We start from the raw sequence: 286,281 nt of genomic DNA on the forward strand, positions 1-286,281 counted from the left end.
TAAGTAATCGCGACGATGAGGAGGATGCGTGATGATATAGATGAAGAGACACTCGTAAAGAATATCCTTGCCCAAACCTGGACTAGAACCCAGGAACTTTGGTGGCAAGGTCAAATGTCGATGACTTCAGAATCTTGGACATCTAGTCGGCTACACACACACACACAGAGAGAGAGAAATGCAATACAATTTATTAATCTTGAAGGACAGGCTGATACGTTCTGTTGTGTTCGTTTATTTAAATTCAATCATCTGCTTCAACACCTCCTACCCCCCCCCCCTACCCCCCAGTCGTTTGGGCATGTGTTTCGAGAAAAAGAAGCTTGACAACTCTTTTGAACGACTCTTCTCAGTGAGCGACCGCTCATGAGTCGACTTGCACAAATGAACGGCTTGAACCCATCACTACCCGTGACCCCTTGATATGAAGGCAGACATTTTATTGCTAGACTATCGGTGCTGGGAGCCCAATTTTAATCTTTCCAATTCTTAGCACTTAAGAAGTAGGTAGTTTGTTAACTCTTTGATTCTTTAACATCGTATTTCTCTCTCTCAAATATTTGTAACGATAAGGATAGATATAATTTTGAATCCAATGAGAGAACATCATGTCATTGTTGGTACTCAATTGAGGAACAAACAAACAGAAAAGAACATAACACTTCATTAGATTTTGAACATCGTCCTACTTAGACCAATTCATTTATCACGCCTGTTAGACCTATTCCGAAGTATAGTGATACGATTTATAGAGGCTAATAATTGTACACATTTAGCTGTATGTGCCAACAATCAAAGAACAATCTCACAGTCACTTAATACGTCCACCTACCAGACAGGCAGCAGATTTCATAGAAAGATTGGCGATTCATGCTGGCCAATTACTTAGTATCAAATAATCAGTGACCACTGTTATTCAGGTATATGTATATGCAGCTCCCCCCTCCCCCTCTTCATTTTAGAACACATCGTAATAAAAGTGCCTTGCGATCTAACCGAGCTAGAAAATTCAGTTGATCATTGTACTTAACTCAATGGAAGTTTTAGAATGGGGAAATGTAAATTTCTACTTTTTATGTTTTCTGTCGAAATGTGTTTACCATACTATAAAAATCTAAGGGGGCTACAAGGGGGGCTGATCGAGCTTTGGGGGAGAGATTTCAACCCCCCCCCCCCCCCCCCGTAGCGCTGTCCCTGCTCCAGATGGAAACTTTTCAGGCATGCACTTTTCAAACATGCTATGTACAAAACAAATCATAGCAAGAGAACTAACTAATTATTGGAGATATAAAATTGGTTTTGTCTTTTTTTGGAAAAGATTCTTATGGACATGAAACGTATACATTTTACCTCCCAATAATGAATGTTAAAGGAAGAAGAAGAAAACTGAAATTTTGCACAGAACTTTGTATTCGGCATGCCCCTGTGGCCTCCACAATAGACCAAAGTGAACGAAAAATATAGTATCTAGCAGTGGTATATTCCTACAACCACGCAAAATCCTGTTGAAAATAGGCAGATACTTCTTGAGGAAAAATATAACAATGTATAAGAAAAGCAGTGTTGCCATCTTACAGAAAAATTCTGAAATATCACTTCTAGCATCATTCTCATGGATGTTGGGGAAGCATGACAAAACCATTCTTCAAATCTTCAAAGACATGTTACCCATCCCCCATTTGTGGGGGGATGTTCACATCATGCCAGCCCAATGCAAACCATTGAGCCGCATTCTTTCAAAGCACAACATTAAGACGATCCACAAAACTGCCACCGAAAGTCAGAAGCTGACTTCGAAATACCAAAGACAACCTAGGACAGAAGACACCCGGGGTTTACCGCATCATCTGTTTCTGCGGTAAATCCTAGATTGGACAAACGAGGAGGACAATCAAACAACATTGCAAAGAACACGCCAGCTACATCAAGAATTTTCATCCAGAAAATTCAGGGTTAGCAGAACATTCCATGCAAGAGGGCCATAGAATTGACTTCACAACCACCAAGATCACAAGTCATCCAATTACTGGGACTGTATCATCAAAGAAGCAATAACCCTACACAGAGAAATGGAAAACCTCAACAGGACTAGAACTAGACCCAACCTGGTTAGCAATTGGGAGCGTGGACGTCTGAGATACGCCACCTGATTGGCCTGTCAGCTTCACCAGACCCCTCCCACACCAAATACACATAATCTTACCCTGACATATCTCTGCACTTCAATCCCTGAAGATGAGAGTGACATTAGCTCTTGAAAGCTCGGAACCCTATCTGGAAATTACCTGGTTGATTGCTCGAGAAAACCTCTTCATCAATATAAAAAATCAATATGTCCTATTAATTTCATAATTATTCTTGCACAACTAAATTCTTTCACAGAACTAAACAATTAAACATTTCATGAAATATACACAAAAAACGATGACTTTCTCCAAAAATGTAGGTTTAGCATGCAAATTAAGATATAAGAATTCAAAATGTAACTTGCATAAAAAAAAAATCAACAAAACTTTGAAATTGCATGCAGATGGCAGGAACAGAAATATATTTATCATAAAAAGAAAAAAAAAATAATCTGCTGATTGGCATTAGTCTCTATTACATTGACTATATTTTATTTCCCCAAGAAAACTATCACATTTGGCTATTCTTTTGAATCACGGATGTATGCATAGCCTTACACAATAATAACAATATTATCTGAATCTTACAAAGGCTTTATATTTGAGCTTTGCTACTAGGAACTTAGCAGAATGATTCAGTGGTTACTTTTCTGCAGACAAGCGTACAATGGTCAATTCACATACATCAATAGAAGTGCAATGTGCACTAAACTTTCCAAAAATATAACTATATCGACCATAATAATAGAGAAGTTAACACAACTCTTGATATGTTACAAATAGCTAATACACATTATACTTCAGGCTATCAATAGTGTTCTACAATTGCTACTCATTACTCAATGCAAGGATACAGTTTATATGATTGGCACCAGTTGTCTACTACCAGCATCCCACCTAAGCCTTTGTATGTACTTCTTCGGTCTGTTCTCTGTTTCTGGAATCCAGTATTTGTGAAAGTAGACTATTTTCTCTCGAGAGGAGAAGAAAAAATGTGAAATGGAGAAACGAGAGTTTAACAATTTCAGCACAGTTGCTGCACTTGTGTCAAGTTAAAATCATACTTCCCAGATGGTAGAATCATATTTTCAAATTTCAAAGTTATATTTCTGTAATTATGCATTGAGCACTGTTTATTTACTGAGAGGAAAAAAAAACTGCCAGAATGTCTTTTGTCACTCAAGACATTATATACCCTAGTACTTAAACACCACACCATGGTAATTACATATAGTATACGTAATTTCAGAACTGAAAAATTCCAAAATTTTTTGGTGAATAATAACATATATAATCAATCACTTCTTACATAAAAATAGACAAAATTGGTGTTTCTACACAGTGTATTTCTTTTTCACCTATCAATTTTGGTAACCGACTACTATTATTCACTAAGAGCCCTTTAATTTAGACAGACCAGAAATGGTGACCTTTCAATAAAGGGCAACTTTTAGCCAATAATATCCAAGCTGGATGATCCTACAATGGCAGCAAATTTAGCTTATTACGTCAAATATTCCAACAACACTTTACCCTTCCAATGCATGTGTATCCAATAACAAACTAAAAAGATTATTATACTAAATTTGTCATGCCTTGCTGACTTACAATATTGTAACATCCTACCAAAGTACCAGGGCTATTTTTACGTATGTTACAAAGCCAAAAATTTACACCTCAGTGTACGTACATGTTATTAATTGTCCATACACAGTCGATATATGAGCATTAGTATAATTATATAAATGCATGTTTTCAAAATAAAGAACTTCAAGCTATTTTGCTTTTCTTGATTTGTGTTTATTTTATTTCACTGGTCTGCCACTTTGGCTAATCATGAAGATGTGCATGAGTGATGAAGAGAGACTCAACTCACAAATAACACATGCAGTGGTACAGGAATGTACCCCTAGTACCTCTCAAATATTTATCAAACTCAACATGCTGCTCTTCAAAAAATATAATTTCCATTAGCTGCATAAAAAGCTTATTTTCCTTACAAACATAACCTTCCTTAGGCAGTAGCGTACGCAGGATTTCATCAAGGGGGGTGTTATTTCGAAAACTTGCTACAAATTCACATTACCATTGTTTTATTATACTTTAATTAATTAATTAATAATAAATTAATTAATAATTCTTATATAATTAATTAGTTTAATTACTACTAATAATTACTACTAATGTAGCTGCTATTTATGAAAGAAATAGAACAAAATTACATTTCTTTTGTTTCTTTGTTACAAAATAATTGTCTAATCAACGGTTATTTGTATATGATAAGTGAGACATTTTAAGTGTGAAGAAAATCCATAAAACAAGCAAATATATTAAATTTATTGAAATAATCGAAATATGAAACTCATTCAAGGAGTCGCGCTGGTCTAGTCTGACAACTTCGTGGGATATCCAGTTTCGATTCCCGGAATTGGTTGCAATTTATCCAGCCTTGTCTCCGCAACCAGCCTCATAGCAATGGGTACCTGAGAGCAACCCTGGGGGATGAAGGCTGCCGGAGCATGGTGCTGATCACATCACCTGCAAAATAGTTCGAGATCGAGAATCTTTGGGGCTCACCACACCACTACGTGTGCCTTCATGGCAGGATGCTATATGCAGGGAGGAATTTACATTACCTTTACCTATGGAACTCGCCCAGGATGATGATGAAGCAAATTCCACTGAGTCTATGTTTTCGTTGAAAATTAAGTTTATAGACATTCCAACACATTTATCACTTCTAGGTGATTCACAAAGCATTTCTTCAACATTATTTAATGATGTGGATGTAGACTCAGCATCACTTGAGAGTGCACAAGGGGATGTGAAATCAGTACCGGGAAGAACGTTTGCAATAAGGTCGGCACACTGCGACGAAGCAAGGAATTTTCACAATTCTCGCGAGAGCCACTGCGCGACTTATTGCAAAAAAAAATTGCAAAATTGAACTTTGCGGCCGATTAGATTGTGTTTGGAATGTGTTTTTCTTCATGCTGCATGGGAATAATAATTCAAATTATTATTATTATTATTATTATTATTATTATTACTGTCGCAGATCTTTGACTGATAAATTAGCCATTTTTAATTTTTTTCTACAGCATTTTGCATAATATTTCAAAAGTTCAAGGGGGGGGTTTAAACCCGGTAACCCCCCCCTTGCGTACGCCACTGTCCTTAGATAACGCATAACTTACACCACATGCCATCATTTAACTAAGTAATGAAGTCCAGTTTTGGCATGTACAGTGTGTTTTAAAAATCCTGCAGGATTCTAAAAAGCTTTAACTTTAAAGTAATATGTTTATTACAACGAAATATTGTTTTTTTACACAGGAAAATTTAAAATTTTGTTCTGCCCACACTGCTGAATGACATGTCTGCAAGTGATCATGCGATCACATGATTCCAAGATGGTGTCAATGCAGGAAAAGCTCACCCACACCTTGGCCCGCAAGGTCACCAGACCTTACGCCTTTCAATTCCTGTCTGTGGGGACATGTCAAGACCAAGGCGTATGCACAGAAACAGACAGATCTTGACGAACTGAAGTTCAAGATGCATCATGTAATTCACAACATTCCCGACGAGCACCATCAGAGTGCAATTCTTGGATTAAAACCAAGATTGCAAGAATGTTTGGACGTGAATGGTGCACAGCTGGAGATGAACCAAACCACATCAAACATTAATTTTAAAGTTTCCTCTGTGTAACAAACAATATTTCATTGTAATAAACCTATTACTTTAAAAGTTATAGGTGTTTAGAATCCTGCATGACTTTTAAAACACACTGTACTTTTTCCTCTGGCTTTCACCACATCATGTGGCTTCATTAGGAGATAAGACAAGAACAGTCAAAGTAAACATGGGGAGGTAAGTTGGGTCATCATTCGTCTCCAAGAAAGCTTAAGATTTACTTCAATGCATAAGGAAGTTTATGGAACTCAGGAGATCATATAAAATCACTACCACCACCACAGTCATATTCACTTTCCCTGGTTTCACTAATATTTTCCAAAGTGGGTAAAATGTTTTCATTGTCACTTTTTCAATAAAATCATCTTCAGCAACATCAGGTTCAGCAGCAATTTCACTACCTGGAAGGTTTCTATATGAATTTCCACAACAATTAGATCAAGGTAACAGTGGAAATGTAACCAAAGAATAATAATTAACAGAGATTTCAGGAAGACAATCCCTAAAATTTCATATAATATATATATCAAGACTACATACAGTCAAAATTACAATGTGAATATCACATATATACAGATGCTTCAAAATCAACGTCTGGAAAAACATTTTACTGTGATAATTCTGGAGAATTCAAAATTTTTCCTTTGCCATCGTATCTGTCCATTTACACTGCAGAAGCTTTTGCAATACGACAGGCATTGCTTTATGTACAAGAGAAGAAGTATTTAACGAGAAATTAACGAGATTGGGATATGATATCAACTTTATTTGGACACCTGGACATTATTTAATAGAAGGTAACAATATAGCAGATACTTTGGCAAAATATGCATCAAATCAAACAATCCAACGGCCGCTTTCAATAAAGTTTCCGTCCGTAATATTGGAATTCCACACTAAAAAAATACTATTTACTGACTGGCAAAGCTTGTGGACAATACTGGCACTCAATGCAGTAAGGCCTACTATTCTATACAAGAAAGAATTCCAAAGGAATGTTGGTTTAAACAGATTCAACTCTCCCGGAGTTCCCTCACAACTATAATGCGCTGCAGGTTAAATCACACTATCGCCGCAGCTCACCTTTACAAGAAGAATTTAGTGCAGTTTGTTTGTGCAATGAATATACTGCAACTCCGAACCACATTATATTTCAATGCAAACTTTATGAAACTTACAGAGAACCATTTTTACAGGAATTGTACAGGAGTGGACATCAAGTGCCACTGACACTGCCTTGTTTACTGACTTCACCTTCATCCTCGGTAATCTATATTCTTACAAAATATCTTAAGTCGAATATAATTCTGTAGAAGTGTAATAAAATTTGGTAACTATTTATTATGAAAGGAATAATTGTGAGTAAATATTATGTGCATACATGTATATAATACCAATTGATAAATTGTTAACTGGTGCATGGATTTTGTCCACAACCAATAAATATTTTATATATATATATATATATATATATATATATATATAAAAAACCTGTGGATCACTACTGCTGAAGCGTCAGTGACGATGGACATGCTTGCCCAAGTTTGGTATGAATTTGAGTACCGCTGCGATGTTCATGCTGGTGATGGAGGACATATTGAACACCTTTAGATATTCGTAAGTAAGTGTCAAAACTTTCAGAGTTGTACTACTACTACTTTCTTCAAATAAACCTGTTTGAAATACATATATTCTTTTTTAGTCAACCTGTATTTATGAAATTCCTGGTATATTTAAAACTAATGATAAAATGGCAGAATTTTGCACTAAATAGCAGGCTACTTATAAACATATCAGATAGGAAAGACATTAATACCATATTTCTTTGAAACCATCAAAGGCCAATTCAAGATAAGGTAATCATTGCTTCAGCCTTTGGAAGAAAAAAATCATCAGCACATAAACTTTATGTTTAAATGGTGCTTGATTGTCAATCTAAAATTGTCCATTTCAGTCACGGTCATTTACATTAATTATTATAAGAGCATATCAGGAACATGGTAACATCAAACTGAAGGATTTTTTTAGAGAGAGTGGGCAGGGGAAATATTCCTTGACCCCTCTCCATGGAAAAATGCCTTGCGTTGCTTGCCTCTGCATGGAAAAAATCCTCCAGTCGTCCTTATAGGTCATTGGGCTTCTTAGAACAGCTGTTCTTTTCAAATTTTGAAACGTTGTGCTAAAATCAAGCAAAAATGAAGCAAGTCTCATTAAGTATTCTTCAGTTTCATTAACATAGGCATGGGCATTGGGAGGGGAGGGGGTCGAACAGGTCGGTGGAACCCCCCCTAGAAATTGACATCGTTCATTTAAAGATTCAAGAAAGACGAAAGTTTGTTACTCTTATTGTTCAGAACAGAAACAAAGTTAATTTAGTTAGTATTCGAACAGAATAATCAAGGTGAAAATGCATTGGATCAAACCATTGAGTGAAAAATACGGAGCAAATGTTATATTCTACCATTTCATCCAAATGAGGTCACACAACAAACTTCATGAAAAATTCTCCCTAACATTTCTTGAACAAGGCGTGAGAAAGTTAATGTGAAAATGCATTTCAGATACTATCTGCGTCAAATGCAAAATAAATAATGGATAATGGTTGTCCTGGTTTTCACTCGTTTAGTGGATCGAGTCTCATTTATATAGGGTGCGTTCTGAAAGACTTAACGAAACGAACGCATTCAATGAAAATAACTGGGCTCGTGAATCTGGTGAAACCAGTTATTTTACAGACTTATGGGACACACTAGGCGAAAGCGCAGCTTATTGTTTAGAGAAAGTTTCCACATGGCATCCAGCGGAAGGAATGTCCATACGGCAAAAATAAACTGCCGTGGACACTCCTACTCATTTTCATCACATTCTAAGAACGGTTAAGGCATGCTTATCTTGTGCATGTTGCTTCATATTGCTATCTTTTAAAATTATAATATATTTTCCGAACTAGTGCAGTTTGAATCCATCAGCACGTGTGATGCCTGAAAGCAGCAGACAATTCTCACCAAACAAACCAACCTCCTGGCCCGTGGATTTGGTGAATCTCGTTCTTGCATGAAATGCGACTTTTGGGACAGCATAATGAAACTCACGAAATGCACGGAAGCACTTATGGGACAGCCAGTTACCATAACTCGTTAAACTTGTGCGACTTTCGGAACGAGCCCATAATGGGCCTGGGTGCTTAGTCTTGAACTGTCCACACGTTAAGGTCTAACGATTTCGTGAAGTTTTTGTCAAGAATGGCTAACGAATGCCATTTAGCATAGTCTCCACTCTTTGATAACGAGTGTGGTCATGGATGCACTAACGGAAAACGACTGGAATCCACTCAGAAGGCAGGCACCAACTGAGTTCATTCACGGCTGCAGCTTTTCAAGATGGACAATATCAGCTGTTGCGGAGGAAGGTTTTGAAGAAAAAAGAATTGCAAGCCCACTTCGTTTCAGTCGTATTTCAAGTAAGTACGTCATGTTAGAATGTTATTAATATTATTGTGTATGAACATTAAGGGCAATTGTAATAAATCTGAGGGAGAGTGAAATACGTATGTATTCTGAATTGTTGCTACGATGTACCTAAAGAATTGAATACTTCGTGCCATTTTCCTTTTTATTGTTGATTACATTGTTCAACATACTTTGTAAAAATTAGAGCTGCTATTTTTGCAACATTCCTTAACCCATCCGCTTACCATTTAAATGCCAATTTTTTTTTGCCATGAAATACCATTTAAATTTGGCTATCTCCCGTGAAGGTTGCACAGCAAGACAAGCTGTCAAATATTGTTTGAACTATCCAAGCAATTTATGTGAAAATTTGGCTAGAATTTACAATATAGAGAAAGTCTCCAATTTCGTTAATTTTCGGTATACTAACTAATTTTGGCCTCCTAATCATGAATCTGTTGTAAAAAACCGGGGGTCACGTCTGGAAATTGAACAAAAACACAAACCATTGACGTTAGCCCCAAAAACCATCCACGGGTAGCCCCACAAACCATTGACGTTAGCCCCAAAAACCATCCACGGGTAGCCCCACAAACCATTGACGTTAGCCCCACGAACCATTCACACGAGGTTAGGTTAGGCCTGTTAGGTTAGGTTCCATTAGCACTCATTTCACCACTAAATTCATCGAAAAAAATAGGGATCGTACTAGAATTGAACATCATAAATCATTTTCTTGTAAAACAACGGCGTAGTTGGACACAATGACAGGAGATTACATTTTTTTTCGTAAAACTACGGATATACACCTATATATAAAAAAAATTCAATCGGCTTTTTTTCAAATTTTCAGACGTGACCCCCGGTTTTTTTCAACAGATTCGTGATTAGGAGGTCAAAATTAGTTAGTTTACCGAAAATTAACAAAATTGGAGACTTTCTCTATATTGTAAATTCGCTCCGAAAATTTTATATATTGAAGTGGAAGTATAGTAATAAGTATGCACATATGCAGTTTACTTGAAAGATAATTAGAAACTCACCTAATAAATTTGATCACACACATCGTTGCATTCCATTTCCATTCCTCAACCTTTTATATTTTTCCTGCCACAGCCACCTCTTCCTCACTTTCTCTACATTCTTCAATTTCACTAACATAAAATGAACCCCCGTGTTCATCTCCCCTTCCAAAATCCACATTTTCCTTTTCATCGCTATCGAAAAGCAAATTTTCAATCGCAGAATCATCTACAACATTCGTATGCTTCTTCTTCTTCTTCTTCTTCTTCATGCCCCTTACCGCTTGTATGGTAGCAGTCTTGGGCAACGGTCTGAAAACATTGAGGGCTGGAAATTCGCGCACTAGTATAAACAGCACAATATTTTGTTCCACTTCACTTCACTGTCACTATAACACTGCAATGATGAGGGATGATATCAAAAGCGAAGTTCACACTGTCGAGCAAATCCATAGAGAATCCACATAATAGAGGGGGAAGGTGATGAAAGTAAAGAGGGCAAGGAGAGAGGAAATGGAACCTTTTTTCGAAGGAGTCTGTGAAAGAGTGCCTGACGTTGTGTATTCCATAGCGGGCATTGAAAAAATAAATGGGTGGGGGTTTGTTTATGTTCTCCACAGGTACAATTGGGAGAGGGAGTTTGGTGAATTCTTGCCAGATGATCGTTTGTGGTCACGTGTCCCGTTCTAAGGCGTAGGATACAAGTGATCACTTCACGAGGCATTTTTAGGTGATGAAACCAGGGTCGAATAAGGAGTTTATCGTTGAACCATTTATAAGTAGTGGTTTTTGCCACTGCGGCATGAGCCCAATTTTCCCACTGGGAATGAATTTTTTTTTGACCCGAGGTAAAAGATCAGTATAGGCAAGTCGGATAGGAGAGGGGGAAGGAACGTCCACAGCTGTTTTGGCATAAATATCCACTAGGTCTTGATAAGGATTAAGATTGCTATGCGCTTTGACATAAGTGAACTGTACTCGTTGGTCGTTGTGGTGGAGGTGAAAGTACTCCTGTAAAATTAAGGTGGGAAAGAGTTGCAAACGATAAGCTGCCTTACCACAACGAGCGATCGTAAATAATACACTGAGGGCATCTGTGAGAATTAAAGTTTGCGTGTAGTGTGCTTCACGAGCGTGGAGCAAAGCCTGATAAATGGCATATGCAACATGTTTGCAAGACGTAACAAATGAAGGTTTGTTTACATGAGAAATTACTGAATAAAACATGCTTGAAATGGTATGAAAAACTTAGCAGCACAAACATACACATCATAGATTTGAAAGATCATACAACCTCTGCCATCTATTGAATGAAAAAGGAACTACATGATGAAAATCGGGAACCCGTCGATTCGACGACTAGGTATGGGATGGTACAGAATGTCCAGTCAGGCCGTCGATTCGACGACTAGGTAAGCGGATGGTTAAGCTTGGCAATCGCGAAATAAAATACTACGGCAAAATACATTTTGATACACATGGGAAATGTATGCCAACATTCCACCCACGTCAATTAATTTTCTGCAACATTTTGTCCTGTTTTAACACATATGCAGGTGTAGTACAAAGCAGGCATTATTTTTTTAAAACTTGACTTTGTTTCATGACTTCGGGTATTTTTGGCCTTTGCAGACAGTTGTGATAATTATGATAACTCAGATAAGAAAAATGATAGAAAGCTGTGGTAAACAACATTGTTTTCAGTACATTTCTAGCATTATTTTACGTTCTGTGCATTTTTGCACCATCTCTAATGAAAATGGCTGAAATTTATGGCCAAAATTAATATTCAATTTTGAACAGAAATCAAAGTTGAGGATTTTTTTAGTAGGGAAGTAATATAATATAAGAGCTAAATTTTTTTTAGATAAATTATATGCATCCAAAGTTTTGGCATTTTTTTAAAAAAAATTCAGCCCCTATATCTCTGGTTGGTTGTTGTTGTTGAGTTGGTGTTTCAATTCCACTTTATGCACATTATGGCTAATCGGGACTGGACCTACAGTTTAAAGTGGGATCCGAACCACTTGTGCCTCCACCGGGTATCGAACCTGGGACCCCTTGATTTCAAGGCAACGACGCTACCACTGCGCCATGGGGGAGGCCCCCCTAGAAAAAATGATATTTGCAGCATAAAGTGTACTCTGAGAAGTACCTGAAAAAAATTTCGATTGTTATTCCATGGATAATGGGGAAATTAAGCAAAGAAGGTAAATTTACGTTATTGGTTACAAATAAATATTTGCCTTTAACGAAAATTATTGTATTTATTAATTACATCATGCAAATGGTATAATAAGTTCATTAGTAGCTATTATGAATGAAAAGATATGTAAGCCAGAGGTTTGTCTGAACAGGTTGACTTGCATGCATAATACCATAGTGCTTCATTCCCTCCCTCCTGTGCTAGCATCCTTTCTCCCTTATCAATCTATTTTTTTTACATTAGAAAAGTCATATATTAAGGAAATATGATTTGTTTTGCAATGATTTTCTTATAAAATGATGATGATGAGAAAGGATACTAATTATATCCTGAATGAAAAATTTGAGCAAGCACTCAAAGAAATTAAGAATGGGAAAGCAACGGGCACGGATGAAATTCCTGTTGAACTTATCAAATGCCTGGGATGATGGAAATAGAGAAATACTGCACTTATGCAATGAAATCTACGAGAAAGGGGATTGGCCACCAGATTTCACGGAGACTGTTTTGGTACCTCTGCAGAAGAAAAGCAATGCCAGAAAATGTTCTGAGTACAGGACAATCAGCTTGATATTTCACTCTGCAAAAATTCTTCTAAGAATTCTGAACTAGACGAATCGGTGCTGTACCATGTAACCAACTAGACGCTTCGGTGCAAAGAGAGCCAAAAAGTGCAGCGAACTAGACGGAGCTCCCGACAAAGAGACATGTACATGAAAGAAACAGTAAGCGAATTGTCCATCATCATTTTCATTCGGTCTGAATTACACAATTTTATGACAATGAATTGAAATAAAGACGTCAATAAGCAGAGAACATTGCCTGCTTAAAACCAACATAGTTTCATTTTTTAAAACAACACAGAATGTAGAATAAAAAAATACTGAAAATAGTGTGGACAATTTGCTTACCATTATCTTTGCCGACAAGATCGTAATGGTGGTAAGGTACAAATTATCGCCTTTTCTGTTTAACGATGCGGCGCTATGTCACGGACCGGGATTTAGCGCAAGTACCTTAGAATCGTTACGGGCATAGAAATCGTTCTATTCCGATTTTGTATAGTGCTACCAGTGAGTGACATTACGTGTAATCTAGAGTCGTTTTCACGTTCAGAAGACACAACGGCGCTTATGGAGAAACCGTACAGTGTTGCCAATACAGCGCTAGCTCATGTCGCCGGGAAATGATGACCTTCCTTCACAATGAAGGTGTTACATATTTTGTATATATAATGATAATTATATGTAATTATTAATATTAATATTATACTGTGAACGTTACAGTTACCCTTTTTACTATGATCCATTGCGATCACTACACACGCGAGTGTAATGCACGAATATGACACTTCAGAAATCACTTTAAAAAGTAAAAATCACTCAGCGCTCACACAACTGAAAACAGTTTTTCGAGAGAGGGAAAAAGTCTAAACAGACCAAAGCAGATCTCTCACTCAAGTAAGGGGACCCTGGCACATGGGTTAGATTCAAGTTGCAACCCAAACAAACAAATGAGTTATGGCCCACGTGAACTGATAAGACGTGAATGACTCAAGCAAGGCATGTCATATTTCTATCTTGAAGCCCCATATTTTGTCACGTGTTGGAAAGCCTTTCAAAGGTTAATATGGTGTCTATGAATTTATGTGTACCTTGGAAACTGAAAGGTGATCTTCATTTCAGTATTAATGTCGACAGTAATGTGAACAAAAACAACGTGTATTTGCGACAGCACTAATGTTGCTCACAACAGCAGCATTGGAAATAATTGTCAATTATTAAATTTAAGTAATTTCAATTCTATTATAACAAACTGCATGAAGTTAATATTTTTACTGAATGGAAATAAAATAACAACTGGAAAACTTGGTTGTGATTAGCCGGAATGCTGCGGTGGGTCAGCTCAAGATGGCCAGACAACGTCTCCTTACTTCGCGCGCGGTTCGGGTTAAAAAGAAACTCCAAATGCATGGAAGTAATATTTTTTGGGAACCTTTGAGTGGTTATAAAAAATAATTTCATTATTTTCTCCACAACTTTGTCGCTGGAAGTTTTTACTTGGAATTACAGAACAAAAAATGGCCAGCGACGACATTTTCTACTGCACGAATATAAAAAATCTCCACATACTTTATTTGAATATTTTTTAATGCAAATATGCTTTAAAGTATTGATAAATTCTGAGTACCACCGTCACCTATGACAATTAAAAAACAGTGTCAATTTTTTTCATAATGAAAGCTTCAATTTTACGGCATGTTTCAACGTTAGGAATGAAAACAATGTAAAAATTGTGTTTTCACAGAAAATTTGCGTTTTTAATTTATCTAAAATTATGTAAGCAAGTTAACAGTTTTTTGTGTTCACCATTGTATTCTCTACAAAATTTCCTGCAAAACTGCAGGTACCGATTTTACTTAAGCTAAATTTGTAAATCCTGAAATTTGACAACAGCGCGCTCGTATTTCCCATAAGAAAAGCATTGCCCATAAGAGCCCATTGTGTCTTCTGAACGTGAAAACGACTCTAGTAGTAACCGAGTGATATGTTATCTGATGGATAACAGAACTTGATCACGTAATGGCCCAAGTACAGATTGTTTAATCCCGAACTAATCATTGTCCACACACATTTTTTTTATATGGTTATATTTCTATTTATGGCTGAAGTTCCGATCGTGTCATTCTGAACTAGTGCAGAGGTTCTGAACTTTCGAGACGACCTTAGCGTGGCAAATTTTTTTTTTTAAAAGCTCATGCCTCAATCTTAACAGTTCTACTCAAATATAGGGTGACCAGATATTTGTTGACCAAACACAGTATAGTCTATAGGTTGAAGGTGCGCATTCACAAAACATAAAAAGAAAATGAAAATAAGGGTGGCTATTTGTTATTGCTTGTATTATAGCCCTAAAATAGATCTACACTCTACAGATTCAAATTACTTATGGGTCTAATGTAATTAGCTAATTACAAATACTTACTCACCAATGGCACCATCGTTCATACTTCTGGGATGATTTAAATCGTCCTTTATTGCCAGCAGTAGTTACCGGGTTTAAACCCCCCCCCCCTTGAGCTTTTGAAATATTATAAAAAATAGTTTGGAAAAAAAAATGAAAATGGCCAATTGATCATAAAGATCTGCAACAATACCACTACTACTATTAATAATAATTTGAATTATTATTCCCATTCAGCACAGAGAAAAGCACAGCATTCCAAACACACGCGTCTTTAAGAGTGAGTGCCTTGGCTTGAAAATAAACACGAATTGTTGAAAATAAAATATGAGGCCAATTATGATTTAAAAGAGGAGGTACTACTTTACTATACCGGAGACACCTATCAATGATTTATTTTGCAATTTTTTACATTGCTAACATACTCTTCTGCTTAGGTGAAATAATGAATTTCTAACGAAAATAATGTATATTTCTTACATTAACGAGTACTTACTGTTGTTCCTTATTTCCCACAAACCATCCACGGGTAGCCCCAAAAACCATTGACGTTAGCCCAAAAATTCACGATAGCCCCACGAACCATCACGGGGACGAGGTATATCTACTAGGTTAGGTTCCATTAGCACTCCTTTCGTTCAATTTAGCATATACGGACAACATCGTGGCCGCAATAGTGCATCGGAAATAGATTTTCGTAGAAAACCGCATTAAAATAGATCAAAACTACATTCCCGAACATCAACAACGCTACAGAAAATGATTTGCGTAAGTACTTTCTCCTGTAAATTTGAAGAAATCCGTCTCCGGTATAGTAAAGTGTTACCAAAGAGGAAAAAAGTTGTTTTGTACCTCAGCTGCAACAATGTTCAATGAACGTGTATTTTTTTCTGTGAGCAATGGGAATTAACTAAAGAAAATTCTTGGTTCGTTGTAAGCGGCTAATGCAGACAAAGGCTAGGCCGACAGCAACACAGTCACCAGTCCACCCATGGAATTTCTGAATTCGAACGACAATGAGCTGAACTATTTTAAAATGTTTTGTTGGTAAGAACAGCAAGAAAATCCAGATGTGACTTATCATGCATGTGCATGGTAGATTTTGAGGGTGGTATTGGCGCATTTCTCATAAATCATTGCAGTGTCGTTTGGGATCCGTCGATATGTCAAATCAATCTAAGCGCAAATTTTTTTTGCAAGAATTCCCGCTGTGACTCTCTCGAGAATTGTGAAAATTCCTTGCTTCGTCGACGTTATTGTGATACGAACGTATTATACTGATTTCGGATGGTGCATCTACATCCACATTACTATATAAATGATGTTGAAAAAGTGCTTTGTAAATCACTTAGAAGTAATAAATGTGTTGGAATGTCTGTAACTTACTTTTGAACGCAAGAATAGACTCAGTGGAATTTAGCAACATGTATTCTACATCGCACCTCATCATCATCCTGGGTCAGTTCCATAGGCAAAGGTAATGTAAATTTCCTCCTGCAAATAGAATCGTGCCGTGAAGGGACATGTATGGGTGGGGTCCCACACATTCTCGATCTCGGCCATTTTGGTGGTAATGTGATCAGCACCACACTCCGGCACTCCGGCAGCCTTTAACCTCAATGGTTGCTCACAGGTATTCATTGATATGAGACTGGGTGAGCCCTGGAGCTCCCAGAAAAAAATCCAACCAATTCCGGGAATCTAAGCCGGATCTCCCGCGTGGGTGTCAGACACTCTATCGACTAGACCACCTTGCTTCCTTGGATGAGTTCCATACTTTGATTATTTAATTTTTTTAAAAATATATTATCTTGTTTTTATGGTTTTTCTTCACACTTAAAATGTCTCACCTCATTGACTAGACAATTATTTCGTAACAAAGAAACAAAAAAATGCTTCCAGGATTTGATAAAAATCAAATGACTAGAAAGTAATTTCATTCTATTACTTTTATAAATATATTTATGTAGATCTCTACTACTTAATAGTCGTAGTGGTATTATTAGTAGTAAATAAATAAATAAATAAATTATAAATATTATTAATTAATTATGAGTATTATTAATCAATTAAAGTATAATAAAACAATGATATTGTGAATTTGGAGAAAGTTTTAGAAATACCCCCCCCCCCCTGATAAAATCCTGCGTACGCTACTGATTGCCAGTCCAAACTCTTCACAGATCATGTCCACATTGAATTTCATTTTCATTACTTGTTCGAGTGTTGACACCAGGAGTGTACTTTTTTCCTCTCACCAATAAGTTTTAGTAACACTGAAGAGTCTTTCACAACCAACATTAGTACCAGGCAGAGTAAACAAGAATTTTAATTTTATAAGAGGCACAATCACTTTTAAATTTGACCCAGCCTGTACTAAATCTTTGCACACTGACCTCCACTTACACATCATTGATTCTTTTCTTTCCCCCCAATCTTCAAGATGTTTTTCATCGGCTTTTGAAATTGCACAGTAAGTTTCAAAAGTATCATTGTTAGGGCTGAGCCGATACCGATGCCGATGTATCAGAAAGTTTCGGTTGGAAATCAGCTACCGATGCCAGCCGATACTTTCCGGCATTTTGGTCTTTCACGGGGTCCGCAAAAATCCCGCGCGACTTATTAACAGTCTAATTATCCTGGAAATTATGCAAAATTAAAACTTCCTTTTTATTTTACACTAATTTTGCACGAAAACTATATTTTGTGACTACATAATATCTATTTTAATATTCTAATGCAATTCTTGAATATTCTAAAGCAATTTTCTTGGTATGTTGATGCATATAATTGGAGGAGAATATTTACACACCAATATTGATCAATATTTTGAACAAATTTTAATTATTGCAATTTTCAAGTATCAGTATCGGTGGGAATCGGTAAAGGTATCAGTTCAAAGTGGTATCGGCTCAGGTCTAATCATTATCATTAAATTCCAATGAATTTGAAATTGTTTTGCTTGTTGATGAAATATGAAAATTACTCTTGAAATTGTTCATAGGAAATTCTTGACTCAAGGAGTAAATACTTCAGTTTGTTGACATCTTGATGTTTTCCGTTCTGTGGATTTTAAGGCATTTTTACGCGTAAAATAATGAATGAAATTAAATAGCAAGGAAAAGAGTATATTTGGGAATTTTTGCAAATTGAAAAGAGTATCGAGTGTATGAACTTCTAAAAGAATATGTCTGGTCACCCTATCAAATACCTTTTTTGTTAGGTTGGTAACATTTCATTATATCGGAGACACATTTCTTCATTTTTACACAAGAAACTACTTACGGAAATGAGTTTCTCTAAGGTTTCTAACGTGTGTCGAGGTATTGTCTTTCATCGTGGAATCTATTTGACCGGGAAATCATGTATTTTGCAAGAGAAATGTCTCACCGACGCACAATTGCCATTGCTTTCCTACGTGAACTGGGTGCTCCATACTTTTGATGACTGAACCGCCTGTAAGTGTTTCCAACCCCCCCTTTTTTTAACTATGCTTGCCTAACCTGGAACGACTTGAGATGACCGGACCCCTCTCCGATTTTCTTTATTTTGGCATACTCACTAATTGAGGCCTCCTAATCACGAATCTGAAGTTAAAATTTGTCGGAAACGTCTAGAAATTGCAAAACAAGCGAAAATAAGGCGTTAGTTTTCGGAATGGAAACTGTCGATTTTCGTGAAATTTTTTGTGTCTCACAACCAAATATACAGGGTGTTGCAAAACTCTTTCAACAATGCTTGGGTGCTGGTAGATATCATAAAAACAAGTAACTTTTCCCTATAAAGTTTACCTCGAAAGCGCTTAGTTTCTGCACTATAAGCGCTTAAAATCTATGCTGTATGTATGCAACCCAACACAGAAAATGCTTGCTCTGACATAACTACCAGGGGTGCATGGCAGGGTTGCCACTAGCTTTCCTTGTTAAGAGAGACGACTTGAAAACAACAACTTGGGAGTCTTGCCTGAGCAAAATCCAAAACATTAATGATACTTGCGATGTTGTAAGAACCATTGACAGTATTTATAAACTGACCAAGACAAATAATGGGCAGACTGAAATTTAAGATTGCCCGACCCTGTGGCCGAGTGGTTAGCACATCGCGCTGCGACGCGAAGGGTCCCGGGTTCGAATCCCGGTCGGGCTTGGTTGTTTGTGAATGTCCATTCATCAATTTCATCACTCATCCCCATCTTCGCAAATTAGCCAAGTAAAATAAACTAAATCAATCAATCAATCAATGAAATTCAAGATTGCTCATTCTAAAATATCTCCATAATTGATTGATTGATTTGATTTATTTTAATTCATTTTTCTGCCACCTTTGGCTAATCGCGAAGATGAGGATGATATGATGAAATAACAAATGACACTAATGTCTAGACTAGGATTTAAACCCGAGATACCTGGCGCAGTAGCGAGCTGTGCTAACCACATCACCCTGGAGTATTTCGTGTATCATGCGATATCAACAATTGCAATGGACATGTGAGATATGGGAAATCCATGAACGAACAAATGTAAACATGATATGTTTGCTGCCTCGTTTCGAACACGCAGAGCCGCCCCCTGTGCTGGAGTGGTTAGCACATCGTGCTACGACGCCAAGGATTCCGGGTTCGAATCCTGGCCTGGGCATGGATGTTTGTGAGTGTCCATTCATCAAATTCATCATATCATCACTCATCCCCAACTTTGCAAATTTACCAAAAGAGGCACAAGAAGCGAAGTAAAATAAAGCAAATCAATCAATCATTAAATTAAAAGAGGATTGCAATTATTTCCTTATGAGACGAACACGATTAGCAATAACACAGATAGGAATGATTTTCTAATAAATAAATTGTAATAACATTACAGTCTGCGTGTTCGAGATAAGGCAGCAAATACATCTTGTTTACATTTGTTCGTTCGTGGATTTCCCATGTCTCACGTGTCCCTTGCAATTGTTGATATCGCATGATACACGAAACACTCCGTGGTAATGTGGTTAGCACAGCTCGCTACGGTGCCAGGTATCTCGGGTTTAAATTCTGGTCTAAACATTGGTGTTATTTGTTATTTCATCATATCATCCTCATCTTCGCGATTAGCCAAAGATGGCAGAAATACGAATTAAAATAAACCAAATCAATCAATCAATTATGGAGATATTTTAGAATGAACAATCTTGAATTTCAGTCTGCCCATTATTTGTCTTGGTCAGTTTATAAATACTGTCAATGCGTCTTACAACATCACAAGTATCATTAATGTTTTGGATTTTGCTCAGGCAAGACTCCCAAGTTGTTGTTTTCAAGTCGTCTCTCTTAACGAGGAAAGCTAGTGGCAACCCTGCCACGTGCCCCTGGTAGTTATGTCAGAGCAAGCATTTGCTGTGTTGGGTTGCATACGTACAGGATAGATTATAAGCGCTTATAGCGCAGAAACTAAGCGCTTTCAAGGTAAATTTTATAGGGAAAAGTTACTTGTTTTTATGATATCTACCAGCACCCAAGCGTTGTTGAAAGAGTTTTGCGACACCCTGTATATATTCCTGATACTACCACATCATCACATTTTTTACTATGTTTGCCGAACCTAACCACGTGCCAATGGTTCGTGGGGCTAGCGTCAATGTTTCGCAATGAAGCCAGTCTCCAATGTTACCAGTACCTCACAGATCTTTAGTAAGAAGCACAAGAAAATAATATCGATGTTCTTTTTTTTATATAAATGCTATAGATGAAGATTTAAACATTTTGCAGATTTAAATATGAGTATTGATGTTACATCTCATAAATTTGTAACCCAATCAAGAAATATATCACTAGATATAAGATACAATTTCATGTCTCATGTTATAACATTCCAAGAACAGCTGATTTTATATTATATTCTGTGGAATTGTGAAGATACCTGAATATATGTATCTTACTCCATTTACATGAAATGTACATTTTCTAATAAAAACCTTTTGTACATTTCAATATATCTACATTTTTTACCAAATCAATATAAATTATCGGTAAATTTCTCGTATCGGACAAACGGCTGAAATTTGCTAGTTCATTTAATTTGAATATCCGTACTTACGTATTCTGCATTGAGAAACATTGCTGAAGGTGGCATTTCGCTTATTTCACGGAAATAAGCTCTATTTGCGACATATCGAGTAAGTTTTCTTCATTTCTTTTTGCCTTCAGTAACACGCAAAATGGCGGTAACAGTTTCACTACTGTACTCGGCATGCAGTATTTCCAACCCACTGCACCCAAAAATACCTATGTAACCCCACAAACCATTGATGCATAGCCCCACGAACCATTCATACATAGCCCCACGAACCATTTCCGGTAAGGTTAGGTTAGGTAGGGTCACTATAGGTTACAATAGTGAAAAATTGGTTTCGAAAAAAATATGCGTAGCCCCACACACCATTCTCGCATAGCCCCACGAACCATTGACACATAGCCCCACAAACCATTTGTGGAAACGTACCTTCTTCAGTTACAAAAACATGTGTTTGGAAACACTGACCGGGATTACGTCATCAGACACAGGTTACATCCACATGGAAGTAAATGGATGCAAGAGCTTTCGTGCATCGGTCACACATTTATATCGAAAAATAGATGATTTACCGGGAAAATTCAATGAACGATGCAAGAAAACACTTCCCCGAACTTCCACAAGTCTAAAGAAACTGCATTCGGTAAGTAATTTCTCCTGTAAATTTGAAGAAATCCGTTTGTCCGATACGAGAAATTTACCAAATTATCTTAAAACAGATTAAAATTTGATTTTTTTGGTAAAGAAAACATGGTATGCAATATTTCATCATTTTGAACAGGGATGTGATGGCAACCATATTTGCCAGTGTGGAATATAATTCATGCAATAAGATTTTTAAGAAAATTGTAATTTGGACATTTTTGACCTACAATAAAATTAGAAAACCTTTGAAATATAAGATCCTTGCGAGATATCCATGTTTTAATACCTACAAAAGTTTCATGTGACAGAAGCTGTGTTGATTGCCATAACATAATAGGTGTACTTCTGCATAAGTTATGTATTGTGAATAGTGTGCTTTTAATTAATGATATCATAACGCAGTGCACTTTAGAAAGAAACTGCACACAAATTCATGGGTATTAAGGAAAGTGTATGATCAGCCTTCTTTCAGTGATAAAAATTGTGATATTTTATACATACACTTTCTTTGTATGATCATAATAATCATATCTTGAATCACTTTGGCAAAGACTACATGCACAATGCTTACCCTGCATTTTTTTCAATGCAGTATTTCCGGAAATTAGCCAGAAATATGGCGGCTGGTGTGATTTAACTCGATGAACTGTGGAGGGAGTTGTTTACTGAATATCATACTTTGTCCTGAACCATCTAATACTTTGATATTAAGATTTATTTCATATTTTCCGTTCTGTTAAGAGGCACAAAACGTCAAAGTCCATTTGATCCTCAGATAGGAAAATCAGTACTGGACGTGCAGTTTTAAAATGAATTCCAGACCACTATGCAACATGTCTCCTCCCAGTCCCCTTTGATTACAAGACAGTGGCATTACCACTATGCACACACACATATACATATGCGAGGCAAAATTAATTTAGTTACTTAAAGCAATGGCCAATATCTGTCTCTTTGTTGCTACATAGTGTAAAATTTTGTAGCTAGTTGCAAAATATGACATCATGAACCTTTAAACTCGCAACTGAAATAGATTAGTTACAATTGGCATAAGAGCCTAAATTTCCACACACCCCTCCCCAATCCGCTTTTTACGAGAAAAACCACCCATTAAGCAAATCTGGCTGTTTTTCATCTCTACTCTTCCATACATACAAGACCTCACACCCTCTGAAATGTACAGGACAAAATGTTGGAAAATTGGCAGGTACTTTTTATTAACAAATGTAGGCATGAAGATTATATGTTTATATGCATAAAAATTATAACAAAATGACACTAAATTATAAGATATTTATAGATACATTGGATCAGTAAAATTACGCTGATATGCTTATATCGGCCAATACCGATAGAGTAGCGATTAATCTGTTCCATCCTTACCATAAATAAAATTGCTTCCCTTATTCCCCCAGACACCTCATTGCGAGGAATAAATAAAGGGGCCCAGCCCTCCTTTCGTCGAGGCCAGGGAATGAAGAGCTGAGTCATCACCAAGTGAACGTTACTTAGCAATGGGAGGTATAGTGGAGTCATGATTTGAACAAGATTATCCTAAAATGGCATAGTCTCAGCTGTCGTGTGTCATCCTGCCATTCCTCTCCCCAAGCTCTCTTTGTAAAGTGAGTGCCAAAACATGCAATACCGGTATGGTTTCAGTAACTCGCATATTTTTTGAAAAGCATAACGAAACAATTATTTTTTTAAATATGGCTTGTCCATGAAAACATGCATTATATATAAACTAGGAATGGGACCGATTAATCGGTACTCTATCGATATAGGCATATCGGTTTATCGGTAAGATTACCAATTATATTACTGGTCTGATATGTCTATAAATATCTTATAATTTAGTGCAAAATTCTGCATTCTGTTGTAATTTTTATGGATAATCTCCATGCCATACTTTCTATAAAAGTAAATGTCTAAATATTCAACTTCTTTTGCAGGCCGGCCTCCATCGTTGAGTGGTTAGCACATTGTGCTACGAAGCAATGAGCCCCGGGTTCGATTCCTGTCATGGGCATGGATGTTTGTGAGTGTCCATTCATCATCATATCATAACTCATTCCCATCTTCGCAAATTAGCCAAAAAGTGGCACAAGAAGCGAAGTAAAATAAAGCAAATCAAATCAACTTCTTTTGCACTGCAGTCACCTCGAAACACACATTTATTAAGGAGATTAATGAACATTTCAGGTTCTTCAAGGGCCATTTGTAATTTTATATCTAATCAGTAGAATATCGGTATCGGTAAATTTTATGTCGGTACTTTATTGGTATCGACCAAATACTCGTGATGTTGGAGAGCAAAATAAGTTTCTGTTTCTTGCACCGTGACAGGCTACATTGAAGCTGACGGTTTATAAACCCTGACTCAGTGGCTGAGCATGTTAAGAGGTTGACTTTCGATCTTGTTACAAAGATTCTTTGATTTGAGTCCCTTCCTGGACATAGGTATTCTTTATTAGTGCCCTTTCACTCTAATATTTTCACCTGTAACATTTCTGTTAATACGTTGATTCTAATATCTTGCATTTTTCTTTACAGTTGTTTTCACGGACTGTCGATTGATGTGGCAAGAGAAACCTGATGTTGTCAAGAGATCCTTTGTTTATTGACAAGAGTGATACATGGCAATGGAGAGGAACCAAGTATATGATCTGTATAAGAAATTACAGAGAAAGAGAAAGAACGAGTTCTTAATTTCAGGTTGGAGAGAAATTATACAAAAATGCCAGACTGCAAAAGAAGGGAAGAGTGAAGATGTGGAAGTTAAAATGGATGAGCAAAATAATGGATCAAGTCAGTGCAAATGGACTAATAAAAACAAACATGCAGATGCTACTGAAGGAAGTATGAACAACAGATTGTCTTCTCAGAGAGATTTAGGTCTGCACTTTGAGGGTGACATATCATCACAGAGTGACAGGGGTAATCCGGAACAGGACACAAACATGTCAAACATGTGTAAGAGGAAAAAGAAAAAGAAGAAACCTAAATTGGATAATGAAAGAGGAATGGAAAAAGAGGATGACAATAAAGGGGGCAACATGTTTAATATAAATGATAATTTTCAGTCAGTTGGTAAAAAGAGAAAATACTGCGAGAGTGTAAAGGAAGTTTGTGACATCAAAAAGAAAAAGAAGAAGAAGAAACTGAAAACTAGCATGAATGATGATGATAATACTGCTGCAGCTACTTTTGCGAATAATGTCTGTTCTGTGGATGGTAGTTTGTTAACAGAATTGCCAGATTCTGGAAGGAATGGTGTCGGTTCTGAAGCAGAGGACAACTGGGAGGTGAATACGGCAGTGTTGAGTTCCAAAACATCTGATTCCAGTGTTGTTTCCATGGATTACAGCTGTGGAGGAAGGTATGTTCTTTCTCCCGATAGATTCGAGCGCAACAGAGAATCATCTCTCTCTGATTCACTACTAAAGTCACCATCAGTCTCAAGCAATTATAGTGGCAGCTTTGTTCATACAATATCAAGGAAGAATTCAGAGTTGCATTCAACTCCTAAAAGTCAAGGAAGTGACAGTTCTCTTTCAGGAGTCATCATAAGTAATGAGAAGAATAGAGGCAAGAAGATAAAGAAACATAGAAAGGGCAATTCAACAACTGATTCCAGTGTCGTTTCCAGAGATTACAGTTCTGGAGGAAGGTATGTTCTTTCTCCCGATAGATTCGAGAATAACAGAAAAGACTCACTTTCACCAATGGCTAGTTGTGATGGATTTAAGTCACCATCAAGCAATTCTAGTGGCAGTGTCATCATTCCTACATTATCAAGGAAGAATTCAGAGTTGCATTCAACTCCTAAAAGTCAAGAAAGTGACAGTTCTCTTTCAGGAGTCATCATAAGTAGTGACAGTTCTCTTTCAGGAGTCATCATAAGTAGTGACAGTTCTCTTTCAGGAGTCATCATAAGTAGTGACAGTTCTCTTTCAGGAGTCATCATAAGTAATAAGAAGAATAGAGGCAAGAAGATAAAGAAACATAAAAAGGGAAATCCAACAACTGATTCCAGTGTCGTTTCCAGAGATTACAGTTCTGGAGGAAGGTATGTTCTTTCTCCCGATAGAGTCAAGCATAACAGAAAAGACTCACTTTCACCAATGGCTAGTTGTGATGGATTTAAGTTGCCATCAAGCAATTCTAGTGGCAGTGTCATCATTCCTACATTATCAAGGAAGAATTCAGAGTCACAATCAAGTCTTAAAAAAACAGGAGTCATCATAAGTAATGAGAAGAATAGAAACAAAAAGAGAAAGAAACGTAAGAAGGGAAATAGAACAATGACAAATGAGTCATCATCCTCATCTACAGAGTGGTCATCAATTAGTCTCTCTGATATTTCAGGTTATTTTAAGATTCCCAAAGGGAACAAGGTATGTAATGAATTGGAAAGATCAAATGGTGACAAAGATCCTTTACTGCAAATAAGTGTTGCCTCTTGCAATAAAGGAGTAAATAGTGACATGCAAAAGAACTCTCAAAGTCAAGATTTGGATGGCTTATACAGCACAACTCTAAGTGAATCTTCATGTGAGTCACTAGTGTGTAATGTGGATGAAACCAGCGCTTCCTCACCGACACAACTTACAAACAATTCAATGGGAAGTGAAAGTGACTGCATTGTTGAGAATTCAGACTCCCGTACTAGTTCAGGGAATATAGATGGTAGTGGTACAGGGTCAGATGAAAGTATTATGTCCCCACAAATACCTAATAAGTTATCCCGTCCTCGGAAGAAACAGTTCTTCCCAGCTACAAGTGACATACATGGTAGCCATTCTTCATGTGTCAGTATTCCACCCTCACCAAAATCTAATGAACTGAGTAGCAAGCCATCAAAATGTGCCAAAATGAGGTCTGTAGAGAGAGTTTCTGTTTCTCAGTGTCACACTACTAAGGAATTTCCTGTGAAGTTATCTACCCAGTATATAAGTACACTGTTGGAGGACTCAAAAGCACAAGATCTTGAAGGTTTGTGCAGCACAAGTGATTCATGCAAGTCAACGTATGGTAGTTCAAGTGATGCTCGTCTTTCCTCAGGCATGGAAGAAACTTCCAATTCTGGACTAAGCAGTGATGGTTGCTTTCTTATAGCATCAGATGGGTCTGATAAAAGTACTGTATCACATCAAAACCATAATAATTTGTACAAATCGATGATGCCTTCTCACAATGTGCATGATAAATTGCAGAAATTCAGGAGAAAATCATCACAGTGTCTTGATAAGAAGAATCATATTCCAAGAGATGGAATGGTGGATGAAAAATTTCCAGAAGAGTTTGGTGATGCTGAAAAGAGTTTTGAAGAAAAGCCTGTGACTTTATCTCAGTGTTGTGCTGCTGAAAATACACAAAACATGGCTGTGAACATAGCTACTCAAGAGGGAAGTGGTACAGAGCAAAAGGATTCAGAAAGTCAAGATTTGATAGGTTTCTACAGTAGAACTCTACTTGAATCTTCGTGCAAATCGAACACTCCAGTGTCCAAAACCAACAGCTGTGCTCAGGTGGAGCCAGATATTACTGCTGGTCCAGAAATCCCCCATGCTAGATCAGAGAAAGATACTCTGTCACGACAGAAGCATAGAAGATTGAGTTTATCTTTGACGAAGATGAAGCAGCGTTCATCAGACAGTTTTACAAGTTTGGAAGACAACTCTCTTGCTTCTCCTTCCAAAGTGGACAAGTTCGGTAAGGAAGCATCGAAATGTTCTGATGTGGATAGTTATACTCGAAAAGATTACTTGTGCTGTGCTAATGTGCTGACAGATATTATTGATGCAGACATGAGATCGGAAGCAACTGTCTGCTCTCACCAGTGTCACACTCATGATAAAACAAACCCAAGTCATTCTCCAGACAAAAATACCACAATGCTGATATCGCAACGTAAAAATTTTGTCAGACCTTCATGTGAATCCAGACTGGGCGATTTGAATGAAACCCAAAGCTCATCAGTCACAAGAGATACAAACAGTTCAATCTCAATCAGTAATAATGATATTTTAAAGGCTGAGGACAAGCCTGATACTCTATTAAGAAATTCTCCTGTGACACAAGAGCGTAGAATGACCCGTTCTTGGAAGAGTCAAGTGTTTGCCCCTCGAAACGATAAGTCTGATGGCTGTATGAAAATGACAGGAAAGTTGAGTAATCCAACCGAAGAAACCCTGGATAGACTTAATAGTAATAGAACACAAAACGTGGTGTCTGAAGAAAGACAAGAAAATCATAATACTGTTAAGCAATCACAAGACGAGCACATTGAAGATGGTGAAGAAAGTACTGATACTACTAGTCATCTTGTTCCTCCAGAGCCAGAGGAAAGTACAAAGACTGTTAAAGATATTTCACCAAAGAAACGTGGACTTAACCATAATGAAGATAGCTCAAGACTAATTGGTACTTCAGAAGATAATGGTGAGAGTAGAATTATCACTAGTGATAATGTAATGCAAGTATGTGATAACAGTACCAGTTATCCTTCTAGCAGTGCATGCACAAATGAAGCTGTTTCTTCACTGGAACATGAAAACCCAAGAAGATGTAGTGCAAGGCTACGCAAGAAAGCACTTGGCAGAAATGAAAAATTGTTTGTGCACAATGTGGATGGTGGCAATACATCATGCACTTCTTTCCATAGGGGAAATTTTGTATCAAACCAAGACAGTGATGAGAACAAGCATTGTTTGATGTCAGACCCAAGACAAAGCGTAAGGAACAAAGTTTGTTTTAAGCATAGTGATGATACTTCAACACTAACTTGTACTTCAGAAGAGAAGTGTGGAAATGAAACTTCAACCAATAATAATATTGTTGGTGTAATACAAGAATGTGATAACGCTAATAATTGTGCCAGCAGTAGTGCAAGTGTAAATAAAGCTTCACCTTCGTTGGAACCTGAAAGCCAAAGAAAACATAGTGCAAGGCTATACCAGAAATCCCTTGGCAGTAGTAATGAAAATTTAGTGGTGCAGAATGGGTATGGTAACACTACACCATTTACTTCTTTGCATAGGGGAAATGTGTCAAACCAAGATCCTGATGGGAACAAGCCTTGTGCAATGTCAGATGTAAGACGAAGCTTAAGAAACAGGAAATGTATTAATTATAGTGAAGGTAGGTCAACACTAGCTGGTACTTCAGAAGAGCAATCTGCAAATAAAAGTTCCAATAATTATGATATTCATGGTGAAATGCAAACACGTGATAACACTCATAAGTGTCGAGGTAGTAGTGCATGTGAAAATCAAACTTCCGTGCAACTTGAAAACAGAAGAAGTGCAAGGTTATGCAAATCACGTGGCAGTAATGAAAATTTGTTACTGCACAATGTGGATAGTAGAAGTGTGTCAAACCACGACACTGATGAAAATAAGCTTTCTTCATTATCCACTGCAAGACGGAAACTAGTGGAAAGAGTTCAGATGATCCTTGGCAACACTGCAGGAGCCACAAACTCAGAGGAAACAACAAAGGTGATAGATCCAAGCTGTCAGAATGAGTGCATATCATCTGATGAGAATCCTGTACATTTTGATGAAGATCTCATTTGTGAAATTAGAGAACTTCTAGATGTTCATGCCTGCAAACTTCAGGTGAGTGGACATGGTTTGATAAGTCAAGTAGTAGGTTGAAGTGCTGTTGTAATCCAAAGTAATGTGCACAAGAATGTTGATATTCTTCTTTAAAAGTTTGCACACCTTTTAAGGCTGAGCAAATACCACTTTGAACCGATGCCTATACTCTTACTGATTCCCACCGATACTAATAGTTGAAAATTGCAATGATTAAAATTTGTTCTAAAGATTGACCAATATTTGTGCATAAATATTCTTCTCCCATTATATGCATATACAGGGTGTCATTTTAATGGCGCCCACGGACCACAGATTCGTATAGAGGACATCAAAACAAACAACTTTTCTCAGTAACATTTTTCTCGTTGGTGCGTCGATTCGACGCTACAGCCGTTCAAGAAAGACCTTTTGCCACCTGGATGCTGGCAACCCAACATAACATTTTATCGTATCTGTGATGTCATTTCCTGCAGCGAAACAGCGCACGGCAGGATTGCAAGGAACACACAAATTTTGTGAAAAATGACAAACTACCACCCTGAGTATTAGCTGTAAAACGAAGCAAGAAACACATCCAGAAGACCGAACATCATAGCCTACCAGCCAGAAGATCAGCAGTCATCTCAGGGGAAGGGGGAAGTGAACCAACAATATGAGAAATGGTAAAAAACGTATTCAAAATGAAGTGTCAATATCGGATTTTGTCTCAGCCTACATGTCAAATATCAACAACAATAAATTTTATTGGACTTATAGTTTACATGTGGCTGTTTACGCCCAGCTACATGTCAAATATTTGCAAATCTCATTGCAAGGTTGATATCTACAGGTTTGTGTCCAGATGCCTTGTGGTACTTTTGTGCTGATAACGGAAGTATCCGAGGTTCATGTTGTTACATTATGGCTAAAACACGTACAACCACAGTAACAAGGTAATGATGAATCAGTAACGAATATACTGCCCTGTTAAAGATTACAAACTATTACATGTGTATCCGGTGCGTAGATAAACACAGTCGTCAGAGAGCTTGTTTTACTACTACTTATATCCCTGTATTTTCAACCATTTTTGCCAATTGCCTCATAATGCACTGAATATACATTATATTATGTGTTGTTTACCTTTGGAATTTTGAGTTCTTTCATTTCTATTTTGTCATCTGTGCAGTGTGTCACAGACAACTAGTATCAGAAGAATGAAGTGGATAGACTAAATTGTAGATGCCAACTTGGTAACTAGATTTGCAAATATTTAACATGTAAGCTGAGACAAAATTCGATATGACCACTTCCACTTGAATTCTATTTTCTACCATTTTTCGTATCGTTTGTTTACTTCCTGTAAGGTTACACAAAGTGTTTTCTCATATTGTTTTACGGTACATAATGTGGCTGATTGTAGCTATGTCATTTCTCACAGAATGTGTGTGTTCCTGGCAGCCTTGTAATGCATCGCTTCACGATGGGATATGACGTCACAAATGCTATCAAATGTTGTGTTGCGTTGCCAGCATTTAGGCAGCAAAGCAGTCTTTTTTGAATGACTGTAGAGTCCGAAACAACGCTCCAACGAGAAAAATGTTACTGAGAAAATTTGTTTGTTTTGATGTCCTCTATACCTTTCTGAGGTCCGTGAGTGCCATTAAAATGACACCCTGTATAGGCTTTATAATATTCGAGAATTATACCATAATATTAATATAGATATTGTGTAATCACAAAATACAGTTTATCATGCAAAATTGTTGCAAAATAAAAATAAGGTTTGAGTTTTGCATAATTTCTAGGATAATTAGACTTCGTGAAAGTGTTGCGTAGCATTTTTGTGGACTCTGTGAGAAAAGTATTGGCTGGTATCGGTAGATGAATTCCAACCAATACTTTCCAATACTGATACATCGGTATTGGCTCAGCCCTTACAACCACTGTTGTATATTACCTAATAATTCTATAAATTTTATTTTGATAGTGATTTTTATTGCTTTAACAGGGTGGCTACTCACCTGGAATTCCTTGAATTCTGGGAATTATGCATGAATTATGTGCTCCGGGAATTATGCATGAATTCTACGTGAATTTTTCTCCGTTGATGTGAAAAATTGTAACTTTTATTAATTCCAAATGAATTCATATATTTACAAATGCTCCGAGGCAAGTTTTTTACAGTTCAGCTTTTATTTTTATCAAGGAAGGAAAATGAAGTTGCATGGAAAATAAAACAGAATTCTCATAGAATTAGATTAGATTAGTATATCCCGTAGCATTTGTGACTTGTATTTGTAGATGTATTTACTGTAGAGTCTGAGTACATGAAATGACAAATGTAAACTCCGCATCTTAAATTAACTATTTTAAATATATATACCATTTAATTGAATTGGATTAGAATTTTTGGATACATTGGACTCACCCCCAACCCCTTTATATTGTTAATTATTTGTGTCTGGGTGGTGAGAGGTGGTAATATGCAAGGTTGAAACAGAGAAATCATCTGCTTGGACTCTTGAATTTTGGAAAGTTCGCCTTGAAAACTGGGAAAGATACGTGCATTTATCATGGTCCTAGAGTAGCCACCCTGTTTGTTTCATTTCAGTTTAGTTTTTAGAAGTGTCTGAAGCATATGCTACAGGGATGCACACAATCAAGTAGCCCAATCAGTAGCATAGAGTAAATGTTAGTAATACAGATAAAAGCAAGGGTGAAGTGCTCTAATAATCCTCCTTCATAGATGTTAAAAGTGGCTTGCAACATCAGTACACAGCAGTGTACATGGAATCAGGTTTGATACACATGGCACAAAGTACTGACATCAATGGGACCAATTGCATGCTGATGTCCTTCAGTTCCTGTATTGTCTGTGGATTTGTTTTGTACACCGTACTTTTCAAGTTTCCTGGAAGATAATAATCACATGTTGGAAGGTCAGGAGAATGTGGCAGCCACAAATTTTTACTAACCCATGCAGTAATCGAATTATCACACTCCCCTAATTGTTACATAGTCATCGCACGATATGGCTTCAAATCTGTACTCCTTAACACACGTTGGCATGTTCTTCTACCTTTCGTGTGTACCAAAACATGTATTATCATTATTACAATATTTTAATCTGTAGTGACCCAGGCTACTTGTTTGTGCACCACCCTGTACAAAGATGTGCACAGCAAGACCCAATATCAAAATAATAATTATAATATGATTTAATAATTTGGATCAAAAGTGTTGTGTACGTCAGTTCAAGAGCTCTATTTTATCTTTTGTGTAGGTCTTTGGGACTTGGTATACATGAATTATTTGAATTTGGAAACAAATTATGATTGTGTGGTTCGTCTGTAAGCACACAAATCTAATTCTATTCATATCTCCAACTTCATTCTGAAGAGGTATACTGATTATTCACAAACCTTTGGTGCAAAATGTTTATTCTTACTACTCCTATTTGCATTTGTGAGTTCGTTAGGCAGGTCACATTTGGTGCTGCCGGACCCTGTGGCCGAGTGGTTAGCACATCGTGCTGCAATGCCAAGGGTCCCGGGTTCGAATTCCGCTCGGGCTTGGTTGTTTGTGAATGTCCATCAATTTCATAATTTCATCACTCATCCCCATCTTCGCAAATTAGCCAAGAGGCACAAAACGCGAAGTAAAATAAACTCAATCAATCACATTTGGTGCTGTTACATGCTTACATAACTAGAATTCCTTGAATTTCTGGAATTATGCATGAAATTTTCTCCATAGAGATGAAAATTGCAACTTTTATTTATCCAAATCCCATTGAATTTATACATATTTATAAATGCCCTGAGGCAAGTTTTTCACAGTTTGGCTTTAATTTTTATCGAGGAAGAAAAGAAAGCTGTTTGGAAAATAAAACAGAATTCCATCCGTTTACTTTGTTGGTGTCCTTTGCATAACAATCTACCTGACGGAAGATTATTGCAAGATAAGAAATCTTGAAGTTGATGAGGTAAATTTGAGTTTGAAATTCTCATACAATTAACAATATTTTCATAGATTATTATGTCCCATGACTTGTGCTTGTAGATGTATTTCAAATCTGAGCATTTGAAATAGGAGACCGCTCCCGTCGTTGTCCTCGCGATGCCTGGCAATCTCCCTCTCTCTGTTTTTCGTCCCCAGTCTTTCAACCCTGCTTCCAGGGGTCAAATCACCTCGCATCTGGTAAGGCGGTTCCTTCTCCCCCCGTTAGGTGGCAGCAAAAGTCAGCGGCTTTCGGTGGCTGTCGCTACACCAGCCCCCCACGGAGAAAAAGGGTTACACCTTGTGTGGGAGGCGAAATGTTACGCGTCGACCAGAACGGGTGACGTAGTCACCTCTTGGTGACGGACTCTCTTGACGTTGCGCCGATGGTGGTTGGTTGGTGGGGGGTGCGTTGGTGTCTCTGAGGAATCCTTGGTGGGTGGGACGTCCTCCGTCCAGGTGTAGGCTGGTTTGACCCGGTCAATGCTGACGCGGGTCTCACGACCGTTGAGACGCAGGGTGAAGGTCTTGCCGTCTTTGCTTATAACTTGGTGTGGTCCGGAATACGGTGGTTGGAGGCTGCCTCGTACGGAGTCGTCACGGAGAAAGACGTGGGTGCAGGTTGACAGGTCCTTGAATACGAAGGTGCTGGGTTGATTGTGACGGGAACCGGATTGTGGTCGCAGGCGAGCCATGTGTTGCCGAAGTCTGGAAATCAGGTCGGAAGGGTCTTCCATCCGGGTGGCTGTTGGTGGCACGATGAGCTCTCCTGGGAGTCGGAGAGGTTCGCCGTACACCAGTTCGGCAGGCGATGCTGCGAGGTCATCTTTGATGGCTGCGCGAATCCCAAGGAGCACGAGGGGCAGGGCTTCTATCCAGGTGGAGCCAGGGTGGCACATGAGTGCTGCCTTGAGGTGGCGGCGAAAGCGCTCGACCATGCCGTTGGCGCACGGGTGGTAGCTGGTGGTGCGATGGTGCTCGGAGCCGATGGTCCGTCCTAGTTCGCGGAAGAGTTCTGATTCAAATTGCCGCCCTTGATCTGTTGTGATGCGGGCGGGGGAACCGAATCGCGAGATCCAACACGATGTGAAGGCCGTCGCGACGTCCGCCGCGGTGATGCGTTCCAAGGGGAAGGCTTCGGGCCAACGGGTGAAACGGTCCACGGCTGTCAGGCAGTACTTATAGGGTCCCGCTGATGGGAGAGGCCCGATCAGATCGATGTGCACGTGCTGAAACCTTGCAGACGGAGGAACAAAATTGCCCAATGGAGCGTGCACGTGTCGGGAAACTTTGGTGCGCTGGCAGTCTTGGCACGATCGGCCCAAGCGCGACAGTCTTGCTGGACTCTGGGCCAGACAAAACGCGACGCGATTAGGTGCGCGGATGCTCGGGTACCGGGATGACTGAGGCCGTGCAAGGCATCAAATATGCGTCGGCGGTGCGCGGCGGGTACATACGGCCGGGGTTTCGTGGTGGAGGTGTCGCAGTAGAGCTTGACTTCGGTGCCAGGTATGTCCATGAGCTGGAGGTGGAGGTCGCAATCGCCGTTCAAGAGCTCACGGAGCTCATCGTCCTCTTCTTGGGCGGAGGCGAGGGAGCGCAGATCGGGGGAGGGGGTGTTCCCGCGAACTGCATCCACCCGCGATAGCGCGTCCGCCACCACGTTAGAGGTGCCTTCAATGTAGCGGATGTCCGTGGTGAACTGAGCGATGAAGGAAAGTTGGTTGAGTTGCACTGGAGGTAGTTTGTCACGCCGCTGCTGGAAGGCGTAGGTGATGGGCTTGTGATCCACGTATATGGTGCAGTGTTGCGCTTCCAGGATGTGACGAAAGTGCTGAACGGCTGCGTAGACTGCGAGAAGTTCGCGGTAGTACGGTGGCCACTCGGTCTGCTTGGTGGTGAGTTTCCGGGAGAAAAAGGCGAGGGGTTGCCATGAGCCGTTGGCGAACTGTTGCAGGCATGCACCGACGGAGGTGGCGGAGGCATCGGTGAAAAGTCCCAGCGGGGCTTCGGGATGCGGATGGGCCAGGAGCGTGGCGTTGGCAAGGCTGGTCTTGCAGGCCTCGAAAGCTTGTTCTAGGTCCGGCGTCCATGGGAATGGCTGGGATCCTCGGAGGGTGGTGACGGCAGCATGCAGAGGAGCTTGGTGTTTGGCAGAGGATGGCAGGAAACGACGGTAGAAGTTGATCATGCCGAGGAAGCGACGCAAGCCGCGAGCCGTGGCTGGTCGTTTGAAGTCCTGTAGGTCTGCGATGCGGTCGGGAAGCGGTCGTGTGCCGGCAGCGGAGACTTCGTACCCAAGGAACGTGACGGAGGGGGTCCCAATCACACACTTCTGGGTGTTAATCAGGATGCCGTGGTCCGAGAGACGTCCGAAGAGGGCGCGTAGGTGTTCGCGGTGTTCCTCGTGGTTGCGTGATGAGACGAGTATATCGTCGATGAATGGAAAGCAGAAATCCAGTCCTGAGAGCACTTCGTCGATGAAACGCTGGAACGTCTGCCCGGCGTTGCGTAGTCCGAAGGTCATGTATGGGAACTCGAACAACCCGAATGGCGTGGTGATCGCTGTCTTCGGGATGTCGTCTGGGTTGACAGGAATTTGTGTGTACGCCTTGACCAAGTCGATGACCGAGAAGACGGTGCATCCGTGGAGGTGGTTGCTGAAATCGTGGATGTGCCTCACTGGATAGCTGTCCGGAATCGTCCGGGCATTGAGGCCACGGTAGTCCCCGCACGGTCTCCAGCCCTCCGTTTTCTTGGGTACCGTGTGCAGCGGCGAAGACCAGGGGCTGTCGGAGCGACGTGCGGTGCCTTCGCGCAACATGGAGTCGAATTCGGCCTTGGCTATTTGTAGGCGATCTGGAGCGAGGCGGCGAGGTCGGCTGGACACGGGGGGGCCCGGCGTCGTCCGGATGTAGTGAACCGTGGAGTGACGAACTTCTCGCGGCGTGCCGGCGGGACGCGTGAGCGTCGGGAAATCGGCTAGGACGTAGGTGTATGAAGAATCGTTCGACAAGGCCTTGATGCTGGGTTGCATAGTGTTCGTTGGCTGGCAGGGAGCCGAGAGCCCCGTTCGTCCATCGAGCAGGCGCTTGTTGCGACAATCCGGCAGCAGCTCAAAGTGGTCCAGGAAGTCCGATCCGATGATGGGCACGGAAACGTCCGCGACGACGAAACGCCATGAAAACTCGCGACGCAGGCCGAGTTTGAGGCAGAGGGGCAGAATTCCGTACGTCTTGATCGTCGAGTCGTTTGCGGCACTGAGCACGTAGTCGGTCGAATGGAGTCGGTCCGGGAGCAAACGTCTCGGGAAACAACAAATATCCGACCCTGTGTCGACGAGGAAGCGGTGGCGGCTATAGCGGTCGGTCACGTACAGGCGGCTTCCACCAGGACGGCAGCCGTTTGCCGCGACTAGCGGCTGCCGTTGGTGTTTGTTGTCGCGGGCGCGTACGTGCATGGGTCGTTGCACCTCTGAGCCTGGTCGCCGAAGCGGTGGTGATACCAGCATATTCCCTCATCTCTTCCTCTTGACGGCGATCTGCGGCCGTAGCGGCGCGGGCTGGTACGGTCACGCGATTGCGAGCGGCCGCGGAAGGCGCGAAAGTCGCTTTGCAGGGACGCGACTTGACGAGTTAGCTCCTCGACGCGTTGGAGAAACCGAACCGTGTCGGAGGCAGGCGCGAGTGGCGTCGCGGTCGCGCAGATAGCCGGCGGGTTGGGCGAGACGAACTGTGCGGCGATGTTGCTTGTCGCGGGGGTGAGCATGGGGGGGCTCACCTCCACGATGCGGTCCGCGAGCGTGGCAAGTTGGTCCAGCGGAAGTTCCGAAGACTGCACCTGCAGAATCGCTTGAACTTGAGCGGGCAGGCGTTGGAGCCACAACGTGCGCAGCAAGTCGTCACGCATGGGAGTGGTGCCTGCGAGTGACTGGAGGTGACGTAGGAACTGGGACGGTTTGCGACTGCCCATTTCTTCTTCCATCAGGATCTGCCGCAATCGTTGATTTTCAGACAGGGAAAATCTTTGCGTGAGTTCTGTCCGCAGCCGGGTGTAAGGGTCGGTTGCCGGTGGTGTACGTATAATGTCTCTCACTTCGAACGCGTACCGACCTTCTAACTGTCCCACGACGTATGCGAACTTCGTCTCCTCCCGGGTGATGTGGGCGATGGTGAACTGGGCCTCCACTTGGGAGAACCACAATTCCATGTCCTCGGGCCAGAATGGGGGGAGCTTCACACTCACTCGATGTACGGAGTCCTGTTGCGATTGTACTGTGTGCGGTGCTGGAGTCCTCGGTTGAAGTGCTTGCTGTCTGAGTTGCTCGTTTTCCCGCCTGAGTTGGTCGAGCTGCGCTTGAAGTTCCTCTGTCATCGCGGTGTAGTTGGTGCGTGCAGAACAAAGGGGGATTGGGCGCGTCGTCTAGCATGAACTTGTTCGATCCGGCTGGTATGGTACACAAAGGGGGTAATCACAATTCACGGCCCCCAAAAAAACGATCACATCGGGGTCACCAGTTTGGGGAATAATCACCAAATCAAAGGATGTTGGCTTACCTTCTTGTGTATTCTAGACGAACACTACAGCTACACTACAAACACTGAGTAATACCGAAGGGAACACTGAGTAATAACGAAGGAGACCGCTCCCGTCGTTGTCCTCGCGATGCCTGGCAATCTCCCTCTCTCTGTTTTTCGTCCCCAGTCTTTCAACCCTGCTTCCAGGGGTCAAATCACCTCGCATCTGGTAAGGCGGTTCCTTCTCCCCCCGTTAGGTGGCAGCAAAAGTCAGCGGCTTTCGGTGGCTGTCGCTACATACCCTTTATATTGTTAATATATGTGTGTGTAGTAGGTGAGAAGTGGTAATACGTAAGATTGAAATAGAGAAAACACCTACTTGTATCCTTGAATTTTTGTAAAGTTTGCCTTGAAAACCGGGAATTATAAAGGGTCTTTCATTAAGAGTGATACTTTTTAAAATTTGAAAAAAATATAAACCAATCAACATATCAAAGTAAATTGTGCTTTATTTTGAAGCTTAGACATTGCAATTATGTTCTGAACAAAATATCGTTCAAATGTTTACCACGGCTTTGAACACACTGACGCACACGATGGCTCCAATTGTTAATCACTCTGTCCAACATTAGTGGCGTTATGTTTGCAATAGCCTGACGAATGTTCGCCTCCAAATGTTCCAAAGTTCGTGGCTTGTCAGCATAGACCTGGGCTTTGATGTAGCCCCAAAGAAAAAAATCCATGGGTGTTAAATCACACGACCGTGGCGGCCAATTCACACAACCACTTCTTGAGATGGTCCGGTCGCCAAACTTCTCCCTCAGCAAATCGAGCGTAGCATCAGCTGTGGCACGTAGCGCCATGCTGCTGGAACCACATGTTTTCAATATCTATGGTCTCAAGTTCTGGTCACAGAAATTCGCATAACATGGATCTGTAGCGGTTGCCATTGACAGTAACGGTTCTTCTCTCATCATCTCGAAAGAAATAAGGCCCAATGACGCCGCCACGCCATAAACCGCACCACACAGTGAGTTTTTCTGAATGCAATGGCATCTCATGGACCACTTGTGGGTTCTTCTCACTCCAATAACGACAATTATGCGTATTGACGAAGCCACTAGGACAAAAATGCACCTCGTCTGAGAAGATGATTTTTCCACTGAAATCAGGATCAGCTTCCAACTGCTGTACGGCCCAATCAGCGAACTCACTACGCAATCTGTGATCGTTTGGCTTCAACTCTTGAGTCAATACAACTTTGTACGGATGCAGGCCCAAATCCTTTCGCAAGATTCGCCAAGTTGATGTCTCAGACAGCCGCAACCGTTGAGATCGTATTGGCACTGACACATTCGGCTCTTCCCCAATTCTGGCCGCTACTGCTGCGATATTGTCCTCACTTCGTGCTTGACGTTGTTTTCTTCGTGGCTTCTGGTCGTGTAGAGTGAAATCCCGCTCAAACTTGGCAACAGTGCGGCGTATAGCCTGAATAGAGAAACGGTGATGGCGACCCAATTCTCTGGTGAACAAACGATGAGCACCCACAACTGAGCTGCCACTTTGGTAAAAAAATTTAATGATTTCTAAACGTTCAGGAAGAGTGAGTCACTGCATGATGAAACTGCAAATTGTGCTGGATATTTTCACACCTGGATGCACACAAAAAATATATTAGAAACTGGAAATTACAATTTTAAAAAGTATCACTCTTAATGAAAAACCCTATACTTGAATTGTATCATGGTCCTAGAGTGGCCACCCTGGATGTCTACAGTGTTTCCAAGTCCACAGATCCCATTGTGGTAGCACTGGCAGAGACAATTCTACACAGGTACAACAGAGGCAGTGAAAATTAGGCGATGCCAGGCTGGCTTGGTAGCTCAGTTGGTTGAGCAATGGCAGAGTATGCCAGAGACCTGGGTTCCAGTCCTGGTCAAGGTTTTTTTTTAAAAAAAAATTTAGAAACTTTATTGTAAACTGGAAAAAATATATTGCTACTGTATTCTGTTATTTTCAGTAACTTAATTCATTTTCTGTAATATTTTCAGACGGTAGATCATCTTTCTATTGATATTACTTGGAACTGTCCACTTGCGCATACAATTTCCACATGCTTAACACGTCCATTAAAACTGAATCACAAAATGAAGCTTAAGAGAAACCATGTCAAATGTTCCACAGAGGCCTTTTCAGGAAAAGAAGATGAAGTGATTGTGATGAACTGGGGAAAGTTTTGTAAAGTAAGTACCTGAATTTGCATAGACAGATTTGTGCACCCAATTATAAAGATAGAAAAGGTCATTTTTTAAGATCATAGCTTTGAAATGAAACCTCAAGGAAGCAAAAAGTTACTAAGAGATGTATGTTTATGACTAACACAGTGTGGCAATTGCAGTGTTACTGGGTGCCATATATACAGGGTGAATATTAAGTATTTCAAAAAATACCAAAATATAGTTTACTTACGGTTTGTGAGTAAGTATAGCAGCCATGTCAAACTCAATTCGTTAGTAGGGCCGCATGACGTTAATGTCAAAACTCGCCGGGCCGCACATCTCGAATCCCAACCCCTTGAAGTCCAAAACTAAGGAGTCGCCCTTGACGGGGGGGATTCCAGTGATTACTATTGCAGGATTGGTATATTTTGTAAAAATATATACACAGTCTCCCTGTCCTAAGTGCCATAAATAAACAACCACAGGGGATGCAAAAACCAGAAGGCTTAATTCCTCTTCACGTACCACTCTGCTTAGAAGTGAATAATTGCACGATTACTTGTATGTGTGTGTGTGTAATTGTAGTAAATATATTTTAATTACAATCCTTAATGGTTTTTTTTAAATAAATTAATTTAAAATATTTTTTCGTAGTCTGTGATACTATTTTATATGTATAAATTGATTAAAATTGTTCAAACATTTTGGCAAGAAGCCTTCTATGGATAATTCTAGGTTCGGTTCCCATAGATTTGACACATTTTTTTAGAAACTAGCTTCTCAATGTCTGCATTATGTTTTTGTGAGCAACAAACTCTTAATTAAGACAACAAATATTTGTCAGTCGTTCTTTATCGTTGGGCTATTTTATTAATCTTCATAATGGAGATCAGCTGTTCACCAAGGCAAGTGCTGCCAAAATTACTAAAACTCCAGCAGCAAAATCTCTAATCGGAGGTTACTGCTCTGGGAGATTTGAGAAAGATCTAGAAACAACCACCCCGAGATATTTCTCTATCAATACGAGTCACATTGTAATTCAATAAATTTCATTTGGAGGTAAGATTTGCATTCGCAGCATCAAAAGAGAAAAGAGCAGAGCAGTGGAAAAGAAAATTGCCATTCGCACTCTTTGAAGTCTTGAAACCTCTTTTCAAATTCATCAAGTACGTAGTATTTTTACTTTGGACAAGTATTGACTTGAATGAGGTTCACGGATGGACCGCTGATATTCCTGACAAGTTGGGAAATGACTACAATTATAAATTATATATTGCTAACTGAGATGAAGGAAGACCGTAACTTTGCAAATTGGCCTCCAGTTCCTTAAAAATATCTTCTGTTGTGTTGCGGAGAGAAATTATATCAAGCAGATATTCTGTCACATTTAGATGAGAATCACATCCATGAATAAATACAGTTAACTGAGCTACCCAACAGACGACCATATACTTTTATCTATTGCGAGCAAAAATGCAACAAATCCAACAATTTTCGCTTTCAATTGTTCGTTGCTATCGCCTTATAAGTCATCAATCCTCTCCTCAACTTTATTTCTGATTCTTTTATTTTTAATTTTGTTTTGATTTTTGTTATCTATTTTCGCTTTTCTGCCAATTTTAGCTAATAGCGACGATGAGGATGGGCAATTATTAGATGAAATTGATGAAGGGACACACAAAGGACACCCAGGCCAGGCTGGGATTTGAACCCGACCCCTGGTGTCGTAGAATGCTGTGTTAACCACTCCGCAATGGAGGTTGGCAACTGTATTTAGTGAGAAAGAAATATTTCTGAATGAATTCACTTATCAGGCCACAAAATTTACACGTTCTTCACTATTTACTTCACAAGGAAAGTAGGCAGTCTCCCATTTTATTTGAAAAAGTCTACATTTCAGTTCGATAGCTATTTTTTTTTAACTATCACAAGGCTTAGGATTCGACATGGTTGTCTGAAACTATTTTAAAAAATTGACGTTCCATCAAGGCAAACCCTTCACGATGGAGGAACTGACTCATTGGTAACTGAAAGTATGCACGCTTCCCTCTCCCAACCAGCAAGATATTCTTGCACTTCAGGTCTAAACTGTCAAAACAACTTGCGTAATACATACAGCACCTTCACCTTAATGGAATGCATGAATATATCTGCCCAGGAAAAATAGGTGAACCTTGGGAAGTTCGGTTGAGTCGGGGCTTGATTTTCGACATAAGAAAATGCGGGATAACTACAAATGTATAAATAATATTAAATGCATCATGCATTGTACACAGGGCCAAGGTGGGATGGTGAGGGCCGCGAGTTTGACATGGCTGTGTATAGTATGCCAAACTACGTTTCAGGAGTCAACTGCTCCCTTCCTCAGGTTATCTCCTTGGCAGGCACGGCTCGTGCATAATTTTCCTGGGGGTTCACCGAAGTCATATGACACATATTCATTTTCCGCAAATAGACTTTCTTCAGGAAACAAACGGGGGGGGGGGGGGGGCTTAAAAGATTGGTACATAATTTTTTCATAGAATGAGGTTTCATAGTAGAGGTGTGCGTATAAATTTAGGACTAAAACTAAGTACAATAAATTGTGCATCTATGAAAGAAATTTCGGGATTTATGGGCATCATGGACGTCCTCAGGATTTGTTCCAGGGATGGGAAGCAAGATCATTTTTTTTTCTAGGGGGGACAAACGAGGCACATTTTTCCTTGTAATAGTACTGTTCTCTCAAAAAAACACTCCTTCAGTCCCTGCAACGTCTTTATAATAATCAACATAAATTACTGTGACTGAAATGAAATTATATGTGTGTAATAAATAGTTTTAGGTTGACATTAATTTTCCAGGCGGGTGTGGCCCCTTTTCCCCTTCCGGACGTCCATGCCTGCAATTATAAAACGACTAATCACAATGGTCCTACAATTATTAAAGGGAAATGGCAACCAATGACATATGCGTACTAGAAACCTGAGAACCTTTCATTGGAATTTACAGCTTTTTTTTTTTTATCTTCAAATTTGGAGTTGGTCGACCAGCACACGCTTTATCTCTAATTTTCTTTCAACAGACGAGAGGGTATGTTTCCGTTAATGGAATGCATTTTAGCGGTCATTTCTTACCTGCGCAGACAGCAACACCTACACTGCATCAAATGACGTAACATCCTTTGGAGCATCAATATTTTGCAACAACTATCCAAGAACTTCGAAAACTTACAAACTTGAAACATTGACACCGACAGGGTTTGTCACGTCTTCCTTTCTTGTCGAAGATCGCGCCATTCTTTTACTTTCACATATCCGAAGTGTTTCCATCTTTAAGGAAAAAGTCTGAATGCATGCTCGAGTTATTTTAGTAATGTATTTCTTTTATTTTAATTCATCGTCTAATTCCAGCTTTCATTCATTTCTACTCATCTTTCTCTGCCACAATTTTGCAATTATGCCAAGAAGTTCGGTACAAAAATGATTCAACAGAGAAGATTGAATATGTAAAGAATGCGCTTCAAACTTGAACCTCACAGGGCAACACTGGAAGGGAGGAACCAGCTGGGTCTCACTCGCAGCGAGGACCGTGCCTTCTGGCTTCTGCTGCGGCTTCTGAGAGAGCACGAACTGTCTGAGAGAGCACGAACAGCGCATGACCGTTGGTTGGAGATCGAGGTTCCTCAGTACCCTTTGCCATGTATTTTGTCCATATAGCTACCCCGAGCTTCTGCCTGCCGCCCGAACCTTCCGTATGACAAGAGCTCTCCTGTGGAGGTTCAGCTGAGGGTCTGCACGAGGGCGGCCGACTCGCGGTTTCTCTTTCTCAGCAAAAGAATTTGCCGTGTTACGGACACAAATACATGACTTCTTGTGGATAAATTTTAGCGAAAAATTGTCAAAAGGTAAATACATTGTTTATTGTCCATTCTCGAGGTAAATGCCGTATATTACTGGGGGTTCACTGATCCTGTGCGCTATAAGGCCAACCGCGCCTGCTCCTTGGCTAGTGAAATTCCTTCATAGCCATGTCAAATAGAAGTAAAACAGGGAATAAGGTGATAGGTGTTACTATGGTGACAAAGGTTTCTTAACAACTTGTCCATTCCTGATAAAACTCCCATACCCACATTCCTTTTTTTGTAAGGCTACCAAAAGTGTAAAAAGTCAAAGATAAAAACTTTAAAACTTGAAACATTAAAAAACCCACTCGTCCGCGAGGAATCAAGTTTGTCTTCTTGCAGAATGCAGGAAGTTTCTCGGTTCCAAACTCTGCCCACCAGTTTCCCCTCCCCTCACTCCCCTCCCATTACTTCATTTCATACTCGAAATCATGAGTCTCCTGAACCGTGCGGATTATGCCCAGTGTGACATGAAAACCTATTTTTTTTATAATCACTTACTTCCCACCTTTTGAACATCCTAATCCACGTTTCATCCACATTTCCATAATCTCTATTTAATTTGTTGTTCCTATCTTTGCATATATTCGCAGCCTCGTTTATGTTTATTTGTTTGTTTTCATTCCTAACTACCTCCCTTTTGTCTTAATTTTATGTTGCTCTTCAATATTGTGTTCTGACAACCCCATTCTTGGAACTCCCTCCCTAATGTCCTTATCATGTTCCCCCCATCTTACCTCCATACTTCTGCCTGTTTGTCCAATATATTCCTTATTGCATTCACAACTAATTCTATACACCCCTTTTTCTACCCCTCTGTTTTCCCCTTCCTTTCTGTTCTTTTTGTACTCTGTAAAATGTTTTTCAATTGTCCTCGAGGCCCTCATCCCACATTTAATACCATAATCCTTTGCCACTTTTTCAATTCTTTCGTAAACCCCTTTGAAATATGGGATCCCCATATATACAGGGTGTTACTAAAGTTTGTTTCCAACGCTTAGGAGGTGATTCTACAAGTGAAAATAAACACAAAAGTTCATGTGACGAAATGCCGAAAACGGCGCCCATTCGAAGTTATTGAAGTGGGAAAAAATGTGAAAATTATGTTTACAAGGAAATAGTGGCACAATGGCCAACCATAAGACAGCGGCGAAGGGCGTAAGATGGTGGTGGTGCTGCGCTAGGTTGCATATGTGTCGACACGTTCACTGTGTGCAGAGTGGAGGTGCCGAGGGAACCACATCACAGACGATGTTCAAACTGTCTGCCATTAACTTCCACGCAGAGATGACAACTCCGAATCAACGATTGTCTAGTGCGTGCAAACAACCCCGTGGTGTCTGCTATCGTCGATGCGGCAACATTAATGAGTGCAACAAGATCCTCGGCTGACACGACAGGTGTTTCGTATACGAGGCGTTTCATCTCTCCCAAATGCTATTGGAATACTCCCTTTCTTACTCTCTACACCACTACAGGGTGGGCTTAAAGTCGCAGTACACAGGAGCAATAAATATGTTGTGATAAGAAACAATGCATTCATATAATATGCTTGCTTCACATGGTTATCATTGGTTTACAATACGTTTCTCCCACTCTTGATGAACATGCATTAGAAAAGAACACATTAAAAATAAATTAATATGGATACTTAAAAACAATTTCTTTTTCCTAGGTATTACAACTTTTGGTCCACCCTGTATATAACCAGGGAGTGGATTTTTAGATAAATACATATTTTTTCTGTTGCTTCGGAAGTTGGCAAAACTCAGTAGGAGTACCAACCATATGATTGCAATGTAATCTGTGAAGTCTTATTTCATATAAAAATGCAAAATTTTATCTTTAGCACATTTTATTGTGAGATGGATGTTTACAAAACGATTTGGGGTTTCTGTCTGCAAATGTAAGCTTTTGTGTGACGTGATAGAGAAATGGAAAACTTCACACAACTGCTTTAGGAAACAGTGAGGAATGTTAGTGAAGGAAATTGAACACACTATCAGGGACACACATGCAAGTGCTTAGAGGCAAATTCCTAAATCTGTTCGAGAAACACAGGGCCCATCTTCTTCCCCATCCTTTTAACCTTATGAGAGATGATTGTTAATCTGCCACTGAAGGAAGTCCAATAATAATAAATAGATAAATATTTTAATATAATAATTATGTAGTGTTATTATTTAATTACTTGAATCATTTAGTCCTAAAAAAAACATGACTTTCCTCAGTAATTGGTGTTTCTCTCCCAGCCCTACTGAATTGTTACTTTTCGTCTATTTAGTTTGTTCATTTGGTGTATTAAGTCCACAGTAAGGCCAAACGGGACTGGACATACAGTTTAAAGTGTGATCCGAACCACTATGTGCCTCCACTGGGTATCGAACCCAAGACCCCTTGATTTCAAGGTGATGACTCTACCACTGTGCCATCGGGGAGACCCCTTTTCGTCTATTGTTATTGAATTTATCAAACTGGGGTTTTATACGAGGGGCATCCAGTAAGTAAATTCCAATTAGCCATTAAATAAAACAAGAACACCGTAGCAATTTACATTATTGCATTAGTTACAGTGACCTGTAACTTTCTTTTCAATATATTCACCACCATTGTTCAGGCATTTGTACCATGGTATTAATTGTGTATGCCCATGTCATATATGTCCAGAGGTGCAACCAAGAATTTTTGTCCGGGGGGGGGGGGGGGCAAGTACCAGGATAAACATACGAATGATGATAATAATAATTTTAATAATAATAATGATAATGTTGTTATAACCTAACCTAACAATAATAATGTTATTATAATAGCATTATTATTATTATTGGTTTGCTTTATTTATTTCGCTTATTGTGCCACTTTTGGCTAATTTGCGAAGATGGGGATGAGTGATGATATGATGAAATTGATGAATGGACACTCGCAAACATCCATGCCTAAGCCGGCATTTGAACCAGGGACCAACAGTAGTAGTAGTATCAAAGAAGTTATTACCCTCATAAATTATGCAAAAGATGGTTGCAGTTGGTGCTAAAGCATTTGTGTTCAAACAAAGATTCAAATTATTTTTCCAACACATTCAATTTCACATTAATAATGGAAAACAAGCACACAAACTATTTTTGAAATACAGAAAATGTTTGATAAATGCATATATAATTATTTTTTTACATTAATATGTATAACTTTCATGGACGATATGTGTTTCATATTATGCAACATGGAGAGACATGGACACTAAATTGTGTACGTATTCAAAGTTTCTTAAATACATGGATATACAACATATATTATTTAAATACATTACACAACCAATTCATCCATCTCACAATAAAGCAACAGCAAAAATTACATAAATTGTATCTCAAATGTGCATGCTATCTTTCCTCAAAACAATTGTTCATGCATTTAAAGCAAAATCAATTAAGATGTCTTATTTCTCTATCTGGTAATCCACAATTCATTACAGAGAATAAAGATAGATTGCAAAAAGTTTTGGATCCAATTTTGTTGCAGGCTGAAATCGATATTGATTTAATAGGGTGCAAATAATTTCACAGGACCCCAATTCATTCTCTCTTTTACAACTTTTGTGCCTCCCCTATGGTGTAGTGATAACATCCTCGCTTTGTGATCAAGAGGTCCTGGGTTCGATACCCGGTGGAGGCACATGACACAATGGTTCAGATCCCACTTTAAACTGTAGGTCCAGTCCCGATTAGCCTTTCTGTGAGTAAAGTGAACTTAAAACCACAAATCAATCAATCAATTTTACAACTTATTTTCATTTAGATTGTTCGATGCCCAGGGCCGACTCCCACCGCCCCCTAGCTATGGTTCTGAACCTGATAAGACTAATAAAAGCAGGTATTGCGAGTGAATCGAGCAAGAAAATTTTACGAAAAGTATTTTTATTTGCATAAAATTTGATGTTGTGGGCGATAATTGCCCCCTGCAGGCACACTTGCCCATCAATGTTTGCCCCCCCCCCCCCTACCCCCGGTTGTGCCACTGTATGTCAGCTGCCAAAGGCTGGAACCATCTGTACCACAATGTCATTATCAAAATGTTTATGCTGCCAGAAACTAACTGCTTCAACTGAAGGAAGAGATGAAAGTCGCTGCATGCCAGGTCGGGGATGTATGGGGGTTGGTTGGATCTCTCACTTCAAGTGATGCAAAACAGCCTGCATGCACTCTGCTGTATGGGATTGTGCACATTGGATCAGCCATTCATGAATTGAATTCATCATCTGGCCATACTGTTGCTCATGATTTCACACAACTATAACATAATGTTCAGGGCAAGGGACAAAAATGGTTGAAAATGTAGGGATATAAGTAGTAGTAGTTCGAATTCAAAGTGAATTAGAATAATGTTGCTGGTGTTTGTGAAATAAGCCCTCTGACAACTGTAACATTCCTGTGTTTATCCACTCACCAGATACACATGTAATGGTTGACAGTATATTTGCTGTGCTGCATGTGTATGCATTGTAGACATTAAGTAACCATGTGAAGCTAGGATACTTTGGTTATAATGAGAAGACCGGTACCACAACATATGTGTCATGCTCTGAATATTACGTTACAGTTGTGTGCCTCTTATTTTTGGAAATTTAAGTTCGTCATTTTTTTATTTCATCAACTATTTAGTGTGTCACAGACAACCAGTATCAGAAAGACAAGTGGAAGGACTAACTTTTAGATGCCAACCTGGCAATGATATTTGCAAATAAATGACTTGCAGGCTAAGAGATAAAATCCAATACAACCACTTCCTTTTGAATATGTTGTTTTCCCACTTTTATTGTATCACTGGTTTCCTTCCCATTGGGTTACTGAATGAGTTACTCCCTTTGTTTTACAGCACAAGCACATAATGTATCTGGTTGTATATATATATGTCATTTTTCACAGAGTATATGATCTCCTTGCACCGCTTCATGACAGGAAATGACGTCACAAATGCGATCAAATGTGTTGTTTTGCCAGCATCATAGGCATGTGCATGGGGGGGGGGGCAAATACCCCTCCTAATAATGGACATCCACAGATTTTTTCCACTGAGGGACAAGCAAGGTATTTTTCCCATGGGGCATATTACCCTGATAATAGTGTTGCTCCCTCAAAAAAGAACACCTCTTGAATTTGAAATTATCGCATCCCCATTATAATAATTAATGTAAATTATATAACAAATCAAATTACAAGGTTTGTTCAATAAGTATTGGGACTGAAGTCATAAAAATAAATTTATTGAAGATATATGTACAGTGTGTTAATATTCTTCAAAATATGACCCTCCTGCATCAATACACTGCTGGCCCACTCTTCGTACGCCCCCTGGAAGTTTGCAACTGCAAGGCTGTTCAGGCACCCTGTCAAAGCCACTTCGACAGCCTCAATCGTCCCGAAACGATGTCCTTTCAGGCTCCTTTTGATCCAAGGGAACAAAAAGAAGTGGGGGGGAGCCATATGGGGACTGTAGGGTAGGGTGGATCGAAAAACCGTTTTTTTCGAAATCGGTCTGCGGCTAGTGCTTAAAGTTTGTGGTTGGTGGTCCTTATAACTGGTAAGTACTCCATTTTCTGTAATGTTAGCCACAGATTTTTTGACGCGTCCTTGATAGTTCTATTGCATTTGATGTAAAACCACATGAGAGCTGACTCTTGCAGGGCGCATCATTTGATTGTATGTAGCAACGTCAAATCAATCACCTGCTCTTAAGACACTGACAGAATTTGTCGTTAAAGTTTACGCCCCCATGTGGTAATACATCAAATGCAATAGAACTATCAAGGACGCGTCAAAAAATCTGTGGCTAACATTACAGAAAATGGAGTACTTACCAAACGATTTAATGACTTTTCTCTATGAACGTCTTCAAAATCATGGTTTCTGGGGGCATCCAGAAAACATACTTGTTGGTATGTTGGCAGACAGTCGCCCAAATGTGCATCAAAACGTGGCGAAGAAGATCCTGGAAGTAAGAAAAAGCCAAAGGCAAGCAAACCACGCCATTAGAGAATTTGCACCCCCAGTGATTAACTCTAATGCCAAAGATTACACAGATTTTAGTGTACTGGGGAAAAGAAGAAATAACATCGCCTCCAGTAGCACACTTACTTACCATTGAAGACTTAGAGGAGACTTAGAGCAGGAAGAGACGATTCCCTAAGAAAACTGCTGACTTTTTTGACCTGCCATGCCATAGCCGGACAGTGGAACAGTGCATCAAAGATGTAACTGCTGCATTAATTGCTGTATGTGGTTATGACTCCCGAGATGGCTATATTAGAGCTCGATTGGAGGACAGGAAAATATTACCAAAGTTTGATACCAAAGCGGACTTTAAATCCTAAATAGGCCAGTCTACCTGGGTGGGTGGGCGGGCGGCACTCGATTGCAGCCACCTCCTCGTCGTGAGTGCTGGATAGTCGATTAGTCGATGAACTAAGAGCTGCAGTTTACTTCCTTTCCTAAAACCTTATCGTTTTTGGTAAATTTAAGTCGGTGGGGTCGAGTAATTATAGCGGGTTATTGCCTACCCAACATCCGTAACATTTCTGTATATTGGGCGTTTTTTGACGAATTTTGGCGAACTAAGAAACCATTTTCCCTTATTCAAACACACTAAACCGTTAATATTAAGCAACATACAAGCAATATATGTAATGTTTTGCCATTAAATCACTCCAGAAACATCGAGAACCTATCAGGAAAAATTGCAAATTTTTGACATTTTTTCATAAAAATTTAAAATTTTGACTAAAAAGCGCAGCCTGTAGATATTATCCGATCAAGTTGGAATTTTTTATGGGTTATAAGGAGCACCAACCACAAACTTTAAGCACTAGCCGCAGACCGATTTCGAAAAAAACGGTTTTTCGATCCACCCTACTGTAGGGTGCTTGCGGCAGCGTTGCCACATTGTGTTTGGCGAGTGCCTCCTTCACAATTAGCAACGCGTGACTGGGCGCATTGTCACTTGTCAAAAGACACTTGCACAGCCAAAAATGATTGTTTAAAAAACTCATGTATTATCAACAACGAAAGAGACGCCCGCCAGCATGTTCTGAAATCGCAAGTGGTTCGCCACTTGGCCACTAGATGCCTCTGTTGCAAAATTGCCCCAGGTTGACGGGGAGGGCTAGTTCGCGTGGGTTTGAATCCTCTGCACAGCTGGGTTCCGTCCCCTCGTCGGCAAAGGTCTCTTAGCTGTCACTGCTTGAATTATTGCCTCTTTCCCAGGCAAGAAACCAAGAAAGCAGGAAGACCATCAGTTTGTGTATGTTTAGCATGGGCGTCCGGAAGGGGGGGGGCAGGGGGGGGGCTGTTCTCACCCCCTGGAAAATGAGTCGACCAAAAATTTTATATTTCACACATATAGTTTCATTTTAGCCACAATAATATGTGTTAATTATTGCATGAATACCATAAATTCAAAATTAAGCAATGTTTTTTTTAGGGAACAGCACTATTTTTGGAGAAAATGTGCCTTGTTTGGAAAAAATACCTACCTTGCCCCTCCCTGGAAAAAATCCTGCGGACGTCCATGATGTTTAGGTGTAGAGAAGCAGAGCCTATTTACCTTGAGTTGGAATCAGTGACACTTTATATCGAACCCTACTGCCAAGGATGTATTTTGAAAGACTTATTAAGTTCAAAATAATGAAAATAACTAAATAATATAATAACTACAATTAAATACTGAAAATATACTTATTTAATAGATGGTTACTTATTTCCGCAGAACTTATTGGAAGACAAGGCAAGGATTATATTGGGATCATACGACTTGAATGATAGTACCAAAGAAGATATATTACTATGTATAATAATAGGCATAAAATATTACCAGAATTTTTACTTTTCGTCAATTGAATCTAACATCCTTTTTTGATATTCAGTAAATATTAAATTCTTTGTTTACTTCACATTAAGAGGGAGGTGGAGTTTGGCGAAGGTCGCCGTGGAAAGTGCTTAAATTTAACATGGGCTTTTTTGCATTTTGTTGAATATAACGTTTTAGGACAAAAATTTGCCGGAAAACATGCAGTAGATGTGAACTTACTTTATGAAACTTTGAGTACATGACACATTTATGCAATTTCAGTCCGATAAATGTGCACAAATTCCATTATTGTTTTTCAATTTCCCATAAGGAAATACGTAAATAAGCACAGAATGGTTATAGGATTTGTGGGTAGCACCAACGAAAATGGCCATTATGATGCATACTAACGTAATGCTCAATCCTTTTATGACTAAGCTAGGGAGGGCTTTTCTTTTAAAAATCACTTGCACAGCCCAAAATGATTGTTTAAAAATGTCATGTATTCATGGTGGTTGCGGTAAACACGGTTTAAGATTACTTACGTGAAATTTAAAAGATTTCGTAATTCCGCGTTGCACAATTTAATGGTTCAATCCTATTAATTTCGAAGATCCACTGTCTTCATTCACAAAAGGGTACGGCGTTTGAAGCGGGGATGGTACCGCGTCAGTACATTGTTTGTTCCCGGGCGGCGGTGGTTGCGATTTTTCCCGTTCGGCAGCACTGGCGCGCGCATCTTGGTTTGCGTCGTCTGCTTCCTGTTGTCCGGTGGCGTTGTCGGTTGGGGGTTGGGGGGCTGGGCCGTGTTGCTCGGTAATGTGCCGTTCCTGTTCCCCGCGTGGCTGGAGGGGGGTCGAGTATGTGCATAGCATCTTTTCTTTTTCAGGTCGGGGATCTTTCTGAGGACAGGGTGCCAAGTTGGGTGTGCTTGTCCATTGTCCAGGTTTAGTGCTGGTTTCTGCTGGATGATAGCATGGGTTTCTTTGATGGTGTTTTCTATGACAGAGCCGGTTGGGTGAAGTATGGATATGGAGGAGATGGTGTGGTTAGTGGAGTGGAGGTGTTGGGAGAGGCCTGATTTAGGTGTGTCGTTTTTGGAATCTTTTACATGTTCGTTAATCCGTTCTTGGACGGTGCGGATGGTTCTGCCAATGTAGGTGTTGTGGCATTGGCATGTGGTCTTGTAGACACCGGGGGATGCAAGTTTGGGTAGGTAGTATCTCTTGAAGTTGGGTAGTGCTCTTCCGATTTGGGATATGGGTTTGTGTGCTACTCGGATGTTGAAGGGTTTGAGGGCCTTGACAAATTTTCCAGATGTGGTGGGGTGGTATGGAAAGGCGATCCATTTGGGTTTAGGGTTTTGGTTCGGGTTATCTCTGTTTCTTGGATGTCTGAACTGGGTTTCTGTTTTTGCGCACCACATGGATAGTTGGCGCTCGGTGTAACCGTTGTTTAGGCCTATTTCCGTTACGCGCGCTATTTCATCTTGCAGGTCATCTTCTGTGCAGCTGTGTGTGAAGGCTCTTCTGTAAAAGTTCATCCATACTCCAGCTTTCTGTTTTGGTGGGTGGTTGGATTTTGCATGGATATACTGGGTGCCCGAACCTGGTTTCCTGTATACGGATGTGACGAACTTGTCTTGGAGTCGTCGGATGCTGAGGTCGAGAGCTCGACCTCAGCATCCGACGACTCCAAGACAAGTTCGTCACATCCGTATACAGGAAACCAGGTTCGGGCACCCAGTATATCCATGCAAAATCCAACCACCCACCAAAACAGAAAGCTGGAGTATGGATGAACTTTTACAGAAGAGCCTTCACACACAGCTGCACAGAAGATGACCTGCAAGATGAAATAGCGCGCGTAACGGAAATAGGCCTAAACAACGGTTACACCGAGCGCCAACTATCCATGTGGTGCGCAAAAACAGAAACCCAGTTCAGACATCCAAGAAACAGAGATAACCCGAACCAAAACCCTAAACCCAAATGGATCGCCTTTCCATACCACCCCACCACATCTGGAAAATTTGTCAAGGCCCTCAAACCCTTCAACATCCGAGTAGCACACAAACCCATATCCCAAATCGGAAGAGCACTACCCAACTTCAAGAGATACTACCTACCCAAACTTGCATCCCCCGGTGTCTACAAGACCACATGCCAATGCCACAACACCTACATTGGCAGAACCATCCGCACCGTCCAAGAACGGATTAACGAACATGTAAAAGATTCCAAAAACGACACACCTAAATCAGGCCTCTCCCAACACCTCCACTCCACTAACCACACCATCTCCTCCATATCCATACTTCACCCAACCGGCTCTGTCATAGAAAACACCATCAAAGAAACCCATGCTATCATCCAGCAGAAACCAGCACTAAACCTGGACAATGGACAAGCACACCCAACTTGGCACCCTGTCCTCAGAAAGATCCCCGACCTGAAAAAGAAAAGATGCTATGCACATACTCGACCCCCCTCCAGCCACGCGGGGAACAGGAACGGCACATTACCGAGCAACACGGCCCAGCCCCCCAACCCCCAACCGACAACGCCACCGGACAACAGGAAGCAGACGACGCAAACCAAGATGCGCGCGCCAGTGCTGCCGAACGGGAAAAATCGCAACCACCGCCGCCCGGGAACAAACAATGTACTGACGCGGTACCATCCCCGCTTCAAACGCCGTACCCTTTTGTGAATGAAGACAGTGGATCTTCGAAATTAATAGGATTGAACCATTAAATTGTGCAACGCGGAATTACGAAATCTTTTAAATTTCACGTAAGTAATGTCATGTATTATCGACGGCGAAAGATACGGCCGCTTCAGCCGAATTTCATTCATCATAGTTCGACACTTGGCCACTAGATGCCTCTGTTGCAAAATTGCCCCAGGCTGACGGTGAGGGCTAGTACGCGCGGGTGTTTGAATCCTCTGCACAGCTGGGTTCCGTCCCCTCGTCAGAAGGTCCCGTAGCTGTCACAGCTTGATTTATTGCCTCTTCCCAGGCAAGAAACCAAGAAAGCAGGAAGGCCATGAGTTTGTGTATGTTTGATTGTAGAGAAGCAGAGCATATTTACCATGAATTGGAACCAGTGACACAGTAACTTTATCTCGATCTTACCGCGAAGGACGTATTTAGGGGGGTCCAGGTGTCCCAACGTCCCCCCGAAAGACTTACCAAGTACAAAAAAATTAAATAATGAGATCATAAAACTTCAATTAAGTAATGAAAATAAGGTGGTTGTTTAATCGCAAATTGTTTATTTCCGCAAAAATATTGGAAAGTAATACGACTTTGAATGACAGTACCAAAGAAGATTTATGCAAGAATTATTACTACTTATAATAACATGCAAAATATTACCAGGAATTTTACTTTTGTCAACTGATTCTAACATCATTTTTTCATACTCAATAAATATTATATTCTTTATCTATTTGACATTAATTTCCTTGCCAGGGCAGTTTCTATTTTTTTTAAATTTTGCCGACCTTAACTACACGTAAGCTAGATAATGAATACGTGATGTTATACTGTATCACTGTTGTTATACCGCCTTCTTACCTATTCATCTTATAAAAATATATTAATTAATTTAATATAATTATACTTATTTTAATTTAACATTATTAATATTATTATTTTGAGACATTACGTTAGGACGCCGCTCCGAAATATATATCTAGATACGTGCCTCGTGTTCGATTTGAATAAAATGTAGAAAAGGCGGGGAGGGTGGTGACGCTTCTTCTTTTTACATTTCGATAGTTTTACCTCACATGTAGTACTTTGTGAGTCAACGGTGGGACGCGCGCAGGTTCGAGTCTCGTGGATGAGCGTGACAACTTTTCTCCTGATATTTCGGCCAGTCAAACTCGCGGGCCGCATGTGAGCCCCAGCATTCGTTAATGCGGCCCGCCTTGGCCCCACTTAACACTTCATGCTTGAAATTATCTATACATTTGTAGTTATCCCGTTTTCTCTTTTCTCGTGATACAAGACCAGACTCATCCAAACTTCAACACATTGACCAATTTTCCCTACACAGGTATACATTCCCTTATAGAGTAGGTGTTGTGTCAACTAAGCAAGCTGATTGACAGGTTACTTCTGAAGTACGAAAATATCTTGCCAGCTGGGGGAGGGCAGCGTGCATACTTTCTGTCGCCTATGAGTCTGTTTCTTGATTTTTAAGGATTTACCTGGAAGAAAAGCCAGTTTCTGTAAAAGTTTCAGAGAACCATATCGCTGCCCAAACTTCGTGGGAGTAAGAAAAGGACTATAGAAGAGGAATGCAGATTTTTCAAGTGAAATGCTTACTTTTGTTGTGAAGTGAATACTGAAAAGCGTAGAAATTTTGTACCCTGATAAAGTAAATTCATTCAGAAATATTTCTTTATCACGAAATAAATTTGCCATAATCTGTGGTGGAGTGGTTAGCACAACCCGTCGCGACACCAGAGGTTGCGGGTTCGAATCCTGGCCTGAGCATGGGTTTTCTTTGTATGTGTCCCTTCATCAATTTCATCATATCATTACTCATCCTCATCGTCGCCATTAGCCAAACGTTGCAGAAAAGGAACGCTAATAAAAAAATCAGAGGAGAGGATTTATTACTTAGTCAACGAACAATTGAAAGCGAAAATTGTTCGTGTTGTTGCCTTTTCGCTCACAATATGCGAAATTACGGACGTCTGTGAGCTAGCTCGGTTTGCTCCCTTCACTCGTGGATGTGATTCTTATCTCGATATGATAGTAAAACTACTTGAATGATTCCTCCCCGTGACACAAGAGCTGATATTTTGAAGGAAGTGGAGGCCATTTTGCAAAGTTACAGTCTTCCGTTATATTAAAACTTTTTAATAAAGTTATAATTTGTCCAAAGTAAAAATACTACGTGATGAAGTTGGAAACAGGTTTCAAGACTTCATAGGGTGCGAAGGGCAATAATCTTGTTCTGCTCTGCTCCCTTTTCTTTAAGATGGTGCGTGTGAAAGTCCTGACTTCGAATGGAACTTATTTAATTGCAGTGCAACTCGTATTGAAAAATAAATATCGCGAGGTGGGCTATCCTTGATTTTTCTTATATCTCCAATAGCAGTACCCTCGAATAAGCTATTTTGCTGTAGAAATTTTATTAATTTTGGTTGCACTTGCCTTGGTGAAAAGTTGTTTTCCATAATGAAGATTAATGAAACAGCTGAATGATCAAGAATGACTGACAAAACATTTGTTGTCTGCATTAAGAGTTTCATGCTAACAAAAAACTTATTGCAGACTTATGAGAAGCTTGTTAAAAAAAAAAACAGTGAAATCTGTGCGAAACGAAACTATAATTGCACACAAACAGTTACAATTGTAACCAATTTATACTCGAAAGTAACATGTAAAATACTATAACCATGAAAAAATATGGGGGGAGGTCTATATAATTTACATATCGATAACATACTGGTAATGTGCGAATTACTCACAATTAAATACACACTTTAGGCTAAAAGATTAAAAAATCGACAACTTACGTGTGTGAGTATAAGATTTTTCGTACTTTACGTTTCGGAGGTTACACTACCTCCTTCTTCAGGTTGAAAAGATGTTATTCAGACACCTGACATGGTGCCTCGTCGTGAAAGTGAAGGTTAAGGATTTAGGTTAAAAAGTTGCTTGAAGGACACTTTCTAAAAAAGAATATAAATTACACATCTAAAACCGCGCAATACTATAAAAACAAAAGAACATCCAAGGCTGAAGTTGGCGAACTGCTGACCAATGCTCAGGGTAGGCGAATGCACGGTGTCAGCCCGTACCTGGGGAAAGAGAACTTCCCCTCCTCAATTCTTCCAAAATGGGGCTCGGGAGTCACCAATCCAAGGAGAAGTCGACCTCCACCTCGGCGGCTTTCCTGACCTCAGGAGTAACATGGAAGCCCATCTCGTTCCTAAACACTGCGGCTTTATCCCATTTTTTAAATAAATTAACCCAGCCGTCTTCTAAATTCCCATCGTCCCTATTAAGTTTATTCCAATTTTTCGCGCATATATAGGCAGCTTCATATACGTTTCTGTCCAATTTATTGTTAACCTCCCTAATAACTTCCCTTTTAGCAATCTTATGTCGGTTAACCAATATGTGTTCAGATAATCCAGTTTTGGGTATGCCCTCCTTTACGTCTTTATCATGTTCTCCCCACCTAACTTGCATACTTCTCCCGGTTTGTCCCACATATTCCTTTCCGCATTCACACACAATCCTGTATACTCCCTTCCCCTCTTCAGGGTTATTGCGCTTATCCCCCCTCCCTTTCTTATAGGATGTAAAGTGCTTTTCAATACTCCGGGGCGCCCTTACCCCACATTTTATTCTGTAACCCCTCACGGACTTTTCAATTTTCTCTGAGACCCCCTTAAAATATGGGATCCCGACAAAATGTGTGTTTTTTTCACCGTTTCCTATCTCAGTTTTTTTATCCTCTTTGTCATTTTGCGATGTTTCTTGCCTAACAATCCTTTTGGCTTTCCTAGCTACTTTTTCCAGGTCGCGGATAGTGTACCCATTCTTTACCCCCACCTTCCTTATCCATTCCCCTTCTTTCTCTTTCTCTTTCTCGTCATTGCACAGTCTTTCGGCGCGAATGAAAAAGTTAAGAAAAACATTTAATTTAGTCCTATTCGAATGTTGGGATCTCTTATGGAGGTACATCTCTCCAGCTAACGGTTTATGGAAGACCCCGGTTACGATCCGTTGTCCGGTTTTAGTAAGGCACAAGTCAAGAAAGTGGATCTTTCCGTTGGCCATATCTTCCCTAGTAAACCCAATCCTGGGGTCCTGCTTCCCCAATTGGTCGAAAATGCTGTCAAGTTTGATTTCATTCCCTATGATGAGGATGTCATCTACATATCTCCCATAATATTTTACCACCCCCCTCCCCCCTGCATGCTCCATAGCGGTTTTTTCGACGTAGTGCATGAAGATGTTGGCCACAAGACCAGAAATGGGATTGCCCATGGCCAACCCTTCTTTCTGTACGAAAAATCTTATACTCACACACGTAAGTTGTCGATTTTTTAATCTTTTAGCCTAAAGTGTGTATTTACATATCGATGCTGCAATAATAATCACTGGAATCCCCCCCTCCCCGACCCCATTGGGTCGAACCACTTAGTTCTGGATTTTAAGGTGTTGGGGTTCTAGATATGTGGCCCGGATAGTTTTGACATTATCGTTATGCGGCCCTACTCACGAATTGAGTTTGACATTGCTGGTCTATAGTACCTGTTGAGGAGATATATGCGTGTGTGTGTGTGTGTCATAGAACATCACTACTTCCAAACAAACTTGATGTGGCTCTTACAGAAACATCTGTTTTGGAGTGGAACGATGACGAAAAGTTTACACTGGCCTCCCCGATGGTTCAGTGAAGCTGAAGACCGTTCCGAAATCCTACAAATATGTAATTAAAATAGGGTATAGCGGTGATTAATTTTACTTACATTAAACATCCTGTACAATAACTTGTAATATACTGAGAAATGCATTTTCAGGGGTTCTATTCCCCACTTTTTCGCCCTTAGATGGCAGCTGCTGATAAGGGATGAGCCTTCCCCCCGAAATAAAATTCTGGCTACGGCCCTGCTGTTCTGCATCGTGACTGTATGGTCCGATGCATCATGGTTTGAGCTCCGTCTACGGGACGCGCGCAGGTTCGAGTCTCTTAGGGGAAACGTATCAACTTTTCTCCTGAGATTTCGGCCTGTGTATAGGGCCGGTTGCCACCCACCATCGTGAGGAGATTGGGAAGCTATGAATGAGTCACGGAAACCTACAACAAAGATTAGGGGTTCGTCCTGCTGACCGCACATAACTGGTTGGACTGGAAGTGAGGCCTACAGTCGGTAGGTGGGCTCTGGCCCTCAGGGGCTGTAGCACCACGGGTTTACTTACGTATATTGGCGTAACCAAGTGTGGGTCCACAGAGGCTCGGCCTCTCCTCGAAATTCTGTCACTGTATTTTGGCCAATTCACTGGGATTTTTTTAAGAGTACTTTGTAACACGTATAGTGCTGATCTTGAAGATCATACTATAATTAGTTGGACTAAATTTCACTTGGCAAGCAATCAATTAACATTGGGAAAAATCACAATAGGAGAGAGCAACTAATGTGATGCAGGAACTGGTCATATGTTTCCACAGGGGATTCCCATCATCACTGAGAGTTTGTCCCCACCCTTGGCCGATTAGCCGGCCCCGTGGCGGAGTATTTATGTCATTTCGCTACGACGCCAGTGGTCCCGGGTTCGAATCCGGTCTGGGCATACGTGTCCTTCGTGAGCGTCTCTTCATCGATTACATCATATCATCATTAGCCAAGAGTGGCAGAAAGGCGAAGTAAAATAAACAAAATCAATCAATCTTGGCCGATTAAAGCTGCTGTGAACTCCAACGATGAGAACTGTGCAAAGGGACTTAATTCAGATCATAACAAAGAAAACTACTTCATCAAAGTGTATGTTCAATATTATACTATTGCTTCCTGACATCTTTGTTACTACTGTACATTTTGTTACATTGTTTTGTCCGTCTTTCTCCTTTTCAGTTTTTCCATATGTTATTACGCATGTCCACGTTTCCCCTTTTTAAATTCCAGGTAGTTTCGCTCCTGCCCATCTCTAATAGGGACTCGATTCGTTAATAGTTGAAATAATAATTGTTACTAATTCTTGCCTTATTATTATTATTATATTGATTTTGTATAAAAAAACACCCCCTTCAAAGGAAAATACTTTCTTTCAACTGATATTCTCTACCGCCTTCTTTACTCTCAATTGATAAAATTCCAACCTCAACAAGAAAATTCAACATAATTATAGTAGCCACTGTAATCAACCAAATTTATTCAATCAAAACTTTAGTCATGAATGTTCTGTCTCTGGAGCCTGCCACTCGTCTCGCTCCATGCAAGAGTCAGCCAGCAAGCAGAGAAATGCGAATTGCTTTGCCAGTGGAGAAATTTTAGCCTCCGAAACCAGAATTAAAAGAAACAGGTGGGTGTCCTTTTCCTGGAAACCTCGCTGCGGGAGTCACGCGGAGGGGAGAGGGTGGTGAAGGAAGGAAGGTTCTCTGGCATCAGGCTTAGGACAGCCGAAAAGAATTCCTAGTCCTCTGATATGTCGCTAGGTGTCTCTGTATCGCATCGGGCCAGGAAACTACTTTCATGCCAACCTCCAGCCCACTCTTAATTTCCTTGCCAGGACAGTTCCTTTATTTATTTTTATTACAAATTTTGCCGACCTTAACTACACGTAAGCTAGATAATGAATACATGATGTTATATCACTATCGTTATACCACCTTTTTACCTATTCATATAATAAAAATATATTAATTAATTCGAATATGTCGATTAATACTAATTTAATGTAACCATACTTATTTTAACTTAACATTATTATTATTTTGAGACATTAGGTGAGGACCTCCCTCCGAAATATATACTAGATACGTGCCTGCCTACCGCGTCCGATTTGAATAGAATGTAGAAAAGGTGGGGGGGGGGGAAGTAGCACTTCCTCTTTTTACATTTTGACAGTTTTTACCTGATATGTATTATTTTGTGAGTCAACGCTGTAGTCAGGAAATACATGTATATCCAAACACATGCATACATAAATGATGATTCGCAAAGAAACTTCGTCAAACTCCCATGCTTGTTCCGCTCACAAATCACATCCTCTCCAAGTTATAATAGAGGAGAAGGTCTGAATATGGGTTTTGGAGTAATCAGCACTCCCAGGTGCTGCAGCCTGACAGGCTATGGGAAGTGGTTATCTGTCAAGGTCAAAGGTTGCAGCGCCAACGCAAGAGAAAATGGTGGTTAGTTTCGGCCTTGGACGCTGTTATAGAATTGCGACCTCCGAAAACTTTTTGCAGGTATGTTTTAATTCAGCAATTTCTGAATTCTCATCCGCTTTGTATAGGTTATGATATTAGCGGTACATAAAACAAATGTGGGTTTTTATAATACCATGATTTGTTTGTGAAATTTTGAAATACACCATTTTTTGGAAATTGCTTTTTTTTTTAAAAAAAATGGAGACCTTCTATACATTAGCATCCTATTATATTTAAGTATATATTTCATAGATATGCATTTTCAAGGCAGGTGCTTGATATATTTATTTTCTTCCTCCGAAAATGACAACATAAAAAGATATTTAGATCTTTTCCTCTAATATTGTCGTTGCTTACATATACATGTGTGTATGTATATATATGTGTGTGTGTGTGTGTGTGTGTGTCATAGAACATCACTACTTCCAAGCATACACGCTCTTACAGTGTGGAGTGGAACGATCACAAAAAGGTTTACATTGGCCTCCCCGATGGTGCATTGGTAGCATCGTCGCCTTGTAATCAAGGGGTCCCGGGTTCGATAACCGGTGGAGGCACATAGTGGTTCGGATTCAACTTTAAACTGTAGGTCCAGTCCCGATTAGCCTTACTGTGCATGAAGTGAACTTAAAACTCTAAATCAACCAACCAACGAAAAGATTTACAGTTTCTTTGCTAATCTTCAATTAATGTAAAATTTAGTATAACAGCATAATTTTGGCTGACTTGCTAACTTGAGATTTAAAGACAAATTATTACTTCGAATTCTTCATCAACAATAACAAAAGTGAAATAAAATATTGAATAAAATTCTTGCCTTCGCTGAGAACCAAATTAGAGATGTACAGGTTAGGAAAGGGGAGGGAGAATTTCCTGGCTTCTTTCCCTTCAATGTGAACGGTGCCTCTTATGTTCTACATTCCATTCAAAATTTCTTCTTAGTTTCAGATATATTTTGCATCCCCTATAGCATAATGGTAAAGGTGACCCTTGTAATTTAAAATGTCCCGAGTTTGGTATCCGGTGGACGCCTAATAGTTAGTTCAACCCCACTATAAATGTAGATCCAGTCCCGATTAGTCTATAAGTATATAAAGTAACAGAAACTCAAACGATTAGCATAGGGTTGGTGGTGGCTGGTGCAGTGAGAGAGCCCCCTCTGCTAAAATTCTGGCTACGGGCCTGCTGTTCTGCATCGTGACTGCATGGTCCGATGCATCATCCTTTGGGCTCCGTCTACGGGACGCACGCAGATTCGAGTCTCCTGGGGGAAATGTAACAACAACTTTTTCTCCTGACATTTCGTCCTGTTTATGGGACCGGTTGCCACGCACCATCGTGAGGAGATTGGGAAGCTATGAATGAGTCACGGAAACCTACAACAAAGATTAGGGTTTCGTCGTGCTGACCGCACGTAACTGGTTGGACTGGAAGTGAGGCTGGCAGTCGGTAGGTGGGCCCTGGCCCTCAGGGGCTGTAGCACCACGGGTTTACTTAACGTATATTGGCGTAGCCATGTGTGGGTCCACAGAAACTCAGCCTCTCCTCGAAATTCTGTCACTTTATTTTGACCAATTCACTGGGAATTTTTTAAGAGTACTTTGTAACACGTATAGTGCTGATCTTGAAGATCATACTATAATTAGTTGGACTGAAATTTCACTTGGGAAGCAATCAATTAACATTGGGAAAAATCACAATAGGAGAGAGCAACTAATGTGGTGCAGGAACTTGTTAAATGCAACTGGTCATATGTTTCTACAGGGGATTCACATCACCACTGAGAGTTTGTCCCCACCCTTGGCCGATTAGCCGACCCCCGTGGCGGAGTGGTTATCTCATTTTGCTACGACGCCAGTGGTCCCGGGTTCGAATCCGGTATGGGCAATCCTTTGTGAGCGTCTCTTCATCAATTTCATCATATCATCATTAGCCAGGAGTGGCAGAAAGGTGAAGTATTATAAACAAAATCAATCAATCTTGGCCGATTAAAGCTGCTGTGAACTCCAACGATGAGAACTGTGCAAAGGGACTTAAGTCAGATCATAACAAAGAAAACTACTTCATCAAAGTGTAAGTTCAATATTAAACTATTGTTTCCTGACATCTTTGTTACTACTGTACATTTTGTTACATTATTTTGTCCGTCTTTCTCCTTTTCAGTTTTTCCATATGTTATTACGCATGTCCACATTTCCTCTTTTTATATTCCAGGTAGTTTCGCTCCTGCCCATCTCTAATTATTATAGGGACTCTATTCGTTAATAGTTGAAATAATAATTGTTACTATTTTTGCCTTATTATTATATATCGATTTTGTATAAAAAAACACCCCCTTCAAAAAAATTACTTTCTTTCAACTGATATTCTCTACCTCCTTCTTAACTTAGCCACTGTAATCAACCAAATTTATTCAATCAAAACTTCAGTGATGAAGGTTCTGTCTCGGGAGCCTGACACTCTTCTCGCTCCATGCAAGAGTCAACCAGCAAGCAGTGAAATGCGAATTGCTTTGCCAGTGGAGAAATTTTAGCCTCCGAAACCAGAATGAAAAGAAACAGGTGGGTGCCCTTTTCCTGGAAACCTCACTGCGGGAGTCAGAGAAGGGGAGGGAGTGATGAAGGGAGGAAGGTTCTCTGGCCTCTGGTTTAGGACAGCCGGAAATAATTCCTAGTCCCCTGATATGTCGCTAGGAGTCTCTGTATTGCATTGGGCCAGGAAACTACTTTCATGCCAACCTCCAGGCCACTTTTAAGCCTTTCAGCACATATGGATATAATTGGAAAGTTCACAGCCAACATATGATTTTTGACACTTTTGTGAAAATTAATTTCTCTGTTACTATTTGCTATATAGACATGAAAGTTTGCACACTGATTCAAAATACTAAGGGATAGAAGTTATCGTACATAAATGTTACATTACAGTAAGGTAACATTTTTATTTATTATTTATCAATTACTATTTATTATTAAGTACGATTATATTAACAACAGACACGTAAAGCAGTTTCAACATCATGAGAAATAGTAAATTTACCATTCATCTGGGGAGAGAGATTACATGAAGCATACAAGAAATAAAGTTGACATTGGCATACAAACATATCTTCAGACCCTCAATTATGTGTTTGAATACAAGATAATCAACCAATGATACATATTCATTCAAATAAGGTATTTTTTTATATTTTTATGTGGTATAATTTTATAATTTCGTCAGTGTTGCAAACCAAAAACAATTTCAATATGAGTAAGAAATGTAAAAATCAGCTCAACGTAAAAACAAATATGTGGTATGAAAGAATGACAAAGATCTGTGAAATTTCAGGAGGATAGATGTAAATAGTGTAAATTGTCCAAAATATTATGTTTGTAAATAGTGGTACCAAAGTGTATGAAGTTTGTGATGTCTAATGTAAGTGTCTATAGTCGTTTTCACGTTCAGAAGACACAATGGGCTCTTATGGACAATGCTTTTCTTATGGGAAAATACGAGCGAGCTGTTGTGAAATTTCTGGATTTACAAATTTAGCTTAAGTAAAATCGGTACCTGCAGTTTTGCAGGAAATTTTGTAGAGAATACGGTGGTGAACACAAATAACTGGTAACTTGCTTACATATTTTTAGATAAATTAAAGACGCAAATTTTCTCTGAAAACAAAATGTTTACATTGTTTTTATTCCTAACGTTGAAACATGCCGTAAAATTGAAGCATTCATTATGAAAAAATTGACACTGTTTTTTAATTGTCATAGGTCATGGTGGTGCTCAGAATTTATCAATACTTTAAAGCGTATTTGCATTAAAAAATATTCAAATAAAGTATGTGGAGATTTTTTATATTCGTGCAGTAGAAAATGTCGTCGCTGGCCATTTTTTCTTCTGTAATTCCAAGTAAAAACTTCCAGCGACAAAGTTGTGGAGAAACTAATGAAATTATTTTTTATAACCACTCAAAGGTTCCCAGAAATATTACAACCATGCATTTCGAGTTTCTTTTTAACCCAAACCGCGCGCGAAGTAAGGAGACGTTGTCTGGCCATCTTGAGCTGACTCACCGCAGCATTCCGGCTAATCACCACCAAGTTTTCCAGTTGTTATTTTATTTCCATTCAGTAAAAATATTAACTTCATGCAGTTTGTTATAATAGAATTGAAATTACTTAAATTTAATAATTGACAATTATTTCCAATGCTGCTGTTGTGAGCAACATTAGTGCTGTCGCAAATACACGTTGTTTTTGTTTACATTACTGTCGACATTAATACTGAAATGAAGATCACCTTTCAGTTTCCAACGTACACATAAATTCATAGACACCATATTAACCTTTGAAAGGCTTTCCACGTGACAAAATATGGGGCTTCAAGATAGAAATATGACATGCCTTGCTTAGGTCATTGACGTCTTACCAGTTCAAGTGGGCCATAACTCATTTGTTTGTTTGGGTTGCAACTTGAATCTAACCCATGTGCCAGGTTCCCCTTACTTGAGTGAGAGATCTGCTTTGGTCTGTTTAGACTTTTTTCCTCTCTCGAAGAAGTGTTTTCAGTTGTGTGAGCGCTCAGTGATTTTTACTTTTTAAAGTGATTTCTGAAGTGTCATATTCGTGCATTACACTCGCGCGTGTAGTGATCGCAATGGATCATAGGGTAACTGTAACGTTCACAGTATAATATTAATATTAATAATTACTTATAATTATCATTATATATACAAAATATGTAACACCTTCATTGTGAAGGAAGGTCATCATTTCCCGGCGACATTAGCTAGCGCTGTATTGGCAACACTGTGCAGTTTCTCCATAAGCACCGTTGTGTCTTCTGAACGTGAAAACGACTTTAGATGTTTGATGTATATTGTGAAGGGTGGTGAATATGTGAATGGGTTCAGTCCTTGTTGGGCACCATACAGTTTTAGCTGCTTTTTTAATGAAAATCATGCTAGATGTCTCTTTTGCAGAATACGTTTGGATATTCACGTTTGTCCTCGGTGAATTGGAGGAAAAACACATTTCCTTTGTATATATCAAATCACATTTTTTACACATATATCCACCAAGAAGAATCTGGGACAGCATTGTCGGCCATTGTGCTAACTCAACAAAAAGCATAGAACAGGCATCACCCGTAAACATGTAAGAAAAACAAAGAAACTCCACTTGTGCTGCACCTACCAGTCAAGTTATGTACTAAAATATCCAGCCTTTGCAGAGAGACAATCGCCTAACCACATAGAAACAAGCAAGAGTTTTCATAAGCACTCAAAAACGAAGAACGTATATATACGTTATCTGCGATTTGAGTGCAAAAGGGGAAAACATATATATACGTTCTCCGTGCCAAAAGGGTTAAATCAATGGCCAGCATAGAGACAGCAAAATAGACTTTTTGAACATCTGTAGCGCCAAAATGATGTATCAATGACAAAAATGTTACTGAGTAAAGTTGTTTGTTTTAATGTCCTCTATACTTTTCTGTAGTCCATGGAAGCCATTAAAATGACACCCTGTATAATATTCCCCTTGTATCTTTACAGGAGTACAATATTTCAAATCCTGCTCCATTTGTGAATTTGCACAGAAGCTGTCTTGATGCTGATCAAAGAACAAAGTTTGTACAGTACATTGGAAGAACCCTAGATAACCGAATCCTGTTCTTGATATACACGAGGTTTCAATATTTGATGCATAAACATTCAGACATGCTGTAAGTATTCTGATTCAACAGCCTGCATTTATAGCTCGTATCTTTCACAATATTTTCACAAAGATCAAGTAGAAGATGCTCCCCAGGATGTGTCCCATAGTAACGGTATTGTAGTTTCAGGGCGTCTACCAGTTCGGAAATCCTGGAGAAGTCATGATGTCAGTACTCTCCTCTGCATCAGTATCTACTACATTGTAATTGTCATCTGAATCATATTCACTCACTAACTCGTTCTCATCTCATCGGCAACTTCCTGAGACACATTGCCATGCAGCAGCCATGGTATGGTTTCACCACTATCTTTGCTACTTACTTTACATGAAACAGGTTGTAGTTAACATAACTTCCAACATGTCTAGCTCTGTCATCAGTTGACAGAACAAAACGTTACCAGTATAGCGTGACTCCATTCACATACTTCCTAACTCAATAATGATCAAAATATCACTTACCATGTTTCACCCCTGATTGCTTCAATTACAAGAAATCTTGTTAGAGAAGGGACATGGAGAAAGAGAGGAGGAGGAGTGTTATATATTGATTGATTTGTTGTTTTAAGTCCACTTTATGCACAGTAAGGCTAATCGGCACTGGACCTAGAGTTTAAAGTGGGATCCGAACCACTGTGTGCCTCCATCGGGCATCGAACCCGGGACCCCTTGATTACAAGGCGACGACTCTGCCACTGAGAGAGATAGAAAGAGAGAGAGGTGTGTGATTTTCTAATGCTTGGTATGTTTATTCGTAATATTACTGATCTTTTTCTTATTTCAATATAATTTTATATGTAGCCTGCTATTAAGTGTAAGAATCTGCCATTTTCTCATTATTTTTAGAAATATAAATATGTGATTCCTTTGCTCTGGTTTGGCAAAGTAAGTTTCTAAATATGCCGTGTCTGTTGCAAAGATAAAACTCATTCCATAGATCATTTAAAGTTTTTTAATTATCCATTCATCTTCCTAATGGAATATTTGTTACTTTGTGCTAGATCTGTGGAATATTAGCTGATATTCACACTTTTTCGGTATTGGGGAAAATGTCATATCTGTCCATCCCTAACATAATTAATAAGTGATAACGATATTTCGCTATGTAAATTTATAATCTTTATTTAACAAGTAATTTTTTCTCTTGTAGGTTTTCAAAAGAGGAAGATGAGCTCTTGAAATACTTTGTTACTAAGCATAAAGTGAATTTTAAAACTCTCTCCAAAATCTTTCCTGTGGATACAAATCTACTTCATCTGCATTACCAGGAACTTAAAGAAAAAGCTGCTACGATTCAACCAACACCTTCCATTTTATCCCCTCGTCTTATCGACAAGTTTTCTAGTACTTGTTTGTGTAAGTATTCCCCTTTCTTTAACAAAAATATGTTTTATGTGCACGATTATATATTTTATCCCTTAACTTACTCTTTCACGTATTCATATGTCAATGATTAGGATCAATTTGAGTACATTTTTTAAAAATATAGCAAGCTGGCTTTTGTAGGGAGGAGGGATGTCCATATTGGCTTTTTGCCATTAAAGCCAACCTACTCCAGTTGCAGCTTCAGTTTTGGGCTTTGAAGTTCATCATGTTATGTTTTGCTAGTAGATATGTAATCTTACATAGCGTGGCACCAAGAGAGAGATTTTAACTACTACTTCGGTTTTCAAACTACTTCTGTCTTATGTGTGTGCATGTCAAATTTAATGTTTAGCAGACAGGAGGCTCTCTCATGTGTTAGCCTCTCCAGAATAAACATGTGTTTTCAAACTTGTCATGTCATGACGTACAAAACAAAAATTGTAGTGAGAGAACTAATTGTTGCAGAGAGATTAAATAAGTTTTTTTTAGCAGGGAGGAGGGGATGACATATGGAGGTGACATTGCACTTCCCAATAATGTTAATCCTTACTGGATGAGTGGCAGGCATAGCCCATCTTACAACTACTGTCCAATAAGACAGGGGTAGTAGGAGGATAGCTGGCACAATTAAAGTTTTTAAAGGTGGTGTTATGGCTGTTGGTGAGGTCAGAATGTTGTGTTGAGGAACGGTGGTTATTGAATCTAAAAGGGAAAGGGTGATTATTGGGCAACTATGAACACTCAGCAAGGAAGGCGCATGCCCAGTTTAGTGATCATTTGGTAATTTCTCGCTTATTTTATTTTTATTTGTTTATTTATTGTTTTGGATGGTGAAGTTAAGGCATAAACCTTTTCTTCTACTAACCATCTCTACTTTACATATTGATTACAATAGCTAATTGTTTGCAAAATATGTAAAAACTAAATACATTAAAATTCAAAAAAAGTGAAAAAAAAACATGAAAAATATAACATACACTGTAAGAAAAGTATATACATAAAACGCACGCACATAACAAAAAGTACTCAATATACAGAAAGAGCAAATGAGTTTTTGTAACAAAAAGTTTGTTTGTTTGTTTGTTTGTTTGTGTGTGTGTGGGGGGGGGGTTTACACACACACACGCATGGGAATAGAATGAAGAAAAGAGCCCTGGGCCAAACAGCAAGTTATATGTCTTTTCAGTACCTACATAGTTGGGACACTCAAGAAAGAAGACCCATGCCCAGTCTAGTAAACATTTGTTAATTTCTTGCTTTTATCTTTAGTCAATTATGTTCGAAGGAATACTGTGAACAAAGGGTTTAGACAAAACTAAAAGAATTGTAAATCCCAACACTTCAGTCAGAAAGAAGTGATTGATAACAGGCGTCAACAAGAAAATACTTTACCAGTGTTTACTGCACAGTTAGTGAAGGTGAAGTTTTGGAAGGTCACAAAAAGGGGGAGGGGCTAATTATTGGGTGGCAAGGGACACTCACTAAGGAAGATCCATGCCCAATCTAGCGATCGTTTGGTAATTTCTCACTTATGTCTTTCTTGTCTGTAAAGGGGTCTCATTGTCCGTTTATAGAAATTTAGCCAGTATTGAAATAATGAACAAATTAGCACAGATATACAGATATAATTTAAAGACACATATATGGGTAAGAGGAAGATTCCCAGTTCTGTTTCCTGTCAGGGAGAAAAATATATGTAAATGTATATCATAAATTTGTGACAAAATATGGTAGGAAAATAAATGCACTTCAGATTTTTCACAATACCTTTTGCATTTTGTTAAAAACAAAATATGCATGTCCTTGCATATTTACATCATTACAAATTTCATACAATTTTGTTCTCTAATTTATACAAAACAGTCAAGAACTATCTTCTTTTTTCTTTATTTTTTTACAGCTCCAGTAATAATTGAGGGTAATCTTGAATGGACTCTTGACATGAAAAGCAAGTTAGTGTCAGCAATATTAAGCGCAATGGATAGCACAGATATAGAGGAGCTAAGAGAACCAAATAAAACAGTGAACTGGAAGAAAGTGGAGATATTAAGTGGCATCCCAGCAAACAGGGCTGGGGATCATTGGCACTATCATCTCTATACTCAAGTGTTTTTAAACAGACCTTTGACTGATATTATGATTGTTGTTGATGTTGTAAAGAAGTAAGTGAAATCCAGTATATTGTTATTTCTGATAAACCAGCAGTAATGGAAACATTGATCATCAAACACACACACACATTTTAGTAAATACTCACAAGCAAAAAATAAGCAAATTATGAAAATTGGAAACTAAAATAATCATGTTGAATTTTTTTTCTGATCGAAAATTTGTTAATATCGCTATAAATCGAAAAATTCCTCCCAACTAAGATATCTTGAGAAGGTGGGAAAAGTAATTTTGGCAACATATTAAAAAATGTTCGGATATCCTAATCATACTTGTACATTTGTAAAACTCTAATTTGTGTGTGTTTGTAGGTTACATGCATAGTGGTAAGAGATCATATAAATTTCCAACTTATAATGGGAATATAATGCCTTTTCCCCTTTCTAATTAATTGATTGTGTTGCTTGTTTGCAGGCATGTTTGATCGATATATTCCATAATAATGAACGAAAGCACATTTCAAACATATTTGTTGGCATTTTTCTACCAATTAATGAATCAGTCATTGCATGAAACAACGTTATCGAACACATTGATGGACATTTTTTGTACTGTAACATTTGGTGCCAATTGTATGCTGCATTGTGGGAAAAAAAGTTCTTTCCATGTTAATTGTTGAGGAATGTCACTAAAAATTTTAATGGAAGTGTACCTTAAATATTCATTGATAAAAACATTTCATTCTAGATACTTGTACTTGTGAACAAGAACAAGTATATTCTGTGTTTTGGTAAAGCTTTTTTAAAGACTAATTAACATAATTAGTGAATTTTGATAATACTAGTCCTCAATAAGTTTAATTTATAATGCAAATTATGTGTCAGTAACTTTAGAAATGAAGATTTTGAATTAAATTTTATAAAGTTAACTGGTAAGTTAAAGGGTTAAATCTGCCTGTAGAGTTATGATATTTATGGAAAAACTTGAAAATAGGAACACATAACCTAGAATGCCTAAGAAATTTTAAATTTTGATTTTGCCAAGTTAAAGTTTGTAATAACCACATGTGCTGCTATTTTTCTCTTCTGTAACCATAATCTTGATACTTGAACTTTTGAACAGCATGGATTGTACATGGAAACATTCCAATACAATTAATTCAGCATCCTTAAACTGAAGTTCCATAAAAGTTCATGCAGTATACTTTGATTAGTTGGAATATTTTTTTCAAGTCTTTTTTTTTTTGGTCTTGAGATTCCAAGATTTGGGGACAACTTGATAGTTCATATGTTGCTCCAAATTTCTGGTGTGCTTTAGTTGGATATTAAAGATTATCTTACCTTGCTTGTACAAAGTGATCATTCACTTTTGGTTCCTGATTTTCACTTATAAAAAGCACTTTTGATTATAATGAGAGCCTGCATTTGAATGTAATTACAGTCAACTCTCGATTCTACGACCCCGGGTATAACGACCCCCTCGAAGTAACGACCCTTTTCCCGGGAACCGTGAAAAATTTCGAAAAAAGTTGAAAAATTTCGAAAAAAAAGTTGAAAAATTCAAGGAAATCGGCCGAAAAATGCGTTTTTTTCCCCAATCATTCCCTTCACCAGCGCTCTACCGCTCACAATTGGGTCTGAACTAAAAATAGACACCACCACACCATGCTTGAGTGATATCCAATAGCACTTGACCTCTGCCCCCCCCTCCCTCAAGTGCACCAATATTACCCCGCAACCGACAGCCGCTACCCAACGCGCCAGGCTTGTTTTGACACGCTTTCTCTTGGATACGCGAGAAGAGAAGATCAAATGTGCTTGGATGTTATTTTAAATCGACCTTGACTTGTTTCCTTGTCCTAAGAGCTGCTGAAAACTCGCAGGTGAGGGGGGAAGGGGCAGCCCGAAATGACTGCTGGACTTGCAGTCTTTGGCAATGTGTATGGTAGGTCAAGCTCTTTCATCGATAAATACACCACCTTGAGAGATAAGATCGCAGGAATGTTCCAAAATACAGATGCCTGGCACCTGGAAGTCTGGCCCATCTGTCCAGCTCTGACCTAGATTTCAGTAGGTTCCCGTGAGTGAGCAACTCTCGACCTTGTAGCCGACAACTTCCAGTAACCGCTTTCATTCAAAACGTGTTCTTTGTTCCCTGCAACACTTCATAAAAAAGCGAAACTGTTAGAGATAATCAAAGCCACATAGGCGAACTGAAGATCGTCAACCCGCTTAATGCGTTGTCATCCAGGTTTCCACAAAAGTTTACTTCGATCTTACGTGCATCATAACTCCCGTTTCCCACTTCATACGTTTTCCTAATTGTGTCGTAATATCTGCCAAAAAAGTGTTGGCTGACTGACTTCTCCCCTTTTTCCTGTCAACAAAGGGGGGAGGGTCGATTTTCTTGCTCGTGTGCGCACACGGGCTGATTACAGGCGAGGGTGGAAGTGGACCCACCCCTCTTCCTTTAACATCTAAAATGGGGCAACCAGTTCTGGATATATTCTTGAAAACGAACAAAAACAGAATAAAAAAATTAACCCTCCCCCCTTTTCCCAGCTTATTTTCCGCCACTAGTGTGCACGGCACTTCCCCCCCTTTTCCCAGCTTATTCTCCGCCACTGGTGTGCACGGCAATGTTGATAATTGCAGAATTCAGGTCTTTTTTTATGCTGTTGTCTGCATAGGAAATATTACCCGTATTATTGTCTGTTGCATGGTAAAACGTAAAGCAAGGGACATTTATTTCCTTCTTCACACACTCCTATTAAAAGTTCCGTCTTCGACAGTTGCGTTATCTTTAAAATACTGGGACTTTTCTCTTCCGCCACCTGTTGCTCGAACTTCCAGCCCGTCTCCTTTGTTTTTACGATGCAGCTGGCGCCAGTGTTTTGTCTAGCGTCTTCAAAGCTCTTGCTTGCCGATAACAGCAATGACTCATCCAGCGCGAAGGAAAAAGTTATTGTTTTGAATCTCGCAAAGCTGTTTTCATTTGACGATAACGAAATTCGATCTCCAGAAAGGAAAACAAGAGTTAAAACAACTTCATGTTCTGCGCCTTCTGATAAGCAAAACTGTAAATTTAATTCACATCCGCTTTTCTTCAGAACCATTCATGTCAAGAAAAAAAAAGTGCTCAATGTAGGAATGGTCGCTGAGATCGATTAATAAGACATTATTCAAGGGGAAAACTTTTGGAGGAGTGGGTGTTTGACATCGGGAATACTCCTAAATCCAACATTAAATCATCGATTAACGTGAGAGTAAATAACGATCTACCATTTTGATATGTAAAAGTGCGCAGTTTCATAAAGCTTGTTCATTTTATGCTGATGGGCTAATCGGGACTAAATATACAGTTTAAAGTGAAATTCAATTCCAAACCTAAATGACTTTCGACTGGGACGCTGTTTAATGACGTGTCCTAGAATACGCATTGGGTGAAGACAGATTGCAAGTTGCACGTTTCCTTTTTCACACTGTATTACAATGCAAGTCAAGGAAGGAGTTTGGACTGCTCCCTTGAATGGGGAAGGGGGGAGGGTGAATGAAGTTGGTTGAAGCAAAAAAAACGTGTTTTTTTTGTGATGTATTTTACACAGCCGAAACAGAACGAAAATTACAGCCCCGTTTTTTTTTTTTTTTTTTTTTTTTTTTTTTGTCTGTCTGGTGCCTATAAAGGTTGTGTTGTTTCTCCCGAGAGATCTAATCTTACCAGTTAATCTTGTAACAGACAATGCTCCACTAGACACGTATAAAATCCAACATTCATTCTGCCCCATTATCTCCCGACTTTTGCTGGCGCCAGTATAACTGGTGTCAAGATTCTTCGAGTTTCGCTTGCAATAAGCGAGAGATTGTTTTCCTTTCCATAGGTCTCGGTGCAAACGGCTTTCTCATGAACTATAATTGTAAGAATTTCCTGGAAAAGCAACGACTGTGCACAATTGAAAGAAAGTAACATTATTTTTTTGTGAAAACGTTTTCATGTTCTATTTTCCTTCTCGCAACACGCGTCCTGTGCATAACAGGTTGTATAACTACCAGGATAAATGGTGTTACCATCTCCTATGCATCTTTGTGTCCGTTTGATCTCCGTTTAAGCAGAAAATTGGGGCAAATTCCAATAACGACCCCTTCGAAATAACGACCCTTTTCCCGGGAACTGTGAAAGGTCGTTGAATCGAGAGTTGACTGTACATACTGTATTCTATTTCTTTCTAGATACATACCTTGAACATAAAAGTGTCAACAAATTATATAACTGACATGATTTGGCATACCTAAGTTTTATGTTACATATTTTTACACATTTGGCAGGATATTACATATTTAACATATTTGCTAATTTACTTTACATAAAACAACATATTTCTGTAATTTTATGCTATCTATATTTCCTATATTTTTTAAGAAAAATTGTAGCTCATATCATCTCATATTTTCTAATCAATGAGATGCATAGTGCTTATGGTCACCTAAAATTGACTGCCAAGTTGAAAGCCAGGCTGAAGACCGAAAATAAAATTTTATATACATTCGGGAACTGGAATTTATCGAAAGATGCTGGAGTTTCTCCCCCCCTCCCTTCCTGGTTTGGTTACATATTTTCATTTTGGTTTTAGGTTTAGGCAAAGCACCTAGAAACTTGGCATCAGTGGATGAGAAAGCTACTTTCCTGTACGTAGCGAGTTACACAATATGTTCCCTTGTACAAAAAGTACAAAAGTAGCTATGTATTTTCATTTGATTGTTCTTTCTGTAAATGCTTTCTTTACAATTTGTTTTGAAAGTTACAAAAGCTCTCTTACATATTTTACAATAATTTGCGATGTGAAAAGTAATAGTTGACAAAATTGGTTTCTTAAATAGTTGCTGTCTTTTTTTTTTTTTTTTTGGAGTTTATAAATTTGATACAAATTATAATTTGAACAACTTATGTTGAATATGTTCAAATAAAATCAATATCTAGCAGAACTCTTGAAATTGCTTGGATACTCTATTATTATTAATATTACATATTCTTTGATACTACATATTTAGCTACATATCCTTTTGATAATACCTATTTTATCAGTTGTTACATATTTATGTACATATTTTGTACTTTGATATTACATAAAAATCCAGGGTCTAGTCATAATGTAATGAAATTTGCTACAGACATACCTTGATGTATGAGAAGTATGGTGACATCACAGCGAGTGTTGGAAGTGGTCGTCATTAGCATCAATGCATCATCTTCAAAAAGGGACACAATTTCTTGCATGCTGGCATTGGAAGTGTGGGCAGTGGCGCCATTCTGCTGAAAATAACCATTATGGAGTTCCATGTCATCCAACTGATTTACAAACTTATGGAAGATTTCCATGTAGACTTCTGCATCCACTGTTGCGTCGAGAAAGATGATAATGTGGCACCATGATAAAAGTCCACCCCACTAGATTTTTTCATCATGAAGAGGTGGTTCGTGCAGTGTGAGGATTATCATTAGCCCAAAGCTGGGTATGCTGGGAATTCACAACCCCATTTAGATGGAACTACGCTTTGTACGCTTTCCAGTACGTGCGAACAATAAACACACACTGTTCCACTGAATTACCGACTCGTACTGTACTGTAATCACGAACCACTGATTGTAAGCACAAACTTCAACCGAACAAACACGAACCACTATCAGGTGCGTCACAACAGCATGGCCAAGAACTCAGACTGAGAGCACACGTCCATATGATTGGTATTTAATGGCGGAATCGCCCATACTCACGCGCATGCCCATGCAAGGACTAGAGATGTCGCCATGCTTCTCATAAACCAAGGTATGTCCATAGAAAAATTTCATTACGTTATAACTGAAAAATCCAAGAGCAATTGAAAGAAAGTGTACTTTGTATTTCTGTTCCTTTTGTTGTAACAGTAAGTAGTTAGCTCAAAATTGAAGTGTTGCAAAAGAAGTTCTGAGATAATGACCCACTGGTTATTACCAAAGCTATCATGATTCAAAAGAAAATCATGTTCTGACTTTTCAGGCACTCCATATTTTTAATATTAGAAAAGTTTAAAATATGCAGGTCATTACTGTTCAACATCAACAAACTCGCAGAGGTCGGAGGACATCAAGTTTGCCCATGAAGGCTTCATATGAATGCTATGGGCCCACAACAAACTTTTTTTTTTTATCCAGTATGTATTTAGCCATTCAAGAAGCCTTGGCATTTATTTTTTCTGGTTGAAGGTGATACTTTTATTAATAGTAGGCTATGGGCAGTACTTCCATGCAGTACGTAACTGCAACTACAATGTTGCAGGCCAAAGTGGCTCTGGTACATGGACTCACAGGCAGTATAGTTCTCTGTGAGGTTCTTGTTGTGTTGTCCATATATGTTTGTGATTGTCCATTCATCGTATCATTAGCCCAAATTGGCAGAAATACAACGTTAAACAAAGTAAATCCAAATCTACGGACAGATTGCGTGATCAGTCAACTCAAGGGCCAACCTCAGGAGTTTGAAGAAGTCTAGATAAAAAAGTATGAAGCCACTCTTTAATACAAATGCATAAAATTGGGCATACATAGTTAATATATAATGGGTGATATATCCAAATGTGATCTAAGGGGAAGGAGTTGTATCCAGACATTAAACCTGCCTCTCTAATGGCATGATACTGCTTCCATAGCATATTATCACTCAGTATGTTACTCTTATGTGTTCAAAAGTATCCGGACACACCGTGTCCGGGGCGACACAGTACTGCCATCTACCACGTAGAACACATGGCCAGCAATCTCAGTAGTGTGCAGACAGCGTAAGACAGCAGTATGGGATGGTCTAAGAAACTCGCTGACTTTCAACGCGGTCAGGCGGTTGGATGCCACTTGTGTAAGAAGTCTGTGCGCGAGATTTCCACCCTCCTAAACATTCCTAGATCCACTGTTTCCGATGTTACAGTGAAGTGGTAATGTGAAAGGACGTGTACAACCCAAAAGTGTGCAGGCTGACCTCCAGAGACTGTCGAGTGTTGAAGATGGTCATACAGCATAATCGTTAATCATCCAGTTCCACCGTCACACAAGAATTCTGAACTGCACCAGGATCTACTCCAAGCACCATAACTGTTAGGTGCGAGGTGCAGCAACAGCTGCCCATAAGCCAAACTTCACACAAGCAAATGATAAATGCCGCCTCGCGTGGTGCAAGGAATGTCGAAACTGGACCATAGAACAGTGGAAAACCGTTGTGTGTGATGAATCACGGTACACAATGTGGCGATCCGATGGTATGGTGTGGATGTGGCGAATGCCTGGTGAACGACATCTACCAGCCGGTATAAGGCCGACAGTGAAATCCGGGGGTGGTGGGGTTACAGTGTGGTTATGTTTCTCCTGGAGGGGGGTTGGCGCTTCTTGCTTTACGTGGCAATGTCACGGCACAAGCTTACGTTGACATTTTAACCGCTTTCATGCTGCCTACCATTGAAGACCAGATCAGGGATGACTATTGTGTCTTTCAACACAACCGAGCACCCATCCATAATGCAGGGCTTGTCGGGCAGTGGTTTGACGACAACAGTGTCTCACTAATGGACTGGCCTGCGCAGAGTCCTGATTTGAATTCCGTAGAACATCTCTGGAATGTTTTGGAATGTCAACTTCATGCTAGACCACACCGACCCACATTGATACCTTTTCTCATTTCGGTGCTCGGTGAGGAATGGCCTGCCATTCCCCAGAAAGTCTTCTGCCACCTGATTAAAAGATGTCTGTGAGAGTGAAGACTGTCATCAAGGTTAAGGGTGGGCCAACACCATATTGACTGACAGTGTTCCCGATGTAGGGAACTTCATTTTCAGGTTGGTGTCCAGACACTTCTGATCATAATGAGTATCCAAGTGAAAAAGTAGTTGGCAGTGGAAACTGTGAGTATGTCCTGCATACAGCTTGACCACGATGAGAACCTCAGCCAACTCACAAACTAAAGTGCCAGCCCCCGTGGTGGAGTGGTTAACACACCAGGGGCCCCGGGTTCGAATCCAGGCCTAGGCATGGATGTTTGTGAGTGTCCATTCATCAATTTCATCATATCATCACTCATCCCCATCTTTGCAAATCAGCCAAAAGTGGCACAAAAAGCAAAGTAAAATAAAGCAAATCAATCAATCACAATCTAAAGTGGACAGTCATTTGTTTTCTCTTATTGTTTCCCCCTTTGCTTATTCCTGAGTGTTCCGATGTTGCCTGTGCTTCATTGACAAAATTCCAACAGCTTTAAATGTTACATCTGCTTGCACTGTGTATGATTTTTCATTTTCCCCCTTCATGATTATACAAACACTGATCACTGACTAAAGATAATGACAAAGTGCCAAATAACACTTCACATTTTGGCAAATGCAAGGGCAGAATTGCATTGTAAGCAGATGATTAGATCACTCACACTTCCTCCACTTGCTTACAGTTGAAAATTCAATTATAGCATCAGAAGGTTTTTTTTTTCACCTTCGTCAAGCTGTACACACATGATAGAAAATACTATTCTTCATATGCTTGTAGCATTTCAGCGAGGCCTTCAGCAAAACATAACAGAAAAGTTCTTCACTATGATGACTTGTATTGGCTGTGGAAAATTGTTGGTGTTATACAGTAAAACCCTGTATGTCTAAAAGTGATAAACAAAGTTCTAATTTATTTCCAGGCTTTACAAGATGAATATAACGAAAGCAAAAGCTATCAATTGGGAAACAATTACAAAAGATTTCCACGGAGCTAGTAGAAGATACATTGCAGGAGAATTTAGAAAGTTCATGAAGAAATTGAAGATGGACCGCTCTTGGAGAAGTATGAAAATAAATAATTTAAAATAATTTATTTTGAGATAGAAAATAGTCAGTAAAAGTCACTTACTTTCCAGGTTTTTCGTGTTTTTTCTCATGACCATGTTTGTGCTATGTTTTTTCTCCTGTTTTTGCCATTTTGGTAACATGTATTTCTCAGTGAGAACCCAGGATATGAAGAAAGCTCTTGAGGAAGAGAACATGATGGGGTCAAGGCAGTACAGTCCATGCTAGAAGGAATGAAGAAATTGGAAGAAGAGAATGTGGAAGCAGTATAAAGAACTTTGAGAAGCAAAAGAGTTCATTGATAACATATATTTTCTCACAAAATAAGTAAAGACAAGTTTTTACTTCCAGTAATTATACTTTGTTCTCATAATATCAAGACATGATCTTATCTTTATGCCCGGTTCCCTGAAAACACACAAATATAAGTCAAAAGTAATCTCCTTCAGAGTTTCATGGCTTGGCAAAAAAATAGAAAAAAAATATGAGCTTATTAAACTCCCTTGTTGTACATATTTAAAAGATGGATGCATCTGTAAAAAGAAAGAGTTTTGAGACTTGCCAGTCCCAAGATTTTGCACCCGATGTGTCGCAGAGATTCAGCATATAGGCAGCATAAGTCTCAAGCAAACCTACAATCAGTGCATGATTGTTTCAAAGAATACTGCATTCTTCGGAAGTGGTGCATGCAGGGAATAAGAAAGAAAAAGTTTTCCTTTGCGGGACAACTATTAAACTTGAGTCGCTGCAATCGCTATGAAACAAGCTTAAAATATTTGGTAATGGGAGAAAATATAATACTAATGTAATAACTGGTATTTCCACCGAAGAACTACATGGCCATTTCCAAAACATATCAGATATAAACCTTAAAATTAAGAAACGTACAATTGAATCCATAAATCTAAGAACAATACTATTTTCAATTTCTCTTTTATAACAAATGCAAAGGCTCAAACCACGATCAACAAAAAAACAGCCAATGCAACTAGAACACATGAAATATCTAGTACAGAAGGTCGATCCGCGTATATGTGTCCGATTTTGGACATATCTGGATATGCTGCTGAAAGAACGCAGAGTTGATTTTACAGGTTTTTGGGACCTGACGAGTAGTTAACTTGCCTTGATAGGTGTATCCCGCAACAACCAGACACCCCTTTGAGCAAGTTGCTTTGCAATGATGGACGAAATCTGGATGGCATTTTGCATCACGTGGAGTGTACATTGAGACTCGAATTTTGCACAATCTGATAGATAAATCCATGCCTCATCTAGTGTGGCCACAAACTTCCACTTGTCCCCAGATAAATGGCGTTCGTAAAGGTGCCTGCTGTTGGGTCGTTCTCTCACACCGATGGGCCTCAGTGAGGTAATGTCCACAGCTTTTAGACCTTCCGGAGGTTTAGTTTCTCACGCAGGGTGCGGTTCACAGTTGACTGGACCACGTTGAGTCATGTGGCCATCACACGTTGCGTCAGGGTTTTTTCCTGTAACAGTGCATGCTCGCTTTCTCGCCCCCCTGGTGGGTGACTGAATAGCTGGAACCTTGTGGTTTTTATGCCACTTGATTATGTTCTTGATAGTCGTCAAACCCAAGGTGCATCCATGTTCTTTGCACTGTTTCTGAATTTTCGACACTGAATATTTGGCATGGAAAAGTGCAACTACGTAGCCCTCCCAAAAACGGTCCACCTTAGTAGCCATGATGCACACAACACACACTTGATAGTGCCACGATACTACAGTCCTCCCACACTTTTAACTGCTTGGATCGGTCGATTCTATGTGCAGGAGTGACGGTTCAAAATCAGAGACATATACGAGGATCGACCTTCTAACATGTTGAAATGTAGTAAGTCTTGAAGTCTTCCTGGTAATGAATGATGAATAAATTCTCTCGGGCTATCGACCAGGTCAATTCTCAAAAAGTTTCCAGCTATCGTCACTCTCTAATGTCACATCTAACTTGAAGATGAGAGTGACGTTAGCTCTTGATAGCTCTGAAACTTTTCCAGAATTGACCTGGTTGATAGCCCGAGAGAATTTTTTCATGTTGAAATGTATTGTATGCACATCTCGTCTGCAATTGCTGATAATTTTAACATGTCCCTGTATACTGACGTATTCCAAGTATTTGGAAATTCGCTCACATATACCTGGTGATTTAAAAGTCCCGGGACACCCTTTTTTCTCTGAAACGAATGTGGTATTTGCATATCCAACTTCACCTGGGCACAATGGGGTAAGGGGCCCATGTGCGAGGGTGCTTTTGGGACATGGCCGCCATTTTGGATCGAGGTCAAATTTTTGAAATGGGAAGGGGGCCATGTGAGGTATCAAAACACATTAGAATTTTCCAGTACCGACCGGTATGTGCTCGATGTGGTTCCCATCAAAAAAATATATGTAAGAAGTGCTATTCACCATGTTTCAATTCTGAAATTATGCCTATATTTAATCACCATGTTGTGGTGTTGAAGAAGTGGGTTATAGAAAGCCAGTTTGTTTTTTTAATTTTATTTTCTTAAGTGACAAATTTGTGTTCGATATATAATTATGGAAAGATTACCTTGAAATTTGGGAATGTGATTTTACCATCTGGAAAGTTTTGAAATTTTCTTTATACCAGTGCAGCCACTTAAGCTGTTAAACTTACATTTTAGTTATCTCAATTTCACATTTTTTCTTCTTTCCAGCAAAAATAGTCTACCTGTATGAAAATTGGATTCCAAAGGCAGATAAAATGCCGAAGAAGTACATACAAAGGCTTAGGTGGGATGCTGGTAGTAAACAACTGGTGCCAATCACAGAAACTAAATCCGCATTGAATAATGAGTAACACTTGTAGTACACTATTGATAGCCTGAAGTATAATGTGTATTAGCTATTTGTAACATATCAAGAGTTGTGTGTTAACTTTTATATTATTATGGTCGATATACAGTTATATTCTTGGAAAGTTTAGTGCATATTTTACTACTATTGGTGTATATGAATTGACCATGTACATACTTACCAACATCTTGCTTACACAAATTTTTGTAGAGACTGCATGAACGCTTGTCTCCAGAAAAGTAACCACTGAATTCTAGTGCTAAGTTCCTCATAGCATAGCTCAAATATCAAACCTCATAAGAATCAGATAATATTGTTATTAATGTGTGTAAAGACTATGCCTGCATGGGTGATTGAAAAGAATAGCCAAATGTTATAGAAAAATAATTAAGATCAATATAATTGATACTAGTGCTAATCAGAAGATTTTTTTTTCTTTTTATGAAAGATATATTTCTGTTGCTGCCATCAGCTTATAATTTTTAAGTTTTGTTGATTTTGTTAAAGTATTATACATTACATTCTGAATTCTTATTCCTTAATGTGTATGCTAAAACTACTTTTTAGAAAACATAACCACTTTACGTGTTGCAACAAAGACAAAGTCCAAGTGAGCTTTAGAGTATTTTTGTAATGTCATAAAAATGAGTTTAAATGTTCAATGTAAAAAAAGTATATTTTGGTACACTTTGTCTGCATTTTTTGTATTGCATTTTTGTATCTACTTTTTAGATTTTCTTTCTGTATCCTGTAGCTTTGTACATTTACACTTTGAACTACAAAGCTACACTCAGATGTAATACAGAATGATAAAAATATATTATGTACTCAAAGTGTTTTCATTTTAAGAACCTTCACTTCATTCTGCGATAATTACAACTAAAATACTGGTGTCTTAAATGAGTGTGATCTTGACTCTCATGGTAAAGACCACTTTTAAATGCACAATAGTAATCATGGATCAGAGGTGGATTCAGGAATATCACCTGATAGGAGAGATTTTCAGTGTTGTACAGTTTCCGGCAAATATAATATTGGGTAAATTGTACATCAATATTTTCATTCATTTTTATTCTAATTATGAAAGAATAAACTGCAATTGTACTGCTGTGTATTGGCATTATTGTTTCTGTTTTTGAACTTGCGTTGGAGAAAACATGGTAAAAACATGTTGATGGGAAATTTGAATATTGGGCCAATCCATGACAAAGTGATCCTACTACCACTTCAAAAAGTAAAATTAGTTCAAATACTATTCTTTTATACCAACAATTCTTTAATCCTTTCTATAACCTGCTTGCCTTGTGTGTTAACACTCAATGAAAAGAAGATATTTCATTATTCCAGCTTGTAAAAAGTATACCTTCAATATATGACCAACCAAAAACTTAATGAGTGCATTAGGACAGTAGGTAACTCAAAGAACGGCCGGCCATAGCTAAATCAAGAGAAATATTAGCGTTCTTGTATTGAAACAGTGTAATAATAATTTTCTATAAAAGTTTGAATTCATATTCTTTAAACCAAGTCGTAATAACACTGAAAAATTACGAGCATAGATTAAGTACAACAAAAATTAATAAAGATATTCCCAACTTAAATATCAATAATCTTATTTCTTGACTTTCCAATCTCAATTCTTCAGTAAGATCAATATTCAATGTGAGAAATACTTTATTCCTCTTAATATCTTAGAGGAAGTTGATCCTCAAATATTTAAATGTCTTCATCCACTTGAAACAGGTTTAACTGTAAAAAATATATTAGATGAATTACTAAAGCAGTAAGTCACAATATTTGTGAGCATTAAAAAAAAACAATCAGTCCACTAGGATTCTTGTGGATTATACTTAAACCTGTGTGAAATCCAATATGGCACTTGTAGACATTCCTTGGATCATCCTTAATGCAATCCATGTAAATGTAGGAATTGATAATTATAAGATTTCATCCAGCTTTCTCCTGTGTCAACCCCTTCCACGTGACTTTTAGTATAAAATTGAGAACTTTTCTGCTACACTTTAGTATTAGGCTAAATAAGTAGCCTAGGGAATACACAGGTTATATGCTTTTTCTACCTTCATCACCAACCAGTTCAATGTTGCCAGTTCATCACTTAATAGCACATAATAGTGATGTTCAAATGTTTTAAAATGTTAAAAACAAAAATCAGCATTAATAAAAATGATTTAAATATAGTTATTGAAGCTAAGTCACCTATTTTGGTGCATAAATAACTAGAGCTAGGAATATTAGGTGCTGCACCTTAAATTTTTTTGTGTGAAAATGGGTAGAAAAGTGACTCATCTCAAAAATAAGCACGTATTGAACTTTACTCATTGTGTTTCGGTTGCACCTTTTTCACAATCTCAGAACCTTTTCCACCTTTTTCACAATCTCGGAACCTTTTGCACCTATTCGTCCTTTTTGCATCTTTATCATTTTTTTAGTACAACTCGCATGCTGTTTAACCCACCCACATTTGAGGCATGGCTTCTTGGCACGCGATTCTTGTGTATCGCACAACAATGAATCGGCTTTCTTCAGTTCTTGGATGTTAATGTAGTAATTGTGCGGACTTTAAACAGTGCCAACAATGACGAGTTACAATTGCTAGAAGTTGTGCTCTTTTTGTCCTATGCTGTATTGTTTACGACTTGTTGTAGGAAAGCTGTTTTGTTTTCGTTTCCTTCTCCCGTCTCAGCGAGCAAGGTAACTGCTGCAGTCTGTGATCGACTGATTGATGCATCGGATTTGCTTGTTCACCATGCCAAAACATAAGTAAATGTTGGGAAACTGCAGGACATTGTTAAACAGTTTAGCGGTGACGGCATTCAGAGTGATGGATCTGCTCTGAGGTGTGATGTGTGTGATATTTCTATTGCTCTTGATGACAAAGAACCAATGCACTTGGGTTGTGCAGTATATACAAAGTGGGAAGCACGTCAGGAATAAAGAACTACGAGATGGTAAAGGTGGGAAGCGATAGCAATTCATTGGTGAGGCGCTTGCATCTTCGAGTTCCAGAAATACAAATGAATTTTTCAGTTGGACAGCAAGGACATTTTTAGCGTGTGGAATATCTCTTTCAAAACTTAACAATCCTGTCATGAAATCATATTTGCAAAAATATACTGGGAAGTCAGTTCCAGATGAGAGCACCTTAAGGAAATCTTACCTTCAACCTCTTTATGAAGCTAAAATCTCGCAGATCAGGCAAGTAGTAGCTGTCCATCCAGTCTATTTCATACTAGATGAAACCACAGATAAGCAAAACAGGTACGTTTTGAACATTTTAATAGCACCTCTCAATGGACATCAAGTGAAACCCATGCTTTTAAAAACTTATTTTCTCGGCAAAACAGATAATGCAAGTGTAATGCAAAGTTTCAATGATGCATGTTTTGTATTGTGGCCGGAGGGTGTAAAATATGATCGTGTGTGGTTAGTTCTTACAGACCAAGCATCTTACATGTTAGCTGCATTTTCTAATCTGAAGAATATGTATCCTAACTTAAAACATGTGACCTGCTTTGTTCATGCTTTGCATCGAGTTTGTGAAGCTCTTAAAGATGAATATACATATGTGAACGAATTTGTTTCTAACATTACGAAAATACTGAAAAAGGCTCCTTCTAGAATACAGAAGTACGTAGAAATTACGAAACTTCCACTACCACCCTCTCCCATCCTCACTAGGTCGGGTACATGGTTAAAAGCTGTAGTGTTTACTATCAATCATTTCTATACAATATCGAAATTTTTAGATGCTTTGCCTAGTGATTCCTCAGCTGTAGAAAAAGCGAAAAAACTTGCACTTAAACAGGAATTGCAAGATGAACTCTATATTGTACATGGCTTCTCTTTCCTTACTACTGCAATCACAAAACTGGAGGAGCAGTGTCCTGAAAAGGAAGCACAGTGGGCTGTTTTGATGGATGTGCAACGAGAGCTGCAAGGGGTCGGGAAAGAGAAGTTAGAACAAAGTTTAGCCAAAAACTCTGATGTTCAAGAAGTCGCAACCAACAAGGATGTGGATTACCGGTTGAAAACAAAATATGCACCACTTGTGTATGTTGACGTTGAACGTTCTTTTTCAACTTACAAGTATCTGCTTAGTGACCGCAGATGTAGCCTCACTCAGAAGAACATAGAAATTTTGAATGTAATCTATTTTAACAGTTTTCGAGATGACTGATTCTAAGCAATTAAGAAGAAGCATGTTTTCCTTTATGTTGCTTTCTAATGTATCAGAGAATTTTCTTTGCTTAGTTATATTAAACGATTTAAAACCGAGAATACTCTATGTGTTTATCCAGACAAGTTGAATCATATATGTATGGACTGCTCACACTAAATTTTACATCTGAAAATTAGCACCTATTTTAGCACCTTTTTTGCACCTTTATTGGCAAATTTTTGCACCTAAAATTCCTAGATCTATAAATAACAAATATCTCTCCAAGTGATATAATATTTTAAAAAAATATCTATAACAAATATCTCTACAAGTGATATAATATTAAAAAAAATTCTCATGTTCCAAAATTCCAGAAACGACAGGCTGCATAATGGTTATGAGTGCACCTGAATACATATATCTTGTTGCAATTAGTGGAAATATACAATTTCAATAAAATATTTTGTACATCTCAATATTTTCACCTTATTTTCCTTCAACAATGCAAATGGATGAAAGCTTTATTTTAAAACGAGTGCGAGAAAACCCCCGACTAAGTGTTCCTCAGTTACGACCGTTAGTAGAAAATGGTGCTGGCAAGATGATGCCCGATCAAAATGTCCGACGTGCCTTGTGGAAGCATGGATATCATGGCAGAATACCACGAAAGAGGCCGTATGTAAATAAGGTGAATCGCAAGAATAGACTTTCATTCGCGAAAGAGTACATCCACAAGGACCAGGAATTTTGGGATAGTGTCATACAGTCAGACGAGTCCAAGATTAATACGGGTCAGATTGGATAAATATTGTGTGGAGAAAAGCAAATAAAGATAATGATCACATTAATACAGTTCCAATAGTTAAACACGGTGGTGGGTCATTAATGATTTGGGGCTGTATGTCGTCCAAAGGTGTTGGTACCATCCAGTTTATTGATGGTATCATGGATGCATGTCTATTTGGACATATTGAAGAACAATGTAAAGCAGAGTGCCCAAAAAATGGACATGCCACCTATCTACAGATTCCAACGAGACAATGACAGTAAGCATAAGGCACGAGTTAACATGAATTGGCTAATATGGAATGTGCCCAAACTACTACAACAACCAGCTCAAAGTCCAGACTTAAATCCCATTGAGCATTTATGGGTAATTTTGAAGAGGCGAGTCCATCAAGCAGGCGTTAAATCCAAACAAGAGTTGAAAACTGTTTTGCAAGCCGAGTGGAATAAAATAAGCTCTGAAACATGTCGGAAACTGGTTAATTCTATGAAGAACAGGTGTCAAGCAGTAATTAAAGCCAAATGATACGCATCAAAGTATTAGAACTGTCAGTCAATTTACTCTGAACATACTTTTCTTTCATATTATTAAGTGTACGAATAGAAAAGTTGTACAAAAAATGGCATGTTTCTCTTTGTTTAATTTAATTTATTATTGTCATTGGTTATACAGAATTTGGGTAAGATTTTATGTTCCTAATGATATTAGTTATTGGAATTGTAAAGAAACAATTTCAAAAGAGTGTATTTCCTTTCAGATATTAAAGCATTTTCTTTGAAAATCCGTGTGCACGAATAAGAATGTTACATACTGTAGTTGATATCTCAGGTTTAAAAAAAGAAGTTATTCATAATTTCATCTCACAGAATGGAAATAAATGTTTTGGCAGTCATATTTGCCATAGAGCGAAATAATTATACAAATGATATCAGATATAAAATTACACTAGTTCTGAGATGTTAAATGATTGAAATTTTGAAACCTTCGGCCCAAAATAAATATTTTCCATTTTAAATATTCATATTTCCAATACTCGAAAATATCCAAATATGACATCAAACAGCCAGTCTCCATGGTGGAGTGGTTAACACACCATGCTACGATGTCAGAGGTCCTGGGTTTGAATCCCAGCCTGGGCATGGGTGTTCTTTGTGTCTCTTCATCCATTTCATCATATCATCACTCATTCTCATTGAGATTAGCCAAAAGTAACAGAAATGTGAAGTAAAATAAAACAAATCAATTAATTAAAAAAATGACATCAAACTACAGAGTGGTTCAAATGTCTTATCACCCCTACATAACTATGTAATAACACAATAATCCAATAATACAGCATAAGGTATTCTAATAAACACAAACATTTGATGGATTTTTAAGTTTTGTTGATTTTGTTAAAGAATTATGCATTACATTCTGAATTCTTATTCCTTAATGTGTATGCTAAATCTACTTTTTAGAAAACATAACCACTTTACGTGCTGCAACAAAGACAAAGTCCAAGTGAGCTTTAGAGTATTTTTGTAATGTCATAAAACTGAGTTTAAATGTTCAATGTAAAAAAAGTATATTTTGGTATACTTTGTCTCCATTTTTTGTATTGCATTTTTGTATCTACTTTTTAGATTTTCTTTCTGTATCCTGTAGCTTTGTACATTTACACTTTGAACTACAAAGCTACACTCAGATGTAATACAGAATGATAAAAAAATATTATGTACTCAAAGTGTTTTCATTTGAAGAACCTTCACTTCATACTGCGATAATTACAACTAAAATACTGGTGTCTTAAATGAGTGTGATCTTGACTCTCATGGTAAAGACCACTTTTAAATGCACAATAGTCATCATGGATCAGAGGTGGATTCAGGAATATCACCTGATAGGAGAGATTTTCCGTATTGTACAGTTTCCGGCAAAGATAATATTGGGTAAATTGTACATCAATATTTTCATTAATTTTTATTCTAATTATGAAAGAATAAAATGCAATTGTACTGCTGCGTTTTGGCATTATTGTTTCCGTTTTTGAACTCACGTTGGAAAAAACATGGTAAAAACATGTTGATGGGAAATTTGAATATCGGGCCAATCCATGACAAAGTGATCCTACTACCACTTCAAAAAGTAAAATTAGTAAAGAAGGTAAAGGTAAATTGCTCCCTGTGCATAGCACCATGCCATGAAGGCGTATAGGGGGTGTGGGGGTAACGCCCCACACTTTCTTGATCCGTTCGTGAGTTTGGGTGATGTGATCATCCCCTGACCACCTTTACCCCCCCCCCAGTGTTTCCCCCAGGTACCCATGTTATTCGACACTGGGTGGGCACCAGGGCCGCTTCCATCGTTAGAAAAGTTTCCGGATTTGAACCGGCCGGGGATCGAACCCGGGACCTTTAGCATGGTAGTCAGATGCATTACCGACTGAGCCACCGCGGCCACCTGAATTAGTTCAAATACTATTCATTTATACCAACAATTCGTTAATCCTTTCTATAACTTGCTTGCCTTGTGTGTTAACACTCAATGAAATGAAGATATTTCATTATTCCAGCTTGTAAAATGTATACCTTCAATATATGACCAACCAAAAACTTAATGAGTGCATTAGGACAGTAGGTAACTCAAAGAACGGCCAGCCATAGATAAATCAAGAGAAATATTAGCGTTCTTGTATTGAAACAGTGTAATAATAATTTTCTATAAAAGTTTGAATTCATATTCTTTAAACCAAGTCGTAAAAACACTGAAAAATTACGAGCAAAGATTAAGTATAACAAAAATTAATAAAGATATTCCCAACTTAAATATCTTGAAAAAAAAATCAAATAATCTTATTTCTTGACTTTCCAATCTCAATTCTTCAGTAAGATCAATGTTCAATGTGAGAAATACTTTATTCCTCTTAATATCTTAGAGGAAGTTGATCCTCAAATATTTAAATGTCTTCATCCACTTGAAACAAGTTTAACTGTAAAAAATATATTAGATGAATTACTAAAGCAGTAAGTCACAATATTTGTGAGCATTAAAAAAAAACAATCAGTCCACTAGGATTCTTGTGGATTATACTTAAACCTGTGTGAAATCCAATATGGCACTTGTAGACATTCCTTGGATCATCCTTAATGCAATCCATGTAAATGTAGGAATTTATAATTATAAGATTGCATCCAGTTTTCTCCTGTGTCAACCCCTTCCACGTGACTTTTAGTATAAAATTGAGAACTTTTCTGCTACAAAGCTTTAGTATTAGGCTAAATAAGTAGCCTAGGGAATATACAGGTTACATGCTTTTTCTACCTTTATCACCAACCAGTTCAATGTTGCCAGTTCATCACTTAATAGCACATAATAGTGATGTTTTAAAATGTTAAAAACAAAAATCAGCATTAATAAAAATGATTTAAATATAGTTATTGAAGCTAAGTCACCTATTTTGTTGCATAAATAACAAATATCTCTACAAGTGATATAATATTAAAAACAAATTATCTATAACAAATATCTCTACAAGTGATATAATATTAAAAAAAATTCTCATGTTCCAAAATCCCAGAAACAACAGGCTGCATATTGGTTATGAGTGCACCTGAATACATATATCTTGTTGCAATTAGTGGAAATATATATAATTTCAATAAAATATTTTGTACATCTCAATATTTTCACCTTATTTTCCTTAAACAATGCAAATGGATGAACGCTTTATTTTAAAAAGAGTGCGAGAAAACCCCCGACTAAGTGTTCCTCAGTTACGACCGTTAGTAGAAAATGTTGCTGGCATGATGATGTCCGATCAAAATGTCAGACGTGCCTTGTGAAAGCATGGATATCATGGCAGAAAATCAAATAAAGATAATGATCACATTAATACAGTTCCAATAGTTAAACATGGTGGTGGGTAATTATTGATTTGGGGCTGTATGTCGTCCAAAGGTGTTGGTACCATCCAGTTTATTGATGGTATCATGGATGCATGTCTATTTGGACATATTGAAGAACAATGTAAAGCAGAGTGCCCAAAAAATGGACATGCCACCTATCTACAGATTCCAACGAGACAATGACAGTAAGCATAAGGCACGAGTTAACATGAATTGGCTAATATGGAATGTGCCCAAACTACTACAACAACCAGCTCAAAGTCCAGACTTAAATCCCATTGAGCATTTATGGGTAATTTTGAAGAGGCGAGTCCATCAAGCAGGCGTTAAATCCAAACAAGAGTTGAAAACTGTTTTGCAAGCCGAGTGGAATAAAATAAGCTCTGAAACATGTCGGAAACTGGTTAATTCTATGAAGAACAGGTGTCAAGCAGTAATTAAAGCCAAATGATACGCATCAAAGTATTAGAACTGTCAGTCAATTTACTCTGAACATACTTTTCTTTCATATTATTAAGTGTACGAATAGAAAAGTTGTACAAAAAATGGCATGTTTCTCTTTGTTTAATTTAATTTATTATTGTCATTGGTTATACAGAATTTGGGTAAGATTTTATGTTCCTAATGATATTAGTTATTGAATTGTAAAGAAACAATTTCAAAAGAGTGTATTTCCTTTCAGATATTAAAGCATTTTCTTTGAAAATCCGTGTGCACGAATAAGAATGTTACATACTGTAGTTGATATCTCAGGTTTAAAAAAAGAAGTTATTTATAATTTCATCTCACAGAATGGAAATAAATGTTTTGGCAGTTATATTTGCCATAGAGCGAAATAATTATACAAATGATATCAGTAGAGGCACAAATTTTTGGTAAATAAAAAAGCAAAATTTCAGTATAAAAACTGAGTCAATTTCGGGTTCAAAAGCGGTAAATAAAATAAAATATCGGTGTTATAGCGGTGAAAAATTGGATCCAAAGTGGTATATAAAAAGACATTTTGGTTTTAAAATTGTGAATATAATCCTACATTTGATTTAAAACTACACTTATTCCACAGAATTAACATTTCACTTCTAATAGCCTATTTATGTAGTTATCCGAGTATTAAGTTTATTTCTGTGTAAAGGAGTCAATTTTTGTTTCTCCAATATTAACAACAGAATTAATCAATTTTCTGGGAATTGCATAACTCTCAGGATAATTCAGACCTCAGAAGGTGCCGCGTCGGTGAATACACCCTAAATTTCGTGTTTAAGAGTTAATTTCGCTTTTTGCAGTTCATTTCGCATTATTTCGTGACAAAACATGGTCTCAAAATGCATCTCACACCTTTCAAAAACATGAAAAATTAACACTACAACGTGTTTTTTCAAATTTTGTTTTTTCGTCAAAAACAAAATATGCATGCCACTAGATATCAGATATAAAATTACACTAGTTCTGAGATGTTAAATGATTGAAATTTTGAAATCTTCTGCCCAAAATAAATTCTAAAAATTTCAGAAATGTAAATTCCATTTTAAATATTCATATTTCCAATACTCGAAAATATCCAAATATGACATCAAACAGCCAGCCTCCGTGGTGGAGTGGTTAACACACCATGCTACGATGTCAGAGGTCCTGGGTTTGAATCCCAGCCTGGGCATGGGTGTTCTTTGTGTCTCTTCATCCATTTCATCGTATCATCACTCATTCTCATTGAGATTAGCCAAAAGTAACAGAAATGTGAAATAAAATAAAGCAAATCAACTAATTAAAAAAATGACATCAAACTACAGAGTGGTTCAAATGTCTTATCACCCCTACATAAATATGTAATAACACAATAATCCAATAATACAGCATAAGGTATTCTAATAAACACAAACATTTGATGGATTCACTGTCACCAGGATGGATGTTTACACATCCACAATGTCAGTATGAGCACCATCATTTTCGTGAAATGTAAATACACAACTTCACTGAAACTTAAGGGAGTGACAAGACATTTGGACCACTCTGTATGTTGACTGTCATATTCCATCCAATGGATGATGTTCAACTTGACGTCATCATGAACTGTGCTTTGGGGAAAAATCCGGCAAGCAGATTCACGTGTTAGAAAGCTAATGCGTCATCTGGCAATTTTTTTGTCTCACCCCCTTCCTAACTCTTCTGCTTCCCACCCTCTTTACCTTCATTTGGGTCAGAGAGACTGATGGGGAAGAATCGGTTTTCTTTTTACAAGCGATTCTTCAGTGGGTTTTTAACGGTTTCTAATCATGCGTCATCTGACAGATGAAACGTTAGTCTCTACGTAAATCAAAGCTTCCACGACAACTTCACAAGATTTTGCCAACATCCTGAATGTGGAAATGCAAGAACTAATTCCGTTGCACAACAATAAAGAAGGAAGATTTGTGCATTCTGCTCTTCAAGCTAGAGGATTTGATTTTTTGATTTGATTTAGTTTATTTTACTTCGCGTTTTGTGCCTCTTGGCTAATTTTCGAAGATGGGGATGAGTGATGAAATGATGAAATTGATGAATGGACATTCACAAACAACCAAGCCCGACCGGGATTCGAACCCGGGACCCTTGGCATCGCAGCGCGATGTGCTAACCACTCGGCCACAGGGTCGGGGCTTCAAGCTAGAGGAGGATGACCAGATTCTTCTGTTGCTGTTGCCCCAAAGCCATGTGTGGTAAACACCAGTCAAAATTTTGTTTTGAGCGCACACAAGAATTCTAAAAATGTTATTTTGCATTCATATCTTCTGTAAGTAAATTCTAACTTTTGTAGTAAATAAAATATGTCTTGCAAAAATTATGTTGTGGGTTAATTCTGAAGAAATCAGTAGTCCAGCAGACGAATGGTTAGCTTAAACATTTGGCACAGGACACATTAGCTTTCTAGGGTTAAGGAAAGTGTATAAACATTTTTACAGCAAGAAAATCTTATATATATTTTTAGTGGTTTATTGAAAACTGTGGTTTGTTCATTGAACCATCAGACATTCCAGGTACAGAATTTGTTTATGCAAATGTGGAAGACTGTTCAGTCATTCAGCTTCCGAGGTGGCTGGCTGGAATGTTGAGTATTGCCAAAGTCTAGAAACAAGGAAAATTAACCGAGAGGCAAGTAGTTTTTGTGTGTAAGTCCTATTTCTTTTTTCAATTTTTGGAATGCAAGAAATAATTGTTTAAGTTCGAAGAAACAAGTTCCAAAATTTCAACAGTGCTGCGTTTGCAAGCTACACATGAGACACTCTTGCATATGCTACTGTACCTCATCATATCAATGAATTGTGTGATTTGGTCATGTTATATGTTTACAATAGTAGAAAATTTAAAATAATAATGCTTTTGGATGCATTGAGAAATAAAGTTATTTTATTTTTGGTGTAGAAACCAGTTATTGTGCCTGTGCAGGATCTGAACTGTTTGCCAGAAATATGGCAAAATGAATTGTTGGGGAAGTTGTTCACTGAATATCACCCATAGAATATCCATCCTATGTATACTAAGTGTCAAACAATGCAGAAAGATAACCGTTAACTGGATTATATTGTGTCAGTTGATTGCCTGGGTAACAGAATTTTTGAGATACTGAGAAACTAAATTACATGCATAGGAATCTCCAGAAATGTCTGTATGAAGGGCGGCCAATGACAAAACTTCAATAGTAAAAATAACAAAAATTATTACTATCATTGTTATTATTATTACAAAGTAATAACTATTACAAATAGTAATAAACCAATTTTATTCCAAATTTATTATTATTATATATATAAAAGATATTATATCCTCATGAAGACTTTCCTACTCAATCTGCGAGATGAGTGTATATCCAGCACAATTGTTTTACAGTATCTTTTTACATTTCACAAAGTTAGGACCGATTTTTCAATGTGCGATTAAAGTCCAGGCTGGCAAATACATAGAGGTTATTGTAATTACTGCTTTTGTGTTGACAAATGCCCCAATATTTTTTTTAATATTATCTCAATTGTGTAAATTATCTATCAATATCTAAAAAGTAGGCCCAGCAAAGGCATCCCCTTCGATTAACACTTCTCAGGTCCTCTGGGAAGGGCTTTGCCTCCCAATACCTTTGATCTACTAGTTTCACATTAATGACAGTAATTATCACAGTATGAATTTGAATTTAAAATTTTGGATGCATCAGCACTTAGGCTATTTTGCACCCGTCACTTTATTCGGGGTCCAGCCCCTTACCTGAACTAAAATGTAACATATAACATAACTGTAACGTTGGGAGACTAAAATATTCTGACTTAGGTTAACAGAACTAAAATAAACATAACTGTAATGTAGTGTCGTAACTTATATATTTAAATATTCTGACTCTGGTTAAAAGCTGAGGCCGTAAAGAGGCTCTCAGCACACATAAGGACAAGACACAGGACAACATATAGAATCATACTGGCCAGGGCCAGTGGCCATGCCAGAGCCTCATTGGTCTGCAAATGCAGTCCAGGGTGTACTACGTGGAAGTGAGGATGACAATTGGGTGTACTATGTGGAAGGTCACCCCTTACCACAGTATGAAATGAAGGGATGGACCAATATGAAATTTTGGCCAATACTGATAAAATGCCAAAATAAAATTTACCAACACTGATATTCTACCGATCCGATATAAAATTTCAAATGGTTTATTGACCCATAATAAATGTGTTACCAGATGAAAAAAGCTTGATATTTATAGACATTTACCAAGATATTTACAGACATATCAGATCAGCCCATACCGACAGAGTACTGATTTATCTGTCCAATCCCAAAAATAAAGCTTCTAAAAAATACATTCTTTTGTAAGGTAAAAGTATGGTAAAAATAATCTCCCCACCATGGGCGCCAAGCCAATTACTTACATATGAAATATTGATCATTGTGAATTATAGCACAAATCTGCAAAATGCAGCTTTTTAGTTCAAAGTGTAAATATAAAAAGCAGTAGGCTACCATAAGAAAAATCTGAAAAAATGTATATTCAGCTGAAAGGGACCAAAATGAAATACAAACATTTTCGCAAAGAGTAAAAAATATATATAATATTTTTTTGCACGTAAAGTACACAGAACATTTCACAAATCTTAATATGACGTTACAAAAAGACATTGATGTACAAAACATGCAGCACATGTACATTGATTCACTTTGCTTTTATTTACACCCTCACTAACCTTATTGTAAAAAGTAAAACAAGAAAGACAGAAATTTTCATTATATTCATGTGGACAAGTAGTATTACCGTACTTCTTCGAATCCAAGGTGTTGTGTTGTGTTTTGTGTGTGTGTGCGTGTGGTTTTTTTTTTTCAAAATCTAGATGCACCTACTGCAGTATTAGTGTAACATAGTGAGGTATTTGCCAATTTCAAGAACAAATTTTTTTCTCAATTTGCATTTTACAGAAATACCAGTATTGATAAAAATCTCCCTTCATGGAATTTCATTTCCTTTAATCTCTTGTATTAAAAAAAATCAACATTTCACAAGTAGTGAGTCTACTTTTTAGTGACGTAGGAAGGGGAAACAAAGAAAGAAGGCTTATTTTTGTGTTCCTTGCAGAAACGAGCTGGTCAGTGAGTCAGCTTTGTAAAGTGTACATTAAAAGGACAATTTGTAGAAATCTAAAGCATTTAAATATGAAGTTATTTTAAGTGCTGAAGCATAGGCACGTGCAGACCCTCTGATTAGGGGGTGGCAAAAGTTTTGATGAAAGTACAGTCGGGAAAGGAAAACCTCATTTCATTTCAATGTGTTATATATGTAGACCAACCATTTTGTTTTGATTGCCACGCAATGGCATCTGGTGAGCCAGGTGCATGACTCTCAGTACCTTCCTACCTTCTCTCCTACTTAGCGTTAAAGTGTACTTACACACACATCTAAGTGTTAAGAACTCTGTTTTATTAGGGTCTGAGCTACATCTGTAGCCCGTGCACCTATTCACGTCATGGAGGGAGAAGCATTCAAACCCATCCAGTGATAAAAAATGTATTCTGCAATGCCTGGACAAATGATAGTAATGATGATGACGGCGTTGTGGAGGTTCACCACTCCGACACAAAATACATTTTGGAGAATAATGGAAAGGATAAGGATCAGAGCGATCAGCTGAAATCTTGTGATGAAGATGGGGCCAATTTGGGTAGATCATTTATTGCCAAAGAAAATATTAAATGGAAAAATTGCATCCCTGTAAACTCCAACGTCCACACACAATCATACAATAAAATTTTCCGCTTCCCTGGGCAAAAAGGGGATGCAAGAAAATCCCTCTGAACTGGTGTGTTTTGAACTTTTTTCTTGACAGTACCATTTTGAAACCTATTACCGCTTTTACTAATATTTATACAGATGGAGCAGAATAAAAATTCTCGTCATAGGATCTCCGGCACGATTTTGTCACCTATGTAATCATGTCAGAGATCAGGAAGTGCTGTGGAGATTGTAACAAAAAGTATGTCCTGATCACTCAGCTACTGTGTGCTTACTTTGCATTCATACAACAAAATAAAACTTGACTTCGGACTGATCTGCTGTTCTTTATTGACTTCGGACTGATCTGCTGTTCCTTACATGTAATTTTTGATTTAAATTCATTTCTAAAATGTTCTTTTGCATGTTTTGGTATTTTCTCAAAGACACTGAACTTGAATTGGATACTTTGGACTACAAAAAGTCAATTTTATACAATATTTTCCCCTTTAATCCCAATATCCAACTTACATAATATATCACATTACCATGTTTACATAATATTTGTGCTTTTATTATAGATTTTTGTGAACAATTGTCTTTACTAAATTGATACTAATAAAATTATGCAATAAATATGAGAAAACCGTTTAAGTATCTCTTATCATAATTTTTTACCAGGTTTCAAAATTTAATAATATTTTTTTGAAAAATTCACGCATAAAGTTTTTTTGGAACCAAACTGTCATTTTCTTAGAAAACTATATGAAGTCACGATACAACCTGTTTGAAAGGACCAAAAACTGTCTTGAAACTGTTTTGACTTTAATTTTGAAATTAATTGTGGATTTTTAACAAAAGAAAGTCATGGGCTACATATGTAGCCGTAACCCATGCAACTAATAGTGTAGCAAATGCAGGTACGCCTGTTCTATGGTTAATAACAAGAAATTTGCCAGAGAACGAAGCAGGATATTTCAATTAAATAGAAAATCATGTACTCCCTCCCCCGCTGTAGTTGCTTTGAACTTTCAAAATACTCCATTTTCTTTAAGAGTATAATATCGTTTAATAATGGCGATAATATTCCTGAACACTAAATTTCTAGGTGAAACAATAATACTTTAGGGGCATTGACATCTGGGGAGGGGGATGACCAACCACACACACACACACACACCCTTAGAAAATGAATATCAATCTAAGAATATATACTTGACATGTAGAATTTGATTTCAGTCACAGTAACATATACTATTTATTATAATGGAGATGCAGAAACTTGACAATTTCAAATTCAGGTGGTGTTTTCTCAGGAGGCAACACTGTTATCTGGAAATGTGCCTAAAAAAGTACCTTGCTTCATCCTGTGAAAAAATCTGAGGGGGGGGGGCACTGCCTTCTCTTGCCCCTCCCTCGCTTGTGTACATGCCTATGTGCTGAAGAATATGAAAACCACGAAGCTCTCATTGAGAGCAGTTATTTACTGTGATATTTTTGTAATAAAGTACCAGTATTACCGGTATGTATATTTGTGTGCCTTAAATTGTAAGTTTTTTAACAACTTAAGCAATACGGTGCACCATACATTTGATGGCATCTTGGATTCAAAGAAATACGGCAATACAGTAAAAAATGTATAAAATTCAATTCAGTCTTATTCATGCCACACATATACCATTATTATTCCTACAGTATTACATTTCATTTCAAAATAAAAAATATTGCCACCCTTTGTGGAATATACAGTAGAGCGTCGATTATCCGAAGTAATTGGGGGACATGGGTGTTCGGAAAACTGGTTTGTTCGGATAATCGAACTGTACATGTTTATTTGCCAAAAAGAAGTACTGTACAGTAAATTTATTCATAAAAACAGGCATCTCTTTAAGTATGTATTACAAAGTAACGTACAAAGGCAACTTTAGTAGGAATATATAGTATGTGGTACAGTTTATTAAACAAAAATATGTACATATTACATACGCATTTTGCATGAACAATACATACACCGACAGAAGTGTGCTGATTGTTGAAACACAGCGACTGGCGGCTTGGCCGGTCAGCAGCGCCTTATGAAGGCCCCATTAGAAGCAATGTTCCGTCAGCGGTGGCTCAGTGCGGCGACTACTGTGGGAAACTTGGTTTGGGAGTGAGGGGGATGCTGGACGGTAGGGTGGGAGAGTAACAGGTGCGAGCGAGTACACAGTTCGGTTGACCGACGTTCGGATAATCGACGCTCTACTGTACATAAAAATACATGAAATAACTTTCTCCAAGAAAGTGGAGTTTAGCATACACATTAATAAACAACAATTGAAAATGTAATTCATATAACCAACTAAGCTTAGAAATTTTAAGCTGATGGCACAAACAGAAATATGTCCTTCCTTTCATAAAAAGAAAAAAAACTTTATCTGCTGATTAGAACTAGACTCGATTATACTCACTATTCATATTTCTCGCAAGAATATCACAGTTGGCTATTATTTTTAATTACCCATGTATTCACAGCCTTTATATATATTAATAACATATTATCTGAATTTCACAAGGCTAATATTAGAGCTTTGAGGCCAAATAAGAGCAACAGGCAAAAAATGGCTAAGACTATAAACCATAAGGTTCCTGTTGTAAAAAGGAGACACCAAATAAATAACAAACAGAAGGAAATGCTAGGAGGAGTTTCGCACAAACAGAAGATTCGAACTCTTAATGCAACATAGAATGATGAAGTAAAGATGCACGAGATATGAGATATAAACTACCAAGTTTTTCCTTTAGCAATTTTATTCCGTTCGGTTTTAAATTTTTGAGTTTTAATTTCATACAATTAAAATTCTATGTAAATACTTCACCTTACAAAAATTATATCTCAAAATTTTATTAATTCTCTATTGTTTTTTTTTTTTTTTATATATTTGAGCATGTCTGTATTTATGAAGGGCGATGGTTACATGAATTTACCAAAATTAGTTATCTTAGAATTTTGATTAATTGAATGTGTTCACCCAATATGTATAAACATGAAATAATATATTGGTATAGAATCTAAAATAAAATATAGTATTTCACTCTTCATGCATGCATACATTTTTTTGTGTCAGAGCTATACAATTTTCCATGTAAATGCATTCTTATAAAACAAAAAGATAGCCTCCATACCAAGTTTCACCACAATCCATTGCTTCAAATGGGCTCCACATGGATTTGCAGTAGGGGAACATGAATTATGACCATCTGGCACATAGCAGATACTAATGCTTTGAAAGTCGTGAAACATTCACTAAACTTTAGCGAGAAAGAAACAAGTTGCTCAAACATTATCACTTGCAATAAAAGAACAAACTATACAAAAAAGATATATTGCAAAATAACTGCATACTATCAGATAACATAATACAATCAGAAAAATTAACACGTAACTCAAATTGTATCGCAGAATAATGTTATTTATGTTCCTAATGTTGTTTTAACTTGTACATCTGTCTTATATATTTTTATCATGCTGTTTAAAAATAATTTGTATCTAAGAATGGAAGAAGAAAACTGTTGTAATCATAGCAACAGAATAAGTATGAAAAATATGATGGAAGCTGTATGATTCCGTGTGCCTGTATTTTATTTTATTTAAATATAATGTTTGAGTTTTTGGCAAGGATAATCACCCTGTGAATACAAGCACTCTTAATATGTTACAAACTGTATGTTCACTATTACACAATTATACTTCAGCTTATCAGTAGTGTTAATCATTACTCTGCAACGATACAATTTATGTGATTGGGATCAATTTTCTACTACTAGCATCCCACCTAAGCCTTTGAATGTACTTCAACGGCCTCTTCTTTACCTTTGGAATGTAATTTTTATACAAGTAGGCCATTCTCTCTGGAAAGGAGAAGAAAAAAATGTAAAATTGTAATAACTGAATCATGAGCTTAACAATTCAGCACTAACGTAAACAAAAATTCTTAAATTTCAAAGTTATCCTTATTTAAAAATGTACTGACCATAGATCAGTTAACACAATTTAAGGGACTTACAATTTGTTTTAAAAATTGTCAGAATATTGTCCATCACTCCAGAAGTTATATCGACCAGTTATTTAAAATCACAACATGTTGATGAAATATGGTATAATTTCAGAATCGAACACTTTAAAAATCTCAGAGTGAAATAATAACATAAATAATCACTACTTACATAAAAAAATATAGACAAAATCAGTGTTATTGCAAAACTGCTCCTAACACTTGCCTCCCTTGAAACTGAAATTGTGTGAAGAACATTTGGAATGCAAAGTTAAGTACAGTCAACTCCCGATTCTACGACCCCGGGTATAACGACCCTCTCGAAGTAACGACCCTTTTCCCGGGAACCGTGAAAAATTTAGAAAAATTTGGAAAAAAAAGTTGAAAAATTGAAGGAAATCGGCCGAAAAATGCACTGTTTTTCCTCCACTCATTCCCTTTAGGAGTGCTCTACCGCTCACAATTGGGTCTGAACTAAAAATAGACACCACCACACCATGCTTGAGTGATATCCAATAGCACTTGACCTCTGCCCTGCCCTCCCTCAAGCGCACCAATGTTACCCCGCACCCGACGGTCGCTTCCCAACGCGCCAGGCTTGTTTTGCCACGCTTGCTCTTGGATACGCGAGAAAAGAAGATCGAATGTGCTTGGATGTTATTTTAAATTGACTTGACTTGTTTCCTTGGCTGAAAACTCGCGGGGGAGTGGGGAGCAGCCCAAAATGACTGCTGGACTTGCAGTCTTTGCCAATGTGTATGGCAGGTCAAGCTCTTTCATCGATAAATACACCACCTTGAGAGATAAGATCGCAGGAATGTTCCAAAATACAGATGTCTGGCGCCTGGAAGTCTGGCCCATCTGTCCAGCTCTGACCTAGAGTTCAGCAGGTTCCCGTGAGTGAGCAACTCTCGGCCTTGTAGACTACAACTTCCGGTAACCGCTTTCGTTCAAAAAATGTTCTTTGTTCCCTGCAGCACTTCATAAAAAAGCGAAACTTTTAGAGATAATCAAAACCACATAGGCGAACTAAAGATCGTCTACCTGCTTAATGCGTTGTCATCCAGGTTTCCACAAAAGTTTACTTCGATCTTACGTGCATCATAACTCCCGTTTCCCACTTCATACGTTTTCCTAATTGTGTCGATGTCGTAATATCTGCCAAAAAAGTGTTCCGTTGGCTGACCCTCTTTTCCTGTCAGCAAAAGTAGGGGGGGTGGGGGGGTGGGATGCAGATTGTTTCAGCCACGATTTTCTTGCTGATGCGGGCTGATTACAGGCGAGGGTGGAAAAGGACCCACCCCTCTTCCTTTCCTTTGACGTCTAAAATGGGGCAAACAGTTCTGGATATTTCTTGAAACGAACAAAAACCATAGAACAAGTAAAAAAAAAGTGACCCAACGTCCTTTCCCCAGCTCATTCTCCGCCACTGGTGTGCACGGCAATGTTGATAATTGCAGAATTCAGTTTTTTTGTTTTTTTTTTAATGATGTTGACTGCATAGGAAATATTGCCCGTATTATTGTGTTGCATGGTAAAACGTAAAGCAAGGTTCATTTCTTTCTTCTTTACACTGCTGTTAAAAGTTCCGTCTTCGACAGTTGCGTTATCTTTAAAATGATGGGATTTTGCTCTTCGGCCACCTGTTGCTCGAACTTCCAGCTGGTCTCCTTGTTTTTACGACGCAGCTGGCGCCAGTGTTTTGTCTAGCATCTGCAAAGCTCTTGCTTGCCGATAACAGCGATGACTCATCCAGCGTGAAGGAAAAGTTATTGTTTTGAATCTCGCAAAGCTGTTTTGATTTGACGATAATGAAATTCGATCTCCAGAAAGGAAAACAAGAGTTAAAATAACTTCATGTTCTGCGCCTTCTGATAAGCAAATCTGTAAATTTAATTTGCACCCACTTTTCTTCAGAACCATTCATGTGGAGGAAAAAAAAAAAAGAGTTCAATGTAGGAATGGTCGCCGAGACGATTAAAAAGACATTATTCAAGGGGAAAACGTTTGGAGGGGTGGGTGTTTGACATCGAGAATACTCCTAAATCCAACATTAAATCGTCGATTACCGATTAACGTGAGAGTAAATAATGATCTACCACTTTGATATGTGAAAATGCGCAGTTTCATAAAGCTTGTTTTCAGTTCATTTTATGCTGATGGGCTAATCGGGACTAAATATACAGTTTAAAGTGAAATTCAATTCCAAACCCGAATGATTATCGACTGCCACGCTGTTTAATGACGTGTCCTAGAATACGCATTGGGTGAAAACAGATCGCAAGTTGCGCGTTTCCTTTTTCACGCTGGATTACAATGCAAGTCAAGGAAGGAGTTTCGACTGCTCCCTTGAATGGGGAAGGAGGGTGAATGACGTTGGTTGAAGCAAAGAAAAGTGACTTTTTTTTACCATGTATTTTACACAGCCGAACCAGAACGAAAATTACAGCCCTGCATTTATTTCTTTTTGTCTGGTGCCTAGAGAGGTTGTGTTGTTTCTCCCGAGAGATCTAATCTTACCAGTTAATCTTGTAACAGACAATGCTCCAGTAGACCCGTATAAAATCCAACATTCATTCTGCCCGATTATCTCTGGACTTTTGCTGGCACCAGTCTGACTGGTGTCAAGACTCTTCGAGTTTCGCTTGCAATAAGCGAGAGATTGTTTTCCTTTCCATTGGTCTCAGTGCAAACGGGTTTCTCATGAACTAGAATTGTAAGAATTTCCTGGAAAAGCAACGACTGTGCACAATTGAAACAAAGTAACATTATTTTAAATTCTCTTTTGTGAAAACTTTTTCATGTTCTATTTTCCTTCTCGCAACACACATCCTGTGCATAACAGGTTGTATAACTACCAGGATAAATGGTGTTACCATCTCCTAGGCATCTTTGTGTCCGTTTGAACTGCCTTTAAGCTGAAAATTGGCGCAAATTCCAATAACGACCCCTTCGAAATAACGACCCTTTTCCCAGGAACTATGAAAGGTCGTTGAATCGAGAGTTGACTGTATATTGTATGTCACTGCAACATAAATATTTTACATTGTTACTTCTGCTGCTTTGCTATGAAATGTATACAACACCTTTCATGTACTACAACGAGGTTATCATCTAATTTGACCTTCAATAATGCATATATTCATTTGACCTTCAATATTACCTAACCCATATTATACCTGTTTAATTATTTATATGTTAGTAAGGTAAGATTGCAGCACTATGTCTACTTATATTGAGATGCTGTTCATACAAAACTTCGGAAAAATAATCTACACTTTTTAAGTCTATACTTGTGACGATCCATAAACTAATATTATGAACCTGTTAACTGGTGAGACATTCTTTAAAATAAAACAAATATTATTATATTAGAAATTATATTACACCGATATCCGACTCACCTCATAAATATATTATTAGCGATGTTACATAAGAAATGAACATTTACATATATTGCATAACATGCTATGCGATGTTGTCAATTGCTTTACAATATCAATAATATTTACATATTATGTTTGTCAAATAGGATTTTGCAAATTGCAATGCCACGAACGATAGAAGTACGTTTACTAAATCACATGGTATAATGTTAAAACATGCATTCATCAAACTTAAGTTCCAGAAATAGTAGATCAAGAAATAAGATGATCCAAATGCTTTTATCTTTCACTGTCTAAGTTCACTTGTTGGAATAAATATTGAAAATAGATCCTTTCAATCAACTGAAGGATTCATTTTACCAAAATTGTCAATCAAATCATACTTATCCGAGTCCATTTTCACATGCAATAAAATTCAGTTTAGATCCTCTTCATGTCACGTATTTTCAATTTTAGAATTGCGCAATTCCCGACTTACTACCGTAGGTCATATGTCAACATTTATCCAATATGGATATTACAGATTTAATGTGACATAATAATCAACAGATTCATCTCGTTTATAACAAAATGTAGACAGATTTAATCTGCTGAAAATTGTACGTCATCATTAGAGCCCGGAAGTTTGGCAAAATGCCTCTTTTTATCTTTTTATCCGGATATACGTTTTTTATGTTGTTTCGAATGTTTTAGAAGCCTTTTCATTTTGCCTATTTTGGACCCCACTGCCTATTTTTAATTATAATGCCTTTTTTGCCTTTTTCAACGAAATTGGACCATTTTTTTAAAAAAAAATGTGTAATGTGAATTATTTTTTTTCCAAAGAAACGTTGCATTTATTTTTCTTCCGTTCATTATGTGAATAATTTTCGCCTTATTTAAGTAATATTGAACTCACGCATGTTTCAACATTGCTGAAGGAGAAAAGTGTGAGGAAAAGTATTTCATGCTGAGTTAGGATATTGCCTTTCGGTTAACATTTCCTTGTGCATGATTGACTGCTGAAAACCTGTTGCAGAACATCTGCACAATTACGTCATCACGTCCAGCATCCGTGTCAGGAGGTTATTTACAAGAAACAGCACTAATGTCCAAGGGCCTTTGCATGGATTCCAAAATCAAGTTCTGTATCTTTAGTTTAGTTCTGCACTTTGGAGGGAAAGGATTGTGTAGTTGTCATTATGCCGAAATTTAATGTGCCATTAAGTGGTAAGTTACATGGTTACGTGCGTGAATTTGGTGAAAATTGAAATGCTCTACCCAATGTAGATTTTAACATTTTGCCAGAAATTATAGATGAAAGTAAGCGACTTCCAAATGTGCCTTTTTTGGGTTTAATTTGCCTTTTTTCATTTTTAGTGCCTATTTTCCACATTATAAATGCCTTTTTGCCTGCCTATTTTAACGAAAATAAATGTCTGAACTTCCGGGCTCTAGTCATCATACATCCACTTCCATCTTAAAGATTGCAGTGTTTACAACTTTTACACTTATCACCATTTTCACAGAATACACACTTGTAAACATTTTTCATGTGAGAAATATTATATTGTGCCTTCTACTAATTTGAATTTTGTTGTATAATATATTATGCACAATAAATTATTTTATAAGTTATTCATTTGCTTGTTTTTATTTCTTTTAAGTCAATAAATATTAACCAGAAGTTTCTCATCTTTAATGGGAAAAATGGTTTTCCCCATGTGAAATAGATTTTTCCCTCAGCAAGAGTTGGCAACAATGATAAGTTTACTTTCTTGGGATTACCATGTAGGGTGCTTCTAATCTAGAATTGTGAATTTTAATGTGATTTTGAGATAAACACAACTTCATTTTGATAGAATATAATCACAAATCACATGCAATATGAGTGTGTAATCACATAAGCACCAAAAACCTATAGAATCCAAACTCAATGAAGTTTTTATGCTAGTATCAATATTACCGTAAGTACTACATTGATCAATTTCAACTAAAATTACATCGCCAATCTTAAATGTTTCAATGCACTTGAAGTACAGAAGTGTACTCCGAGTTAATACTATTTTAGAAAGTTTTAAAATTGAAGTTTAATTTTTCCAGAAGAATAATATCAGCTCAAAATAGTGTCAAGCTATTTAAATTATTAGATTATAATGGTACGTGGTCTAGTACCGTTATAGTACAGTTTAAATGGTTTGTTAGTAGCTGATAAATGCTCAAAAATGCTTCATAATGCAACACATATTTGTAATTCTCGAATACAAAGGGAGTTAGTTCATCATTTGTTGAACAGTTCAATTTAAGTATTTATAATTTCAGGCACTGCAGTATGTCTATAATAGTATTATTACACTGTATTAGGAGAATGTATGCAATTCAGTGATGTATACATCTATTTGTACTTTTACCTGAGAATATGTGTCTTTGATGACAAAGTTGCTCACTTGAGCATAGTTCATGTTCATGCTACAATGAAGTTCGTTGGAAATCGTCAATGTTTCATACTGTATCGAGACCACTTCCCCATTGTTCCACATTATCCCCAGACATAAGGCGTTATTGTCCCAAACTCTTCAAAATGTTGCTCATGTGCACAGAAGCGTATTCACAACTTTCTCTACTCAAATTACTCTAAGTGGCGGCTCACAATGATAATGGTTAGTGCTTGTGCAGACAAAAATAAATCCGAAATTCAGATCCACTGGCTTTACTATCCACATTACAGATGGTAAAAAATCCAGATTTGACCATCCCTAATTTTTAAGTGTATTGGTGCTATACAATCACTTCTGCCACCACTTCCTTTTTTTATCTTTATCAATATTAAATCTTGTATCATACATGATATACATACAGTAGAACCTCAATTTTAAGTTTTTCAGGGGACCAAGGCAAAAAATTTAAAATGCGCAAAATATAAAATGTGAGGAAATATAAAATCCACGTTCCATTGTATGTATTTTTTTTTTCAAATAAATCAGATTGATCCGTAATCAACTTGTTTAATTCTACCTACAAAAATGTTAATTCCCACTCCAAGTGTTTACGCTCCTTATTCCATTATTATAATTTTAAAGTAGGTATATACTCAAAACACTAAACACAATTGTATATGGTGCAAAAAAACAACAAAAAACAAGAATAGATAGGAATGGAACTAGTCTATGGGTCAAATTAATGATTAGTTGGGGTGGGGGGGGGGACTGACAAATTTCATTGAAGCCTATCAATAAATAAGTTTGCATTTCAAAAGTAAAACTCAGATTCCATTTTAAGGACAAGAGGTAAAGTGTCCTTCATGGGGTGCAAATAAGAGGAAAATCCATGTTGCCTGGTGTCAGGAGGAAGATGGAATTTTATATGGGCACATATGGAAGAATTACATTATTTACTGTAGGAAAATGTTACTTAACCTTTAGTAGATGGATGGTAAAGATGCCTTACCATCATGTGTATTCCGTTCAGGATGCTGGTATACGTGTCTCACCAGCACCAATTTGCAGAAACTTACACATCATTTCTTTAAAACTACACATGATATTTCACTTCACTCTCGTCTTTGTTCATTTATATATATTATGAAAGTATGACATATTCGATTTACAAAACAATATTTCTTTTGTTCCCATAATAATGGAATACTTTCACCCCCCCCCCTAATTGAGGGATGGCCATTACATGTGCTCACAGAGTGGTCTTTCGTTGTGCTTCCCTACAAATTTAATGCATAGGGCCGATTCTAGAAGCGATTTTCCAGAAATGTTCACATAAGCTGGCAACACTGCTTTTCTTACACATTGTTATTACTTTTTCCCCCAAGAACCGTAAGAGATATTTACACCGGGTTTTCTGCACTATAAAGCCTCATTCATTGAGATATTTTTCAATGCTTAACAATATCACTTTACTCCATACAGAAAATCAGGTAGATTAATAACTGGCGCAGGTAGCGTTAAAATTTTTCCAGAAATGCACTTTTGAGTGAGAAAAGGTATAAGAAATTAGACGTCTGATAACTGATGCCATGTCAATGTGTCACTTGCGACCAATGTTGGTCATGTGCAGGATTTGATGATTTATGACTGGCAAATTTATGAATTGGATGAAAAAGTTACATTCTTGGGACATATCTCTGTGAAATTTAGAAGATTTCACACTTCCGCATTGCACAATTTAATGGTTCAATCCTATTAATTTCGAAGATCCACTGTCTCCATTCACAAAAGGGTACGGCGTTTGAAGCGTGTGAAATCTTCTAAATTTCACGTAAGTAATTTTAAACCGCGTTTACCGCAACCATCATGAATATCTCTGTAGCTGGCAACACTAGCGGGTAGAAATTTTGTCAACAGACACACGCAACATGTGCTTAAATATTGGCCCTACATTTGATTGAAAAATAAAAATCATAATTTTGCACCAAAATTTGACTTTAAAGTGTAAATTTCTATGCACCTGGCAACCCTGCCATTCCAACATAGCTGCCGGAGCTTGTTTACGAAATGGTCAGGGTGATTCATAAATGCGTAGCGAAGATAATTCAGGGTATGCAGGAGCAGCCTACGAGTCCAATTTCGGTACAAAATCATGATATAGACTATCGAAACTGCGCAATACTTCATTTGATTTTGTCTGTGGAAATATATACATGCGTGCGTGATTGTAATAAATTATAGTTATAATATATTTCAGTACTTTCATTTAAAGTAGAAATATCTGTTGGACTACTGAAATCGCTTGTGAACATGTGGACCTTCCGAAACTTCAAGGATAGATTAACAAGGACAAAGTATCTCAAATTGGCCCTGAGATACCATATCGTGCTTCTACTGGGCTGACAAGGTAAGTCACAGTGTAGTATTCCCATGTCTGTCATTTGCAACAAGAACGACATGTGAGGATATAAATTGTGCTGTGTGTGACTGCTGCGAGGAACATAGCACGATCATGAAAAGAAAAATACTCACTGATGAGGAAATTTAAAAATGGGCAAATAACTGGCCATTTTCCACCGCAAAATAAAGAAGAGAAAAATATTATTTACTCACATACCTCTCAAAGAAAGATACCTCTTCTTGACAAGTCTATATATAAAGTGTTGGAATAGAGTTGAAATGTATGATGCATTAGCTCCACAGAAATCTCTTGCAATTGGTTCCCAGTTTATATTGCTTTTTTTCGTTATATTCATCCTGTAAAGCCTAGAAATATATAAGACATTTCTACATCACTTTTAGATATATAGGATGTTGCTCTAAAACACCAACAAACTTTCACAGCTCATACAAGACATCGTGATGAATAACTTTTGTATTTTCCATCATATAAGTAATAATTCATGTTAGGGGGAATAAAAAACGTGGTTGATAATTAGAAGATGTAAGTGTACTAAAATGATTTTCACGAAACTTACTTGTAAATGTTCTATTAATTTTGGTCGCCTCTGCCACCATCCACTTGGGGAACTCAATGCTTCACTGTTAGGTTGGCTTCCAGTTCCTGTTGCTTCCTGGCTTACTGCTAGGGGCGCTGGTGTAGCCAGTTCGTCTGCTTCATGTGATAGGTTTGAGTTGTTGCAAAAGCAGGAGCCAAACATGATGTGCCTGACCACTGTCGATATTCAGCTCATGCGGAAAGTGTACAACTTTTGCTCCCGCTGTTGCAACAACGCACACCTATCACACGCAGCAGATGAACTGGCTACACCAGCAACCCTAGCGGTAAGCGAGGAAACAACAGGAACCGGAAATCAACTTAACAGTGAAGCATAGAGTTTCCCAAGTGGATGGTGGCAGAACATTTAATAGAACATTTACAAGTAAGTTTCGCGTAAATAATTTTAGTACTCACTTACGTCTTCTAAATAAGTAACAGGTCAATAAAAATCCTTGTGCTGTCATCAATACATATTCAGAGAAACACAGGAATAGAAGCCGAACAGAGTAAACAACGACGACAATGCAAGGTAAAACGGACTATGAGATTTGGAACCTGGAACATCACCTCCCTCTCAGGAAAAGAAGTGGAGATTGTAAAGGAAATGGAAAAATACAAACTAGAAATATTAGGTATTAGCGAAGTCAAAAAGAAAGGATCAGGAGAGGTTGATATGGAAAAAGGATATGTTCTCAGGTATTCAGGAGTAGAAAGAAGGAGTAGAGCAAAAGAAGGTGTGGGAATTATTATTAGCGAAAGACTGAACACTAGAGTAACTGACTGGAAAGCAGTTAACTCTAGGATAATAAGAATGAATTTGGAATTGGAATTAAACCGTAGGATTACCATTATACAAGTATACACTCCTACAGAGGATAAAGATGAACTAGAAAAAGAACTATATTACAATTCCCTCCAACAAATATTAGATGAGGCTAGAAATGTAACGGAAAACGTTATTATAATGGGAGATTGGAATGCTAGAGTGGGAAATGAAATTAGACGAGGACATGGAAGTTTGGGAAGGTATGGTGCTGAAAAGACCCGAAACATCAATGGAGATAAAATGCTGGAGTTCTGTATTGATAACGAGCTCCGCATCGGAAACTCCTTCTTCCCGCATAAAAGAATACATCAAATTACCTTTGAAGCAATTAGCAGGGGAGCACAGAGTACAATAGATTACTGCGTATATACAAAAAAACACCCATTATGATGTAATGGATGTAAGAGTTTTTCGCAGCGCCGAGCTCAGTACTCAACATAGACTGCTAGTAATGATGACCCGATTCAAACCACTACCTGCACCAATTAGGATAAACCTTACTAAACTTAAAATATCAACATTAGAAACCCAAAATAAAAGAAAGGAGTTTCAGAGGAAACTGAAAGAAAAACTTAGAGAAAAAGAACAAAACCATGGACAAGAATGGAATGTGGAAAATAAATGGAAAGTAATGAAAGAAAGCCTCAATGAAGTTGCAACAGAAATATGTGGAATATTAAAGATAACAAATAAAAAGAAGCAGACAAGATGGTGGAGCGATAATGTGAAAGAAAAAGTTGCAATTAAAAAGAAAGCATGGCTAAAATACTTAAAGACCAAAAGAATGGAGGACAAAGAAGCTTATATACAGGCAAGAGATACAGCAAAACAGATAGTGAGAACAGCGAAGAAGGAAACCTGGGAACAATTGGAAAGGAAATAGAAGAAAATCATAAAAATAACCCAAGAAAATTTTGGCATGTGTTGAAAAATCTGAAAGGAAAACGAGGAAAGAAAATAAGGAATATCAAAAACAAGAATAACGAGGTGAAAACCAATATGAAGGAAATTTTAGATACATTGGAATGAATATTATGCGGAAACCTTTAGAGAAGAAGAAGAGGAATTATATGAGGAAAGACCCATGAGGGAAGAAAATGAGAACGTGCAAGCTGAGGAAGAAATCCAACTAAAAGAAGTACAAGAGGCAATTAAATCTTTAAAAACTGGTAAAGCACCCGGTTGGGATAATATACATCCAGAATTTATAAAATATGGAGGAAAGGAAATAGTAAAATGGATATGGGACTTATACAGACTAATATGGGCAACAGAGAGAATACCAAAAGATTGGGAACAGAATGTAATAATTCCTATACATAAAAAAGGAAGTACCCTCGATTGCTCAAACTATAGAGCAATATGCTTAGCGCCAGTGGCCCAGAAACTATATTCACACATTATAGAAAAAAGATTAAGGCAACAAGTGGAAGATAAATTGGAAGAAGAACAAGCAGGTTTCAGGCCTCATCCTCAAACTCAAGATCTAATCATTTCCCTGAGGAACGCAATAGAGAAGATACTAAGCAGAGGAGGGGAAATATTTACAGCTTTTATTGACTTAAAGTCTGCCTTCGACAGAGTACCAAGAGGACAAATATGGAAGGCCCTTCATCAGTTCCAAGTAACGTCAAAACTGACTAGAATAATTCAAAGTCTATATAAGAACGTTAAAGGAACGGTTAGAATAAATGGACAATCCTCCAAGGAATTTAATATGGGAAAAGGAGTAAAACAAGGTGATGGACTTAGTCCTCTTCTTTTCATATTATTCATGGATCAAATTATAAAGCAATGCAAAAGAAGAACAAGAAAATGTAAAATTGGGAATTATAAGATGAAACCGGTATGGGTACAAACATTAGTATATGCTGATGATATTGTTCTCCTAGCAAAAGATAGCAACAGCCTACAAAATGCTGTCCTAGAGTGGGGCCGAGCATTCAAAGAACGAAAGATGGAAATCAACGTTAGCAAGACGAAAGTCAAGCACTTCACTAAACAAGAACCAGCAAGGATGCGCATTCATTGGAATAATAAGATTCTAACAAGTAGAACAGTTTGAATATTTAGGAACCATACTAACTGCGGACGGGAAAATGGACTCTGAAATTAATCACAGAATTCAGAAAGAAAATAATCTGTACTATAATATTAGTAACACCATTATAGGTAAAAAGGAGATTAGTAAAGAAACAAAAATGAAAATATATAAAACAGTCTATCTCCCCACGCTATTATAGGGATCAGAAAGCTGGATAATGCAAACTAAATTGGAGAGCAGACTTACTGCTACTGAAATGAAATTCTTAAGAAAAACTGTGGGAAAGACAAGGAGAGATATGATACGAAACACAACAATAAGAAGAGAATGCCTGAATCAGGAACCACTGATTGAAATCATCGAGAAGAGGGAATTAGGCTGGCTGGGACATCTTATTAGGATGGAGGAAGAGCGTAAACCGAAACAAATATTTGAGGCCCGACCAGAAGGAAAGAGAGGAAGGGGACAACCCAGGTTGAACTGGAACCAGTACATTTATGGACTGGTACAGAAGAGAGGGAAGACACCGGACGAAGTGAAAAGACTGGCACAGGATAGAACTTATTTTAAGAAGTGGCTGAAAGGACCCGACGCCTAAGTGGACATAAGGGAAAAGAAGAAGAAGAAGAAGCTGTCATCAAATTTTCAACCATAAGCAAGTGAAGTTTGCAAAGGCAACCCAATCAGCTGTTTAGGATCATACCATTGTGTTCGTGAAAACGTGGTGTTCACCACATCATCGTCAGCTTTAGTCAGTGGTAAGAGTTTGTATCACCACGAAGGGAGACATATTAGTTATAATGTTGTTAAAATTTTACCAAGGAATATGGTTACTTCCCTCAAAGTTATTCCTATATGAACATGGGGGTACTCAGGCACAAGCAAAGGCTAAGTGAGGGGAGACTGTCCACTTTAGTTTGTGAGTATGCAGCCATTTGGGAGAGATTCAGTTTCCATTGGACACTACTTTCTTACTCTTTCACTCAGATAACATACTACGTGATAATATGCCAGTGAAGCAGTAGCATGCCCAGCACACACACTAGCAGGATGAATAGCTAAGTATAACTATCTCTCCCCCAACCTCCTTAGATCATGTTTGTATCATTATCCATGAATTGTGATGTATTTCCATTTAAAAATGACTTCATACATCTTCAAACCCTTGAACTGAACGATCACAAAATCTATCCACCGCATATTATCACTTTCCAAACCGAGAAAGTAAATGCCAGGGCAACTCTGAATGGCTAAACATATACTCGAGAAAAACTAGTTTTTTGTAGGTTCATGGTATTCGTATGAAGTCTTTAATGGGCAAACTGTGAGTTTGTTGGTGTTGTAGTGACAACTTGCATATTTTAAACTTCTATATTATTACAAAATACATAGTTCCTGAATTTCTTTTTACTTTTCTTTTATCATAATAGTTTGCTGTCACTCAATGGGTTATAATCCGAGAATCAGGCAGGGTGGCTACAAGCAAGCAGAAATGAAATTCCCTGACTTTTCCAGATTTTTCAGGACAAATTTTGCATTTTTCCCTGACAATTTTAAACAAAATCCACGTACTTGTACATGGAAATAACGAACTCTTATAGTTTCCAGGTATAGATTGTATTAAGTATCTACATTAGCTTCCCAGAAATTGACTTCATTTTCAAACTGGAAAATTCCTACAATTCACAAACTACAGAGGAATTTTTGCATTTGCAAGCAGGTTTAAATAAAATGTTTGATTATTTTTGAGGTTACGACTAAATGGGATTAATAATGATTCAGTTGTTTTAAGGAAGAAATTTTATAATTCTCATTCTTCTTAGTCTCTCTCGAGGCACGTCCAGAAAGTAAGTTATATGGTGTTAGAACTTGGCGCTCGTGGCTGGAGCACGATGCATATGCAGATAGGGAGAGAGTGGTATGTAGTTGTAATGTGGTGCAGTCGCAGTGCTGTGAAGGAAGTCTATTGAGAGCAGTGCAAAACCGGACAAGGCAATCTTCTGGTCCCCATTCACAGTGCAGAACAGTTATATTGACAAAATCCTGTTTTCCTGCTGGCTGCTTCAGGGAGGAGGGATTCTAAGGTTGTCGTTCGTTGCCCAAACAGGGGGGAAGGGTGCTGTTTAATCGCAGGTTACTTAAATAAAGGTGGGTCCTGCGCCGGAATTTAGCTTGGTTTAACTCTAAGAGAACGATGGCAGTTCTCACTCAGAAGCAGAGGCTGGCATAGATAGATCCACTGGCAATTGTGACAGATGTAAGGACTGGACGTCATAAGTGACAATATGTTCAGCTGATGGTGCAGACAATTCACGGAAGGCTGATCCAACATGCACAACTCCATACAGCTGAGTGTACATGGGTCTCTTTCTTTATATTACTTCAAGTGGACCTCACACATTTCGACAGTGATGCTACTGTAAAGACACTTCCACTAATTGGAAGCAGACACATGATATGAGCATACAAAATTTAGTGCAATGGTACAACAAATACCTGAACAATGGTGGTGAATATGTCGAAAAGTAAGTTATGGGTCACTGTAACTAACAAAATAAATGTCAATTACTAACTGATCTTCTTGTTTTAATCTATGGCTAATTGAAACTTACCTTCTGGACACTCCTATTATAAAGCTCCAGCCTATTAAATTCAATAACAATAGACGAAAAGTGAAAATTCAGTAGAACTTGGCAGAGTAACACAGATTACTGAAAAAAGTTATGCTTTTTAAATTGAATGATTAAATAGTACATATATTGAAATATTGACCTATTTTAATTATTACATTATTCCATAACTTCCCTCACTTGTAATTAAAATTCATCTCTCGTGGGGGTAAAAGGACGTGGGAGAGGAGGGTGACTTAAAATGTGAGTGAAGCAGAAAACTGAGGGGGTCAAATTTTTATAACGTTTACCATTACAGATTTCTATTTCACTTTGTCATGATATTCTTCACTAGAAACATCATGATTTGTTGGATTCTTCATTTCAAATAGCATGTCAGTGTCATTGTAAATACATGTTAACCTGTGCAAAACCATTTTTATGCAGGGACAGACCTTTTTGTATATTCCTACATAAAATAAAGTAAAGTGAGTCAAAAGAGTGATGAAATTCCAATGGCGCCCTTGCAGTCTAAAGGAGATTTCACACTGAAGCGACAGGTGGCACACAACAGCAACACAGAGAATTCACACGGAAGCGACATGAGCCTATTCAGTCCAAAGGAAACATTCACTGCACATGTGCGCACAGTAGTGAGAAAACAAGCAACACATGCAGCTTGTGTTGTCTCTTTGGTTTGGAATGATTTCTAAGGGTTTGCTTCCAAGCAATGCATGTGATATTTAGAGGTTCATCAAATGTGTCTACCCCTCCCGAACTTCCCACCTTCCATTTCTTGTTTCTGGCACTGTGGTTGTGTCCAATGCATAATAAAAGTTGACGCCAAGGACTGGCAAGAAGATTTCCTGTTAAAGTGCAGCACTTTATTACAACCTCTTTCAAATCAAATGCCTGGAAGATTCATTTCATTGCATTTACAGTTCAACAAAGAAACACTTGCGAATCAAGACAAAATTTCTTGACATTTCCTTGAATTTTTTGACCTCTTATATTCCCCGACTTTTCCCGGTTTTCCAGATCTGTCGCCACTCTGTTCAGATCATTTATAAACATGTAAAAATTGAATGAGCTTTGGATTAATAAAAGTTGTGATTTTTTACATCTACGGAGAAAAATTCACACAGAATTCCCAGTCAATAATTCATGCAGAATTCAAGGAATTCCTGATGAGTAGCCACCCTGCAATACTTCAGGCTTATCAGAAAAAAATAATAAACTGGATTTCACTTACTTCTTTATAACATCCGCTAAGATTGTGATATTAGCCAAAGGCTTGTTTAAAAACACTTGAGTGTAGAGACAGACGTTCCAATAACAAGCAGCCCTGTTTGCTGGGATGCCACTTAATATCTCCACTTTCTTCCAGTTCACTGTTATATTTGGTTTTCTTAGCTCCTCTATATCTGTGCTATCCATTGTGCTTAATATTGCTGACACTAACTTGCTTTTCATTTCAAGGGTCCATTTAATATTACATTTTTCTTTTACTCGAGCTGTAAAAAATAAAATATAATAAATGTCCTTTCTTGATTGTACTGTATAAATTTAAAATGAAATTATGTGAAATTTGTAATAAAGTAAATACAAAAAATACGCATATTTCTATGATGGATGCGGTAAACTTGGTTTTAATATTTCATAAATAAAGTTTTGCGTTTCCGAGTTTTAGATTTTTTTATTGATTAATTTTGAAGGACCACTGCCTTCATTAATTGAGAATACAGCATCTGGGACATGTGAACAACAGAAACCAGTGGCTCTCAAAGGGTGTGCTGCAGGAAACCATGAATATATACGAATAGGTATATATAAAAAAGGTAAAGGTAAAGTGCTCCCCTGTGCTTAGCACCACGCCATGAAGGCGTATAGGTATATATATGAAACATTTTAATAATAACTATAAAAATGTAACACAAACCACAGTAGAATTTTATTACAACGAGAACACATACTAAACAGACATATATTACATATTTTCATAATGTTCTTTATTCACCTTATAATTCAATTAAAACGGTGGAGGCACATAGTGGTTCGGATCCCACTTTAAACTGTAAGTCCAGTCCCGATTGGCCTTACTGTGCATAAAATGGACTTAAAACACCAACTCAATCAATCAATCAATTCAATAAGAAATATGGGTTTGTTTACATTTGCACAAGCGTTCAATACAGGGAGGAATCACACACACCTGTAACTTTTAGTCCACAGAAAAAGTCACTCTCATTTTTTGTTTGTCAATGTGCAGAATCCCTGTTCACACAAGTAGGTCCTAAAAGAACTGCAGTAGCGTAGATAGGGCATGCTTTCATAACACAGAGAACATTTCTTTTGCCAAAATTCAGAATTGAAGTAGTGTTGCTTTCCTAAATTTGAGCTTCTGTAGTAACAGCAAAGGGATTGCAGACCCAGTCACGCTCACTTCCATTGAAGAAAGGTACAGTAAGTATTGTTGTATATTATCCTCCAAACTGAGAGATATTGTAAAACTGAAGTGGAAGCAATATCAGTATCAGCTGCGTGAGGAAACATCTGAAAGTCACTATTATCACCTTTTGACTTCCATATTTTGATTTCTTTAACACAATGTCCAAATTAATTTCTCTTAATTTATTACTTTTCCTTTTTATTCACTTGAAAATGATTTACATTAATATAATTAAGGTACTCATGTTTTAGTTAAGCTTTAGCAAGGAGGATGGTGCCAGTGGCTACCGAAATTAATAGAGAATAATGTAAAACAGCTTTGCAGAAAACGTGAGTACCTTAATTATCTATTACCCCCCCCCTCTCATTCCCATAGTATGAATTAATATAATGTAACGAAAACAAAATCTACCTTCTCCTTTATTCATCTAGAGTGGTAGAGGATGCACAGCGTTATATTGCACTTAATGCAATATGTATGTGGTTTAGCATCACACTCAGGAGTGTTCAAAATGCTAAATCACACAGGGTTGCACTCTACTGTGTGTTGCTGGGGAAGCGACTGGATTGAAGCAAGTCACATGTTCAACCCAATTTTAATTACAATTGTATCCATATTTATTTGTACTCCTCTGTACAAATGCAAGTATTTAAATACAGAGAAACTGCTACTCACTTTTTCCGCAAAACTTGTGATGGTCGCAGTGGCCAATGAAATTAATAGAACTATGAAAAAAAAACAGTTTCATGGAAAAAGTGAGTACCAGTTTCTCTGAATTTATCTACTACTGTGTCTCTCATTTCCCAAATATGAAGTAAGTATTTAATTGTGGGATAGTATGATTATCTATAGATTAGTACTATAGACAGTAAAATCTTGTTAATCCAGACCCCGATAAGCCGGACTTTGCTTAATCCGGACAGGCAAAAGGCCTCCCCAAAAAAAGCAGAATGCAAGGTTTTAAATGTGGCTAGAAGTCATCAAGAGAACTTCTCAAAGAAAAGGCAGTCAACCACTGATGAAATTCTGTTTCCCGCAGACTTGGTACTGTACTGTATAGTGTATTTATGCCTATGTCCTTTAAATATACCATAATAAACGTGTTTTGTTGGTATGAACAGAGATTTAATGCACTTTCTGCTGTTCCTTTAGGTTATTTCAGTTAATCCGGACTTTCGTTAAACTGGTCAACTTGGTACTGTATAGTGTATTTATGCCTATGTCCTTTAAATATACCATAATAAACGTGTTTTGTTGGTATGAACAGAGATTTAATGCACTTTCTGTTGTTCCTTTAGGTTATTTCAGTTAATCCGGACTTTCATTAAACTGGTCAACTTGGTACTGTATAGTGTATTTATGCCTATGTCCTTTAAATATACCATAATAAACGTGTTTTGTTGGTATGAACAGAGATTTAATGCACTTTCTGTTGTTCCTTTAGGTTATTTCAGTTAATCCGGACTTTCGTTAAACTGGTCAACTTCCGCCCCCCCCCATTAGTACAGATTAACGAGGTATTACCTGAATTAAATAAGCCAGGTTGGAAGTACAGAAACAACATACTGCACATATGTGCAACAATATTCTACATGGAGAAACTGTATGCAGCAAACCAAGATGTATATATACAGGGTGTCCGGCTTAGACCTTTAACATTACAAAAGAGCATAATTTTGCAGAGAAACACAATTTCTTTACCAAAATTTACATTTTGGTAGGAAAACTCTTGCATTATTATGTTCCAGCACCAGCACTTCACAGAACCTCGATATGAGCCACCCTGTGGCACGGCAGATGTCGAACCGATATTCCAATTCTGTCCAGGTATTCACTAGCATTTGAGGAGTCACATTGTTAATCACCTGACGAATTCTGTTACGCATATCTTCTAAGTTCTCGACAGGCATACTGTAGATTTGGTCCTTGATGAACCCCCAAAATAAAAAGTCTAGGGGTGAAAGATCTGGCGAGCACGGAGGCCAAGCGGTTTAGATCCTCTTCCTATCCATCTTCTAGTAACATGCTCATCGTGAAATTCTCATACAATGATAGCAAAATGTGTCCTTTGGTTTCTGGAAGGCATTTGAGGCACAGCGTAATTCTGAAGCATGTCTAAATAATTCGTTCCTCTCTCTCTGTTTATTCAGCAAAGAAGAACGGTCCTATTATCTTCTCTTTCATTAACCCACACCACACATTAACTTTTGGCGAGTCTCTCATAATTTCACGAATTGTCACTTCCCCAAATACGGCAATTATGCTTGTTAACTTTGCCACACGTGTGGAATGCAGCTTCATCAGAAAAGCACACCTTGTCAAGAAAAGCATTGTTGTTGTCAATTTCAGTTAACATTTTGCCTGAAAACGTCTGTCTTCTAGGTTTATCATCAGGATAAATTTGTTGATGTAACTGGATCTTGTATGCCCGTAGACGTAACCTTTTGTGCCAACATCATGGATAGTAGGCCGAGGAATATTGAGCTCTAAAACTTGCACGTCTTATTGATTTTTCTTGGGCTTCTTGTCAATGCAGTGTTCAGTGTTTTCCTCTGATACCTTCCACTTTGCGTACTTCCCGCGCACCAACACAACACTTCCAGTTTCTCTTAGTTGTTTACCCCCACTTAACAATACTCACATAGGAAGGAACGTTGTCATGAATTCATGCCAAAAAGCACGATGAACAAGCTTCACAGATTTGTTTTCTGCTAGTGAAAGAATGCAGAACACTTTCTGCTGAACCGTCCAGTCGGCCATTGTGGAATTTATGCGTTACACGCGCATGCGCATCACGTCAACTCAAAGTACTGGTGATTCTTGCAAATGGCCACAGTTGCCAGTCCCATACAAACAATAAGTTTCATTTGAAATTGAATGTAACTAAAGTTATACTGTTCTGTAATGTTAAAGGTCTAAGCCGGACACACACCCACCCACCCACACCGCGACAGTGAACTCCAGGTTGTGGGTGGAGGAGTGGTGGTTATTGATGCGGAGGTTGAGGGCAGTAGATGTTTCCCCCAGGAGTGTTGTGGACCAGGATGTTTTGGAGGTTGGGGGGGGGGGGGGGAGGCCATTTGAAAACCACTCTGGGTTTGTCGGGAAATATGTTTTTGGTTTCAGGACCACTGTGGAGAATTGGGAGAAGAGAGTGTAGTGCGTGTGCCTGATTTTGTTGAGGTGGGGATGATATTGGGTGATGAGTGAGGGTGGGTTGATATAAAAGGGTCAGTCAGTGAAACAGACCACCTCGTATATCTCCACCTGTAGATGCTGGAGTTGCTCCATGAAACTCCTGCCACTGGAAGGGGGTTCTGTTGTTTCCCGGTAGATGGTAGTCGCATTGCAGGCTTGTGTGAAGCAGTGTGAGTGTGAGCCATGTGAAGTGCAGACGTGCAAGGACTTGCAGTCTAGCATATCATGGGAGCCAGTAAGGAAGAGCAGCGAGCAGAAGTGGAACTCCAGTGGCAGTAGTTTTGTGGAACCGTGACATCTACATGTCGAGATATACAAGGTGGCCTGTTTTCGACTGGCTGATCCTTATATAAACATTTAGTTTAATTAATAATAGCATGTCAGCAGGAGTCAATAGAAGCATATACAGAGCATTCCCTGACATTCGCTACGAGACTCGGCAGCAAGCAGGTTGGCGTCAGCGTTTGTCTTTCCCGGCAAACGGGGTCCGCGACAGTCTGTAGAGTCGGCTATTAAAATTACAGTTTTCATATTGTGTACTAACCTTGACTACAGAAGGTGTTGAAAATGATGTCCCTCTGCTGCAACACATTCCTGGCATCTCCAAAGGAAATTGGCATTTACACGTGCAAGTTCGTCTACCGTAATTCTCCCAATTTCTGGTACAAAACTCTCTTTTAACTCACGGATAGTGTGCGTATTGTCTTTGTATACTTTATTTTTTACATTTCCCCATAAATAAATATTGCAGGCTGACAAATCGGGGGACCTAGAGTGTTTTTGAAACACCAGTTTTTTGTGAGAAACGGCGGATAGATTTCCGAGGAGAATGTTCTAACCTTTGTCCTATCTCGTCAAGTTTTTCCTCAGTAAGTAAAGTGGGTTTTTAATTACACTTTTATTCAGAACTGACCCTGTTACTCTAAACTTTTTTACGAGGTTTAATATAGTGGTCCTATGTGGAACGGGAACACCAGGAAATTTCGTTGCAAAACGTCGTTGCACTTCTCCGCAATTCCTCTTTCCGAAGTAACACTCGACAAGATAAATCCTTTGTTGTAATGTAAACGTTTGTTGTGCTATATTAAGCCACAATCTTCCACACATGGACACGACACAACACAACTTCCGAGGGAGGATTATACTGGCGTCAGTCTGCAACGTCAACAGAAAGGGAAAGAGAGCGAAGGCAGGGAGATCGAAAAAACAGACTGTATGTAGCATGCGACTGTCGCGGGCCCCCTTCACCGGGAAAGACAATCGCTGACGCCAGGCTGCCTGCTGCCGAGTCTTGTAGCGAATGTCAGGGAATGCTCTGTATTTGATATCAGCATAGTACCAGAAATAAAATAAATGTATTTAAAGTAAGTCTTGAAGCTTTCATGTTGACGAATGATAAAAATATTCTCTCGGGAAATCAACCAGGTGAGCTGTAATCTTTTCCACAACTCATCTGGTCGATAGCTCGAGATAATATTTTCATCAAAATACACATATGTTTAATGATACAAATGGTACAACAAATTACAAAATACAATGAAGGTAAGGTGTATTTTGCTTATGAAAACTATACTCACGAATAATTTCAAGTTAAGATGAGTAAGACATAAAAATATTTGATATCAACTGAAACTTAAGAAATGTAGAAAAGAATTCAACTCTGGGGGAAGGGGAGGATATGGTAGGTATTGTTATTGAGTGGAAAGGGTTACAAAGACAAAAAAATTCCTTGTGACACTGTGCTTAAAGAGATTTACCTACAAGCTTTCTTTAATGAGTTTTAGAACTTTTTGGAGTCTATCCAACATTCAATTTAAATGGAGATTGTCTGCATCATACTGCTCTATACTGTCAGGAATGATGGAAGTCAGAGAATCTAAGGGTTTTTACATCATTGCATTTCAAATTCTTGTGTGTGTGTGTGTATGTTTTTTCACATATGGCCATTTTGAATCTTGCATCATGCATTTCAAACAGTTGCGGGTTATGTATATGAGCTTCACATTGAAATCTGACATACAAATAAAACAAGAAATTTGAAAACCAGAAGTAATACATTCAAAATATATCTCTTTGCTCGGCCATCTCCCTCCAAACCCCCTACCAAAGTCAGGTTGTTCTATTTTTAAAAATGCACTGAAATTGATCCTTATCACTGACATATGAAAACATGACAGAGTAATTCAGGAGGTAAAATGTATAACCGTGTACATTAAAAAAAAAAAAAAAAAATGGGGAATACTTACATGAAGAGATGCCTTCTTTAAGTTTCTGGTAATGCACAGAAAGTAGACACGAATCCCTGGTAAAAATTTTGGAAAGAGTTTCAAAATTTACTGCATACTTAGTAACTAAGTATTTTATCAACTCATCTTCCTCTCTTGAAAATCTAAGTGAGAAAAAATTACTTTTGTTAAATAAAACATCTTGTCCAAGTTTTACTGAAGCAGCTATAATTAGTAACCAAGGTTACAAATGTACACTGTAAATTAGCATTTTCATTTATTAATAATATTAGGAATGGGCAGATATGTTTTTTTCCCAAATACCGATAAAGTACAACCAATATAAAGTTACAAATGATAATATTAACTAATATATATGAGAGGGCAAGTGTTTGAAATTGATGTGGGGGGAAAAAAAAGTAATTGAAAATTACAGATAGTGTAACTAGCCTGGAATATACATCCCATAAAGGATGCTCACACTTTCTTAATCTGAAAACAAAGACTGCAAGCTGAGGCTTGATTTCAAACCAACCCAGAAGTTTGAACACTGGGAAGCACACAGAAAGAAACTAATACAAGAAATACGAGGTTGATCAGCATGCTCTGCCCCACACCTAGAAGGTTTTGCCAGAGGGCCATTTAACTACTCTTATTTTTCAACATAGTCCCTTGCAACTTGAATGCACTTTTCTAGTCCGTGCTTTAGGGTTTCAATTCCGGTACGGAATACATTTAACACTTCAGAATCGCTGCTAAAACTCTTCCAATGCAAGTGGGTCTTTTTTTTCTTGGGGGGATTTGGAAACAGGTGGTAGTCACTGGAGGGTAAGTCCAGGAAATGAGGTCGGTAATTAACCAATTGGAATTGTGCTGTGTGTAAAGTAGCCATTGCAATTTGTGGTGTGAACTAGCACATTATCATGCTGATAGAGGATACCCCTGGGCAAGCTTTCCACGCCTCATTGTTTTATAGCATTTCATACTTTTTCAATTAGGCTAGTAACTCATGGTGCCTTGTTCAAGGTATTCCACCAGCAGTATCCCCCCCCTTTACATCCCAAAATATGGAAGCCATAACCTTGCATTTGGACTGTCAAACCTTGAACTTCATTGGTGCTGGAGATTGTAAGCCCATAGTGTACGATAGCTCATTGGTGACGTATGGAAGACTCAATATACATGTGACTAAGGTAGGGTATGCCATTGGCTAGACTTCTGTGCTGGATGAGCGAGGAGTTTGGCATGGCAGATCCTTGCCGACTGGGGGAGACGTAGGACTAACTGCACCCAGGCTGAGTATACTGTATTTCCGTGTATCACCCTTTTCGGCCTGCATGGCCTGGTGTAATTTGCCTAACGTTAATATAGATATTTCGACTTCTTAAAAGTGCTAAAGAAGGATTTTTTTTAAGGGTAGATTGCTCCGGGTCATGTTGGCTGTGGGGGTTTTGGGCAGGGCTGCAGTTGACTCATATAGCCGTTACATACTGACTTTTGACGACTTAATTGGACTGACTGTTACAATTTAATGAGGAGATTATATATGGTTATTTTTGTTGAGTAAACTAAAACGTTGTTCTTCGGTGTTTAGTTGGGATGTGAATTAACCATGTGATACATATATAAATTTCGAAAGTATATTTACTGATTTGATTTGTTAATAAATATTATGGTTGAATGAATATTAAGTTTACATTAAATAGTTTAATTACCTACTGAAGATAATTAACTTCCACTGCGCCGATAATATAATCCACGTCTCACTTCTTTATTATTTATAAAGGGGAAATAAGAGACGTAGAGGATTATAAGATGAATGGTGTTTCCACTGCAAGCTTAGCATTTGTGGTGCACCCACGTTTCATCCATTGTTACAAAACTTTAAATGAACCTCTTTGTTGGCATTGATGAAGGAGAGAAGCTCCTGACTTTTAACTTGAAGATCCCTCTTCTGATTTGGCATGAGCATTTTCAGAACCCATCATACTGAAATATTTTCAAGTGCAAACATTCTGTAAATGTGGCCTGTACACTACCATACGAAATCACACAGATCTCTACTAAATATTGGATAGTCACGCGGCGGTCACCCACAACAATATCATTAACTTTACTGATGATTTCTTCACTCACAACTGTCAGTCATTGGGGTCCACCAGCATGTTCATCTTCACACGACTGCCTTCCGCACTTGAATTCCAGACACCATCTTTTAACCATGTCATATAAGAGGGCAGACTCTCCTGCTGTCTTCCTATCATTAATCGTTATAAGTGTCTCTTGGTGAGTTTTTTTCTTTCAGCAAATATTTGATGACTGCACAAATCTCTGTTTTCTCCATCATCTTTGGAATACTTACACATCTCACACTTCAGTCACACATATAACAAAAACCAAAAAGCATGAGATCAGAGAAACTTGATGGGTGTTCATGATTAAGATAGGCCATGCAGCACACGAAAAAGATTTTCCCTCCAAGATCTGGAAGTGTTGGATTGATTTGGTGTTTTAAGTCCACTTTATGCACAGTAAGGCTAATCGGGACTGGACCTACAGTTTAAAGTGGGATCCGAACCACTTGTGCCTCCACCGGGTATCGAACCCGGGACCCCTTAAGATCTGGAAGTGTGTCAGGGGCACAGCATGCTGATCAACCCTTGTACAGTCAACTCTCGATTCTACGACCCCGAGTATAACGACCTTCTCGAAGTAAGGACCCTTTTCCCGGGAACCGTGAAAAATTTAGAAAAAATTAGAAAAATTTGGAAAAAAAAGTTGAAAAATTGAAAGAAATCAGCTGAAAAATGCGTTGTTTTTTCCTCCACTCATTCCCTTTACGAGCGCTCTAACGCTCACAATTGGGTCTGAACTAAAAATAGACACCACCACACCATGCTTGAGTGATATCCAATAGCACTTGACTTCTGCCCTCCCCTCCCTCAAGCGCACCAATGTTACCCCGCACCCGACAGCCGCTACCCAACACGCCAGGCTTGTTTTGCCAGGCTTGCTCTTGGATACGCGAGAAAAGAAGATCGAATGTGCTTGGATGTTATTCTAAATCGACTCGACTTGTTTCCTTGTCCTAAGAGCTGCTTAAAACTCGCAGAGGAGGAGGGGGGGGGGGGGAGCAGCCTGAAATGACTGCTGGACTTGCAGACTTTGCCAATGTGTATGGCAGGTCAAGCTCTTTCATCGATAAATACACCACCTTGAGAGATAAGATCGCAGGAATGTTCGAAAATACAGATGCATGGCACCTGGAAGTCTGGCCCATCTGTCCAGCTCTGACCTAGAGTTCAGCAGGTTCCCGTGAGTGAGCAACTCTCGGCCTTGTAGACTACAACTTCCGGTAACAGCTTTCATTCAAAAAGTGTTCTTTGTTCCCTGCAACACTTCATAAAAAAGCGAAACTTTTAGAGATAATCAAAACCACATTGGTGAACTAAAGATCGTCAACCTGCTTAATGCGCTGCCATCCAGGTTTCCACAAAAGTTTACTTCGATCTTACGTGCATCATAACCCCCGTTTCCCACTTCATATGTTTTCCTAATTGTGTCAATGTCGTTATATCTGCCATAAAAGTGTTGGCTGACTGACTTCTCCCTCTTTTCCTGTCAGCAAACGTAGGGGGGGGGGGGGTGCGATGCAGCTTGTTTCAGCCCCGATTTTCTTGCTGATAAGGGCTGATTACAGGCGAGGGTGGAAAAGGACCCACCCCTCTTCCTTTCCTTTGACGTCTAAAATGGGGCAACCAATTCTGGATATATTCTTGAAACGAACAAAAACCATAGAACAAGTAAAAAAAAAAAAGTGACCCAACTCCCTTTCCCCAGCTCATTCTCCGCCACTGGTGTGCACGGCAATGTTGATAATTGCAGAATTCCGTTGTTGTTTTTTTAATGCTGTTGTCTGCATAGGAAATATTGCCTGTATTATTGTCTGTTGCATGGTAAAATGTAAAGCAAGGGTCATTTCTTTCTTCTTTACAGTGCTGTTAAAAGTTCCGTCTTCGACAGTTGCGTTATCTTTAAAATGCTGGGATTTTTCTCTTCCACCACCTGTTGCTCGAACTTCCAGCTGGTCTCCTTGTTTTTACGATGCAGCTGGCGCCAGTGTTTTGTCTAGCATCTGCAAAGCTTTTGCTTGCCGATAACAGCAATGACTCATCCAGTGTGAAGGAAAAAGTTATTGTTTTGAATCTCGCAAAGCTGTTTTGATTTGACGATAACGAAATTCGATCTCCAGAAAGGAAAACAAGAGTTAAAATAACTTCATGTTCTGCACCTTCTGATAAGCAAATCTGTAAATTTAATTTGCATCTGCTTTTTCTCAGAACCATTCATGTGGAGAAAAAAAAAAAAAAAAGTTCAATGTAGGAATGGTCGCTTAGACCGATTAAAAAGACATTATTCAAGGCAAAAATGTTTGGAGGGGTGGGTGTTTGACATCGAAAATACTCATAAATCCAACATTCAATCGTCGATTAATGTGAGAGTAAATATTTTGATATGTGAAAATGCGCAGTTTCATAAAGCTTGTTTTCGGTTCATTTTATGCTGATGGGCTAATCGGGACTAATTATACAGTTTAAAGTGAAATTCAATTCCAAACCCGAATGATTATCGACTGCCACGCTGTTTAATGACGTGTCCTAGAATACGCATTGGGTGAAAACAGATCGCAGGTTGCACGTTTCCTTTTTCACGCTGGATTACAATGCAAGTCAAGGAAGGAGTTTCGACTGCTCCCTTGAATGGGGAAGGAGGGTGAATGAAGTTGGTTGAAGCAAAGAAAAGTGACTTTTTTTTACGATGTATTTTACACAGCCGAACCAGAATGAAAATTACAGCCCTGCCTTTATTTTTTTTGTCTGGTACCTAGAGAGGTTGTGTTGTTTCTCCCGAGAGATCTAATCTTACCAGTTAATCTTGTAACAGACAATGCTCCAGTAAACCTGTATAAAATCCAACATTCATTCTGCCCAATTATCTCCCGACTTTTGCTGGCACCAGTCTGACTGGTGTCAAGATTCTTCGAGTTTCGCTTGCAATAAGCGAGAGATTGTTTTCCTTTCCATTGGTCTCAGTGCAAACGGGTTTCTCATGAACTAGAATTGAAAGAATTCCTGGAAAAGCAACGACTGTGCACAATTGAAACAAAGTAACATTATTTTAAATGCTCGTTTGTGAAAACTTTTTCATGTTCTATTTTCCTTCTCAGAACACGCATCCTGTGCATAACAGGTTGTATAACTACCAGGATAAATGGTGTTACCATCTCCTAGGCATCTTTGTGTCCGTTTGAGCTCCCTTTAAGCTGAAAATTGGTGCAAATTCCAATAACGACCCCTTCGAAATAACGACCCTTTTCCCGGGAACTGTGAAAGGTCGTTGAATCGAGAGTTAACTGTATTTGGAATACTTCCACATGGAAATAAAAATTATAAACACACAAAATGTTATTGCTAAATAATGATTTGTATGCAAATCGTGGTGAATTTGTTCCACTTGTGTGTTCCGCAAGATAAGAGTTACAAGATCCAGGAGTTTGACTAGAATACTCACAGGGTGTCTACATGTTTATCCATCAGATATTGAAACCTCCTGTATATATAGTGCAACGTTCTGTTATCTAGGGTCCTTCCAATGTACTGTATAAACTTCGTTCTTTGCTTAAGATCAAGGCCACTTCTGTACAAGTCCACAAATGGAGACGGGTCTGATACATCATATTCCTGGAAAGTCAAAACAGAAAGAGCATATTGTAACAAACATTAAAAGTTACATTGTATCATCGAAACCTATGCAATTGTGAGCACTCCTGGCGACCTCAACACCAATCCCGGGGTCCTCAAGTAAACCTGGCTTTCTGCATCAGAAATATGCATACCCACCCAACCCATTCTCCCTGCTCGACATAAAACCAAGCATGGACCTTAAGTGCTGTAAAAAAAGCAGCCTGCACATGCGGACAAAAACAAACGTATTCCCATGGATGCAGACAACAAAACCGGGAACCGGCAGCGTCAAAATCCCGATGTGTGGCAAAAGAAGGAAGTACTACGCCCACTCTGTTACAGCGGAAAGTGAAAGGCCCATGTGAACTACCACCGTCACAAACACAAGCGGGACAAGCCTTCCAGACATGATTGATCCTTCATGCCAAATTCCATCCAAATCAAATAACCATGGCGTGAAGGCCCTGGTCGATCTGACGTGGAATAACCCATTATTAATAACAGAAATATGAAAAAAAAAAAAATCTCTTCACAGTTACTACAGATTCTGCAACATGGATTACAACTATGCTAAAACAAATTGTTGTTCTTGCATTGCCATCACTCAGCATTTAAAAAAACTTCTTATACTTACATTTCCACACAGTAGGAAAACTACAACCAAAATGTGACTCACTTTCAACTTCCATGATTTCAAATAAGCATATGGGTGTAGTCAGGGTTGACAAGGTAATATACTAGTTACATTTCTTATGTAAATTATGCATAATTTACTAAGCTGTGTGTCAAATTAACTTTGCAGCAAGTTTTTGCATATGTAGATCCAATCGTGCACGCAGAATATAGTTCTGCTGAGAAGGGTTCTATTCCGACATAACTGCATCCTTGCAAGAAAACAGGTAAAATACAGACAAAATAATACATCCATTAGCAGGTATGAACTTGATCAGTTGCAATCACTGTGCAGACGAACTTGGATTTGCAGATTCGCCAACTGGAATGTCTACTGCGCTGAAGAATCGCTGAAGCTCAAGAGTGAGACTGAATATGTTGCACAGCATGTGGAATCTGTGATACCAGTGTTGCACATCCCACTATTTTAACCCTATCTTTATCCGACTCATAATTGTGCTATACAGCAGCAACAATGGCTGAATCAAGGTCTCCTGTTCAGCATGTGGTTTCACCCGAGTGTTATTTTGGACATCATCCGAAGGGAAAAGCTCTTCAAAGTCAATCAAGTTGTTTTAAATGCATATTCCTCCTTACGGCCACAAGATCAAAATAAAAAAGGGCGCGAGGTGATTTACCATCAATGTGCGCATGAACAGTATCACAGGTATTGAATGATTTGCAGTTTTGAGTTTAGAAAGAGGAAACGATTGTTTGTTGTTTGATGACAAAATCATCTCCGCGGTAATAAAATATATCCCTGTGAGAAGAAACATGTTTATTATTTGGACGTGACATGCGTCAACTCAGGGGGAGGGGTACATTGAATCAAGCGTGGAAGGATACCAGCTTGCAAAACCACCACCAGGGCTGAAGCAACTGATAAAAGAGACAGCAATGAAGGCTTTGTTGAAGGTGCATGTTTACTGTTCCATGCAAAGAAAGGAAAGGGTGATTATCAGCAAGAAATGGACAGACCAAGATTTGAATCCTGGTTTAGTGAAGTGATTCATAAATTGAAACCAAACGGAGTAATAGCAGCAGACAATGCACTCCATTGTATATATCACCAATAACAAATCATGCTCTTTTTGGTGGTATAAGTTGAAGTGCATGTGTCTTATAGTAATGCATGTATTGCGAACGAAGCAACCAAGTTTTTCATAAATTTATTTTATTTCTAACCCAAAAACAATAATTTGTCATTTAATTCAAGAGGGGCCTATCGTTGTTTACCCCTTTGATTTTTTTGCTCTAAATATACACACATGCTCTCATGTTTCGAAGATATTTTGCGATTTATATTAAGTATGACACATTTAGTGCATAATCTATGCGCAGAAAGAACTTAAAAACTTTATGTTTCAGGAGGCAAAAAGAAGCAAAAATACATTCCACTTGACATGCATGCAGGCTTTGATGTATTGTGCAGTTGGCAACACTGTCACGGAAGATTCTGAGCTCAGTTTTTGTGCGGATTGGTAGATAAAACCTGCTTCAAAGTTAGCTTAACGCGCGGCTTAGTAATTTATTTTGCTTAGAAATCCAGATTCTTACGAAGATGTAAAAAACTAATTTTCTCTTGCAAATTAGTAATATAGAAACTACTTTGATAATTTTGCATTTTAAAATTTAATTTTCTTTCATATTTCAACACAAAACATTATTATCTGAAGATTGTTTGCACAGCCACCTCACACCCTCCCCAAGAGATTTTTTAAAAATAGAACTGTTCTTTCACATATTTTTTTAATTGAGAAACCTGTTGGTATATACGTCGTCTTGCATTAGTACTTGTAATTATAACGTAACATAATGACTATCAATAATTTATTTGGATTGGATTTCAAGAATTTTAGTAACAGCTTCAAATTCTTTTTTCATGCGTATTGTACGCATAGGCTAATTATGATGTGAATGTGGCAGTTTGTAAAATTCCAACACAAGAGCACATACAAATTTGGAAGGAAAGTTTTTTAAAGCTTTCTTGGTTTTTTACCACTGGCAACAACAACCAACGCAAAACCATGTTCGCTTTTAATTTTTGTTTTATGTGTTTTTTACACATAATTTATGTGTCATGTAGAAACAATAGACATAATTGCACAACCATAAATGTAGTAAACAAATTAGCAATGCTGCCAGCTCTGTTGCTCACTTAATTGGCACTTTCAAACTGCACTAACTGACATCACTTTACAAGACTACTTCAAGCCTGCTTTTTGGGCCTTTGGAATGAGCCAAAGGTTGGCACTTTCACATTACGGAAAACAGTCCTGAGTTAACCTCTGATGGGAGCTACAAAACCTGATGTGACGGCCACCAATGATTCGGTTATGTGGAAAACTGTATGTATATTAATTTCATGGCTCTGCATTTACGTGACTGAGGGTACAATTCTGTTAATTTGTTGTCATACTACTAATGACACAAATCAGGAATAGAAAAATACAGGGTGCTCAGATGCCATGGTTCCTGAAAATTTTCACCTGGCATCTGAATTTTTAAATTATATATTTTTTTTCTCTTTTATTTCAAGTTTACAGAAAAAGATAGTACCTTTACAGGCTTTAGTGTTAGTTTCTAAATCCACTTGATACCCAGGTATGCTCATTTCACAGCTTGCAGTGGGGTAGATATGCATGTAGTTCTACATGCATATTACAAATAGTAAAGTTTTTAATTTTCTGAAACATCAAGTAGTTTAACCTTTAGCCACCCGAGCCTCTTTCGCATGTAATCCCCTTGCTGCCCGAGCTGATTTTCAGCAAAATGGCGAGTTTTATAAAAATGACTGTAGATCGGACGCCAATTGCCTTAGACACACAATTGATATATCGTTTTACTCGGAATGAACCATAGATTCGGACTATATAAAATGTATGTACATTTGGCGTATATATGGAGGGAGTCTAGGAAAGGTTGCAGGTAGGGAGCGGTCCTTCCAGTTTGGGGTGGGGGTTGCCAGTAAACAGGATATGCAGGAGGGGAGGGGGAACAAACATGTGTCACGTCTTTGTGACATATCATCAGAATCAGATTCTGATGATATGTCAGAGGGAATGTCAAGTTGTTGTTCTTCCCACTCGGAGTCCGTGTCCATTGCCTCAAGCTCATCTCGAATTTCATCTGAACGGAGATCACTTGGAGAAGCCATGGTGGACTATAAGCCTCTTGGAAACAATGCAGGCACTATTAGCACTAATGGCACTTGAACAGCTTGTTCCCACAAACACACACACTCACAAGCTAATTGATGAGGTCGTATAACAAACTTCACACAAAACAAGCCAACTGATGCAAACACGAAACCACCACTGCTGAGATACAGGATGTTGCATCTGCGGCACCTTTCTATTTTTAGACAATGCAGGTCACATTGCAGCAACTTGAAAAACATGTGCTTGGCAACAAAGACCTGTTTTCGTCTTGCTTTCGAACTTTTCTTTGTAATAGCGCAGTTTTTCGCAACCCCTCTCCTCTCCCCCTCCTTGTGGCGACACGGGGAAAATTCCTTGTGACCTTGGGTACTGAAAAGCAAACTTTTCACCAGTCTAGTTTCCAGTGGTGGAAGAAAAGAATTGTTAACAAATCCAGCCTTTGTTTGTCAGAATTATTTTTCCTTTGTGAGGAAGCCGCACAAAAAAATAACATTTTCAAGGTTTTCTTGCTAGACACCAAGACGTGCAAGAGTCATAATTGTTTAATATGTGTGTTAACAATAACGTAAAAGAAGAAAATCGCAAATCCAGCCAAAAAATAGCAACATTTATAACGTAAAAACTACAAGCATGCAAGAGGATCTCTATCAAGATGCTTGGGATGCAAGGGGTTCCATGTAGGATCTCGATCGAGACGCTCGGGATGCAAAAGGTTAATACTAACATTTGCTTCAATTTTATACAATAATCACAAACACATGTAAGTTTGCTTTAAATTCATTTTATGCTCTAACAGGCTAATCAGGGCTGGGTGTCAGTGCCAAAATATGACATTATGAACCTCTAAACTCTTTACTGACATTGAAACTGAAATAGGTTAGCCGCAATTGGCAAACCACCAAAAAATCAAATTCAAATTTAATAACACAATAACTTAATATAAGATTTCTATTCATTTTGGTGAAAACTGCCACTACCTCTCAGCAACTTGAGAGCATATTAATTTGCTACCATGCTTTTCATTTGACGAAGCACAAACTTATTTAAATTACTCACATTATATTTAGAAAGTACAAGTTTAATATCAAATTAAAGCAAGTTTTGGCAACCATATGCCATCTCTAAAAGCCAGAATAAAGTGAAAAATCATCATAAACACAGTTTTGGTAACTTTTTTCGTCTTTGAGGTTTCATTACTAAACTACAATCTTAAAAATAGCTTCTTTGTATTCTTATAAGTCATTGGGTACAAAGTCTGTCCATGGCAAATTCAGCTACTTACACGACAAAACTTTCTCCAGTTCTTCATAATCACCTGATCTTCTTTTCCTGAAAAGGGCTCTTCAGATACTTTGATATGGTTCTTCAAAAGCTTCTGTCTGTGTTTCGCTTCTAACAAATGTATTAAGCTTGTGTAAATTGTGTGCGCAAGTGGGCACTTCCAAGTAATATCAATGGAAAGATGATCTATGTTCTGAAAATATCACAGAAAATGAATTAAGTTTCTAAAATCCATAACTGGAGTAGTAATGTTTACATTTTTTCTCCAAAAGAAGAAAAAGGGGAGAAAAAATCATGATAATACATTCACCCACTAATTAGAACTATACTCCCCCACCATGGTCATGTGGTCTAAGATACACGCTGAAACTATCAGTAAAGTGAAATGAATGTTGCTCTCTAAATTTTTAAGCGTTAAACAAAGGAACTGGCTTGAAGACAGAATAGCAAGCTATGGAATCATACTTTATTACAACAGAAACCAACAATGTTCGAAAAATAGATATTCACATTAATAAAAATATAGCATTTCAAGTTTGATAGGACATGGTTCTTCACTTTTGAAGATGTTTGAAGACCTCAGAAGAGTGTATCACTGCATTATTCACCTCCACGTTTCATTCAAAACAGTGTATAGCATCTCACTATAAGTATCATGAGATGGAAGAAGCTGGTAACATTCTGCTTTTCTGAAAATTTCAATTCTCACTAATGCTGTGGAAATTGTCTTTTGTTTTAACTCCTGAGCGTTGACATTACTGACACATTTTACAACCCATGAAACTTTGTAATTACTTTAGAGTTTATATGCATGGGATTTAGAACAACCATGCATTTGAATAATAATTTACAGTTATTGAGAGCATTTAAGCACTGTTTTTAGGTCACATTTCAGAAGCGCACACACTCACATTATCAGACATTCGTAGTTTGGTTTTACAATTTGAGCTTCTCAGCTAAACTTGAAACCCTTACTTCTGCAGAGAATTCACCCTTTACTATGTCATGCCTTCCCATGCATTAGTTTCAACAACTAAAATTGAGTGGGAAGGAAACTACATCAGGCAAAATCATTGACTACATTAAATAATATTGTAATAATCAAGCAAGGCTTCCATTGCCTGTATTATATCCTCACCATTGAAGTTGACTTACTGTATCTGCTGTGGTGCAGATACAATACTTTGAAGTCTACAAATAATAAATTTGTTTTTTGTATGTATCAATTGCTACTGTAAACCACATGGAATTTTAGCATAAATACTAATGTAAAATCATAGTTAAAAATAACATCACATATTTAGAAAAGACCATGGAACATCAGACCAAATATATTTATTGTACGACAGGCAGTGGACAGATTTCATGAGTTTTTTTCAAGATTTACTTGTGCTATATGTGGATTCTAAACAAACACTTGATAGCATATACAAACAAAAACTAATTAATTACTTGAAAAACAAAGAATTTCAGTGAAGATAGTAAACCTCATTAAAATGACCATCAATAACACGTGTGCTCCACTACTAATAAGGGGAATGGGTCAGAGAACCATTCCAAAAAAACAGAGCTGTAAGTCAAAGAGATCCATTCTCACCTACTTTATTTAATCTTGCTCTGCAGAGATCTTTTGAACACTTGGAAGAGAAGGATAATATTGCCTACAAAACTAAACATGTTTGTGCCTATGCTGATGACATATTAGGCACAAAATATGAATAGCCTAAAAGAAACAGGCATGAATCTGATTCAAGAAGGTAAGAAAATGGGATGGAAAATCAATGAAAGTAAAACAAAATATGTGAAAATGACAACAAGGAAAGGAAGAAACCATATACAAGATATAAAAATTGATATTCATAACTTTGGAGGGGTTAAAAGTTTTGTATACACTAGATCAGCAGTTAATAATAATAACAGAGTTAGTGAAAAGATAGAAAAATTATGATAGGAAATCAAGGATACTTTGCAAACCTCACTCTACTAAAAGCTTAATAAGGAAACAAAACACTAACAAAATAAAATTCATGGTATTATTTGGCAATATACAACAGTGGTTATGCAAACTTTTAAGAAGAATTTTTGTGCGCATTACTTGGGTTCAGAACATCACTTCAACTTACTACCACTAATCAAATAATGTTCAACTCACCTGAAGTTTGCAGGCATTAGCATCCAAAAGTTTCCTAATTTCAGAAATGAGATCTTCATCGAAATCCACAAGTTCTTCATCGGATGATATACACTCATTCTGACAGCCTGGATCTATCACACCTCTTGTTTTCTTTGAGTTTGTGACTCCTGAAGTGTTGCCAATGATCATTTGAATTCTTTCCATTAGTTTCTGCCTTGCATTGGATAACGATGAAAGCTCGTTTTCATCAGAGTCATGGTTTGACACACTTCTACTATGCAGAGAAATGTTTGGCGAATTTTCCTTACTGCTGAGTGATTTCTTGTAGAGTCTTGCACTACGCCTTCTTGGGTTTTCACATTGCAATGAAGGAACAGCTTCATTTACACATGCACTATTACTGTTATCACATACTTGCATTACATTATTACTAACTGAACTTCCTGCCTCACTATTTTCTTCTGAAGCCCCAATTAGTTTCGAGGTATGTCTCTTATGTTTAAGCCCACATTTTATTGGTGATATAATAACTTTAACAGTCTTTAAACACTTCTCTGGCACGGAAGGAACAATATAACTAGTACTATCATTACTTTCTTCGCCATCTTCAACGTGTGTGTCTTTTGATTGCATAACAGAATTATGATTTTCTTGTCTTTCTTCAAACTCCAAGTCACGTGTTTCTTTAATATTAACTCTATCAAGGAATTCATCAACTGGTTTACTCAACTTTTCTTGCAAGGTAAACAATTGTCTCTTACAAGGACTGACCATTGTATGTTCTTGTTGTGTTACAGACCATTTTCTTGACATGGTATCAGGGCTCTCCTTTGACTTCACAATATCATTATTACGGATAGAGATCAAACTGTCTGTATCTCTAGTGACTGGCGATATTTTGGATTCATTCAGTATGCCCAATTTTGACTCAAATGAAGGACTGGCTGGAATTTTGATGTAAGAACTCTTCAAATTTCCAGCCTCTGACTTCAGGATTGTTTTATCAGGCCAATGGTATGAACTACCAGCTTCTTCAGACCTCATATCAGTATCACTAATATTTGCCAGTGATTTATCATAGTCAAAATCATATTTTATAGTGTTAACCATATCAACATATTCTGATGGTTTCTTATCGAACGTGTCCACATTTGATGTAGAAGCAAGAGCGCTGTCGGGAAAACTTACAAAACTGTCGGATGTATGCTGCTTTGTCAAATATGAACTCCATTTCTTTCGCATTTGTGGTGACAGAGCACTTTTCTCTGATATAGCATCAGGAATTTCTGGGGTAACACCTAGGTTTGGCTCCACCTTCACACAGCTGTTGCTGTTGGACACAGAATTGCTTGACTTACATGAAGGTTCAAGTAGAGCTTCTGAATCATTTTGCATTGTCCTACTTCTATCTTGAGAAGGTGTGTTTCGTGTATTTTCAGCACCATCCACCAATCTGTTGGCAATACTACTGTTACTATCGAGACAATTCGACGATTCTCTCGTGCACTTGTTCAAATTCTGTGATTTGCCTTGCACATCATATGCAGGCAGCTGCATCCTCAAAGAATCATCTGGATTATTGTGGCTTTCATGTGATACCATACTATCATCAGGCCCATCTGACTTTATAACAGTGCAATCATCGCTCCTCAGTACCAAGTTATCACCATCTTCCATGTCGGAGGAAAGATGACAATCACTTGAATCACCATAGGCTGGCATACATGAATCACATGTGCTGCAAAAACTTTGAATGTCTAGTACTTCTGAGTCCTCTGACATTGAACTTTCATCCACATAAAGTTCCTCAGTAAGGGGGTACTGAGATGAATAAATAACTCTTTCTGAATTTCTCGGTTTAGCATGACTGATACTTTCATTACGTTTTGATGGCTTCCTGCTGAGTGATTTCCGTGAGGATGTAATACTGATATCTGAAGAGTCGCTATCATATGTGTCACTTGTAGTTGTGAATAACTGCTTCTTTCGAGAATGAGCTAACTTACGTAATTGGAGTGATGTAATACTTTCATCTGACTCAGTGTCACTACTGTCCATATTCCCTGAACTAGCATGGGAGTGTGAATCCAGAAAAATGCAGTCATAATTGCCTTGCATTGAATTGTTTGTAATTCCTGTTACTGGGGAAGCATTTGTTTCATTCAAATTCCACATTGGTGACCCGCACAACTCTTCCGAATTTTGATTTTGTAAGTTCTTTTGCATGTCTCTATTTACTCCTTTATTACTAGATGCAACACTTATCTGTGGTAAAGGATCGTCAGTGTTGGATATTTCTGCTTTATTACAAACCTTCTTCCCCGAAGTATCAGATTTCTGTGAAGAAATAGGTTCCTCAGAAATGTTAAAATGCTCTGAATTATCAGAAACACTAACTGATGACCTCTCTGTGGACATAGACGATGAGTTATTTATCATTCCTGCATTTCTTTTCTTCCCTTTCATTTTTTTCTTGCCTCTATTCTTCAAATAATCTGCAGCCCCTCCTGTTTGAGAAGAAACAGAACTCTTGCTTTCTCCACTTTCAGGAGTTGAATGTGTCTTAAAATTCTCCCTTGACAGTGTATGAATGAAGTTGCCACTAGAATTGCTTGAGCCTGATGGCAAATTTAATACATCACAACAACCTGTTGGCAGAGGTAAATCTGAGAGATATGATGCTCTGTTGCATTGATATGCATCGGGAGAAAGACAGTTGAAATCCATGCCCACAACACTCAAATCAGTTTTTTGGGAATATGTTAGCAAATTCATCTCACGGTTTTCCTCTGCATCTGAAAAAACATTTCTGACAGAAATAGGCAATTCTAGGCTGTAATTAGAACTGACAGCTTTCTTCTTCTCATGTTTACTATCTCCAACTTCCATTGTTTTCTCAGTGTACTTACTCTTCTTTTTACTACCAGATTGAAAATCCTCATCTTGAAACACGTCCTCCTTATAATCATCGATATCACTAATCTCATGTCCATTTATGTTGTTTTTCAGTTTCTTTTTCTTATGCTTAATGCCTACAATTTCCTTTGGTTTCTCAGTGTACATGCTCTTCTTTTCACCACCTGATTGAAAATCATAATCTTGAAACACGTCCTCCTTATAATCATCAATATCACTAATCTCATGCCCATTTATGTTGTTTTTCAGTTTCTTTTTCTTATGCTTACTCTCTTCAACATCCATTGCTTTCTCAGTGTACTTACTCTTCTTTTTACTACCAGATTGAAAATCCTCATCTTGAAACACGTCCTCCTTATAATCATCAATATCACTAATCTCATGTCCATTTATGTTGTTTTTCAGTTTCTTTTTCTTATGCTTAATGCCTACAATTTCCTTTGGTTTCTCAGTGTACATGCTCTTCTTTTCACCACCTGATTGAAAATCATAATCTTGAAACACGTCCTCCTTATAATCATCAATATCACTAATCTCATGCCCATTTATGTTGTTTTTCAGTTTCTTTTTCTTATGCTTACTCTCTTCAACATCCATTACTTTCTCAGTGTACATGCTCTTGTTTTTACTACCAGATTGAAAATCATCACCTTGAAACACGTCCTCCTTATAATCATCGATGTCACTAATCTCATGTCCATTTATGTTGTTTTTCAGTTTCTTTTTCTTATGCTTAATGCCTACAATTTCCTTTGGTTTCTCAGTGTACATGCTCTTCTTTTCACCTCCTGATTGAAAATCATAATCTTGAAACACGTCCTCCTTATAATCATCGATATTACTAATCTCATGCCCATTTATGTTGTTTTTCAGTTTATTTTTCTTATGCTTACTCTCTTCAACATCCATTGCTTTCTCAGTGTACATGCTCTTGTTTTTACTACCCGATTGAAAATCATCACCTTGAAACACGTCCTCCTTATAATCATCAATATCATTAATCTCATGTTCATTCATGTTGTTTTTCAGTTTCTTTTTCTTATGCTTAATGCCTACAATTTCCTTTGGTTTCTCAGTGTACATGCTCTTCTTTTCACCACCTGATTGAAAATCATAATCTTGAAACAAGTCCTCCTTATAATCATCGATATCACTAATCTCATGTTCATTCATGTTGTTTTTCAGTTTCTTTTTCTTATGCTTACTCTCATCAACATCCATTGCTTTCTCAGTGTACATGCTCTTGTTTTTACTACCTGATTGAAAATCATCACCTTGAAACACGTCCTCCTTATAATCATCGATGTCCCTAATCTCATGTTCATTCATGTTGTTTTTCAGTTTCTTTTTCTTATGCTTACTCTCTTCATCATCCATTGCTTTCTCAGTGTACATGCTCTTGTTTTTACTACCCGATTGAAAATCATCACCTTGAAACACGTCCTCCTTATAATCATCAATATCACTAATCTCATGTCCATTTATGTTGTTTTTCAGTTTCTTTTTCTTATGCTTACTCTCTTCAACATCCATTGCTTTCTCAGTGTACATGCTCTTGTTTTTACTACCAGATTGAAAATCATCACATTGAAACACGTCCTCCTTATAATCATCGATGTCACTAATCTCATGTCCATTTATGTTGTTTTTCAGTTTCTTTTTCTTATGCTTAATGCCTACAATTTCCTTTGGTTTCTCAGTGTACATGCTCTTCTTTTCACCTCCTGATTGAAAATCATAATCTTGAAACACGTCCTCCTTATAATCATCGATGTCACTAATCTCATGTCCATTTATGTTGTTTTTCAGTTTCTTTTTCTTATGCTTAATGCCTACAATTTCCTTTGGTTTCTCAGTGTACATGCTCTTCTTTTCACCTCCTGATTGAAAATCATAATCTTGAAACACGTCCTCCTTATAATCATCGATATTACTAATCTCATGCCCATTTATGTTGTTTTTCAGTTTATTTTTCTTATGCTTACTCTCTTCAACATCCATTGCTTTCTCAGTGTACATGCTCTTGTTTTTACTACCCGATTGAAAATCATCACCTTGAAACACGTCCTCCTTATAATCATCAATATCATTAATCTCATGTTCATTCATGTTGTTTTTCAGTTTCTTTTTCTTATGCTTAATGCCTACAATTTCCTTTGGTTTCTCAGTGTACATGCTCTTCTTTTCACCACCTGATTGAAAATCATAATCTTGAAACAAGTCCTCCTTATAATCATCGATATCACTAATCTCATGTTCATTCATGTTGTTTTTCAGTTTCTTTTTCTTATGCTTACTCTCATCAACATCCATTGCTTTCTCAGTGTACATGCTCTTGTTTTTACTACCTGATTGAAAATCATCACCTTGAAACACGTCCTCCTTATAATCATCGATGTCCCTAATCTCATGTTCATTCATGTTGTTTTTCAGTTTCTTTTTCTTATGCTTACTCTCTTCATCATCCATTGCTTTCTCAGTGTACATGCTCTTGTTTTTACTACCCGATTGAAAATCATCACCTTGAAACACGTCCTCCTTATAATCATCAATATCACTAATCTCATGTCCATTTATGTTGTTTTTCAGTTTCTTTTTCTTATGCTTACTCTCTTCAACATCCATTGCTTTCTCAGTGTACATGCTCTTGTTTTTACTACCAGATTGAAAATCATCACCTTGAAACACGTCCTCCTTATAATCATCGATGTCACTAATCTCATGTCCATTTATGTTGTTTTTCAGTTTCTTTTTCTTATGCTTAATGCCTACAATTTCCTTTGGTTTCTCAGTGTACATGCTCTTCTTTTCACCTCCTGATTGAAAATCATAATCTTGAAACACGTCCTCCTTATAATCATCGATATCACTAATCTCATGCCCATTTATGTTGTTTTTCAGTTTCTTTTTCTTATGCTTACTCCCTTCAACATCCATTGCTTTCTCAGTGTACATGCTCTTGTTTTTACTACCCGATTGAAAATCATCACCTTGAAACACGTCCTCCTTATGATCATCAATATCAGTAATCTCATGTTCATTCATGTTGTTTTTCAGTTTCTTTTTCTTATGCTTACTCTCTTCATCATCCATTGCTTTCTCAGTGTACATGCTCTTGTTTTTACTACCCGATTGAAAATCATCACCTTGAAACACGTCCTCCTTATAATCATCAATATCACTAATCTCATGTCCATTTATGTTGTTTTTCAGTTTCTTTTTCTTATGCTTACTCTCTTCAACATCCATTGCTTTCTCAGTGTACATGCTCTTGTTTTTACTACCAGATTGAAAATCATCACCTTGAAACACGTCCTCCTTATAATCATCGATGTCACTAATCTCATGTTCATTCATGTTGTTTTTCAGTTTCTTTTTCTTACGCTTAATGCCTACAATTTCCTTTGGTTTCCCAGTGTACTTACTCTTCTTTTCACCACCTGATTGAAAATCATAATCTTGAAACAAGTCCTCCTTATAATCATTTAAATCACTAATCTGATTCATGCTGTTTTTCAGTTTATTCTTCTTCTTCTTCTTCTTAAGCTTACTGTCTCCAGCCTCCTCTGTTCTCTCATTGTACTTCTTCTTTTTACCACCTGCCTGAAATTCATCACCTTCTTCCTCAAAGAAATTGCTCTCTTTAGAATGGCATCCTTTTAGTGAAAGTACTTCTGTGTCAATTCCACTGCAGATGTTCTCATTGTCCTGCCTACCTTGATATTCCATTTTATCTCTCTTTTTTTTCTTCTTTTTACGCATGCTTGAGGTGCTGGGGATGGTGTTATGTTCCAGACTACCACTGTCACACTGTGATGACATTTCACCTTTAGAGTGCATATCTTGTGTGTCGTTCTTCTTCCTCTTATGCATGCTTGACATGTTTGTGTCCTTCTCGGGATTATCACAATCACACTGTGATGTCATTTTACTTTCATAGTGTATACGTTGTTTGTGCTTCTTTTTTTTCTTCTTCTTCTCTTTGGTTAGTGTCTTTCTTCCCAAATCAGCTTCATCACCCATATATTTTATCAAAGATTCATCCAGCGACTTTTCTTCTTTCTTTATCGGGTTTTTCCATGGAGTGGAAAAGTCATCTGCATTTATTACATCATCTTCACGTTGTAGAGGTTCAACTTTCCAAGGTGTGAATCTGTATTTTACATTTCCTTTAACAGAACGCTCTTTTGCAGTCTGGCATTCTTGGATCAGTTCATTCCAATCTGCAGCTAAGGATTTACTCTTCCTCTGTATTTTCTTTGCAAGAACAGATATTTTATTCTTCTTCATTGCTCTGTACTACTCTTGTCACAAGAAAATATATATTCTCTTTAACACATCAGCAGGAATTTTCTTCCGTACGATATGTACATTTTCCTTCCTTGAGTGAAAACAACTGAAAACAAAAATTCAAGATATTAGAATCAACATACCAAACCTTAGATGTACATTCTACAGTGAAAATTATCTGCCACTCTCATTTTGGATTTAGTTCTTTTTTTATTTTTTGAAAAATATTTTCAATAATACCACAGAAGTAGAAATGCAATGAACCAACTGTGTGTCTATAACACTGAGTTTCTGACTTTTTCTTAACTTGTAAGGACACACTTATGGGTAAAAATTACCCAGTTATTATCCAATTATTATCTGAGGCCACCTTTCTCGGTGCCTTTCGAATGAACCATTCCAAGTGATGGGACCTTGAATCAGATGTCAGTTCGTTAGTTCCACTTGCAGGGCCATGGAAAAACTGCCCGAGTAAATTTCACCCAACGCACGCTCATATGTTTGTTTGGTATTTCAACATGTTATTTTTTCTCGTTTTTATCAATTCAAATGTTCAAAATTAATAAAATTACATTAATCAATGAAGGATTACTAATTACATGCTTTAAAAAAAATTAGACTCATGAAGTAATTTTTTTTTTTTTTTTTTTTGCCCAGCATGTGACCTTACGTTATGGCAGAAAACTGTCTTCTTACAATCTTTCTTTTTCTATTTTTTTCTGAACTTTATCTTTGCATAATGAAATAAAAACATTCAAACTTAATAAAATTAAGTTAATCACTGAATATTATATTATTTACATGTAAAAAAAGTAAAGTACTCCCCCGTGCTTTGCACTATGCCATGAAGGCATATAGGGGGCGTGGAGTTAGGGCCCAACACTTTCTTGATCACCCCAAAGGTGGGGGTGATGTGATCAGCACCATGCTCCTGGCTGCCTTTACCCCCAGAGTTTCCTCCACGTACCTACTTTACGCTGGGTAGACACCGGAGCCACTTGAACAGGTGGAAAAAATCCCAGTTCTCCATCGCCAGGGATTGAACCCGGGTTTCTTGCATGGTACTCAGACACCCTAACGACTGAGCTACTGCGGCACATCTACATGCTTTGAAATAATTAAAATTCAGACTTAAAAGGCAATTTTCTTCTGGGTATTTTTTACCCAGCACACATCCTGTCACGTTAAATGAAGTGTTAAGAAATCTGTATTAGAGCGACTAACTATAGATTTTATCTGAGATTGTCTTGGTTTTAAAAGAATGAACTAAAAGTTATTGAGACAAGATGGGTATGTGAACAGTGAGGAAAAAAATTAACTGCAATGGGGGTGAGTGAAGGGAAGCACAGACCAACTTAATAAAAAAATATATATACAATTTCCATCCTTTCCTATGAATACATGATGAGTGAGTTCAATTTGCCCTATATCTTGTGTGAGGTAACAGCAGAGGGTGGGGGGAGGGCTATGATTTAAGGTAGGAAACGTTTCCACTGTACTGACTGCTGCGAAAGGAAGACCGTTCACTTCAGAGGTGTGGAAACAACTGAAAGACTGTCAGAGAAAAGGTAGGAACACCTCTATGTTTTCGTGGGAATAGTGTAGATCAGTGGTACTGGAACTGTGGTACACGTACCCCCAGGGGTACATTAACGACTTGAAGGGAGTATGCGATCAGCTCGGAAGAGAAATGTCGAGAATACCCAATCGACATTTTTGCTGCAGGTGTGTAGAGCAGACTTCATAGCTTTAATGCTCAACACGAAAATAAGGCTGATTTTGTCACTGACACACTTATCTTCATTCGAAATCTATAATAGACTAAATTTGGAGCCAAATCTCCGCTTGAAAGTTACAAGTGCAAGTGCACAACCAGACATCAAGAAACTGTGTCAAGCTATGCAGGCACATACTGTTCACTAGAACCTCTGAGGATTTACAATAAAAAACTGCAAAATTGTGATCACAGTTTGTTTACAAACTAATTTTTGTTCTTGACTTTTTTTCAATTTTTTTATGTATACTTCTTAGCATACACATATTTCAAATTTTTATTTTTGTAATTAATTAAAAAGATTGTAAACTTAGAAACATACAATAAAATAATATATGTAGGGTTTCTTGTTTACCATTTTGCAGGTACACACCTCGAACATATCAAAAATGGCCCACCAATCAGGCAGCCAAAAAAATTCAACCAAAACCCACTATTCGGAGAAATCCTATGGTGGGGGTACATTACACGTTTAGTTATGATTAAGGGGTACAATGAGAAAAAAAGTTTGCGAATCGCTGGTGTAGATAGGTTACCTAGTGCTTCCCCAACCATTATCATGCTGGTAAGGAAAATAATTCAAAATTTTTAAAAAAGGCGGCACCCAGTGCATGGGTTACGGAGGGTTAAAGGAAGTAGCAGTTTTTTTTCTTCTTTCTTTAAAATCGAAGCCCCTGTGGCTTGCACAATCGACCAAGTTAATGAATAATGTAAAAAAATATTGCATGTAACAGTAGCCCACAGCATTACAGTTGCAAAATACTTTTTTAACCTTTAATTTTTTATAATTTCTTCCCTATTACTTTCAAGGTTCATTCTTTTCCAATGTATGGCCATCCCAAAGTCTGTCAAATCGTAGTATCTCCCTGCCTTCAACACCCTTTGGTGGCATGTTGACAAAACATGTGACCAATCACCCTGGCCAGGGAATAGCCACGGGAAGCAATGTTCAAAACTGAAAACACACAACCTTGAACCATTCAATGAGAGGCTACTTTATATGAAGGAAAAGTCCCCCTCCCCCTCAATCTGCAGTGCCTTATACAACAGTCTGGTACCAGCAGCGAGGTCTCCTGACGTACTCAACTGTTGTGAACTGCATGATCAAGTGTCCATGTATAGTATATATTGCCAGCATTGTAGCAGATCAACCAAGCAGGTCCCAATTTTTACATTTTAAAATATACTATGAAGTTTCAAGCACAATAGAAATGCAGAAATATGATTGCTGACATACATACAATATACTACATGAAGATAAAATGTTTCAGAGCATTGGATCTACTATAAGACATCTAACACGTCCATAGACACATCTGCCAAAAATAGTTGGTAACACTAAATGGCCACAGTCACATTTCCTACAAATGTTTTGCAAAGTTACCGTTTTTTGGGCACTAAAACTTTTGTTTGTTTGTTCTTGCACACATATTTCTCCCTCTCTCTGTGCGTTTCTTTTTTCCCTTAGTTGAACAGCTTCAAAAGATACCGCTCATGGCTCACAAGTTTGAAAAGAAAGCCATCATTTCCAAAGGAAGACCAACTCCACATATTCCTGAATTGTGGCAGCTGGCAAAGGCTTCAGATGTTGCTAACCTTCATACAATGGAAACTTTGAATATTTGTGTCAACACTGAAAACTTCAAAAACTTGTCTGTTGGCAATGTTTACTATTTTCGATGGAAAGAAGTATGTGGTGCCAAAGCAAATTTGTGAATATTGCAATTTGCAAAAAATCATGAAAATTATTTCAATCATCTGCAGTCAGTCTTAATTTGCAACAAATATGTTTGGCAACAGACAAAATGAAGTTCGAATAAATGAATAAGATTTACGCAGTCACGAAACTATTGAGAATATCTAGGCAACTGCAAAAGCAAATGATGCAAAAAATCAAGTGAATGCACTAGAAGGAATTCTGAGCATATGTAATTTTTCAGATTTTGGATTATCAAAAAGGTGTTTCAAAAGGAGAGGAAATTTCGAAAAACGCTGCCCTGGCATCGGCCAAATGTTCACCTAAGACTCCAAATTATAATTGCTTTAAAGCATATAAATAACAATACCTCTATTGGTTAAACTAATTTTATTAATTCTGAACATTTTTATTGCATTACACAATTATAAAAATGAGAAAAAAAAGAACATGTTCATATACTAAACTGAAACGTATGAGCACAGTGTTTCTATGGCCCTGCGAGTGGAACTAACAAAGTCTCACAGTGGATTCACCTGGGTAATTTTTACCTGTATATGCATTCCTACAGGTTAATGAAAATAATCTAATGCAGAACAAAATTGATGAGATATAAAAACCGGAAACAGAACATGCTATGCAAATGTAAAATTTTACAAGAGGTCCCAGGTCTGACACCTAGTGGAGGCACTTTAAACTGTACGTCTGTCCATACATAGATTAAAAACACACAAACAAAAATGTCAAACTTTCATTATCAAAATTAATAAAAAAACATTAAAATGTAAATACAGTGGACTCTTTATAATTCGAACTGCAAGGGGACACAAAAAAGTTTGAATTACCCAAAATTTGAAGGGAAATACACTTAATTTCGAATTACCTAGTAATTTGAATTATCAAAGTTCAAATTAAAGACAGTCCACTGTATGAATCAATTATGAGGCCTGTAGTGACATATTGCTCTGAAACATGGACTCTTAGGGAAAGAAATAAAAATCAACTCAGAAATTTTAGACAGATTCTCAGAAGAATATATGGACAAGTACAATAAACAAATGGAGTCTGGAGAGTACAAAATAATATGAAATTGAAAAAACAAATAAATGAAGATAATATTGTGCGAAAGTCCAAAGAATAAGGCAGAAGGTTTTTACAAAGAATGCCCTGTACATGGCTATCAAAGAAAAATAATGAATTGGATATTGGATCCCATTATGAATGCGACTGAGGGTAAGACGAAAGTTGCGATGGCATTGGATGAAATGGATAAGCAAAGTGTATGAAAATCTGGGGCTGGTAAATGCAAAAAAAAATTGGAAGGAACTTGTGTACAACAAGAAGGCATGCAATGACTTTTTTTTGAGAAGGATCGTAATGCAAACGGAAGAAGATGATTACATTCTATGTACAAAACCTTACCCATTTATGTTTATACGTACAAAGATAAGGAAGATAACGAGAAACAAGATTTTCATTCAAAAAAGAAAAAAAGGAGGATTTTGGCAAGTCTGCTGATTATGTTGAACTATGGATGAATTTGAATTTTGGTGCCACTTTTGGCTAATCGTGATGATGAGGATGAGTGATAAGATGAAGTTGATGAATGGACACTCAGAAGCAACACCCATGTCCAGGCCAGAGTTCGAATCTGGGACCACTAGTATCATAGGGCACCATGCTAATCAATCTGCCATGGAGGTCAGCTATAAATTTCAAACCGAAAGAAGTTGCATCATAAATTTAGAAATGAGTGTCTTGAAAAATGAAAGCTCTTTAAAATGTGCGCAATAATTTAATAATTTATTATAGGGGGGGAGGTCAGTATTATGGATTAATGAAGGTATTATGAAATAATACAAAACATTTTATTTCAAATTTATAATTATTAATACTTCTATTTCATAACATCCTCGTGCCAGGTTAACGAATAAAGCTCCTGACAGAACTTGTCAGGACTTGCTCCTAGAATATGTGGGATAATGAGTTTTCACAGGAAACTGTGAGGACGTTTATCTGTAGCAAGGTAAGCGAAGGTCAAGGATATGCAACAAAACCAGATGAGGAGAGGAGAACAAGGTCTTTGCTTTGGAATCGTCTGTAGGAGCAACAGCTGGAGCTATAGTCTTATTCATTAACCGAGCAGACTAAGTTACTCTTCACTCTAACTGCCATTCTCATTGCTCAGTCATAAGCGTTTAAATCTAAACATGAATTTACATTAATTTCCTAAATGCTAAACTACAGTGATTTATCCACACACCCCTAACACCCCCCATATTTTGATGAACACCCCCAAGCAGAAAAGAGGAACACCCCCCCTGCAAGGGGGGGTGTAAATATGGATTTTTATATCAACAATAGAATGACAATACTTCAACATAAAGGAACCATTTGTAGCTCTACAAGAAGCGAAATCCAATGGACCTTTCGATCAACTACAACCAAAGTGTCAAAGAAGGAGGGTAGAATGTTCAGCATGGTGATTTCCTGCAGACACCAGCTCCCTTGACAAGGCGTCGCTAGGAAAGGGACACTGACATCTGGAAAATGTCAAACTGACCGCTAACCCTCCTTCCAGGGAGCACATACCGCACACAGTGTTGACAGTTCAGCGTTTGAATACCTAAATAAATATTTCTTAAATACGTTACAGGTTTATAAATTCAACCCCTGAGTCAATGAAATTTACATTTCGTTTCATTTTCCTTTCAATTCTTTCCATGGGCGTCCGGAAGGCTGCCGCCACCCGGAAAATGAAAGTCAACCAGAAATTATATATTTTTCACATATAATTTCATTTCAGCCATAATAATATGTGTTAATTATTGCATGAATGTGATAAATTCAAATTTAAGCAATGTTTTTTGAGGGAACAATATTATTATTGGGGAAAATGTCTCTTGTTTGCCCCCCCCCCACCCTGTAAAAAAATACCTTCCTTGTCTCTTGCTGTAAAAAATCCTGCGGAGACCATGATTCTTTTATGTGAAAAATGTAGGATAAAGGTAAGGGAAAGAATTCAAAGATACAGGTTTGACTCTTGTAGTGAATTGTGTTACTATGGTTAGCAACACTATTTTCTGTAACTTGGGCGAGATGGATGATTTTGGAGTGGTAGAGAAGAGAACAGTCAAATGCCTTAGGTCAGTCTCAGTGTAGCATCTCAGTTCGTGTGTTGTCGTTCTACTTAGTGTAACAATGTCTAGAACTTTACTGCAAAATTGGCTGAAGAAGAGAGAGAAATTGAAACCAGACAGAAAGAAACCGAAAGTGGCAAGTAGAAAAGCAGTGGTAGACATAATTTCTTCCAACGGATATTGATAAAGTACCCCTGGGTTCGATACCCGGCGGAGGCACATAGTGGTTCGGATCCCACTTTAAACTGTAGGTCCAGTTCCGATTAGCCTTACTATGCATAAAGTGGACTTAAAACACCAAATCAACCAACCATTCATAAAGTACCAATATAAAATTTACTGACCGAGTATTCGATATAAAACGGCAAGAATTTCATGAAGAACCTAAGTGATTCATTCACGTCTATAGTTGATGTGTGTGACAATTTTTGTGGCCTTAAGAGTTCTTACCTTTCTAAAATAAATTATATTTTATAAGAGATTAGAAAGAGAGTTGTAAAAGAGGGGAGGTCACGTGGGGTTTGCCTGGGTGCAAAGGTCAAATGGGCTGCCAAACAAGCAAAACAGATATAAATAGAAAAGCGTTAACGTCGTAGTGCCCTGTGAAATTACTGGCACCCTATTAAAGTTATTGTCAGTTTGCAAAGATATAGATTTAGTAAAAATTGTCTTCCTCTTTTTATCTAGTCTGTTCCCCGACAAAATGACATATTAATTTTTTTTTCAACTTTTCAGAGGAAGCAAAGGAAGTATAAGGAATTAAACATAAAAAGAAATTTTATTAACATTAAGTCCCAAATTTATATCTGACCATAGGCGCACCAGTGGGGACACGACGATGCATGCCACTGCCTGCTGGAAAACGTGGAGAGAGAAAAATTTTGCTTGTTTCATTGTGCTCTTTGTGTTGGAAAGTGAAATAAATGCTATTCAATTTTAAAATAATATAAAATAAAACATTACCTCAAATTAGAAGTGAAAATTCCTTGCCTTTCCTTTGCAGCTAACATGCCATGCGTTTATTTGCACATGTTATTTAGTTTTCTTTTAAGGCAAAGAGGCACAATTCCCTAGGCAAAGAGGCACAATTCCCTAGTCTCTCTCGTTAAGTATTTGAAAGATAAACTCTCAACAGCGGCAAGCATATTTTCCAATGTTTTGTAAGGGTAAAAAGACTTCAATATGAAATTCCTTGACCGATTTCATTCAAAAGCAATACTAGGTGTCTATCAATTGATAGATTGATTGAGTTGGTGTTTTAAGTCCACTTTATGCACAGTAAGGCTAATCGGGACTGGACTTACAGTTTAAAGTGGGATCCGAATGACTCTGAGCCATTTCCGGGTATCAAACCTGGGACCCCTTGATTACAAGGCGACAACGCTACCACTGCGCCATGTGGGATGCCCCAGCTGTCTATCAAACATGCATCTCAACTTCCCACTATATTTTAAAGTCTTCACGGCCATGCTCTAGTGTTTAAACAGAGATTTGAAAACACCAGCGGCATTTGGAACTCACTCGCAACATAGAACTATTAAAATTATATATATGCATATTTCCTAACTGTAGCTAGAACAGGGGGGGCAGGGGGCATGTGCTGACGTAAAGAGGACACCGAACGAGCAAAGCAAGATTGTAAAGAGTACATATTGTGGGATACTGTGAAATCAAAGTATTGTTGCTATGTTTAATTAATAATATGCATTATAAGTTTGCAAATAAATAGTTCTAAAAATTTTCTTGCTCGCTTCGCTCTCAGTGTCGTAATTTATTTAAGAGTCATATTATATCTGCAGATACATGTACTTATTACTACTACTTCAGACAGGCAAGAACAGACCCACCCAAGCAATGTATTCTCACCGATATTTCATCAATGAATTGGGACCCCCCACGACATGTGAGTTACACCTACGATAAGAACCATGCAAATACAGTAAAAAAATATTGCGCAAGTGTTCCTAATCTCTTTATAACTAGCTTAAGAATTGCATGAAATGATCCCTGGTAATAATATGTTTAAATTTTTTGTTTTTCAATGTCATCTGTTTGTCTAACAATTGATTAAATCAAGTACTGAACTGTAGACTGAAATGTTAACATTGTCACAAAAATATATTTTCCAGCATTTGACTTTTTTTTTTCTGAAATGTTACGTGAAGGGAAGGGGGGTTAATCTCTGGAAACATCTATGAACAAATTGAATAAGGGCAAACATTTTAAAATGGTCCAAAATGTGAACTTAACATTCCCAAACTTACACCCCCCAAAAGTTTCCAACCCCCCCCCCCCCAAGGGAAAATCCTGGATAAACCCCTGCTAAACTAGGTATTCGTACCTGGCCCGTATCACCATCGAGTGATACAATTAGTGGGGTTGAGCAACACTCCTTTGGTTTGATCCCCACGTTCCAAAGGCTGGAAAGCTACAATATTTTTATTATTATTATTATATCCTTGGGGAGATCCCTACTAGTGATGGGCATCATAGACTAATTTCCACCATCGACTAATTAGTCTACTATTTTTCGACTAAAATTAGTCGAATTAGTCTTTCGACTAATAATAGTCGAATTAGTCGTTTGACCAATATTAGTCTAACTTTTAATTTGACTTTTTGTTCAGATTAATGTAAGTCGAAATATTTACTTTTTTATTATTTTGAAATTTCTCAAGGCTACGTTATGCTAAGGCAGGTTAAATGGGACTGAATCTAAAGTTCTAAGATACAAACTATAATAATAATCCTGTGCGTAACAGCCCATGAAGGGCCTTGGCTTACCTACCGGCTGCCGGTCTCCCTCCCACGCTTTCCCTCATCACCTCTGGGCATGGAGATCCTCAACCAGGATTGGAATAGTTGGGGGGTCAGCCCGATGTATCCCCAGCTGTTGTAGTAGGTCTATGCGACTGGATTACGCTACTCATTCGAAGCTCCCCAATTTCCACACGATGGTGGGTTGCCACCGGCCCTATATACAGGTCAAAAATTCTCGGAAACTGAACCCGGAATCAAACCTATGCTGTCCCACAGCCACCATCCAAAGCAAGGTGTATTAGACCGCATGGCCACGGAGGAGGACAGATAAAAACTATACTATAATATAAACTTCTCACAAAAAGTCTGGAATATTCCATTTGTCGGGGAGAGAGGACATGGGCAGGGTGCAGTGCGGGTGGAATGTAGTTGGAAACATGAGAAAAGAATGCAGGCAGAACACCATGTGATGTTCGTGCATATCCGGGCAACAGCTAGCGCCATCTACAATGTGGTACAACCTATCAGTACCCGCCGAGTTTACCTGGCCGTCACGCAGCATGTCAAATCCAGTGTCTTCGAAGCAGTGAAAGCGTTAAATGGATATCTGGCGTTAACGATGGTGAGAACGCAGTTTGATCGCACCAGGATTGTGACATTGTTGCAACAAGGGCGTACACAGACGGAGGTTTCACATGTGGTCGGGGTCACCTAAGGAACGATACAAAACATGGAAACGATTCAGGAACACGAACAGTGTATCAGACACGCCGAGAAGTGGTCGCCCAAGAGTGACAACACACCGTCAGGATGCATACATTACTGTGACTGTACGCCGAAGGCCAACAGCGACTGCCCGGGAGTTGCAAAAGGACTTGTTGCAAGCATCCGGCGTTCGTATTGCGACCCAGACTGTGCGTAATCGTTTGCATAGTGTCGAACTAAGGTCATATAGGCCACTGAGATGTGTGCCACTGCGACCTCACCATCGGCGGAACAGACGAATATGGGCTGATTAACATCGTAGGTGGGATGTGCAACAATGGCGGAATGTGATGTTTTCCGATGAAACAAGGATCTGTTTGCAGCCTGATACACGACAACGTCTTTGGCGACGTCACCAACGCCACGGGAGGCAGCAGCATGTGCAAGAAGTCCATCCCCTTGGTGGTGGTGGAATCTTGTTTTGTGCAGGTATCATGTACGGGCGACGGACACCTCTCATTCCACTGCAAGGGCGGTTGACGTCTCGACGCTATGTGGATGAAGTGCTACGGCTTTTCGTGCTTCCATTTCGCTACCAGTATGGTGCCGACTTTGTCTTTGTGGACGATAACGCACGTCCACATCGTGGAGCACCAGTGACCAATTTCCTGCAGGATGCTGACGTTCGTCATATGGATTGGCCAGCACTCTCCCCGGACATGAATTGCATTGAGCATGTGTGGGCGATGTTGAAGCAAGCCATTTCACGTCGTCCACAGCCTCCGCAATCACTGCCAGACCTCATCCAGGCTGCCCAGGTTGAATGGGACCGTCTCCCACAGGATGGCATTGATGCACTCATCTCTGGGATGCCACAACGTGTGCGGGAACTGCACAGTGCAAGAGGAGGCCATACACATTATTGAGGGACTCACTTTATGTGTGTCACACACTGTGGCTGTTTTGCACAGTTCATAGGGAAGACGTTTTTTCCTTCCCTTGATTTTGGTTGTTTTTCGTTCACTATATTTGGTTGCTTTGGTGAACTTGGCAAGCTGGCATCGTCACTTGTCCTCTATTTTTGCACTTGTCCTATCACAGGGTGTATCATTTTTGCTACAATAAATGGCTCTGTTCCCATTTCTTCACTTTCTTCTTATATTCCAAACTTTTTGTGAGGAGTTTATTATGAATGATGTATAAATTCGACTATATGATAGTCAGTGGCGTAGCATGGACATTTCGGGTAGGAATGCCAAGTCCGAAGGAACGGTCGGCCCTTTCTTGCTTAATAATTTACTTATGGTATTAGTCCCCACAGGTACTGCTTATTTGCCTGAGGTCAGCTTGGTTTTCAATAAAACATCATCCATGCATGTTTTAGCCAGAAAGTTAGATGCCTCACTATGCAACAAATGTTTTGAACTCTGGTGTTTTATACCTCTTTTCTAGTCATTAAAAAACCTACCTGAATCACAAGCACCTCTGCACAACAGCAGACGTCATTGTTGTGGGCGATCCAACTACTGATTGATTTGGTTTATTTTACTTCGCTTTTCTACCACTTTTGGTTAATCGCGAATATGAATATGAGTGATGATATTGAAGAAGGGTCACTAACAAAGAACACCTGTGCTCATGCCAGGATTCGAATCAGGGGCCTCTATCATCTTAGCGCACTGTGCAAAATACTCTGACACGGAGGTGGGTGGATGCTCCAACTATCGTACACTCCATTGACATAAAAGTGCCAATTAGTAATTCAGACCACTGTTGCATCTTGAGAATGTTGATAAACATTTTAAAATAATTTATCCAGAGACTATTCGATGTTAAGAGTTTTCAAATGAATGCTAAACATTTCCACTGACACAATATTAAGCAGTTAGATACTAACAATATAATAATAAAAGAAGAATAGTTTTGCAGGTTACGTGGTAGAGCAGCCACAGGCTGAACTTCTACCATGAGGACTTCACCAACTTATTTGACAAGACCTGTGTTAATTTTTTAGTTTATAATGCACATCGCTGTTCGTGCGATAAATTATACAATGCAGTGGCCATTAACCCATCCGCTTACCTAGTCGTCGAATCGACGGGTTCCCGATTTTCATCATGTAGTTCCTTTTTCATTCAATAGATGGCAGAGGTTGTATGATCTTTCAAATCTATGACGTGTATGTTTGTGCTGCTAAGTTTTTCATACCATTTCAAGCGTGTTTTGTTCAGTAATTTCTCATGTAAACAAACCTTCATTTGTTACGTCTTGCAAACATGTTGCATAAGAATGTTGTAGATGATTCTGCGATTGAAAAGTTGCTTTTCGATAGCGATGAAAAGGAAAATGTGGATTTTGGAAGGGGAGATGAACACGGGGGTTCATTTTATGTTAGTGAAATTGAAGAATGTAGTGAAAGTGAGGAAGAGGTGGCTGTGGCAGGAAAAATATAAAAGGTTGAGGAATGAAAATGGAATGCAACGATGTGTGTGTTCAAATTTATTAGGTGAGTTTCTAATTATCTTTCAAGTAAACTGCATATGTGCATACTTATTACTATACTTCCACTTCAATATATAAAATTTTCACGTAAATTGCTTGGATAGTTTAAACACTATTTGACATCTTGTCTTGCTGTGCAACCTTCACGGGAGATAGCCAAATTTAAATGGTATTTCATGGCAAAAAAAATGGCATTTAAATGGTAAGCGGATGGGTTAAGAAGTGGTACATTTGAGTTTGGTAAAGTTGCGTCAGTCAATATTGCATATTGTAACATCACATAGCATGAGTGCGAAGAACCAGGTAGGCATTCTAGCGCTGTCGTCTGCTTCGGAAGGCAGGAAGGGTCACATGAACCAATCATGGTAGACCTCTGCTCCGTACGTTGGCGTAAGAGAGAGCATTTACGCGCGTGCTGTAGAGATCCAAGCTTTCCCTCCAGAAAGTCAGCAAGGAATATAGAGTCCTTTACGGCGAACCTGCCCGGCATCTGGCCAGGAAAGGCATTGGAAAAAAGCTAGAACGAGTGTTGTTAGTGGAGCGTTGCAAGTGAATCGCGAAAAATAGCTATTATAATGCCATGAAGGTCAAACATATATGAAATTAGTCAAGTTTTACTTTATATTTACTGCATTTTCGCATTTTTGAAATTTTAAATCAGGGAATGCTGGGCATACGGGCATACTATAACCCTACGCCACTGATGACAGTTAATGCATGAAAGCCATCTCGAAGGCCCGACACGTTGAGTAGTGGACTCTCGATGTCGCCACCAAAGATTCCAGCCTCAAATCCTGGACTAGACATGGCACACCCATACACAGGATTTTTAAGCGTGTGCATGTGTGTGTACGGGGGAAGGGGTGGAAAATCGGAAAATGTAGAACAAAGAGAAGATGCAAAATGCTGTTTAAGTATCAGATGTAGCCTCCAATGTTATGGTGTTATTGCAGCTAGACATACAATTATAGATTTATATTCAATATAATGTTGTTTATGACTGCCTTTACCCCCCAGGGTTTCCCCCAGGTACCCATGTTATTCGACGCATGGGTACCTGGGGAAAACCCTGGGGGTTAAAGGCAGTCAGGGGCATGGTGCTGATCACATCACCTCACCCCCACTCACGACCGGATCAAGAAAGTGTGGGGCGTTACCCCCACACACCCTATACGCCTTCATGGCATGGTGCTAAGCACAGGGGAATGCTTTACCTTCTTTTTTATGTCTGGATAGGAGTTCTATACCCATGTAAGTCCTGCACCTTCATGATCTTCCACAATTTCAGTTCTTCTTCTCTTTTTTTCCAAGGTTGTAGGTTACAAAAGTAAATACGGTGTACATGTATACTTTCACATACATCTTCTATACACTTTCAAACCTTTGAATAGACTATAGTTTTGAGCTTTGTGCATGAAACTTACAAGAGCATTATACACATGCACTATAATTTGACAATAAAATTATCGATGCATGAGTTAGGGTGGATGGGCAGAGTGGTATAAATCATCTATTTAGTGGCCATGATAACTGCTGCAAATTTAGAATCATTTAGGTAAAATTATTTCTGCAGCTAGAAAATGTGTTTCAAGATGGTGGATGAAAAACTGATTATTTTTTTTTTGCAGGCTCTATGCTATGCTCTACATTGTTTTTTTCTCTCTTTCAAAACTGTCTAGAATACAATATTTCATTGGTGGGTGGCTACAAACAAGCAGAAATAAAATTCCCTGGCTTTTCCAGGACAAAATTTACATTTTTCTCTGACAATTATAAACCAAATCCATGTTCTTGCATATGGAAATAAGGAAGCCATGCAGATCCAGGTATGTATGAAAAAAAAATGTAATTTATTATTCTCCTTAGCCTTTCTCGTTATTATATGTTGATATTTCCACTGAGGTTTGGAACCCTTTGCTTGCAAGAACCATGAGTGCAAACTTACTTTTTTGATGCATAAACCTATTTCTCTTTTATCTATGAAGCAAACAACTTAACTCTTTCACATAAGTGAAACAATTGATTCGTACAAAACAAAGTGTCATATTTCCTTCATTATCAATGGGATGTCTCCTTCAGAACAAACATTCACAGTATATCCAAGTGAAATACTGTGAAACTGACTACATGCAGTTATACCATTATTTTTGGCAAAAAGAGTATTTAGTATTTAATGCAAGCAATTTATAGAAGGAGAATCTACTTCATTGTATGGGTGCCTGATTTAGCTAATCAAATATTAAAACATTAACACGCTATTGATAACAGCTTCCAAAAGGGGCATCCAGAAAAAGTTCCAATGGCATCTGTACGTGACGCTAGTGGTTGGAGCACGACATGCATATGTAGGCAGGAAAAAGTGGCTGTAATCTGGTGGAGTCGCAGAGCAACCGTTTTAGGTTAAAGATGACAACTCTCATACAGTCTCCCACCAACTGTGAGGTACGTGTGGTAATCAGATCGTTCCACACTCAGAATCTGGCACATATCCACCAGCAATTGTGTGAGATGTACAGGCCGGACATCGGGAGTGATAGTATGGTCAGACGATTCATGGAAGGCCAATCCAATGTGCATGACCCCATACAGCTGAGAACATGAGGGCTCTTTTGCATCACATCATGAGAGATCTTGGACCACAGTTCCAGCTTTGCATGTACAGACTTACATCTTTTTGTTCAGCTGAAGAGGTTTCTGGCAGGACAAGGTTCAGTTACACTGTAGTACAAATAGTTCCAGTCTTTGATGTGACACACATATGCCATGACATACAAAATTTAGTGCCATGCTACGTCAACTGCCAGAACAACGGTAGTGTTTGCCGGAAATTAGGTTAGGAGTTACTAACTAATGCAATAAATTGCTACTGATATTCTTCTTTATTTATGCCTAATCAGTAGGAACTTGGAATTTTCGTTATCTTTGGTGTTATTTTTTTTACTATTTGACGTTATTTTCCCCAAAATTCACATTTTCAGTTTAGTGCATTTTCTGGAAAATTATACCCTCATGGTACCTTTAAACTACTATTTTCAATTGTAGGTCACATGACCTACGCATGTTTGTGAGAGTTTCATATCTTGGAAGTTATTTTCCATACCCCCTTTTTAATTTTAAGGTAAAGGGATTTTCCCCCATATATACTGAAGGGTGCAAAATGGTGAGGCACCCAAAAATTTTAAATCAATCTTACGTGGCAGATGCCGATATATTATGGCACAAAAATTTCGCATTATCATTTTCTGACTTTTTCATTGATAAGTTTCTAAAAACTTACATTTTTATTTTAGAATATTTTTCTGCCAAATATACCAAAACTTATATTTCCATTGTGCTTTTTAAACTATTATTTTAAATTGTAGGTCACATCGTCTAAGTATTTTCGTGATAGTTTAATATGTTGGAACCAATTTTTGAGGAAGTTATTTTCCATTATTTCTAGCTCTATAAATGCCGATGTTATGACTCCCCTGTGGCTGTAGGTGAGCACCCTATCTCCGCTAAAATTGCACCACTTCTCTTGACAAATACTGATGATGCGGCTCCATGTTACGGTAGATACACACTCTATTTCCTGTCAGAACCCTGCCACTTTGCTCTGTGTGCAAATTGTTCTGATAGAAATTGAAAAAGCATGGGAAATATTTGTATTAATGTGGCTGTCGGAATTATTCCATGTATAACATTAAAAAAAAGGTACAGCGTTCCCCTGTGCTTAGCACCACGCCATGAAGGCATATAGGGGGTAACGCCCCACACTTTCTTGATCCGGTCGTGAGTGGGGGTGATGTGATCAGCATCACACCCTTCACTGCCTTTACCCCCCCCCCCCAGGGTTTCCCCTAGGTACACATGTCATTCGACGCTGGGTGGGTGCTAATTGAAAGTGTTACCTTGCATGCTTCTGGACCTTGCTTCTCTTCTTCTCTTCACAACATCCACATTCATTCATGGAAAGACAAAATTGAAATTTTTAGATAGAAATTCGAAAATCGTCGATGTTATTACCGTAGTTTTTTATGGGTTCACATTTATGTTATTATTTTGTGTGTGTTCAGTTATTTGTAGAGCAATGAATAGGCATGCTTAAGAAGCAAACATGTATACCCTGGCCCAGCTAACTGTGTAGCAGGGCCGTGCATAGCAGCAGAGGAGTAGGAGGGAAATCGAGTTGTGAAAGTGCAGCGCTGCCAACCAAACGGTCCTGACCGTACATGTACGGACATTTCATGGCAAGTACGGTTGTACGGTCCAGACCTTAGTCCATACGCTAAATGCACGGCTTGTCAAAATTTGCACTTCCTGTTTTATCCCAAATATTTCCCTAAGAAATTCTTAAACCAAGTGTACGGACCTGGAGACAAAAATACGTCCTATTTGCCATGTGTGTACATATGGTATTGCGGCTTTCTAAAGTTTGCAATGCTTGCAGAGTGAAGCAAGAAATCGAGTAACTCTAGTTGCACATTACACAATCCCTATTCTCTCACTGTTCATTAGTGAAGCCGTCTCGAGTCACTACTTGCGCAGAGACTTGTTCTTGTTCGCCTGGTCTACAGTTAGCTGGGATGGACTGTAGTCTCAATACGGAAATGTAAAATGAATTCAAAGTCCTGCTTCTTGACGCAAACCCCAAAGACATATCTCACGTTGTACTAGGGACGTTCAATATATAAGTTTCCCTGTGCTATAAAATACTGTATAAAGCGATGCCATTAAAAAGAAGCACATGGTTGACAAGCGCCATCCTTCGTCTACAAGGAACAACAATCGATTCGTTATCAGACGTGAAGGCGCATGTGCTCAAGGGCAAAAAGTAAATGCTTGTTCGGAAAACGCAGGCTCGCGTCATAAGGGGTTCAGAAGCATGGATGGTGCACCCGTCTTGACAGGGGATGAGACATTTGTCCATCATTATACTCCCGAATTCAAGAGAACATTAATGGAGTGGAAGTGGAAGCACAAACAGTCTCCTGTGAAGAAGAAGTTCAAGTTGGATCGATCAGCTGGGAAGGTGCTTATGACTGTTTTCTGGGATGGTAAGGGCGTTCTGTTATGGACTTTTTGGAACGAGGAAGAACAATTAATGCTGACCGTTATTGTCAAACATTGGATAAACTGAAAAGCGCAATTCGACATAAGCGACCAGGTCTCCTGTCAACTGGTGTCATTCATCTTGATGATAACACTCACCCCCACTCAGCAGTGCAAACACAATTGAAGAATTAGGGTGGGAACGGCTGCCCCACCCTCCATACAACTCCGATTTAGCACCGAGTGATTTCCATCTTTTTCCGGTGTTAAAGTCTCAATTGCAAGGTTACTGTTTCGAAACGAATGAAGAAGTGAAGCGGTATGTAAGAATAGTGTTCAATAGCCTGAATCTCTATGGGGATTATGTGGAGAAGTGAGGGAGGATCCTCCTACACGTGTATGTATAGTTTTCTAATTTATCTTAAAAATATTTTTTTTTTACAGCATACGGAAACTTATATATTGAATGACCCACGTATGTCAGATATGTGGGGCAAGTTTCTTTGGCAGTTTTATCAACGGCTGGTGAAAATTAAAGTTGATCTCAAGACAAATTGTTCTTGTGATAAATACTTCTGGTATTACTGAACTTCACCCTAGGACTAACATCAAAGGTTAATCGGAAGAGAACAGAAATTTTATGTAAGCCATACCGAGATTATAGGCTAATAATTATTACGTTATTATTTAATTTATGTTTATGATGTATCTATCATCCATGTGATCTCTACTTGGTACTAATTTACTATTCTACAAACAGATTTCTTCATTTTTACACAAGAAACTACTGACGGTAATAAGTTTCTGTAGCATTGTCTAACATCTGGAAGGTGTTTTCTGTCATGTGGGAATGTATCATAGTGGAAATTCGTGTTTTTTGTTGAAAATTAATTCTCCGACGGACAATAGCCTTTGGCACGTATACCTTCGTAGACCATCACATGTTGTGCTTGTGTTTTGTTGATGTTCATTGGGATGCAGTGTTTCCAGCCTTCTGGGTTTCCAACCAAAAATACAAACATGACGTGTCGTGGATACATGGTGAAATTCATACTGGGAGCCCCACAAACCATTTCCGGCAAGGTTAGGTTAGGTTAGGCAAGCATAGTTAAAATTTTGTTCATAAAACAATGTGAAGTAAAAAATTAAATTACATCAGCTTTCTTCACGAGTGTTTTTGGGTTACGAAGGTTGGAAACACCAGATACCGAATGAAAATCAACAAAACACAAGCTAAGACCCGCGGTTATGTACGAAGGTATACACGACATACTGTGTCAACACAAGTGAGACAACGCACATAAAGAAGTACTCGTAATGTGAAAAATTGACATAACTTTCATAAAAAAAAATGTGAATACACCTTAAAGAATGTTCCGTGAAGCAGATACGTAAGTACGAATATTAAAATTGACGAAACGAAGAAGTTACAGGTGTTTGTGGAATAGTAAATTTTTACCCCATACTTTAATGAATAATAATGACTTTCATGTTATAATTAGGTCTAACCGATTTTTAACAAGAGGGTGGGTGGAGTAAAACTGACCTACTTGGAATGTCCCGTTTTCAGACCTAAATATTAAGGTCACCCTACATTTAGGGCATCCCTGTATAACGTTATTCACACATAAAATGTGAGGTTCTGGATATGCAATTGGACTAAAATGTTCATAATGAACTAATTTCATAGAATTATGAAGTACTTTGTGATGTCTGCTAACAAATATGTTGACATGCTGAATGCATGAAAAATCATTTTAAAAGATGTGTTACGTTGCTTGTGCTTTAAAATTGTAGCAAAGAATGACTTAATTTATCTGTGAAGCACGCAGACTACAGATGATTGTAATTACTTTCGATAGTGAAATATCCAATTCTATGCATTCGCAAACATCTAAATCTGGCCCAAGTTACTTTTGTTTTATTGCGATTTCATCATGCTATGAATGCAATTTTAACATGGTTCGATTTTGATTTACTTCTGTTAACAAACACTACGGAGTTTTTGCGATTACTTAAGATATTGTTCAATATACGCTTTCATAGTTAGGCAGGCCAGGTTTGGTTCTCTTAGCATAGAGTCCCTAAATGCATTCTAATAAGGTTCCGATTTAGTTCTACATTAATTCCCACTAGTCTATGATACTTACAGTCAAAGAGAATACAGTCGCTTGTCAACGGAAAGTACATTGTCCATGGGAAGCGTGCATGCTTGGGTAAGGTAGAGTGCCACACACGTAAATTTGCCGTTGCGTAGAAACGAATTTTCGTTTCGTCTCCCTCTCTCTTAGCATCATGTGTTCTACCCTGCTCGAAAACCTTCGCTATTGTTGCCATATTGTCATTCCATTCCTGGACACACTCGCGCAAACATCATTGAAAACAATTGAATAGCGCTCCAGCTCGCGGTTCCCACCTTTCGGCAGGGACGGAAATGTGGCAATATAGCACGGCGTAGTGCTTGCTTCTTTTATGCAGTGCATGTTCATTGGCTAGCTAGTAACTAGTGTTGCCAACTGTAATAATGAAGCACGAAAGGCAGGTAAAGTGGCGGTGAGTTTTGTTGGATTGGAAGCACCATACTTTTATTTTATACTAAGTATTTGACCGGTTTGACGTTGTGTGCGTGTATTGCGTGTGTGTATGTAAAAGTGTGTGTTTGGTAATGAACGTTAAATTCCATAATGCCTCCAGTTCTGTCGAAGTTGAAATCAAAAACCTTGCATAGCCAAGCTCGGGAAATTCTAAGCAACATGCACGCGTTCATGAAGGCCGCGCAGCTTATCGTCTAGTGGCAGTATATGTACTTGTTGTTGTGGAAGCCGGCATCCTTTGTAAATGTACAACAAAGGCAACCGACTGTCGCCGATCTCAGAGAGGAAATAATAATACTGCTTCAGGAGGAGTGTTATGGTGCAATTGTAGCGGTTTAACACGTTTGCATGTTATTATCTGCCGTTGCAGTTCCATACCAGTGTATACGGGTTTTGGGAGTGAAAAGTTAGAACGCCACCAGTGCATTAATACAATGAAAAATAATATATATATTTTTTTATTTTGTTTGAAATCACTCAAATAAGGAATCGTATGAAGAAGTCTTCTTTGCAGCATTTTTGGTAATTTTACTTATGTGTTAGTTCATATTTTGCGAATTTTTAGTCCATATGTATGTAGCTACATACAAAGCCACTTGTTAGTACATATTAATCCTAGTCCTGGTATAATGCATGACGTTTAAAACTCAACGTTAGATAGACCTGCATTCTCTAATTTTATTGTTGTACGTAACAGCTGTGCATCGGCGCACTGCAGCGATTTTTCTATCTGCTCCATTAGCAACACTGCTTCTTTAGTTGTTTCGCGCATCGCACGGCAGAAATATCTGCGCTGGACTCTAATCTTTAAGTATTCCTTTCAACATAAATAACTTTCATTTTCGAAATCCAAACAGTGCTCATTACTTTAAGGAAGGTTCAAATTTCGTGTGACAACGAATGTCAAAATTCTACGATAATTAGTCTTCCTGCTAGGATAATTTGAAACAAATCATAAAACAATCGCAACCGTTACACTAAATCTTAATATGCGCTTGAAAACAATAATTCCAGATTTATTTATTTTGTTATTCACATTGATTAATTTCCGTGGAATGCTCCACTCAATATTTACGATCCAACGAACTTTTTATTTTAGTTATTCTGTTCGAATACTAACTGAACTTTGTACCAATTTCCAGCGGGGGGGGGGGGGTTGGCCAACTAGTTCGACCGCCCCCTCCCCCAACTCCTAGAGGCGCCCGTGAAGCTGTGGAACAAGAAAACTCCTTCCAGCCACTGTATATTTTATGTTATTTCACAGATTTGAAATAATTGCAAGGGAGCCCAAATAAAACCAACTTAAAAAAGGCGCCAATTCTTATTTTTAATGTTAGCCGGCTTTGCCCGACCACTTCCAACTTGGGACATGTTGGCGGCCTGAATGTACTCGGAAAACGTTGGGAATTTGGTACCCTTTTCAAAATGCTGTGTTCACACAAGTTTTACAAAAACATACTTCCTACAAAATTTACTTCAATATCATTAACTTCACACTTTGTACACAATACATTAGAGAAAACACACCATGACTCACAGATTATATATATTCCGTGGCCAATCCTTTCTTTCTTCTTTCTTCTCCAGTGTTTGACGCACAGATCTTTGACGCATCATACGCTTTCATTTTTGCTTGCTTGCTTGCTTGCTGTTTCTTGGCTCACACCGCCTATCCTTTGCGATTTCGAGCCAGCGGGACTGATTGATGTGTTCCTACTTCTTCGTGTCTTCTTCCTCGGTAATCCTTATGGCACTTTCACAATTCACTTTCACTTTCACCCGTGATTTTCACTAAGGGGGGTATCCTGTGAGGTATGTTACACTGCAGATTTCCTTGTTGACGTTTGTTTTTGTTTTTTTTGTTTGTTTACATGGCGATGTTGTGTTTCCGTGCGAAGCTATATAGCGCCCACATAGTGGGAGCTCGAGGCTGACTTATTAAGGTTGAGATTGACACCGGAAATTGAACATCTAATCGAAGTAGGGTTTTGTAGAACGTTTCCCGATGAACTTGTCGTAAGGGGCATTGGAAAATCAGATGCGTTATTGTTTGGCTGGGTTCTCCGCATTGGCAGGAAGTTGAGGGTACCGCGTTTATTCTCGCCAAATGTTGATTCACGAGTACGTGACCCGTGCGCATTCTCAAGGTGAACACGATCACTGCCCGAGGTAGATTCAGAGATTGATACCAAGGTTGTTTTGTACCGATATTCGCATTCCACTTGTAGGTTGTTGTGGTTTGGATTTCATGGGTACACCATTCATCCCATTCATGTTGTATTTTCATTTTTACTCGGGGGAGCAAGTCTGTATAAGGTAATCGTAAGGGAGTTGCGTGTACAAGTGACCGAGCTTGTTTTGCGTAGTTATCTACTAAATCTTGGGATTTGTTTTGATTGGTATGGGCCTTAATGTAGGTGAAGGCCACTTTCTGTCCCCGTTTTCGAAGTCGTAACGCTGCACTTTGAATAAGATAAGGAAAGATAGTAAGTTTGTGGGCTGCGTTGCCAGCTCTGGACAACGTTTGGAGCACGCTCAGGGCATCTGTCAGGATAAGAGACTGTGGAATGCCCGATGTTAGGATATGAAGTAGTGCTCTATAAATTGCGTAGCATTCCGCCGAAAAAATTGACGCATTGGGAGGTAGTTTAAATTGTCTAATGATATTCGTGGACGGGATATAATATGCAGAACCGACATCGGTATCGTCTTTTGATCCGTCCGTATATATTAGTGTAGCCTCCGGCCATCTTTCTTGATAATTTCCATGTGCCCCACGGTCGACGTAGTGGAGATCTAAGTTTGGCTCTATGGGGATTTTTAGTTGATATATAAGTGGGTGATCGTGGGTAAAGGACAGCTGGTATGCCTCGGTATCTATAAAATAACAGTATAAGAAAAAATGTCGGGGGTTGGAATGATCGATGCTCTTTTCGATCTCCCATTGTCGTTGGATGGCGAATTCTCTATTGAAAGGGTGTGGGTGAGTATCCCATGTTTTAAGTAAAAATTTTACGGCGAGTTTTTTCCGTCTTTGGGTGAGTGATTGTTCATTGCTCTCGAGATATACACTCACATTAGGACTTGAAGGCATTAATCCGAGACAAGTGCGTAATGTCTGTCTTTGCAATATATCTAACGAATTCAGGAGTTTTATATTCGCCCCGCCATATACTGGGGCTGCGTAATCGTATAGGGAACGAAAGCAATTTTTATAAAATAGTAACATGATGTATGGATGACTCCCCCACTTAGTGGTGGCTATACTTCGTAATATGTTAATATTTTTTTTCCCCTTTGCTTTGAGGTATGCTATGTGAGGTCTCCACGTTAATTTTCTGTCAAAAACAACTCCGAGATATTTATAGGATTCTACAAGAGGTATGTTTTGTATACGTGTGATATTGTTGGGATAGGAAAGGAGTTGTCGAGAATTGAAAATTATTATGTTAGATTTGGGGGGTGAAAAAGTTAGTCCTATACTCCAGAGATTATCCCGAAGTACTGTGATAGCTCGGTTTAGAGCCAGTATGCCTTGGGTGGCGTCCGATGTTTGTTTATAACAGCATAAATCATCTGCATATTGTAATATTTTAAAATCAGCGAGATCTAAGTGGTGGATGTGTTGAGTATATATGTTGAAAAGTAAGGGACTGAGGGGGGATCCCTGTGGGATTCCGGTTCGAACTTTGCGGGTCCCATCTACTCGATCGTCGAACCAAAAGACAAGATTTCGTTCATTATATAAGTTCCATATGATATTAACCACCGAAGGGTGGATCTGTAATTTTTCTAAGACATTGCAGAGTATTGGTATATGTACAGAATCGTATGCTTTCTCTATATCTGTGAACAGGCTAAAACAATAATCTTTAGGTATCTGACTATTTTGAATTGCTACAGTTAGTGTGGATACGGCATCCTGACTGCCATAATTGATCCGGAATCCCATTTGTGTTGGGGGGAAAAACTGTTGTTTTTCGAGGGCCCAGTTTATTCGATATTGTAAGGTTTTTTCAAAAAGTTTATTTATTACCGGAATTAAGACAATGGGGCGATACGAGTGTGCGTTGTTGCGGGGTTTGGAGGATTTGAGGATAGGAATTACGATATGGTTGGTCCAAGTTGATGGGATAATACCTGTATGGTATATTTCATTATATATTCTGACAATGGTTTGAAGACCTTCTTCCGGCAAGTGGCGAAGGACGTCATATGTAATGCCGTCATATCCCGGTGCGGTATTTTTGAGTGAGTCCAGAGTATTGATGAGTTCTAATGCGGTTACCGCAGGAAAGTCATCTGTGAATGGGGCATGTACTCTTTCGTCGTGTTTGTAACCAAAGCTAACCGAAGAGGGTGTTAAGAAAGAAATGAAGTCATTTTCCCAGGTTCGGTCAATGGTTTTTACCTTACTTTGGGTTGGTTTACGAAGGGTATTAAATTTGTGCCAGATGGAGCTTAGACTGTCACTGCGATCTAATGTGTTGCAAAAATGTTGCCATGCTGCTCTCTTCGCCTGGAGATATATTTTTTTTGGCTTTCGCTTGCAAGCGTTTTAGTTCAAGCAAATTAGCACGAGTGCGGTATCGTTCATATGTGCGAAGTTGATATCTTTTCCTGATTTTAATGGTTTCGCATTCTCGCGTCCACCAACTGATGGATGGATATCTGGACGAGGGACGAAAGCTGGTGCGTGTTGCACTGTAATCCATGGCGACCGTGATCGTGTCGATGAGATTATCGTAAGCTACATGGATATTTCGGAATGATAAGATTGGTGTATATATATCCTTGTGAACGTGTCTTTGAACGCCTCCCAGTTAATGGAAGCCTTAGTCCATCTCCGCACTGGGGGAGTCTGCCTGTTTGTTAAGTTTGAGTGTCGGGACGGAGAATGACGTCTGATTAATAAAATGGGTGCGTGATCGCTGCCCCGTAAGTCTTCTTCTTTATCCCACGAGAACTGGGTGAATATTTCCGGGGACGTTATCGTCAGATCGATGCAAGAGGGGTGATTCCCGTTTAGAGGGAAGTGGATGGGGGTTCAATCATTAGTGATGATGAGATTGTTCTCGGTAATCCATGTGTCTAATACTTTACCGAGTCTGTCATCATGTGGGTTTCCCCACGTTGAATGATGCCCGTTGAAGTCACCTAGGAAGGCAATAGGTCCCGGAACGTGTTGTCTCAGTTCTTGGAGGTCCCTTGAGCTTATGCGTTGGGAGTTGGGATGGGAGGGAATGTAAATCGATATTACCGTGAAAGTTCGGAGGAATATGGAAGCGCGAATGGCTACAATTTCTGCTTGAAAATCTTGTACTAGTCTTATGTCGTTCGGAATCGGTACCTCTGTATGTTATATTTGTTCATGTACAAATATGACAGTTCCCCTATTGGTGGTTGGGGTACCGTATAAATTATAATGCGCGAGGCGATATTTTTCGTGTTTGGTACCCTTAACTTCCTGTAAACAGAGAATTTGGGGTTGATATTCGGCAATTAAGTCTATCAGTTCCAATTTTCTTGCAGAGAAACTATTGACATTCCATTGAACGATTATTTCCATTTCCGGCGTCTGTTGCAAACCTGGTTCCGTCAAGGTGTGGCTTCTAGTATCGCCAGAAGGTTGGATGTTAAGGCTTGGATTTGATGTATTAATTGAATTCGACGGTGGTTATTTGTTGTGTCCCGCACTGCGTCCCACAGATTGGGAATTATTGCTAATATCGAGTTGTAAATTTGAGTTTGCTCCCTTGTTATTTGTGCAGAGGTTGAGGGTTGTGAGGACCCTATTGTGGTTACCCGAACCGGGGTGGCTCGATGTTGTATCGGCAATGGTGGGGGGGGGGGGCATTGGGAAACGCCCGTTTCCCCACCGGCAAGGATGCACAAATATCTTCCTCTGTGGCTGAGCTACTAGATGAATAGTTGCGAGTTTGTTTGCGCATAGGATTATGCGGTTTCTTGTTCCGGGGTTTGTGGTGCGAGTCATATTCTGGTTGTACGAAGGTAGTTAGGGGTTCAGGCGTATGGGCTGGAGAGGCGAGGATAGCTTGTCGGAAGGACTGGCGTCTCGCGTTTATGGGTAAGGCAGGTTTCGTAGGGGTGTTAGGGGTCGGCGTTTTTAGTAACGGGTATGCCCGGGGGTCGTGTAACGAGTGCAGCACTTCTGCTTTAGTTATTGGCGCAATGTATGTTCCTTGAATTCTGTGCTTAGCCTCAAAAAATGAGATGTCGATTGCCATACGGTTTTGGATGTCAGTTGCCTCTTGCCATTTGGTACAGGTTTTATCATTGGCTGAATGGGCCTGTTTGCAGTTAATGCATCTGGGACCTGTGAGACATGGGCCTTCATGTCGGTCCGACCCACAATGTCCACAAATTGCTCGAGATCTGCATTGGCCCGCTGTGTGATTATAACGCAGGCAATTTTTGCATTGTAAAACAGGGCGAATTCGGGGTTTCACCTCTTTGATTTCGCGATTCAAGATAACAAATTCTGGGAGTCGAGTGCCGCTGAAGGTGACACAGATAACTCGGGCATCTTCGAGATGGAAGGATCCATCGTCCTTCCAGATCTTCTTTTTTTGTCGTGTCACACTCAGTATCCGGATTGGACCCGAGTCCAAGCCTTCGATTATATCGTCTTCTGTGATATCCAATGCCACACCAAAAATTAGCCCTTCTCTTTGAATAAGTGAGAGGGGTTCGCGAGCAGTAACCGCCAACTTCGCGAGAGTGGTTGTATTCTCAACAAAGTGATTGGCATCCTGGCCCGAGGAAAAGGTGACACGTACGCGGTTTTTCCCGCACTGTTCGACAAGTTCCACCGGGATGTCGTTTTTCCTAAAAAAAATTCCTAGACTTCCGCCATTCAAATGGCTGATGTGCTGGGCATGTGGAGTGCCTTCTAGGAGGACCACGTACGGTCCTGGGTGGTCAGTGGGGTAAGTATGTTGTGTCGCAATCATATCAGCAGTTTTGCGGGATTTGACGTTAGTTACACTCTCGCGTTCAACAGAACTTGAGTCGCAAAGTCTTTTCCCATTGCCCTTATCATGACAGTCTGGAATATGGGTATCATCGCAAAAGGAAGCACCAGGGTTATCCCCGAGCTGAGCATTGGGCTCTAAATCCATGAAATGGTTTGATTCGGTCATGTTAGATGGGGTATTAATACACGGTTTAGAAAGTCTGCGAGGGTGGGAGAGAGTAGTTTTCGCCCTCGAGGGGCGTTGTCTATTTCTCCGAATCTGCGGTATGGTATAGCTGTCCTTATAAAGTCTACTCAGAAATCATAACACTTACAATAAAGTCCGGGTCCACTTATTCGGCAGATCGTACTCACTATTCACGAGGTATGAGGATAGACTTCCAGCACCTATCGTGGTTCGCGAGCGACCCTCTCACTTTTGCATCGAACATGTGCATTGCCAAACTTTTGTGGTGGCGGCGCCACCCCTGTTGTGTCCCTAGAGAATTTCGTTCGTCATCTGGTTGCCCTAAGCTTTACATTGGAGCGCGATCGAATGGCTATTCCCGATTAAAATTATCCAATATGCCATCTGGTGAGATTTTCACGAACCACTCCACGTAGGGACACTTCGCTGTGTTAAAGTCGTTCAAAGTATGGGGAACATGCAAGAAAATAACGTCTACTGTTCAGTTTTTCCCCTAAATCGTTTTGTGGGCCCGGACAAGTGAAGAGCTTACATGTGTTTTCCAACCCGTGGAATCAACATAATGAAATTTGTAAATCAGGGAAAACAGAACTGATTGACAAGATTGGCATAACTGAAATGCGGCAAGGAAATTACAAAGAATGCACGAGTCTGTTACTTAGCTAGCCTGCCTAGTCTAAAAACATAGGCATTTAGCCTAAAATTAAAAAGCTTTCTCCCGTGACGTGAGAACATAAGGTTGCTCAAGTGTTGTGCGATAAGTGAGACCTGAAAAGCACGTATTAATTGACACAGATTCAATGAAAAAACAGGGTTGCCAAACAAAAAAATTATCACAGACTATAAAATATCTACCACCAAAATGTGTTTTAAACACTTTTTTTATAAACTTGTTTAAAACACATTGTTTTAGGGTCAGTTTTTCAATGTCCTGTTAATCTTTCTGTTACCTAACTGCCAGTTGGAGATAACAGCCAGTCTTAACCAGCACCGGGTTTTTCAAAGTGAAAGTAACTGCCAGTTAACTAAACCATGGTTCGTTCTCCGAAACAGTGTCTTGGCAACTCAGAAGCATGGAAATTACAGGAAATCGATCTGCGCGCCATCTGTTAGTATAATTTCAAAGCGCGTCGACTGGCACACAGCCTGGCGTTTAAATATAGAACTACAAGCACGTCGCGCTCGAAAGCACGTTATTGCATTATGAAACGATAGGAACAATGGCTGCGCATCCATTTTGTGTGCTTACGAAATAAATTAACGAAAGACAGCACTACAAATTTGGTTTTCTTCTAATAAAGGCCAATTCCACGTGGGGGAAATGATGTTATGAGGCGCTAGCGCAGATACTTTCTTGTAGAAGAAGCGTGAAGAACTCGAAAGTCGAGACGTTAATAATAACGGTTTGTTGATATAAACACTATTATTATTATTATTATTATTAATATGTAAATATTGCACATTTGACTGCATGCTTTGTACCTCTGTATGCATGTTGTTGAGCGAAAAAACATGATGTTAATACTAAGCATGCTTTCTAAACTTCTAAAAATATGAAGGTACGAGTAAAAATAATTTTAAAATTTACTCTAATATTTATCCGAGAAGATCATTCAAAAATAAATAATAATAATAATAATAATAATCCGTTGCGCAACAGCCCATGAAGGGCCTAGGCTTACCTACCGACTGCCGATCTCCCTCCCACGCTTTCCTTAGGGCCAGTTTTTCAATGTCCTGTTAATCTTTCTGTTAACTAACTGCCAGTTGGAGATAACAGCCAGTCTTAACCAGCACCGGGTTTTTCAATGTGAAAGTAACTACCAGTTAATTAAACCATGGTTCGTTCTCCGAAACAGTGTGTTGGCAATTCTGAAGCACGGAAATTACAGGAAATCGACCTGCGCGCCATCTGTTAGTATAGTTTCAAACCGCGTCGCCTGGCACACAGCCTGGCGTTTAAATGTAGAACTACAAGCACGGCGCGCTCGGAAGCACATTATTGCATTATGAAACTATATGAACAATGGCAGCGCATCCATTTTGTATGCTTAGGAAATAAATTAACGAAAGACAGCACTACAAATTTGGTTTTCTTCTAATAAAGGCCAATTCCACGTGGGGGAAATGATGTTATGAGGCACAAGCCCAGATACTTTCTTGTAGAAGAAACGTGAAGAACTCGAAAGTCGAGACATTAATAATAACTGTTTGTTGACATAAACACTATTATTATTATTAATATGTAAATATTGTACATTTGACTGCATGCCTTGTACCTCTTTATGCATGTTGTTAAGCGAAAAAACAACATGTTAATAGTAAGCATGCTTTCTAAACATCTAAAAATATGAAAGTACGAGTAAAAATAATTTTAAAATTTACTGTAATATTTATCCGAGAAGATCATTCAACAATAAAGCGTGAATTGAATGCAACACACGTAATAAATAATTGACAAGAAAAAAAATACCCTTGACCAAGACTCGAACTCGTATTACAAAACACAACACGCTCCGAAAGCTGATGCCGCTAACAACTACACCAAATTACCGATTGGAGATTGTCACGCCTAGTAGACCAGATATGCTGGCCACAAATTCTCTAACACAACCTTGCCCGCGAATTCTAGCAACTACGCTGCTTAATTTCCATATTTGCATGGACGTTGGTAAGCTCTGCCAAACAAAACAAGTCTTTTTCTGTACCAATTTGAAAGTTTTATGAATCATATCTTGTTCATTCTGACAGTGAAGTTGCGAGTGTGGAACTTCGATAGCTGCACGCGGCATCCATGTTGCTTCGCAACTTCCAGTTAGGCTGATAACTGCAAGAAGAAGTACCAGTAAAGATAATCGCCACCAGAGTTCCAGTTACGAGCTAACTGTACATTGAAAAACCGAAATTTTCACTAACTTCCAGTTACGTGCTAACATGAACCTTAACTGGACATTGAAAAACCGGCCCTTAGTCACCTCTAAGCGTGGAGATCTTCAACCAGTATTGGAATAGTCGGGGGGTCAGCCCGACGTATCCCCAGCCGTTATAGTAGGTCTTCTAAAAATAAAGCGTGAATTAAATGCAACACACGTAATAAATAATTGACAAAAAAAATACCTTTGACCAGGACTCGAACTCGTATTACAAAACACAACACGCTCCGAAAGGTGGTGCCGCTAACCACTACACCAAATTACCGATTGGAGATTGTTCACTCTAGTAGACCAGATATCCTGGCCACAAATTCTCTAACACAACCTTACCAAGCGAATTCTAGCAACTATGCTGCTTAATTTCCATATTTGCATGGACGTTGGTAAGCTCTGCCAAACAAAACAAGTCTTTTTCTGTACCAATTTAAAAGTTTTATGAATCATATCTTGCTTAATCTGACAGTGAAGTTGCGAGTGTGGAACTTCGATAGCTGCATGAGGCTTCCATGTTGCCTCGTAACTTCCAGTTAGGCTGGTAACTGCAAGAAGTATTACCAGTAAAGATAATCGCCACCAGAGTTCCAGTTACGTGCTAACATGAACCTTAACTGAACATTGAAAAAACGGCCCTAAGGGCCAGTTTTTCAATGTTCTGTTAATCTTTCTGTTAACTAGCTGCCAGTTGGAGATAACAGCCAGTCTTAACTAGCACCGGGTTTTTCAATGTAAAAGTAACTGCCAGTTAACTACCCCATGGTTCGTTCTCCAAAACAGTGTGTTGGCAATTCTGAAGCATGGAAATCTGCGCGCCATCTGTTAGTATAGTTTCAAACCACGTCGACTGGCACATACTTCTTAGGCAGCAGAAAAGATCATTAATGTAATGTAATGTTTATATATATATATATATATATATATATATATATATATATATATATATATATATATAATGAAATCCTTTTAAATACCCAGAAAAGTCATTGTACAAACTAGCAAAAATAATTCAGTATTAATGTAATATTTATAAAGTAAAACCTATTGTTATACTGATCAGCTGAAATCAGCAACAATAAAAACAAAACCTTATTAAGAACTACAATCAGTACAAGATTATTTGACAATTCTCCTGTGCGAAAATACTAGCTACAGTTTCACTCTTCTTGCCTTTCGAGCAGTAAAGTCATTAGAAGTGCGCGTCAAATCTCCTGCATATGGCCTTAAATGGCTCAACAGCACCAGCGAATCACAGACATGCGGCGTTGCCTAGTTCCGTGCTCTCCGTGACAAGGCGTTTCGCTCAAACACGCTGTCTCTTTTCCGTGTGAGACATGGCACCGCTGCAGTGCGCTGCTATTGGTTATCGCCATATGCAGGAGATTTGACACGCATCATCGAACACAAGTGATTGAACTCTGTACTTTTCAACAGACAAAATAGCCAGGTTAAGCCCCTATCACACGGAACTGGATTTCTAGTAGGAATGCCCTAGTTGGCGCTGAACTAACATTGTAGGTAGCAATCAGGGGCCGCCTGGCTGACTGCTTGACTGGTATAGTCCGCGCGTTCATTATATCCCCATCGGCAACACTTTGATAAAACTTAACACTGGAAACAATAGCCAACAATAGCCAAACCGCTCCCGATGAGCACGTGCACTCAGACGTTGTTGCCACATTTTCTTTACATTTCTTGTAGTTGCAAGGCTGAGCAGGCGGGTGCGTGAGCCTCTCGTTTATTTTTGCGCCATAACCACGTGCGGGGTCGATTTTCTTAGCTAGTTGTGTTATTTCTTTGTTGTGTTATGGTTCTGTGTTGTTGCTTTGTTATAGTGTTGTGCTTTTAGTTTTTATATTAGATTTTGGTTTTCTTATTAGCATGTGGAGACCGTGGGTTGCAAACCAAGTTCCTTTAGCAAACGTTTTGCGCAGGAGAATTTAACTGACGAAAGTGACCCCCAGCCAAGTACTAGCAGCAGCAGTTCCAGAGTGCTGACGAAAATAAAGAAAATTCTGAACAAACAAGCTCAAGAATTTGTATGCAGTGTGTACGAATATGTCTCCAGGAATAATTCAGGAAGAGGACCAATATCGGAGACAGCAAATATTTTGAAATTAGACAGGAAAACAGTGCGAAAGATCACAGAAAGAGACCCAGTTACACCAAAGAAGCCTGGTAATATAAAGAAAAAATTTCATAAAGTGGACGAGTTTGTTTGCGATTTTGTTAGGAGAGAGGTTTACAATTTTTTTTTCTAAAGGACGCGCACCAAGTGTCTGTGAATTATTAACACAACTGAAACTAATATCAGACTTCCCTTACAAACAAACGACGCTTCGAGAGCTTCTGAAGAAACATGGTTTTTCTTTTCGTCAGCTGAAGAAAAGAAATGCAATAATGGAGTCGACAAGAATTGTTGCTTGGCGGTATCGTTACCTTCACAAACTCAACAAGTTGAGATCAGAAGGCTGCCAGATTGTTTATTTAGATGAAACTTGGTTCGACACTCACGACGTCGTCAAAAAAGGGTGGGACGATGGTATTTGCAACTGTATTTTGAAGTCGCCGTCAGCACGAGGAAAACGCATCATGGTGCTCCATGCTAGGAGCAGTGAGGAGTGGGTCCCAAATTGTTTGTATCTTTCAGCTAAGAACATTGGAGATTATAAAGCTGACAGTCACGACGAAATGACCGGACAAGTGTTTGAAAATTGGTTTACCAATAATCTGCTGCCAAATTTGCCAAGTGATAAGAAGTGTATCATAATTTGCGATAATGCAAGTTACCACTGGAGGTTGCTAGTGAAAATCCCAACTATGAAGACAAAACTGCAGGATATTATTTCCTTCATGGAGAGGCACGACGTTCCAGTACCGAAACCTGTTCCTATAAAAGCCCTTTTATTAGAAATAATTAAATCGGCAAACATTACTAAAAAGTACGTAGTGGATGAGCTTGGAGCCTCACGTGGACATGAATTGTTGCGACTCCCTCCCTACCATTGCATGTTTAATCCCATAGAACTGGTGTGGGCCAAGTTAAAATCATATGTGAGGAAAAACAATGTATCTCCTACTCTAAGCGCCAGTGTATGCCAGTGTTGCGTGATGGAACAGAGACAATTGATGCTCAGCTTTGGTTGTCCTGTATTCAACACACCATAAAAATTGAGAGAAAATATATTAACCACGACACGGATAGTAACCAGGAGAGATTCGTGATTCACGTGGGAGACAGCGATGACGATGAGTGAAGGTAAGTTACCTATATATGTATATTCTGAATAATATATTTTTCGAGTAGAAAAATTAGGGGTATTCAGTGTAAATATGAGGATTTATAATATGCCTCTTTCCTATCTTTATTAATATTGTCCGTTTTAATCTTTATCTGTATTTCTTTTCTCTTTACATATTCTTTAATTTGTTTGTTTCTCTTTCTTTTTCTTTTTCTTTACCCTTTCCTTCAATTTGGCAACATCGCTTTCCTACTCTAGTTTCTTCAAGAGAAAACCGCCCGCTTGGGTGTTTCTTTTAACAAAGAGCACCGCTCCCTTTGTTAACCGCTGGGGATATAATGAACGCGTGGACTTTATGGAGGAATAGGTCATGTTCTAGAGTCGTTTTCACGTTCAGAAGACACAATGGGCTCTTATGGGCAATGCTTTTCTTATGGGAAATACGAGCGCGCTGTTGTCAAATTTCTGGATTTACAAATTTAGCTTAAGTAAAATCGGTACCTGCAGTTTTGCAGGAAATTTTGTAGAGAATACGATGGTGAACACAAAAAACTGGGAACTTGCGAAGTAAGGAGACGTTGTCTGGCCATCTTGAGCTGACTCACCGCAGCATTCCGGCTAATCACCACCAAGTTTTCCAGTTGTTATTTTATTTCCATTCAGTAAAAATATGAACTTCATGCAGTTTGTTATAATAGAATTGAAATTACTTAAATTTAATAATTGACAATTATTTCCAATGCTGCTGTTGTGAGCAACATTAGTGATGTCGCAAATACACGTTGATTTCGTTTACATTACTGTCGACATTAATGCTGAAATGAAGATCACCTTTCAGTTTCCAACGTACACCATATTAACCTTTGAAAGGCTTTCCATCACATGACAAAATATGGAGCTTCAAGATAGAAATATGACATGCCTTGCTTGAGTCATTCACGTCTTATCAGTTCACGTGGGCCATAACTCATTTGTTTGTTTGGGTTGCAACTTGAATCTAACCCATGTGCCAGGGTCCCCTTACTTAAGTGAGAGATCTGCTTTGGTCTGTTTAGACTTTTTCCCTCTCCCGAAAAAGTGTTTTCAGTTGTGTGAGCTCTCAGTGATTTTTACTTTTTAAAGTGATTTCTGAAGTGTCATATTCGTGCATTACACTCGCGTGTGTAGTGATCGCAATGGATCATAGTAAAAAGTGTAACTGTATCGTTCACAGTATAATATTAATGCTAATAATTACATATAATTATCATTATATATACAAAATATGTAACACCTTCATTGTGAAGGAAGGTCATCATTTCCCGGCGACATGAGCTAGCGCTGTATTGGCAACACTGTGCGGTTTCTCCATAAGCGCCGTGGTCTCTTCTGAACGTGAAAACGACTCTAATTCGCGATTAAAATTAACCGATATGCCATCTGCCGGGATTTTCAGGAAGTACTCTAAGTAGGATACGTTGTGTTGAAGTCGTTTAAAGCATGGTGAATATGCGAGAGAGTAAGGTCTACTGTTCAGGGTTTTTTTCTCTAAATAGTTTTATGGGTCAGAACAAATTAAAAGTTTTCATGTGTTTCCACCCCGTAGAATCAACAAAATGAAATTTGTTAATAAATCAGGGAAAACGTAATTGACAGAAGATTGGTATGGGGGATATAACACTGTAATTCGGCAAGGAAATTACGAAGAATGCACGAGTCTGCTTACTTTATTTTTCAAGAGATAAATATATATTTCCATGAAAGTAAAGTTTTAAATTGTACTTTATAAATAAAGCTTTTTTTTTTCGAAAAATCATGAAGCGTCTTACCCAATGCGTCCATGTATTACCGGTGTTACGTATGTGTGAAATTTGGAACAGATGCAAGTCGATTAAGAGGGAAGATGAAAATAGTTTGAGAATGAATTAATGTCAAATGTAACCAGAAAAACAGTGGACATGCTAATGTTTCTGTTTCATTCAGTACGATGTCCTTTTTCAGTGCGTATAGCCTGGTCATGAAATCGTGAATATTATTATTAAACCAGCCTTTCTCTTTCGAGAAAGAACTGCAACGATATGTTCGCAATTTTCTCCTGTCCCAGCTTTTCAAGTACGTACAGGTCAATTTCAATTCCTTTATTTTCAAATAATTTCCGAGAACCCCAGTTACATGACGTGCAGATGATACAGCACTGCTTTGGACAACCAGTGCGTATACATAGTTTCGTCTGCATTTTCCGTGTTATTTTTGCCTATCATAATTAGGCTAAATGCTTCGTTCTCAGTACAGCTTCACGTTTGTTAGAGTACCTGGAATTCACATCGCATTCGCAATATTTAAAAAGAATGCGTAATTTAAACGTTTTCTACCATACCAGTCATGACAACGCGCTGCTCTTTTGTACTACTGCTGAATGTAAACGAAGATGTATCCTACTTAGAGCGGCCATATTGGAAGCGACACTAGCGCTCAGGTGGTAATTTTAATCGCGAATTGCTACTTGCTTTCCTCGACTGAATTCTGTGGAACAGCCAATCAGAGCAAAGTTTCGCCATGTGAAGATAATCTGTGAGTGTGCAAAGGAGCAATGTATAACGTATACAGCATGAAAGGCGCGTTCAGTTACACCATCTATGTTGAGTGCACGGTGTTTACATTTGAAACAACTAAAATATTATTCCATACGTGTACAGTAAACGTTGTAAAGTATGTACATATTTAAGCAGCGCCATTGTTTTGTACCTAATAACGTTTTATACGAAACGTTATTCCTCTCGGTTGAATAGTTATCGGCTTTTAAAAATGTGAAGTGATACATTGTTTACATCTCACGCGGCCGCCATTACAACTTCCCTCGTATGGGAACAAAAGTCTATCGACAACTACGCTGATAAGTATCGTGTGATGCGAAAACTAGCAAATAGGTAGCCAGTCCAGCGCCAACTAGGGCATACCTACTGGAAATCCAGTTCCGTGTGATTCGGGCTTTAGTCAGCTTTTCTTGAGTAGTGGTGGTGGCCCGGTTCAACACCCGAAAATGGGGCTCAGTGGGACTCGCAGTGTTGCCAACTCGTAGATGTTTACGATGTATATTTTACAGTATTGCCAACTCATAGTATTTTACGATGTATATTTAACAGTATTGCTAGCTTATTGTAGCTTTTTACGTGGTATCGAAAATGGGGCTCAGTGGTGCTCGGCTCTGATTGGTCGAAGAAAGTGGTGCAGGCTCCGATTGGTCGAAACAGGTTCATGCACGATCTATCGTGAACTAAACTAACCTCACCCACTCACACACTATGCCTTACAGAGTAAGGCTGCTATTTAACTTGTAAGGGCTGACGGTTGCCAACACACAAGATCAATTGCAAACTAAATTAACCTACTACATAAGCCACGGACACACACACACACACACACACACACACACACACACACACACACACACACACACACACACACACACACACACGACCAATCCTTCCAGATAGAGTATAATCAACTCACCTCTTGCAATTTATTTTATATTGTATGACGGGGAAAATTAACCTACAGCTGGCAAAACTGTTTGAGCTGCTTTCGACGAGCAGTGTTACCAAACTTACCTCTTTGCAAATGTTTTCTTTTCTATAGGCTAAAGCTAATCCTCTACAGCTAGAAGCTAGAAACATATACGCACAAAACAGCCTAGCAGAGTATGCCAACTCACATACAAACACGTGTACATACGCAATTTCCAAATCGAGATTAAAATAACATGTACACAATTTGAAATATTTGCTGTGTCAGATAAGTGTTCGCAAAATACAGGGTTTTATTTGGTTCTTGTTGCTTATTTGTACGAGCTAATGCTCACTTATTAACACTTATTAAGCCAATTGGCGGGGTTTGAAGCCGTCATACCCACCCCTTATAATATGGCCAAGTAAATTAGAGCTAACACAAGAAATGGAATTGAAATTACATTATACCATTCCTCAACTATGGAACACAAACCACTGAAAAATCATTCGGGAAAACAGTTAGTTAACCTTTAAGACAATTGCATCCTACTTCACGTCCGAAGTTCTATTTTTAAATAGCTCATTGTTTACTTGTTTATTGTCTTCGGGTGCATATGCTTTACGAAAAGCTCCCAGAGTAACACCATTGGTCTGTCTATTGTCAAATATACTACGAAAGTCTACCGGTATGGCAAGAAGAGCTGATTCGTCAGCTTTATTCGTTGTTGGATGTAGAGCACATTTCTCGCCTCAAGCCGTCATTGAGTTGAACGCGCAATATATACTTTGTCAAGTTCTCTCAATGTTACTATTCGTAGTTCAATAGCTCTTTCTGCGTATGGTTTTGGGTTTTTTTAGAATGTAAAAATACTGTTTGTAAATTACGCGTAAATGTTATAATAAGATTTTATGTCCTAGGCACTCAGTAAAATAATAATAGAGTTCACTGACTGGTAACTTATATACAACTTTGCACATAAACACAAAAAACTACACTCCCGGAAATGAAATCACAAATGCGAAGCTGAGTGAGCAACCCCCCCCCCAAAGCAAAAAAAAGCTTAATTCGCCCGCTGATGAAAAGTACTTTTCGAAATGTGAACTTTGACCCCACCTTAATACAAAAAATGCACCTGCATAACCTCTTAGTGCCCTCAACCTTTTTCAGTCCGGGACCCACCTTGAAGCATATTACACTTCATGGGGCCCATAAGCATGTGCACCGGCAGAATTATTTGTAGGTATGTGTACCCAGTTTAAACAAATTACACATACTTCATTCTAGAAAAATAAACATGTAATTTTAAATACTAACTTACTCTAGTTGTAACGCTATTCCTCGCTCGCAAAAGAATACGAGTCAGATTGTGTGCAATTCGTTTTTCGTTTGTTTCCTTTTTTGGGGAAGTAATACGTCATTAGGTCATGTGACTATGGAAAAGGAAGGCTCTTGCGTGGCTTGCGGAGATCTAATCTGTGCCTCTCTCTCTTACACTGGCAGCGGTTGGGTTCACATCTTGTAGCTCTACCTTAAACTGGTAGAATCGGTCTGCTGAAGTCATCATCTGTGCACTGGTAGTATTATTAATATAGTTAAGTTTAATCTAAGATTCATATTACTTCATTTAGTTAATTAGTTTCATTTGTGCACTATTTAGTTATGCTATGTTTAATGCTACCGTTACGCAGATGGTCCTTTCAGAGTTGACCGATATCCACTAATCATGTTAATTTGTATTCATTTAGATTTGTAACTTCCCTATTTAAAATTGCTGATTAGTAATAAATTTTCCACGTAAGAATAATTCATAACATTGAACCAACCTTAGTACGTAATGGGAAACACAATCTGATTGCGGTACATTTATTTTGCCTCATATTTGTAAATTAAATGATTAATGTTAATCAGATAAATTATGTTAAATTTGTTACTGAAAAATTTCTATTGTTAAAGTTACTACTGTTGTATACGACAAATTTCTAGTCGTTGTTTCCTTAATAAATTGTTAAATATACTATTTACTTTTCGTACTTCCCACATAGGCCTCTGATTCTGCTAAATATTTTAATAAGTAAAGGTAGTCAAATTGTCAGCCCGTAGTATATATAATTGTAGAGGACTAGTGGTATAATCCAAATCTAAATTATATGAGAAAATACTTGGGTGGTGACATAGTCTAACATCTAACTATTCACATATGCTGAAATTGAAAAGTTTTTTTCTTTAGTCACGGATCTAACGTGACAGTTGGGGCTGCCTTTTCGCACAAGCTGGGGTATGTTAGGTTCAATGGTGGTTAACTTAAGTCGTAAATCTGAGGGTGTGTCAAGTCTATGTCTGTACTTGCTTTTCACTTGAATCAGCGAGGTGAAAATATCTTTTCACACAAATATGAGGTGGAGAACGGCATGAGCAACTTTATCCGAAAGTTCAGGATACTCACCCTTGAAGATATCGAAAACTTAAATATATCACAGCTGATATCACACAGTTCTTCTCTTAGTTTTACTGACAACATGTTTGAACTTTCAAAATACGAGAATGGGTCTCGAATCCAATTGAATTCTCTGTAACTTTCTGCAAAGTAATTTTCAATCTCGTTACCGAGAGCAGAAAGGTGAGATAATACAAATTCGCAACACTCACTAGGTAAGGAAAGGTCATTCTCACAAAACATTCCAAGGTCTGTAAGGCAGAAAAATTACAATTTTTTACGTACTCTGACCACAAACTGATTTTTTTGTGGAATGCCGAAACGGAAACTACAGATATCCGATTCCCTTGAAGTAAACACCAGAGAAAGGTCTTTAGAAAGCAATGGTAGAGCGCAAATAACAGAAATGTAGAGTGTTGACTACATACAACACGGATTGAATTTAAATTGTTAAGACAATATATTTTAGCAATTTAGGTTTTTAGGACACAGTAAATAAATTTTCGAGCCCGACTTCGGGACCCAGCAGTGGTAGGTTGAGAAACGATGTCCTAAAACAAGTATTTCTTTACAGCAACATCGTTACCATTAGTCTTGCCAATCACATTTCAATGTGACTTCTACCCACTCTTCTCTTCCATCTCTTGCTATTGTGTCGAATCATGCTTAGTTTATTGTTGAACATTTCGGGCTTACGTCACAGCTAAAATGCGAAGTCGCTGGCGGGTGTCATTTGACGGATTCTGATCAGCGACAAGAAAAGAAAACATCAGGTAAAAATAACTATATAGCCCCCTATACTGAGGCGGGGGTGCTCCCTCCCCCAAGAAAAAGAATCGGGTGTGATTTTCACAGGGTAAAATTTTCACACACACACACACACAAACATATACATAATGTGGTTCGTATAAGAACAACTACTAGTTTGTGGGGGTCGAAATAATTATACTATGTTTATTTGGAAGTAAAACATCATTGAATTACCAAGCTTTATCTTGATTGATGATGGCGGGAGATTGTAAAGGTTGCCATCATTTTCCTCTTCTAGAGATGTGACTAAATCGAAACCCTTTGATTAACTTATGTCCATATATGTATTGTGAACAGTAGGACTGTTAGTACAGTCCAAGTAGGCTGAAATTGCATAAATAGTGAAAAATACATTTTTCCTGCATTGGCAAGGTATTACGTGAATAATTCGAGTTTGTTCTAGAAAAGGGTTTTAGTTTTTCATTTCGAATTTTCCAATATGTTATTCTTGTCAATAACATGTGACTTCTCCCAAAGTCTTTCTGAAAATGCTACTTTTCTCGCTTGTGCATGGGTGTCGAGGTGCAGTTCCATCAGCCCCTCTTGTCGTCTTACAATCAAGGGGTCGTGGGTTCGATACCCGTTCGAGGCACATAGTGGTCCGGATTCCAGTTTTAACTGTAGGTCCAGTCCCGATTAGCCTTTTTGTGCATAAAGTGGACTTAAAAACAAACTCGCAACCACTGTTGCCAATTTAGCTTCTTTGGAGCCAGCCAGCTCTTTCATACACTTGTTTGACTCCTAAAATTTGGAAATGCTCCGGGGAAAGGGGGGGGGATTCCCATCATTTACCCACGAGGGTTAATTTCGCTCCAAATCCAGCTCTTTCGTGATATCTAACCTCTCTGCGAAGTAAGGATCATATCATGTGTCAGAGAGGGGGAGGGGCATGCTTCAGTTGTTGCGTATTGTGGAGGTCTTTAAGTAACGGACTTCGGGGCATTTTGGTTACTTTGCATTGCCTTTTTTTAACCTATTACTTAAATTGCGATTAGATTCCTAATGTTATTTACAAACTACGATGTCTGTTATTGGTTTTAAAACATGTCGATACAAATATCAAATACAGAGCCTCCGTGGCGGAGGAGTAGCGTCGTCGCCTTGTAATCAAAGGGTCCCGGGTTCGATACCAGGTGGAGGAACATGGTTCAGTGGTTCGGATCCCACTTTAAACAGTAGGTCCAGTCCCAATTAGCCTTTCTGTGCATAAAGTGGACACAGCGCGCTACGACGCCAGGGGTTGGGTTCGAATCCTGGCTTGGGCATGGGTGTTCTTTGTGAGTGTCCCTTCATCAATTTCATCATATCATCACTCATCCTCATCGATTATCCAAAAGTAGCAGAAAATCGAAGCAAACTAAACCAAATCAATCAACCAATCAATCAACAAATGCAAGTGTTCAACATTAATCTGTGAACTGGGGATGTCCGACCACCTGCCCTACCCTGACATAACCACTAGTTCCGGCCACCTTAGACCAACTTTTGCCGTGAAAATGCATTTTGCACATGATATTAGAGGCATATTGGCAGCGTCGCCCACCCCCTCTCTTCTTGCCTCTGCAGACACTTTTTATGGCGCCGTGGCTGATGTGAAGATGACATAATACCCGGTAACCCCTTATTTCTGATTTCACGAGACCATAAGTGGGTTATCGAGAAGGGTGGTACCGGCCAATCTAGGTGATGAAAATGAATATTAAATTGTCTTCACTTTAAAGTTTATGGTAAACTAGCTACCTTCCTCTTCCCCTACTCCATTCCTAAAATTACCCCAAGAGGAAGTTTATCGAGCTTTCCAAACTCTGGCTCCTTAAAATTCATTTTAGCTGCATTTAAGATTCAGCTTAGTTATTTTTTATGCGGATAAGGTTTGGCAACTCTGTTCACAATACACCCACCAGCCCCTCTCTCGTGTACGCCATTTAATGATGAAAATTCATTTTCTGTGTATTTGTACGCTCTTGTTCTGGTTCAATCATCTGAGAGGCGAAGTTGATTTACTTGTACAAAGTACTTCAAATATTGGCGATCTGGTTAATTTTACCCCCTATTTTCTTTATTTTGGACTATTTTGTGTCATAATTTCCTTTCTGGATCATACTCTTAACTAACTAACTAACTCCCTAGCCTTCTTAAACCCGAAGGTTCATGGCTGCAGCAACACAGGCCTTCCATCTTTCCCTATCTTGAGCAAGATCTATATACTCTTTTCCATCCCTACCGATTTCCCTTAGGTCCATCTCAACGTTGTCCCTCCATCTTCGTCTTGGCCTTCCTACAGGTCTCTTACTATCAGGTTTCCCAACAAGAATCCTGTAAACTCCTCTTTCCTCTCCCATTCGTGCCACATGGCCTGCCCACCTAAGTCTTCTTGATTTAATCATTCTAATAATATCTGGACATGCATACAAATTATGTAGTTCTAAATTATGTAACCTTTTACACTCACCTGTCTTCTCATCCCTTTTAGGTCCAAAGATTTTCCTAAGGATCTTATTTTCAAATACTCTCAATTTATGTTCCTCTTTCAATGTAAGGGACCAAGTTTCACATCCATATAATACTACAGGCAAAATTACGGTTTTGTATATTTTAACTTTTAGTTTCTTAGATATTAAACGAGAAGACAAAAGTTTATGAAGAGAGAAGTAACATGCATTTCCTGAATTAAGCCTACTTTTTGTTTCCTCTTTAATATAATTTTCATTTGTTAATATTACTCCTAAGTATTTGAATTTGGAAACTGGTTCAAACGAGTTGTTATCAATAATTAGATTTTGATTATTACCTAACACTTGGTTTCGGCCTGTAAGCATATATTTAGTTTTCTCTTTGTTAACTTCCAAACCTATCTCTTTAGCAGTTTTGAAAAATATTTTAGCATTATTCTTAATTGTATTCACATCATCCCCCAGTAAGTCTACATCATCTGCATATGCTAACAACTGAGTCACACCATTTAATTTTAGTCCTTCTTTAGTTTCTTTTACCTTCCTAACAGCATATTCTAAGGCAAAATTAAAGAGCAATGGAGATAATGCATCTCCTTGTTTTAACCCATCATGAATTGTAAATTTGTCAGACATATTAATACCCACACGAATTTTATTTTCTGTTTCATACTCTTGAAATTGTAAATTACATGTGATTCATTTACGATATTTAATTACATCCTCCATTGGCGGAAGATATTTTTATTGAAAATTTCTCCATATTCTAGACACAAATCAATTTCGAAGTTGCATGAGTTACTGGAACGAGATACGCTAGTCTTAAACTAAATGTGTCAAGACAATTGAAATGGCTGAAAAGAAACAAACGAACCCAGATTCTTGTCATACATAACAGGCTTCCAAGTATTTGATCAAATGAATTTAAATTTTACTTTCGTAAACCCTTATAAGTAACGTAACTCCAAAGATTAACATTTAACAAGATTTCAAACGTCATATGTTCAACGTCAACAATTTACAATTTAGCAAAGCAATGCCCTTTACTTGTACATTTTATGATTGGGATCCTTAAGTATTACCATGCAAATTGTCCATGACTATTTTCATTAATTTTTCTCTTACATCCTGTGTGTTTTTAAGCGATGGATATTTATGTATGCTGGTGCAGAAGTTGTCAACAGTTTGTTTTGAGCTTTCTTTTATTTCTTTAAGCTCTTATTGGGTCAAATATAGTAGACGAACATGGTGATGGATAATTTGCACGGTAATACTCATAGATCCCACTGTACACGGCACATCATTGCTTTATTCTCGTCTTTCCATCAATTTAAAGTTTCAATAACATGTCGTGGCTTGAGAACTGTTTAGTCCTTATGAGATTTGTAATTACCCTCCATTAGTTATGTTGCTTTTAGTATTATAAAAAATAAATTATGTATTCAAATATTCGATCGTTAGTTACACAAGAGAAACGTTTGAAAAAGTTATCAAGAGTCTTCAAGGCTCTGGAAACAAAGAGCAAGAACTTTCTTCAGAAAGATTTGTCACTATTATAAAATTTTAGGTAACGAAATTTAATCTTACACGGAACCGTTAAAAATACTTCATTAAACGAGGATACTTACAGATAAAATTGGATATTTAGACGATTTTAATTCAATACGCAGAGTTGGAATATTCACACATTTAATTTGTGGCAATATTACTTGAGATATAACCGTTGGTAGCCAATACACCCTTACATTTAATGGCTAAATTAAAATTATTGATGCCTTTCAGCAAATAAGCACGCGAGAAAACTTCTGTATACGTTCTACAATAGCTGCAGTTTTGTTTCACTCACGGATCTTCACTTTTCACTTTTTCTCTGGAAATCCTAGAGAACTCATGACACGTTTTTTTCAAGCCAATTAAGATCGAACCGAGCTGTCATGTTATAGAGTTCAGCGGTCTAAAGCGATAAATGTGGAGACTAAAGCATAGACACTTTGATATTCTCTAAAGTATTTATTGCTTGCTGTTCCAAAGAGTACCCCTTCCGCACCTGATGAGCTGAAAGTCCAGAGTTTCGGGACGATTTCTTGCTATGGGTGTTCTGTCTTGACACTGAAAGAATAACAATTGAATACACATTAAATTATTTTCAGCGTGTTCTGTAACGAGAAATGCACCCTAAAGAAGTACCTTCTAATCACGAAATATGGTTATAGAGTGAACAATGTCCGGAGGTATTACAATCGTGTCCCTGTATGGTCAGAAACTAATATACAGGGGTTGCAAAAGTAGGCATACAGTTGTTACTTGTACATTCCTGTATGTTACTTTGCTCTATCAGCTCTATTTATAGTGCGACACACAATCGTGCTACCAAAGGTTCCTGATAAGAGTATCAGCATGGACAAAGGCACCACTGCATTATTCGTTCTCGACTTCGCGATTTCCTGAAAAGGTAGCAGCAAGTACTGCTCATACACCTGTATTGAACTTAACGAAAAACAAACGGTTAATGATGTGTTTGTGGGAAACGCACATTTTGAGAAAATCGATTTTTCAAAAAGCCTGCAAGTTCTCATATCCCAACAAATTATTTTAATTATTATAACAATCATAGTGTTAGATAAATCAAGAACGAATTAAGCAATAAGACATATTAATTCGCCAGAAGTGTGGCTTGTCACTCTTGCCTCAAGCCTTTCGTTTCTAAGAAATTTCCAGTGATTATTTACAACACTAGGAACGACCAATTTAAAACTATATTACAAGAATCTCTATCTATCTAGCCAAACTGCTCATATCAGAATGTTCTATTCATGGAGATAAATCAAGAAATGTAACTGTATACCTACTTTGAATCGCCTGTATACCCATTGCAGCTGGGACCAAGCCAAGTGACCACGTGCTATTTGGTTTAACAGTAATATGTACACACATAGTTCTGTGAATGAGTGTTTTATGTATACGCATCTAATTCTAATTGTGCCCAGTGAAGGCTGCAAAGCTCGGTAAATAGAATACATACATAGTAGGATTATTTTGTGTGATTGTTGTAGTGAATACCAATGTTACTCTAAAATATAAATGAATCGAATGTTATTGAAAACTCAAATAACATTAATAACCAATGAGACTACTTTTATTTCTACCTGCTGTTTTACTTCTATTGAATTTATACCCGTTTGATATAAATATTCCACAAAACAACAAGACTTACCTGTTCATGCTGCTTCCCTTGATCTTCGCAGGCTCCAAATTTGACGCAGATCGTTGCCTAAGTGTTTTTTTTTACTATGCTTCCGCGGACACTGGAATACCACTCTCTAAGAGGCAGACACTAACCACATCTCCCACCCTGAGCTCTGAGGGCTTCCTGAACCCTTTGAGATCCAATTCGGCCCTCTGGACACCTTGGGCTCTTTCAAAGCTCCCCTGGGCCCCTTTGAGGACCCCCGGGAGCCCTTTGAGCCCCCAATCTCCCCTAGGGGGAAACCAACACTGCAGAGAGATCCTGGACAATGGGGGAGCCCAGGTCGGAGGGGGACGTGGGGTACCTCCATGCCTTCCGCCCTCCTTCCCACCGAATCCCCCCTCCCCGTGGGAATGAGCCCCCCAGCGTTCCCGGACGCCGTAGTGATGGTGCAGCAGAAGAAGATCTAGGGATCAACCCTCCGTAGTAAGTGCCGAAAGGGACGAGAGAGGCCCACGCACGCACACATGCACACACACACTCACTCCCATACACACACAGACACACACAAAAAAAGAAATCCAAAAGCTATGAGCTAAACTAAAGAGGGATTTGAGGGTTATCTACAACCCTAGTCTGCTAGCTACTGTGACTCCGGCCGCCATACAGCAGCCAGATATCACTCTTAATCACTATTGTGGTCTCTAGCCGCTCGAACGGCCGGAGACCACACTTAATCACTATAGTAATTCCGGCCGCCATACAGCAGCCAGAGATCAGTCTTAATCACTATTGTGGTCTCTAGCCGCTCGAACGGCCGGAGACCACACTTAATCACTATAGTGATTCCGGCCGCCATACAGCAGCCAGAGATCACTCTTAATCACTATTGTGGTCTCTAACCGCTAGAACGGCCGGAGACCACCCTTAAAATCCCATACACTACCTCGGAAATAGCGGTAACACGGAAACCCTGTTGAATGTGGAGATAGTTTTTCCGTAACATCATGTTTAGGCCCAGCCTCGTCGCCGTTCCCCCTTGTGTCATGTTGCCTCTTGAAACTCAGATAATGGTGATGATGGGTGATTGTAGTGTCGACAGAATGGACGTCATGTTACAAACTACTTGAGTCATATCACAAATACTTTCAACTATCATTGTTTTTATCTTAAACCTTCACCTAAAGTAACTTTTAATTTACATAAGCTGAACCTAACTATACATTTCCCCTTATTTCACTCTAGATTTCCAGTCTGGAACTTCGCTTTCAAACTTATGAAAATAAATTCTAAACCTAACATTCTCAATAAATTCATGCAGATTTCCGATAATTTTCCACGGCCGTCTTACTATTAAGTTTCCTATAAAACCTAAATCTAAATTCTAAACTTAACATTTTTAATTAATTCATGTAGATTTCCGATCATTTTCGACGACTGTCTTATTATTGAATTTCCTATAAAACCTAAATCTAAATTCTAAACCTAAAATTCTCAATATATCCATATATATATATCCCATCATTTTCGACGGCCGTCTTACTATTGAGTTTCCTATAAAACCTAAATCTAAATTCTAAACTTCACATTCTCGATAAACTCATGTAGATTTCCGATAATTTTCCACGGCCGTCTTACTATTAAGTTTCCTATAAAACCTAAATCTAAATTCTAAACTTAACATTTTTAATTAATTCATGTAGATTATCGATAATTTTCCACGGCCATCTTACTATTGAGTTTCCTATAAAACCTAAATCTAAATTCTAAACTTAACATTCTCGATAAATTCATGTAGATTTCCGATAATTTTCCACAGCCTTCTTATTATTGAATTTCCTATAAAACCTAAATCTAAATTCTAAACCTAACATTCCTAGTAAATTCATGCAGATTTCCGATAATTTTCGACGGCCGTCTTCCTATTGAATTTCTTATAAAACCTAAATCTAAATTCTAAACCTAACATTCTCAATATATCCATATATATATATCCCATCATTTTCGACGGCCGTCTTACTATTGAGTTTCCTATAAAACCTAAATCTAAATTCTAAACTTTACAATCTCGATAAATTCATGTAGACTTTCGATAATTTTCCACGGCCATCTTACTATTGAGTTTCCTATAAAACCTTAATCTAAATTCTAAACTTAACATTTTTAATTAATTCATGCAGATTTCCGATAATTTTCGACGGCCGTCTTTCTATTGAATTTCCTTTAAAATCTAAATCTGAATTCTAAACCTATCATTCCCAATATATTCATATATATATCCTATCATTTTCGACGGCCGTCTTACTATTGAGTTTCCTATAAAACCTAAATCTAAATTCTAAATTTAACATTCCTAACAAATTCATGCAGATTTCCGATAATTTTCGACGGCCGTCTTCCTATTGAATTTCCTATAAACCTAAATCTAAATTCTAAACCTAACATTCTCAATACATCCATATAGATATCCCATTGTTTTCGACGGCCGTCTTACTATTGAGTTTCCTATAAAACCTAAATCTAAATTCTAAACTTTACAATCTCGATAAATTCATGTAGATTTTCGATAATTTTCCACGGCCATCTTACTATTGAGTTTCCTATAAAACCTAAATCTAAATTCTAAACTTAACATTTTTAATTAATTCATGCAGATTTCCGATAATTTTCGACGGCCGTCTTACTATTGAATTTCCTTTAAAACCTAAATCTGAATTCTAAACCTATCATTCCCAATATATTCATATATATATATATATATATATATATATATATATATATATATATATATATATATATATATATATCCCATTGTTTTCGACGGCCGTCTTAGTATTGAGTTTCCTTTAAAACCTAAATCTGAATTCTAAACCTATCATTCCCAATATATTCATATATATATCCCATTGTTTTCGACGGCCGTCTTAGTATTGAGTTTCCTATAAAACCTAAATCTAAATTCTAAACTTAACATTCCTAATAAATTCATGCAGATTTCCGATAATTTTCGACGGCCGTCTTAGTATTGAGTTTCCTATAAAACCTAAATCTAAATTCTAAACTTAACATTCCTAATAAATTCATGCAGATTTCCGATAATTTTCGACGGCCGTCTTCCTATTGAATTTCCTATAAAACCTAAATCTAAATTCTAAACCTAACATTCTCAATATATCCATATACGTAGATATCCATTCATTTTCGACGGCCGTCTTACTATTGAGTTTCTTTTCATTCATAAAAATACGCATTGTAACATTTGGCAACTGTGTGCACATAAATCTTATAATTTCATAATTTTATTTCACTTCATTATTACTATTATATTTTCTATTTTTCCAGATTACTAAATATATATGAATGTGTACTAAAACAAAAGCAAAAAAAAAAAAAAGATACCTATGTTCAACAATTTATAGGTAAATCTGTCTTTCTTTTTCATTATCTATATATATATCCTAAGCGTATATACCTATATATTTAATTATTCTTATTTGTATTGATATGTAATCCTTTTCATGTTTTTATTTTTATTTTTTTTCTGAATGTATTTTTTTCTCAATGTACTCTTTATTCCATTGTACTAATCTTCCAGACAAGGGTCTGTTGTAAGAACGGCCCTAGAGGCCGAAACACGCCCGCTCCAATAAAGGCGATTTTATTATTATTATTATTATTATAAAACCTAAATCTAAATTGTAATCTTCACATTCTCAATAAATTCATGTAGATTTCCGATAATTTTCCACGGCCGTCTTACTATTGAGTTTGCTATAAAACCTAAATCTAAATTCTAAACTTAACATTCCTAATAAATTCATATAGATTTTCGTATCGAGAGTTTACAAGCAATGCAGTTGTTCACCTAAAGGTATCTTGGAAGAGGTAACTGAAGGTGCCTGCCAATTATATGATGGAGTCAAATTGGAAAATAATCAAAAAATAATCAATGAACGATCCATAGGAGTAGTGATAAAGATATTTCCACAGTTAAACATGCGTTGGGAGAAAATAGAAGAAACATGAACGACCCAAAGATAGATAACGTTGAGGAAGACAAAAGAAAGCAAGGAAGGAACGTAGAAGCAGTCCAGTCTCCTCTTGAAAGGGTTTAAAACTAGAGTTAACGCCTGTCTCCTTGCAGTGTGGTTTGCACTGCGAAACCAGAGGCCGTAGGATCGAATCTTTCATAAAGCATGAACGTTTCATCAATTCATGATTAGAGACCTTGATTTTTCGCAAATGCTAAATCTTGCCCAAAAGTGTTTGTGTATGTACAGTCACATGTTCGAAACACACTTTTCATACATTCAATATAGCGAAATAACGCGAATTTGAAACAAAATACGAATTGTGGCTTTTTTCGCGAATATCAACATATTCTGGGCTTAAAAGACGAAAAATATCGCGAAAATACAACAGTCTTGTGTTTTAGGCTTGAAAAATAAAATGTACCATAATTATAAATGTATAACGTGCATGTTTTCCAAAATTTTAGTACACTCCTAACAAACTATGCTGCGTGTTATACATGGATTAATTCCGAGAGTTATGCGAAACCATGTTTAAAGGGAAGTTTTCCATGATGTTTCACCTTTTGTGCGAACGTTGGGAATCACCGAGCAAAGTCGTATGGGTTCGGACGGAAGATCAACGTCACTTGGGAGCAGTAACGCAGATATTTGTCACGCGTGAAACCTTTTGCTTTACCGAGCGAAGATTCGTGATTTTGGCTGACATCGAGTGCGCACTTATTGCCACCCTGGGGCCGTAACATCGGCATTTGTCGCGTGAGAAACTTTTTACTTTACCGACCACAATGGCGCTGTTCTGACGGAGATCGAGTGTGCACCTACGATCATTCGGAGCTGTTACATTGGTATTTGCAGCACGAAAAATAACGGGGGAAAATGCCTCAAAAACCGTTTCCAAAGAACGAAACTGCCATGAATAGCATAGACCATGTGACCTACAAATTAACATACTTATTTAAAGCTAAATAAAATAAAACGCGAGTTTTGAAAAACGTAGGGCGAAAAAGTAAAAACAAAAATCACCAATTTTGGAAAAATATAATACTGAAACTTCGAGGTCCCTACGTATTATCTTTATGATGATGGGTGAAGAGCAACACTTAGGAAATCCCATGATGCCCCGCGCCGAAATCACAAGTGCTGACCTTGTGACCTATCTCTGGTTCACATTTGAAAGAAAAGGGAAAAGGTTATTGTAAATCTTATGTAAAAGATGCATAGACATGAGTGGAGGAAAGAAATGTCACGTTTCTCGTTACATAAGTACATAAGTAATACGTATACAACCGTACTTCAGTAGAACAGACGCTCTTTTGACAATCTTTTTTGTCGAAAGAAATTTGTTTAGTATCAAAAGTAGTTCATATTCGATTAATTTTGGGGTAAGATTAAGCATTAATAACGTTTAACGTTTTATTTGTCATTTTAATACTGAGTGGAGCTTGATTGTTGAAAACGCAAATTCTGAGGAAAATAACATGAAAAGCAATAAAAACAACACCGGTTTTTCCATATTTTTAAAGCCAAAAATCAAGGTCCCTATTCATGATCCATCCTATTCGTTGCGATTAGAAGATCAAAGGCAACGGAAAGTAATCGAAATAAAAAAAATGGTAGCATGTAGGGCCTATGACGACAGGAAAACACCAGGATGGTAGAAAATCAAATAAATGAGGGTAAGATACAGTGGCGGCGATTGGAGGGGGCACGGGGCAGTTGCCTTTACTTCCCCCTCTCTCTTATGGCCTCTTAATGCTAAGCCTAATACTTAATGCTAACCAAGAAATAGTAAACTACCCTTGTCCCCAAGTTTTGGCTCCGAATCGCCGCTACTGGTAAGATAACAAACAAGAACTATGGGCAAGAGGACAACGGATGTAAGAAATGATATGCTAAAGTATAAAGCTAAAGGAAAACCCCTATTGGACAAATTTACCAATGAAATATGGTTAAGGGAACACAGATACAAACACGAAAAAAACTTAGAATTCTAAAACAGAACTGAGACAGATATAGAAGTGACATTAGTGTTCGTGGTCCAGTGACTCATGTTCACATTCAGTATCCAATGGCTTTTGTCATTTGTCTGCTCTATAGGCGTGAATCCCGAATAAGGCACGCATGTTGAGTTTGTGTCCCTATCTATTTCATAAATTCATCCTCATTGTCGCGATTACCTTAGATACGAAAAAGGCGACGAAAAATAAAAATATGTCGTTTGTTCTATATCAAAGCTATTATAGAATCCACACAATTATTTCTGTCTGTAATTGTATGAATGATAATCCTTATCCTTATTAGGAAGTAGCCTTCATTATATATGTCATTATTCACCTTACCTAACCGTGTGATCTGACCCTAAATGTGTGTGCTTGTGTTTTTCTAATGTTCCTGAGAAGAAGATTAGAACACATTGTGTGGGAACCTATGGACCTTAGTAGAGGCTTAAAATGGATTTTGAGGCTTATTTTTTGCATTAATTTGCTCAATGCTTTTTACACGGTGTTTGCTGAAAAGCTTAGTTTATTTCTTTAGGGGGCACTCGCTCTATATGAAAGTGCCTCTGAACCTCAATTTTTAAATGCAATGCTGTAACTTGTGATTGAACAATGTAAAATTGTAATTTGCATAAAAGTTCAAGTATTATTATTATTATTAAGTTAGAAGACAGAAGGTATTTTATATGTTGTTCGTTTATTTTACATTTTTTATTAACTTATGTTTTCCATTGTGTCCCACCGTGCCACCAAAAAACAATTAATTTCGCCTTTAACTGTTGCATTTCCCCCTCAACTTCACTAGAATACTAAAAGGTCAATTACCTTCTTTGCCTTAAATAATTTATTTTTCATCATTTGAAAATTCACAGGAATTAAATTAAATTTATTATTAAGTGAAGAGGCAATGTTTCGTCTGTCCCAACCGTGACACAATATTGATCTTATAGTTGCAAATCTGGGAAAGGGTAGTTATGTTTATTGAACAGTTTTAGTTTCATATTTATTTGCACAGAAACTGAAAGAACAATGTTGCTTAACTATCAGAAGAATAGTTACTTTAATATGAAAAATGTAGTCTTGTGTCCCACTAGCGACAATGGAATGCTCGTTTAGATATTTTTCATGCAAGGAAGCCTTTAGAACGTTAACAGCAACTAATGTGAAAAGTTGGCACATGGAAAATTAATAGTAATTACATTACTTGCTAACATGTTCTAGAAATGTATTATTTAGTTAGAATGATTTGTGTCGTACATTTTGACTTAAAAGTCCTACATTTTGGGCCAGCATGCCATATTTTCCTAATCATAAGAAAGGGGATCACAACTGAACAGAAGTTGTGCCTACGAGCACATTCCCAGTTTATGGTGACAGTACAAGAAAGTAATGCAAGTTAGTGTGGTGAGATAAATCTTTACTATTAAGGTTAGTTGTGTGTTCTTAGTAGCTACGAGGTTTGTAGTTAGTTGAGATGTTCTGAGATAATAGAGAATATACAGTGTTACATGAGGTTTTGAATATTTGTATTTTGAGCAAATATTTATAGAGTTTGTGTTTGCCTGTGCTTTCTAGAAGATTTTGATATCTAAACTGTGATATGAAAGTGTAAATATAGCTTTTATGAATTCTGTGTGAGAGAAAATGCACACGTTTTAACAGCTGATAACTCATATAATTTTCGGACCTTTTCAGGTTTAATCAATTTACTTGAATCTAATTTGAAATAAATAGTCAGACTAAGCGTTGAACAAACGAAATTTATCCTAAAGTGCGACAGGAAGTTTGAAAATGTAGTTGAAGTGTATAGACACTTTAGGAGAGAATTTCAAGCAAATCAACCTGTTAGTGGAGTGGAGTGGTTAGCCTAAAGCACTTTGAAGTTAGAGATCCTACGTTCGAATTCTGGATAAGGCATGAATGCGTCATTGTGTTTGTCCCTTCTATATTACCACTCGTTTCTGATGTCACGATTAGCCTCAAGAAGTAAAAAGAGAATGCTAAATATCCAAAATACAATGTAGCCAAATAAGCTGCCTACTTTAGCTGGCTATTCTGCTTGTGGACCATGAGTCACTGGAAGAATACTGGAAAAAATCTGGAAAAAATGGAAAGGAGACCGAACTGCTTCCAGGCGACAGACGACCGAGCGGTGTGGAGTGTAGAGGAGCGAGTCGTGCGAGTTTCCATGCAACCACTACATCCCCTGCAACCCTTCCCCTACACGACTAAGGAGGGAAAAGGGACGGCCTCCCCCGCCTCTCACGAACACCGACAGAGGCGAGTAGTCACCCACGCCTCCTGTACGCCATCACACCACCCCGATACCGAGACCAGGAGCCCCAAGGAGCCCATTCAAACAGGGCTCGTCAAAGGGTGGAAGTATGGAGTTTTCACCAACGACTGCTTTTTCAGCAACCCGCTGGTGCCTACGTCCCTCCTGGCCTGGGTTACATCCCCCACGGACCATTCACCCCTCCGCAGTGCTGATCCTCCCCCTCTGAAACCCTCCCCCTTCCCGTGAGTCAACCCTTTAAAAAATGGACCCCGGTGTTTCCTCTGGCCCCGAAACTGGCCTTTTATCGAGGGAGGAGTTTCTTAGGCAACGAACGTGTGTTTTTTTTTTTTTTTTTTGTGGAACCTGAAACAAATAATAATATCTATTATAGTCGTTATGAGATTGAAAAACAATGTAAATTAGCTAGTTCTTTATTTTGTTAATAATAATCACTTCAAGAGCTATAGCTCGTGGCTTGCGTATCCATATAGTACAGAATATACATTTATTGCGTTGTCCGTCTTCCTGTTGAAGAATGTTGGAGCTGCAATCGTCATTGACACGCACGCATGCTACTGACCTCCCGATGTAAACAGTTAACAAATAACATTTGCGATAAACATGTCTTACCTTGTATCCTCTGTTAATTCGTCACTAGAAAAAAGTACCAGCAAACTACAGCAGAAATGTATTTAATCTGCCTTTAAAAACTGAACTTTCATAAATAAATTATTTAAATTTTATGAAAATCCTCACTCATAGGCAAACTATGTTTGAAAGATTTTCTGTTGATAACTAGAACGAGATATTGACTTACATTTTTACACAGGAAGAAGTTCATGTCGACTAGGTGGAGAGAGCTTTACGGCTTTAGATGTGTTATCTAACACCCAAGTTCAAGGTTCGAGTCCGGGTATGGGAGTGGGTGATATTCTTCACCAGTTTAATCTAATCATCACTCGTCCTCATCGCAGCGATTAGCCAAAAGTGGCAGATATGCGACACTAATTAGCAAAAATGCAAAGCAAAGCAAGATGTTCCCCAATATTCATCTCACTTTCCAGATATAAATTATGTATCTTTCCCAACGTACAGGCAGCACTTCTACTCATATACAGCGTGTTCGACATAAACCCTTTACGCACCGGATGTATCGTACAGTACACGAGTACCGGGTTTATGTGGGACACCCTGTACTAGCTAAAGCAAGCCTGGGCAACCCGCTGTATGTGTGGAAGAGCGGAGCGAGCGGCGGTAGTGTAGCGTTGTAAGAGGAACGAACGAAGAGAAGGGGATGAGCTAGGCAAGAGACTCCGTCGGTCGCGTCCGTGCAGAAGGAAACCCTTCGTCGTTTTATTCGTTGGTAACAGTACACCTTGGCATTCTACTTTATGGTAGAAAAACAGGAGGTGGTTTCGTGCGGTTTCTTTCGCACTATTTTTCTCACTCTCAACGAAAAGTATTTCCCCACTCCTGCTCTACCGTTTGCTGGCCTCGAGGTGCAGGAGTTAAGCTCACGCTGCATGGAGCGCTCATTTGTCTCCACAAGAACAAGCGAGTTACTCAAGCCTCAGTTAAAACATTGGAAAGAGACGGTCAGTGGCGTGCCCAGGATTTGCATGACATTTGGGAGATCTGCTTCATTTAGCAGCCACTACTATATTTTACAACATTTCATTACCTACTTGTTGTATGAACCCAGTCAACACACTAACGTTGCCACAACGTTGTATGTATGTTGTATTTATGATGAACGTTGTATGTAGGGGAACAACGTTGTGATAACGTTGCCACAACGTTGTATGCTTGTTGTATTTATGATGACTGGTGCATGTAGGGGAACAACGTTGTGATAACGTTGCATCAACGTTACAAAAAAAAAAAACATTCCACTCAATACACTTTAGTTTGGATGGTCACCACTATGAACGCCACAAGCGTCAGATCGGAGTGTTTTCTTTAATCTGAATTTGTGTGTGCACTGACCACCAAACCTTATATTTCCTACAGCGTACACTAGATGGCAGTGCGACTCATATGCAAAACAAACATAACTTTTAGTAACACAAATCAGGATAACTTAAATTGTAATTAGTGAAAAAATGTGTTTTATTATCCTTCGAAAGATGTCTGAATATTGAAGTTGTAAGGAAGATCAGAAAATGAATAGTGTTGAATACAAGTGAAACTCCCATGATAAATATTTTTATCCCAGACTATATAATCAGGAGCTAAGTACTGCAAAAAGCATCAAGGTATAGGTAATCGTAAGTCGGTCTCTCTTGTGTCACGCATCGTGGGCCAATTATTCCAGGTGGAAGCCGTAAGTCTGGAACGGACAAACGGTACCAATTGTGCCTATACGGTGGTTAGGTGATTGCGAGGAACCTTTTTGGTTGAACACGTTGAGTGGAGCAGACATACGACTTGCACTATTTTTTGAAACTGTTTTCCCTTACTACCTTCATCCTTCCTCTTCTTTTGTCTTGGGCTCTACAATTAGTTTGGAATTTGGATTCGCTTCTTTGGATTGAGTTGTCAGTTGGTTTGAGTTTGTGCCTCTTTTCCCATAGGATTTGCGTTTGTTCTCTTGGATCATATAAACAACTCACGGTTGTGGTCTTCTGATATGCATCATGGTCTTCCTGCAACGCTGCTACGACAGCGAGAAGGGGTGAAAACCTTCACCGGAGGTACTAAACGGACGGACGGTCCAAACTCCGAGACGATGCTCGATTCACGAAGTACCAATGATCCAATGCAAACGTCCAGCTATTCCACAAAACACCGACGTCGCAATTCCTATGAAGGATTACCTCTACCTCAACGTCAACGATCTAGATCACCAATTAAACGAGATACAGGAAATACAGCTCATGCAACCCAACTAAAATCCAAACAACAGGATAACAGCTTATACAACTTCCTGCTCACCAATTACGACACCAAATTCAATACAGCAAAACATGTGTTCCAACAAACATCTAAGTATGTACCAAGGGCACAAATTGCACAAATACTGTTCACCCGTAATGGCATCATATTGAAATCACCAGATCCAGACTTTGCAAAACTAATTAGAAACAAAGCTTCTTTTGAAATCTATGGAGCCAAAGCAAACATCCAAACACTAAATGCTTCCATTCAAAAACAACCACCACCACCACATAAATCCCCACTACTATCAGTTGTCATCAGGGGTGTAGAACCTAGTCTAACAGACGAAGAGATTTTTGAGGAACTGGAATGCGAAGGTGTACAAATCAGCAAATGTATCCATATTCGCAATAACAACGGACCACATACATGGTGCGGGTCCTAACAGACTCACAAAATGCTGTAGACACCCTACTACACAGTGGAGCATACATATACAGACGCAGGTATAAAGTTGAACCATCCCGTTCTCAACAACCTCTTCCATTGCGGTGCGAAAAATGCCAACAGTATAACAAGCACACTACCGCTGCATGTCCAAACCGAGATAAATGCGGATACTGTTCAGGACCCCATTCAACCAGAGAATGTCAAAACCAAACTGCTGCACCAAAATGTGTCACATGTACGGAAAACCATCCTACATACAGTTACAAATGCAAAGCCAAGCCAGATGCAATACCTGAACACCCTGATCTAACAGTTCCCCTGCGCACCAATGACACTGCTACAAAACCTGACAATTCACTACGACATCCAGTAACAGTGGAAGATCTAATACGTTTCTTCACCCTGACTCTCCAAAATGTGCACCCATTTTTAAGAACGCACATGTTAACCCAAGTAACGGCATCTGCAAAAACAATTTTCAACTTGCAACTCCATGCAACATACTCTGGTCCTCATGTGCATTTCCACATATCCCACTTGGAAACTGCGGTTTAAGGTTTTGAATATGGCAGTACGGAATATGTATAATTTTCTATTTTTAAATATCCGATCTGTTTCTAAACGAAAAGCTTTATTGCAACACCTGCTATTGGAAGAATCTGTTCACTGCTTTGCGCTAAACGAAACCTATCTTGCTCCAAAAATGATCTGTCATATTCCACCATACAACATCTTACGCCACGATGGTCCGCCGGGCTTAAGAGTAAACGGCGGCACAGCAATTGGAGTAGATAGAAAATTACCATATCGAACAGTTACCTTCCCACCACACTCCCACTTGCCAGAACATACTGCTAGTACCATCTACTTTCCATCCCGGGTCGTTACATTTGCTACCATCTATGTAAGACCAGGGGAAACTATTCCATACCAATTCTTTCAACATATCCAAACCCTTAGCAAACATTATATCATAGCAGCGGACATCAATTATCATAGTCGAACCATGCAAGACAAAACAAACTTTTTACAATTTCTGGACCAAAACACTACAGCAGAATTCCATGTACTGCCCAGAGCCACACGTCCCATAAGTAACACTACCCCTGACGTTGTTATAACATCAACATCTCTAAGTGCCTGGTTGAACATATCTGTGCTGGATTCCATCGGCAGTGACCATGACCCAGTGAAAATTACCTTAAATCTTAGTAACCGCAATACGAGCAGTACAATACAACCTCGAAAAATCTGGTGTTACAACAAAGCGAACTGGGAGGCATATAGTGAAAAGCTACAGAATGCTTTTTCTCACCCGCATCCAGAACCAAACAATTCAGAGGAACTCGATACGGCGGTGGAACATCTTACTGCTCAGATTACCAGTGCGGCAACCACTAACATACCTACGACGACTCTCAATAGTTACAAACCAAAGCTACCTCCGCAATATCTTCACCTAATCACAGCATCACGACGAGCATACAGGGACTACCTCCAGACCAGAAATCCCGAATCCCTTAACTTACACCGTCAATGGCTGCGTACAGTTCATAACTATATAAAAGCTTATAAACAACGTCGATGGATTGAAACGTGCAACCAATTGAGTGACGAAAGCCATCCCACAAAATACTGGAAACGTTTCAAGGTGCTCACTGGACAATCCAGTAGTACTCCTTATCCGATAACAATCAAGGACGCAGCTCTAAACACAGACACTGAAAAAGCTTATGCCTTCGCAAATGTCTTGCAAGACACTTTCACTCCAACACCACAACTAGCTCCAAATCTCCGCCTCCTGACCAAAATTGACAGAGTCACCAACCCCAATAACAGGCAACTGCAACCCAGCAATACGCACGATATTGATCCTAATAATGCTCTAACTGTTCCTATTACAACAGACGATATTATCAATACTGTGCGTAGGAAGAGAAACACCGCTCCCGGCTTGGACAATATCACATACGTATTGATCAAACAGGCCCCGCTTGCATTGCTGTCCTTTCTGGCCATTATCTACAATTTTATCCTCCGCACAGGACACTACCCGACAGACTGGAAGATTTCGAAAGTTCTAATGTTTCCAAAGCCACACAAAGATAGTACCAACCCCACAAACTATCGACCTATTCAGCTCACATCAACATTTAGCAAAATATTCGAACGCATCATTGTTCGACGCATACACATGCACTTACAAGCCCACAGTTTACTTCCGTCGCACCAAGCAGGCTTTAGACCTCAACACAGTGTCCTTGATAATTTGTTAAAACTAACGACTCGCATCACAAATCACTTCAACACTTCCAAACCATCCTGTCTAGTACTATTCGACCTGGAGAAAGCATTTGACAAAGTATGGCATACTGGACTCATTTACAAGCTCCATAAATTCCAACTACCGCTTTGCTATGTCAGATTAGTACACAGCTTTCTAACAAATAGGGTCGCTTATGTCACTGTAAATGGAGCGATGTCATACCCCATTTTCCCTTACTCTGGCGTTCCACAGGGTGCTGCTTTATCACCATTACTCTACATACTATACGTTGCCGATATGCCAAAACCCCCACAAGTTTCTATCTACCAATTCGCTGACGACACCACATTTCTCGCCTGTTGTTCAACCATCCAAGCTATAAACAAAACTCTCCAACCAGCTATAAACTCCTTCCAAAGATGGTGTGACACATGGCGTCTCACAATAAATGCTCTCAAAACACAAGCATTGGTGTTTCTACAGACAGGCTGTCGCTCGAAGATCCAAAGGAACCCAACATTATTAAACATCAAAATACGGGGAACGCCAATTCTGCCTGCCACCACTGCAAAATACCTAGGAGTCATATTTGACTCCAAGCTAACATGGAAACCTCAATTGCTCAACATCGTCCAAAAAGCTACAAATCGTCTGAGCTTGCTCAAACGGCTAATTGGAACATCCTGGGGACTCAACTCCCAGGTTGTCCTACATACCTACAAGGCTTTCCTTCGACCAGCAATAATTTACGGCCACACTGCATGGATATCAGCGCCAGACTCATTCTATCACAAACTACAAGTTCTGGAAAGACATGCTCTTCGTTTGGCCTTCAGAGTAGTCCTACCAAGTCCTACACGACTACTGTACGAGCGAATAACCTTCCCGGAAATCACAACCCACATCGAAGCCATCCGTCACAAATATATAACTGGTCGAATGAACTCGCACCATCCACAACTTCTCAGCACAATGTACGAAGATGCTCTACACGACTGCCTTCCTACTTACCACTGCACACCATTACAGCATCTCTTAACCATGTATACCTTCCTGATAGATCCACAGCATCCTGACTACCAGCTGTATATAATCCATCATCCTCCGGAACTACGGCACGTGATATATCCAACACATGCCGCACCATAGCAAATTATTACTTTCCTAACAAGTAATTTTCCCACTACTGCATAAATAACATCTAAGTGAACTACCCCCAGAATAAGTAAATTTGTACCACTTCAATACTGAAAACACACTTAGACCATCACCTTGCAAGGGAAAACATTTATGAAAACAATTCACTTACCAAAGAGAAGGTGTAGCCTTCTAAATGGAAAACGAGGACAAAAAAAACAAACAAAAAAAACTGCAAACAGAAACTGATTACCATGTGTAGTTAGAGATTGTTTAATTCATCAAAATCTCCACACTAACAATAGCCTATTTTGTGGAGTAGGAAAACTTTTTATAATATGTAAAGATAAAGTGTGACGTTAAAAACATGAGGTTTTCCTATTACGCATATGCATTATATTCAAAAATGGCTTGGCAAGATTGCTAATAGCTTACCATGCGAAATAACCATATTTTAAATATGCATTGTTATATTCGTAAATTAAACAGGCAGCAAGGTAATGTTGCAAAAAAGTTGTGGCAACGTTAACCCCTTACATACCTAACGTTGCTACATAATGTTCAGTATATGTTGCGACAACGTTGTCAACCTACGTTGCAGCAACGTTGAAATAAATGACCCTTAAACGCTGACACAACGTTTTCACAACGTTGTATCAACATACATTCAACATTGTAACAACGTTAGGTATGTTAGGGGCTAACGTTGCCACAATGTTGTGGTAACATTACCTTGTTGACTCGGAACGTTGTGTCAAAAAGAGATTATAACCAGCATCAACCCCGCCTCCCTCCCCATAGTCACTCCTCTGAAAATAATAATCTAATGTGGCCTCCTCGATGGCGTAGTGGTAACGTCGTCGCCTTGTAATTAAGGGGTCCCGGGTGCGATACCGGCTTGAAACACATAGTCATTCGGATCCCACTTTAAACTGTAGGTCAAGTCTCGATTAGCCTATTTGTGCATAAAGTGGACTTAAGACAAACTGAAATCAATCGAACAATAATCTGATTTAGCAAAGTGTGAAATGGTTGACGCTTAATGTTTTTCGTTAAGACCGTCCTGGATCTCTAGCCTGCGATATGGTATTCCATATTTTGAAGAAATGCAATGGTTCAGAATTCCTTCTAAAGCACTCAGCACTCAAGCTGATATTTATGTAGCTTAATCCCTGCTGTATATACATACATATATCTGTGAGTGATAGAAAATAAACTCACTGTGACACGATATTATCGCATGTATCTAGACAACAACGCAAGCAAACCACACTAAGATGCTCTGAACGGAATTCTAAACCGATGCTTCTATTCTTTTAGTTTTTGAGGACAAGTTAAGGGGTAATCAGGTGAATGCATGTAAAGAACATGAACAGAAAAAAATCTATCTTTTTGCCATTGACAGGTATTTTTTCTTTTCCCTCTCTCCCCAAAACAATGTGACATTATTTACTATAATAAATCAATCAATTGACTACTTACTTACTTTAGAAAAGTGTACGCCCTCTTACAAAAAGGAGCATTAGCCTGCAGCATGATTTCCTGAAACTTAACATTATCCGTATCCGCTTCCATAGTTTCACACACTTTTTAAACAGTTTTCATCTAACTTAGAGTACCACAATATAGTAGAATATGTTAGTTAACCCTGTTTTCAATCCTTTTGGAAAAGAAGATAATGTTTGTAAACAATATAAACTTTGTGTTGAGTTATTAGCAAATAGGTTATTTTTGTAGCAGCACCTTGCGTCTTTCAAATTATTTTAAGGGGGTACAAGGGGTGCAACTCAGGTCCTGCGACACCGTCTAATGACGTAGTAAAGAAGACGTTTTTCACTTATAAATTGCCAAATATTTTCTCATTTATGAAAAAACTATGTCGCATGAAGTTGTGTAATGTACATTTTGGAAATCACAAAAAAGCATTTATTTTACTCCCTTAATGGAGTTCGAATGCCTAAAATATATAAGAAATATGAATTTTCAGATTTTGATTTGAGAGATCTGAAAGCCGGAACTCTATTAACTATCAAGTCACCAGGCACAATATTATATTTTATGATGAAACGCGTTTTAGAGAACGTGAAAGATCTGAACCTACAGATTTATCTAAAGAGAGTGATTCAGCTGATATTATCTGTGGAGATATAGACTTGTATTGTATTACATTTGTTAGAGTTGGTTATTCTACACAAATATTGTTTTTCAATTGTTTACTTTCATTATTTAAATAATATAAATATCATCACAAAGGAAAACCTGTGCTGAAATGATAACAAATACTCAAACTATAATGTTAAAATTTCATCTTCATATACCTAACAGTTTCTGTGAAAAAGGAACATAAAATTTCGACAATGTGTCTTACATTGTCCAGATAGGCAATTGATACACCCCTTAAGGCACCCTGAAATAACTTGATCTGCGCAAGACTATGATGTTTACACAAAGATATTGAACATGTTCATACTAACCATGCTGTAAAATGAACAATTTTAGTAATTATAACAATGAGACTAAAGCAGTGGCAAGCTGAAAACTAATGCGGGAACGATTTTGAGCGAAACCGAGTCCTTCCTGTGGTGTGCTTAATAGCATCTGTGACGTTATCAAAGAGCGACAGACAGAACATGGAAAAAGTGGTACTCACCGGCCCTGTGTGAGTTTTCTGCTCCCAGGAGGCAGCACTTGGAGTCTGACTGTTGCTGTCGTCCCTGTGTCACTCTGTTGCCTCTGAAAAGGACAAAGTAAGACACAAATTAACCAAGTGCTGTAATGCTATTTATTCTCAGCTGAACCTAAATGCTACCAGTCAATAGCCCGTCTGGTTCGCTACACTTTTTGACACAAGGTGTAGTGCAAGTGTATCCCAAGTGTAGTGCAAAAGGACAATAAGCTTTGTTCAAGTTCAGTAGAATCAACAAATGTCTTGTCAGCTGCTTTCATCGTTTATTTGACCATACACCACACTGTACACAGCTCCAGAATGTAGTGCAAACGGTGGAGACTCTAAATACACTACGTGACACCAAATCAACACGAAGTAAATGACTCGATGTTGCGCTTTGTAATCACCCAGACGTGAGAGTCCAAACAGAGTAAAAAAAGTGCAGCGAATAGACGGGAATAATTAATCCAGCGGCCTTACGTATTCAGACTGTCATGAACTAGGTAGAACATACACACGCTCTTACTAAAACGGACTAAAAAATCTAAAATATTTTTGTACACAAGCAATCCATGAGTAATAATCACATGCACCCCTGTTATGTCTGAAATTAATAGGCCTTTGCAGATGTCTGGAGCGAATCGAGAACCTCTTAATGGTAAGTCTTGATTTTACAGACGTCTGACTTGTCTGGTTCCCGCCTAGCTAAATCTCTCTCATCCAAAAATAATATGGCCTTTATTTAAATTGCTAGACCACCATTTATGCTGTCGAGGCCATCTTGCATCGCAAGCGAGCATTCTCTTTTGTGAGTGTCCCTTCATCAATTTCATCATATCATGACTCATCTTCGCGATTAACAAAAAGTGGCGTAGAGAAGCGAAGTAAAATAAACCCAATCAATAATCAAAGAATGCGTCTGTTTTGAATGCTTACCTTCTACTAACAGGCACTCCTCTTGGCAGGTGCTGTTGCTTGGATGTCTTTCCCCATGTTGTTGGCTCCTTTGACGCCATAGCCTGGTTAGGAAGTTGAAGTTGGCTCCATCATCCAGTACTCATGGCTCGTTGAAGGTGTCATAACCTGAGAAATATAATGTAAGTTTCTGTAAAAATCAAATCATTTTATTTCTTTCTCTCTATATATAAAAATGGATGTGTGTGTGTGGGGGGAGGGGTGTGTATATTTGTTTGTTCCGGTATAACTCTCGAACGCCTGGAGCGATTTCAACCAAACTTGGTACGCTTATCACTTGCAACCTGGAACTAAATACTGGCACCCCTAGGGATGGGGGTGGGAAGGGGTGACATGTAAAAATAATCGAGAACCACCGATATTAAATTCCGCACAGACAGACATCCGTAACTCTATGCAATCCGCACAACGATGGTGCTTCTTGGGTTGTCTAACATTCAGGCTGTGTTGCGAATGGAATCCATAGTTTTCGTGACACTTCCAATACGGTTCAAGTTCATCACCTATCAGCATGGGGGTTGAGAGGGGGTGAAAAATAAAATGGCACAAATGACCTAGATTAGTGTCGAATCCATAGTTTTCGGAGTCGCTAAGCTAATTGGTGACATTTAAAATTAGTTACATTTTACACTATAGCAGGCGCGGTTGGCTGTATAGCGCAAATGTGCAGTGAACCCCCAGTAATATACAAAATAAACAATAACTGAGATGTTCATAAGCGTAGAGTGCCAAATTCTCTTAGTGAGAAGGAGAAACCGCGGGCCAGAGCCACTCAGCTTCCCTCTAGTTCCGTTTCGTGCAAAGTCTCCGCTGAACCTCCGCAAGTCAACCCCTACCATGCTAAAAGCTTACGACGGCTAGCAGAAGCTCGACGCGTACATATGGCGAAAATACATGCAGTCTGAGATTGGAGGAAGCTCGTCTCGTCAAAACGGACATGCGCAGTTCGTAGGATCACCAGCGAGCTTGAGTGAATCACGCTCTTCTCTCTTCCAGTGTTGCACTATGTGTTTCAATTTGAATTCATTTGGCATTCTCTTTGTATTTTTATATTTTGCAAGACTTATTAGATTAATGAAGAGGGTGTAATATAAATGTAGAGGTAACACCGAACGAAAGCTAGAAGTAAAGATGATGGGACAAATAAGATAAATATCATTGAAAACAACTTGCCTACACATTCAGAGTTTTCATCTTTAAGATGGAAACACTTCAGGTGGAAGGAGCCGAAAAGTCAAAAATAGCGCGAGGGCGAGTGGTCGCTTATCGGACAAGACTTAAACAACCTTTTGGTCTTCTTACGTCAGACTAAATGCTTTCGTTGACATGTTAGGCTTTTTAGGTTTAGTTGTCTTGGAATATATACATTTGCAATTTTCGGGGCTTGACCAAAAATCTAGTATTTACTATTTATTCAAGCCTAACCTAACAATGAAGGCATTTCGCACTTACGTCAGAAGACGACCAAAAAGTTGTTTGGGTTTCGTGCGATCAGTTATACTCTAGCGCGAGAGGGTGTTCGAAGGGACGCGCGCATTTAACTTTGTTACGTGTCATTGTCTCCATACTTGTTAGTTTGTTTTGAAGTGCATGGCTGGTGATTGAAATATATATGGCATAGTGATACGTTGAGTGAAGTGAGGTGGATTGTGTATTGGAAGGAGTGTAGTTGTTGCTGTGCGAGAAGTTAACATATTGCATAGAATAGAATCTAATCGCTTTGATTTAGCGATATACTTTCGAATAGTTATATAAGAATTATCTTGTAATCAAGGGGTATTGGGTTCGATTACTGATACATACTCATTTTAGCAGGCAGAGATTTGTATTTTTTAACTGTAGGTTCAGGATCCAGTTTCAATAATATAGTCTATTTGACAGTGGTGGGACCAGAAAAGAGTTGGCAAGAGTGGAAGAGGCAAAATTGAGGAGGGAATATTTTCTGAATTCTGAGATACCCCTAAATACAATACCATACGAAAATCTTAAATTAAAATGATCGCCCCCTACACACACACTCCTTGGTGCTGTCACTGTTATCTGAACATAAAGCAAATCAACTTTGTCAGTAATCTACCGGCCAAAATTTGATAATTTTCCCAGAACTATCTCTACGAACCAAAACGTGTAGTGTCTCAAAAGGTTTAGATAAGTCCACTTTGCATAATTTTGGTGAACCCCCAGGAAAATTATGCACGAGCCGCGCCTGCACTATAGTTAGAATTCATTATATTCCTGTCTAATACAAGATTAGGATAAATAAATACCCGAGCAACGCTGGGTAATCAGCTAGTATAAAATAAAAATTCCAATGTTATAGTGTTAGGGCATGGTGAAATATAAATAGGTTCAGATCCCTTTTTCTGTGTTTGTTTCTGACATAAACCAATTATACATCTTTGTCATGGACCTCTAGAGTCACCGCAGTGTTCATTCGTAATATTTCGAGTGTGAAGCTTATCAAAAATTCATTTCTGTATGCTCAAAAAAGGTTAGTTGTAACTACAAATTAGAAATCGAACCCTTTCACTGTGTCTTTACCAGGAATCGAATCCGGGATTCCTTGATTACAAAGTGACATGTTTTACTATTGTGTTATACCTTATTGTTGTATTTGAAATATTTACACATAGACCAAAAAATGTCATTTTAAATATGCGTGACTGAGAATTATAAAAAAGGAGGCCAATGAAAGATTTTGCAAGAATACATGGTAAGAAGTGTTATTACAGAATTCAGTTGATACGTCCTAACAGACTATCATTTGTAAGAAATTTCTGTTTAGGAAATATGTCAAAAACTTTATAATAGTAATATTAAATTCAATACCATCCTCAATTGTTTTAAATACTGTAGTGTGTACAGTAATATAAAATCTGACTTGAAAGTTAAAGCAATATGGAGAAGGACAAATAACAAATACTGCAATGAGTTTTGTCAATCTGTGTAAAAGGAGTTTCTTATACTACAAGAATCATAATTCTCACAAGAAACTAAAATTTTAGAACTGGTAAAGATGGTCCGTTGTAATTTCGGTTAATGCACACTAACCTATTTAATGAGTAATGGAATTCATTATTCTGTTTCTGCAGACGAATTTACCACTCGCCTCCTTATGATAACAAAATAACATTCCTGATGATAATGAAATTTTGAAATCTTAACATTTTGTGAGAGAGCAAATGCTCGAAGCGGGGTGGGGGACATGTAGGCGATACTATCCCCTCAGTTAAGAATATTTTCGTAAAGCATTCCCCAGATGGATAATATGCATGGGCATTCCCCACTGCATTGTCCCCATGTTGCTCATACAACCATCTTTCCCTTCCCCTACCAAGCATAACATCAAGTATTAATTTCAACTTGTGCAACAACAAACATGTGTTATTCATATTATTATGTAAGCTCTAATTACCTTTTGTTCTTTGAACCGCATTTCAATATAGACTCAGCTTTTAATAGCGTTCTAGTATGATCATTGCTATGGGAACGGTTAGCATACAAGTATTGTTGGCTTCCAAGAATAATAGAATTCCCATATTCAAAAGAGGATTCACTTGTACTTGTCGTAACAACAATGCAATTATAAGATTACCAAACGTCTTGATTTAATAGCCTTGAAACACCTTTTATACAAACGTTTTTTAATTGCAACGGTAGGACCGCAAAAGTGGTCTCGTTTTAGTGATTTTGAACGACACCTCCATGTGAATTTTCGAGGGTTAGGTTCACACGATCCCAATTGACGTCATCAGATGGTGTGCATTTTGAGTATACACCCATACAACTCAATCTTATGTAATTCTAATAATCTTGGTAAGAACAAAAAATTAATGTTCTTGGTACGCCGTGCGTTACCACAAGTTATGTAATACAAATATAAATACAGGATCGCTGTATGAGTTATGTTCATGGGCTGGCACACATTAGCAGGGTAGATCCTATCAATTGTCTATGATTTGGGCTACAGCTATAGCAAGTTGGATGTGCTAACCGAAGCAAATCTGACATGCCTAACCTACTTACGTATGTAAGCTTATCTAATAGCAGAAATAAGCATGTAGTTAGGTAGGTTAGGTTTAGTGTTGTTAGCGTAGTTTGCTGAGCAGACAATAAATACATGTGGTCATAACACCACTGTTGACTGTATATTTGACAAGTTGCTAAAGCTGTTGCCAGCCGCTAATGATTTTGGGGCTGTTATTTTCTTTTCCTGCCCGTTTGATGGCGCTAGTCACTTTCTTGACGAAAATGTGGTGTGACAACTTCCGCATCCGCCTAATGATTGTCGGCTTTTCAGGTATCCTCATATATATTACACTGTTCAACAAAAAATGTTGTTTGGTAATCATTGTATTCTGGAAATATAGACTCCTGTGCAATTTTCAGTGTTCTTAAATGTGGATATAGTGTGGGGAAATGGCAGTTTGTGTAGGTCTAATATTTGTCTGAATGGAGAAGAAAGCAGCTAGATTCTGTGTTGTGTCATCAGTACTGCATATGTGAGGAAGTGTCATTTCCTTCATAAGAAACAGCATAAAATACCATTCATTAAAAATAACAACTAGCTTTCCTATTTTGTTATAAAATCAAGGTCCAACATAAACCTGCGCATTGCACTTGTTTGCAACATTTATGCCAGCAATCAAAGAGATTAGATTAGTGCGAAGAACACTCAATGCCCTTTGCAGTGTCCATGATTTATAAAGGGCCCACTGACCACACATGAAATTACCCCTCCCCCCATTAACTGAGATTATAGATTCACAATTACGAAGATAGGATGTATTTGATGAGAATGTATCTCAATCAACTAGTGTAGAGATAAAAATGTTTACATCCTTCTTCAACTTTGTAGCATGGGTGAACACAGAAGCTCTCGGAATTAGAGGCTTGAAGAGTAGAGAATGTCCATTGCCTCCTCTAAGGCTTTTGGAAGCAACGCTTCTCCATGCGTCAATTCCAATTGTACATATATATATGTGTGTATTTTCCATAAATAAATCTTAGAATATGTAATATGTACTTTAAGTCATCAAGGTGCAGCTAAAAATATTTGTATTCTTAATTGGCATGCAACTAGGGAAGTATATCAAATAGTTTTAAGAATTTTTGTTTACAGTTTTTGGAGAATAATCATGTAGTTACAATGATATTTTGGGATGGAGATGCTACCATGTTATGAAAATTTTCTATCCTAAAATCCACTTTCTTTACATCCATTTTGAATTCATGTTACTTTCAATGAGATATGTGTGAAATATTGTATTACCTAACTGGCTAAATTTCGTGATAAGATTAAGGTGAAAACTGGCTAAAATTGAAGCCAGATGCATTGGTTATTTTATTATCTGTTCAATATTAAATGGCATAAAAGGAGATTTTTTTTTCAAATTCATTAATAAAATTTAACTGATTATTTCAAAATAATGTTTGATTTTACCTGTATCTATGACAAATTGTCCTAACATTTTTTTTAAATACAGGATGGGCACAAAGTCGCTTTCCCCAATAAATGAAGAAATATTTTTTTTGGGGAAAGCGACTTTGTGCCCACCTTGTATATTGTTATATATCCAAATTATGGTGACAACTCATGCACTGTATACCCTGAGGTGGCCTGTGGCAAGGGGATAATTGCCCCCTGGGCATCACTTCCTGCTAAGTTTTTGGCCCTTTTGATGTGTTTAACAATTAAAATAAAAATGCGCTACCATGTCACAGTAAAGCTAAAAATCGAAGTTACCCTGTAGCATGTAACAGGTGTGGAAAATTTATCTTAGCTCTTATTTGAATATGAAGATGCTTGAGACCTCTTAAGAAATATTTGGTGAGAAGTTACATTTTAAATACAACACGTAAAACAAATATTAGTGGTAAAAGTTCATAAATTTCCAAGTTTGATTGTTTATTGTGAAGCAATAAAGGACCGACTGGCTGAGCAACTGAACCTTACTACTAGGACTACTAACTGTAGACAATTTGCACTCTATAAGTTTACGACAAAAGGTGTAGCTATAAAGGTAAGATATGAGGAATGTTGGAGATTTATCTTTAAAACTAACCACGTTTATTCTTTGAAAATTAGATCCTTAGGAAAATATTTGGACCTAAAAGGGATGAGGAGACAGGTGAGTGGAAAAGGTTCCTTAATTTAGAACTACATAATTTGTATTCATGTCCAGATATTATTAGAATAATTAAATCAAGAAGACTTAGGTGGGCAGGCCATGTGGCACGAATGGAAGAGGAAAGAGGGGTTTACTGGATTCTTGTTGGGAAACCTGATGGTAAGAGACCTGTAGGAAGGCCAAGACGAAGCTGAAGGGACAACGTTGAGATGGACCTAAAGGAAATTGGTAGGGATGGAAAAGAGTATTTAGATCTTGTTCAAGATAGGGACAGATGGAAGGCCTGTGTTGCTGCAACCATGAACCTTCAAATTGTTGTAACCTACAAATACCCTTACATTTAAATCCTACCGGCCCGGATCATCATTCATTTTTGGTCCTACCGGGTAAGATTCACAGTCAAGGATTTTTTTCCTATTGATGGCCATCTTCGAACAAATAAATTAATATGGCGTTTCGGAGGGAAGCCACTTGTCAAGTTGCCCGGGTTCCTGTGCTTGAGTCAGTACCACCCTGCTCATTATCGCAGAATTGTCTTATGATGTTACTGGGAACCCACTCGACCACCTCCCAACATTACAAGAACAATTAAGGAGTCGTGAAGTTATTCTTCGTACCCATTGACTCGTACAATACAGCTAACTCTATTGATACGCATTTATTCAGAATTTCCTATCTGAAGCTGGAGTTGGTAGAGTCGAATTACTTTCGGAACATCTCCAGCGTACTACGTGAGTCTGTCTAGCGAGCCTAGTGGGTGTGTGGAGCCTGAGCAGGGGGCTTAGCGATAGGTTCTGGATTGAGATGACGTCAGCGGCTCGCTTCGTTGATTGGCTGCTTCGAGAGTTGTGACTCGTTCCGAAGCTTCTAATGCATACCAGCTGATATGATCCTCCCGAACCATATCAAAGGTTCGGTCATATTTAATATTATTCTTAATTATTTTACTTTTTATATTCACTATAAAAACATTATGAAAGATGAGATATTTAATAGTTGAACTAATGACCTAATTCTGTCATTCGAGAAGTTTAGAATTTGTTATTTGCAAGGTTCTTGAAAGCAAAATCTTTCATTGTTGACAATTAGTCAAAAATATGTGTTCTCAGTTTTAGAATCAAACTATTATGAAAGCCATAAGAGCTAAATTTCAGTTGGAGTTATTAGTAATATAAGCCTTATGGACATTGGAAAGAAGTTTTTAAGAATGTGACAACTTTATAGTAGAGAATATTATAGAAACTTTAAGGATCATAACTGTTGTGTTAGACATAGAAAAATGAACTTTATGGAACATACTGTTTAATCTTTAGAATATTGCCATTATACACAAATTAGTTCTGCATATCACAGCTGTAGCTATGTTTATCTTTTGTGTCACGGGAGGCGCTCTGCTTGACATGCAAGGATATAAATACAGCTTCGGAACCTAATTCTGGGGCATTTTCATCACCGACTCCGATGGATTAACATCTTAAATACTCAGCTCCCTTTATGGGAGGGTTCAAGAACTTTTGTTTTATTTTGATTTTGAGCGTTTTCCCTCATCAGTTGTTATGTTTTCCTTCCCAATTTTGCGTAACGCTATGCGTCGCTCTTCATAGTCATTCACCTGTTGATATGTGCTGATAGGAATATTGGCAGCCCTGAAAGAACTCCCCCTGGAATTGGAGGAAAGGAAATGAAGGGAGAGATAGGTGTTGATAGTGATCACGGCACCTTACACAGCCAAAGATGTTATGGAAATAATCTCCCTCTATGTACTAGGTGTTGGGGAATGTAAGGGTATTGAAATTATTTATATTCAATAATACGGTATATTAATTTATCTCTTTCTCTTTCTCTCTCTCTCTCTCTCTCTCTCTCTCACACACACACACACACACTTCTCTCTCTCTCTCTCTCTCTCTCTCTCTCTCCCAATCGCTCCTTTATTTCTCTTCCCTCACCCCCTTTATGCTTATCTTCTAAATTTCTTCTCCCGTTTTCTCTCTCTCACTGTCTTGCTTTCTCTCCCTGTCCGTCCTTCTTTCTTTCTCTCTCTCTCTCTCTCTGTATTTCTGTATCTCTGTTCTCTGTATTCTCTCTTTTCCTTTGCTATCTGTTGCTTTTATATTTTTTTCCTCTTGTCTTTCTCCTTCTCTGCCTGGCTTCTGCATTTCTCTTCCATTTTGCTTCCTCTGTCTCGTTCTGGCCAGTAGCGGCTTCTGCCCCTTCACACATTCGCATGGACACCATGGCCGTAGCCAGGAATAATTTTCCGGGGGGTACTTATAATTGGTCCCATTGGCGTCTCCAGAAATTGGATTAATAGAAATAATAACAGTAATAATAATAATTAAAATTTCGTGATAAAACAATTTATTCCAAAATTTATTATTATTGCTGTTATTATATTCTTGAGAAGACTTTTCTACTCGATGCATCAGATATGTGAATATGCAGCACAACTGTGTTTTTATTGTTTTTTTCTTTGTTTCATGCAGTGTGTACTGAAATGCATGGTTATTATATTTTGTCATTAAATTTTACATACCTTCAAGAAAAATATTTCAGTCATAAGCTTATGTTGTTTGAACAGTCAAATATTTTTTTTTTTTAATTTTGAGAAATATAGAACAAGTTATTCTTTAGATTAAATGGTAGAATATTAAAAGAGAAAATAGGATAACCTGGTTCTTGTACTATAACCTCAATTTTACGATTTTGTAGTTTTTATTTTATTATTCTGTTTAAATACTAACTAGATGAACTTAATTTCTGTTATTAACAATAAAAAATAACAAACGATCTGCTATTTTGTAACTTGCAATAAACGATGCCATTTGCTGGGAGAGCAGGTGTCTATAAATGTCAGACAATTCTAGCTCGATCATCCTAGCATTGTTTCCCTGTTGTAATTTTGGAACGCTTCGAATACATTTAGTGTTGCCCACGAGACGAGACGAGACGAGACTTTGGTCTGTCTCGTCCCGTCTCGTGAAAATGCTGTCTCGTCTCGTGTCTCGTCTCGAAAATATTCGTTCGTCTCGTGTCCCGTCTCGAAGGGTTCTGTCCCGTCTCGTCTCGTCCCGTCTCGTTTTGTCTCGTCTCATCTCGTAAAAGTGATCCGGGATATAATGCCAAGAAATGTCAAAAGTAGCAGAAACACAAAATATTTTTCCGGAAAGTGGGATAAAGCTCCAAATATTTTACCCATTGCGTGGTTAGAATAAATAAGGCTCGTTATTCATGAGGACATTAATATTAAAAATGCAGTTTCTTGGTGACTGATAGCTAGGTATCTTATGAAATCTACCTTGTGTTTTTTCTCGCTTCCATACAACTGTCTATCCTTTTGAAATGTTTTTTCCTAGACTATCTTTCTATCTGAATGTTGAACTTCCATGCACTATGAAAATTTACCTTTTTTCTTTAAATTCTAAAGTATTATTATTATTACATGAAATGTTACAAAGACGGTACAAGAATAGTAATATAACAGCACGAATATTAGCTAATATCTAGCTTACGTGTAGTTAAGTACGCCAAAATTTGCATAAAAACAACTGTGCTGGCAAGGAAATTAGTGACAAAAAAGGTGATTAATTGAATATTTGCTGAATAACAAAAAAGGATGTTAAATCCAAATGACGAAAACAAAGTTCCTAATTAATATTTCTGTACATAAATCTTTATTGATATGCAAAGCCGTATGGTCGCAATAGAATCCTTGTTCGGCAGGAATAAGTAACCCTCGATTATGCTAAACAAATATATTTTTTGATAAGCTAGAGCAAGACCCCAGGCGGATGCAAGAAGCCGTTCCTGCAAAAGTGTCTGTTTTACGAAGCGAAGAAACGTGACAAAACCACCACGTATGGAAGGCAAACCTGCATTTATTTTATATCGCACATTTTCAGATCCGTGTCTCCTGAAGTTATAAAAATCCAAACTTCAATGACTTTTTAGACATGCTATAGTTGAAAAAATATGTTTAGATGCACCAAAAGTGCATAATTATCAGATTATGCATATAACGTGTTATTGGAATCAACCTATTTGTGTAAATTGGATGCCTCCCCGATGGCGTAGTAATAACGCCGAGGTCTTGTAATTAAGGGTCCTCGCGTTCGATACCCAATGGAGGCACAAAGTGGACCGGATCGCGCTTTAAACTAAAGGTCGGTTCGCAATTTAGCCTATTTGTAAATCAAGTGGACTTAAAAAAATACAATATCAACGTTAAGAATATTAGAATCCACTAATTCACAGTGACGCAAATTTCACATATCCCTCTTCATTCTTGTTCATAGACTTCCTGCAATACTCTTTTGCATGTGTGTTGCATCCCACCAGGTGCGAGAAATGTGAAGAGTTATTCTTTCCCTGTACTGCGTTATCTCTTTTTATAACAGTAAGGCTAAATTCTCGTTTTATCTGAACTTTTAAAAAACGTGCAAAATACAACCACCCTTTCTCATGTATGTGTAAATTAATCCCACTCTGTCTCAGAAAACCTCTTCCTACGATCAAATGTCGGAAACAACTCTCAAGTCTCAACAATTATAAATTTATGCTTAAATTTCCTATAATTTATACAAACAGTAGCACATATCACGTCTTTTGGTGCAACACTGTCAACAGCTATTGTTACTTTCTTCTTCCATTAGCATCACAACCCTTTGTGGGTTTTAGCTTTCTCAGACAAATCGTTCCAATCTTTCCTCTTCTTTGCCATTTCTTTCCAATTTCTAACTTTGAGAATCCTTAAATCTTCGCATACATCTTCAATCCATCTCATCCTAGGTCTTCCAATTGGTCGCCTTCCCATAGGTTTCCATTTTAGTATACGTTTTATAGTTCTCATATTATCCATTCTTTGTATGTGGCCTAACCATTTAATTCTTTGACTTTTAATATATCGTATAATGTCTGCACCATTGATTAATTTTTCTAATTCCACATTATTGCTTATTCTCCATATATCATGTTCTATCTGTACCGGGCCAAAGATCTTCCTTAAAATTTGTCTCTCAAATATACTTAGTTTGTTTCTATTCTTCTGTGTTAGGGTCCAGGTTTCAGCAGCATATGTAACCACTGGTCTTATCATAGTAAGATATATTTTCATTTTTGTATTTCGTTTCAGAAGTTTCGATTTTAACAGGGATACATTTCCATAATAGGGCTTATTACCTTTCTTTATTCTTTCATCTATTTCAGATTCTATTTTATTGTTTTCATTAAGTGTAGATCCAAGGTATGTAAAATTACTAACACATTCAAAGGAGTAATTATTTATTAATATTGATCTATTATTATTCATGTTTGTTCTATTAATATTCATGTATTTAGTTTTCTTTTCATTAATTTGTAGTCCTACTCTTGCAGCTTCCTCTACTAGACTTATAAACGTTTCTGAAAGAGCTTTCTTAGTTCTTGCTACAATAGCTACATCATCAGCATATGCTGTGACTTGTTTTAATCTAGTACTTCCTACTTCTAGTCTTCCCTCACATCTAATTTTTTAATCACCGAGTCCAAAACTAAATTAAATAATGTTTCTGAAAGAGGATCTCCTTGGCGGACTCCTGTCATGACATCGAAAAAGTCCGATCTTGCATTTTCAATTTTAACTGAGGCTCTAGTGTTTTGAATTGTCATTCGGATTAATCTTACTAATTTATTTGGTATTCCAATTTCTTGTAACCTTTGTAATGTTGTTGGTCTATATATTGAATCGAAGGCTTGTTTGAAATCAATGAACAAAACATGCAAATCTATATCATATTCATAGCATTTCTCGAAAATCAAACGCATCATCAGGATGTTATCTGTAGTACTTCTGTTGTTCCTAAATCCACTTTGATACTCTCCTATAATGTCTTCAGCATAATAAGTTAGTCTGATGTTAATTATTGCTGCAAGTATTTTATATAGGTTGTTTAATAGTGATAAGCCTCTATAATTTTCACAGACTGTTCTATCTCCTTTTTTAAGTATAGGGCACACTAGTGCTATGTTCCAATCATTTGGCATTTGTTCTCTATTCCATATATTAATTATAAGTTTATGTATTCTACGATACATTTCTTTTCCAGCTGCTTGTATAAGTTCACTGTTCATATTGTCAATTCCTGGTGCTTTCATCTTTTTAAAGGTTTTAATTACTGTCTCCACTTCTTCGTATGTTAGTGCATCAACTAATATGTTTTCATTATCCTGCTGATTCATCGTATTCCAGTAGGGCACTTCTAAATCCTGGTTGTGTTGAACTCCCTGGAAATGTTCTTTCCATCTATTCATTATTTCTGCTTGTTCAGTTAGGATTTGACCGTCTTTGGATTTCAAGTTTCTAGTTCTTGGTTTATACTGTTGTGTTATAACTTTCTGGGTTCGATAGAATTTTCTATATTCTTTTTTGGTGTTTAGTTCTTGTAACATTTCTATTTGTGTTTTTACTGCTTGGCGTTTCTTTTCTCTACACATTTTCTTAGCATGCTTTTTCATATTTTCATATTTTTCTCTATTTGATCTTGTAGTTCTATTAAGACATCTATTTCTAGCTTCATTTTTTGCTTTCACCACCTTTTTACATTCTTCATCATACCAATCTTCATTTTTTTCATATGCTTTGGTTCCTAAAACCTGATTAGCAGTACTATCTATGATGTTTCTTAAATTATCCCACTCCACTTCTACATCATCTTCTTTCCCTGTTTCTTCAAGTTTCGTTTGTATTTCTTGTCTGTATGTGTTTTGTATAAAAGATTTCTTCAATTTTTCTATATTCCATTTCTTAGTTTTCTTGTATATTCCTTCATTAACCATGCTAATTCTTTGTCTTATTTTAGTTCTGACAAGGTAATGATCCGTATTACAACTAGGTCCTCTATATGTTTTGACATCAATTATTAATGTAGCTCTCCTCTTATTGATCAATACATGATCAATTTGATTACATCGTTGTTCACCGGGTATTTTCCAAGTCCCTTTGTGGATTTTTTTATGCTTAAATCTAGTGCTACTGATATCAAGGTTTTGTAATTGTGCTAGTTGTATCAGCCTTTCTCCATTGTCACTTGTTTCTTTGTGTAGGGAAAATCTGCCTGATACTCCACTGCTGCTGGATTCATTACCTATTCTCGCATTAAAATCCCTCAGTAGAATTAGTGTATCATGTTTTGGTACTCTATCACATACATCCGACAGTTCACTATAGAAATGTTCAATATCTTCTTTGTTTGTGTCTTCAGTTGGTGCATATATACATATAAAGGTCATATTGTTGAATTTTCCTTTTATTCTTAATTTACATATTCGGTCATTTATTGGTTCAAATCCAAGTATACATTTCCTCACATTTCCAGTAACTAAAAAACCTGTGCCATTTCTTCCTTTAGTTGTTGGATGCCCACTATACATAAGAGAGAATTCTTTCTCTTTAATCCATCCATCCCCATTCCATCTTATCTCTTGTAATGCTGTTATTTGCATGTTATATTTTATTAATTCATCCGCAATTTCATTCATTTTGCCTGGTTGGAGCATGGTACAGACATTCCAGGTTGCCACTTTAATATCCACATTCCTTAGCCTTTTACATTGCGTGGGTCGTATCTTATAGATCCGTCCGGCTTTGCTTGTCTGAGAGTTCGTAGCGGGAGGTTGCTTTACGGGGTAAGGGTGCTGGCCTTACGCCCAACCCCCAACCTGGAGGACCAGGGATTTGTATTCGAGGTTCCTACCCCTAGGAAGACTGGCTTCACCACGCCTAAGGGCTCTTCCTACCCCTTGGTTTTCTGTCAGGGTTTTCCTTCCCTTAGCCTTTAGAGATCCCTCTCTTACCTGCAAGGCAGCAGGGGCAGTGCTTATTTAATGGCGGCACTTACTCGCCATGTCTCAGTGTCGTCGCTGGATTTTTGTGGTTTTTAAATGAGAGTTATCCTGCCAGAAATAACTCTCTCCACATCCTGTTGACACTAACGCTCCTTGTCCGCAACTGCTTATTTGTCGCAGCTAGCCTACATATCTGTAGGCCGTTCCCCTATCCGCAACCTGGGGATGCGCTCGGCAGCATAGAGCTCTGCTCCTGGGAATGTTGCCCAGTACCGAGGCTAATGTTACTTTACTCGTCCTAATAAATTTACTTCCAACCAGGGAAATGTGAACGGGGGGCGGAAGGGGGCAACAAAAGATGGTTGGGGGGGGGCAGTCACAACGCCCGAAAACACTACATATATAACATATATAATAATAGTTATAATAATAATAATTATTATTATTATATGCATGTATGATGTTTTGTGTTTGTCCTTTGTTTAGATTGGACGTTTACTGCCTAAATTTTCTTGATTACGAGTTTATTCCATATGATTCTATTTAATAAAGGCATTAATTATTTTTTATTCGTAAGTTGCGTTGTCTCGAGTGGCCTATTTCAGTATTGGAAGACATTCATAATTTTATAATTCATCGTCTTTCATGAGATGAAACTACTGATATAAATATTCAAGTTATAAAGATAATAATATAAATGACGAAAAAATGTGCTTCGAAGAGTTTAATTTTCTTGAAAATGAACGTGACGTTGGAAGAAATTAATCTTCTTAAGTATTAGAAACAATGAAAGTCAATTAGTGAAGTGCAATTCTCCTGTAGGAGAATTCTGCTGAATGTGCTTTGGAGAACACATTGCCCACCTTTGGTACGTCCAGGACTTGACATTTCTTCTCAATGCCAAGGACAGCCAAATGAGGCAGTTTGCATCCAGCATTCTGTTTCAAGCAAGCCTTTTCAAAGATTTTAAGGACGAAAAGGTTCTTTCACATTCACACGCTGCATTCGAAACTGGAATTGTTACAGAGAATACTACTAGAGTGTTAACCTTGTGAAATGCCAATTTATATTTTCCTAGGATTTCAAATAAATCCATTAAGTGGAGTATTTTAGTGCCATCTTCGTAACGCAGAAACGTTTTGGGCAAAATTTGTGTTTCACATTTCAGGGAAATGTTATCACAGGATAAAAAATCTGAAAAAGAAATATCCTGACCCTGGAATTACTTCCTCTTACTCTACCACTCCAACGTATGTCTGTGCTACACAATTACGGGCACCTATGGAGTTCGTGGGAAGAAGTTTTTCGACTTTGATATGTACGAGAAAGAGCGAACCTGCCCGCGATGTGTTTTGAATCGAATTTTAAGTGTAATTTGCATTTTAAGGTTCAAGTTTAATACATTTCGAAATAATATCCCCTCATTTTGAAATTAACTTCAAGAGTATCGAAGAAATTCCCTTTGTTAAGGTTTGCCTCATACTTATCATCCCGAAAATCAAGTCCCTGAATAGTAAAAAACCGCGATGAATCCACAACAACTGACATGTAGTGTCGGTTTTTCTCCGAGCACCTTTGGTCCCGGGTTCGATACCCAGTGGAGACACTTTAAACTGTAGGTCCAGTCCCGATTAGCCATACTGTGCATAAAGTGGACTTCAAACACCAAATCAACCAACCCGCCAAATCTTGAATCAACTTTGAATGTATTTTACTAATTAGCTTTGTCACTAACGACCCACGATTAGAATAATCTGCCCGTACTACAGATGATGTTTTGTGGTCCTCAAAATATCCGTGATGTTTTAAAACCATCCACATTCAACGCTTTCTCCCAGTTCTTAAAACTGTTTAAAACTTAGGTTAATCGCGACGATTACAGGAAGTAAATTAATGAGAAATCACGTATGCCCATGCCAGCGCTGGAATCTTGAACGAAAGTCGCACACACACATTCGAATATATACTAAAACAAATTTAGTCAAGTTGGTATTATAAGCAGGAAAGTGATATGATGCAGAATACACCACTTTGAAAAGGTGAAAATCGTCATACTCTTATAAATGAACTCTCTTATTATTCGATATTTAATTATCTTCAGTTGGGGCACGGGGGGGGGGGAGCGAAGTGTCTGACTTGGGGCAGCCCCTTCCCCCCCCTTTGGCGTCGTCACTGCTTCCAACTCTCTAATAACTTCACTGCTGATAGCCTCAGCTCCGAAATGGAAGCTTGCGTGTCGGCGAATAATACAAAGGACTTGTTTATCTTACAAGGAGTTCACTGTCTTTCTTTCATTCAAAGTCTGCCGTTTTCCATTTATCTCAGCTTTTCCTAGCAGCTGAAAAGAATCCTAAGTGTCCCTCGTATTGTTGTTCCTGCAAAACTCCCTGTCCACAAGCAAAGGAAATTACAGAATTTTTATTGCCCCGCCCTTGCATCAACCTTCATTCCTAGGTCTGGATTTATGGCACTTACCCGCTACTGCAGGTCAACCTCGCCCCTGAAGCAACGGTGTCCATTGTTCAAAGCGAAACCTCTGTCAGTGGTGAGCGGCGAAAAATAGTCTCGGAATACACCCTGGCCGTAACCAGGCAGGGGGTGCGCTGATATCCCCACCCCCTTTCCTGGCATTGCTGTCAACTTCCTTCTGAAGTTTGATAAAAAAACTACTTTGTGAAATTTGTTTGGTAACCAGTGAAAATGTAGACAGTAGATACTACATGTATTTTGCTCAAGAACGTGGCTAACTTCACAGAATAAAAAGAACAGATACAACATTCGTTCATCTGATTTACAGAAAGGCTAATCTTGACTGGACCCACAGTTTAAAGTGGGATCCAAATCACTATGTGCCTTCACCGCGTATCATATCCGGGAATCCTTGATTACAAGGCGACGACGCTATCACTGTACCATCGGGGAGTCCCCTCATAGAACAAAGTTTCCTCCTACGACAATTATACAGAACTTAGTTACCTTCCTTCACTTGAAATCTATTCTATTGTATTTCAGCCTCAGTATTTCGTTATTACAATCCAAGGAATAGTATTCTCCTTAAATAAAAATAAAAGCATTGGAAATAATATTCAAACGGACGTAAAATAATCGAATCCAACCACCTGTGGAATGCCTGAGGGAAACAAAAAGAATTTTCTCAACAAAGACATTTCCGAAATTTCCATAACATTCTAATAATTTCGCAACCCGTGCAAATAATCATGTGTTAAAATCTTGTCATGGTTCCCTGTAAACATTAAAATCACCAAATTAGTTCTTTCCAAATTTCCCGTATTTTCTCCTCCTCTTTAGCTCTCAGCTGCTCGGAGTGGGATAATGCAAGATTATTTGTCCCTAATTATCTCCTTCTCTTAGTCTTGTCAATATCTTGGACTCCCTAATAACTTTCCCAACAACTCCTCATCAATTTGTACTGTCATGTTTGCTACAATACTCGAAGGTAGAATTCTGTGTACGGTGTCAAGTGGATACCGTGACAGAGAAACGAAAATCGGAAGCGAGGGTAAAGCAAGGATGTGTTCTGTCACCCCTGCTCTTCACTCTATATATATATATATATATATATATATATATATATATATATATATATATATATATATATATTATATAGTGGCGTATATAGTGAGTGAACAAGCAGACACTCACAAGGCGGGGACGACAAGGGTACCGGTGCTCCTGTTCGCAGATGATATGGTTCTGATCTCAGAGACAAATGCCGGCCTACAAAGGGTTCTGGACGGGTTGGAAAAATACGTACAGCAGAGAATCCAAACTGCAAGTAAATCTCACAAAAACAAAAATTATGGTGTTCAAAAACGGATATGTATATGGAAAAGACGAAAGATGGACTTTCAGAGGGCAAGAATTGTAAAGGGTAAAAAGAATAAAATACTTGGGACCAGTTCTCTTTATGGCAGGGACGATATACATTTTGTGGAAAAACTGTATCGTACATTATTAATAGGGTCAATAGGGTACGGGAGGGAGATATGGGGAGCAAAGGGGGGCGATGTACTAAACAGAATCCAATGCACATTTTACAAGAGGGCTTTGCATATCAGCATGGGCACTGCAAACTGCGGCGTACTACGGGAACTTGGACTGGTCAGGGACAGTGGCGAAGCGTAGAGTTCCTAGCAGGATAGGCACAAAAGTGTGATAATTTCCAATAGTTGCTCAAATATGTAAAAAGAAAGGGAGGGGGGCTATGTCATGGAGAGTGGTTCAATGTCTCTCCAGGCCGCTTCTTTACTTGCAAGTGGCGTGACGTTTTCAAAAGTGTTGTTACCTGCCATCAGTACGATAATTATGTCTTAGACGTTCTCCTCACGCCCACCAGATGTCATCGATCTAGATTTTGTTCATTTCTGTTTTTTTTATTTGTTTGTATATTTTTCAACCCCTGATTTATGCACACACCTCCAGAAAGAACTACCAATCACGGGACATCGCGAAAATCCAACGAATAGTGCTCGAGCCCTGTTGTCAATTCTTCATCACTTCTTTTCTAAATTTATTTTGCAATTGAGGTGAAAAGGGCTAGAACCCCGCCATAATTTTCGGGTCATTCTGACGTTTGTGCCGTGAGCAGACGACAGAATTCCGCACTTTCAGCGACTGTCAGTTTGCTACGTTCTACTGCTGCCAACTTAGTTTTTTTTAGCAAGACTTTCTCGCACCGAGGAAAACACCATTGTTATCTGTTGTCTAACTAAAGGAATGGTTGTAGTTAATTCCAGTCTTGGCTTTCTAGATAAATGAATTTCTGACACCTGTATGTGCAAGTAAACATAATTTAAATTTTGAATGTTTTCGTCTCATTTGTTCTGCTCTATGCTAATCCTGACGATGAGAATGTATGGAGAATGAATTAAAGATGATCAGGAAATATTGACATGACCACAATTAGGTCACCTGGCTTCGTAACGTGTTAGGATGACCACCACGGGGCTTTCAAGAAAAAACGTAAGTAAAGGTGACCTCTCTCATTCAGTGTGTATACTTCGCATCCTAGTTTGTTCTACCCCTTGCGTTAGTATACACCTTTACGTAATAATAGAACATAGGATCCTTGTTTGGGACCCGGCAACACGACAGGTTACTATGTAACATATAAACAGGTTATAATAAATGTAGTTGCTTGAGAGAATAAAATCCCAATTTTTAGGCGCAATTCAGCTCTTTTCTGCCAATCCAATGTGACAACACTGGCTTGTTCCGCCAGACCTGAACCCAAAAAAGTCTTCCCTTTCATTGTACTCTCATTGAACGCCCTCTTCTCTTGTTATCCCTTCAGGGTAAACGAAACTGCCTACCTCTTCGCTTGTGTCGATTGGATAAAAAAATGTCTGCTTGCAATATCTATTCGACGACAGTGTTAACGCATTAAATAACGTTTCAACAACTTTTAATTTTTTTAAAATTTTGCTGTCACTTGCCACTGCTAATTGCAAAGGAAAATATAGTTGAAAACATTTTAGAAATTATTGTTATAAGAAGGAAACATGAAAGACCAAAAGTGGGTCCTACCTTACCGATGATTACATCTTCACTCAACTAAGAACTCGATTGTTCTTGCATATCAGTCCAGCACTTCTTGCATAAATCTGATCGCTGTACACGACACGAATCACAAACAAAGCTCAACTGCCACGAACTTTGGGCTCCGAGCCACGCTCCCTTGTAGCGTCCTGAGCAGGAGGCAAGTTTTCACAGACAGGAAACAAAGGAGGGAATCCCCGTTCACGATAAAAATTAATTATTCTATTTCCAGTGAAAGTAAAACTACTTTGTAAATATAAGGCGTAGCTAGCATTTTAATTTACATAATTTGGTATGAAGACTTACTTTACAAATATTAGTTCTTTAGACTTTCTGTTTACGCTACGGTGTTGGGTGAATCGACAAGACCATCAGCACTCTGACCAGAAAACGAAGTCGGAACTACAGTACTCCGTAATTTTCAATTTCACTTACTCTTGTCGATGAAAGGAAGGAAAACCTAAGTTTCGTACAAAATATGGAGAATGTACAATGAAATAGAAATATCTCTGCACGAACACAGGCTAATGTTTATATAAAATGCCGGTACACCACAAATTTCCAACCCTGGCGGAAATGCAGTGTTGCTGATATTCTGTTCGTCCTAGTGGGTAACACCGCGAGGCCGGCCTCAGGAGCACGTTATAAGCATACGTACAGTACTCGTAAGATTAGGCTTCCCGCATATACGACCATACGACGGAATGTGAAGAGAAGAGGCCCGAGCAAATGTGCCTCACTCCGTGGAAAGTTCGTATACTGGACAGGGTTAGAATTGTTTTGTAATTATCATAAATGAAAATTCCAAACTTTTCCATTGCATTACATGTGTTTTGACGAAATAAGTAAATACACCTTTAAAAGAGTAATGGCGTGGGTAGGCCCGGCCTCCTGGCCTCATAGGACGCTTCGCCACTGGTCAGGGAGCATACGTGGGATATGTTGAGAAGGGTTAAATACTGGGCGACATTAATATCGAGAGGGAGAACTCGGTTAAAGGGCAAGCGCTGATGCAACAGGTACAAGGGGAGGAAATGGGAACATGGGCGAAAGAGATCAGAGGCAAACTATACGAAATTGGACTGGGATGGATATGGGAGGGGGAACACGTCGAACAGAGGACATTGCAATTAGTGAAACAAAGATTAGAGGATATAGATAGGCAGGAAATAATAGCGGAATGTGAAACTAAGAGATCGCTCAAACTCCAAAGAAGGGGAGTTCCGGGAATGGGGACAAGTAGCGTACATCAAGAAGGTGAGCATGGTGGCAAGAAAGTGGTTGACATGGATGAGGCTGGGGGATGGAGACACAAGGCAGTAAAAAACGAGGAAGGGAGATATAAATGCGTATTACGCAATGGTTATGACAGGCCAGAACATTTATTCTTATGTCAGGACACGTGCGTTCTTCAGGAGAAGCTACACAACATAACCTAGGAGAGAGTGTTCGAATCAATTGTAGTGCAAAGGAGCGTGGAACTATTGGAAAAAGTGGGGGTGTATTTACAAACATTTAGGGGGAAAAGAAGTGCTGTAAAGAGACGGGATAAGGAAGAGGAATAAGTGTTAATTTACCAGAACTACTATGCTAACATCTATACGGAATGTAACGGATAGTGTAGTCTGTAGGGAATCATAGTTATGTAATAAGAATAGATGTAGTGCGCACAGCCTATGGCTCGCACACGAGAGGAGCAATAAATACTTATACAATGTTTTTCCTACTTCCTAAAAACATTCACTTCTGTACAGTGTCTCTTAAAAGTTTTAGGACAACGACTTTTTAAACTAGGCAACCCAATTTACAAAAGGCGTTGGTGGGTTGCGTGTAGAGTCAGGCTCAATTTCAGGGTTGCCACATGCACAATAGATATTTGTGAAATACGCGAAAGAAATGAAAATAAGTATTATTGTATAAAATGATTAAAAATATCAATATTATATCGCAAATGACGAAATTCTTACTAAAAGAAAGAAACTAGGTCTTCTAGTTTTTCATCGCTGATGAGCCTAAGGAAAGGTTAACAGGTTAGAGGAGACGAAAGGCGACAAAGGAGAGGAGAAAGAGAAAGTGAAAGGAGAAGAGGAAAAGTAGAGGAGAGAAAAAAGAGAGGATAGACGAGGAGAGGAGATGTAGTGAGAAGAAAGGAAAAAATGGAGGAGAGATGAGGTAAATGGAGCAAAGAAGAGAGGAGAAAACCGAGAGGAGAGGAGAGGAGGGGAGGAGAAGAGAGTAGAGTAAAAAGGAGTAAAAGGGAAGAACGAAAACAAGAGGAGAAGAGTGAAGTGGAGTCGGAAATCTAAGATACGAAAGGAGATAAGAAGAGTGGAGAAGAGTGGGATGAGACAAGACAAGATGCGAGAAAAATAGAGAAGGTGATATGAGATAAAAGCAGAGGAGAAGGAGGGGAGAAAATAATAAGAAGGATAAGAGAAAATAGAAGAGAATGGAAACGAAAGGAGAGAAGAGGTAGTTGGAGAAAATATCGTCTCGGCGTCAAGAACTGATGCATTGATCAAATTATCGATATGAAACACTCAATAACGTTTTGAAATATATTGGAGAATGTATTAGATCGGTGCCATATGCCTTTTGGCTGAGTTCAGAGCAAGATCAAATCTTTCACGTAAGATCATTGATTTTTCCTGCGATTATACCACTAAAAACATGAATGTAATTTTAATATTTATAAGAATTATCAAATTTTTCTCGACTTCTCGGTTCGTTGAAATGAAGATGTTGTAATTTAATATTTCTCCTCCCCCATCGTTAATTCCAAACTGAATCATTCCGTTTCACACAGCGTGGACAATGAACACAATGAGATATGTCTAAAACTTACGAAAATGTTCTGCCAGCGGAGGGGTTTGAACCTACGACCTCCAGGTCAACAATCCTTAACGATAACCACTACCCCACAAGCTTTCGCTCCCGAAAACAGGTAGAAGGAGCTGACCAATGTGAAGTGTAGATGCAATTCTTCTCATCTATGTAATGTGCAAAGAATACTTGTTTGTAACAAAGAAAACTAAGGTAGAATGAATCGGCGAAAACATCTAGCGGAGAATTGCAAACTTTTCATTCGATATTTGTGGAGGGATCCTTGCATTGATCTCGAGTGGGAAAAGGGGTAAAATTAGTATATACTGAATTGCCACAAATATAAAGAGTTATTTCATTAATATTTGTCAATGTCTTTAAAGCAGTACAGAATTATCGTTAGAGTATCATAGTTCAGGATCTTATACATGAAAATATCCCTTTGATCGTGTGTCAATTCATTTTTTATTTTCTTTATAAATTCCAGATTCGGAACAATGTAGTCACTATATACTGCTTTTACAAATAATGCCACCATGCTGTTGTTTAATAAAATAAGAATCGAAGAAAAGAGAACACCTCGTAAGGAGGATCGATCCTAGGACCACTAGCAGCCCAATCGAGAACACTAGCCACTACACCTCGCTTTTACCTTCCGTTAAAACATCAATTTTTAAGTATTCTGCCCTTCCAATATTGTAGTTGTCGTTGGGTATACATGTACTTAAACTTTTACTTTAATTTTGAATTGCTTTCTTGTTGTATAGCAGTAGTGTTGCCCACGAGACGAGACTTTGGCCTGTCTCGTCTCGTGGAAATGCTGTGAAATGCTGTCTCGTCTCGAAAATATTCGTTTGTCTTGGGACACATGATCAATCTCGTCTCGTCTCGAATTTTTAAAAGCCTGTCCCGTCTCGTCCCGTGTGCAACACTATATAGCAGCTATCAGCCTCCCCGATGGCGCAGTGGTAGCGTCGTTGGAGCGAATTTACAATACCGGACCCCTCCCCGATTTTTGTAATATTTCGCATGCTCACTAATTGAGGCCTTGTAATCACGAATTTGAAGTAAAAATTTGGGGGTCACGTGTAGAAATTGCAAAATATGCGAAATTGAGTGGTCCGCGATCGGCACGATTGCTTATTATTTACCGCAAAATTTTGTGTTTCCAATACTTAAAAAAAGAAATATAGCCTACATTCCTGATATTACTACGACCCCAAATTTTAAATATGCTTGCCTTGCCTACCCTAACCTAACCTTACCGAGAATGGTCAGTGGGGCTATCCGTGAATGGTTTTGCGCTAATTGTGAAAAAGAACCAATAAAAAAATCTTATTTTCGTAGCACTTTAACGGCAAACGTTCATCATCGAAGACACCATTTTCGTGTCCTGCAATTTTACGATCGATGCACTGTTGCCAAACTTACCTGCAATCAAATCAGTCCACATTCCACATGTTCTTCTACATTGTGATTGTCACTGTCACTGTCGTCTTCTTCGTCATCCTCGACGCATTTCCATGCTCTCCAAGTATGAAATCAACAGTGTGGCAACGCTGTAGACAGCGTAACTAATTGCGAACGTCAATTGTTCATATCAACAAATATGGCTACCATACTTGTATACGGAAAATCATTGCGAGAATTGAAAAGCTTATTTTACAACTACTACACGTTAATGAACAATTTCTTCACCTCACCCCAACATGTTGACCCGAGATAAATAATCGCGACTAATTATTTCGTGAGTATAAGCATAGGAATTACAGAAGAGTCTGGTATTGTAAATTCTTTCCGCGTTGCCTTGTAATCAAGGGGTCTCTGGTTCGATTCCCGGTGGAGTTACATAGTGGTTCGGATCCCACTTTAAACTGTAGGTTCAGTCACGATTAGCCTTACTGTGACGATGAAAAACGAGAATATTAGTAGTTGTGAAAATACGAGTTATTTCTTCTAACTTATTATTAGATATTATGAATGGGAATGGAAAATATCTAGAGGCTTGAACATTGCAGAACGATGCTCTCTTCCTGTGATACTGTAACAGACGAAATGCTTGTTTACTGACGCAAGTCTCGTGTCCAGAACAGTCTTATGAAATGTATTTGCTGTTGCGCAAGTTAACACAAAATAATTACACCGTTTGCAAATATGTTTGCGTACTGCCAAATGTGAGAAACATTATACGTAGACAGGCGAAAAATTTTATTCATGAAATCACATCACATTTGACAATGTTTGTCAAGAGCTAGTCGTGGGACACTGTGTTAAGGTGCTGGACTAAATGCTTCTTATTTTCTTCCTCGAACAACAACAATTTTTAAGGTAGAGCAACAGTAGTTCTGCTCTTTCTAATTTCTTTAAAATTCTTACACATTCCTTTAATTGGGTTAAAAATAAATAAAAATATTGCTTGTATTTCTGTCATTGTCGTAGACCAGGCACGTATCCAGGATTTATTTGAGGAAGGGGCCAGACCCAAAATTATATATATATATATATATATATATATATATATATATATATATATAGAGAGAGAGAGAGAGAGAGAGGGGAGAGAGAGATTACAAAAGAGTTCAAATTGTGCGAGCGCCATTGAAAATTCATTATAATTCTATGTTTAGAAACGACGGAAGAACATTGGTCGAATTTCCTTTCTTGCTCTTTTGAGAGAATACTGTATATACTTCTACAATAGCAATCGCGTTCGGAAAGGGTGAAAAAAATGACTTTGTTTTCAAAGGCAGACAAGCTTGGTAGCGTAGCTTGCTGGCGTTCAAAGTGACTCACGCTATATTAAAGGCCGCTTCTTATCGCAAAACACTGTGCGTCGATTCACAACGTCTGCACCCAGCAAGTTACAAGTGACCAGAGTCGAATTTTAAAGAGAATCTGAAGAATGATAGATTTCATCAGAGGCGACTAGGTTGGCATTAGCTCAACATGCAATAGTTTAAGTCATAATTCCTGACAAACAAAAAGCTTATTAAACATGTATTCGAATAGTAATACGTGCTTTATCCTGTAACATGTAAGATACTTATTGGGATTACAGCGTAGTAGTGGCAACAGATCCATGAAAAAATAAATAAAAGTGAATGGTTGCTTTATTATAGATAAATATTTTAAAAATATATTTTCTTCATTCCCTTTTATTTCTTATTTTAATAATAATAATAATAACAATAATAATAATAATAACCCATGGCTCCACAGTCCTGGAAGGGCCTTGACCTATCTCCCGACTGCCAGTCTCCCTCCAACAGTACTGCTTAGAGGTGTGGAGTTCTTCAACCGGTAAAGGGGTGACGTGGGATCAGCACGTCGCACCCCAGCCGTTATAGGAGATTTCCCTCACTCGTACCTCCCCAATTTCCTCACGATGGTGGGTTTCTACCGGTGCTATACCCAGGCCGAGAACTCAAAGACTGAACACAGGCGAACTCGAACCCATGACGTCCCGCAGTCGGAGTCCAAAGCACAGCGCCTTAGACCGCACAGTCAAGGAGGGGGACTTTTCTTATTTTACTTTTGGCTAATCGCGACGATGAGGATGAATAATGAATAGAGAAATAAATAAAGAAGGTCACGCACAAAGAAGAGGACGAATCTTCAAACCTCTTAGATTACGAGTTCAAGCCCTAAATATGAGGATTTTAACCTTAGACCTCAATTTCAAAATTATAAAAAAAATGCCTATTTATACTAAACTTCTGATCGAGGACTAAACAGTTTGTAACTGTGAAACTACCCCTGAATGCAAATTCACATTTTTTTCATGTGAGTAAGAATTAAATGTGTGGCACACAGAGATACAGTTAATTCTGTCCTGTCCCAGCATATCTAGAGCAAAGCCACGCATAACAGAAGAGAAGGAGAGAGAGAAAAAGGGGGAAGGGGGATCGACTGGACAGAGCGAAACAGTGCACGCTGCTGGGAAGGCTGGTAACTGCAGTGGCTTTCCCCCTCCACGCAATCCCGTTCCACTCACTTCTTCATCGCTGCTCAGATACTTGTTTTCGTTCACCTGCTCCAGAGATAAGTGGGACAGGGTGTAGTTCGCATATATGTAGCAAGTAAACAAACTTATCTCAGAATGAAAATTCCACCGAGTTTTAAAACTTTGCTTCAGCAATGAATGACTGGAAACGGATCACATATAATTCCCTTGCAAAAATCTAGTAGTCTAAAATTCATTTGAAGATTTGAAAGTATCTATTTACTAGATTCCAAGTTGTAAGGAACTATTTCGTAGATGTTCATGTAACCTTTATAAAATTACAAATAAATTATTCACAAACTTTGATTTACTAATACGCAGAAAGACATTCAGAGTTAAATGCATCTGTATAAAGTAATTCTAGAAGTACAGAGCTATATCAGAGTATTGAACTTTTCTATTGCAGGATAACGTTTACAATATTGAGGCGAGAGAATGATTAAGAATTTTGCTCCAAGGGAAACGAAGGGCGTAGTGTATTGGTTAGAGTTCTTGAAAGCATTGATTGCGGTCCCAGGTTCGATCCTCCATATTAGAAAACATATTTCCCCTTCTATTCAACAAGAGCATGGTAACATTATTTGTAATAGTAGTGTAAAGTGGTTACATTGTTCTGCATCTGGAATTTATATATAAAAAAATAGAAAATGAATTGACACACGTTCAAAGGGATATTTTCATGTATAAGATCCTGAACTATGATACTCTAACGATAATTCTGTACTGCTTTAAAGACATTGACAAATATTAATGAAATAACTCTTTATATTTGTGGCAATTCAGTATATACTAATTTTACCCCTTTTCCCACTCGAGATCAATGCAAGGATCCCTCCGCAAATATCGAATGAAAAGTTTTCAACATGTGCAATTCTCCGCTAAATGTTTTCGCCGATTCATTCTACCTTAGTTTTCTTTGTTACAAACAAGTATTCTTTGCACATTACATAGATGAGAAGAGTTGCATCTACATTTCACATTGGTCAGCTCCTTCTACCTGTTTTCGGGAGCGAAAGCTTGTAGGGTAGTGGTTATCGTTAAGGATTGTTAACCTGGAGGTCGTAGGTTCAAACCCCTCCGCTGGCAGAACATTTTCGTAAGTTTTAGACATATCTCATTGTGTTCATTGTCCACGCTGTGTGAAACGGAATGATTCAGTTTGGAATTAACGATGGGGGAGGAGAAATATTAAATTACAACATCTTCATTTCAACGAACCGAGAAGTCGAGAAAAATTTGATAATTCTTATAAATATTAAAATTACATTCATGTTTTTAGTGGTATAATCGCAGGAAAAATCAATGATCTTACGTGAAAGATTTGATCTTGCTCTGAACTCAGCCAAAAGGCATATGGCACCGATCTAATACATTCTCCAATATATTTCAAAACGTTATTGAGTGTTTCATATCGATAATTTGATCAATGCATCAGTTCTTGACGCCGAGACGATATTTTCTCCAACTACCTCTTCTCTCCTTTCGTTTCCATTCTCTTCTATTTTCTCTTATCCTTCTTATTATTTTCTCCCCTCCTTCTCCTCTGCTTTTATCTCATATCACCTTCTCTATTTTTCTCGCATCTTGTCTTGTCTCATCCCACTCTTCTCCACTCCTCTTATCTCCTTTCCTATCTTAGATTTCCGACTCCACTTCACTCTTCTCCTCTTCTTTTCGTTCTTCCCTTTTACTCTACTCTCTTCTCCGCCCCTCCTCTCCTCTCCTCTCGGTTTTCTCCTCTCTTCTTTGCTCCATTTACCTCATCTCTCCTCCATTTTTTTCCTTTCTTCTCACTACTTCTCCTCTCCTCGTCTATCCTCTCTTTTTTCTCTCCTCTACTTTTCCTCTTCTCCTTTCTCTTTCTCTTTCTCCTCTCCTTTGTCGCCTTTCGTCTCCTCTAACTTGTTATCCTTTCCTTAGGCTCATCAGCGATGAAAAACTAGAAGACCTAGTTTCTTTCTTTTAGTAAGAATTTCGTCATTTGCGATATAATATTGATATTTTTAATCATTTTATACAATAATACTTATTTTCATTTCTTTCGCGTATTTCAAAAATATCTATTGTTCATGTGGCAACCCTGAAATTGAGCCTAACTCTACATGCAACCCACCAACGCCTTGTGTAAATTGGGTTGCCTAGTTTAAAATGTCGTTGTCCTAAAACTTTTGAGAGACACTGTACAACCTTTGATGTAAAAATTAAATAATAATAATAATAATAATAATAATAATAAACCCTATCCGTCGGTCCGTTTATCTTTCCAACTTATAGAGCTGAGACTATGTTTACAAGATAAATCTCGGACTCAGATACTCCACGATGTTTTGGCACCTCCTTCCACCTTGTCTACCTGCCCTTTTACTTGATGTTATTCACAATTGTTTTAGTATCTGGAGTGCCATCGTAACATAATAAAATTTTTAATCTGGAATATTTTTTTTTAAAAAAATGGGTCGTATTGCTGTTTCGAAAGAGTATTGAAAATAAGTTTAGGTATTCAATTCATTCATTACCCTCTCTACAATAGTTTTCTTTTGACTTAATACACGCTTATTAACGTTTCTAATTTAAATACTTTATTCCAAGCAAGCAAGTATTTGCAACTGATTAAATATTTTGCTTTGATTTTTTCGAGACATTCGAGACGAGACGAGACTTTTCAAAAGCCGTCCCGTCCCGTCCCGTGTCTCGTCTCGAAAACGAGACGAGACAGGCCTTCCGTCTCGTCCCGTCTCGAATTTCAAAAGCTTTGTCCCGTCCCGTGAACAACAGTAAATACATTTTTGAAAATGTGTTACAAATTTTGGTTTCTGAACTTTCATTAATCCAACATGCCAAAAATTTCTGGGGGTTTGAAGCAAAAAAAAACCCTCTAAATACGACCATGACGGGCACACCCAAATAAATCTGTAATGCAGTTATTTTATATTATACTTATTCACTAAACACCATCTCCATTAAAACATAAAATGTTCCCGCGCCGCTTCACCTGCCATTTGCTTCGCTTCTGCAGCGCTTGAATCCATCTCTCGCATAAACTGCGATCGTTAACACTTTTCGAAATATGTCACCTCTGCCGCCGTTCGCAACACGCTTTTCTGGCTTGTATTATTATGAACTTCATTCGCACAACCAGCGCGCGTACTATTTTTCTTTATACCACCACCTGCCATGCGCTGGAATGTACTTTTGCAATCTAGTTCCATTCGAGACCTTGCAACAGTGTCGACGCAATCCACACATCAGTGCAAATAGAGGGACATGTTATAGAAAAGGAAACTTTCAATGTTATCTTGCTCTTCTCAACCTGTTCCAAGCATGGAAGAGGCGAGAAAGAAGGTTGCGGGGGGAGGGGGGGGGGAGAAAACTGAAAGCAAAACTGGTGTTTTAAACATTGTCTTGCATTGCCTTTATATTGCATTGCCATTTGATTACACACACAAAATCAACAATTCTCACCTACTCCTCTTGCCAGATGCTCTTTCTTTAATGGCTTCTCAGAAGACAACAAACTGGTGAAGAAGTCAAAGTGTAGAACTTCGGGCAGTTTACGAATGTAAACTTCTTTCAACTTGTCGAAGCCCTCAAACCGCAAATGTTTTCAGGCATCTTCTGGGAAACAAAAATTTATTCCTTTTTACTATTCAGTTCATTCCACAATTTAATCCATAATAATACTAAAGAAATTGTGCAAATATACAAGGTGACCTGTAATTAGACCTGAAAGGGGTTAAAGTATATATGCAATTTGCAATAAATTTGACCATATGATACCCCGTCCGAAAATTAGTAGTTTTCGAGATAATCGATTTTCTATTGGTTTTTTAAATGACAATTTAAAATGGAGCCACATGAAAGACTTAGTTTACAAGACACCGGTAAACTCGCAAGAAGAGCTCAGGGAGAGGATCTTAACAGCTGGTCAACACATCAAGGACACCATCACATAACGAGTTAAGAGAGCAGATGTCCGTAAAAACCTGGGCGTGATGTTGGTGTCTTCTGCTTGGCTCCTGAGGCAGGCCAGAACATGATGAATGTTTGGATGCGGTCTTCCAAGCCACCTATTTATTTTGTTGTTCCAATCTTCTACAGCATTATTAGTTCTGTAGCTTTCTGGGACAATGGAATTACTGCATCTAAAAAAATCACAGCAATAACAATATGAACTCCCCTCCTCCCTCCCCCTGTTCACACGCCTGTGCCTAACCTTCCAGCGATACCACGCTTCGCCACTGCCTGTCACAATTTTCTCTTGCTACTCTCTGATTTCAAACAATTTAGAACAGGGGTTTCCAACTGGCGGCCCGCGGGCCGCATGCGGCCCTCGATGCCTTTTTCTGCGGCCCACGAAGCCAGTTTGTAAAATACATTAATTTTATGTATTTTTATTGAAATACGTTCTATTTTTACTGAAGGAACGGAAGCTCTGTGCAGAAAGACAATATCACAGGTAGAATTGATTTTGCAGTCAATAATGATCATCAGAAGAATCTAAAATGACGCAACTTTCTTTTCACACCATGCATTCCACCCCTTCCCTTTGCGGAATGTACTCGCCAGGAACATTCGCTGGAACACAACTGGGACAGTTTCAGAGTATGGACTTCATTAAACAACTAGCGTTTCTAACAGATACCACAGGTCATCTGAACGAATTGAACTTGAAACTGCAGGGAAGAAACCAGCTGGTGTCAGATTAAATGGGAAACATAAATGGGTTTCGTAATAAACTGAAGATTTTCAACGTTACTTTGAAGAGGAATAACCTGGTCCATTTTCCAAGCTGTCGGCGGCTAACGGAAGATGAAGAAACACTGGACTTTTCTGAATTCAGTGCAAATATTCAAGAAATAACGGATGAGTTTGACTCCAGATTTAAAGATTTTGAAGAACTTAAAAGCAGCATCCAGCTATTTAGCAATCCTCTTGGCATTAACATCGAAGAATAAGAAGCTTCTCTCCAACTTGAATTGTGTGATTTGCAAGGCGATGTGTTCCTTCAAACTAGGCAAGAAAAGGGGCCAGAGTTTTTTAAATACCTCTCAAAGGAACGCTTTCCAAACCTTCGTAGTTTTGAGCAAAGAATGACATCGATTTTCGGCAGCACATACACGTGTGAAAGTGTTTTTTCTTGATGAAGTTCATCAAGAACCGCTCCAGAAGCCGACTGGCAGATTTTTCACTGTTTCACCTTCAGAGACTTTCAAATAGAGAAATTGAAGTGGACATTCCTACTTTAATAGAAGAAGCAGATCGGCCTCAATTTTCACATTGAACACTTACGATGAAGGATTATTATTTTTATGGTGTTTTTTTCATTTCTTTCAATTCATCCATAAGTATTGGGGTTTTGTGAAATAAATTGTAATTATAAAATTTTGATTTGTGATTCCATTGTTTTTATTGCCTCATTTTAGAAATTTAGGTCATGCAAAAGTACTACATTTTTAGTTGAGTACTTACAATTTTTGTAATTTTTAATACCCCCCCCCCCCAAAAAAATGCGGCCCACCAATCAACTGCTGGATATAATTTTGGCCCTCGGACCTTTTGCAGTTGGAAACCACTGATTTAGAACGTCGTCACCCTTCCACCGAGCCTTAACATTTACATTATTGTCTTACAACAATATACCAGAACAACAATGGCGACATGTTAACATTTTCCCCAGAGATGGTCTTGCCAAATTAGCTATGAATGAAAAAAAATCGGTGACTGAAAAACAAATTTCACAGTCGGGTAGAAGTTGAAAGCCAAAATCTATGAAGGAAAACAAAGTAAGTGTGCCTCTCATCCAAACTTTAAACTGGATAAAGGTTATTTCAGTGATCACAGTTTTTCTCTTTCTTTTTAATAATAAGAAGTTGCGTGATAATTTCGTCCATGAATATATAAAATAAAGAACCAACACGAAAGCATACAACAAGCGCCAAAATTCGCTAATTGGGGCGTTTCAACGTTACGTGTGTGACATTTTAGACACAAGATTTAGGGTTCTAGACGTGAGATTGGATTCAAATATTCACAATGAACTGATTTCATAGAATCATGAAATACTTTGTGGTGTCTGCTAACAAATGAAAAGAGCTTGAGTATGCTGACATAGTCTGAATGCATGAAAAGCTTTAACACAGGTGCGTTACGTGTGGGACGCTTTAAAGTGTAGCAAATTTTGACTTCATTTGTCTGTGAAGCATACAGGCTGAAGATGCTAGCAACATTTATTGGTGAATGTGCAAACTATATGCATTCACAAACCTCTAAACCTTAATGCATTTTTTTAAAAAAAATAATTTGCATATTAATTCATTTTGTAATTTACATGGAGCAAGATGCCCCTCGTGGAATGCCCCTCTTTCAAATTGCACATAATGTAGGTTATCATTACAAGCGTGCATATTTGTTCGTAAACAAAAAAGACATTCGTTTAAATTAGCATTTCCTGCGTTGTTGCAATCCGAAAACATTATTTTGGTTTTAAAATGAACACTTATATTTACTATAGCGCCTTGAATAACGTAGTGTGGAAAACGGCACTGTTCTGGACTCTCTGGCTGGTTCCACTCGAATATGATACCGCTAGAGGCGCTGGTGTCGACACAGCTGCATGGTATTCGTCTGCTTATAATGGAAGTAAATGGAGTTCCCAACTAAGTGACAAGCGATATGGTGCCTTCAGTCTATTAGCAAGCGTTTGCTGCTAATTATGCGAACAGCAGATCTAGCCGACACGATAAACCGCATGTTACAACAACAGATCAAGGCCACACGATAAGCCACACGTGTCGCTCATATTGGGCCCTTTTCCCCAATAGCTTGCAACGTGTTGCAGTGATTTGTTGCTCGCGCATGCGAGATGCAATGAGTGTCTTGCTTTAGGGAGATTGCGCACCAAAGCGACAAGCGGCATGCGACACTTATCGTTTGAGGATTTCACCAACAGAACGCTAGCCCGTGCTGCCCGTCATGCCGCTACGATGTGAAATGTTGCTCTTGATTGGCTCGTTTTCATGTGACATATGTCGCGTGTCGCTTCGGTATGAAAGTTGCCTTGGACAGAAGGACCCGTGTCGCTTTGATGTGAAATACCAGTATCGTTTCTCGCGTGTCGCTTTGATATAAAATCTCCTTAAGGAAAGAGCATGTGTCCCTAGGGTTCGAAAGGCTGCATTGATTACCAACGGCTCGCTTCCAAGCGACACTTGTGGCTTGTCGCCTCGGTATGAAATATCTCTCAGGATACTATTTATATTCTAATAACATAGAAAAATAAACTCTAGTACACAATCCAACACCTGACGTCCGGAATCACATTTGCGATGTTTCTTCTTGTGTTACGCATGCTATTTATTTATTAATTTTATTTTACTTTTCTGTCCAAATTAATGCCATTTCGTGACTGCAAATCACTCCACAACTATAACTGTTTCCATCAATTCACTTACCGCCTTTCAAGACAAACAAATCTACACAATATATTCCAAAAACTAATTGAGCCGCATTAATTTCATTAGAAAATTAGCAGCTGTGCTGATCGCACTGCCATCTATGTTGTCATCGTCTCGGGAACCAGTTTCTTGGGTCATTTTCCACACTACGTTATTCAAGGCGCTATAATCAAGCGTAATGAAAACAGGTTTGGACTTGCACAATGCTGCTACGCGAGATATGTCTTTCTGTGCCATCTATTGACACACATTTCAACTAATGACTGATAAAATTTGTTCACTCCAGCGCAGTCACTGAGGAAGATATTGTTATCTGAAGACCTCTCAGTTTTCGCTGTATTATTTTTTATTTTGCGAATTTTAGAAAAAAAAATATAAAATACGAGACATTTTTTATTTTTTTTTATTTTGCGCCGAAACCTTTGTTCAAGTTCCTTCCACAATACTGGAAAAAATTCAGTACTGTCATAACGACGTCGGTTACGTGTATACACATTCATCTGTACTTCAAAATGCTGGATTTTTCAGTTAAGAAATTTGGTTTTCCACTTTCGTATCTCAAGAACTATAAGACGTATACCAATATTTTTTCGGCAATATATGCCTCACACACTATATTACTTCCATACAATTTCACTCCATATTTGTACCAAAAACTTTCGGTCAGGATTCATTTATATGGAAAAAGTTGGTGGTCTTAAACTTTTCGTAGGGATTGTACTTTCCATCATGGATGAGGAGGCCTATCCGATGGCGCAGTGGTAGCGTTCTCGCCTTGTAATCAAGGGGTCCCGGTGGAGGCACATAGTCGTTCGGATCCCACTTTAAACTGTAGGTCCAGTCCCGATTAGCCTTATTGTGCATAAAGTGAACTTAAAACACCAATTCAATCAATCAATCCATCATGCAGGAATTATACTAGAAGTTATTTACTGGTCATGATAGATAGATAGATAGCTTTCCAATTTGTCAACATCTGCCAATTGGATTGGCCGCCATTTCTATTAGCTACCACTTTAGAATGGCAATCATGTCTTTTTTGGTATCCTTACACGCCCATACAACTGTGACATAAAGGAAAATTACCACCAAATCACGCCGAATTCTTGACTGGCGCATAGCCTATATACCCAGTTGATGCCTACTCTGAATGCGGTTTACTTTCAAATAATGCCCAGATAATATATAATAATTCCATTTTGAATTTGCCCTTCACAAAACTTGTAAACTTCAGATTAATTGCCCAACCAATACAGGATGAGGACATTGTTCATAGTTTTCACGGAACAGATAGTCATGAGTGTTTTAGTAAAGCCAAGGACGGTGAATGTAGCGAGGAATTCGGTTCACCCACATTTGTGTCTCACGAAATACTCCAGACCAGAAGTTACATTGGACACAATGCAGTTTTCCTGGAAGTCACTATGGAACAAAGTTAAAAATGTTGAAAGCACGATTACATATCTTTCAAATTTCTGTGATAAGAAGGAAATAAATAGGGGAGACCGGGGCACATTGTCACAAGGGGCACGTTGTCACAGTAGCAATTCTGAGAAAAGCCTAAACGTCAGCGAGCTGGTGCTGCTTTCTCTTTTACCTACTAGATATCACTTCTAACTGTACTCGTTTAGAGGTGTGCTGGAAACACGTGGCTGAGTCAGTTGAGCTTTGTCTGTTTTCAGTGCTTCAGTGTAAATTTTTTGAGTCCTGGAATTTTCCTACTGTGTGTTCGTGAAAGCGTGAGCGGTAAGTATTTTCGTGTGTGTTATGTAGGCTAGAAATAGAGCTTCATAATGTGGTACTCTGAATGCGCTTAAACTTATTGCTTGGTACAGATATTTTTATAAAAGAGGAACTACGACGCGTGGGGCAAGTTGTCACAAATAAGACGGGGCATGTTGTCACTGTGACAATGTGCTCCACTGTGTGTTAGTCATGATACAAGTGGTGTATTCCTCTTTTAATAAATGTTTTTCTGTTGCTTCGCAGATGGTGAGAACATACAAGAGAAAGACTGAGAGGAATGCCCCGCCCATGAGAGACCTACTGGCTGCAGCAAGAGCCGTGAAAAGAAACGACAACCCCGTATCAATACGTAAAGCTGCCAAAGAATTTCATGTCCAGTAGAGAACATTGGCGAGATTTTGTGCACGTGTTACAGATAGTGAACTACAGTCCGGGCAATGCTCATTCACATTGGGTTACTCAACATGTAACAGAGTATTTGCGGAACATGAGGAAGACTTACTATAGATCGACCACAAGGAAAAAAAACCTTGGGACGAAAGGTCCCCGCGCAGCTTTCCCTTCTTCCCTCCACCTCCGGCCATAAGGAAGCATGGTCCACTCTCCCCCACCCCTACTCGCGGGGGTACGGTGCACAGCAGTCGCGGGTCTGCGCAGGTTGTTTTGCTCGCGGTTCCACAGTAGTATCATACCTAAAACAAGCTTCGGACATATATATAGGAATATTTTTGCAATTTATTAACTCTAAAATCACAAGAAAGTTGAATGCCACTGGCAAATTTCGTGTGTTGGAAGTGTAGGCCCTATCTTTTGCAAATGTTCTTACTGAAACAGTTTTCTGTAACCTTTAAGTTTGTAGTTTTGATTCATTAGCTACTCTGTAAGCTGGTGTTGTTTTCATGAAAGTTCTGGTTTACCTACAAAGATTGATGTAACAATAGATGTATCTTTTGGGATGAAGAAAATATACAGGCCCACCTACTTTATTTCCTGTTTAACTAGCATAATTTACCTTTTAATTTAATTAGCTTTTAGGTCTCTTTTACATGCTAAGTATTTAGTGCTAGTAACATTGCCAGTCTTTTTCTAGAAGTTGCATTAATAATATATACCTATTTAATGAAACTGCCACTAGAATAACATGTGACAACTTGCCCCAGATATTGTGACGACTTACCCCGCATATGGGGTAAATTGTCACAACTGTATTGATCATAAAGAAGAGTTAATAAGTCCAGTTCATGATGAATTACATTGTACAGAGAAACATATGTTGTGCACAAGATAACTAAGTATTTGCATGTAAAAAAATATAATTTTCGGCCTTACGTGAGATCCACAAAAAAATAAAATGTGAAAATTGTGACAAAGTGCCCCGGTCTTCCCTAACTTCTAGTATAATTCCTCTATGATGGTGTGTACTGAATTATGATAGATACTTGTTAAAAGAAAACGTCGGAGGAATGAATTCAGTGTTTAAAATGGATAAAATTTTGAACTGACGAACGAAAGTACGAGAAAATGTAACAGAAATATTTTCGTGTTGGTAGGATGATACTTTAATGTACCGTGTGTGACGTGGCGTGTGTGGCCAAACGCGATCGCACAAATTGATTAATTGGAAACGACTGGGCTGCGATCGCGTTCAAGGTAAATAATAATCTTAACGTCCACACTTCACGCCACAAACATTTATCTTCTTGTGTCGTACTTCCTGCACCGTGCTGCGAGAGTTTACGGGAAGCAAGCACAAGAAGCACGAGACAAAAAGGGACCCTGGAATAAAGAAACTTATAAATTATGCTCAGTTATGCAATAGTTTCGAAGGGATTCGCCAGCGGATAGCAGTGCTTGCCTTCTCCGCTGTAATCTATATTCAATGGTTACGTTCTCCCGACGTAATATCCTTTCTCCTTTTCCAACGTTGCCAAATGCGTACTCCAATAATTGTTCTTTAAAATTAACTTCAATTGGGTTTTCAACCAGTCCCACCTTTTTGTAAATCTTACTATTTTTAGTGCATGTAACCAAGGCAAAATTAAATGATCTCCACAATTCAATTTTAACGTATATATATATATATTCAAACTTCTGAAACAATACACTTTGCGAGTACGCACAATCTCCAACAACTAAAGTTGGGAATCAATTTTAACAATCAATGTGACTTTAACAATAACCTGCGCGTCCTGCGCGCTATTTTAATCTTCTCGTGTAACTTCCATTTTTTTTTGTTAACAAACCACGAGCATGCACCTAAAATACAGTGTAAATCACAACCTTATTCTTTGATGAAGCGAGACACCACGAATAGTTGACGTGTACCAATACGTGTCTCTAATTTACCTTGAAAGTACAATTTGCTAAAATACAGCGTATCCGCTATTTCTTTTGTTTAAACCCAAAAATGCCTCTCTTTTTATGCTTAATCAAATGCCTCTCTTTAAGCTTAATCAAATGCCTCTCTTTTTTATGCTTAATCAAATGCCTCTCTCTTTTATGCTTAATCAAATGCCTCTCCTTTTTATACTTAATCAAATTGCCTTACTTTTTGTTAAATTACACCAGTTGCCTATTTTATTATTATTTCTTTTATATTATTGCATCGGTAGTGCTACCAAAAGGCGGACAGGGAGGTTATTAAACTACGAGATAGAAAATTGGGGTAAGACGGCAAGAATCGCAATTTTCTGCTAGTATAACTATCAAATGCGCACGTGCGCGCATTTAACCTCACTGACACAACTTTGGGCGATCAAAACTGATATGCTTCACTGTCAGTCTTTATACGCTGCCTGTGCGTGAATAAACTTTATTAAATAGTTCAATTATGCAGCTAGTTGCGTTTTACGTGGGATTCTTTGAGAATATCAGATTATGAAACGCGTCAACAACATATAGTACAAGTTCATGCGTGCATATACACGCCTTCTTCGCTTGGCTCCTTTTTCTCTTTGTTTAACGCGCACTCACCAATATATGCATTGGTTTCAAACACTTATCAGAAAGTTCGCCGAAAGCAACAAAAAAGACAAAAGGGGGGGGGGGACAACTGAAGGAGAACCAGTGTTCGCTTTATAGAATTCGTTACTCAAGGTTCCATAAAAGTCAAAGCAAATTATCAATCGTTATCAGCGAACGGCAAGATCGCAAGATGTAATCACCATTCCCATATCACGGTCAAAGAGATTGTTTTTGTACATACCTCCACTAACGTTCAATACACACCAAGACCCACGCCTTCCTTCCACTATACTCGTTCGACAGGCTTCTACGTGTTAACGGTGGAAAAATGGCAGGCTTCACTTCAGGAAACAGTGGTGGAGTTGTATCTCTTGCCGACGATGGATTAGACGTCGTGCCCAAGGTCAGGCACCTGCCGTTCGGAGCGAGAGTAGGAAGTAGCTGCAAGAGGCAGAACGCACACGCCGACTAACTGGGGCAGGCTATTTTACAAGCAGCCCAGTGCGGCCGAAATCGCCGCTAGAGGCAGCACCAGAAGTCATCGTGAGGTAAAGCGACCTCCGATGGCTAAAAAAAAAGGGAACGTCGCTTTCTCTTCACTTTTTTTTTGAATATGTAATGTTTGTAAAGCAAAAATAATGCAAACGTTACAAATACCCCCCACTAGAAAAGAGTAAGGAAAACCCACCGATATAGAGAAGGCAATGCAAAATTACTAATAAAAAATATTAGCAGGCAAATATATACCCATGATTGACCAACAATATAAGAAATGGTAAGGCAAATAACACTAGTACAAAAAAAATCCCCCAAAAATTAACAATACACACAATAAGCACACTAAATCGTAATCACCAGAGTTCAACTCTGACAATTTTTTATAATTACACATAAAGTTCAAAATTGTGAAAACCAATTCTGTTGTGGATCCTCCAATTTTGCAGAACATCGTGCACACCTCCCGGTCGAAACACCTCGATGTCTGACCAAATTCAACTCTCTCCTGACTAAAACATGTCTGCTACGTTGTCATTCCTATGCATGCACGAAAAGGCTACGCCGAATTGTAAAGTGAGTTGTAACACTGAACCATTTTCCAAAAGAGCACCAGTAGTATCTCACGTCCTCGTAGGAGTAAAAACATAGAAAAGAAAAAAACCAGGAATCAAAAACTAGAAAAGAAGGAAGGAAGAAATAAGAAATAGAAAAGAAGAGGAGGGAAATTACTACAACAGGGAAAAGGAAGGTAGCACTATCACAAAGATGCAAAAGGCAGATATCATCATAGGATAGACAACATATACAGAGTCAAAATTCAAGAGAGCATAATGAGCAGTATTAACAAACACCATTACACAGAATGAATAAAATCATTCATAAATACACAAAAAGCCTTAATTTTAAGAATAATACCTGAGTGTATAACAATAACTTTGGGAACAAAATACACGATATACATATATACAAGATTTATCCAAGAAAAAGAGCTAGGATATACATCGGGCGAACCAAACACTACCACTTAAGGATAGCAAAGCCAGTTATGAACCGAAAGGGAAGCTCTAAGAAGAACGCGGGGAAGATTGAAGCGTAACAGCAACATCTGAATCCGCTAAATCGACCGATTGCGGAACAACCTCCTCGTCACGAATAACATACGGCTTAACATGAGAGACGTGAACCTTACGGACGATTTGCTGAGTGTCAGGGTCGACCAGCATGGCGGTAACCGGACCCAGCATTTTAAACACCTGGGCCGGACCCAACCAACGCTCTTGAAGCTTCGAAGATATGTGAAGCAATGCATTGCTCTGGGGAAAGGTACGATAAAGTACCATATCACCTGGTTTCAAAGAAACCTGGGATCTGGAAGGATCATATTTAAGTTGGCGAGAACGCCAAGACTTTAAGAGATGTTGGTAGGCCTCTCCCCAGCGCTGTGCCCGCTCCGGCGAAGGAGGAGCTGCCAATTCGGAATCAGTTTGTAACTCCCAAAAAAAATTCATCGGGCCGTCTATGTCTCGACCCAAAATAATTTTAGATGGAGATGTATGAGTGCTATCATGCTGGGCGGTGTTGAAGGCAAAAGCTATGCTTTCCAGATGAGTGTCCCATTTGGAATGATCCTTGGAATGGTAACAAATTAATGAAGCCTTAAGGTTCCGTATAAATCTCTCCGCTAAGGAAGGATTGGGGTAATAAGCACTAGTGTAAATATGACGAATATTTGACTCGAATAGAAAATTATTAAAGAGGTTAGAACGAAAATAGGAAGCGTTATCCGAGACCAACTCATATGGAGCACCAAACAACAAAAACAAGGTGCGTAGCTTGTCAATAATATGATGGGATGTAGCCGACCTGAGCGGAAACAGGGACACCCACTTGGAAAAGGCATCCACCACCACCAAAATGTACACATTACCCTTAGTGGAACGAACAAGAGGACCAACCAAATCGATATATAATCGACGCCAAGGGTGTCGTATAACCTCAGAAGATAAAAGGCCAGGAGGTTTACGGACAGCTAGTTTGGCCCTCTGACAAATGTCACATGAACGGACATATTTGCGGATATCAGAGAAATAAGTAGGCCACCAGAAAAGCGTCGCTATTTTCTTGATGGTTTTATTGATGCCTAAATGCGCACCACCAACAGGAGTGTCATGATAATAACGACATAATAAATGTCGAAGCACGTGAGGAACAACAACTAAAGAAGAAGTAGAACGAGGCGGCTGCCAAATCAACAGATCCTGATGCAAATGATAATGCTTAACCTGTTGATTATCCTTCAACTGCGTAATAATAAGAGACAAATCTGGATCCTGACCTTGCAGAACCGCAATATCTGATTTATTGAAGGGAATGATGTTGAATTTGGGAGCCGCACAAGCCAAACTGGTACAAGACGGAGATGTCACCATAAAATCATCAGAAGAATGGATGCGTGAAAGACAGTCGGCCACCGGATTTTTAGCAGAAGAAATGTGTTCTACATGGTAAGAGAAACGAGACAAATACAAAAGCCATCGACCAAACTTACCAAATTGTTCAGGGTGTTTTAACAACCAAGATAGAGCCTGATTATCTGTTTGTAGAACAAAGTGTTTAGAAGTTAAATATGTTTCAAATTTCTTGAAGCCAAACACCACAGCACAACACTCCGCTTCATATATGGATTGTTTACGTTCCAAAGTCGTACGCTTTCGCGATGCGAATGCAATGGGACGCAAGGAGCCATCTACTTCACGTTGGTTTAAGGTAGCACCCAGTGCCAAACTGGAAGCATCCGTTTGAAGAACAAACTCCTTTGTAAAATCAGGCAAAGCCAGAACCGTATGTTCAATAAATGCAGCTTTCAAATTGTCAAAACGAATTTGATCCTCAGCAGTCCACACAAAGGTAGTGTCTTTCTTCCGCTTGTCTGTCAGAAAAGACGTACGATCGGCGAATTGGGGAAGAAACCGGGAATAATATGAGAGTAAACCCATGACCTGAGAAACACCCTTCTGGCTTTTAGGAGCCGGAATATCCTGGATGGCTGAAATCCGATCCGGATCCATAACCATCTGGCCCTTACGAACAATATAGCCGAGGTACTTAATTTCTGACGCCATCCAAATAGATTTATCCGGGTTAACAGTAAGACCAGCCGATCGCAAAACCTGAAGGACCTCTCTAAGATGTTCCATATGAGACGATTCGTCAGGTGAATATATCAATAAATCATCTGCATAGGTCAAAAGGAACTTATATTTAAACTTCCCTTAACACCTCATCAAGAACTCTTGACAATATCTGAGTTCCAAGATTGATGCCGAACGGAACGCGAGTATATCGATACTGGCCAAAGGAAGTGACAAATGCTGTCAAGTCTTTACTTCTCTCATCTAACCGTATCTGATGGAACGACTGGCAGAGATCCAAACAAGAAAATACCGCCGCTGATTGGAGATGTTGAAACAATAAGTCTATGCGCGGTTGTGGAAATTGATCATACGCAATCAGGCGGTTCAGGTTCTTGTATGAGCATACTAGGCGGTGAGTACCGTTCTTTTTGGGAACCAGAAAGGCGGGGCTGGAGTAAGATGACCGGCAGGGCTCTATGATGTGCTGAGCCTGCAACTCTTCAATCTGTTTCCTCATTATGTCCGTTTGAACAGGATTAAGTTGGAAGGGTTTTGATCGAAAGGGGATATCTGAAATTACAGGTATCGAAACCGGATCCAAAGTGCAGGTACCAACCTTTTCCGTAACCACATCCTGGAATTGAAGTAACAATGATTGCAAGGATTGGTTATCTAAGTGAACAGGAGGAGAATCGGTAATGACGGACACATGTGAAGTTTCCGGCGAACTCGAGGAGTAACCCAAAGGGGCCTCGGAGATAGGTATCTGAGTAAGATCAGGGAAAGCAATAGGTACACCCTCCTGATAAAAAGGAAAGGATAAAAGTTGCGTCTCAAAAGAAATGGTCGCCTTGGTATGGACCAAAAAATCCGTGCCCAAAATTACTGAAAAGGGGAGAGCATCCGACACCCAAAAGCGCCATTGCCAAGTAAGTCGGTCGAGTCGCAAAGGTAGATAACAAAAGGAGGATAAGGAAAAGGAATGATTAGTAACATCTCTCAATTCGATGGATTGGTCAGAAAAAATGGGAAAAGAACCTTTAAGGGTATTGAGCAAGGAAGAAGAAATTATAGATACCGATGCAGCGGTATCCAGTAACGCCAAAACAGGCTGTTGATTAAGGAGCACCCGCATTGTGGGTGTTGAATGACCTTCAAACAAAAATGGATATTCAGCGTGTAACGAAACAGGAGGTGTTTCCACCTGCATTGTGCTAGAAGGCAAATGTAAATTGGAACCGGAATCTGGCTGCGTTAAAGACGCTACCGCGGGCATACATGATTGAACTGAAGGAGGATCATGGGACGAAGTATCGCAATCCGCGGAATCGTCCGCCAAAGGCGAATGAGCCGGAAAGGTCACAATGTCAGGTTGTCGCTGGAGATTCCATTTCAATTCCGACTGCCAGATATTTTGTGCCAAAAGGAGTAAATCCCCAACAGTTTGAGGACAAGAATGCCCCAAAAGTAACGCGCGAGCTGGAAAATTGATACCCTCAATGATCGTGCTTATCAACTGAGCTTCAGACCATTCCACCGGGAGGGTCTGACAAGCATCAAAGATATCGCGAACGAAGGAATATAAACTTTCTCCGGGTTGCTGCACCCGATGTAAAACCTCATTCTGGAAGGGCAACAATAAGGAATAGGGAACCAATCGATTCCAATCCATTAACTTGAATAAATGCCAGGACAACTTCTGTAAGAGACCTTCCATCCAAATCTCTCGAAGTGGGGGTAAGGTATACTGTAGGGCCCATAACAAAACAGACTCAACATCGAGCAGTTCCAAATTAACAATCTTATGGAGTCTAAACATAAAATTAAACAAAAGATGGATATCCCGTCCATGTAACAAAGGCAAATCCGTAAAAAGGAATTTGAAGGTATTAAAACGTACAAAGTCACGCACGGGAGTATATTGCTGGGGTAACAATAAGCTACTAACAAAATCCAAAGTTGAAGGTGAGGGTGGAGGTAAAGGGGACGGTGCATAGGGAGGCGGAATATCAAAAGTCATCTCGCTATCCCAGAAAAAAAACTAGTGAAATATGTAAACACACAGAAATAGAACCCCCAAAAATATCTGTAAAAAAAGAAGAATATTGGAAAAAAAATCAGAACGATGAAAGATCCAAAGAAAAAAGGGGGGGGGGACAACTGAAGGAAAGGGAAAAAAAAATTACGTTACAATTGTAACGAAAGGTACAATATTGGTTGCTTAGATCGAAAAAAAAAGTCCGTGCTGCTAATTTTGAACTGCACCCCGTTACAAATTGCACAAAAGATTGAGTAGTAAAAAACAATATATGTGTAGGAAAAAGAGAGACCTGAAAAGAAAAAATCAATTACCCAAAAAAAAGGGGGGGGGTCAAAAAGACAATGGGGAGGGAAAAAAAATTGTCAGGTTATATAATAACATATAATAATAACAATGGTGGCCGCGGTGGCTCAGTCGGTAACGCGTCTGACTACCATGCTAAAGGTCCCGGGTTCGATCCCCGGCCGGTTCAAATCCGGGAACTTTTCTAACGATGGAAGCGGCCCCGGCGCCCACCCAGCGTCGAATAACATGGGTACCTGGGGGAAACCCTGGGGGGTAAAGGCGGTCAGGGGCGTGATGCTGATCACATCACCCCCACTCACGACCGGATCAAGAAAGTGTGGTGCGTTACCCCCACACCCCCTATACGTCTTCATGGCGTGGTGCTAAGCACAGGGGAACACTTTACTTTTACTTTACTTTTACTTTTATATAATAACAACAGTAATGATGCCGCAATGAATAAAAAAAAAACGATGCTCTGGTACCAAAATTTGTGACGTGGCGTGTGTGGCCAAACGCGATCGCACAAATTGATTAATTGGAAACGACTGGGCTGCGATCGCGTTCAAGGTAAATAATAATCTTAACGTCCACACTTCACGCCACAAACATTTATCTTCTTGTGTCGTACTTCCTGCACCGTGCTGCGAGAGTTTACGGGAAGCAAGCACAAGAAGCACGAGACAAAAAGGGACCCTGGAATAAAGAAACTTATAAATTATGCTCAGTTATGCAATAGTTTCGAAGGGATTCGCCAGCGGATAGCAGTGCTTGCCTTCTCCGCTGTAATCTATATTCAATGGTTACGTTCTCCCGACGTAATATCCTTTCTCCTTTTCCAACGTTGCCAAATGCGTACTCCAATAATTGTTCTTTAAAATTAACTTCAATTGGGTTTTCAACCAGTCCCACCTTTTTGTAAATCTTACTATTTTTAGTGCATGTAACCAAGGCAAAATTAAATGATCTCCACAATTCAATTTTAACGTATATATATATATATTCAAACTTCTGAAACAATACACTTTGCGAGTACGCACAATCTCCAACAACTAAAGTTGGGAATCAATTTTAACAATCAATGTGACTTTAACAATAACCTGCGCGTCCTGCGCGCTATTTTAATCTTCTCGTGTAACTTCCATTTTTTTTTGTTAACAAACCACGAGCATGCACCTAAAATACAGTGTAAATCACAACCTTATTCTTTGATGAAGCGAGACACCACGAATAGTTGACGTGTACCAATACGTGTCTCTAATTTACCTTGAAAGTACAATTTGCTAAAATACAGCGTATCCGCTATTTCTTTTGTTTAAACCCAAAAATGCCTCTCTTTTTATGCTTAATCAAATGCCTCTCTTTAAGCTTAATCAAATGCCTCTCTTTTTTATGCTTAATCAAATGCCTCTCTTTTTTATGCTTAATCAAATGCCTCTCTCTTTTATGCTTAATCAAATGCCTCTCCTTTTTATACTTAATCAAATTGCCTTACTTTTTGTTAAATTACACCAGTTGCCTATTTTATTATTATTTCTTTTATATTATTGCATCGGTAGTGCTACCAAAAGGCGGACAGGGAGGTTATTAAACTACGAGATAGAAAATTGGGGTAAGACGGCAAGAATCGCAATTTTCTGCTAGTATAACTATCAAATGCGCACGTGCGCGCATTTAACCTCACTGACACAACTTTGGGCGATCAAAACTGATATGCTTCACTGTCAGTCTTTATACGCTGCCTGTGCGTGAATAAACTTTATTAAATAGTTCAATTATGCAGCTAGTTGCGTTTTACGTGGGATTCTTTGAGAATATCAGATTATGAAACGCGTCAACAACATATAGTACAAGTTCATGCGTGCATATACACGCCTTCTTCGCTTGGCTCCTTTTTCTCTTTGTTTAACGCGCACTCACCAATATATGCATTGGTTTCAAACACTTATCAGAAAGTTCGCCGAAAGCAACAAAAAAGACAAAAGGGGGGGGGGGGACAACTGAAGGAGAACCAGTGTTCGCTTTATAGAATTCGTTACTCAAGGTTCCATAAAAGTCAAAGCAAATTATCAATCGTTATCAGCGAACGGCAAGATCGCAAGATGTAATCACCATTCCCATATCACGGTCAAAGAGATTGTTTTTGTACATACCTCCACTAACGTTCAATACACACCAAGACCCACGCCTTCCTTCCACTATACTCGTTCGACAGGCTTCTACGTGTTAACGGTGGAAAAATGGCAGGCTTCACTTCAGGAAACAGTGGTGGAGTTGTATCTCTTGCCGACGATGGATTAGACGTCGTGCCCAAGGTCAGGCACCTGCCGTTCGGAGCGAGAGTAGGAAGTAGCTGCAAGAGGCAGAACGCACACGCCGACTAACTGGAGCAGGCTATTTTACAAGCAGCCCAGTGCGGCCGAAATCGCCGCTAGAGGCAGCACCAGAAGTCATCGTGAGGTAAAGCGACCTCCGATGGCTAAAAAAAAAGGGAACGTCGCTTTCTCTTCACTTTTTTTTTGAATATGTAATGTTTGTAAAGCAAAAATAATGCAAACGTTACACGTGTGGTGGGGTATCATACTGTATCATATTTATGAGATAGGTTACCATTTCTAGTTTTGTTTGAATACTAACTATAAATCCCGGTCTCGGAAATCTCCCACAACGGGGGGTTTCGACGTGCTAATCCCACGTCACCCCACTTCTGGTTGAAGATCTCCACACCTCTAGGTAGGATCGTGGGAGGGAGACTGGCAGTCGGGAGATAGGCCCAGGCCCTTTCGAGGAATGTCGAGCCATGGGTTATTATTATTATTATTATTATTATTACTAACTATAAATACATTTATAAACCATTGTAAATTTTCGTTGCCTGGTTTCTTATTACCGAATAGAATCTTAAAAATTATTGCTTGAACTGTGTTAAACCTATATCTATAAACTACATTGCAGAAGGATAATGATTCAATGCAACAAATATAAGAGAGTATATATATCATTCCTTCTCCTCTCATAGGCTAGTGATTTTGGGTTCAAACCTCGAAATAACACAAGGAAAGATGATTTGTTTTGTATATATGTAGCTTTCATTGCGATTATTAAAAGTTAATGCACGAAAATCCACCCGTTTGTTTCCCCTTTAGAATGGTCGACAAATATGGTGGCCGTGAGGTATCTGTTTAAGCATAAATCTCTTGTAACTAAATTTGTGGTAGAGGTATGGAGTTACAGTGTACGTAATTTGGTGAGTTATTGTCTAGAGATTAATTAATTAACAGTGTCAATTCTAAGGGTGATATAAAAGCTGTTGTTCGTGAAAAAAATGTGGGGATTCGGGAAAATACGGATGACTTAATTTTAACCATGATTATCTTGGAAATATCAGCAAAATAACAAAACAAACAGCAAATCCGCACCACTAGGACGTTTTGAAGGGAATCAAGCGCGGAAATTCTGGAAGTTCCCACATTTTAATAAACACGTTGATTGACGCAGTGAAATTTTTTTCTGCCTTATTTCCTGGTTTGATGAAATATTTGCAGAAAATGACGTCGGTGAATAGGCCATTTTATCACTTGGAGGTAAGTACAAATGAAAAAATTGCAATGTTTATTTATGCCCCTATTCTGCAACTATGTACTAATCGTAACGATGAGACTGGGTGATGATTAGATGCAATTGATGAAAGGACGACATTGCTATCTAATGCAATTTTCCTTAAAAGATTCAAGAGGAGAAACGAATGACAAACGATATGATATTGTAGTTTCCTTCTTTGGCCATATTAGCGTGCTGTAAATTGGTTTAGTTCTCTAAGGGACCAGATTTAGCTTTAAATTAATTAGGCAAGTTCACTCGCCTCACTTAGTACTATTATAATTCGCTTATTTCTTGCAGTATTTTTGTTCAATGTCTCTTGAATTCCACCTTGGACTAAAAGGTATTTCAGATTTTAAAATTCCTTTCAATATGTTACATTTATATATATTACACACAAATCGCACCAAGGGGTCCCGGGTTCGATACCCGGTGGAGGCACATAGTTGTTCAGATCCTATTTAAACTGTAGGTTCAGTCTCGATTAGCCATAATGTGCATAAAGTGAACTTAAAACACCGAATCAACAAACCAACCAACAGAAATGGCACCAATCACTCTTCTAAACGGCTACGTTTTGCCGTCACGCAGGCTCGAAGTCTGCCATCAAGGAGCAATTTAAATTTGGAATTGTAAGGTGTCTCTTCTTGCATACAATCAAATCTAGCACTGGCCACAGTTTGCAGTCCAGTGTATTGAGATCAGGGCTACCAGATGGCCAATGAGCATTGGAGGTGAAATCCAACCAACCAGTGCCTTGTTTATAATATTACATTTCATGCATCAAGTGTACTGAAATGCATAGTTCTTCTATTTTGTTTTTAACTTTTAAACATATCGTTCAAGAAAAGCTTTAATTAAATGTTAGGAGAAAATTTTAGCCATGATCATTATGTTGTGACATCTCACATATAACTAATTTTTGGAATTCTGAAACACTGTGGAACCATTTATTATTTGCTTGAAATTGTAGAATATGGAAACACGAACTTGTTCCTGTATTTTACTGCCTTTCTTTCTTTATTTAATGCTTTTTCCTTTTTTTATTCAGTTCGAATATTTACTAACCGGGTGTTATTTACGTTATTCACAATAAAATAACAACTTTTTTTTTTGGTAACTTGAAATGATCGATGCCGAGAAATACGTTGTAAAGTGATATTTGAAAGTCTACGGAGGCTAATAGCCTTGTTCTTCCCCATTCTGCCTATAACGAACAGCCGGAATGTTAGCATAGTCTCTCGTTTATTTTTTTTATTTGTTTTATTTTACTTCGCTTTTTGTGCCACTTTTGTCTAATTTACGAAGATGGGAATGAGGGATTATATGATGAAATTGACGAACGGACACTCAGAAACATCCATGCCCAGGAAAGAATTAGAACTCGGGACCCCTAGCGTCGTAGCATAGTCTCTCGTGTTCGTTCTGAATCCAAATTGATCTTCTGGCAACATTTCTTCTTTTTTTCATCCACAAATCTTTGCAGGTATTTTTAAAGCATGGGATGATAGGCTGATGGTATGAATGATGATCCTCCTGAATTTTTTAGTCTTGTCACTATTATGTTATTAGTGAAGTCCGTTACGCACATCTCTAGTTTCGTGTACAGTCACGGACATTTCTGGGTTGTAATGATCTCATTTACTTTTAATGGAATCGTTACAATCCAGAAGTGTCCGTGACTGTACATAGGGTAACACATTTTAATCCTTGTTAAAATATAAAAGAATGAAGATACAGCCGAAATATAGCATGGATGCATAGATAAACTCAAGATATTTTATGTCCTGCGTCACTACACCGACACATGTGCTCCGTTTGTCGCCCCGATATTCTCAAGGCGATAATCAATTTTTTACCAGTTTCGGTTCAGCATTCCAATATCCGCGGTGCCTTTAAAGTTTCTTATTCTGGTTTTTAGATCATCAATGCTTCTCATTCGCGTCCTCTAAACAACGTCTTTTTCATATCTCCAGAGAAAAAAAAAGCAATGGAGTTATGTCGGGTGACCATGGAGGCTAAGGAATTGTACTACTTCGTCCAATCCATCTTCATGGAATACGATCGTTAAAAGTGTCACGAACAATGATTTATCAGCGAGTTTCTCTGAACTTGCGAACCCCGATTGCGTTTCAATGAACCAGCACACAGTTTGACCTCTCTATTTGCGGAGTTGCCATATTCTTCAATTTTGGAACTGTGCACGTCATCCATGAACACGGAAGTTACCTAGAAATAAAGAAATAAACTTTTTGGAGCTTATCTATCAATCCATGCTTCTTATTTTCTGCTTTACTACGGTTAAAATGTTTAGACCTTTATAGACACCCTGTGAAACATTTCTTATAGTCTTTATGCTTTCTTTTATCCTGAGCAACTTAGTAGCCCTGCTGAAATCTCGGCCATTTCTGAAGCTTTTTCCTTTACGTAACAGTGCCAAAGTTTTTTCGAATTCTGTTCTCAATATACTGTCTCGTTCCTGTTTGGTCTGCACTAATTTAACTTCCTAGTGCCTCTAGCGGTGTGGCATTTCCATATAATACATTCAAACGTTTCTGCATCTGGTTGCTTTATCTTTGCTTTTCTATCTGCATCTGCCCTTTCCTATTCTCTATAATATACCATTTTCCTTGCTCTTTGTTCCCTCAGCTTCTTGTATGTAGCGTCAACTTTACCCTGTGCCAATTTCTCTTCAATTTCTTTACATTTCTCTTCTAATCCAATTTTACTTCTGTTTCAGTTATTCACTATTAATCACATGTTCGAGTTGTTTATATCTGAGCTTGTTTTCTTTGTACTTTAATTTTTTTGTAGTTTCTTCGTTCTTTCATGAAGTTTAGTTTCTCTTTCGGTATCTCAGGCTTCTTAGTTTCCTTTCTGCTGTTTTCGGTTTGTAAAAATCGGATATTTTATGTGTTATATTAATTAATAGCTGGCCAGGTTTTCGTTGCATGCTTATAGTTGATTATGATTTACTGGACATTAGATTCCCCTATGCTTAACTTCCCAGTTGGGGAGATTTTTTCCACTCGAACATTTCCATTGTTGCCTTATTTAATAATACCAGCGCTACAATGACGACGTGCTAACCGTTTCCGTAGTATTTTTCTTGCCAAAATAGCTATGCATGAATTAAAATTAAAAACAGTGGCTGAATAGCAAATTTTACAAGTTGACTTTTCAGAGTCAGAAAGAAGTTGAAGCCAAAATGTTTAAACAATGAAAACGAAGTAAGTATGAGATATATATATAATAATTAAATGTATACATTACTCTCATCCAAACTTTAGCAATTTGCAATTCCTCTGGAAACATGTTATTAGTAGATTTTTAAATATGTATATACAAAATGAAAGTGCGTGAAAAATCCGTCCATGAACATAAAAAAACGAACCAATACACCCACAAAATTCGCTATTTCAAATTGCACATAATATAGGATATCATTACAAGCGTGAGTGTGTGTTCGTAAAGAAATAAGGCATTCGTTTAAATTAGCATCTCCTGCGTTGTTGTAGTCCGAAAACTTTAGTTTACTTAAAAAAATAAAGCTCATTCATACACAAATACAAAGTAATTTGAGCCTATCAGGCACTACTTTAACGGTCAAGCCAGGCTTGAATATGGATACAGAAAGACATTAGCGTTGCCTTTTAGTGCGATGCTTTAAAATGATTGACGAGGTGTTGATTCAGGGAAGGGAGAGGGGGTTCCCTAAAATAATATAATGTTTAACTTACACAATTTTATGAAATATATGTCCAAAAAACTTTGCACCTTGGCACCATGCTGCAATATGTACGATAATGGGGAGGGGACAAGGGGAGAATCGAATTATGTTTCCTTAGTAATTCATTTACCGCAGCTGGTTCCAAGTGCACCGTATTTAAACCGTTCGATGAAGTGAGGGAAGAATTTATGGGCTCAAAATAACGACTTCCAGTAATAGGATAACAATACACACGCTGTCGTAATTAAATTATAGTTAACGATTAGTATAAGAGATTTAGTTATTGAGATATCGTCAATCAACTATACCTTCAAAACTAAATAAAAAACTAATTGGTTCTTCTCTTTGTTGCGGGAATCGTCAAGGTAGCAGTATCAGAAATAGAAAACAGTGGCAATACACAATAATTATTCAAAATATACAGCTGCGTTTTTAACTTTAATTTACTTTAATATTTGTTATTTCCATTACGTACGACAAACATTGAAGCAAAATTAATGTTAGGCCTCAATTATACATTAAACGATACATAAGGAAGTAATTCTGCCTAAAAGAGCAAATTATGTACAGTCACGGGCAATATAAATGGGACGGGACACTCACGTTCTGGAATTCTCTTTTCCCTGCAATACGTTATTTCTAGCATTGCCCTTGAGTTAGGCAATATACACAACTCATCGCAGGAAAGCAAGGTGTCCAATTTATATTACCGGTGACCGTACAATGCTTGTTTGAAATAATCTAAACGCGTGAATATTTTTTTATATGTCCTGACTCAGACTATCACAATTACAGCTACTGTAGTGACGTGCGGTGATGTCGACACTTGGGATAGCAATCAGTGGCGTGCCCAAGGGAGGTTGGTGTGGGTCATAATCCCCCCCCCCTTTTTAGGGCCCAGTATTCCTAAAAATAGAACGTCAAAGAAAGGAAAGGATTGCAAAATGAGGAAGGACTACTGAAAAGAAGCACACGTTAATCCCACCCATTTTCGAAAATCCAAAACATGTTGATTTGACTATTAAGCCAGAGATCCCGGGTTCGAACCCCGATCTGGGCATGGGTGTTATTTGTGTTTGTCCCTTCATCTATTTTATTGTACCATCTTGACGATTAGCCAAAAGTGTACGAAAAGCGAAGTAAAACAAACCAAATGAAACAATCAATCAATGATTTGATTTATGCTACTTAGCGCCGCTGTCATATTTGGTTAATCGCGAAGATGGTACAATACAATTAATGAAGACACAAACACAAAAAACACCAATGCTGAGGTCGGGGTTCGAACCCGGAACTCCTGGTGTCATAGCGTGCAGTGATAACCACTACCCCGCGGTTGGTTGATTTGGTGTTTAAGTCCACTTTATGTACATAAAAGCTAATCGGGACTGGACCCACAGTTTAAAGTTTGATCCAAACCACTATGTGCTTCCACCTGGTACCAATCCGGGGCCACTTGCACTCCCCCACGGAGGTCGGCCGACAACAAAGATGAGTGGAAAGCTCTAACTATTCGGATGCTTGGGTATCGGTAAAACAAACTGCGTATTTACTCAGTGGTACGTAAATTTCAATTGGATTTTTGAAACACCGTATTTGCATATGATTAACGTTTTTCCAAAAAAATTGCATTGCTTGATTACCCTAATTTCTTCATCTCACGATCTCGTTACTGAAGGATCCGGGCTCGAGCCCTGGCCTGTGCATGAGTGTTCCTTTGTAACAACTTTTCGTCCGTTTAATTTAATCAACGTTCATCGTCATGGCAGAAGTTAGGTAAAGTGATGGAAAAGCAACGCTAAAGAAAGGAAAAAGAAAATACAAATAATTTCCTCCCAGTGCATCTGCAGGGCACTGTGAAATCAGGAGTCCAGAGTTCTCTGTTCATGATTGTCCCTCGTGACTTCCATAAGCTCATTAGTTACTTATCGCTGGAAGGTGGCAAAAATTAAATATATTTCAGGGGATGAACAGGTAACAAAACACACTTTTTTGTAGTTTCTTCAACAATATTCATTTGGCTTTTTTAGTTCTGGGATACATTTTACATTCCAAATTATGTCATTATTCACTGCAGAGTACAACACATAGAAACAAGAATGCGCGCTCGTCACGGGTTCGAATTCCGGCCTGAATTGTTCTTTGTGAGGTCCTTTCATCAATTTCATTATATCATCACTCATCCACATTTTCGCGATAACCAAATGTGGCAGAAAGGTGAAGTAAAATAAACCAAACAAACAACAACAATTAGAACGCGCGTTTTCTTGCCCAAATTAATACATCCGTATTTATGACTGTTTAGCTTACCCATTTTTTCTATTAGTCTATTTAAATAAAACACTACTAAAACGAGAGCGAGAGAGAGCGTGAGCAAATATTTGTTACTTAATCATTATATATTCCATATTTGAAAAAAGAGAAAAGAAACCATAACATTTTTTTCTGCCCATAATACAAGTACGTTCCCATTTATATACAAATAGAACTACATCCCATATTATACATACATATTGTACAATGTTTAAAAGGTTGTGTAAATACAGAGAACATAAGTACTGCAGAAAATTTTCCCCTGAGTCCTTTAGAGGATTTACAAAGGAATCGAAGGGAAACCTATCCCCTATCTGTTCTATAGGAGATAGACTGGAGGACCTGAAACCACGGGCTTTCAACTATGGGAGGGGGGGTGAGGGGGCAAGGGAGGTACAGGCAGAAATCTTCCCTTTCGCTTCAGGCGGTTGTCTATACCTGGATCTGGTAAGGCGGAAGAAGAGCCAGCTAGGGTATTCAGTCTTGCCAGCTGATCACATCGAGGGACGAGAAGCGCGTGGAAAGAAATGTTGCATATGAACTGAGGCTTCAAATATTGTGATTTGAAAATAATTAGAGACGTGAGATTGATTGATCTATCTCTGCTAGACTAGCTACTCCTCAGTGCACGTCACTGAGCTACTGCATAATTTATTGTGTCATTATTACAGTGAAAATTGTGGAATGGGATAGTAAGCCGAATGCGTTTTTTGTTTCTCAGACGACAGTTGAAGGCTTCGACCAGTGGGAAGAGAAGCCACCAATAGAACACTGACAGAGTGGTGACGCATGAAGTTCGACTTCACGAATTCGAAGCCTCCTCAGAAGCCAATGAAATAGGAGAACAGAAGAAGCAGCACCCTGCAAGAGGAGTACCGTACGAGCAGAAGGTAAAAATTGATTTTTATTTATATAATTCCTCTAATGGACATTTCCACTCAATTTTTTTTACAACAATTTTAAAAACTACACCCTGGAAAAATGACCCCTGCAAGTTCTCGCGTTTCTCTGCGTCCAGTTTAAGGCAGAAACGAGACTTCCAAAGTTGCGAGGCTACCGTTGCGCTGAAAACACGCCGCCGCCATGTTACTACGTCACTCCTTAGGGAGAGCTCGTTTGTCGTCTGCTTCGAGCGTCCAGTTCCGGATGGGTAGCCCACGGTGAATGAACACGTGCAGCAGTTTTACAAATCTGTACCGATTTAAATAATGGAAGAAGGAGCGATAGGAGAAAGGAAAGCTATGATTTGTAATGATCATTCTTCTATGAAATATCCGTGCTGCTCACGTGCAAGATAAATGAAAGGGTTCAGCTGCGTGTGTTTTCTCAGGCCATGCGAAAAATATTGCTTATAAAATTGGTTGCTGACCAGACACTCAAAAATATTTTTTAAACTTATATTTATCGATATTTACCGTAACCTATGTAGTGCAAAATAGGAATTTTCACATTCTTCACTTTATTTATCAAGCCTATTTTACTTTATTTTCCATAAAGCAATTTCAGTTTGAGTTTCATTTCTGTTGCGCAAATTATGATCAAATATTTTTGTGCAGATAAGAGAAAATACACGGAGAAGATTACATTAGTTGCACTGTACATATCTATACTTAGTTTATGTATAATTATTACAAGGAAATAATGTGTATAACCATGAGCGTATTTAAGAGGGATTCAACGGGTCCAACCCCCCTCTTTTTTTGGTTCACTAAAATTACCAGTTTCCTTGTTCTATCCGCTTGTTCTTAAAAAATTCCTTCGGACTTATTTCACTCTCTTAAATTAGAGACGTATAGGACGGGATACTGATGGGAAGGAAATTTCGTAATTCCACACACCAGATGGGACTGCAGACCAATATCTGCAATTTCCTGATAGTTTCGGAATTTCTGCGATAAGAAACTGCATTGAGACTGTCAAATCACTTATTTTTTCCCCCTCGAATCATATTAAAGAAATTTGGTTCTTAAAAACGTAGTGACACAAGATGAACAGAAAAGTATATCCCATACTGAAATGGTACGATATAATTATTTTGAATTTTGTACTGCGAAAAAAGCCGCCTCATCTCGATACCGCGAACGCATTAATTGGTTGGTTCACAACTTCACCACTAAGGATGCTATCGAGACGAGACATGGCAGCCTTGGTCTCGTTCTCGTTGAGAGTTGTAAATGTCTCATTGACAGCCTCGTCTCAATTTATAAACATCCGTCTCGGTTTGGGAGGGCAATTCTCGTTCTCATCTCAAGTCTAGAAAAATATAGAATTAACAACGTATGCAAAGGCTTATCATCATAAATACAAAAAAAAACCTTTCTTAATATTTTTTTTATTATTATTATTACTGACTCCTCGTTTCGACGGTACAGCCCTCGAAAACTAAATATTATCCTGCTTATATATGCAAACCAAACTGCACATTCAGAATAACCAGGAATGAACTGGCGTTGTAATTTATTATACACAAAATTCATGATTTATCTGAGGAAGTCGCATGTTCCAGGTTTGACTCTCGACCTGGGCATGACCGTTTTCTTGTGAGTGACATTTCATTGAACTGGAAATTGTTACATGGGAGGATGTTTGCTCGAGACTTTGGGGACAGCTAGGGGGATGCTTCTATTGTTAATGTTAGTGTTGCTCACGAGACGAGGCATGATCCGTCTCGTCTCATAAAAGGAGATGGGACAAGTGAATGTTTTCGAAATGAGATGGGACAGAAGAAAAAGTTCGTCTCTTATCATGGCAGGTTGGGTGATACTTAGATTGTGCAGTTGGTGGTAGTGTGTGTGTGTGTGGGGGGTGTACTCCTGCACCCCAACTTCGAATACTGCTTGTAGTTATTCATCTTCATTGTAGCGATTAGCCAAAAGTGGGAAGAAATTTGATGTTAGAGATGATACATAATAAATTAACCATGCGTTCTCATCGTTGCGGTTAAACAAAGTGAACGGAAAAGCGACGTAAAAGTAGGCTAAATACAAACATTTGCAATATATATATTAACTGAAGAAAACTGTCATTTACTGCAGGAAATTTAAAAACTCACCGTACCTTTTTATACCGTATCACCTCTTATATTGCAGAAATTGGCGTGTAAACCAGTGTGTTCTAAAAGTATTATTTTAAAATTTGTGAAATAAATATTATGACGAAAATAATCGTAATTCCAGAAAAGGCATTTCCTAAAACATTAAGTTCTTGCCAGTCAGAACTAAACCTATGTATTCGCAATGAACAAGGCTGTTCACGTGTTCAGCCATTGACTGTTACAAGGTTTGCTTTGTCACCCTAATGGGAAAACCCTCTATCGAGTGGCTGAATTATAGTAAATACTACTATACTGCTAGGGCATAATTCATCTCCAAGAAATGGAGCACAGATTTTTGCACTGGAAGTTGTAAGTTACTTGTTTTACACAGTAACAAGTGAATTTTCTGTCGCTTCCGCGGCTCATGCTAAGTTGACGGGACGAGCAGAAGCCCCGCCTCCACGCATTTCTAAGTGATGACGTCAGAGGACTTCCTGTCTGTGGAGAGGACGTTTTCAAATCCGTGACGTAGTAGGTGAATTTCAGCGGTGTTTGAAAGCGTGTTTCTCGAGAACCGAAACAAATATCGCCGAGATATTTTGCACATCTCATGTTTGTGTCATTATCTGTAAAATGAATGGATTTAAAACGTTTTTCATGTCAAAGTGGAAATGTCCATTATTAAATGTACAACCCAAATGGCGACGTGGATTTTCATTTTCAACATGACACAAGATACACCGTTCTAGGCGTACAGGAGATACAGTCACTTTCAGGAGAGCAAAAGAGATTTAAGGGAAAGGATAGAAGTCCTTGTTAGTGTTGGAAAAGAGTGATAGAACCAAGACCGAGACGATTTCGTAAAAGTTGGAAAGAGACCAGACCAGTGGAGGCTAAGATAAAATCCTCCGGAAGATTCTTTCACACGCGGGGGCAGAGTAAGATTTCACATTTTGCCCTTCAGTAATTGAAACATATTTTTTACCGTTTATTATGGTTATTATTATTATACAAATCGCGAGATTGAACTGAAAATACTTAGTGTTTTTGACAAGTTCAGGATTGAGTCCACTATTCAAGTAGAAAGTGGATTCGCCTGGCTTCCCGTCCATAAACATCTCTAACTATGGGTGCGTTCCGAAAGTCTTAACGAAACGAACGCATTCAACGAAAATAACTGGGCTCGTGAATCTGGTGAAACCAGTTATTTTACGGACTTATGGGACACTCTAGGCGAAAGCGCAGGCGCAGCGTTTTGTTTAGAGAAAGTTTCCGCATGGCGTCAGCGGAAGGAATGTCCTTATGGCAAGAATAAACTCCATTATGGCCACTGTTACTCATTTTAATCACATTCTAAGAACGGTCAAGGCATACTTATCTTGTGCATGTTGCTTCATATCGCTATCTGTTAAAATTATAATACATTTTCCGAAGTAGTGCAGTTTGAATCCATCAGCACGCGCTTTGTCTGAAGGAGCAGACGATTTTCACGGAACAAACCAGCATCCTGGGCCGTGCGTTTGGTGAATCTCGTTCTTGCACGAGACGCACGGAATGCGACTTTTGGGACAGCATAATGAAACTCACGAAACGCACGGAAGCACTTATGGAACGGCCAGTTACCATAACTCGTTTAACGCGTTAAACTCGTGCGACTTTCGGAACGGGCCCTATGTTGATGAAAAGTTCTTCGTCTTTTTGTACTTTTTCACGATACACGAAAGACACCAGTAAATCTGCTCTCTTTCATCGCACCTCTTATCTATGTTTTACGCGCTGAAGGTGTACGGAAACAAGAAGTATAGCAGATGTGTCAAGGTCAGATCCCAGCTCAGACTGTGTATATACTATATATACTTTCAATAGGAAAATGTGCACGATTAGAGCAAAACAATTGCAACACAAATATAAGTATTAAATCTAATTGATTTATAATGCTAGAAAGTGAAAACTAAATAACTCTTTCATTTCAACTGTTACGTAATAAAATATTTTCAACTATTATGTATGTTATTGTCTTCTTTAACCAGTTAGTAAAGGAATTAATTTTCTACTTCATAAATATATGATATATAGGCTATACAGACTAGGGATGTGCCGAAGCCGATTACAGATGTATTAAAATCGGCCAAAATTGACACATCGGCATCGGTATCGGAATCGGCAAAAATCCGATATTTAAACCGGTACAGATTATACTAGAGTTTTTACCTTCTAAGTTTTATATTCTAGTTTTGTAAGATTTATTGAAAATTTGGTTATGATTCGTCATTATTGTAGTGTTTTTGTAATAAAATTATTGCAAACTCATTCAGAGGATTAACCTAACTATAAATCAAAAATAAAACAGTACATTGCTGAACCAGGATCTGCTGTTGTATTGGAAATTCAAAAATGAATATTCAAACCTGAAGCAAGTCCTGAGAAAATACTTGGTCATACCTGCTGCATCAGTATTCAATGATTGAGTGTTCAGTGTTGCTGAACAGATTTGCGATAAGAGAAGAAGTAGGTTACTTCCTCAAGTGCTTCTAAATCTCGTGTTTCTGAAGTGGAATCTGGCAGAACAGGAATTCATTTTGCATTTCAAAGAACTGCTTGTGTACTAATTGTAAATTCTCTTGAGAATCCATGTTCTTCTTAAAGGTTCACATAACCACCATTTGTAGATGCAAATGTACATTCGCATCTCTTGAGAATATATATGTATATACATATGATATGCAACAGAAATGTACAAAGCAAATTTATTTTTGTCATGCTGAAAATAACATCCCATTTCTGTTTAATAATCTTATGTATCGGAATCGGTTAAATATCGGCATTGGTATCGGTTCCAAAAATTATCGGTGAGTACATCGGCATCGGTAAATTTTCAGCTTCGTCACATCCCTAATACAGACTGTCCCGAAATAGTGTTTACACTCTAACGCCAATAACAGAAAGCACGAACTTTTTTTGGTGTCACATACCTTAAAGATATAGATGTTCAGAATGACCACCATTGGCAGTAATACATTATGTGGAATCTGAGCAGATCCATAAACAACAGGTACGGTTTCTACAGGAAGGGAAGTGTCTCAAATGCATGTCCCACGCCACTCAGTGTTTCTGGCTTCAGTTCCCTACAGGTAGTAATTTGATGGTGTTAACTCAGGAGATCTGGATGGATATTCGACTCTTCGTACGTTTCTCGAAAGAAAAAATTCTCACCTCTGCAATTTTGCGTACACTAATGATTAGTGAACGGATTTCTAGGTCCATACCAATTTTTTTTGCTACGTCCTAGACGTATGCTATTTAGAGATCTTTGTTTTTCATGTACCCAGCACACCTCTACTGAAATTCTATAGGACCTGAAAATGCCTAAATGAACTATAAACTCCTATAAATGCCTAAAAGCCCTATTTTGCCTTGAAACTTTAAAAGAATACGAGCGGCAAAAGAAGTAATGCAACAGGAAGGGGCGTCAGTGTCTGTGCTAATTTCCGCCATCTTCCAGCCTGCATCACGAAATTGGAAAAATGTAGAGCAAACTGACTGGATGAGGCGTTCTCCGCTATTAAACGCTGTACTTCGCAGGTAATTAAAGGGACCGCAGGTGTTGGATACCAAAGAATAATGCGGGCTGTTTTGGGATCGAATCCTAGCTACAAAATCATTCAGTTGTTGATTGAGTTGGTGTTTTGAAGTCTATTTATGCACATTAAGGGTAATAGGGACTGGATCTTCAGTTCAAAGTGGGATCCGAATCAATATGTGCTTTCACTGGGTATCATTATTCCCGGCCTCCAACAGCGTAAGAGCGCAGAGAGATGTCAAGATTGGCTGTTATTAAAGACAACCCTGCAAGTTACCAACCACGTCAGCTGTTTTCCCAATGGACACAACGGTTACGTGAAAGGGGAGGGTTGAGACGAAAACTACAACTTCCCTAGTATAGAGAAGACCACTGCGAACTTGCATGCGGTTTGAGTTTTGATGTTGAGTTTTCTTAACACACCTTATGCACAGATAGACTGTTCGGGACTCGATCTACGATTTCCTCGTTACAAGGCGACGACGATACCACTAACCTCTGGCTCCGGGAGCTCCAAACCTGCCTTGGGAATCAGCAGCAGTTGCATTTCTGAAGTTCTTTTTTTGTACCAGTTACTTCTTGAGGTGTAAAAAGAAGGTTCTCCATGAACACTCTTGGGTTGTAACGATCACATTGAAAGTTATTGGGATTTTTACAACTCAGAAGTGTCTGTGACTGTACAAGCGCCCATTCACGGGTGACTGGAAGAACTTCACCACGGAGAACATTGAAAAGTACATGGTGGTGCAGTACTTCAAACCATGATAAAGTTTTCACATTGGACAAATTGTAAATTTTTGTAATCAGAGAATAGTATTGATTGCACTAAACATAGCAACTTTTGCATACAAATTGATCTAGAACCAGGTATTTCATAAAATTATTATGAATTAATAATTATGCCTATTAATATATTATAAGAACCTACAAGTCCTAAAATGGAGATTATAAAGTCCTAAATCCCTCTTTTTTAGCACCTAGAAATCCGTTCCCTACTAAGGACTACACCTTGGCATATGCTCTCACACATGCTCAACAGAGACATTGCAGCTTCAAATGAAAAAAGTCCAATCAAGTCATCTTTAATAATTTCTCTGTTATTAAAGTTGAAAGAGTGTAAACATTATTATGAGACGTTCCCACACAGGTATTAGAATTGCCTATACCAGAGCTTTATATCCTCCCAGAATAGGGCATACATCGTTGTCATCTCCTGGGAAAGTTTTTGAGGTGTGTTGCCTTTCAAGAAGAAGAACCTGATAACTGCTCTGTCGTCAATAGCTCCATCCTCACACTTTACAACCCTCAAACAACAACAGTTATTACTTCGTGTCTACAAATTGCAGTATGTCACGTGTAGAGGTGCATATTTTCCCAAGTGCACTATAATTCCCATACGGACACTGGAACTGGATTAGAAAAAACCTTTATTGAATTCCTCTCGTGTGTTCGCAATTAACAAGATTGTGGAACTCGTATAGCTATTTTGTTTATTATCATTTTCCATAAATATAAAATGAATACATTTTTTTTTCAGGTTCAAATAGATGTCAAAAAAATAAAGAGATTTATGCCTTTAATAATAAGAAAACCCGCCCTCGATGAATGGCCTGCTTGGCCAGAGGGGAGAAACTAGGGTTCCATTTTCTAAGGGTCTCCTCAGCCTTAGAGGGAAGGGAAGGGCAGGGGAGGGTGAGGTCCACAGATCCCACAAGGCACTGGCTTCCATGGAGCTTGTTTTGGCTTGAAGCTCGGTTTAAGTCCTGGGTCAACCCCACGGGGCAGCAAAATAGGGTTTAGTGGAAGCGGCAATAATTGGAGATCCACCTTGCTGTTTGATACACCGCCCTTCCCACAGCGGAGTTTTCTTAACAAAGATGCGGAATGCTGACCAATTCCAGCCAGTCAGAATGGAACTTGCATGTTCGGAAGCAAGAATCCTGCTGTATAACAGTGGCGTGCCCCAGGGGAGTTGGTAGGGGTCATTACCCTCCTTTTGGCCTAGTAATTAAAAAAAAAACGCTAAAGGGAGGAGAGGATTACAAAATTAGATATGAATACTAAGAGTGATTATGTAATCCCTTCCTTCCGAAAACCATGAGCATGCCACTGGTTTGAAGGTGGTGGACGCTTTTGCAACCATTTGCCTCTCGAAACGCAGGAGCCACCACCGACTTATCGCCCCGTGGGAGGATTATGGCTTGTGGCCACAAGGGGGGTGGGGGAAGGGTGTAAATGGAGAAGGGCGACACCGGTCGATGTGTCCATTAGCGAAAATCAAGAAAGCTCCACAACAAAAAGAGCCTTGTCTCAAATATGCACTCTGGAAAGGAATTTATTTAATTTGTACGACACATCAAATGAGACTGCCCTATCAGTAAATATCCCCCACCCCCGTTTCCTCTACCGCCCTCACATTTGACCCAAGACTTAAATCTGTGTTCGAATCCGTTTTGTTTCCCGTCGCTTTCCCCTACCGTTCAATGCGTCCTGATTTAACTCCTAAAGAACAGCACTGTTGCCACTTTCTCCCGCCAGGTGGAAGTTTAGACGTCAACCGCACATTCAAGGGTGCAATTGTCGATAGCAATTCGCTATCGGAGGCAGATTGTCTGTTGTCATTACCAGTGTATAGTTAGAGAATCGGTTAGTTCATTGGACTATCCAGTCTAACTATTGCCTATTTCGGGGAGAGCATTAAAAGTCTTATTAAGGGTGCACTTGTCGCACTTCCTTCTGTCCTTTCAAACTCTGCCTGTGACGCGGAACAGAGAAGAACGGTACGGGGATTCGACGGGTAGTAAGGTGCTTTCGAGTGTTGTGCCTAGAGCTCGAAGTGGGGGGAGGGGGGAACACGGGGGATGCTTTTCCTCCAGTTAAGAAAATCTGAGGGAAGCATCCACTCGGCTGAGGTAATTTGAAGCATTCCCCACTTGCTTCATTGTCTCCAGGTTGATCCATACGACCACCCCTACACTCGCAAAAGCACCCCCAACCATACTCTGTCTGTTGACCAAGGCCTCCCATAATGTTAGAGAATGGGAGAGAGCGAGGCACTACTTGCGCAGAGACTTGTTGTCGCTCTCTTGCTCCACAGACTCCCAGGACAGAGTACAGGAATTCCCACTTCGAGCGAGGGTTGCACCTGCGGATTCGGACACGGGCCACAGGTCAAAACGGGCTTCATGGAATCCAGGCCTACACGGGGGAGAACCAGCACTGCAGAGGGGTGAATGGCCAGTGGGCGACGTAACCCAAGTTGGTGGGGACGTAGGCACCAGCGGCTGCTGAAAAGCACTCGTTGGTGAAAACTCCACACTTCCACCCTCATGTGCCACAGGGGGTGGGTCCCTTGGGTAACTGGATGCCATGTTGGGCGGTGTAGCGGTGGTGTCGCTCGGGGGAGTGCTCGTCGCAGTTGGTGCCGTGCGGGGCGGGGAGGCAGCGGCGGTTGGTGGTCCGAATTATAAGGGCCTGTCATTGGAAAACAGGCCACCTCGTATTTCGACATGTAGATGCCACGGCACCACGAAACTCTTGCTGCCACTGGGAGGGGAAACCGTTGTCGCCCGGTAGATGGCAGTCGAGTCGCACGCTTGTGTGAAGCAGTGCGATTGTGAGCCGTGTGAAGTGCAGATGTGCAGAGACTTGCCGTCCAGCACATCGTGGAGGCCAGTAAGGAAGAGCATCGAGCAGTCGTGCGTCTTCTGGTGGTGGAAGGCGCTAGTACGTGAAATATTCACGGTCGATGACGGCTGTGTATGGGGAGCATTGTTTATCTAGGTCACGGGTGAAGGAGTGGAGTCGGACGTTCCTTCGCGAAAGAAGAGCGTCACTGCAGTACGATCCTCTATCTGGACATAAGGCCAATGTTGTCCGTTACCTGTTGCTCAGATTTCGGTGGGAAACATTCCAGCACTTACCTTATAACCCGGACATGTCCCCTTGCGATTATGCCATCTTTGGTGGTCTAAATCGGCACTGCATGTTTGCCGGTTCAACTTGGACATTGAGGTGATGGATGCAGTGAGTGACTGGTTGTTGTAGCAACCGCCATCATTCTACAGGGCTTCCACTGGCCTACTGCCAGGACGGTAGGACAAATACCTGAGCGTCTACGGAGATTGCTTTTAAGGTGAGCACATAGTTTCATAGTTGTACAGAGTGGTCTTTTTCCCACTGAAAAACCCTTATGCATTATAAATAAACACTTAAATGCACATGTTCCTTAAATTGAGAATTTAAGAGGCTTAGAGATCAATTATCATAATGAACATTTACTACGGTAAAGTTATCTGTTAATACTACAAAAGTTAAAAAAACATAAAACTGGGTGCCTGAATGGCCAGATTTAGAGCGAAAAGATGCGACTAGTGTTGCCCACGGGACGAGACGGGACAGGCTTTTAAAAATTCGAGACGAGACGACATTGATCATGTGTCCCTTTGACAAACGAATATTTTCGAGACGAGACAGCATTTCCACGAGACGAGACAGGCCAAAGTCTCGTCTCGTGGGCAACACTAGATGCGACTCCAGCAACTTTCATCCTACACATGCTGATGCACTGTAAGAGAGAACAAACATCACTAGTCACCAGTCCATATTATTAACTACCATCTTTTTTTCTTTTTTGAATGTACGTAACCTTTAAAGACTAGTCTTGTGATTCGCGCGTGCTGGAGAAACCACATCACAACCCGCACTACACATTTGGCGGGATTTCACCTCAGCCATTTCCTGCACGCGTGACTCGTACAAGACTCAGCTCAGCACTGTCTAATGAACATTTCTGGAAAGAATGAGGATCAGGTTTACTGCCAGTGTTGTCAACTTATGTCTATACTATATAGTTATAAATAGATCCTTGAACTATAACTGCCAGCAACTAATATTTTTTAAGGTCACTTATCTATTGCCCACAGCAGTTAGATTACAACTCTGCATGACCATATTCACCCTTAAGAGTACTGTGTGAATTGGGTCCTACTCACATGAGGGATATACGGGCAAATTACCTAACATTGAAATAGGCAATATTAGTATTTAATTTCCAATACAAATCTTAGATTCAGAGTGTAGACCTTTTTTTTTGTTCGCGCATCTTCCACAAATAAACTTTCTTCTTCCTTGAGCACACCTGTGGTTCTTCAGACAGACTTTGTTCCATCAGAGAATAAACACATATGGAACGCAAACCATTTTCTGCGATTGCTGGAGTTGCTACCATAAGCCATGCTGCCTTCAAAATGCTTCCAAAGTAAATGTGTTTCTTTTTCACACACCCTCATGTAGCTTACAGTTATCACACTCTGAGAGATATGTGATTTGGAGGCTTGAAAAACGAAAAATGCAAAGGCTGTAGTCGATGTGTCATATGGCTTGGCAGACACATCATGTGTATGTCGTTCTTCTCATACAACTTCAATGTATTTAAGTTCTTGTGCGGCGCATGTCCATCCAAAAGAATCAAACAGGATTCAGGAAACGTGTTGGGTCAGAAAGTTGTCAAAGAAGCATTTGGGAAACAGTCAGAAAATTATGGATGGTGTTCTTGCCTTTAACCATTGAATGAATGATTGAGTTGGTATTTTAAGTCCACTTTATGCACAGTAAGGCTAATCGGGAGTGGACCTACAATTTAAAGTGGGATCCGAACCACTATGTGCCTCCACCGGGTATCGAACCTGGGTCCACTTAATTACACTACAACTGCGCAATTGTTTCCTTTAACCATTACTATTTGTGGAATACAGCCACGAATGGTGTTGAGCTTAATCCCCGGAAAAATTATCTGTTCATCAGTTGGAATCACTGTAATAGCGACAAATATTAAGGGAAATATCATGTCTTCTTCTAAGACTACTAAAAACCATCTTACGCACAAATGATCTTTAAAATATCGCACATAGTACAGTACAACACTAAGAAATACACATAGGCATTTTTAAAACACACTTTTTCTTCTCTACTTTCCTTTAACACAAGTATTTTCTGTACTTCTTGACAGTTTCAAATACACTACTCCCTGGTAGTTTCTACGTTCACTAGCTGCGAGAAGTTCCAAAATTCACTGCCAGATCGAAACATTTCCATCAGTTCGTTTGGTTTTGTGTTAGGAGAGAGAATATCAAGAATATCAAGTGATACTATTCACCCTGTAACCCGATTGACCCTAAGTTACCCTATGTATCTTCTCGTTCTAAATCTGGTCTTTCTAGCAATGAGTTTCATGTTGTTTAATTTTTAAAGTACCGTAATCTAGAGTAAATTCAGACGTTTTGGTGACTTTTTAATAAGTATATCATACAAGCTTTTGAGCACGGACAATTCTTGCGCTATTGCATTGAGGGGAATATTTATGGGGAACACAACTACCCTACGTTTTGGGATTATTTCAGGACAAACAATTGTACACACAGTTTGTCTGAATTTTTACCATTCTACCGGAGATTCCTGACACAAAAATTAGTTTTTAAAAATGCAAAGGGCTACATAGAGACAAAATACATGCATAGATACAAACATAAATTACATAATGTGTATATTAAACAAGACAATCACATCATTTCGTGATTAATTGTTCTTTCTTAAATCATGCTTCCGGTACAAAGTCTCAGAATATCATATCCAAATGTGAATTTTCCTCTCTTCTCTTTCGGCTTTGAAAGAATCTGCATGATTTGATCTTTTCCAATGGGATCTTCATCATCTATGGTAGGAAACACAAAGACTCTTCTATTGTTATTATAAGGACAGAAATTTCACATGAACATTTCTTGCTGCTCCACCAGTTACAACCTCAACATAATTTCGTATTTACTCTTTTTTGTTATCTGTGTATGTATTACGCATGTTACAAGCACATCATATCCTCTTCTAGAACACAATTACAGGTTTCTGACATGGTCTCTCTCTCTTTTTCTCTCTCTCTCTCTCCCTCCCTCTCCCTCTCTCTTGTTGATCTCTTGCATTTCTGATTCGTCACTGCTGTCTATTTACTCTGTTGTGTATTGATTTTCCAGCCTTCACATCTCTTGTGACATTCTCCAAATCTTTCTTATCGTAGCTTCCATAATTCTGTCCTCCAACTTATTTTCTGTGCACATGCAGCATTGTCCGAAATGACCCCGATGAACCCCAGATTAGTGATTAGCAGATAACTTTACCGTAGTAAATGTATATCATGATTGATTTTTAAGCCTCTCAAATTCTCCATTAAGGAACATGTGCATATGAAGTGTATATTTATAATGTATAAGCGTCAGTCAGTGGAAAACCCTGTATAACTATGACACTATGTGCTCACCTTGAAAGTAATCCCCGTAGACGTTGAGGCATTTGTCCAAACGTCCTGGCAGTAGGTCAGTGGTAGGCCTGTAGAAGGTTGGCGGTTGCTGCAACAACCAATCATTCACTGCATCCTTCAGCTCAGTGTTCAAATTGAACCGGCGACTTTGCAGCAGTGCCCGTTTCAGCTCACCAAAGATGGCATAATCGTACGGGGACACGTCGGGATTGTAAGGTGGATGCTAGAGTACATCCCTCCGAAATCTGAGTAACAGGTCCTGGACAATATTGGCCGTATAGTCCCGGTGGTGGATCGTCCTGCAGTGACGTTCTTCATTCGTGAAGGAACCTCCTTCACTCACGCCTTCATCCGCGACAAAGATGAACAATGTTCCCCATACACTGCCGTCATTCGACGGTGGTGGACGAGGAGCATTCTTTATCTCTGTCGCGGGTAGCGAAGTGGAGTCGGAGGTTCCTTCGCGAAGGAAGAATGTTACTGCAGGACGATCCACGATCTGGACCATACGGCCAATGTTGTCCGGGACCTGTTGCTCAGATTTTGATGGGAAATGCTCCAGCACTCACCTTATAATCCGGACATGTCCCCGTACGATTATGCCATCTTTGGTGAGCTGTATCGGGCACTACGTTGTTACCGGTTCAACTTGGACGCTGAATTGGAGAATACAGTGATGATTGGTTGTTGCAGCAACCGCCAACTTTCTACAGGGTTGCGACTGACCTACTGCCAGGTCCGTGGGATAAAATCCTCAACTTCTACAGAGATTACTTTTAAGGTGAGCAATTAGTTTCATAGTTATACAGGTTTTTATTTAATAACTGACGCTTATACGTTATAGATAAGCACTCCATATGCGCATGTTCCTTAATTGAGAATTTAAGAGGTTTAGAGACAAATATCATAATGTACATTTACAACGGTAAAGTTATCTGTTAATACCATAAAAGTTTAACAACATGAAACTCAGTGCTTGAAGGGACAGGTTCAGAATAAAAAATACGACTCCAGCAACTTTCATCATACACATACTGATGCACTGTAAGAGAGAGCAAACAACATCAGGCACCAATATAACAATATTCAATATTATTAACTGCGACCTTCTATTTTTCTTATTTTAACGTACGTAAAGTGCAAACACTAGTCTTGTGAGTCACGTTTGCTGCATAAAGAACATCACAACCCGCACCACGCATTTGGCTGGATTCTTTATCACCGCAGCCATTTCCTGCACGCGTGACTCTTAGAAGAATCAGGGCAGCACTATCTGATTAACGTTGCCGGAAACACTAAGGATCAAGTTTACTGTCAGTGTTTTCCAACTTATGTCTTAGATATGGTACAAATGTATCTCTCGCAGCAATTATTTCTAACACCAGGCTCTCACATAGCCTGAGCGTTGATCCCCTCTAAATCAACTTTAGATTTAGACGATATTTTTCCTTAGATGTATATCCCTTTTGCTTTACTTTCCAAACACGCCTCGCACTTCTATACCTATATAGTTATAAACAGATCTTAAATAAATAACTGCCAGCAACTAATATTTTTTTAAGTTCACTTATTTTTTGCTCACAGCATTTAGATTACAACCCTGCATGACCCTATTCACCCTTAAGAGTATTGTGTGAATTGGGTCCCACGTGAGGGATACACGGGTCAATTACCTAACATTGAAATAGGCAATATTAGTATTTAATTATACAAATCTTAGATTCAGAGTGCAGGACCTTTTTTTTGTTCGCACATCTTCCACAAATAAACTTTTTCCTTTCTTGATCACGCACACATTTGAACACTCTTAGTTCTTCAGCAGACTGTTGGATCAGAGAATAAACAGATATGGGACTTAAACCATTTTCTGCGATCGCTGGAGTCGCTACCATTAGCCATGCTGCCTTCGAAATGCTTTTAAAGTTAATGTATTTGTTTATCTCACACTCTTGTATTGCGTATGAAGTTATTGCACTCTTAGAAGGAAAGTCCGAAGGCTATAGTCGATGTGTTATATGGTTTGGTAGACATATCATGTGTATGTCGTTCTTCTCATAAAACTTCTATGTATTTAAGTTCTTGTGTGTCACATGTCCATTCAAAAGAATCAAACAGAATTCAGGAAACGTGGTGGGTCCGAAAGTTGTCAACGAAGCATTGGAGAAACACAAAATTATGCGTGGTTTTCTTTACTTTAAAGATTACAATTGGTGGAATACAGCAACATATGTATACTGTTGAGCCTAATTCCCCAAAGCGCAAGAATTTTCTGTTCATCAGTTGGATGTAACGGTGACAAGAATTAAGGGAAATATCATTACTTCTTCTACGACAACTAAATACTATCTTATGCAGAAATGGTCTTTAAAATACCGGCTATTGTACAGTATAACACTAATACATACACATAGGTATTTTTGAAACGCAGTTTTACTTCTCCACTTTTCTTTAACACGAGTATTTTCTATACTTCTTAGCAGTTTCAAATACACTATTCGCTGGTAGTTTTTACGTTCACTAGATGCTAGAAGTTCCAAACTTCACCTCCACATCGATACATGTCCTTGACTTTGTTTCATTTTGTGTAGGGAAAGAGAATTTGAAAAGATTTGATTTTTGATTTGATTTGATTTGCTTTATTTTACTTCGTTTTTTTGGGCCGCCTAATTTCAAAAGTGCCCCTATTCACACTGTAATCTGATTCACCCTAAGTTACCCTATGTATCTTTTCACTCTAAATCTGGCCCTTCTGCCACTGAGTTTCATGTTGTTTAACTTTTAAAGTTAAACTTTAAAACACATAACTTTAACGAAGTAAATACACATTATGATTGATCTCTATTCCACTCACTTACTTACTTACTTCTTCGTGCTGCAGTACATGTAGGGTCTTGGCCTGTTTCACAACCAGCCTCCAGTTGTCTCTATTTGTTGCCTTCGTCCTGCATCTCCGGACTCCCAGTCTTCTCAGGTCTTCCTGCACGTCGTCGACCCATCGTTTCCAAGGTCCTCCTGTCCTCCTTCTTCTACCTGGTCCCCCGCTTAATACCTCCCTTGGCACCCTACAATCTCCTATTCGCTACACATGCCCTAACCATGTACTTCGTCCACACTTAATCTCTGTTACAATGTCCTGATTATTATACAGTTCTTGTATTTCTATGTTTGTTCATATCCTCCAGGTTTCGTTCTCTCTCCCTGCTCCAAAAATTCTTATCAAGATCTTCCTTTCCTATCTTCTTAACACCTCTTCATGCCTTTTCCCTAAGGTCTAGGTTTTTGACAAATATGCTACAACTGGGCATACAATTGTTTTGTATATATTATATTTTTTCTCTTATCTCTTTGGAAGAGAAAAACTTCTTCAATGCCACTGAACATGCTAGCCATTGCCACATCCTATTATAGATTGTCCCTCCTGGGTTTATACTCAGATGTCTGATAGCCTTTTCTAGTGCTAGATTAAATAGGAGGGTTGATATGACATATCCTTGCCTTACTCCTCTCTCTATTTGGAATTCTCTTGATAATTCTAGATCAATCATTACTTTACTTGTTGTTTCTTTTAATGTCCTTCTTTTTAATCTTACTAGTTTCATTGATATTTTCGGCTCTTTCATGATAATTAGCAGTTTGTTCTTCTTGATTCTGTCATATGCCTGTTTGAAGTCAATGTAGAGGTGATGCAAGTCAATATCGTATTCATAGCACTTTTACTATTATTCTATTTGAAGAAATTTGATCTGTGGTCGACCTGTTTCTCCTAAAACCACACTGGTATTCTCCGATCATCTTCTCTACTACTGGGGAAAGTCTCCTGACTAGTATCTTTGCAAATACTTTATATGCCATATTGAGATGTGTAATTCCTCTGTAGTTTTCACATAACGTTCTCTCTTTACTTTTATGTATTGGACATGTGATCCCTCTTCCCCATTGTTGTGACATTTTCTCTTCTTCCCATATTTGTTTGTACAGTTCTTCTAACTTTTCCATTATGATGTTCCCTCCTGATTTCAGCAGGTCAGCCTTTATATTTTCATCTCCTGGGGCATTATTCGACCTTTGTTCTCCAATTGCTTCTTTAACCTCTTTTCTCGAAAGGGCTTTGATCAGTTCTGATTAATCTGTGTCCTCCATTTCCATTGATTGATTGATTGATTTAGTTTATTTTACTTCGTGTTTTGTGCCTCTTGGCTAATTTGTGAAGATGGGGATGAGTGATGAAATGATGAAATTGATGAATGGACATTCACAAACAACCAAGCCTGACCGGGATTCGAACCCGGGACCCTTGGCATCGCAGCTCGATGTGCTAACCACTCGGCCACAGGGTCGGGCACCTCCTCCATTTCCATGTCCATTTCTTCTCTCTCTTCTACCATCAAGCTTCTTTCTTCCTCACTATTTCCAATATCCTCATTGTCTTGTTCATTATTACTTTTATTCAACATTTCACTAAAATTCTCTGCCATCTATTTAGTGTGCCATCCTTGTGTCCTATCAGATTTCCCTCTTTATCTTTGTAGAAGGAAACCCTGGGTTGAAATCCATTCTTTTCTTGCTTCAGTTTCCAGAATTACTCTCTCCTTTTCCTTGTTTTCCATGTGTATTCTATATCTGCTATGTCTTGCGTTTCATATTTTCTTGTTTCTTCTGCATAATTTATCTGCCACTCTTCTCTTGTCCTTAAACATTTCTCTATTTTCTCTCATGTTGCTGAATATTATTTTCATCGTTGCTTCATTTCTTTCTCTTATGGCTTTATCACATTCCTGTTCCCACCATTTTTCTCTTCTTTTTGGTTTGTTCTTACCCAGTACTTTATCTGCCGTATGTTAAACGCTGTCTCTTATTGTTTTCCATTTTTGCTCTACAGCAGAATAATGCCATTCCTCATCTTTCTGTTCCAATATCTTCTTTAATACCTCTTTACATTTTGCTCTATACTTCTCATCTTTTATTACCTTTGTTGTATCATATATTTCTTGTCTCATTCCTTTGCTATTTCTATAACAATCAATTTTTGTCTGGATTTAATCTTTATAAAAAGTGATCAGATCCACAGTCTGCACCTCTGCAGCTACTGACATCTATTACATCTGAAGAATGTCTATCATCTATTACCACGTGGTCTATTTGGTGTCTTATGGTTCCATCTGGTGAGATCCATGTTTCCTTCTTAATGTTTTTTTCTTTGCAACTGAGTACTTTTAACTACCATTCTTTTGCTTTCTTCTCTTTGCTTTACTATCACCGTGTAAGCTTCCTTTATTTTTCTGGAAATTTCTTCTTTTCCTATTTTCGCATTTACATCTCTTGTAAATAGTTTTACATCATGTTGTGATGCTGTATCATAAATATACTGCAAATTATCATAAAACTCATCTTTGATCTCATCTCATCTCTTCATTTGGTACATATGCACAGATTACTGTGATGTTAAACATTCTTCCTTTGACTCTCATGGTGCACATTCTCTCGTTTATCGGTATGAAATTGAGTACAGCGTCCTTCATATTCTTACAATGTACAGTGAAACCTGCCACATATGCCTTTCCGTTTCCCCCACTATTGAACACTATGTGGGATCCCGCCCTTTCCATATTGTTTCTCGAACTGCCATAATGTTGATTCCATATTTCTCAGCCTGTTGTTTAACAACTCTCAGTACACGTGGTTTCCTTAAAGTGCGTACATTCCAAGTTGCAATTTTGTTCTTCATTCTTTGTTTACCTTTCTCATATTCCTGGTCTGTCCTGGTCCTCTCTAAAAATCCACTCTTCCGAGGCTCGTTTATTGGCTTCTCAGCGAGTTGGTCTTTTACAAGGTAATGGTGTCAGCCTTATGCTCAACCCCCAATCTGGAGGGTCATGTGATTTGTTTTCAGGGTTTTCTTCCCCTAGCCTTTGTAGATCCCTTTCTCTCTCTCTCTCTCTCTCTTCCCGAAAGAAAGAAAGAGAAAGAGAGAGAGAGTTTACAAGGCAGTAGTCCTGGTCTTGGTCCGCCATGGTGATTTTGATTGCCCAGTACCATGTATATCTAGTGAGCTTTCATCTATCCACCACCTGAGGAGCCCCTGATATGAGAGCAGGAACTCCACGTGGGTTTAAATCTCTTAAATTCTCAATTTGAAGAGCATGTGCGTATCAAGTGTTTATTTATATGTATAACGGTCATTCATTGGAAAACAGACCACACTGTATAACTATGAAACTATGTTCTCACCTTAAAGGTAATCCCCATAGTCGTTGAGGCATTTGTCTCAACATCCTGGCAGGAGGTCAGTGGCAGCCATGTAGAAGGTAGGCGGTTGCTGCAACAACCAGTCACTCACTGCATACTTCACTTCAGTGTCCAAGTTGAACCCGGCGACTTTGCAGTGCCCGTTTCAGCTCACCAAAGATAGCATAATCGCACAGGGACAGGTCCGGATTGTAAGGTGGGTGATTGAGTATTTCCCATCGAAATCTAAGTAACATGTCTCGGACAGCATTGACCGTATGGTCCAGGTTGTTGGTCATCCTGCAGTGACGTTCTTCCTTTGCGAAGGAACCTCCGACTCCACTCCTTCACCTGCGACAGAGATGAACAATGTTCCTCATACACCGCCGTCATTCGACGGTGAATGTCACGCGTACTAGTGCCTTCCGCCACCAGGAAAAGCATGACTGCTCGCTGCTCCTCCTTACTGGCCTCCACGATGTGCCAGACAGCAAGTCTCTGTATGTCTGCACTTCACACGGCTCACATTCGCACTGCTCCACACAAGCGTGCGACTCGACTGCCATCTTCTGGACGACAACGGAACCCCCCTCAAGCGGCAGCAGGAGTTTCGTGGAGCCGTGGCATCTGCACGTCGAGATATACGAAGTGGCCTGTTTTCCACTGACTGACCCTTATAGGTGACGAGCTAGTAGTATTTTGCTACTAGCTCTGAACCTAATTCAGACCCACCAGCCGCCACTTTAATCGTTCTCCATCCTCTTTTCTTCTTAGTTATGGTAGGAAACATTCCGCTTCTGCGCCGTAGAGGAATAGTTGCTTGAATACTGTCTCCTATCGCATCCAGGCAGTTCGTTCTCCTTTGCATTTTTTCATCACTTCCACCTATTCCCACAGTGACTCATGGCATCACTATCAGAACAGGCACATTTCCTTGTTTATTACGCGTTCAATAACATAACAGATGATAATGCTAACAGCATCAGGTATTCATGTCCTTGCCAGGATTCGAACATAGGATCTTTGGTTTGTGAATTGCTACGCTAACCACTACCACCGCATTTATTTACACGTAGTATAAAATGCCATTATATAGTTTTTCACAACATGTAGGTTAACAAATATGATAGTAAGATTTCAATATTTCCTCTGCTTCAGATGAGAAGGTTTGGCTTGATTGGTCAAGCTTGTGTCAATTCGACGTTCACATAGGTATTCTCCTTATGTAGGCATACAAGGCTTTCTACCCTGATTCTTTCCAGTATCTATTCGTGGTTAGGGACGGTCACTCCTAACAAGAGGCAAGGAACAATTACAAAGAGTTAGGTCCACATTTGCTTTAAGAATACTTGAGGGAGTTTAGGTGTTACCACTTTTTCTGTGAAGCGGAATGTCTTTTCATTAGGGTGCTCTTCCACTGCCAGCAGGTGGTTGGAGTCACCATAGTTCTCTGCTCTCTTAGTACTTTCCGTCCTTTATTCTATTTGACTTTCCGTCCTCTATTCTATTAGTACTTTCAGTCATTTATTCTATTCGTACTTTCCGGCTATATTCTATTAGAACATTCTGCTCTTTACTCTATTAGTACTTTCTGCTCTTTATTCTGTTAGTACTTGCAGTCCTTATTCTATTAGTAGTTTCAGTCCTTTATTCTGTTAGTACTTTCCATTCTGTATTCTATTAGTTTTGTAGCGTTTCATATCTTTCCTTGGTGTTAGCCTCTCTCGCCCCTTGCGGCGCTGGCCACGGCGGGTCGTCCTCTGGGTGCTCCACCACTGCACCATCCGATACAGCATCTGGGAACCCGAGGGATCCATCCCCAAGTGGCGGGAGGGAACTGGTGGGAAGCAGGGTGGAAGATGGAGTTACCCCACGTCCCCTCTGACCTGGAAGTCTCCCTTTGGCCAAGACCTCCTCCTTGGTGTTGGTTTTCCCCCAGAGAGACCTGGGGTCTCTAAAAGGGGGCCAGGGGGCCCTCAAGGGATTTAGGGTGGGGGTGGGATGGGTGTGCGATTGACTCACCAAATCATCTAAGGCTGAGGAACCAACCTATCAGAAAGTGGAACCTCAGTTCGCGGCGACATGGCAAAAGGGAAAACAATTTATATGCAAAAGATTAAGGGCAGGAATCTGCGTCTAATTATGCAACCATGAAGGCTCCCAGATAAAGGAATGCAGGAAGTTAAAGTAAGTTTTGTTACTTTTTGTAGTAAGACTATAAAATATACGTAACAAAAAGAAATAGTGCAGTTCGAATGTAAAGACAAAAGTAGTCTTATTGATATTAGCGTTGGTTGAGTATTCCACACAGACACGTTTCAGTTATTCAGTAACAATAGTATTTAGTTTAACAATATTTTTTGTAGTTGCTACAGTTGAATCACCGAAACGAAAATTTCCTTTTTGCAGTATTGTACTTGTACCAAATCCGAACTTAATTGTTACATTCCAGTTTCCATGTCTGAAGACTAGCCAAGTAGTATATGGTATTGTATAAGGGGCACTAGAAACTTACGTGATTAAAGTGTATTTATATCTGACATTTGCACTGTAGTTTGCTTTTAACCGTTCTTGTCTTTCAATTGAAAATATTAAAAATAGCTTCAACCTTAGATATATAAAGTTTTGTTATTCTTGTACGATAAGCTGTAACATACAAAGATATCTATCAGGTGCTTCGGTTTCGTCGATTGGGACGTATGGCATATTTTTCAAATGTACGACGGGAGCTTGAAAAGTTTTGAGCCTAACGCAGAAAATGGGTAGCTAAGAACGAAATTATAGTTATGATAGCAGCACCCTTGATTAGTATGTCCCATGCTCATGTTTTTAACGTTTCTTGTTTTCTTATTGCAGAGTTTTGAATTGAAGAAGGTGCAGCGATTTGTTGAAAATGGAAGAAGTGGATTATCGCGTGGTGATCAAATACCTTCACCTGAAAGGAACGTCACCATCAGAAATTCATCAAGATATCCTCGATGGCTTACATGAC

The 286,281-nt window shown here is 38.6% G+C and overlaps 2 protein-coding genes across 6 annotated transcripts; one reads left to right on the plus strand and one right to left on the minus strand.

Moving 5' to 3' along the window:
- Positions 1-13,433: 13,433 nt before the first annotated feature.
- Positions 13,434-83,726, plus strand: LOC146005457 (uncharacterized). The gene is made up of 8 exons (XM_083144700.1): positions 13,434-13,514; positions 24,715-29,783; positions 40,315-40,506; positions 67,654-67,823; positions 68,964-69,169; positions 71,079-71,340; positions 79,983-80,125; positions 82,827-83,726. The coding sequence occupies exons 2-8, from the start codon at positions 24,798-24,800 to the stop codon at positions 82,967-82,969; spliced, it is 6,102 nt and encodes a 2,033-aa protein (XP_083000826.1). The 5' UTR covers positions 13,434-13,514; positions 24,715-24,797; the 3' UTR covers positions 82,970-83,726.
- Positions 83,727-101,308: 17,582 nt separating this feature from the next.
- On the minus strand, positions 101,309-166,233 carry LOC145977713 (uncharacterized). 5 transcript variants are annotated; one of them, XM_083109948.1, is made up of 9 exons: positions 166,172-166,233; positions 142,662-144,535; positions 137,242-142,349; positions 135,091-135,282; positions 129,803-129,972; positions 124,253-124,395; positions 117,612-117,873; positions 110,497-110,645; positions 101,309-101,933 (listed from the first exon to the last, which is right to left on the minus strand). In XM_083109948.1, exons 2-9 carry the CDS (start codon positions 144,427-144,429, stop codon positions 101,818-101,820), a joined length of 7,908 nt encoding a protein of 2,635 aa, XP_082966074.1. In that variant the 5' UTR covers positions 144,430-144,535; positions 166,172-166,233; the 3' UTR covers positions 101,309-101,817. The 5 variants fall into 5 exon arrangements, with proteins under 5 accessions (XP_082966074.1, XP_082966070.1, XP_082966073.1 ...); XM_083109944.1 differs by having other exon boundaries at positions 137,242-144,535; XM_083109947.1 differs by lacking the exon at positions 166,172-166,233 and adding an exon at positions 166,094-166,143 and having other exon boundaries at positions 137,242-144,535.
- Positions 166,234-286,281: the final 120,048 nt, after the last annotated feature.

This window comes from Lepisma saccharinum, chromosome 23 (assembly GCF_977018435.1).
Source record: "Lepisma saccharinum chromosome 23, izLepSacc3.1, whole genome shotgun sequence".
NCBI classification, from domain to species: domain Eukaryota; kingdom Metazoa; phylum Arthropoda; class Insecta; order Zygentoma; family Lepismatidae; genus Lepisma; species Lepisma saccharinum.

Bases quoted from the DNA above. Each gene is read 5' to 3' on its own strand.
- LOC146005457 (XM_083144700.1), top strand. From the start codon at position 24,798: ATGGCAATGGAGAGGAACCAAGTATATGATCTGTATAAGAAATTACAG. The intron at 29,784-40,314 runs GTGAGTGGACAT...TAATATTTTCAG, and splicing joins TTCATGCCTGCAAACTTCAG to ACGGTAGATCATCTTTCTAT. The intron at 69,170-71,078 runs GTAAGTATTCCC...ATTTTTTTACAG, and splicing joins GTTTTCTAGTACTTGTTTGT to CTCCAGTAATAATTGAGGGT.
- LOC145977713 (XM_083109944.1), bottom strand. From the start codon at position 144,429: ATGAAGAAGAATAAAATATCTGTTCTTGCAAAGAAAATACAGAGGAAG. The intron at 135,283-137,241 runs GTGAGTTGAACA...TGATATTTTCAG, and splicing joins CTAATGCCTGCAAACTTCAG to AACATAGATCATCTTTCCAT. The intron at 101,934-110,496 runs GTATGTGAGTAA...TCTCCTTTCCAG, and splicing joins GAGGTATCTTTCTTTGAGAG to AGAGAATGGCCTACTTGTAT.